General features: G+C 44.3%; 2 protein-coding genes and 1 long non-coding RNA gene across 4 annotated transcripts; 1 reads left to right on the forward strand and 2 right to left on the reverse strand.

The window, feature by feature from the left end:
- Window positions 1-54,728: 54,728 nt before the first annotated feature.
- Window positions 54,729-195,278, forward strand: Chd2 (chromodomain helicase DNA binding protein 2). 2 transcript variants are annotated; one of them, XM_052713815.1, is made up of 39 exons: window positions 73,304-73,903; window positions 74,246-74,378; window positions 94,969-95,200; window positions 101,453-101,539; window positions 103,080-103,141; window positions 109,268-109,375; window positions 111,722-111,862; window positions 113,404-113,537; window positions 114,170-114,395; window positions 115,099-115,199; window positions 116,778-116,822; window positions 116,997-117,175; window positions 120,006-120,130; window positions 123,795-124,011; window positions 126,500-126,589; window positions 127,275-127,480; window positions 132,906-133,094; window positions 135,067-135,229; window positions 135,616-135,768; window positions 137,839-137,910; window positions 141,285-141,434; window positions 142,348-142,496; window positions 143,103-143,199; window positions 144,218-144,310; window positions 148,048-148,218; window positions 149,146-149,321; window positions 153,369-153,410; window positions 155,367-155,506; window positions 164,260-164,398; window positions 164,531-164,681; window positions 165,728-165,850; window positions 166,976-167,104; window positions 168,390-168,530; window positions 171,515-171,649; window positions 173,480-173,658; window positions 177,473-177,572; window positions 180,249-180,462; window positions 186,369-186,612; window positions 191,973-195,278. In XM_052713815.1, the coding sequence occupies exons 2-39, from the start codon at window positions 74,317-74,319 to the stop codon at window positions 192,304-192,306; spliced, it is 5,499 nt and encodes a 1,832-aa protein (XP_052569775.1). In that variant the 5' UTR covers window positions 73,304-73,903; window positions 74,246-74,316; the 3' UTR covers window positions 192,307-195,278. The 2 variants fall into 2 exon arrangements, with proteins under 2 accessions (XP_052569774.1, XP_052569775.1); XM_052713814.1 differs by lacking the exons at window positions 123,795-124,011; window positions 126,500-126,589; window positions 127,275-127,480; ... (21 more) ...; window positions 186,369-186,612; window positions 191,973-195,278 and adding exons at window positions 54,729-54,873; window positions 57,031-57,097; window positions 57,637-57,721; window positions 65,086-65,144 and having other exon boundaries at window positions 70,878-73,903; window positions 120,006-120,134.
- Window positions 195,279-207,534: 12,256 nt separating this feature from the next.
- On the reverse strand, window positions 207,535-251,249 carry Rgma (repulsive guidance molecule BMP co-receptor a). Its single transcript, XM_052713816.1, is given in 6 exon segments — window positions 207,535-208,585; window positions 216,844-216,855; window positions 216,857-217,102; window positions 217,104-217,360; window positions 234,584-234,699; window positions 250,924-251,249. Coding segments are annotated over 6 exon segments (1,347 nt in total). The 5' UTR covers window positions 250,938-251,249; the 3' UTR covers window positions 207,535-207,883.
- Window positions 251,250-260,734: 9,485 nt separating this feature from the next.
- LOC128095102 (uncharacterized) lies at window positions 260,735-263,929 on the reverse strand. Its single transcript, XR_008213152.1, has 2 exons — window positions 262,250-263,929; window positions 260,735-262,093 (listed from the first exon to the last, which is right to left on the reverse strand). It is a non-coding gene; the product is annotated as an uncharacterized LOC128095102 (long non-coding RNA).
- Window positions 263,930-288,358: the final 24,429 nt, after the last annotated feature.

The following is a 288,358-nucleotide window of genomic DNA, read 5'->3' on the forward strand; positions in this document are numbered from 1 at the left end:
GGTGGACTGTGCATCGCAAATCTGCTTCGCCCAAGAGGCACACGCCGGGGGGCCTTGAACACGACAGGTCGCTGTGCCTTTAAGAAAAATCCAAGGTAATTTTCCGCCCTCGCCTGCCCCACCAGCTCCGCCCACGCAGCGGGCGACCGCGCCGACTGCGGCTGCGCGGCGCGGGGTGCCCCTCCGTTGCCTGGTTACCGCCAGCCCCCGCCGTAGCGCCCGGAGTTCTCCTGTTTCTAAGATGGCCTCCAAAACCCGTTTCTGTGCGCCAAGAACAAAGCCAGTGGCACACCCTGAGCCCAGCAGGAAGAGTTGTATGGCGGGCTCTAGAGTGTGGAATGGCAGTGTTTACTGTCTCAGCTGTACAGACACCTTTTCAGTTAAATGGTCTGGACGGAAAAGAAGCCGGGGGCGTGCCCCCAAGATGTGAGCTATGGTTTCTCAGCCTTGCCAGGGCACGGATTGTGCCCTCAAAACTGGTGCAATTTCCCATGTTTCTTTCGACAAAATTTGTGTGTGTGTGTTTTGTTTTTTGTTGCTTTTTTTTCCCCCCCATGGTAAGTTAGCTCAGAAGGAAATTTAAACTGAGCTGTGGAAATGCGTAATTACGTGTTCACTCAAGGAAATGGTACAACTCCCCCGTTTATAATACCTGCCCATTTTTCTCTTTGATATTTAGTTTATGCCCAGATATTATCTGATGGTGCCATGAAAATGATTATCGGAGTTTAAGTTCCTTTAGGGATATGAGCTTTGTTGTGTATCCTAGGACTTGGCTGCTTTGCTAAATAGTACTAAGTAACACCAACTGAAACTTAATCCGCCAAGCGTTGTGCTTTAAGCAAAGACCTTTAACGTCGCGTTTTAGGAGCCCGTGTTAGACTACTTTGTTCTATCCTGCACTCCCTCTGTATACTGCAAGCGCGCTGGGAATGTTTTAGAGATCTAGAAACTAAGGCAAAAGGAAATTGTCACTTCCTAATGACACGAGGCAAAAATTCCTCGGCTAGGAAATGGAGCCTGCATCTAAATAAAAATCCAGCAGTCAGAAGGAGCCCCTGTGCCGGTACTTTGTCCTATCATGTACTCCCTCTGCATACTGCAAGGAGCTGGCAATGTTAACGCAGCACTTTCTTGGGAGGCAGGGTAAAGTCTATTTCAATAGAGAAAGCCCTGAGCAGACTTTACCATTTTATTGGGTATTGATGGTCAGAGCAGTTTTTTCTTTTTTTTTTTTTTTTTTTTTAATGTTTGACCAGAAGGTTCAAACCTAGAAAACCTTGGTGGCAGGCATTAGAAAAAACAACAACAACAACAACAACAACAACAAAAAAAAAACCCAGAAAAACAAAAACAAAACAAAAAAAACCCTATAATTACATAAAAGCAATCACCTGTCACACTCCATCCTCTACAAAAGTAGAAAGAGGGCGGGGGGGGGGGGGGGGGGACGACTTCAGTATTGAATAAACAAAGTTTCCAAGCAGCAGGTCCAAGAGGAGCAGCAAGTCCTGACAAGAGGTGTTTATGGCACTGTTTATTGGCCACAAGTCACCCCAAATTCATATGGTGATGGGGGCCTGGTAATCTGTTACAGGTACCCACAAGAAATAAACTTTGTGTGTTTATTTATTTTTGGTAACAGGAGTTATTTTGTAACTTATAGCAGGTGCCCACAGAAACTGGAAAATAGATGACCTTCTGTGGTGATTACATTTCAAAGCAAGAGGGCTCTAGGCTGTAAAACAGGAAGCTTTTTTTTCCCCTGAAAGATTCACATACTTCCAAAAGGACTAGAGAAAGAATTTTCCCTTACAAATTTTCTGGAATAAATGCTGAAAGGGAGGAAAGAAAGTACTATTCTCCATAGATACTAAGGATATTTATCAGATTTTTATTTCTCTTGACACAGGCCGCTGATAGCAGCTTTTCCAGTTAGGGATGCTTGCATTCAAATTTCCACCTCAACTAACCACTCAATCTTAATCTTTTTTTGTTTCTGTTATAGCTCCCCTTTTTAAAAATATTATTAGTGGGGCAGTGGTGGCCCATACTCCTGAGGCAGAGGCAGGCGGATCTCTGAGTTTGAGGCCAGCCTGGTCTACAGAGTGAGTTCCAGGACAGCCATGGATACACAGAGAAACTCTGTCTCGAAAACCAAAACAAAACAAAATTTTAATGTATTCTTTGACAATTTCATGTATGTATACAATTTTTGTTGGTGGTGTTTTTTTTTTTTTTTTTTTTTTTTGAGTGTGTGTGTTTTGTTTTGTTTTTCAACTGCCCATAGTTCTTCAGCTCTGGGTGGGCTTCATAAGCCCCTGTCTATGCTGCGGTTTTGACTTGCTTCACCTTGTGAAGGTTACCCTAACTTCTGTGGGTTTATTAAGGTAGTGGATATATAATACACGTACACACACACACACACACATTTCCTCTCTCCATCCCTCTCTTCCTCTGTTTTTGAGACAGGGATTCGCTATGTAGCTCAAACTGGCCTCTAACTCAAGATCCTCCTGCCTCGGTCTCCTCAATGCTAGTATTATAGGCATACATTGCTATAGAAATAATATGCCTTTCCAGTGAGACTCACTCTACATGCTCAGTGATTAATAACGGAAAAGCTCTTTAATAATAGTTCAAGTCCAGCTCTGGCTAATACTCAAAGAGGAGCCAGCCATGAATAGATTATTCTAATTTACGCCTTAAGTTTATGCTTCCCACATAGGCTGTCATCCTTAACTCTCTTTTGTGTCCCAGATTCAGGTTACACTCTGAACAATGCAAAGAGAGACAGGAGACTGCAAGTCTGGCCACTTAGGCAGATGGGAGATTCACACAGCGAAGATATTGTCAGAGTTATTTTAAGTGCACCAATGTTGTTCTTTTTCAAACAGTTGTTACCCAGAGTCGTCTTACCTTCCTGGCAGAATTAAGCTTGTCTCAAGAAGAGAACAGGGGACTCTATGGCAGGCCAGGACTTCTTGGTTGTGATGGAGGGGGTGCCCCTTGAGTTCCTGTTAGAGGCATATTCTTTGATATGGGGATGGACCTACTTGCTGGTTGTAAATCAGGATCGTCTCCTTTGTTATGAGAATGGAGCTCAATGACTGCTCAGTCCCGGTAAGTAAACATTGACATCCTTGCATCCTAAATTTTGCTTGACTATATAACAGGCCAGGTTGGCAGACTAGTAATTTTTGGGGTGTTTTGTAGACAGTGCTCCTTTAGCTAAATTCTTTTTGTGACTTCATTCTATTAAGTATGTAACATTAGTCCCATTACTTTAATTTTTTTCTACATCATTACTTCAGGTTTCTTTTATATCAGCATCTCTATGCCCAGCTTCCAAGTATAACTTCTCTCAACAAATAGGTTATGGCTGCTCTTGGACCATATGGCAGCAGGTGTCAGGTATAGCATGTGGCTGCCACTTTAGATAGGACATGAAATTTCTATTTTAACACAGCTTCCACCATTTCCTACTGTCCCACACTAGGACTAAATATGAGGTATCATTTATATTGCAGTCTGCACAAATATGTTTCTTAGAGGCAAATTTTAATTACATTTTTAAAAATGCCATTGGGCATGTGGAAGTGATGATATCTTGTGAGTCGGTTCTCTCCTTCCACCTGGGGATCCTAGGGATCTAACTTGGGTCTCCAGGCTTGGCAACAGGTGCATTAATCTTCTAAGTCATCTCAATAGCCCAAGTCAAATGTATCTCAGTAGCAAGAGTGGGTTCGGGGGTGGGGGAGTGGGGAAGTGGAGCAGGGGGATGAAATAAAAGTATTTCAGGAATAATTGGAAGGTGTCCACTTCTGAAGTTGAAGCTCTCTCTGTCATCAAGCACATAAAGTAAATCTATCTCTGTTTTCTTGTAATTTATCTACTTTGGTCAGACATGATGATGCATACCAGCACTTGGGAGGCTGAGGTAGGAGGATTGCTGTGAGTTCATAATGAGACTCTATCTCAAACAAACAAAAACAAACCCAGCCCACCTGTTTACTTATTAAAGTTATTTTCCCAGCTTTACAGGTATTTTGACCCTAGGGTAGATACCAAAAAGTGATTTGACGAAGAGAGGAGAGCAGAATGAAAAAGAAGTTTAGCAAACAAGATTCCAAAGCCAACACTAACTCGGCTCAGAAAGTTGAAGCAAGAAACAGATCTCTCTCCGCAGCATAAGTGATAGTTTATGCTGGAGCTAACCACAAGTACTATGGCCAGGACAGGGAATACAGATCTTGGTTTCTCCACATTCCACATTCTGACCTGGCAGCAGCTCTGTTACAGGTATTGCAATAATAGAACAAAGAGAGTCGTGATTCAAGACACTTTTTATGTGCATTGGTTTGGAAACATCTGGTAAACAGGCTATAACCAAGCAGAGAAAACTCGGCTGTAGACTTCAGACACTTCTTGACCACGTTCTTAGCAAGGGATTTGGTAGCAGCTGTGTTACAAATAGATTTACCTCAGCTTGGCAGTGGTGGCACTCACCTTTAATCCCAGCACTTTGGGAGGCAGAGTCAGGTGGATCTCTGTAAGTTCAAGGCCAGCCTGATCTACAGAGTGAGTTCCAGGACAGCCAGGGCTGCACAGAGAAACCCTGTTTTGAAAATAGATAGGCCGGCAGTGGTGGCGCATGCCTTATCCCAGCACTCGGGAGGCAGAGCCAGGCAGATCTCTGTGAGTTCGAGACCAGCCTGGTCTACAGCATGAGATCCAGGACAGGCACCAAAAGTACACAGAGAAACCCTTTCTCGAAAAACAAAAAAGAAAAGAAAATAGATAGATAGACAGACAGACAGATGAAAAATGAAATGTAAAAAGTTTATTCAGCCAGGTGGTAGTGGCACAACTCCTTTAAGGCAGACAGATCTCTGAGTTTGAGGCCAGCCTGATCTACAGTGCTAGTTCTAGGACAGCCAGGGCTACACAGAGAAATCCTTCTCAAGAAAGAAACAAACAAGTTTCTTCATTCAGGCAATTCTAGCTTTTCAGAGTGTTCTCCACAGCACTCTATATTCAGCAGATAGTTTTGTTGATCAACTAAGAGCTGCTTTTGCAAAGCTTGCAAAGGAAGAATGCGTGGTAGGCTTGTTACCGTCACCTTGTGTATTAAAGTGGTGTCTATCTACATAAGCACTGCCTTCCTTCTGTCCCTGTGTGATGGATACATCCAGACATGCAGGGAGGATGCGGATGGCTCTGCTTCACATAAAATCCAAGGTTAAGCTCCGTTTCAGCATTTCCGTTTTACATAGATAGCATGCTTGCCTTCAAGAAAGGACTTTTGCTTGCTTACCTCCCTGCGTGAACAAACATCAGTCCTACGTGGTTTGACAGAATGGAGAAACTTTCTGAACACATGAGAGCTCAGTGTCTTTCATTGGCATTATCCGCAATGGATTGTCAAGTCAAAGCAAAATGTTCCTCTACCCCAAATATGCTGTGTCGCCAGGAAATAAACTCAATTCCTCCTTCTTGTCTGGGCTTTTAAAGTCATGGAATTTTTATTTTCTCTTCACCATTTAGCCCTTCCCAAATGTGCAGAATGGATGGGCACCGGGTAGGGGCTGCTGAGTTAGGGCCGCCTGGGCATTTATTCCAGCTCTCTTAAGAATGAACAGCTTAGCCGGGCGGTGGTGGCGCACGCCTTTAATCCCAGCACTCGGGAGGCAGAGCCAGGCGGATCTCTGTGAGTTCGAGGCCAGCCTGGTCTCCAAAGCGAGTTCCAGGAAAGGCGCAAAGCTACACAGAGAAACCCTGTCTCGAAAAACCAAAAAAAAAAAAAAAAAGAATGAACAGCTTTAAGAATAAACAGCTTTAGCTGTGGTAGCTCACGCCTTTAATCCCAGCACCAGGGAGGCAGAGGCAGGTGGATCTCTGTGAGTTTGAGCTCAGCCTGGTCTACAGAAAGAGTTCCAATACAACCAGAACTGTTACATAGAGAAACCCTGTCTCAAAAAACAACAAAATGAGCCGGGTGGTGGTGGCGCACGCCTTTAATCCCAGCACTCGGGAGGCAGAGGCAGGCGGATCTTTGTGAGTTCGAGGCCAGCCTGGTCTACAGAGCGAGATCCAGGAGCACCACAAAGCTACACAGAGAAACCCTGTCTCGAAAAACAAAAACAAAAACAAAAACAAACAAAAAAAACCCCAACAAAATGAACAAATAAAGAATTAGCAGCTTTCCCCAAAAAGGTGGCTTAGGGGTTAAGAGCACTTGCTGCTCTTTCAGAGGATGGGAAGTTCGGTTCTCAGCACCGGTGTTGTAACTCCAGCTCCACGGGATCCAACTTCTTCTTCTGGACTCCATGGGTACTTGCACTCACATGTGCACCTACCAACTGTCCCCCCCAAACATATATACACTCAAAACAACAGCAAAATAGTAACTTTCCTAGTGATGCTCTCCACCATGGTCAGCAGCTTTTGTTTGTTTTATTTTGCAGTGGATAGCAGTTAATGCAGAAGATTCCCAACTAGTCAATGCTGAAAAATAAGTGACTAATGATTATTCAATCCTAAACGGGACAGGTGTATCAACCCCCTCCTGACCCTAGCTTCTCAAGGCTCAGGGAACGTCCATTGGAAGCGGGAAGGATGGTCAGAGCTGGTGGGTAGGCAGGTGTGTGGAAATGCTGTGTTCCAAACAAGACATGATGTGACCTTTGCCGTCATGGACTCACAGCACCTTCCTGCACAAGTTCAAGCCAGTCAACACTGAAGCGTGGATGGAAGAGCTGCTTCTGAGGCCTCTCTTCTAGTTAGGAGCCAGTGGCAGTTAGTGGTGTCTGGGAGAGGAGTTTAATTTGTCTTCGGGGATATGGCCACTGGTAGGTTGCCCCTGTTCGCTTGGGTAGATGACCCCCCACCCATGTACATGGAGACACACCAATTGGAATCAATGGATTATTGCCAAGAAGGAGAGGGAAGAGGTGGAGGAGGTGGTGTTAGTCAGGTTTCAGAGGAACAGAACTGATAGGATTAATCTATTTATGTAAAAAGCTGTTTATTAGAGTGGCTTACAGACGATGGTCCAACTAGTCCAATAATGGCTGTCTCCCGATGGAAAGGCCGAGAATCTGGTAATTGTTCAGCTAAGGCTAGATGTTGGCCACATAAAAACCACAGCTCTCATCTTGAAGGGAGTGTGAGATAGTTTATTCTGGAGCCATTTTGAATGAACATGGCGAGGGAATATAGATTTAGGTTACTCCAAATTCCATATTCCAACCTGGAAGTAGTTTCATAGGGTTTTTTATAGAAAGTCACAAATCAAGGCAAGTTCAAAAGGCATTGGTGGGTACACCAGAGAGGCAGATACAATGAAATGGGGTGGGTGTATGTGTGGCTGTTCTATAGGCCTAAAATGTTATCCGCCATTCTTAGCTCTCAGATTGGTGGAAGCTGGTATTCTCCTAAGTTAATATCTTCTAAGAGATTTTTTATTTATTCTCATGAGGTGTTAGTTCAGATACAGAGTGGGGCAAGGAACGGCTGTTTCAGAAGGCTAAATCTAGCCCAAGATAATGAGCTTCTGAACCTACAAAACTCTAGTCTCTCCACAGTACTGCAATTCCAATTGATCCATTAGTCCCTGCAGACATAAAAACTCCTTTCAAGATTTTTTTTTTGTTGTTCACAGCCAGACACAGCTTCTTTTCAGGAAGTTTCATTCACAATGTCTCTGTTGGCTTTCAGTCTACATTGGAACCCCAAAGAAGTAGGCTTGGAAAAATAATGCCTCAGCAGCAGGACGGACGAACTTGTCATTGTGAATGAAGGCAAGCAGGCAAAAAAGCAAAAGCGTCCTTCCTCCGTCCATGTTCTTTTATGTGGGCTGACACCAGAAGGTGTGACCCAGATTTAGGATGGGTCTTCCCAACTCAAATGATCCAACTAAGAAAAACTCTTCACAGATGTGCCCACCTGCTTGGGTCAAGACATATTGTACAGATGTATGAAATTGTTAAAGAATAAATAACATTCTTTAAGGAAGAATTAGCAGTTTTCTTTACAGGACTGCTTGGAAAGGATAGTGTTTTTCTGTGTCCCACCCGGTCCTGCAGCTGCTCAGAACCAAGTGAACACACAGAGGCTTATATCAATTACAAATTGCCTGACCACGGCCTATGGCTCAATTTTCTTGCTAGCTAGGTCTTATAATTAAACTCAGCCCATTTCTATTAATCTGTATGTCGTCACGTGTTCTGTGGCTTTACCTGTGTGCTATCACATGCTGCTCCCTGGACGGCGAGATGGTGTCTCTCTGCCTCTCCTTTCTCTTCCTGTCTATCTGCTTGGATTTCCACCTGCCTCTGAGCTGCCTTGCCATAGGCCAATGCCGCTTTATTTGTCAACAAATCAGAGCAACACATATTCACAGCATACAGAAAGATATCTCACAGCAAGACAGGAAGAAGCCAGGTTTTGTGGTTTGTGGTGAATACTTATTTCTCAGGACTTGGGAAGTAGAGGAAGGAGGACATCTAGCCTTGGCTATATAGTCGAATTCTGTTTCCAAAAAACAAAAACAAACAAAAACCAAAACTGGGAGTAGAACCTCATTCCTGTAATCATAGCTCTTTGGACGCTGCTGAGGCTGGGGGATTGCTATAAGTCTGAGGCAAGCTTGGCTAAATAATGAGTTCCAGGCCAGCCAGAGCTACAGAGTGAGACTTTGCCTCAAAAAACAAAACAAGTGAAAAACCAAGGGTCAAGCAAAATGTCTTAGCTGGTAAAGGTGCTTACTTCCAACCCTGATGACCTGAGTTCAATCCCCAGAACCCACATGGTCACAGAAGAAGACCAACTCCTTGTCCTTGACCTCCGCCTGTATGATGTGGGTCCCGTGCTCCTCATACTTAAATAAATGTAACCAAAGCAAAACCAAATAAGGATTCTCTGAGGAAAGAGCCAGTGGTGAGAGGACTGTGACACCCCATGCTATCACTTTCTCTGCAGCCAGAGGAGTCCCCCAAACCTTTTAGGGGCCTCAACTCACGTCCAATCAGGATTACTAGCCTCAATGCAGAAAAAAAATTGAGGCCTAGTTAGTTTGAATCAAAGTTGGAGATTTTCGTAAGGATGTTTTAGTAAAAGCTTGAACAGGAAGGAGGTTAAAAGAAAGAGGGGAGCTAAGAAGGAAAACCTTTGTCCATGTGCTGGGTATGTGCTTCCTAAGAGCACAGCAGAGTGTGAGTCAGAGTCAAGTGTGCGTACACACTTCTCAGGGAGAGTCACGAGCAATGGAACTGTCGATACACATCATGTTGGTGACTTTCCAGTTATAGCTCCAAAGGTGGCAAAGGAATATTTTTCCCTCTTTTGTCTTTTTAATTTTTTAATAATTTATTTATTCTTATTTTATGTACATTGGTGTTTTGCCTGCATGTGTGTCTGTGTGAGGGTGTCAGATCTTGAAGGTACAGGCAGTTGTGAGCTGCCATGTAGATGCTGGGGGTTGAGCCCGGGGCCTCTGGAAGAGCAGCCACTGCTCTTAACCCCTAAGCCATCTCTCCAGCCTGTCTTTTTAATTTTTAAAAATTTATTTTTATTTAATATGTAAGACTGTTTATCTGTTTGCATGTGTGTGTGCCATATGTGTGTATGGCCTGAGGAGGCCAGAAGAGGGCATTGGATCCTCTGGAGTAACCAGAGTTACATACAGATAGTTATGCACTGCTACGTGGGAGCTGGGAACCGAACCAGGGTCCTCTGAAAGAAGAGCGGTGCTCTTAAGCATCTTAAGAGATGCCTCTCACTGAACCACCTCTTCAGTCCTGTCTTTCTTTTGATGAGTGAGGTTGTAGGGTGGCTGTAGAGCTACACGGGATGGAATTATACTGATAAAGTAAAGCCAGAGGCTAGCAGGGTTGCTAGAAGGGCTTAGAACATGTCCTGTACCCACAACCGTTTTTTCTGGTGAGATTCCTAGAAAACCATAGGTTTATGGCTGAGGAAGGGAGAAAGGCCCTGAGCAGTTAACTTTTCTGGAATTCTTGCGTTTCGGCTGACTAGAGGCTTCAACTGGATTCCTAGGTAAGGGTTCCTTTCCCGTGATCATGTTCCCTAATTTTTCCTGTGTTTCTATCCTGCCTCTGAAGGATGCTTCAGAGAATTCTACATTTACGAAATGTGTGGCAAGTTAAGTACGGTGGCTCTCAGCTGTACTCCCAGCCCTGGAGAGACTAAGGAAGTGAGGTCTCTAGGAGTCGGAGGCCACCCTGGGCTACACAGTGAGGCCTTGTCTCCACACAAAATATCTTGTGGTGGACTAGCTGTGAGCACTCAGAGAAAGAACAATTGGCTGGGTGCACCGCCTTCACCTTGGACTTTAGGGAGAATGGCTGGCCCTATGGCCCACAAGGAAGGATTGAGAACCTCTGTAAGCCACTGGTTGTCAACCTTCCTAACACAGTTCCTCATGCTGTGGTGACCCCCCCAACCAAAAAATTATATTTGTTGCTACTTCATAACTTTAATTTTGCTACTGTTATGAATCATAATGTAAATAATCTGATATGCAACCCCTGTCCCACAGGTTGAGAACCACTATTGTAAGCTCTAATAGAAAAAAAAAATTGGAAATGTGAGGAGAAAGACACACCGGCCAGGCAGTGGTGGCACAGGCCTTTGATCCCAGCATTCGGGAGGCAGAGGCAGGCGGATCTCTGAGTTTGAGGCCAGCCTGGTCTACAAAGTGAGTTCCAGGACACCCAGGGCTACAAAGAGAAACAAAAACATTATCTCAAAAAATAAATAAATAAATAAATAAATAAATAACAGGAGAGAGAGAGAGAGAGAGAGAGAGAGAGAGAGAGAGAGAGAGAGAGAGAGAGGAAGAAGAAAAAGAAAAAAGAAAGAGAAAGGCACACCCATGCAGTCTGGTTGAAGCTGCTCACTATCAGAGAAGCAACAATTCCAGCACAATTCACACCACCTCCTCTATGGCTCAGGGAATGTTTCAGAAGAAGAGGGAGGGGCAGGTTGAAATCTTGCAAGAATTAAAAGAATGAAGAGCTGTGCAATGCCATCCTCTAGACTCCTACAGCCATCATAGTCATGAACTCTCAGCTGCAGTTGCCTGCCCTGGGCCCACACAGACTGCTCCTGTCAACACCAGTCAGTCAGAGGAGGGGTTCACAGGGCCCCAGACCTTACGGCTGAACTATTGGCTATTGACAGATTCAGGAAAGGCAGAGTCACTGTCTTCAGTGTGCTCCCATTGCTGAGGCCACCAGGCTCCAAACCCACGGTCACATAGCCCTGGTTAAACTCAGTGGATCACAGAACAGAAGGAATGGAGGTCAACAGGAGAATGAGAGACGGAAAGGGGGCTTGCAGAAAGGGGTAACAGGCAGATGCGAGGGTGGGAGGTGAGAGCGGTTAGTATGCATTATGTACACGTGTGAAACTGTCAGAGAACAAACTTAATTGGGGGAGGGGGAAGAATTCTAGCATGTTTAACCAGTGCGCACGGCCTTTCTCTTCTCTCATCTACAAATCTGCCGTTTTCAGAGACTCTCACCAGAAACCTCATTTACAGCGAAAGGACATGTACTAAACCCTCGTCCAATTTATTTTTCAGTTTTTGGTTGTTTTCAAACAGGGTCTCTCTAGTATGTAGCCTTGGCTATCCTGGAACTCTGTAGACCAGGCTGGTTTTGAATTCACATAGATAATGCCTGCCTCTGCCTCCTGAGTGCTGGGATTAAAGGTGAGTTCCACTACCGACGGGGCTTGTTAGTTTTGGTTTTAAAGAGGAAGGTGTAGCTATGCAAGATAGGGAGTGGAATCTGGAACAACCTGGGAGTTTAGGATAAAGGGGAGGAGGAAGTGTTCTGGCCAGAAGAGCCTGACTTTGATATGCATTACAGGTACACGTCAGTAGTGTTAATAGGGACCTAAGGAGCCTGGAGGTTAGCATGGGGCTTTGATATGTATTATACGTATATACTGATAGAGAACCATGTGGCCCATTTGCAGTAGTTGGCTGTAGGGAGCGGAAGGAAGTGAAGGCCCTTCTAGACAGACAGACAGAAACCTGTTTAACAGGTTACAGAGCAATGCTGAGTGTAGACTTTTCCGTTTCTGCCAGCAATCCTGTTTATCCTGTCAGAATTCAGCCTGAGGTGAGCTCACTATCATTTCTGCACACAGTCAATGGCACACCCATTTTGGATAGTTTGGGGGTTCCATTTGGACCTAACAGCTACATTGTTGGTAGAAGCACCACAAACCTGTTAATAGTTTTTTGTTTGTTTGTTTTTTTGCACACAGACTTCTTGTATGTAGTATAAAAAGGCCCATTCAGAGAACTACTACTGCTTCTGGTTAGATGTGAGACATGGGGCATTTAAACTGGCACTGTTTCTGCAGGCATGCTGCAATAATAGTGCCCTGCCTACAAAAACAAGACAAGTAAAATCTTGAAGGCTTTTATTAGCCTTCCAAAAAAGGTGAAGCAAATATTTCAATACTTGACTTTAAAGGATTCTGGCAACCTAAGAAAAACACCCAGTTTGCTGAATTATAGCGTGGGTCTGAAAGACCGAGACATAATCTTTATGATTTTGATTCTTTCGGATTCAGACCCAATTCATAGGCTAGAGTAGACCTGTCACAGGAAACTAGGCGAGGTCAAACGAGTCTCCTGCTACTGTGAAAAGAAAAAGACAGCAACCAATTGACACGGGGTAACAAAGGCATCTTCCCTGAGTTCATTAAGCCCCATTCTTAATCCCTCTGCCCTATGTCCGCTCTCTTTCCCAGTATCTTTGGTCTTTGTCTTTATAGTCTGAGTGTTTTGGAATTCATTCAAGGGGGCCCCTTAATGTAATGAGGAGAGTGCTTGGTGGCATGCTGTTCTTGGTTTGATGTAGAATCTACCGCCCAGATCGACACAGGGCTCCCTCCCTGTTCTCTGTTCCTTCCTCCCCGCTCCTCCTCTTCTTCCTCCCCTTCTCCCCCCCCCCCCCCCTGGCTCCCCCTTCTCTCATCTCATTTGTTTGTTTCTGTCGTTAGAGACCGGGTCTCCTAGGGCGCAGGCTGGCCTGGACTCCACAGTGTAGCAGAGGCTGAGTCCTGCTTCGCCTTCCCCATGCTAGGATCACAGGCCCGCCGCACCAAGTCCAATTTAAGTAGTGCTGGGAACTGCACCCAGGGCTTCTTGCCTACTAACAAAGCACTTTACTCACTGAGCTACACCCCCACTACCCTGCATTTATTTCTTTTTTTCCTTTTGAACATTCTTTAGCTGTTTGTTGTTTTGGCACTATTGAGGTAGAATCTAGGCCTTGCAAATACTAGGCAAGCACTCTATCCCTGAGCAGCATGCCCTGCCCTATTTATTATTATTATTATTATTACTATTATTATTATGATTATGATTTTTTTTTGTTTTTTTGTTTTTTTCAAGATAGGGTTTCTCTGTGTAGCTTTGCGCCTCTCCTGGAACTCACTTGGTAGCCCAGGCTGGCCTCGAACTCACAGAGATCCGCCTGGCTCTGCCTCCCAAGTGCTGGGATTAAAGGCATGCGCCACCACCCGCCCAGCATGATTATGTTTTTTTGAGACAAAGTTTCTCTGTGTAGCCTTGGCTATTCTAGAACTCTCGCTGCAGACCAGGCTGGCCTCAAACTTACAGAAATCAGCCTGCCTCTGCCTCCCAAGTGCTAGGATTAAAGGCGTGTGCTACTACCACCCGGCTTATGTTTTTATTTTATTTATTTATTTATTTATTTATTTATTTATTTATTTATTTATTTATTTATTTATTCATTCATTCATTCATTCATTCATCCATCCATCCATCCATTCATTCATTTATTTATTTATTTATTTTGGTTTTTTCGAGACAGGGTTTCTCTGTGTAGCTTTGCGCCTTTCCTGGAACTCGCTTTGGAGACCAGGCTGGCCTTGAACTCACAGAGATCCGCCTGGCTCTGCCTCCCGAGTGCTGGGATTAAAGGCGTGCGCCACCACCGCCCGGCATGTTTTTATTTTTAAACACCGAAAAACATAGAAAAATAGAATGAGACCACATGACAAGATTTGAGAATGTACACAGCAGTCTACTGAAAGATAGCAAAATGCCATCCAAGTTGTGCCAGGAAAGCTTTTGGGCAGAGTTGTGCTTCGCCAGGCAAAAATCTCTCAGTCCAGGAATTCCAGCCTCTCTTGTCCCAAAGAGTGTAAACTTAGACTAAAGTGAGGAAGATGTGCTGTGAATGTGAGTGATAACACGCTCCTTCAGAAACAGGGATGCAGGAAGGGCCACCCAGACGGATGAGCAGGCGTGGGTCCCTGCAGCCAGGCTTGACCATCTGAGTACTATTTCTGGAACTCACAAGGTGGGTGGAGAAACTGACTCCCGCAAGCTGTCCTCTGATCTCTACAAGGACACCCTGGGGCACAAGTACGCACACTCACACGAAAGAAATAGAGATTTGGAAGAATTGTATTTATTGCAGATCTTATATTTAGACATAGCTAATTTATCGGCCAACATGTTTGTTTGCACAGATTGTGGGCAACGTCACTGAAATCCAGTATGTTTCTTTCCTTTTCTAGAGCCAACGTCACAGCCATCAACTAAGGGAACCCTGGCTTCGGGCCTCTTTTTGTTTGCAGACTGTAAATTTAAACCTTTGTCCCCCCCCCGCAGGACAGCTCAAAGGCAGCAAGTAACCTTGGCTACGGCTGCGGCTTGAGAAACACCCCACGTCCCCGCTTCTATACTCGGCTTTAGAAAACTGGTTATGTTGAAAGAGGAAAAAAAAAAACCCAAAAAACACAACAACTTTCCTTTGCTGGGTTACTGACACCACCACGCAGAGCTCGGCCTGCTCAGGGCGGAAACAATGAGTCACAGATGCCCAGGCCCAGGTGGCGCACGAAAGAACTGCAGCCAGGTTAACCCCTGCAGTCCCCTGCGCCGCAGAGCCGCAATGCAGCAGCCTTGGGTTTCCAGCCTGCAAGAGCCCTGGCCAGGGCGGGAGGAGTCTGGAAGCTGCGCGAAGCCCTGTAACCAGGCGGTTCCTCCGCAGTGCCTTCCCAGGGGGCTCTGGGCTATTTGTGTCCTTCGGATTGGCTCCAGAGAGGGGTGGAGAAAAGAAAATACTGCCCAAGATAGATTTGGTTGAAGCTCAGCTGGGGAAACGCTTAAACCCGTGAGGGTTTTTTGTCTCCGTAGTAGGGGAATAAGGGAGAAAAACTTAGGCCGTCTCCAGCACCCTCATCCCCCAGGAGATTTTCTTTCTCTTATTCTGAAAATGTAGACATTTCTGATGTGTTAATTGAGGAAACAGCCATTTTCCTGCAGAACTGGCAAATAAAATAACCACTCAACGCACTAATCTTTGTGGGGGATGCAGTGAAGAAATTTAAAAGAATTTTTTTTAACTCACTAGTAATTTGCTTTCTTGCAATGAATCCTCTGAAGGTTCAAGATAGAAATCGGGTGTTTCCAAACGTAGTTACTTGAACTAATTTATGTAGTTTGAAGCATAATTAAGTTTTAGCAGCTGACAGAATCCCGTGTCACTTGAGCCGACTGGCATTTTTCTGCTAATGAAAGGCTTACTTCTGCGTTGTTGAGCACAGTTTTGACAGCTGACTCCCAGGCAGGTAATGGCTGCAGCTGCTATCCACCACCTTACAAGAAGGCTATTCCAGGCAGCGAGCTTTGGAGAAACGCTGTTTGTGATTAAGAAGTCAAGCAGGAACTTCTAGAATCCTGTGGTTTGGGTGATACTAGTAAACTAGGTTAGACCAATAATGGGTCCCGGGGGGGTGGGGGTGGGGGGAATCAACAGGATGTATAGATTTTTTTTTATAGAGGGATTGATTTTTAGGAATTGTCTAAGAAGTCCAAAAGTGTAGGGTGAACTAGCAGGCCGGAGACCCAGGCAGGAGTCAAGTTCAAATCTGAAGACCACAGCCGAATTTGAGGAGTTCCCTCTTCCCTGGGGTGGGGGGTGCGGGGAAAGAGGGAGAATCCTTTGACTATTTGGGTGAGGCCCACTCACATTATGCAGAGCAATGAGCTGTGTTCATAGTCACCTTCCCCCTCTCCAGGTGCAGCGAACTTTCTTGGTGGTATTTAACCAGTCCTCTACTTTTGCGGAGGTGTGGGGGTGAGAGGGGGTGTAGGGGATGGGTGTTGGGTCTGAGATAAAAAATATAAGTGGAGATGCTCACTTTTGCCAGTGTTGGGATGGATTCTCTCTCTTCCTTTCTGCGGTGGCTGCAGCTGGGCAGAGTGGTCCAGGGTTTGTTGTTGTTTTGTTTTCCAAGACAGAGTTTCTCTGTGAAGCAGTCCTGGCCATCCTGGAACTTAATCTATAGACCAGACTAGTCTTGAACTCACAGAGATCTGCCTGCCTCTGCCTCCATAGTGCTGACATTAAAGATGTGCACCACCACCTTACCAGTCCAGGTTTTCTTACTCTTGGAGACCATGTAGGTCATGAGACCCGTCATCATATTTTGTTTATTTTTATTTTACATTTAAGTGTGTGTGTTTGTGGGGGGCGGGTGCTGAGAACCAAACTTGGATCCTTTGCAAGAGCAACCTAGGGCCTTAATTGCTGAGCCATCTCTAGCACCCTTAAAGTCATCACTTTTTGATAGTTTTTTTTTTTCTTGAGACAGGGTTTCTTTGTATAACAGCCTTGGCTGTCCTGGAACTGGAGATTTGTAGACCAGGCTGGTCTCAAACTCACAAAGATTTACCTCCCTAGTGCTGGGATTAAAGGTGTAGGCCACCATTGCCTTTGCCTGTCTTTTGAGACAGAGTCTTATACTGTAATCCAGCAGTTCTCAACCTTAGGCAAACCTCTGTCTCCAAAAATATTTATGTTATGATTCATAACAGTAGCAAAACAGCAATGAAATAATGTTATGGTTGGGGGTCACCACAACATGAGGAACTGTATTAAAGGGTTGCAGCACTAGGCTGAGAACCCCTGCTTAATCCATGCTCGTTTAAAACTCAACAATCCTCCTGCCTCAGCCTCCTGAGTGCTGAGATTAAGGGTGAGCTATTACACCTGGATGAACTTTGCCCTGTGCTAATTTACTCATCATGGACTTTTCAATAAAAGAGAAGAAAGAAAATGTAATTGAAAATATTTAAAAGGGCCAGAGAGATGACTCAGCTGGTAAAGATGCTGCTGTGGAGCCTAATGACCAGAATGAACAAACCAGCTCCTCAAAGTTGTTCTCAGTCCTACACACGTGTGCTGTAGCACACACACAAGAAATAAGGTAATGAAAAACATTCAAAGGACTTTAAAAAACATTTGTGTGTGCACTATCGATGGTGTGTGCCTCTGTGTGTGTAGATCAGAGACTCTATCCTCGCAAGGGTGGAGAAAATTAGTTTTGTTTTTCTGAGACAGGATCTCTGTATGTTGCCCTGGCTGGCCTGGAGCTCATTATGTAGACCAGGCTGGCCTCAAACTCACAAGAAATCTGCCTGCCTCTGCCTCCTGAGTGTTAGGATTAAGGTCATGTGGTACCACAACCAGCCAATAAAAAAATTTTTTTTAGAAGTTTATCACTTTGATTGATTTTTAAAAAAGGTTCAGTTCCAGGATTTTGCAATTTTTTTCTGTTATTTTACTATTCTTGATTTCCCTAATTTCTTCTCTTAGTCTTACTGTCTCCATTGTTTCCTTTGGGCTCAGTTGACTTCAGCCTTTCCTTATGCTATACACACATGCACATTTCCTTTAGTTGCATTTAGGGAAACTTTTTTTTTCTCTCTCTCTTCAGGGCTGGAGAGGTGGCTCAGCGGTTAAGGACACTGGCGGCTCTTCCAGAGGACTGGTTCAATTCGCAGCACCCACATAGCAGCTCGTGACCCTCTGCAACCCCAGTCCCAGTGGATCCAGCACCTGCTTCTGGCCTCTGTGGGCACTGCATACACATGGTATACAGATGACATGCATGCAGGCAAAACACCCATATATATGTGTACATAATGTTTAAATTGTTCATATGTAATTTTGATCATGTTTTCCCCTCACCTGTTGTAGAATTTTTTGTTTTGGTTTGGTTTTTGTATTTTGTTTTTCGAGACAGAGTTTCTCTGTGTGTAGCCCTGGCTGTCCTGGAACTTACTCTTTAGACCAGGCTGGCCTGGAACTCACAGAGATCCACCTGCCTCTGCCTCCCAAGTGCTAGGATTAAAGGTGTGCACCACCACCACCTGGAAGAATATTATTTTTTAATGTGTGTTACTTTTGTTTATGTTACATTTGCTTAACTCTGTGAAGCTGTGTTACTTTGCCTGTCTAAATCACCTGATGGTCTAATAAAGAGCTGAATGGCCAATAGTGAGGCAGGAGAAAAAAATAGGCAGGGCTCGCAGGCAGAGAGGATAAATAGAAGGAGAAATCTGGGAGGAAAGGAAGAAAGAGCAAGGTCAAGGAGTGGGAAAAGAAGAGGCCAGCCACCCAACCACATAGCCAGCCATGGAGTAAGAGTGAAAGTAAGATTACAGAAGTAAGAAAAGGAAAAAGCCCAAAGGCAAAAGGTAGATTGGATAATTTAAGTGAAGAAAAGCTGGCAAGAAACAAGCCAAGCTAAGGCCAGGCATTTATAATTAAGAATAAGCCTTCGTGTGTGATTTATTTGGGTGCTGGATAGTGGGCCCTTCAAAAGAGCAAAAACTAACAACAACAGTCCCCCAACTCCTCAAAGAACCTCCCCACAGGGGGGAAAATTAATAAAAAAGAAAAAAGAAGGGAATATTTATCAGTCCAGGAGCCTTCTTATTTACCATAGTTCATAGTTCTACCCGCAAAAACCAACTTATCTTTGCTTTTAATATTAGAGTTTATCCTTGACTTCCTTTGGTTTAAAACAAACTACTTCCACTGGGTGTGATGGATCACACTTGTTATTTTGGCACTCAGGAGACTAAGGCAAGAGGATCTCCAAGAGTTTGAGGCCAGCGTGGGTTATTTCTTGGTTACTTTTCTATTGTCACAGTAAAACACTATGACCAAGGCAACTTATAAAAAGAAGCATTTAATTTGGGCCTAACGGTTCTAGAGGGTTAGAGTCCATGACCATAATGTCAGAGAGCGCTGCAAGATATAGGCAGGCATGGCACTGGAGCAGTAAGAGCTGAGGGCTTACATCTGACCCACAAGCAGAAGGCACCCACAAGCAGAAAGAGCTAAAGAGGAAGGGCATGGGCTTTTGAAACCTCAAAGCCTACCTGATGTGACACACCTCCTCTAACAAGGCCACACCCCCTAATCCTTCCTAAACAGTTCTACCAACTAGGAGCCAAGCATTCAAGTATATAAGATGGGGGTGTCATTCTTATTCAAACGACCAGAGGTTATATGGCAACTACATTTTAAACAGTTTTGGCTAGAGTCAAAAAACAATCGCCATGGGTGTGGTGGCACAGGCCTTTAATTCCAGCAGTCTGGAGGCAGAGGCAGGTGGATCTCTGAGTTTGAGGCCAGCCTTGTCTACAGAGCAAGTTCCAGGGGAGTCAGGGCTATCCCGGAATTCTGTAGACCAGGCTGGCCTCAAATTGCTATGATACTGAACACCTGATTATCATGTCTCTGCCTCCCAAATGTTTGTATTGCAAGGTGTGTATGATTTGTGTGTGTGTGTGTGTGTGCATTCATCTTGGGGGGGGGTGTGCATGTTTATGTGAGCACAGATGCACATGTGTGTGTGGATGTGAAACTATGTATGTGTGTACATATATACATGTGTACACACTTGTAGAGGTCAGAGACCATCCTTCATTGTTATTCCTCAGAAGCCATATACATTATAAAAGACTTTAATTATTACTAGTGTGTATGTGTGTGTGTAAAGGCACAAGTGTGCCATGGACCACATGTAGAGATCAGAGAACAACTTTGGGGAGTTGGTTCTCTCTCCTTCCACTTTTGAGTCTGTGTCTCTCTTGTTTCCGCCTCACTGTGTGCTGCAAGCCGCCCACATGTTTCAGGGGAATCTTCTGTCTCTGTCTCCTTTCTTGCTGACATTACAGAAATACAAGAATACATTATTCTCTTTTGACAGGGTTGTACTTACAGCATAGCCCTGGATGGTCTGGAACTTACTGTGCAGAACCCGCTGGCCTTGAACTCATAGAGATATGCCTGCCTCTGCCTCCTTTTTTTTGTTTTTGTTTTTTTGTTTTGTTTTGTTTTTACGAGACAGGGTTTCTCTGTGTAGCTTTGCGCCTTTCCTGGATCTCGCTCTGTAGACCAGGCTGGCCTCGAACTCACAGAGATCCACCTGCCTCTGCCTCCCGAGTGCTGGGATTAAAGGCATGCGCCACCACCGCCCGGCTGCCTCTGCCTCCTAAGTGCTGGGCAAGAGACATGTGGCACCACATGAAGCCCTGGATTTTTATGTGGCTTCTGGACCTTTTTTTTAGGTAGGGTTTCTCTGTGTAGCCCTGGCTGTCCTGCAACTCAGTCTATACAGACCACGTTGTTCTCAGACTCAGAGACGCACTTGCCTCTGCCTCCTGAGTGCTGGGACTAAAGGTGCAGCCCTGCCTTTGGTTCGGGAACTTGAGCTCAGACCATTGGGCTGGCTCAGCAACTACTTTTTACCTACTGAGCCATCCCAAGGGACCCACTTTGTGGTTTGTTCTTGGTTTTTAGTAGAATAAATTTACATCATTTATTTATTTATTGTGTGTGTGTGTCTATGTGTGTGAACGTGTGTATGTACATATGTGTGTGTATGTGTGTTTATGTATGTGTGAGTATAGATACATGTGAATGTGGTGTGTGTGTGTGTGTGTGTGTGTGTGTGTGTGTGTGTGTGTGTGTGTGAAAGTCAGAAGGCAAAATTTAGGAATTGGTTCCCTCTCTCTTTCTACCGTGTGGGTCCCAGGGATTCACCTCAGGTTTGAGGCTTAGCACTGGGTATCTTTATCTACTGAGACATTATATCTGCCCCAAACTTTGTTTTTTGAGACAGTCTCTCATTGAGACCTGGGGCTCATCCATTAGGCCAGGTTGTTGGGCCACTGAGCCCCAGAGCTCTGCCTTTCCCCGCTTACCCAAGGCTGGGATTACAAGTGGGTTACAGCACACTCAGCTTTTTATGTGGGTTGTGGGACTCAAACTCGGGTCCTCGTGCTTTTGCGGCAGGCACTTTACCAACTAAAGCATCTCCCCAGGACCTGCTTGCATTTCTCTATCTCATGCTGCCCTAATCCTCATACCCTGAACCAGCCTCTTTCTTGTATATCCAAACAAAAATATTCTTGCATACATACATAACCATAAATATGTATTTTCAAGCACACAAATGGGCAGCTACTAAACACACAGCTTTGATCTTCATCTTTTTATTCCTAATGAACAGTACAGCTTGTAGATTATTCTTCATCAATACCTAGGCATGCTTTCCTTAAGGGGCTGCACGTTTGTTTTTTTTTTTGTTTGTTTGTTTGTTTTTTGTTACAGTGATGTGTACAGTTGATGGAACTGCATTGTCCTGTCCTTGTGTTCCCCCCTACCCTGCCCCCACCCCCCACCCCCCACCCCCACCCCCACCACTGTCGGCCGTTCAGATTGTTTCAGATCTGAAGCCGGAACAAATTCCATCTGCTCTCATCTCTGCAGCAGCCTCACATACCTCTCTCTAAGATCTCTTATGTCATGCAGGATGGGGGAGGTGAGTTTGGGCACACCCTCCTCAGGCCAGCAAAGCATCTATTACTGCTGGCCTTTCCTCTTAGGGACTGCAGTCAAAAGAGAATTCATAGGCTCTGCCTGAGAGACAGCTCAGGAAAAAAAAAAAAAAAAAGCCTCCAGAAGGCTGCTCATCTGATCAGCGGTGGCAGCAGTGACAGCCCGGTGAGCTTTTTCCATCATCCTTAGCCAAAGATGCCACTGTCATCTTTTCCAAGAAGACCTTTACTTTAGTCCCAGGGACCAGCCAGCCCTGTGACTCACGCAGCCGGAGGCCCGGCTTTATAATCCAGAGCAAAGTGGAAAGTGGGAGGAGGGAGGCTTTCTGGATCTCACCTGCCTGGCTGTCTGTGGAGTCCAACCGTGGAGGCGGCAGCCTAACTCCCTGACATCAAAGCTGGTGCTGCTGAAAGCAGCCATTCTTCTCAGGAAAGCCACAGCGCAGAGCTGGCTTCTGCCTCGCTTTGTGTGAGGTGCCTCTCGTGGCTGCCAGCCTTAGGGGTCTTGGGTGTGCACAACCACGAGGACACACGGACGTGACATTCTTCCAGAGACAGCCCAGCCCCTAAGCGCTGTCTGCCATGATAGAGCAGAAGCCTATTTAGCAGTGAGACCGCTGTGCCTGCCCTCCCGACAAGAAAAGTAAGTTGAGGAAAAAAAAAAAAAAAAAAAAGTCAGTTGAAAGTTACGGATACAAAGCCATTAGTTCTCTATACCTCAACAGTTAGCTGTGAGAGACAGAGAAGTTAATAGTTATGCAGTGAACGCCCATCCATCCGCCACTTCGATTGTACAATTGAAATGTTGCTAGATGTGGCTTCCTAACACCTTCATCTGTCCAAGCCACTGGAGTCTGTTTTTTTAAAAAAGCTTGACTCCTTAGCTGGATCAGAGGTTCAGTTTGAAGAATGTTTGCCTAGCGTGTGCAAAGTCCTGGGTTCAGTCCCCTGTACTACATCAAGCTGGATGTGTCTCTCTGGAGGTGGACGAAAGAGGGTCAGATGTTCAAGCTCAGGGCTGGAGATAGCTGTGTACTGTTCTTCCAGAGGACCCAAGTCTGGTTCCCGGTACACAGGTCATATGGTCAGATGGCTCATGACCTCCTGTAACTACAGCTCTGTGGGATCTGATGCCTCTGGCCTCTGCAGGTACCTGCACTCGTGTGCACATAACCTGTACACACACACACACACACACACACACACACACACACACACACACACACATATATATATTAAGTAAATCAAAAAGTCAAGGTTATTCTCGGCCGTGTAATGAGTTGGAGGCAAGCCCGGGTTAATTAAAGCATGTCCCAAGGGAAAAAAGGGGAAGAGGCTAGAGAGATGTCTTAGTGGTGAAGGACACTTACTATTATGCAGGGGACCCAGGTTCAACTCCCAGCACCCATATGGCTGCTCACAACTATCTGTAACTCCAGTTCAAAAGAAGCCAATACTCTCTTTTGGCTCCAAGGGCAACAAGCATGACTGTGATACGCATGCATACATGTTGGCAAAATGTGCATATGCATAAACATAAATACATTTTAAAAAATAAGTGTTCGGCTTACGTACCTAAGGTGTTTACTTTTGTTGTTCTGTTTTGGATTTTGCGAAGGATCTTTAAATTTTTTTTTCAATCGAATATATTATTACTGTGTGCATCAGACTCAAGTCATCAGGCTTTCATGGTAAGATCTTTCCCAGTGAGCCATTGGACCAGCTCCAGGTAGGGCCCTGAGGCAGGGTAGAAGAACAGGGAATTATGGCGATACTGGACGTGAATCTTGGGAGATAGAGGATGCCTTGAATCCTAGGAGTAGATCTGACTTCTGCTGAGAGAGACAGGAACTTCAGTGCTCACTTAGCAGGAGAGGATACACCCCCAAGTACATCAATCAAGGCTATAAAGGGCTATACATAAACCAGGCTTACTTAGGGCCAAATGACAGATGCCCTTGGGCACTCCTCTCTCTTCCAAACTTAGACAAGGCCTCCCATAAATCCACCTTACAACTTTGTTTACTACGGAAATTCTTTAACTTAGGTACAAACTACACTCTTTGGGCAATGTTAAAAGAAAGGGGTGGGAGCTGGGCAGTGGTGGTGAATGCCTTTAATCCCAGCATTCGGGAGGCAGAGGCAGGTAGATCTCTGTGCCTGGTCTACAGAATGAGTTCCAGGACAGGACCACACAGTGAAATCCTGTCTCAAAAAACCAAAAAAAAAAAAAAAAGACGGGGGGCTTTTTTTTTTTTTTTTTTTTTTTAGCAACTTTAGAGTTGTGAGTTTCGAGCTATCCAAGTCCTGCGTACTCCACTATGAAGACACTTAGGTGTACCTCTTCCCCTGGAAAAGGCTCATGGAAAAGACTCATGGCTCGGCCACCATGTCTTTTTATGCTTTTGGCATCACCTTTCTTCCTGTTTCTTATAAAATCCAACTCCTACTTCTCGTTGGCTCTCCACGAAGCTTCTTTCTTCATCAAAACCCACCAGCCCAAGTTTGCCTTGGTGGAGGTCTCTCCATACACCTCCTCAGGCAGATGTTGGTGACTGTGTGAGTCGTCAAGCTGGATTTCCACACAGTGCCCACGGCTGGCACTCCCACTCTGTATCCAGCCTGGCCTTGAACTCACAGTGGTCTGAGTTCTGGGATTACAAACTTGGGCTACCATGCCTGGTTTATATAACACTGGAGATTGAACCCAGGGCCTCAGGCATGCTAGGCAATCACTCTACCCACTGAGCCACACCCCCAATCCACACGGCTTTGGATTAAAGCAATAATGACTCAATTACTGTTTTGGCCTCCAAACATAGAACGAGTTGAGGGTGATAAATGCCAGGTTTAGGGTAAGCCTGGTCCTCTGCCTGCTGTCTCCATTCTGGTGCTGGACTTCTTCAGCCCGGCACGGGCAGCCCGATACTAGGGCTGTCCCCGAAAGCAGAGCTGTAGCCTCCTCATCCTCCAGCCTTTGGTGAAGCCTCCCTGGGGCTCAGACACAGGTCTGACTACGCTCAGTTCTTGTATAATAGACTTGCCTTTCCAGACTTGAAAACAGCAGCCCTCTCTCTGGCTTCATCCTTAAGTGCAGTGAAGAATTGAGGAGGTGGATGAGGTGATGGTTATATCACATGTGAGCATGCTCAGTACCAGTGAGCCGTACACTTTTACTCAAAGAGTCAAAATGGTCAATTTTGTTACATACGTTTTATAAAAATTGAAATACATTTAAAAATCAGTTCAATAGCATTGTAATGTTGGTTTTGTCTATTTTCTGTCTTAGACAATTTAGAATTGTCTAAAAAAATGTCTTTTTCTAGTTTTAATAAGGTGAGGGATCAGGCATGTTGGCTCACTTAGGAGGTGGAGATAGGAGGATTTTCCTCAGTTTAAAGACACCCTGGGAGCCGGGCAGTGCTGCCACACACCTTTAGTCCCAGCACTCGGAAGGCAGAGCCAGGCGGATCTCTGTGAGTTTGAGGCCAGCCTGGTTTACTGAGCGAGATCCAGGATAGGCACCAAAACAACACAGAGAAACCCTGTCTCAGAAAAAAAAAAAAAAAAAAGCCACCCTAGGTTCGAGAAGGAGTTGCGGGTCAGTTTGGGCTACAGTAAGACACTGCCTCTAAGGTACAAAAATAAAGACCTGGAAAGATGGCTTAATTAGTATGAGGAGCAGGAGGACTTGAGATGGAGTTCCAAGTACCCACACAAAAAGCTGGATGTGGCCATACATTCCTGTAACTCCAACAATATGGGGAGCGCTGCAGAGACACATCGTTGGGGCTTGCAGTCCGGCTTCAGGTTCAGTGAGAGACACTGTCTCAAGGGAATCAGGTGGAGAGTGACAGTGTGGGAGACCTGGACAACCTCCTCTGTAAGTGGACATGGGTGTGCACCCCATCACAGGGGTGTGTGTGTGTGTGTGTGTGTGTGTGTGTGTGTGTGTGTGTTAAACAAGGTCAAGGATGACAGCTAGGACCCAGGCCCATGGAGGCAATGGACAGAGCTTGAAGGTTGACATGGAGGGCTTTCAATTACTTTTAGGGTGGCAAGGTGGCCTCAACAGAGCCCCTCACTTCTCTGTCCTGGAGTGGACAAGCTGGCATAATAATTTGGGGGACGAGTGGATGACAACTCATGAAGTTGTCTTAAGAATGAAGAGTTTAGCCGGGCAGTGGTGACGCACGCCTTTAATCCCAGCACTCGGGAGGCAGAGGCAGGTGGATCTCTGTGAGTTCGAGGCCAGCCTGGTCTACAGAGTGAATTCCAGGAAAGGTGCAAAGCTACACAGAGAAACCCTGTCTCGAAAAACAAAAAAAAAACAAAACAAAACAAAAAAAAAGAATGAAGAGTTTAGCTGGGTGTGGTGCATACCTTCCTTTTCAGCACTTAGCGGGCAGAGGCAGGTGGATCTCTATATGAGTCTGAGGCCAGACTGATATATAAATTGAGTTCCAGGACATTCAAGACTATTACACAGAGAAACCCTGTCTTGAAAAACCAAACCAAACAAACAAACAAGCAAGCCAGTTCACTGAGCCATCTCTCCAGCTCATTATGAAGAGCGTTTGGAGTTCTAGTAGGCCCTTGGGAATGTTCAGCCTTTTCATCTGTCCTAATTAAAAAGAGCTCAACACTGCATTGGAACCACTGTCAAGGCTTCTTGTAGTTCCAATGTGTCACACTAATCGGAGCCCAACGAAACAAACCTTCAACTCATAATCCTCTGCTTCCGAACAAGACTGCATTAATGCAATGTCTGTGTGATGTTTTGGGAGAGAGACTCAGGACAGGAAATTCTGTTCACAATACACCTCTGGCTGTTAACACTGCCACAGACTCCCTGCTTTCCTCCTACGGTGCCCTTACTGCCTTCTTCAATGATTTAGAATTCAAATTCCTAGAGTCTGTTTTTCAATTTTATTTTCATTCATTGTAATTGTATGTCTGTGCCTATGTTGCGCGCGCGCGCGCGCGCGTGTGTGTGTGTGTGTGTGTGTGTGTGTGTGTGTGTGTAGATGCACGTCTGCCGTGCACATGTGGCAGTCAGAGAACAACTTTCTAAAGTTATTTCTTTCTTTCAACCCTGTTTGCCAGGGATCGAAGTCAGGTTGTCAGGCTTGCTTGGCGAACACTTTTATCAGCTAGACCCGCTTAACAAACAGTCTCTTGCAGTCCATTTTTTGGATTGTTGTTTGTTTTTGTCTTTTGAGACAGGATCCTTCTCCTTTTTAAAAACATCTAATTTTTTTTAATTTGTTTTTATTTTTTATATTTTTTTTTGTTTTTCGAGACAGGGTTTCTCTGTGTAACTTCGCGCCTTTCCTGGAACTCGCTTTGGAGACCAGGCTGGCCTCGAACTCACAGAGATCCGCCTGGCTCTGCCTTCCGAGTGCTGGGATAAAGGCGTGCACCACCACCGCCCAGTTAATTTTTTTTTTTAGTTATCGTTGTGTATAATACGTGTGTGTGGGCACACATGCGTTTTTCATATGGAGACGAGAGAACAGTTTCTGGGGGCTGGTTCTCCCCTACCATGTGAGTTCTGGAGGACTGAAAAGAGGCCACCAGGCTTGTACGCTACCCACTTAGTTGTTTTGCCAAGCCTGGTTTTTGCTTTGGGAGACAGGGTCTCATGTAGCCCAGACTGGCCTTGAACTTGCTATGTAGTCAAGGCTGACATTGGAGCGATGATCCTTCTGCCTCCACAGCTGTGCATCACCATGCTTCAGTTACTTAATACTGTTGCTATTTTTTTCTTCCTCCCGTCACGTTTTCTTAAGTTCATTTGTTTTGTAAACTTTTGTAAGGTATGTGTTATACGCTGAGCATTCTCCCGCGACTCTTCCTCTTTCTCCCCCCTCCCCCGTTCCCCACTGTCTTACCAAGGAACAGCACTGAGGCCTCGGTGAACATTGCAAATCATACCCTTTCTCCTGGAGGCTATGTGCACCCTCTAGATTTTTCCTGGAGGACTCCCTGGATTTCTTGTCCCAGGTTGGTAGCTGACAGTCTCTAATTTCCCGGTTGGTACACATGGATCTATATTTATATGCTATTTTTTTTTAATTTAGAGATTTTCTATTCGTTTTACATATCAACCACGGATTCCCCTCTCCTCCCTCCTCCTGCCCCCAGCCTCCCGCCCCCCAAACCATCCCCCATTCCCACCTCCTCCAAGGCAAGGTCTCCCCTGGGCAGTCAGCAGAGCCTGGTACATTCAGTTGAGGCAGGTCCAAGCCCCTCCTCCCTGCACCAAGGCTGAGCAAAGTGTCTCAGCATAGGCACTAGGTTCCAAAAAGCTGGCTCATGCACTAAGGACAGGTCCCGGTCTTACTGCCTGGGGGCTCCCTATATTTATACACTATTAACTGCATCTAAAATCAGAAAACTCTGATTTTCTGATTTTATATGTTTTCCAGCTTCCTTCCAGCTAGCCTAACCTCTTTTCATTAAGTCTGTGGAATTTCTTCCATAAAGGAATTGTAGTTAAGTACCCTTCAACCAGTTAGGAATTAACTCTGTGTGTGTGTGTGTGTGTGTGTGTCCATAATGCTGGGGGATGGGGTCTCATGATGGCAAACAAAGACTTTTCTATTGAGCCACACCTCCAACCAAGCTGGAAGATATTCCATCACAAGGCTTTCTCAGAGCAGTTTTGTAGTTATTTTTAGTCAGGAACAGACTTTTTTTTTGCATTTAACTTGTGTGTATGTGTGTGTGCGTGCGCGCGCGTGCACACCTAGGTGTATGTGTACACCACATGTGCAGGAGGCCTCAGAGGTCAGAAGAGGCATCAGATGCCCTGGAGATAGCATGATAGCTGACTGGCTGTGAGCTGCCATATATGTGCTGGGAATGGAGCCCTCGTTCCCTGTAAGAACTGTGGGTGCTCTGAACCACTGAGTCAACACTCCAGCACCAGGAACAGGCTTGTTTAGACCTCTGTCTGGAGTGACCTTTTCATCCACAGGACTCTAATCAACACAAAACGAATTCACCCTGTTATTTTCAGAAATTAAAACAGATCTTTTAAGTAATCCCTTCACTCTTTTTTTCCACCTCAATTCAACTTTGTTTTTTATATCCAATAGTGGCTAGTGGCTGTGTGTTCTGGAACTTTCCTGAGCTCTTTTACATTAAGCAAAACAGATGGGGCAGTATGCCTCCTGATCTGAAGTTGCTTGGCAGAGAGCGAATGAGATAGGAAAACAAAAGCTGCGTTTTGAAAACTTCATTATACGCTTACTCTTGGTAGATTGCCCACTGACTTCTGGAGCAGAGAAATGACTGAAAAAAAAAATGGCTATCAGATGGAGAAGGGACACTATAGTAACCAGGTGCCAGTTTCAAATATGTCCTTCGTTCTTCAAGATCTAGAGAGAGAGGAAGACATACTGACTGCTGAAGAATAAAAATGTCACAGCTCAAAAAGAAAGAAAGAAAGAAGGAAGGAAGGAAGGAAGGAAGGAAGGAAGGAAGGAAGGAAGGAAGGAAGGAAGGAAAAGAAAGTAGGGAAAAAGGAAGGAAAGGAGGGAGGGAGGGAAGAAGAAAGCAAGCGATAAAGGCGTTTGCAAATGCAGTTTATTTTCATCACAACTTTGTTTTTGCTTGTTTATTATCTGCGGTTGTGTTGTTTGTTTGGTTTTAGTGTTGAACCTTCTCCCCACCCCACCCCTAGCTTCTGCCTTAATAGAACATTTCAATTTGTCTCTAATTTTATTGATATTATTTTTATAAATTTACTGTTTATCTTGAAGGCAGGCTCTTCTGTAGAACTCATGATCTTCCAGCCGCAGATTCCTGAGGACTGAGATGAAAGGCACATGATACAACATGTCTTTGTGACTCAACTCTTCCCTTGTTTGAGTCCTAGAGCGGTGTTACCAGGTCGGAGTCGGCATGTTTTGTGAAACTGTTTCCCAACGGACATTCGCTCCTCCAGGCATGCCCAGACATTCTGGTTTTGTTTCTTCTGTCTTTGCTCAATCCATAGGTGGAGAATGGAATCTCTCTGCTGCTGTGGTTTGCATTCTTGGAGGCTGGGTTTGTTTTCAGATGTTTGCAGACATGTATGTAACGTATTCTTGAGAAATATCCAGTGCAAAACCCTCACATACTCATGAGCTGGGCCTTATCTTATGGACTATTATGATTTCTTCAGATACTAAGATTATTAATTCTACTTTATATTACTAATAAATAGGCTCTTTAGTCTAATGCATGGCTTTTGAGCTTTGATTTAATTAGATTAGTTTTGGCCTAGAAATCTTGCATTTTTATCTGATCAGTTCCATACACCCCACGTCATCCATAATTCATCTCCTTGCCTTTGATATCAGGATAACCTACTTAGTCTTTCTTTTCAGGAACCCATCTGAGACAGACCAAACTCCACCTTCTGCTTACAGCCAGTTGACGGGGGTGGGGGTGGGGGTGGGGGTGGGGGTGGGGGTGGGGTGGGGGGTTGGGGGGTTGAAGGGTTGGGGGGTGGGGGGGTGTTGTTGAAGTGGTTGATAGTGTTGACATTGTTGCTTAACCCTCCCACACAGTTACACAGCACCAACTGTATGAAAAGGGTAACAAGCCAAAATTCAGCCATCAATATTTTCCAACAAAAGTTAGTGTGGGGGGCAGGTGAGATGACTGATCTGGTAAGGGCACTTGCTGATAATCTTTTTTTGTTTTGTTTTGTTTTTTTTGAAACAAGGTTTCTCTGTGTAGCCTTGCGTCTTTCTTGGAACTCACTCTGTAACCCAGGCTGATCTCGAATTCACAGAGATCCGCCGGGCTCTGCCTCCCGGGCGCTGGGATTAAAGGCGTGCGCCACCACCGCCCGGCTGCTGATAATCTTTTTTTTTTTTTTTTTTTTTTTTTTTTTTGGTTTTTCGAGACAGGGTTTCTCTGTGTAGCTTTGCGCCTTTCCTGGAACACGCTTTGGAGACCAGGCTGGCCTCGAACTCACAGAGATCCGCCTGGCTCTGCCTCCCGAGTGCTGGCATTAAAGGCGTGCGCCACCACCGCCCGGCACGCTGATAATCTTTTTATTAAGAGGATATCACACCAAAATTCATTCATCAATATACAACACACAACCTTGCTTTCTAGCAAAAGTTGTGTGTGTGTGTGTGTGTGTGTGTGTGTGTGTGTGTGTGTGTGTGTGTGTGTGAGCAGGATGGCTCATTGGGTAAGAGTACTTGCTGTGAAGCCTGTGTTCGATTCCTGAATCCCACAGGATGGAAGGAGAGAACCGATTTCTACAAGTTGTCCTCTGACCTCCACATGTGTGTGTGTGTACATCTTCCCACACTGAATAAATAGATGTTTAAAAAAGAAGCCGGGCGGTGGTGGCGCACGCCTTTAATGCCAGCACTCGGGAGGCAGAGCCAGGCGGATCTCTGTGAGTTCGAGGCCAGCCTGGACTACCAAGTGAGTTCCAGGAAAGGCGCAAAGCTACAGAGAGAAACCCTGTTTCGAAAAACCAAAAGAAAAAAAAAAAAAGAGAGAGACAGAGAGGTAATATGAGTCTGGGGAGACATTTCAGTGGGTGAAAGCACCTGCCATGTGATCATGGAGACCCGAGTTTGAATCCCCAGAACTCATGTAAAGAGCTGAATGCTTTCTGTGAGCTCCTGTAATCCCAATGTTTCTAAGGGCAGACAGAAAGCAGAGAATTCCCTGAAGCTCTCAGCCAGCTAGCCTGGTGCGTGCAGTTTGAAAACAACATGCAGACCCTATCTACAGCAAGATGGGAAGGGACGATCAGTGCTTGAGGTTGTCCTCAGTTGTGCACCCCCTCAACACACACACACACACACACACACACATACACACACACACTTGGAGAGAGTTAATGAGAACATGTTTTATTTTTTTTTATTTTTTAATTTTTTTTTGGTTTTTCGAGACAGGGTTTCTCTGTGTAGCTTTGCGCCTTTTCCTGGAACTCACTTGGTAGCCCAGGCTGGCCTCGAACTCACAGAGACCCGCCTGGCTCTGCCTCCCGAGTGCTGGGATTAAAGGCGTGCGCCACCACCGCCTGGCGAGAACATGTTTTATTTTAAATGGGACACCAAGGCAATAGGCCAAGAATTAAATTACAACCTTAACGTTTCATTTTCACACTTTGAGTACCCAAAAAGCAATAATTCCTAAAGTGATGGAAACATGTTGAATTAATTATACAGAGAAAGTGGGTTGTTTAAGTAATTTCATTTTTAATGTCTTACAACACAAACAGACGTACTTATCATTTCAGCCTACAGATAGCATACTTTGTGAGATCATTATTCATTTAAAGCCCTACAAATGGTGGCTGGAGAGATGGCTCCGTGGTTAAGAGAACTTGCTGCTCTTACAGAGAACTTGGGTTCAGTTCCTAGCACCCACATGGTGGCTCACAGCCATCCATAACTCCAGTTCCAAAAGATCTGACACTTTCTTCTGGCCTCCATGTCTACCGGTCATGCTCGAAGTTCACTTACATGGAGACAAAACACTCATACACATAATATAAAATAAAGCAGATCTGTTAAAAGCCAAACAAACAAGTGCTACAATTATTTGCAAAAAACATTTAAACACAGTTTTTTATAAAATGGTTTTAGGATTGACTTATATAAAGATATGTCTCATATTAGAGATCACAAAGTACACATACAAATTATATCACACTCCCTGTTACAGGCTAGTGTTCTATGGGAGAACCAATAAGTGTGACTTAATCTTTCTCAAGAAAAAACACTCAGCATTACAAATTGAAGGCATAAGTTCATATATAAATTATAAAAGGGAATATACTAAGCAAGGTGTCGTGTACTCCAGGCTGGCCTTGAACTTCATAAAGCTGACGTGGGCCTTGAACTCCTGGACTTCCTGCCTCCACCTCCCCATTGCCCTGCTCAGAATATAGTGTGCTGCTCAGAATATAGTTTTTACAAATCTTGAGGTGGTATTTCTACCTACTTTGCCTTGTTCTTCTCTGTTATTACTTTTTTCTTCTTTTTTCCCCTATATATTGATTGATTGATTGTGTGTGTGTGTGTGGGTGGGTGATGCACACACAACAATTTGCAGTAGTTGCTTATCTCCCTCTAACACGTGGATTACAAGGATCGAACTTAGGTCATCAGGTTTGGCGGCAAGCCTCCTTACCCAATGAGCCATCTCACCAGCCCTTCAATTTACCATTTTTCTGACTTTGTTCATATGTACTGGCTCTTCCCAATTCTTGATTTGCAGGATGTTCCTTAGGATCAACTCTTTGAGTTGCCAAGTAAACCCAAAACACTGAATTTAATGAGTATGCAGAAAATCCACTTTCTGATGCTCAAGAGTCCAACTACTGCAAGAACTCCTTTCTAGAAAATTTTTATCTTCAGTATATTGCATAGTCCCGGTGGAGTTCTTGAGTGCTGATCAATACTCATAAATAGCTACTGCACAGTCTCCATTAATATCCTCACTTGCCATTATGATCCACTCCATGCCTGTGCTCCTCCTATCTCCTGGAAAGCCTTAATGCAATGCATTGTCTAACACCTTTGTTTTCTTGAGTCAGGGGCTCAATAATATAACTCAAGCTAGCCCTAAACTTCTACTTCATTGTACTAAGTGCTGGGATTGGACATACATGCTCTTATGCCTGGCTTCTAAGTGTTTATTGGTCAAGAAGAGTTGAAACTTTGTTCCATCTTTGGATCCCAGCTTTAAGGTATTATTTCTCTACATACTATGTATCTATTATTTTAGAGCTGAGGATTGAACTCTGAGTATTGCACATGCTAAGTGTGTCCTTTACTGTTAAATCATATACCTAGCCCCCATCTATAGATTATAGCTACTTTTAAAAAAGCACTTTGTGCCGGGCGGTGGTGGCACACGCCTTTAATCCCTGCACTCGGAGGCAGAGGCAGGCGGATTGCTGTGGGATGTTCTGTATGGCAAATGTGTTGCTCTGATTGGTCAATAAATAAAACCACTGATTGGCCAGTGGCTAGGCAGGAAGTATAGGCGGGACTAACAGAGAGGAGAAAAGAAAGAACAGGAAGGCAGAAGGAGTCATTGCCAGCCGCCACCATGACAAACAGCATGTGAAGATGCCGGTAAGCCACGAGCCACGTGGCAAGGTATAGATTTATGGAAATGGATTAATTAAGCTATAAGAACAGTTAGCAAGAAGCCTGCCACGGCCATACAGTTTGTAAGCAATATAAGTCTCTGTGTTTACTTGGTTGGGTCTGAGCGGCTGTGGGACTGGATGGTGACAGAGATTTGTCCTGACTGTGGGCCAGGCAGGAAAACTCCAGCTACAGCGGATCTCTGTGAGTTGGAGGCCAGCCTGGTCTCCAAAGCGAGTTCCAGGAAAGGCACAAAGCTACACAGAGAAACCCTGTCTCGAAAAACCAAAAAACAAACAAACAAACAAACAAACAAACAAAAAAGCACTTTGCGTGTATGGGTGTTTTCTCTGCATGTATGCTTGTTCACCACACCAGTGCCTGGTGCCCACAGAGGCTGGACTATGGTGTTGGATCCCTTGGGACCAGAGTTACAGATGGTTGCAAGCCTCCATGTGAATGCTGAGAATTAAATTTGGGTTCTCTGCAAAATCATGAAAATCCTCTTAACCACTGAGCCTTATCTCCAGTCTATATTATAGCTTTAAGAAGCATCTTAGTGGCAGAGTGGAGCACGTCTTTAATCTCAGTACTCTGGAGGCAGAGGCAGGCAGGTCTGTGAACACAGGCCTGTTCTACAAAGTGAGTTCCAGGACAGTCAGAGCTGTTACACAGAAAAACCTTGTCTCAAAAAAAAAAAAAAAAAAAAAAAAAAAGCATTTTAAGGGCCATCAATATGGCTTAGAGAGTAAAGTATTTGCCACATAAGCCTAGTGATCTGAGTTTGTTCTCCAGAACCCACAGTGAAAGAGAGAAACAACTCCTAAAAGTTGTCCTCAGACCTTCACATGTGTACCATGGCAAAGACATAAATACCAGCACTCACATACACACCAATAATAAACAAACAAACAAATATTTAAATGTCCTTAGAAGGCCTTTGTCGTATTTAACCATTTCAAGCTGTCAGGTGCTTTCTCTTTACCCTACTGCCCAGATAGAAAGCTTGCTAAGGATGCTATTTATAGCCCACAAGTTAGTTCACTGGGAATCTCTTATGTAAACAAATCCTGTTCTCTTGACCATGATTAAGAATGAATCTGACTATATTAGTCAGGATTCTTCAAAGAAAAATAGTCAGTAATGTGTGTGTGTGTGTATGAGTGAATATGTAAGGAATTGGCTTATGTAATTGTGAAGGTTGGTAAATTCAAGATGTATAGGACAGAGAGCTAGACATATCGTTCTGCAGTAGATGCTAGCCTAGCATCCAGTTCTCAGCACTGAAAACAAACAAAACACCAATCAACCAACAAAAACCCACCCAAACCACCAGGCACTATAACATAAGCCTATAATCTCAGCATTTGAGAGGTAGAAGCAGAAAAATATGTCAAGGTCATCCTTGGCTACATAACAAATTTTAGTGCAGTCTGGACTAAATAAGATCTGGACTTATTATTATTTCAAAAGAAAAAGCAAACAAAAACATAAACAACAACAACAACAACAAAAAACTTCAACAAAACAACAGTATAAGAAGTATAGGCCAAGCTAGAAGCCCAGGCAGAATTTCTGTGTCAATCATGAGGCTGTAGGCAGAAGTTTCTGTCCCACCAGCAGCTCCTGAATAAACACGCTGAGGCTTATATTAATTACAAGTGCTCGGCCAATAGCTCAGGCTTGTCACTAGCTGATTATTATATTTAAATTAACCCACATTTTTTAATCTGTGCTTTGCTGTGTGTCTCGGTACCTTTTCTCAGTATGTCATGCCCATCTTGCTTCTCTCTGCATCTGCTGGTGACTATGCTCTGCCCTTCTTCCCAGCATTCTTTGTTTGGCTCTCCTGCCTAACCTTATCCAGTTCAGCTATTGGCCTGTCAATTTCTTTGTTAAACCAATGAGAGTAATACATATTCACAGTGTACAGAAGGATTATTCTATAGCATGAGGCAGAATTCCTTCTTAGGAAACCTTGGGTTTTGCTTGAAGGCCCTCAGACTTCGACTGATTCAGTAAAACATCACAGCAGTATTGAGGGTGATCCTTACATAAAACCAATCGACTGTCAATATGGAAACATTAATCACAACTACAAAATACCTTCCCAGCTATTGAAATGAATCCTCACCATAATCTTCCCCTTGAATTGACTTTCTTTCTTCATATCGCACACACAGAAGGCTCCTATTCTTCCCTTAAAGGTCCTTCATATCCTGTGCTTCAGAGACCCTGAGATCCGGTCTGTGAGGAGGCAGCTTACTGGATTTTAGAAAATAGAGTACATTAATAGTATTCACTTATGAGCATAGCCACTGCCAGAACGTTCCCGAGGCCAGTTTACAAATGCGTTTGCTCTAACAGTCAATTGCAGTGAGTTCCGTTGTAGGAATTAGGAGCACTGTGTGTATGGCTTTGACACTGTGGTTACCAGACAGTTTCAGATAAACGAGGATATGTGAATGTGGTTAAGTACCCATTGCCTGGAGGTAGAATGAAGCAAGGTCTTGGCTAACATCAGTTTGCAGCTTCTTAGTCTTGGGAGGACAAAGCAGACCTTGGAAAGGGGATGGCCAGAGGTATTAGTTGATCAGAGTAGCACGAAATCAGAAGATAAAAATGGAACCAGATGTGAGACTCCACAGTGGCAACCATGCAGGTACTAGAGGAGAGAGGCGAGCATCATGACATTCTGGCAATGGAGTATAGTTTATATAAAGGTTGTGTTGCAGATGAGGGAAACAGAGGTCTGTCCTCCATTGGCACTGACAAGGACTGGGGGATCAGTCCTATTTCCCATTTTGATGTTTGTTTTGTTTTTTTGAGACAGAGTCTCACTCACTATATAGTTCTGGCTGTCCCAGGAATTCACTCTGTAGACCAGTCTGGCCTTGGACTCATAGAGATCTATCTGCCTCTGCCTCCAAAGTGCTGGGATTAAAGGTGTGTGCACCACTGCCAGGCTGTTCTGTTTTTCTGAGGCAGTCTCATTATCTAGTTTTTTTCTTGCCTGGAACTTAATATGTAAACCAGGCAGGCCTTGGACTTAGTGAAAGATTGATCCAGTTCATTTGTATTTTTCTGTTTCTGAAGCTTTTCATTCTATTTTGTTTGTTTATTTGGTTTTTCAAGACATGTTTTCTCTGTGTAGCCCTGGTTGTTCTGGAACTCTCTCTGTAGACCAGGCTGGCCTCAAACTCACTGAGATTTGCCTGCCTCTGCCTCCTGTGCACTGGGATTAAAGGCATGCGCCATCATTCCTGGCAAACTGTTCACTCTTTTTTTTTGTTTTTTTTTCAAGACAGGGTTTCTCTGTGTAGCTTTGCGCCTTTCCTAGTACTCGCTTTGGAGACCAGGCTGGCCTCGAACTCACAGAGAGTTCTGCCTCTGCCTCCCGAGTGCTGGGATTAAAGGCGTGCTCCACCACCGCCCGGCCAAACTGTTCACTCTTAATAGCATATCTCCAGTCTTAGGAGAAGCTGCTCCACAGTCCTCCCCCAGCATTGAGACATCTTCCTCGTTTCTGTACTTTGAGGAAGTTCTACTCCTGTTCTCAAATGCTAAGACCACACAGACCATTCTTCTGTTTCCTCTTTGGAAACCAAGGTGCTTTTTGTTTAGCTACAGACAACTTGGGAAAGTGATTCTCAGGATTAGTACCTGTGAAAGTGACTCAGTAGTTGAGCAAATCCACTCTGGAAACTCCTTGGTTTTGAGGTTGAAAAAGAAGAGCCAAGGAGCTAGCTGTGAGTGGTAGTTCACCTCTTTAATCCCAGCCCTTGGGGGCCGGGCAGAGGCAGGCATGTCTCTATGAGTTTGAGGCTAGCCTGATCTACATAGTGAGTTCCAGATCTGCCAGAAGTTATAGAGAGAGACCTTGTCTCCAGAAAGAATAAAAATAAAATAGAAAAGTAACAATTTTTCTATGCTTTGTTTGAAATAACAGTAGGCTCTAACTGTGATATACTGTATCTGTTTGCCATTATCACTTTATTTTTAAACTTAGAAATTTTGAGACAGATTCTCATTATTGTAGCCCTGGCTGGCCTGGAAATGATATATAGACCTGGGGGGTCTCAAATCCATAGAGATCCACCTGCCTATGCCTTATAGGTGTTTGGATTAAAGATGTGCACTACACCTGGATTGTTTGTTTGTTTTGAGATAGGTCATACTCCATAGCCCAAGATACCCTAGAACTCAGTCTTTAGTTCAGGCTTGCCTCTGAAGGGCTGGGATTACAGACAGGGGCCAGCGTGCCTGGTTATTAGTTGTTTAAGCCCTGGCTGGTCTCCAACTCACATAAATCTACCTGTTTCTGCCTCTCAAATGTTAGGATTAAATTATGTGTCACACTCCCAGACCTTGTTTCCAGTTTTTTTTTTTTTTTTTTTTTTTTTTTTTTTTTTTTTTTTTTGGTTTTTCGAGACAGGGTTTCTCTGTGTAGCTTTGCGCCTCTCCTGGAACTCACTTGGTAGCCCAGGCTGGCCTCGAACTCACAGAGATCCGCCTGGCTCTGCCTCCCGAGTGCTGGGATTAAAGGCGTGCGCCACCACCACCCGGCCCTGTTTCCAGTTTTTAAAGTGGAAACTTTTGGAGATTTATTTTTTATTTGTTCTATGTGTATGTGTTCATGTGAATGTATGCATTTTACCCTTCTTAGTTAATAGTCTCAGGGGATGCCCTCACAGACACACCAACACAATTACCTAGGATCTCCTAAGTGATTTAAAATCCAGGTAAGCTGATCATGAAGAGTAGCCATTACAGTGCTCAAAGCCTAATTGAGAGGATAAACATTACAGCATATGGATAAACATTACAGCAGAGGTGAAGATGATCAAAACGCATGCATGTATGAAAATACCATAATGAAATCTATTAGATATAATGTAAAATTAATATACACTAATGAAAACTAAAAACAAAAACAAAAGAAAACCAGATGAAGAAGATGTTAGCTTATTCAAAATTGTGATTACATCCTGTAGACAAGTCTGCAATGCTTGGGGATAGATGAGACAAAAACTCCATCGGGTGGGGTCAGTAATCTTATAATCTGTGTAGAGAATGTAGACAGAAGACTTGGGGTAGAGTTCAGTAGGTCCTAGAAAAGTGGATCCAGTGCTCAGGGGCCACTCTGATAGCAAAGACTTGCCTTCACACCCATTACCAAGTAGAGTGGATCGGGGAACTTTAGCTGATCGAAGCTCCTTGTCTGATCTCGGGGCTCAAGGATCACGGTGGGTTTACTGATACCCACTCACAGAGACAACGTGGGTTAGGATGTTTCACAACACCAGCCTCATAACCTGTTGCACATTACTACCCTCTCTGTGTGTGGTACACTGCTGCTTGACAGGTTTTTTTGTTTTGTTTTGTTTTGTTTTTTTGTTTTTTGAGACAGGGTTTCTCTCCATAGTCCGGTCTGCCCTGGAACTCACTTTGTAGACCAGGCTTAGCCTCGAACTCAAAGAGATCCACCTGCCTCTGCCTCCTGAGTGCTGGGATTAAAGATATGTGCCACCACCGCCCGGCCTGTTTTTGTTTTCTAAATTTTATTTTTTTTCTTTGAGACAGAGTGTCATGTAGCTCAGGCTGAACTCAGCTATGGTACCTAAGAATGACCTCGAACTTCTGATCCTCCTGATCTTTCACCTCCTAATTGTTGGGATTACAGGCGAGTATCACAATACCGCCTTAGTGTAATATTGAAGAAGTCAAAATTAGCTGGGTGGTGGTGGTGTATGCCTTTAATCCCAGCACTTGGAAGGCAGAGGCAGGTGAACCTCTGAGTTGGAGGCCAGCCTGGCCTACATAGTGATTTCCAGGTCAGCCAGGACTATACAGAGAAGCCCTATCTTGAAATAAACAAGAAAGTAAACAAGAAAAAAAAAGTTAAAATTATTGTCACTATACTTAGGGTAAACAAAAACCCAAACTGTAAATAAAGAATACTGCTTGCTTATTATGATCTGGCATCGAGTCAGAGGGTACAAGTCATTAATAGAGCTCTTGCTTAGTTCTATTATGAGGTTCTGCATGTTTGTGTTTTCTTCCAGTGAGTCCCCAGGCTGTCTCATTTCCTCCTAGGCAGGTTTATGAGGCTGGAGATGGGGTGCGGAGAAGGCAATGTGGAGCTTTCTAGACAGTCGTGTTTGTGATTATGCAGGAGGGTCAGAGCCTGCCTGGGGTCTGACAGGCAAGAAGTGGCTGCTGTAGGATTGGATCCTAAAGCTGATGATGCCAGGCCAGACGTTGCTGGATGCTGGATGGCCTGTCGCCACTTCTTTCCTGGAATCACACTTGGTAAGGAGAAACGCCTATAAGGAAGCAACGAGGGCCGAGCGCTAAGAATGGGAAGAACCCAAATAAAGTTCTCAGGATTGAGACTCTGCTAGTTGGCCAGTCTGGGACTATTGCATAACATGCCAGCATTCCAGAGAGTCTACTGGAGTGCCAGGGGCAAGATCTATTTTTTGATCACTGACATACAAGGTGTGTCCTAATTTTAGGAAGCGCCAAGAAACAGAAACCCGTGTTTAACCAAAGACCGATACTCAATTGTGGTTTACTTTCTTGCCGTTTTTGCTTTTATGTCTTGAGACAAGGTCACTGTAGCCCAGGTTAGCCTCAAACTTGTTACACACTGATCTGCCTGCCTCCACCTCCCAAATGCTGAGATTACAAACATATCTGACTCAGTTTTGATGATTTACTATGGGTAAATCATGTTGAAGGTCATTCAGTATCAAATTCACCCTAATCAACTGCACAGAATTTGTCTGGTAATTGGTAGGTATATAATGTCTTCTTGAGTCATTTTGATATAGTAAATAAATGTTCAGTCAATTACTTGAACATCTACAACTATGCCATAAAAGTAAACAAAACCGAAGTCAAGACCTCTACCCGCAGAGAAGCTAATTGGCGTCTCTTTAGGGAGATATCATCTTTGCACCCAAGTACATAAATAATAACTCATGATGAGAGCCAGTTGAGTAGCAAACATCATAGACATTAACTCACGTAAAACTCTCACGAGAGCAAGCAATCACTTTGGAAGAGAGTAAACAGAACGGTTTGCAGGAACTAGTCTGGGGGACAGACCCTGAGCTGGAGGACTGAGTGGCACACATGGGGTGGGGGCTGACAGGAAAGCCTTGCAAAGAGGAGGTGGTCGGATGCCAGCGAAGACATCAGGAGAATGACACCATCAGTCTGGCTGCGGCCAGAATAGCTACTGCTTCAGTAAGCTGGCAAGGCACTGGTCTCACATCTGAAGGTGACCTTCATGCGGCTAGGCATTTAAAAATGAGACTTTAACCCTTTCAGAACAGTCACTGGGGCTACTTTTCTCTTATGCAGTCAGAGACTGGGAAGTCAACCTGGAGGATGGTTACAAACAAATTTGCTGAAGTGGTCAGTAGCAGGAAATGCCATGCAATGTCAGGAGGTCCATGAACTGAGAGCTATAAAAGGTGAGTGGTCAATGTCAAGTGCAGTGAAAGGTCAAGGGGTAAGAAAGAGTTAAGATTGATAGATGAAGGGCTGGAGAGATGGCTTAGTGGTTAAACGCACTGGTTGCTCTTTCAAAGGACCCTGGTTCAATTCCAGCACTCACATGGTGGCTCACAACCATCTGTAACTCCAGTTCTAGGGGATCTGATGCTTCTTCTGATCTTCAGGGGCACCAGAAACATACATACATACAGGCAAAACACTCATACACATAATATAAAATAGATAGATCTAATTTAAAAAAAGACTGATGGATGAGACTGGAGATATAGCTAAGCTGGTAGAGAGCTTATTTAGCATGCTCAAGGCCCTTTTGGATCCCCGTATATAACCCTAGCACTCAGAAGGTGGAGGCAAGGCAGGAGGATCAGTACCATCTTCTGCTGCATCAAGTTCCAAGCCAGCCTGAGATATTTGAGCTCCTGTCGGAGAAATGCAAAATCAGGAGCTGACGAAATAGTTCAGTGGGAAAAAGCACTTGCTACACAGGCCTGATGACCTGAATTTGATTCCCAGATACCATGACTTCTGAAAATTGTCCTCTGACTTCCACATGGCCTACACTCACACACAGACAACACACAATAATAATAAACATAAAATACATCATTAAAATTAAAACCCTTAAAGATAAAAAAGAGATTCATTTGTATTGCATTGTTGCTTTATCTTTGGCACAGTGGCTGTGCCTTAATCTACTGCTCATTCAGCCAGCAATTGTGACGCTAGAGTTACTGGCCTGCTTCTCTGGTAGCAGCCTGGCCACTCAGGCCTCAGCCTGGAGGGAATTCTGTTCCCCCAGGTACTGGCTCTGTTGCTGCTGCTGGAGGTTAGCTTTAACTATCTCTATCAGTCTATTTATAGACAAGACTTGAGATTCAAAGGCTGGGGTGAAAACCTGCTAGCTCAGAGAGGTTGAGTAACAATTAGCTAACCTTCTCTCCTTGCTGGCACCTCCCCAAAAGCCTGTCCTTCCACTCCACCAAAACAAAACAAAAAAAAGCCTTGCCACTCAAAATCCCTCCCTACTACTTCCAGTGTGTCTCTCTATCTCTTCCAGATGCCCTCCAATGCTCTATGATTACTTTCTGCCAACTAGTTGCTAACTCAATCTTCTGACCCAAGGTTAATTTTATTTAGCATTAATGCAAATGCTAACTTGGGGTTCACAGTGTGATCGAATATTCCCAAACATAGCATTTATCAGCAGGTCATTTATTTTTACTATTGAATAGTGTTCTGTCTTTATTAAGGTACCATTTGGGTAAATTCCTAGGAACAGGATCATATAGCCAGAAGGTTTATAGCAAAATTATTGAATGTTCCAAATAAATAAAAAATTCCCACTGTTCTCACTTAAATATGTGCCATGGTGTTTTTGTTTATTTTCTCTCTTGCTCTCACTAATGTTTATATTTTAAAACCTTTTTTTTGTGTGTGTGTGTGTGAGACAGGGTTTCTCTGTGTAGCCCCAGCTGTCCTGGATCTCACTCTGTAGATAGACCAGGCTGGCCTCGAACTCACGGAGATTCACCTGCCTCTGTCTCCTGAGTGCTGAGACCAAAGGTATTTGCTACTATGCCCAGCTTTTTTTTTTAAAAAATCAAATTATATGTTATTTATTTATCTGTATGTGGGCACATACACACCATGGCCCATATGTAGCAGCCAGAGGGCAACTTGTGTCTGTGTATTCATGTGCGTAGGTTCATGTGCCATGGGGTCCATTCAGTCAAAGGGCATCTTAAGGAGCTTGATTTGCCCTTCTACCACATGGGTTCCAGAGATAGAAGTAGATGTCTCTGAGCCGCCTCACTAGCTCTGCCTTGCCCTCTTGAATGCCCAGCTCCATCTTCTCAATTCAGCTTGATCACTGGGTCCTGTCAGGATTTCCCCTCCTGGCACCGAGGCCTGGAATTAGATCAAACAATAAGCTAGGGCAAAAGGAACGCTTGTCTCATTGGTGCCCTGTCTTTCAAAGTCAAAACCCTTTTTGCCAGTTGCATGAGCCTTAAAACCCTGTCCCTGTCGGGCAGTGGTGGCGCATGCCTTTGGTCCCAGCACTGGGGAGCCAAAGGAAGGTGGATATCTGAGTTCAAGACCAGCTTGATCTACTGAGTGAGTTCCAGAACAGCTGGGCCTATACAGAGAAACCCTGTCTCAAAAAAACCAAAACCAAAATCAAAATCCAACAACAAAAAAACCTGTTCCTTGAACTTTGTTTTAAGTATGTAAATCTGGCCTCGGTATTCTAGGTTGGCTGAAAGTATACATTTCTTTATACGTTATTTTTTTGTTTTGTTTTGTTTTTTCGAGACAGGGTTTCTCTGTGTAGCTTTGCGCCTTTCCTGGAACTCACTTGGTAGCCCAGGCTGGCCTCGAACTCACAGAGATCCGCCTGGCTCTGCCTCCCGAGTGCTGGCATTAAAGGCGTGCGCCACCACCGCCCGGCTTGTACGTTATTTTGAAGTTTAATAAAAACGAACTTTTCTGAGTTAAAGGGAAAGAACTTTAAAAAGCGCATTGACTCTGTTTTTATAATACTTTGAGCTCTAGCACCACGAAGCAGTTGAGTCTTTTCTTTAGTATCTATTTTTAGTTTATATGTATGAGTGCTTGCCTGATTGTATACATTGTCCATGTCTGGTGCTCACAGAGGCCAGGAAATGGCATTGGAGCCCCTGGAATTGGAGTGATAGATGGCTGTGAGTCATCATGTGGGTTCTGAGAACCAAACCCCAATCCTCTGCAAAAGCAGCAAGTGTTCTTGACTGTTGAGCCATTTCTATAGTACCTCTACCTATTATCTATCTGTCTGTCTGTCTATCTATCTTCCATCTATCTATCTATCTATCTATCTATCTATCTATCTATCTATCCATATCTATCATCTACCTACCATCTGTCTTCTATCTATCTATCTATCTATCTATCTATCCATCCATCCATCCATCTATCTATCTAATCTACCATCTGTCTTCTATCTATCTATCTATCTATCTATCTATCTATCTATCTATCTACATGCAATGTATGTGTGGGTATATGTGTGCATGCTTGTGCTCACCCAGATGCCAGAAGAGGACACTGAGAGTCCTGCCCTATAATTCTCCATCTTGTTCCCTCTAGACAGGGTCTCTCACTGAATCTGGAGCTAGGCTGGCAGCCAGCAAGCCCCAGGGATCATTATGCCGCTGTCCCTCACAGCACTTCGGTCACAAGCACTCATGGCCACACCTGGCTTTAACATGGGTGCTGGGGATCTGAACTCAGGTCCTCATGCTAGAACAGCAAGTGCTCTTACCTGCTCAGCCACCTCCCCAGTTCCTGAAGTCTTTCTGTGGTCTCCTTGCTTACTAAACTGGGCTAATCTGTGTAACCAATAAGCTCCCGAAGAAATGATATTGTGCAGCTTCTATTGCTAGGGCAACAAGGACATGATGGCTTCTGGCTCTCATCTTTGTGCTCTCTTGTACTCTTTGTTCTGAGAGAAGCTTCTTTTTATCTGTGCACATTCAAACAGAGATGGACAGTCTGTGTAAGTGAGAAACCGAGGCCTCTTGCCAATAGCCTTGAGCATGAGCCATCTTGTGAGCAGGTCCCCTGGTTTCAGTCAAGCCTTTGGATGATGGCAGCCCTGGTGACATTTTGATTGGAAGATCATAAGAGGCCCTGCACCAGAATCACAACACCAAGGTGTTCCTGAACTTCTGAACAGGGGAACCCGCCTGTGAGATAGTGTATGCAAATGATCATATTTGGTAATTTATTTTGAGGTTGCTTTCCATACAAAATAGTGGATAACATGTTGGTGTTCTTCTCGTTTGCAATGAAAGAACTGCATATTAATGCCCAGCCCCAGGTCTTTCACAGGAGACACTGGGATGGGAGGCAGTGTTGACATCCTTTGCTGGGATGCTTTCTATAAGCCTTAGCATTTATTTCTCATGGCATTCTTTCCCTCTTAGACCCTCTGCCCACTTGTCCCTCTGAGTCAAGTCCTCACATACATGTGACAGTCAACTACTTTGAGCTGATATGGTTGGAACAGAACACAGGGCACAGGGCAGAAAGTCACCGTGGGCACAATTAGGAGGTCAGAGGACAACTTGTGAGAGTCGATTCTGCCCTTCTAGGAATCTAACTTGGGTGCACAGGATTGGTGGGCAAGTGCCTTTACCTGTTGAGACTATTGAGCTATCTCTCTGGCCCTCTTTTTTAAAAATTTATTCATTTATTTAATGTGTGTTGGTGTTTTGCCAGTGTAAGGGGTGTCGGGAACTATAGTTACAGTTGCAAGCTATCATGTGGGTGCTGGGAATTGAACCCAGGTCCTCTGGAAAAGCGATCAGTGCTTTTAACCTCTGAACCATCTCTCCAGCCCTTTCCTTGACCCTCTTAATTCCCTGTTTCTTGACTTTTAGCTCTACGGTATACATTATGGGCTATCTTCTGAGAAAGCTACATGAGAGATAGTTTTTGAGATCATGCATTTAAAATATCTTCCTTCTACCCACACATATTTAGATAGGTCTAAAACCTTGTCATGAAAATAATTTTCCCTTAGTACTTTTTCTTTCCTTCCTTCCTTCCTTCCTTCCTTCCTTCCTTCCTTCCTTCCTTCCTTCCTACCTTCCTTCTTTCCTCCCTCCCTCCCTCCCTCCCTCCCTCCCTCCCTCCCTCTCTCTCTCTCTCTCTCTCTCTCTCTCTCTCTCTCTCTCTCTCTCTCTCTCTCTGTCTTTATGTCCCTTTCTTCTTGAGACAGTGTCGTAAGAATTTTCCAATTGCAATAAACTGGCCCATTAGCAAACTCCAGGAATCCTCCTGTCTCTACTGTGGGAACCCACAGAGGCTTCCTAGTGAGATCTGAGCTTGCGTTACCCATCAGGGCTGTATAAGGGGATGGATTGACCACGTGCATGGTTACCAGGTGTTTGCAAGGGTCTGCACTTAGATTGCAGTATGCTTTGATCTAGCAAGGGGGATGTCTTTTGCCCTGCCCCTTGGCATTGTTATAAAAAGTCCCTTTGAAGAGACAGAAAGGGCCTGTAGATTTTGATCCAGGTCCTCCCGAAGTTATCCTGTGTTTCTGTCTGTTTCTCTCCCCACTATATATCTATCTACAAATTCCTTATGCCTTTCTCCTCCTCATAGGAACCCTGTAAAAACTGGGAGCTGGCCTCCCACACTCTACCTCTCCAGTGTTGGACTTACAGGCATACACTGCCATATTGGACTTTTATGCTGTGCAGGATCTGAACTCAGGTCCTCTTTGCCAACTGAGTACTTCTCCATCCATCTTTTCTATCTTCTTGATTTCAGGGGTGCAGCTGAGAAGCCTGGAGCTCTTCTTATTCTTGCCTGTGAGCACATGGCTTTTCTTTTTTCTTTCAAAGCTTGTAGAATTAAAGGAACCTTGATGCTCTGTGTCTGAGATTTCACAATGACCATGAGCGGCTTCAGTGGAGATCTATGTTCAGCTGCTCACCTGACCACCTGACGGGCTTTTTCACCTGCCTATCAGACTCCAGCTCTGGTGAGTTTTTCTGAGTCATTCAAGGATCTCTCCTAGTCAGAATCTCTGTGTTTCTCCAGAGCCGTGTTATCAGAGGATGACCCCTCACACCTTGTCCCCCACTTCCCTCTCCACTATTTTCCTGTACTTCTTGATTTGTCTTCTGTGACTTTTCTCAATGTTATCATTTTTTCTATTGAATTTTCCACGTGTACTCTGTTGGTTTGTTTATCATTCTTTCTATGAATTCTTCCTGGTACTTTTGGAAGCATTTCTTTCTTTTTCTTTTTCTTTCTCTCTCTCTCTCTCTCTTTTTTTTTTCCCCGAGACAGGGTTTCCCTGTGTAGCTTTGCGCCTCTCCTGGATCTCGCTCTGTAGACCAGGCTGGCCTGAACTCACAGAGATCCGCCTGCCTCTGCCTCCCGAGTGCTGGGATTAAAGGTGTGGGCCACCACCGCCTGGCTCATTTTTTTTTTTTTTTTTTGGTTTTTCGAGACAGGGTTTCTCTGTGTAGCTTTGCGCCTTTTCCTGTAACTCACTTGGTAGCCCAGGCTGGCCTCGAACTCACAGAGATCCGCCTGGCTCTGCCTCCCGAGTGCTGGGATTAAAGGCATGTGCCACCACCGCCCGGCTCATTTTTTTTTTTTGTTTTTGTTTTTGTTTTTCGAGACAGGGTTTCTCTGTGTAGCTTTGCGCCTGTCCTGGAACTCACTTGGTAGCCCAGGCTGGCCTCGAACTCACAGAGATCCGCCTGGCTCTGCCTCCCGAGTGCTGGGATTAAAGGCGTGCGCCACCACCGCCCGGCCATTTTTTTTTTTTTTTTGGTTTTTCGAGATAGGGTTTCTCTGTGTAGCTTTGCGCCTTTCCTGGAACTCGCTTTGGAGACCAGGCTGGCCTCGAACTCACAGAGATCCACCTGGCTCTGCCTCCCGAGTGCTGGGATTAAAGGCGTGCGCCACCACCGCCCGGCCATTTTTTTTTTTTTAATTAAGAAATTTTCTATTCACTTTATATACCAACCACAGATCCCCCCTCTTCCCTCTTCCCACCCCTCAGCCTTCCTCCTCAATTCACCCCCCATCCCCACATTTTCCAAGTCAAGGTCTCCCCTGGGGAGTCAGTAGAGCCTGGCACACTCAGCTGAGGCTGGTCCAAGCCCCTCCCCCCTGCACCAAGGCTGTGCAAGGTGTCACACCGTAGGCACTGGGCTCTAAAAAGCCCGCCCACGCACCAGGGATGGATCCCGATCCCCCTGCCTGGGGGCCCCCCAAACAGTTCGAGCTGAACAACTGTCTCTCGTTGGGAAGCATTTCTTTTCAAATATTTCGTTTTCCCAACCCATGACTGGGAAGAGTCATCTCTCTCATTTTCCTTCTGTGGGTCTGTTGTTTGCGTGCAGCTTTTTTTCTTTCTTTCTTGGGGTGGCAGCTTGGAGCTGAGGCTGACCTTGAGCTTGTGAGTGCTGGGATTCGAGATGTGTGGCGCCATACCTGGTTGAGTAGAGCTTTTGCAGACTTTGTGAAGCAAACTCTCTATTTCCTGAGATGTTTTCTTGAAGTGTAATTAACACACGAAGGACAGCACATATTTTAATAAGTACAATGTGATGAGTTTGGACATGGACAGACAGACACCTATGGTGCCACACCACAATTAAGGTAAGTGACAATCCAACACTTCCTCCAATGTGTCCTGGTCACCCCTCCACCCCTCTTTTGAGATTAGATCCGACTGGCCTGGAACTTGCTATGTAGCCCAGTTTGGTCTAAAACTTGTGGCCATCTTCATGTCTAGGCCCCTTGGTGCTAACATAACAGGTGGGAGTTACCACTCCTGACTGGCCTCCTTTGGACATAATTCTTCTCTGTAAGAACAGGTACCCAGTATCTCTGCTCCATGCCACCTACAACCTCATGGTACCTGGAGTTTACAGCCAATGTGTTTCAAGCCTGTGTGTGAAGTACCCTGAGCCAAATAAATGAAGATGGCTAACAAAATAAAGAACGTGGGCCAGAGAGAGGGCTCAGTGGTTAAGAGTATGCATTGATCTCTTCCTGAGGGTCCAACTTGACTCCCAGCACCCACATCAAGTGGCTCATCACTGCCTGTAACTCCTGTTCTAGGTGGATCTGAGATCTTTGGCCACTGCGGGCACTCGCACTCATGTGCCTATACCAATCTGCAGGCAAACATACCTACACATAATTAAAAATAATCGCAGATATACATACATATATATAATTAAAAATAATAGCATCAAATTAAAAAACAGAAAGCCAGGTAAAGAAGTCGCAGGCGACATATGGTGGCTAAGACAGAGTCTGCAGGAAAGTCCCGCTCCATAACTACCAAGAGCAGGGGCAGAACATTAGGGATCCAGAGGTGCCTGGAATTGAAAACTATCCTGGGTTTCTGTTCATCCTGAAGAGGAACTGGACTGACAGTCTAAAGGAGACTGCTCACGAAATAGAGGGTTGCAGAGGATAGGATGCATGGAAAAAAGCCACATTGCTGCCTTCCATCTCCTTAGTAGCTACCAGAGGACAAAAGGGTGGAGTGAGGCTTCAGAGAAGCCGGGAGGGAGGCCTGTGGGAAGGCCTGCTCTGTTTGCAGCAGAGCTGTGAGGTTGCTTCCTCGGGAACGGAAGCTGCTCTCTCAGGCATACTTACCGTCTTTACCTAGGAGCACTTTAGGTGCTGTTCAGATCCCTGGAGACTGCTTTGTATGACCGTTATTTTCATCACCATGTATTATTATTATTATTTAGTTCATGTGTGTGTTTTGCTTGCATGTATCTCTGATCACTATATCTATCTGGTACCTGTGGAGGCCAGAAGGTGTTGAATCTGCTGGAACTGGAGTTACAGATGGTGGTGAGCCCTAATGTGGGTGCTGGGAAAAGAACCTGGGTCCTTTATAAGAGCAGCAACTGGTCTTAACCACTGAAACATCTCTCTAGCATTGTTTTGTTTTTTTGAGGCAGAATTCAATGTAGGCAAGACTGGCTTCAAACTCAATTGGTAGCTGAGAATGACCTTGAACTTATGAACTCTCCACCTACTCTCCCACTCCCATTCTCGGATTGTAGGCATATAGTACCAAGTACCATGCTTAGTAGGCTTATGGGCTGCTAAGTATTGAATCTGGGGCTCTGAATGCTAGGCAAACTCTCTACCAATTGAATCACATTGCTCTTCTTTTCAATTGAAATTGGTGATTTAGTCACATGATTTAAAATTCAAAAATCCTGAAAGGATTCAGAGCGGAAAAGGCCTTTCTACCTCTATTTTCTGGCTACTTCTCAGGCCTTTTTCTCCAAGGTTACCAGTATAAACCAGTGTAAACATGTCCTTGTGTCTTTTGAGACATATTCTGTCATTCCAGGTTTTATTTTGGAATCTATTAAATAGGAAGATGACTCAGAGGACACACACACACACACACAGTTTTTTTTTCTTTGTTGTTGTTAATTTGGTGAATTGAGGCTCACTTTTGCCTGTAGAGAAAAATATCAGTAGACACTATGGTGATTGTGGTTGGATTTGACTATAATACAAGCACTTGGGAAGCTTAAGCAGGGGAAAGGAGAGTTGGGACCAGCTATGACTCCATAGTGGGACTCTGTCACAAGTATAAAAAGAAATACAATCCGAAAGAACACAGCAAAACCGGACCACAAAACAGAACAAACACAAGAGTCCCAAGAGCCAGTGTAAACAGAGGAAGGAAGGATGGCTTCTTGGTCCTTTGGCAGATGCCATAGAGTGCTGTGGTGGTTAGTTTTTTGTCAACTTGACACAAACTAGAGTCATTTGGGAAGAGGGAACCTCAATTAAAGAAATGTTCCATCAGAACGGCCTTTAGGTAATCCTGTAGGGCATTTTCTTGGTTAATGATTGATGTGGGAGGGCCTAGCCCCTTGTGGGTAGTGCCACCCCTGGGCAGGTGGTCCTGGGTGGTATAAGAAAGTAAGCTGGGGAAGGCATGGGGAGCCAGCCAGTAAGCAGCGCTCCTCCATGGCCTCTGCTCAGTTCCTGTCTTGGCTTCGCTCAATGATGGATGGTGAAGGGGATGTGTAAGCCAAGTAAACCTTTTCCTCTCCAAGCTGCTTTTGGTCCAGCTGTTTTGTTACAGCAATAGAAAACGAACTAGGGAAAGTGAGAAGGGACTGTGAAGGAGGCTGAATGTAGTCTTTCAGGTCATTTTAAGGGAGATCAGAGGGCTTCTCTAAGGAAGGATGGCTAAACATTAGGTACAGATGTGGCTGAAGAAATCAGTGTCCGGGGCCAGTGAGATGGCTCAGTGGGTAAGGGAGCTTGCTGCTAAGCCTGATGACCCGAGTTTGATCCCTGAGTCCCACAGAATGGAAGGAGAGAACTCACTTCCAATGTTGGTTGATTATTCTCTGAGCTCCACTCACTGTGGCACAAATGTATCCCCTCCCCCCATAGAATAAATGAATGAATGTCAAAAAAAAACTTATCATGTCATTTGTGATGGGAAACAGAATTTCAGTGTGGCAGGTAAGTGCCTCTTCTGAAGAGAAACTTGCGCGTGACATTTGGGACAAGAAAGCTGTTGGAGGTTAAACCGCCCAAGGTGTATCTTTATAAAAGGGGTCTCGCCATGGTTTATGTGTAGGAGCTGTGACCAAAGAAGCAGTGAAACAAGAGTGCTAGGCAGCTTTAGCTGGCATAGTTGGGAGACTGACACCCAGGTGGGCACAGGGCTGGGCGTTCAGTTAGACTGGATCGGGCATCTTGAGTGGGCAAATCAGAAAAAGTGACCATGCCTTGAGAAAGCTGCATTTCTGTTGAGGTGTTTATAGCTCAAAGCATATCGTTAAGACATATGGCCAGTGTGCCCAGAAGTGACCCCAATAACTACACAGATCCCTAGCTTTTACCAAAGTAGCGTATGCTACATTCAATCTAGTCACTTACTGGGTCTTTTGAGATAGGGCCTTGCTATGTTGCCCAGGCTGGACCTGAACTCCTGGGTTTAAGTGGATTCTCCCAGTTCAGCCTCCCAAGTATTTCAGATTGCAGGTTTGTGCCATCACAGCTGCCTAATTTTTTTTCTTTGTCATTTTTCTTATCTATTATCTATCTATCTATCTATCTATCTATCTATCTATCTATCTATCTATCTACCTACCTACCTACCTATCAGTCGCACATCTTCTACCTTTTTTCTTCAAAAAATTTAAAAAGATTTATTTATTTTATGTGTAGGAATGCTTTTCCTGGATGTGTTTATGTCACCATGTATGTGGCTTCCGAGGCCAGATGAGGGCATTCAATCCCCTGGAACTGGAATTACAGATGGTTGTTAGCTGCCATGTGGATGCTGAGAACTGAACCTAGGTCTTCTGCGAGGGAAGTTAAGGTCCCTTGACTGCTGAGTCATCTCTTCGGCCTCAGTATGGGATTTTTATTTCTTAACATTTTATTTACTTATTTTTTTTTTTTTGTATTGGGTGATGATTTTATTTATTTATTTAGGTTTTTCAAGACAGGGTTTCTCTGTGTAACCATCCTGGCTGTCCTGGACCTCACATTGTAGACCAAGCTGGCCTCGAACTCACAGAGCTCTGCCTGCCTCTGCCTCCTGAGGCTGGAATTAAAGATGCGCGCCACCATCGCCTGGCTTTTGTTTTTATTAATTTAAAAATTATGTGTACATTTGTGTCTGTGTGGGGATATGTGTATGGGAGTGCAGATGTCCTATGAGGACACAGGCATCAGATCCCTCTGGAGCTGGAGTTTCCGGTAGCTGTGAGGCACCCCATGGGGTTCTAGAAACTGTGAACTCAGGTCCCCTAGAGGAGCAGTACATGAGATCTGAATCACTGAACCATCTCTCCAGCCCCAGTATGTGATTTTTTAGTTGTTATTGTTGTTTGTTTGCTTTTTGAGACAGGATTTCTCCGTGTGTAGTCCTTGCTGTCCTGGAACTCGCTCTCTAGACCAGGCTGGCCTCGAACTTACAATCTGCCTCAGCATCCCGAGTGATGGAATTAAAGGTGTGCGGTCACCCCACCCCCACCCCCTGCCTCCAAATCCGTGTGATTTTTAAGAATAGAAGCGGCCAGAGGGACAACCAGATGGCTCAGTTGGCGAAGGTGCTTTGCCTACAAGCCTGATGATTGGAGTAGGAGAGAACTGACTCCTTTATGTTGCCTCTTACCTCCATATGTATGCTGCGAAACTCACACACTACACGCGCGCGCGCGTTAAATAAACATCAAAAAATTAACACAGTGTGTTTCAGGACAGCCAAGGATATGTAGAAAGACCCTATCTCAGCCCCCACCCGGTCCAAATTTAAAATGGGGCTTAGAGCTACTTCTTGGGTCTGTGCTCAACATTCTGATTCTAACCTCAAAATCTCACGAGGATCTGAGAGTTGTCTTTCTCATCCCAACACTTGTCAAACTTTTTTTTCCTCTCATAGAAATTAATTGTATCTATCTTTTCTTTTCCCCTGGTCTCTTGCTAAAAAAGACATTTCTAAATGCCACTCTCGGGAGACAACTTTTCTTTCCTTAGCTATTGGAGGACGGTTTAGAGGTTCACTTGTGTTCTGCTTAAAGTTGTTTCCAGGAAGAAGCGGGAAGAAGAAATGGAAAAAAGTGGAGTTTCCTGAGGAAATGAAACTTGGTTTGTGTAATTCTCTGGGGGAAAGTTGGACAGGCAGACGTGGTGGTGGTTCACGTTTAAACTACCGCTTGAATAAACACTGCCCAAAAATGTGGAATCCAGCTAATCAGGAATAGGAGCCTGGGTCGTTAAGGCCTCAGGACACGGTATGCTAATAGATTACCTCAAATAAATGGTATATCAAGTCATATATTACGTTAGGGAACGTGCTGATCATAAAAATCACTGCTCCTGCGTCTGTAACCTGAAGGTAGGTCTGGTTGCTTAGGGGGGAAAATCCTGAGATGGTTGCCTGCCTAAGAGTGAAGGACGGGCACAGTCTTTGCGTATCTTGTCAATCATGTCATCTTCGTTTCATCATTCCCTCTTCCTTTTAAGAAGAAAAAACAAACCTCAAGTTAAAAATAGCGAAGCCTAAGCTTTTAATGATCCGAGCCTGGCTTAACCTATACCAGAAACAAACGAACTAGCTACGAGGAGTCCGCACTGCGGAGCAGAAAGCTACGTCTCTCCCGCAAACCCCAAGGTTTCATCATCTTCCAATCGCTGGCCGAGACTTTCCAGCTGAAACGCCCACGGGATATGATTGGCACTAAAGCATTCCCATTGTCGCTGATAAGGTGGAAGAGGTGGGATTAGAACTGACCAATAGTGTGCAGGAAGCTGCTGTCGGGGCGGGAGGAAGGCACCAATGAGAGTGCGTGAGGCCGCTCCGGGAAGCGATGGCAGGAAGCTGGTCCAGCCAATGGCCGCGGCGGGCGGGTGGTGGCGCGCGTGCGCACTGGGGGTCCCGGAGCTGCAGGCGGGAGGTTGGGGGAGGGGAAGCGAGCTGGAACGCCGCGGAGCTCCTGCCGCCGCCGCAGCCACCGCCGCAGCGAAGAGGCCATGTTGTGTGGTGTGTGGGGCGGGTGGGGGGGAGGGAGGAGGAGGAGGGAGTAAAGCCGAGCGAGGAGACGGGAGAGACACCACACACGGCACAAGATGGCCGGAGAGGCAGCAGCAACCCGAGCTGTCAGGCGGCCCGCCGCGGCCCACCGGTTCGCTGCTGCGCTGGGAGCAGCGCCCGGGCGTCCCGGAGGGCTCCGGGGCAGCGAGGAGGCCGCGGCTGAGGCGAGGCGGCCGCGCGCGGGTGCGGGAGCCCGCGGCAGAGGCGCCCGGGAAGGCCGGGCCCGCGGCGCCCGTGGCTCCGCTGCGGTAGCGGCGGGGCTGGCGGTGCGCGCGGCCGGGAGGCGTCCCGCACCGTGGGCGGGAGGCTGCGGCGGGAGACCCGTCCCGGGGACGCGGGGAAGAGCGAGCCGATGGCGCTGGCGGCCGCGCTTCGACCCGGTGAGTTGCTCCCCTGCTTCCTTTATTGTCCTTTGTCCTTGGGAGGAAAAGCACGACGTCCTTGAGCGAGGGCGGGAGGGGCGGCGGGTTGGTTACCCGTCCTCCACACGCAGTCCCGGGTGCTGTCGCCGAGGGCCGAAGGCACCCGGGCAGTGCGTCGGGCCACCGCGGTCCCTCTGCACACCTAGCCGGGCGCCGCGCTGCCGGTCCGAGGCTGCGGGGAGAGGGCGGCGGCCGCGCCGTGGAGCCCCGGCCTGCTCCGGTGAGTTATTTTGATACTTAGTGAGAAACAACAACAGTCCTCCGGAGACGGTCTCTGAAAAATCCCTTCTGCTGAGGTGGGCACCCATCTTCGGGGTCGGATTTAAAAGAACAATGGAACCTCTCACTTTGCTTAAACCCGAATAAAACTTGTCTTTTTCCCCCCTCTCCCTGTTGGGTGTTGGCTTTTAACTCTTTCCAAGCTGTTTTTGAGAACGGCTGTTAGTTTTCTAGATGCAAAGGTATCTTACTGCTTGTTAAACGTCTGTGACGTTTGTTGTCTTTTAGAAAAGGCAAGTTACAGGAGTGTTTCTGGTATTTCAAAAATGATGACGGCAACAAGACAGTTTAATGGAAGTAGATTTGATAATTACGGTACTAGGTGATGACGTTTGATGAATACAGCTTATTTTTACCGAGTACTTGGCCAAGACTATTTGACAGCCTGATATTTGAACGTAACTATACTGTTGGATACTTTTTTAAAATGAGCGGAAAGAGCTGTTATCAGTAACTTCTCACACCTGAGTGTTAAAGCGTACTTGAGTCAGTTCCTACCCTTTAAAAGTTAAAATTCATCTTGTTATTTAAAAAGAGAGAATGTACAAACCGTGATCGAAAAAGTTTCATAAAGGAATATTCTAATAGAACAGTTCTTCGGGAAGTTACTTTCCGTAGTGTAAATAGTGAAGCAGGACTGTCTGTGATGGGCGATGAAGAGGGGCCATATTTGTTGCATTTGTTGCATGTATAAAGTCGAGATGTGCTTAAAAACGGAACAGTATTGAAGAAACAGTTCTAATGAAAATAACAGTTTTCTGCATACTCATTTAAAAATGCTTCGGGTAATTGAAGTTTAATTGTTGGAAGAACAAACTAGGAATGCACAGACCTTTGTGTATTTTTGAATATATTTGTCTTTATTCTGCGGAGCCCTTGTGCTGTAAAGGTGAAGAACTGCGTAAAGACAATGTTGGGGAGACTTACGTAGTACATCTAAAAGCAAAGGTATGGGTTGATTGGACCATATTTCATAGGGTATTTCCAGTAAAAAACAATTGGAATACCTTTTATAAGATAGTACATGTTATATCAGTTGCGCATACCTTGATTTCACAGAATTCAAGAACTAATTTTGTTTTTTAAGTGAATGCTTTGAAATGTTTTATCACTGAAAGTGGTTTTAAAGAGATTGGAAAATTGTAGTTCTTCAGGATCCTTTTTGAATAGTAAAATGTAAAAATAATTACTATCAGTTTAAGGTCTTACGATCTTTCATGATAAATTGGGTAGGAGAAAGACAAAATATTCTGGACCCTGGTTTGGAATTGAATGAAGGTCATAGATACCACAAGTTTTAGAGCTGCTTAAAAGACAAAACTAATAGCCCATTTGGTGAGATCAAATAGCTTGTAGTTTAAAATTTAAAGTAACTAGTGGCCATTTTAAGTTCACTAATTTCTCCTGGAGGAGTTGATTTTTAATACTCATAACTGTAAGAGGTATTTGTAGGTGGTAAAGAAAAATTCAAGATGATGGCATTCTCTAAACATTGCCAACTTTTCCTTTGTTTTTGTTTAATACTTGATTTTTGAAAAGGGAAAAAGGAAAGCAAAGCAAATTGATAGTGATTTAAATTTTCTGTATTTCTTATGGATTCCAATGTTTTAATCCCTAGTATTTGAGTACAATTCCAAATGAGGAAAACAAAGACTGACAGACGTACAGAAATAATTGCAGCCGTAAATACGCAGGTTGTGCCACCCCACCTCTTCAATTTGTACCTGGGGCTTCTTGTCTTTGGAATATTTTTCTCCTTTCATCATACTGAGTCTTTGGCCAAGAAATCCTTAAAAATTAAAACACTTAAATCATTTTCTTATTTTTTTTTTAAAGGTAACTTACAAGATTATAAATTAGTGTGGTTGCTGATGATTCTGAATAAATACAGCTTTTATCACAGGTAAGATTGGTAAATATATTGATTTGACATAAAATTAACTTGTTAGGTTTTTGTTTTGTCTTTCTGATAACATTTCTAGCATCCAGTTAATATTTATGATTTTAAAAATGATTATGAATGAATATACATCTGAAATTTTTAAGAGCCCTTTTTACTGAGTAAGTGGTTAAAAGAGTATTCATACAGCCATTGTAATGTAATGTACCTTTGAATAGCCCCAATACTGCAAGTCTTTTAAGGCTTTGTTTAATTTTGGTAAACAAGCTTTTGCAGCGAAACATGGACCAAAAATGTTTTTTTCCCCTTTCACTTCTTTAAGATATCATACAAATGATTTTAACATTTTAATTATTTAAAGAAATTTAGAAATTTAAATAGTTTGCCATTAAGACTAAAGAGATTTAGAGAGAAATATTTAAAAAGTTAGTTTTAAGCATTAGTAGTGGTTTTTGTCCTGTATAAAGTTTTAAAACATTTCTACTTGTTACTGATTTCTTCATCAGTAAGTTGTTTAGAATATTGTTTCTTTTCTCCAAAAGGTGTGCCATTTTGAAGACTGAGACAATAGTTTTACCTTTAAGAATAAAGGAGAACCCTTGGAAAATTCTGTATTTTATATAGCAAGTAAGTTTTCTTTAATCATCATATTTGAATATTTTTCAACATTTGGGTAGAAAAATATCACTAAAGTTTGTCAGACAAATGGACTATTTATATAAAAATGTCAAAATACCCTATTTTTACCTTAAACCAAAGCACTTTCTGTTAACTATTAAAACAGTTGATACATATACTTTATATCAATGCATGTAATTATATCCGGTAGTAAGACATTTGGTCTTCCCAATAAAATGGTGCTTGCCTTTGCATGATGGTTCAATCTGCTGTGTTAAATCAGTGTTGCTTTTACAGTCTGAAAGATAAATTATTTAGCTCTCTTCCCCACCCGTCATGCAACAGCATCCTAAAATTTTATAACTATTGTTCCTTTGCTTCTTGAAAGATTGTATTTCAAAAGAAAAACAAACTTTGATGTCTTCATTATTAAATGGTTAAAATACTCATTTTTAGTAGCCTGTTCTTTAAACATACAAAAATAAATTGATTTCCAGCAAACTAAGTGCGCTGTTTTATCTGTATTGGTAATTGTTTTTGAACCTAAAAGAGAAGTAATTTTAAGCACAAAAGGTTTTGGATTCAGCATACCATGAATTAAATGCATTAATAATTTTAATAGGTGAATATTAAGGTGATTGAAGAAAATGTAACTACTAGTATATGTGAAGAAATAAATCTGTCCATATGAGAAATAATGTTCAATTACTATTTTTAAGTAATTGACCAGAGAAAATATGTAATAATAAGTGATACCTTGGGATATTAAAAAAAAAGTAACCAAGTAACTAATTAATTAAAATGAGGGCATATTTACTTATAGTTTGGAAATCTGTGGAAAATTAAGTTTGTGTTACCTTGTTTTGATTCAAATAGGTAATGAGGATGATAGACTAGTTTTTATTGCTTTTGTGTTAGCTTAACGAAGTATTTTTGCAGTTTGTTCAAGATTGTAGTATTGTTTCCAAAGAAATGATAGACTTTTAGAGTCTATAATTTTTCAAAGATAGAATATACACAAAAGTATCTTTAATCTCATATTCCTATAACAGATGCCAAGATTAGGATTTCCCCTTTGCAGCTGATAGAATGTGTAGTTGGCATTTGTTGAAGACTGCTATATAAATTGAGAATGAGGTGTTTTATATGATGCAATCAGAAGTTAAGTCTAAATAGGCAATATGTTCATAATGGCCTTATCTGAGGTATAATTTGAACAGAAAAAGTAAATAGCTGAAGGTTAGAAAATTTTAAATGAAATTTTAAGCTTTGTTCACTTTAATAAGTGATGTAGTAACTGTTAAATTAATTCCTAGCTTTTCAGAGGCAACTTTTATAACCAAGATAAATGGTTAAATTCTATTTTATGAAGAACGTTTCTTATCCTCTTTATGATGGTACTTACAATTAATTGTGTGAGTAGTTATTTCTTGAGCACATGAGGGCAGTTGTCAAATACTGTCTTATGTAAATGGGATTATGTGACCTACAAAGGTATATGTAATAGATAATGTGCTTTATTATATAACCAAGGTAAGTTTTTGTCAAGTATTTTCTACTTAAGAACTGTAGTAATAAACACTTTTTTATCTTAGTGTTGTGGACAAATTCTTTCATTCTTAAAACTCTTCTTAACTAGTTGTGTTTATGTTGGAATATATTTAATGTTTTCATAACTTTGAAGATTAATATACCAAAAAATTGAAAGAAGTCGTGTGGCAGCTAATCACAATTGTTTTTTTTTTTTTTTTTTTTTTTTTTGTTGTTGTTGTTTTCGAGACAGGGTTTCTCTGTGTAGCTTTGCGCCTTTCCTGGGACTCACTTGGTAGCCCAGGCTGGCCTCGAACTCACAGAGATCAGCCTGGCTCTGCCTCCCGAGTGCTGGGATTAAAGGCGTGTGCCACCACCACCCGGCACCACAATTGTTTTTGGATCATGACATAGCATTTATAGTTTTTAGTATATGACATGGGTAGTTATAATGTAAATTTTCTTTAACTTTCAGTTTTCTGATCAGTTTCTTGACCATATAAAAACTTGTTACGTTTTTCCTTTGGCATTTTATTGTTGAATCAGATGTATGTAATGATTCAGCAATCAGGGTACTCCACCTATAATGTAAATAGGCTATATAATCTTGACATTTATTCTGGAGACTTGAATTTTTTCATTTGTGCGAAGGATTTAGAGTTTACAGCTTTCATCTCACTTAGCTTTTAAATTTCGTGATAAAAATAATCCCGAGGAATATCTTAGATGTGGATTGATTGCATATCAGGTATTTCTGTTGTAAAACTACTAGAATCATAAAACATAGGACAATTGCCTAAATAATTGTGATGTATTCCAAAGTATTCACAGTGTAAATGCAGATACCGGAAAGTAATTAAGTATGAAATGGAACCTGAGGCTATAGCTCAGTTGGTAGAGGGCTTTCCTAACATGCAGAAAGCTCTGGATTCATCACTAATACTGAATAAAACTGGTTGGTTGTGTACATGGCTATTCTTAGCCTTTGGGAAGTGGAGGCAGGGAGGTCAGGTGTTCAAGGTCATCAGCTACTTGACCCTGCCTCAAAAATAGTTGTCCTTAAGCAGTGTAGATTTAGAATTCTGCTATGAAAACATTCAAATTTTTTTCTATTTTAGTAAACAAATTTAAAGATGACTACTATAATGCTTACAACTGACCATGATTATAAACAAGATTTGTAGTTTACATCCCTTCCATGTTTTATTCCTTTTAATAGAAATAATTATTTTAAGTAAAAGTATGTTTCTGCATTTCAAAGGCAAATAACCTCATTTCACAAATTTCTTCCTTTCTAGGTTGAATGCAAACTTTATTTTCAAAGTGGCTATTTTTGCTGTAATTAACATTTTTAATTTTTTTACTCGTTTTTTTGTTTTCCTTTATTAACATGGACTTGTTCACGGTAGAAAAACACCATTGTAACTGAGCTATCCCCAGCTTTACTTTTTATTTTAAAAAATTGCATTTATCATTTATATACTTGTGTGAACATGGAGTCGGGCAGCCTTTAGGAATTGGCTTTTCTATGTGGAGTGCCACGCTTGACATCAAAGCACAGTTAAGCTCTAAGCCATCTTAGTGACATACTTTGGCTTTTTGAAACAGGAATTTACTGTGTAGCCCAGGCTGCCCTTGAATTTAAGGTCGTAATTCTGCTTTAGCCTTGAAAGTGCCGGGATTACAGGTGCCAGCCATCATTTCTGACACCCTAAATTTAAGAATGTTATGGATCTTTTGTGATAGGTGACCTGATTCTTTTTTGTTGTTGGTACTTTTTTTTTTGAGACATGCTTCTCAGTAACAAGCTCTGGCTGTCCTAGAACTCACTCTGTAGACCAGGCTGGCCTCTAACTCACAGAGATCCACCTGCCTCTGCCTCCCGAGTGCTGGGATTAAAGGTGCTCACCACTACCTTTTTCTTTTTTGGGGAGGCGGGGACTGATCTGGTTTTTTAAAAATGACATTTCTTTCTTTTTTTTTTAAAGGTTTATTTATTTATTAATTATATATACAGTGCCCTGTCTGCATGTATGCCTGCAGTCTAGAAGAGAGAACCAGATCTCATTACAGATGGTTGTGAGCCACCATATGGTTGCTGGGAATTGAACTCAGGACCTCTGGAAGAGCAGTCAGTGCTCTTAACCACTGAGCCATCTCCTCAGCTCTAAAAATGGCATTTCTGATGTTAGGATTTATACATTATTTCATAAAGCTCCATAGGTCTGTGTTTCAGGAAATTTTTTCACCTTTAACTTAGTTTAATTATATTTAGTTTATTTGTGTATGTGTTTGCAAATTTGAATTTGAAGGTCAGAGGACAACTTGGAGTAGGTTTCTTTCATCTTGTGGGTTGTAGGAAATAGACTCAGGGTTTTTTTTTTGTTGTTGTTGTTTTTTCTCAAGAGAGAGGGTTTCTCTGTGTAGCTTTAGCTGTTCTGGAACTCCCTTGTAGACCAGGTTGGCCTTGAACTCAGAGAAACACCTGCCTCTGCCTCCTGAGCACTAGGATTAAAGGTGTGTGCCACCACTGCCCGGCTTAACTCGAGTTTTTTAAGCTTTAAAAAATTGTATGGGAATGAATGTTCTGCTTACATGTATGTATTTGCATTGTGTGCATGCCTAGTACACTTAGAGGTCGTAAGAGGTTGTTAGATTCTCTGGAACTGGAGTTAAAGATGGTTGTGAGCCACCATTTGGCTATTGAAGAGCAACAAGTACCTTAACTACTGAGTAATCTCTGAGCCACAAGAATTAAATGGTTAATATGTACCAGTAATCATAATCCTTTTAATTCAGATTATTCAGGTGGTCTTAAAATACATGCTTTATGTGTGTGTTTTTTTCTTTTTTGAGATAGTTTCCTTATTCCTGAGGTATGAGATTTCAGGTGTCGACCATCATGCCTACCTTTAGTATTTATTTTAAAGCAGTTTTCTTAAGAAATGCTAATACCTTTATTTGTTTGTTTATTTGGGACTGCTCAGGCTGGACAGAGATTACCAGGAAGAACCTTTGCTCTACCTCAAAAATGCTTGGGTTACCACGGTACACCCTATGTCTTGCAAAGGACTCTCACTAGCCTACTTTTGTAAACATTTTCTTCTAGTTCATTGTTCTTAGACTTTAATCTTAGAGTTTAAAAGTTTAAGAGATTTAAGAAGCAGCAAAGTTCTTTCCTTTTACTGCCAGAGGGCCAGCATTATATGCTTGTTTATATTCCCTAAAGTTTATTTTTTAGGTCACAAAGTACATTTTAAAATATGTGAGATAGGAGTTTGAAGAAAATCAGACTGCTATTCTACTTAAACTGAACTGGATCTTCATCCCGTTTTAAAGGGTGGTAAAATACTATTCTGTACTTTCTCACTTTTGGAAAGGAGATCTTATGCTAGATTTCATCAGTGTTAATAATTTCACTCTAATGTACAATGAGATCAAAGACCTTTTTTTGGTGGTTTCAGAACCTAAAAATTTCTTGGATTGGTAGGATGACTTATAATCATAATCGTATTACTAAACCACTATGAGGGATTTCTCTTAGAAATATTAGAAACACCTTTTTCCAAGATTTCTTACACATTTCCTACTCCTTTAAAGAACCCTAAATCAGTTTATTGTTTTACTTTTTATGGTACTATTTGAAGCAAAGATCTCATATGCTGGGGAAGCCTTTTTCTGTCACTGATAGGCATCCCTTGCTCTGAGTCAATTTAGTTTCCTAGTGTGTTAAGATTGACTTTGTTCACAAAATCCTCTTCCTGTTAGGTCAGACTACACTAGAGATTGAAAAATTTGAAGATCATTGCCTTGCTTTGTTTTCTTATGTAGAGAGTTTAGTACTTCAATAATATCTTTTAAACAGGTCCTTGCTGTATTTCTTGGTTATGCTTTACAAAAATGAATTTAGATTTGATACATAAACAGGGCACTTGCAAACAATTCCTAGGAAGTTAGTTTGAGAGCTTAATTTAAGTCTTCAACTTTTGGTTTGTTTTCTCTTTTTCTAAAAATCTTAAGTTGCTACAGTTTTATATTAAGCTTTTAAAAAAACTTCTGTGTGTTTGTAGGTCAGAGAAAACCTGTGTGAGTCAGTTCTCTTTTTTTTCCAATACCGGTTCCTGTCAGCTTCCTTGTCATGTCAGCAACCATTTTTACCTGGTGAGCCATCTCACTGCCTCTTGTTGATGGAGACAGTCGCCTGTATATATCCCAAGCTGGCATTGAACTCTCATGATCTTCCTGCTTTAACCCCCTGAGTGCTGGGATGACCCTAACTTTCAGTTTTTTTGCATGTTTTAATTTTTTGTTTGTTTGTTTCAAATTCAGGCCCTCCCATATGTCAAGTGATTATACCACTTAGTTATACCTGTTAATAAGGTTTCTGTCTGTACCCCCCCTCCCCCAATAAGTTTCTCTGCTGACTCATTAAGCCAGATCATGCCAAATTAGAAAAATAACAACAGGTAATATTGAGCAAAGCAGCTCCCATGTGGGTTCACCAGCCCCAGAGATCTAGACCTGAGAAGTTATGCTCTAAAACTAAAGAAGGGAGATTTTATAGGTTGTAGGCCAGGGGTGATGACATGTCCACCACAAGTTGGGTTTGTGCCTATGTATGGTCAAAGGCCAAGTGCTTAGGCTGCTGACCACTTCAGGGGAAGAAGCTGTAATAGCCGCCAAGAATGCTGAACTGGGTTTTTGGCGCTTTCCTTTGTTAGGAGACTCTGGGTGGAGGTGTTTTGGCCTGGGTGGGGTGAGCCCAGATGCTCCAGCTGAACACCTCTTACTTTGTGATTATTGTAATCATGCAAAACCAAGGCAAATGGAAAACCCGCCCTTATTTCAGAAAGTACATGAGATGTGAGATATTTCCCATATTTAGTCTTGAGGAATTTAAGTCAGTAACTAATAAAAAGTCCTGATAAACCAACTGCATATATAACAATTAGTGTTAGTGTTGGAGAAATGGCTTGGAATTTAAGCGCTGGTAGTACCCTTGGAGGGGACCTAGTGTGGGTCTCAGCACTCACACTACTTGTAACTCCAGCTCTAGAGTATTCAATGCCCTCTTCTGGACTAGTGCAGACGTGCACATACCCACACATAGACACAAAAGTGGTAAAAATACGTCTTAATTGTTAGTCAAATAGGACAATTGATAGTAATTTGAAATGATGCCTAAAGTAACATTTTATTTAGAAATATTATGTACATGATTATATTATGTTGATTCTAGCATATGATTTTATGAAGTAATATGGTCATGGGAGAAAAATGATCTTGGAGATAGGTAGCAAAGGTCTTTTTTAGAAGGTTTAAAAGTATATTAGATGGGAGGCTAGAGTATGGATTAATTCTGTACTGTTTTTGCTTTTTGAGACAGGGTTTCTCTGTGTAACAGCCCTGGTTGTCCTGGAATTAGCTCTGTAGACCAGGCTGGCCACGAACTCACAGAGATCCTCCTGTCTCTGCCTCCCAAGTGCTGGGATTAAAGATGTGTGCCACCACTGCCCAGCTAATTTTGAACTGTAACTTGTATTCTATTTTCAATCATGGATATTCAGTCAGATTTCATGTAGAACCTCAATAATTACTCCTTTGGAGTTCTTGGACTGAGACATAGGCTTGTAATTTTAGTAACTTGTTTTAGAAGTCAGCTCCTGCACTGCCAAATCTAAGATCCTGTCAAAATTTTCCTGTCTTTTGCTTGGATTAATCCATTCATAAACTGTGTTTCTTCATTTGTTGGTTCCTTACAAAGTATTGCAGTTGTGATATAATTTTTTTTCAGTTGTGATATAATTTATAGGATTTAATAAAATCTATTCTGTCTTTTGCAGAAATGTGGATCCCAGATGGAATGAAATTACCTATACCATAGACATTTTTGAAGCATTTAGTAAGTCTTAATCTACTTGTTGGGTTTGAGTTTTAATTTTAAGTGTCACTACATAGTTTAAGTTACTAATTTGGAATTGTAAGCTTTATCAATGCTGTTAACAGTGTTCAGAAAATCCACGTAATGGTTAGATGTGAAGTTTATTTCTCAAGACAAAGTTTCATTCACTATCCTTGGTGGACTTGGAATTCATTAGGCTAATCTGGAACTCAGAGATCTGCCTGCCTCTGCTTCCTGAGTGCTGGGATTAAAGACATACACCATCACAATGGGGTCAGAAGTTAAAACATTAAGACCAAGAAATTCATTTGAACCTGTTTCCAACATCCTGGATTTGGGTGTCTCCTTGATTTTGGAAATATATTCTCCCCACTCCACTTCCCCTTCTCCCCAGCATCCATTTAGATACTGTGGTTGCTTTCCCATTACAATTTCAGAGTTGAGATTACTTGTACTGAAATAGATGCGTAGCCTAGAATGTTTACAGTCTGGTCTCCAAAGCAAAAAGACTGGTTTAGGGTCTATGCTACTTTCATGATGTAGAACTCAGATGATTTTTCTCTCTTTACAATAGAAATTAATTTTAATTGATTTCCAGTTGTAATTGGTTATGATAAAATAACTCAGAACTTAAACTTCAAGACTGAAAATTTTGCCTTATTGGTAGAAAAATTGCTATTTGATATAAGATGTGTTATAATTACCACTACTGTGAAATAGTTTTTCTAATTCCAAACCTGACAAGTAGTGGGAAAGATTAAAATGAGAAGGTTGTTATAAATCGTTTTGAGTGAATTGCCAAAAGGACTTATTCATTGGCAACAAACTTTTAAGATAATTGTTTACAATCATAGGAGTACAACATTTGGGAGTATAGATTATGAGTGACTTTTTTCCCATTAGTGCTACTTGAGATTGCAATGGCTTTAAGACCTATAAAACAAGGTTTTTGTTTTTCCTGAGGGAGAGTGAGCAGACCCTAAATTTGTCTATTTGCACTAGTTACTAGTTTCCTGTGTGATCACACTTAGAGATTAGTTTCCTGGCACATGGTACCTACTCAGTAAATATTTGTTCATTTATTGTATTAGTGTAACATTTATTAAACATTATCAACTAATGCTTTGAATCTTATGAAAGGCAAAATGATATTCATTATTAAAATATAAATGTTATTAATGTAAAATATTGTAGGTTTGCTTGACAGCTAAAAATTTGACAGTAAAAATGAAAGGTAATATGTATACACCCCCCCCCCCCAATACCCGGTCTCTTTATCTTGGTTTTATAATTAGATGGTAAAGCCACAGAAAAGATGACTTTTTGCTTATCATATTTGACCTCATCCTTTCATTAATGAAGATTGGATAGTCTTTTTGAAATAATTTTACTGTTAGTTTTTATACCTATCTTATTTAAGATCCAGACTTTTTTAATCTATTCTGTTGAGGAGTCAATCTATTTTTTAAAATAAGACCAAATAGATTGTACTTGTCAGGGCTTTTTTACATAAATATATTAAAATTTAAACACAAAGCAAAAGATGGAAATCAAGTCATAAGCACTAAGTGTATTAATTACTTCATAGGAGGGATGAGTTTTTGTACTAAATTAGCATTTTGTCTGTTTTCTTCCTTCAGTTGTGAAACAATTATTTAGCTTTTGAAAAATATAATTTCATTAATAATAGTAGCTTTACAGCCATTTATTAAAAAAATTAATAATCATTAATTTTCTTTTTAACCCTTTGCTCCCTATATTTTTCTTTGCTGTTAAAACTGATAAAGATAAGATGGGCATGGTGGCACAAGCCTGCAATCCTAGCACTTGGGAGGACAAGAGTCAGATGTTCAAGGTCATCTTCTTCCCAGACTGAGTCTACTAAACTGGGAAGACTCTCCAAAAAAAAAACAAGAAAAGCTAGTTGAAATAGAAGTAAAGAACTGGCTTGCATTTTAGTTAATGATGTGTAACCTAATTTCATAACTAATTTACTGAAAGAGAATTTGAAGACATTCATACTCAATGTTCGGTTCTTAATTTATGAATGTCTCTAGTAGTTGGATTTCGGGAGATAACTTTCAGGAGGTAACGTAATGATTACCTTGGTGATATAAAAACTTATATTTGCACAGGGAGTTGTTTTTAGAGTAAACATATATACTTACGGGAAGTACAAACTAGAAAATAATGTTAAGTTTGAATCTTACGAGTGAGAAACAAAGGCTCTAGGTCTGTCTGAGTGAGCATAGAATTCCTGATCAAAGGCATACCTGTTTAGTACATCTGTACTAATTCACAAGTGACTGTAGAATGAGGAGTAGTTGATCATCAATATCTATGCTATATTGAAATATTTTCCCCCAATACAATATAAAATTAAAGGGAAAACTGTTCTTAAATAATTGACTCCACGATCCTATTTGTTTTCAAAGATATTCTTGCTGTTGGAATAGAAAGTGCTCTGATTCTTGAGTTTGAGATCTCCTGTGCTTTGATTACTGTGATGTAGTGGCATGATAGCCAGCCTTTACTGAGATCAGCTCCTTTAACCTTCAGTAGTGCTACAAGAGGTAGTCACTAGGATCGTTGCTGTTTTGCACATGAGGAGCTGTGGATTTTGTTAAGATTTTCATGCTCCCAAGTGCTTATGTTTGATTCCTATTTTTTTGTCAAGCAAACTTTGCCTATTTATAATTTTAGTTTTTGTTAGTATTTGAAATTTTATGAATGCAAACAGATTACTTCTTAACCTTCACAGATCTTTTATTAGCTTTGATATTTTATATTTGTTTCCTAATTAATAAAATTCTTGCTTTTGGCTTTGAATCATGGACTTTGCATGAGTCCATATTTGATCATTGATTTACAATGTTAAAGTAATCTGTTTTCTCTTACAGTAATTTTAAATTTACTTTTAAAATTATTTGAAATACATCACTTGATGGCATGACAACTGTGGGAGTGCGGTTTTTTGAGTAGTTTTTGAGTGATAATGTCATTAGGTTTTTGTTATTTTGAAACTAGCTTACTCGAGCCTCAAACTCATAGCAGTCCTCTTGCCTCAGCCTCTCCTGAGTGCTGGGTTTTAATGTGGAAGCCACCACATCTGGCCTTTTCTTAGTGGTTTTTTAAGATTTTTGTAGCCAAGGATGACTTTGGATGTCTGGTCCTTCTTTATCTCCCAATGCTGAGATTACAGACAGGTATGTGCTGCCACCATGCCTGGTTTTATGTGGTCTTGGGGCTCAAGCCCAGGGAATTGTGCTGCTAGGCACACCCTCTGCTGAGCTATACTCTTTTTCTTTTATCCCTTACAAGTTGTTTTTAGAAGTAAGTTGTATTATTCAGTGGCAGAAAGATAGCACTGAGAATTAATGTACCACACTGAATAAACTGCACCTGTAGCTCCTGAACTGACTGTAAAATAGTTACTGTCAGTTTGTCAAAGATTGTATCATTGCTGCTTCTTTTTTTTTTTTTTTTTCCTTTGAGACAGGGTTTCCTCTGTGTAGACTGGCTGTCCTGGAACTCACTCTGTAGACCAGGATGGCCTTGAACTCACAGAGATCTGCCTTCCTCTGCCTCCCAAGTGCTGGGATTCAAGGTGTGTGCCACCACCGCTGGGCTATATCACTGTTTCATATAGTGCCTGACCATGCATTTAATGCAAAAGTAGAGGACAGTCTGGTTTGTAATGGATTGAGCTGACATATAATTTACCATCATTTCTAAATTAAAAATACTTTTTAATGTGTGTAAATTTTGCTTGCATGTTTGTCTGTGCACCACATGCAAGCCTGGTCCCAGAGGAGACCAGAAGAGGAATTGTTTCTCCCATTCTGGAGTTACAGTTATGAGCTGCTGTGTGGGTGCTGGAAATCAAGCCTGGGCCCTGGAAGTGCAACTAGTGCTCTTAACCACTGAGCCATCTTTCCAGCCCCTACAATTAGTCTTTTTCATTTAGAGACCAGGTCTCACTATGTACTCTTGGGTAAACCTGAACTCCTTAAGTAGGCCAGGTTGGCCTCAGATTCAGAGGTCCTCCTGCTTCTCTGGCTCCCAAGTACTAGAAGTAAAGGCATGTGCCACCGTACCCAGCCATTTCTTAATTTTAAGAGAAGAACAAGGCAAATAGTATTTCATTGACTTGGGAATAGAAGGAATTATTTTTCATTTTAAGGAGAAGGGTTCAAGAAATTTCCAAAAGGCTCCTAGGGAAGAATATCTTGATATGGGGGTTGTAGAGATAGCTCAGTGGTTAAGAATACCTTGATTTGATGACTATTACTGATGCTGTGACAACCCTTTAAAGGAGTAATGCTCCTTTAAAATATTTTTTAATAAGGGGCACCCCGTCTTTTGATTATCTAGTTTATTAAGTTTGTTTTGTAATGTGTGTATTGGAGAACATGCCTTAATTTTAGTTATGGAGACAGGAGATTAGCTGAGAAGCAAACATACATTCTCATATTCATATATGTGTACACACACACACACACACACACACACACACACACACACACACTTTATTCTCCAGTCAGTCACTGACTGTAGCTCTACAAATTGAGTTGGAAAGTTGTAGAACATACAGAGAAGACCAGGGATTAAAATGGTTTTTGCTGGCTCGGGAGATGGCTCAGCCTTTAAGCACTTGCTTGGGAATTAGTATCCCCCCAAATACAAGTAAATGCCCAGCCACCACCTGCCTGTAATTCCAGGTAGAGAAGATCCCCCAGAGGAAACTGACTAGCAAGTTGATGAGCTCTGGGTTTGACTGAGAGATCCTGCTTCAACAGAGTTTAGATGATTTCTCATCATCAGTACCAACATCAGTATTGACCTCAGGCTTACATATTGCACTTACACCCATGTAAATGTATACCCCACTACAAAAACACATATACATAAAAACTGGAAAAAAAATTCTTTTTCAAATTTTGTGTGAATGTAATGAATCCAAATCTTTAGTAGTATCATCACCTGGATTCTCATTTCTTCCTCTAGTCCAAATTATTTAAATAATAGATAAATTTTTCTAGGAGGAACATGAGATGTTTTGGCAATGAAAATATATTTTAGTTTATAATTTGAAAAGCAATAGCGTTTCTGTGGCAAATTCCAAGTAAGCCAAGCAGATGTTTCTAATTTTTTTTGTTATTTTTTTCTTCTGGCTTCACATTTTCTGCATTCTCAGATACATAACTATAAAGGTGGTTCTGTTTATATAGGTCATGTATGTTATCTAAACAAAATTAACATCTGTAAGACTGTAAAAGTATGCCATGCAATGATCCATTGCTTTTTTTTTTCTTTAAAACCCTTAAGATTCTTTTTATAATTAGTTTCCTTTGAAGGAGCTTGGAAACTTTTTGCATTGAAATTGTAGACTCCACAATGTCTGTAATTTAACCTCCTAACCATTTTTGAATTTTAATCTTTGGTTTTTATTTTTTCATATATATATTATGTTAGATTTTAAGAATTTGATCTTTGACTGCTACTATTTTTAATGGATACAAATATATCTGACAGGAGAACCTACAAAATGTGCATTCATTGATTCTGTCTTTGAGAGGTTAAGTTTATCACAATAGTGTTGTTTCAAGCTAAAGGATTTTACAGAATTAAAGATTTGTGTATGGTAGACTATCTTCAAAGTGGGTAGACTTGTTTGAAGAGTTAAGATGATTGTTATTCCAACAGAATTTTTTTCTTCTAATTTTTATGAAGCATCCAGTCAACTTGAAGAGTTTCAAATGGACCATACCACTGAGAAATCAAGATGGCAGCCCACTATGGGGAATTGAGGGAAAATGGATTAATCCAAGAATGCTGTGATATTATACAACCATCCCAGGGTTCTTTTAATGTGGATTCCATGAAATGAACGATTCTTACCCAACACAAATGGACAGTGGGATTTACTTTCTAAAGACTTGTTACATATCATGTACATTTTTGAAGATGCTACATTTATTCAAATGGTAGTTTGTATTTCTGGAATTTCTTACAATTTTGATCTGAGTGACCATATGGAATGTTAACTTCAATAAAATCTCTAAAACTTAAAGATTTTCTCAGTTTGGCCCTTTTTTAATTTTTTTTTTTTTTTTAAAGTGGAAAGCTTTCATTAAATGTTCATTTCCCCTTAATAACATTTTGACCTTTATAGTTTGCTTTTCATTAAACTATACTGAATAAAGCTGGTAAAATGGAATGGTGTACTGGGAAGAATGTTTTGTTTGATTGGGATTTATGTTTATTGGCAAAGCTGTGTCTGTGTACCTGTGCTTAGTGGAATGACCCTTTGGTTAAAAAGCAGTTTAGTTGGTGTTTATTATAGGGTTTAAATGAATTTCATTAAATTTGTTTGGGTCTTTTCAAAACATTTTGCATTTTAATCAGTGGGTAATAGGAACCTTGAAAGTGTCATGAGAGTATAATGAATTTACAAAACAAAGTAAAGTACTTGTGGGCTACACAGACTGAGACCAAGTATCTCAATTTGTGTTGATGCAAATGTCCTTGTTGACCTGTGTTTAAAGTATAAATAAAACATCTTGCAGTAGAATGCTCATCAATATTTGAGTTATACTGATGTTTGTATCGTCTAACATTAGATGTGTATTTGTAGGGCCTTTAGGGTATAATACATTAAAAGGGCTTAAAACAGCAGTGTAATTTACATTTGAAAAAAAATCCTGTTTCCTTCTGCTATACAGTTGGGAGTTTAAATGAATCACACCATGCTTTGGATTACCCATGGTTGGAATCAAATGACAGGTTTTTATTTATTGATCTTAGCTACTAACAGTTTCGGTAACTAATGTAAAGAAATGATGGAGATTTGTTTTGTTGACCAAATGACCATTGATTATATTTTTTCAGTATAGAAAACAAAGAACAAAATAACCCATTGTTAATGTAAAATACCTTAGAATACACATCTGTGGTTAATACACATGCAGTGTTGGTTCATTGAGTGATGTGAGGTAGTTGGTTGGTCTTTGTGTAAATTGGAAAATGAGTTTTGGATTTTTGTTTGGATGCAAAAATATCTGTAGATTTGAAACTTGATTATGGATTTTACATTTACTTATATTTAACACAATTGCTTTTGGTTGTAAATCTAAAGTGGATTACCACATTGATGGAGTAACATGGTTTTGACCAGTTATAGGGTTTAGTAAAGGAATGTTTTGAGTTTTTAGGGTCTGTAAGCGGTATACTTGTCTGTATGGGAGAGAACACTTTGCATTTGTAATTTTGTTTCTATAGACTTTGTGTTATCACCTTTACGGAGTTTGTCTTTAAAAGTTTGGTAGTTGGCTGTTAGATGTGTCCTGTTGTAAGTGACCTGTCATTGATGAAATATGAGTGTACCTAGAATTGGATTTGAAATATGAGTGAAGCATTGGGCTATGCTGGTTATTTTGGTTTTGGAGTTGAGGTTGAGTTTTTGATTTAAAGGTGACCATGGTTGGTGTATATTCTTGATTTTGTAGTTACTCATTTTGCCCAAATCAGTTTAAGAAGTAAATATGTAACGAGTATGAGAATTTTTTAATGTGTGGCGCCTCCAAGGTTATATAATGGGTTAAAGAATTTTCATGAATCTTGGTGGGGTGGGGGTGGTTGTATTAAGTTTTGCTCTACTGCAACTGAACACTAGGGAGGCGCTCTTGAGTTGTAAAAAAATTACCCCTTCCAGTTGGGGTGGACAATTCCCCCTTAAACTTCATCTTTAGATGGTTTTTAGGGACCATAAAGAAGGCAAGAGTTGAGTAATTTATAGTATTGATGGTGCTTCTAGCTACAAGCCATTTTACCCATGGGGGTGTTAATTTTTTTAAAGATTAGTATTTAAGCTGAGCTTTAGATTCTCTAAAAATTATCCTTATTTCAAAATGGCTTGATAAAACACCACTTCCTGTCCAGGGAGGAAGTTATTTTAGCTCAAGGACTGAAATATTTAGCAGATCTTTAGACAAAAGGAACAAATTACATTTTTCTCTGGCTTAAAAAGGGTGCTTGAGCCAGAGGGGGTTAAGAAGCCCTTCCCCCTCCCCCTTATGGAGTGGTCTGGAGGGGCAGGGAGGTGTGGGGTTGGGGGTCTTAAGGCTCCCTTGGATGGAGGATCTAGGTTTTTTTCTTTTTTCTTTTTTTTTTTTTGGTGGAGATGAAGGGGTGGGTCTATGGTACATCACCTGAGTTGTGGGGTAAATGTAGAGAGTGTCAATCAAAGGCAGAGCTCTCAGAGCTGGGAAGGAGGCTCTAGATGGCGGCTGTGCCTTAGAGAGAGCGCGCTTTGCTCCCTGCTTCGGTTCACTTTACGCAACTTTCCCTAACTTTCGGGCAGCCTCAGGGGGCCCCCGCAACCCCCTGCCTCTCCTAGTGACTTACTGGGGTCGAACCGAACCTTTTTTTGGGAGAAAAGCAGCTTTTAGGAGCTTTCTTTTCGTGCCTTGTTGGAAGAAGCTGCCGTATTGAGAGCCCAGGTCGTTGTTTTTTCCAGCTTAGAAGCCATGGCGCACCTCCATTTTTGTGCGCTCTCCTAATGAGGCTTTTTTTTCCCTTCCGGACCTGTTTTAGTATTAATTACTGCTTTATTTTTTGACAAGTCAACACATTTGAGGACTATTTCATTTACTTTTTGTTTTTTAACGGAGGATTTTGCGTTATTTTTAATTATTTTGGATCTGATATTTTTCTACTACTAGATAGGACTCTTGTTTTGGACATACTACATGGATCAGGTAAGTCCATGATAATTAGTGATAATTTTAAAGATTTTCATGTTGAAGTTGGCTTTATTTACTGTAAATAAGAGAAATTCCTGGATGACGCAATAACATACAGAGATTGTTATTTGTATCCAGTGTGTTACTTTGAGAAACTTTCCTTATTGATAGTGATGCTTCTACTGTTCAGTTTATCCCCCACTTATTTTAAGAAGGAAAATTAGAAATATTTTTGTTTTTTTGGTGCTTATCGTTGTTGCATTACATGAATATCGCTAACATCGTCAGGACTTTGTTCCTGATAATAAAAACCGTCCATAGAAGCTGGGACCTTACCTTTCTTTCAACTTTTGACAGTAAATACCTGGGCACAGGACTTCAAAGCAAACACAGATTCCCCCTCCCCCTTAATATTTAAGAATTAAAAGATGATGAGAAATAAGGACAAAAGCCAAGAGGAGGACAGTTCGCTACACAGCAATGCATCGAGGTATGAGATATCAACTTTCTTTCTTTCATTTTTTTTTTTTTTTTTTTTTTTTGGGAAACCTCAGCTTACACTTGTTTACTTTGACAGACGTGGATTGCTGTCTGTGTTATAAGAATTTTCTAACTTGGGTTGCTTTTTTTAAAGCGTGACCTTGAGATTGCTAACATGCCACACCCTGATTTTTTGGTAGCAATTTATGAAAGTTGAGTTGTGACTTAAGGCCTCTTACAGCATTCAGAAGGTAAGGTACTTTTGTACGGAGGGGCCTTTCCTAGAAACTGCAGTTTTTCTGTCAGTAAATTTTTCGTTTTTAGGTTTTCGTGCTGCAGAAAAATGACCTTGTCTGTTTAGCCAATGCTGCATTGCACCATTTTACATACAAGGCAGATTTTTTCTTTGAAGAATCTGGGATATTCCAACTTGTAATTGAGGGCCATAGAGGAGCCCTGTGGTAGTAAATTATAGTAAATAGACATTTGAGAAAGTTATATGAATGGAAAAATGTACATTTAACAACAGAATCACAAGTGGGACCCTTTGACTGATGCCTTTCGTTTTGTATTTTTGATTGTTTCTTTTGATACATTTCAGAATTTTGAGAATTTTTATGACTTAACCAAAGCCTTACTTACAGTTCCTGAAATCATTAAGTAACCACAAAAATCCTGGAATGCTATTAATATTTGAGCTTTGTGTTTGTTACTATGACAATTTTAGATTTTATGTTTAAGATATTACAAGGTTAATGTTTGTGTATTTATGTTAAGATAGTGCTTTCTGGTTGGTCATTGTATTTTATCTTTACATTTTAGTTGATGCTGCTTTAAATTTATCCATTTATTTTTGACAGAGTCGTCTGGAATGCTTTCTCTTCTGAAGCTTTAATATACTGTTTGTTCAAATAATGATTTGTCTCACATTCCTTGAAGTAGTTTATCAGTGACTGAAGTAATAAAGCCTATAAGATATTTTTGTTGTATGACTGTATCCTAATTTAAAAAAATAATGTGCATGCATTTCTGGATGTGTTAAGAATTGTCATGTCATAATTTTTAAATCATTGAGCTAACAAGGATGTGATTGGTTATGTGATCTTTTCCCAATTTTGATTTTGCTTTATAATTTAGCATAAGATTCTCTTTCTAAATTAGCTTGTAAATTTGGAAATTTTGAATATGGCTTATTACAAATGATGAATTTTGCTTTCAACTTAAAAACATTTTTAACCTTGCTTTTAAAAATACATTTCCAAGTTCTTTTGCAAATTGAGTTACAATTTTGGATTTCTTTTGAGTTGCCTGTGTAATTATTCGGTTATATATAGGACAAAAAACTTCTAATGCAAAATTAGTTTTCTGGAAAGTAAAAATTTGAAGCTATCGGAGCTCCAGACATATTTGACAATTATGAAAGACCCAGTATTAAAGTTGTTACTCCCTGGGGTATATGATTTGCATATTCTCACCAGGGTTTTGGCTTTCTTATGCTGGCTGGGTTTTTGGTTTCATTGATCAGACCATGCTCTCTAACTCTGAGATCTCAAAGTGCTGCCTTTGAATAAACTTTGGGTTTTATCTGGGATATGATTCGGGCATTGTCATGCATTTGATTTCTTTAGTCAAAACAAGAAGCATGTTTTTAATGCTTTTGCCAGTTTACTTTAAATTGTATACTTGATGAATGTCCAAATACTCTAGAATGTTTTAAAGATGGAGTTACTTTTAAATTAACTGTTACTCTTAAGTTATGCACATTATTAATGCATGTACATAGTTACGACATCACTTCCTTTAAAGATTGTAAAGTTTAAAGGATGTTTGTGTTACTTTGGTACAGTAGGCTGTTATTTCTAGTGAGCTGAAATTGCATTGCCCCTGTGTACCTGGTTTCTGTGTTATCTGTAGGTTGCCTTTAGAGGCTAAAATTTTTAAAGTATAGTGTTTAGGAAACATTACTAAAATCACCTTTGTACCCTGATTCTGCAGGGGAGGAAAGGAATTGTTTTCAGGTCAAGTAAACTTTGGAATGAGAATCACTTGTGAAACAGGAATGAGTACAAGTTTTAAGTAAACTTTTTTTCCTGTTTCAGAAACAAGTGCTGTAACTTTATTAAGTGTATTCTTGTTGAGTGTATATTTTTGTATTCTTTTGAAGTTAATGTTGAATTCTGATGTGCTTTGTATATCATGATTTTTGGAGATTAAAAATTGACTTTAGAATGTAATTTCAAACAATTTACATTTGTAAATACAACAGTTTTAATGATGAACATAAAAAGTATGCCACATACTTACCCACGTTATATCCAGGAGTGGAAACTAGGGGGAAGAGAATGCACATGGAAACAGTGTGCACTTATGTGTTCTAGGACACGGCTTTTATAAACTCAAAAATTAAATGTCTATCCAAAATCGTCTGCCTTTGAGCCATATTTTAATATCCGGAGGTGGGGGTAAAATCTTAACATTTTCTAGAGTCTCTTACAAGAGCCTCTTAGCCTGGTAAGGTTGGGGATGGTTAGAAAAGGAATATGCAGTGCTTGTGGACTGGAACAGGCAGTTTTAAGTGGCAGCCATTTTATGATGCTGATAATACTTAAAAATGGGATTTTTAAGAAAGCTGGAAACAAATGAATCGAAATCCTAAATATCAGAACATCCCCTTCCCCACGTTCCCATTGGTACTCTGATGATGAAATAAGGGGCAGCTCGGTAGTTGGCGCAGGGAGCAGCTCTCGGAGGCTCTGGCATCTTGGTGCACGTCCAGCTCAGTCACAAAATGGCTGTTCCTTTGTGCCGCAGCGCTGACAGACATACTGCATTGCACTGTGTACTCGCCAAACAGCAGGAAGTTGCCGTGCGGAGTTCAAAGGCCGGCCGGCGCTGGCGGCGGGTGCTGATTGGCTGTGTTCGCGCCTGGTAACAGCAGGGTCAACGGCTGCGCCGCTGGGCTGGCCCCGCCCTTTGACGTCAGTCGTGGTGGGCGGGAGAACGCGGTGACGCGTGGCCTCGTGCGCCGGTCGGCTGCTTCCTCTGGGCTCTGCTGGTGCCGGGGGCGGGGCAGAGGAAGGGAATTTTGCTCGGGACTTTCCGGTGGGCGGCTTCTTTCCGGACGGATCTTGATCCTAGCTCTCCTCAGGCCTGGCCTGTAGTGGTCCGCACCACACCCTACAGTGTTTTCCTGAGCCCATTCCTGGAATAGTTGTCCTCTTCTGGAGAAAAGACACTGTAATCGTAAATCTCCAAATAGTAGTCGACTAGGTTTTTTTATTCATAGTTTTAGTTTTTTTTCTTTTCTTTTTCCTTTTTTAAAAAATATATATTCCGGTGCTTTTTTTCCTCCCGTTTCATTTCCTTGTTCATTGTAAAGAGATTAGTGAATTTTATTTTGTTGCCATTGATTGAAAGCAGTTCAGTGTGAGTGGAATGTTTTTAATTGAAAGGCCTTAACGGGTGTTTAAGCTCTGTGTCATACATGGCTCATAAACCAAGTGAAGAGCATTTGAGCTTGTCCCCGTGCATTTTTACTTGGTATCAAACATTTTCTCAATTGACATTTGAGGAAGAAAAACTCAGGTCAGTATGTGTTTAGTGGTTTGTAAGAATCACAGTGGGGTAGTTAAATGGAAAATGGCCTAGGAACTTTCAGTCGTTCCACATGTACTGTAACACTGCAAGTGTCCGTGCATTAAGAAATACATTACTGTGTAGTGTCAGCATACTGCTAAAGTTTTCCTGGCACTGGCTAGCATTCAAACTTGGCTTAGGTAGCAGAATTACTTGGTAAGGTCTTGAGAAATACCTTGGCCCTAGTCTCCCTTTAGTTCATTTCTGGTAAACAAACTTGTGTTGTTGCTCATTTCCTACCTTGTTTGGAAACTCTTGCAAGAATTTATTTTTAAAAATAGTTTACCAACTGCAGCTCGAAATCACAAGTAATGAATTTAACCTTGAAGGAAAAGCAGTGCTAGTGCATTTCTGTGCTGTTTACTTGCATATTCCTCATTCCAGTATATTTTAGGAATGTTAAATAATATTCTTAGGAGACACTATTAACAATTCAGTAGAATGTGGTACTTTATTTTTTAAAGTAGATGTAGGCACCGGGTGTGGTGGCAGAGCCCTCATTCAGCGCTTGGGAATCAGTGGCAGAAGCAGGCAACCTCGGAGTTCAAGGCCAGTCTGGTCTGCAAACCACAACAGGCAGGGCTATATACAGTGAGACTGTCTTCAAAAAGAGAGAATGAAGGAATGATATAGGCTTCTTGAGTGTTGTTAGAGATGTTTTCATAGGTGTATGTGAAAGGAAAAATTCCCTGAGTGGGTTTTACAGGTTTCCCTTAATCCTAGTTGTTTAGTGGAATTCTTAGGAAAATAAGGGATTTTAAGATTGTTACACAAAAGAATTAACAGAAAAGTTTGCATGTAATTTAAAATTATGTGCTCATGTTTATTTTGCACAAAATGCTTAACAACCTTAGAGATCTAGATTTTGTAAACTATTTACTTGTTTCCAACGTCTTGAAATGTTTATTAAATAAAAGCAATAAAAAATATAATATCTTGATAGCAGAAGGAAGATAGTAATCCCATCTCCCTTTTGGTGTATTGAAATTAAATTATACTAGTATTAGCTTTTTAGTATTTTTTAAATAGTCTTAAAGTTTCTGTGTGGGATAGAACTAAGTAGCCAATATTGCGTTGTGTTTATGAGAGAATAAACAGTTCTGTGGAAGATATTTTTAGTCCAGGTATATTGCACTGTGTGAGTTAATGTGTATCACAGGTTTAGTGTTTTAGGACCTGGTTATAGTACATGTGGAACCAGTAAACATTTCAAAATATTTTGTTAGGTTTGTTTTTGGATATATGCAGAACGGCAAGAAACTTTTTTTTGGGAAGGGAGGGGGTGTCTGTGTATTTTCACTATTTAAAACTTGTACTTTGTACCTTTTTTTTTTTTTTGGCCTTTTTTAATGATTATTTCCTTTTGTAGATTAAGTCAGTGGGAGTTGGGAGGTGTGGTTCAGTTGGTAGTGTGTTTGCCTGGCATGCAAGAGGCCCTGGGTTTGTTTCCTAGTTTCATAAACTGGATGTGACATACCCGAAATCTGTTTATTTGGGATATGGATGTTGGAGAATAAGGAGTTCAATCAAGGTTATCCTCAGCTGAGGAAAGTTTGAGGCCAGTCTTGGCTATTACCTGAGATTATGCTCCAAATTAGTATAAAAAGGATGGAGTTAATTGAGGGAGGTGTGTAAACAGTATTTGATAAGTTTCATTAAATTATTGCCAGGAGGAATGGATATATAATTGTATTTGAACTTTGTATGACATTCAGATTTCATAATTTAGTGTTCAGCCCAGCTGTCTAAATTTGTACCACGTAGCTGCTGAGATCACCTGGGATATCCACACTCCTACCATTTCTCATATAAAACTTAGTATAGTGAATTTGTCCCTAACAAGAAAATTGTGACTGCTAGTAAGTCATTTTTTGCTGGTTGTGGGCTGCTTTAGTTTTGCCTATTTGAGGAGTGTTACTTTAACAAAGAAACTGTGTTTAACAGCCCCCTCTCCCATTACCCAAGCGTTACTTCTTTTCAAAGAAACAAAAACAACCTTGTAAGTTTGCTTATCTTAGTTGATTGTCGTGGTCATGTACCTTAGTCACGTAGCTTAGTATTACCTCATGCATTCCAGCATGATTGGGCAGCCTTTCCAGTGTTGCCAATTATTACTTGTTTTAGAACATTAAGGTTATTGAGAAAATGCCTGAATAAAACTAATTTGACCCAAATCATCAAATACCCAGGGGCTGTTTTCCTTTTAAGTCAGTAATTTGGCAGGGTGGTTACTTTGTTTATATGTCTATTGTGACCTTTGCTCCCTAATCTATTTGTGCTTTGGTTGATTAGGTGACTTTGGGGCCTGAGACTTTTCTGAAAAGCTCTTATTCTGGAAACATTTGAGCCCAAATTAGGACATGAGGGTCAAGGTGTTTCTGAAATAAATGATAATGAGCATAGAAGCTGCCATTCATGTTCTGTTTCCTGAAATGCTTAGTTTGAGTACTTCATTTATGGATTTGCTTATGGATCACCTAGTTTTGGTGTTTCAGATGTCTTCCTGACTCTATATTTATTTTTATAATAATAATTATAATCATCATCATCATCATTATTAGGTTTTTTGAAACAGGGTTTCTTTGTGTAGCTTTGACTGTCCTGGAACTGAGTGCAGACCAGGCTGGCCTCAAACTCAGAGATCCACCTGCCTCTGCCTTCCCAGTGCTGGGAGTAAGGACGTGTGCCATCACCACCTGGTTCCTATATCGTATTTTTAAAAAGGCTTTGGATTCTCTTGTAGTTTGGGGAAAATAGGTCTCCTCCCCTTTTAAATTTAAGTGTATGTATGAGTGTGTGCCTGTATGAATGTATGTATGTGTACTATGTGTGTGTGCCTGGTAACCCTTGGAGGCTCGAAGAGAGTGTTGTATCCCCTGGGACTGGAGTTACTAACAGTTGTGAAATGCTCTGTGGGTGCTGGGAACCACATACTTGCATCCTCTGCAAGAGTAGCCAGTTCTCTTACAGGCTGAGCCATCTCTCCATACTCACCCCATTAAGAAGCTGGGTAAAGGAGGCAGAGCCAGGCGGATCTCTGTGAGTTCAAGGCCAGCCTGGGCTACCAAGTGAGTCCCAGGAAAGGCGCAAAGCTACACAGAGAAACCCTGTCTCGAAAAACCAAAAAAAAAAAAAAAAAAGAAGCTGGGTAAAGAAAGGGAGATCTAGGCCTGATTTTACGGTTTAGTTCTCAGTCATGTAATGTACGTAAGGGTGTCAGTTCAGCTCTTACTGTAATACCGAAAGCTTCCAATTTAGGTTATTTTCAGGCATGAGATTTTCTCATCTTAAGAATGTGGACCGTGTTGATCATTGGGTTGTGAGGATTAAGTATTAGAATGCCTATCTAGGTCCTTAGCAAGGAGACTAACACACTGAATGTACCCAGTGAATGTAAGCTACTAGCAATACTGTACTGTTACTGCTCGGTTTATCCTTGTCTCCCCTCACCCTTTAGCCCTGCAGTTCTAAGTGTGTTCTGATGAGCCGGGTTCTTCCTAAGGGCCCTGGTGGTTGTCTGGCTTACCAAGAGTCATTTAGGCAAATTAGAGGAGAGATTTTCAAGAATGAACTCAGGAGGCAAGTCCCCTTTAACCTAAAATCTTCGGTGCATTTTATAGTTAAAGCTCAGTTTTTTTTTTCCTTCCCCTCCTCCAAGGAGCCAGCCTCTGGGAGCTGATTGTTCTTCCTGTTGTATGAGTCACAGCCCTGCTCTTGGCAGTAATTGAGTTCCTTTCCCCACCCTCTGATGGTAATTGCTGCCTCTCTTTCTTAACTCTTGGCCCCCTTTTGCTGCTCCAGCTGTTGAAGTAGGAGAGTGTCTAGGGAGTGCTCTGGTAGTAGTGGTAGACCATCTAGTTGGCTGGAGTTAGCCTCTCCTTAGTCCTATGCATTTGCCTGCTGCCCATGTCTGATGTGTACCTGTTTCCTTGGAACTGTAGTGCCAAGACTTGGATGCTTGGATTTCTTTCTCTCCACTTCCTCTCAGTGTGGTTTATGGGTTAGATGAGTATTTGTTTCTGGCTCGAACATTGGAGGTCTTTTAAAATATCTGAGTGCAGCTCTGCCTTCCAGGTTTGCTTTGTAAAAGCCCTCCATGTGGTTCCGATTTATCATCAGTGTTTTCCTGTTTGCAGAGCCTCCACGCGGTCCAGATCTAACAATGGTTCACATTTTGTTCCTGCTTTCTTTAGTAACAACCGATTGCCCGTCATATCTCTTTTGTTGAGATACTTGCAGGCACCGTTTTAGTTTGGAGTTCAGGAAGTAAAAGATGGATCAAGTTCTGGGGAAAAAAAAGGAGTTGAGGTTTGGTGGGGAGGAAGTGTTTCTGTGCACAACATTCTGTAGCCCCAGGCATTCTTGTCACATGTGCAGTGAGGGGCTTTTCTGTACAGAAGCTGAACTCCTTCTGTGTCTCAGTTTGCTGTAAGTTCTGGTGGTCTCTTCCCTTAGTGTAGTCCATACTCACACTCTTCAAATCGATCCAGAAGTTTGTTTGGATGCTAGTCTCTTTAAATTTACTTAGTTCTCAAATCTTAGAAAGAATTACTTCATTGCAATGCGTTCATACTCCATTCTGACTTTCCTGCCCTCTGTAGCTTATAGAGGTAAGTCCCTAGACAGATTATACAGGGATGGAGCTGTGTGTGCTGTTACTTAGGCTGTCACTCAGTTGACAGTTGTAAAATGCATCAGCATTTTAAAAATGGATTAAAAACTTTAGGGAATCTCATTTATATAGTCTTTCTTTTTTGAAACAAGGTCTCACTTTGTAGCTCTGGCTGTCTTATAACTCACTGTGTAGACCAGGCTGACCTTTGAACTCAGTCTGCCTTGCCTCTGCCTCTAGTGCTGCTGGGATTAAAGGCATGTGTCACCATACTTGGCCCTTCCCCCCAACCCCTTCCCTTCTTTTTGATTTTTGAGGAGTCTTCATCCTCTGTAGCCCTGGCTGTCCTGGAATGCTGTAGACCAGGGTGGCCTCAGCTCAGATCTACCTGCCTCTGGCCCCAGAGTACTGGCATTAGAGACATGTACCACTGAGCCCTGAACAGCCTCGTGTTTGTAATCTTTGTAGTTTGAAATGTAGATGAAATGATTGTGAGAGACTGTTTAAAAGAAAATAATGAGAAGGCTCAGTAAGAGCCTCCATTTATTGTGCCTGCTATGAACCCAGCCTTGTTCACGAAGAGGTAGGATTAGCATCCTTGTTTGTGAAAGATGAGAAAATTTGAAGTGTAAGGGAATGAGTGGTGGGATTGTGACTCAGTTTTGGTAGCTGGCTCTTGGATGGCTTAAGCTTGCCATGAATGGTTGCTGTCCCCTTTGTCGATTCAGAGAAAGCTGTAGAGGAAATTAGGAGACGTAAGTAAAACATCTTGGATCATCCTCTTCTGCTTCTCCTAAAGCTTTTACATTCATTGATTCATTCATTGTGTGGTGTATGTAGTTCATGTACACAGTGAGGCCAGAAGAGGACGTCATTGGGCGGCCTCTATCACTGTCTGCCCTATTCCTTTGAGATATAGGGTCTCACTAAATCTGGAGCTAGGCTAGCAAGTTCCAGTGGTCCTTCTCTCTGTCTCAGCACTGCATTTTCAGGCCACATTTGCCTTTTTAAAAAAAGCCAGTCTCACTGTATAGTTCTGGAAGCCTTGGAACTATGAAGACCAGGTTTTCTTTGAATTTTCAGAGATCTACCTGTTTCTGTCTCTTGAGTCCTAGGATTAAGGCATGCACAGTGGCTAACTTTTTAAATGTAGTTATTTTTATATATTTGTACTTTTATATATTTGTATTTTATTTGTATGAATGTTTTCTATATGTATGTTTGTGCACTTCATGTGTTCCTCCTGCCCTTGGAGACCAGAAAAGGGTTTGGATCCCTTTGGAACTGGAGTTATAGACATGAGCTGCCATGTGGGTGCTGGGAATTGAATCTGGGTCCTCTGGAAGAACAGGTGCTCTTTAGCAGTGGGCCATCTCCAGCCTACACTTGTGGTTTTATGAGGGTTCTCAGGATTTGAATTCTGGTCTTCATGTTCGCAAAGCAAGTGCTCATACTGCTTCTTCCCAGCCCACCCTTCTCACATCATTTATTTATTTATTTTTGGTTTTTCCGAGATGCTTTCTCTGTGTAACAGCCCTGGCTATTCTGGAACTCACTCTGTAGACCAGGCTAGCCACAAACTGAGAGATCTACCTGCCTCTGCTCCCCCCCTCTTCCCCAATGCTGGGATTAAAGGCATGTGCCACCACTTCCCCAGCTAGCCTTTTACATTTTAAAGAAACAAAAAACCTCAAGAGTACTGTATATTGTGGATGTGATCTTCCAAAGGCTAGTATTTTACATCAAAACTTCGTGTGGCCATTGAAGTGGTTTCCTTGGAATCCTGAAAGGGTAGGGTAGATGGGGAGGTCATGGAAACCTTAGAACTTGCTCTTTCGTCCTTTGGCTTTTATTCACACATGCACTTTGGGTTAATCTAGAATGCATGAAAATTTGTGCTTGTGATCTCCCTCCCCTGTATCCTAAGTTGAATTTCTGTGCATATTTTGCTTGAGAATTAGCTGGATAATGAGAACAAGTGTCATAACCAAGTGGATTTATAGATTGTGTAGCAGGTTAGGGGAAGGGAAAGCTTCTCTTGAGGTGGTTGTCTTGTAGATGGTCCTAGATCAGGTGGATGGTTAGAATCTCAGGGATTAGTGTGTCCCCTGTTCACATTCAGATACAGGTTGCTTGACATTCACGAGGTCAGTATCTGGCTGCTAAGGTGAAAGTTGGGACTGACGACCAGACTTCTGTAGTATTCATTCCTTTTCTCTTTAACAAAAGTTTGCCCTTTAGTTTAGCTTTATGTCGATATTTAACTCTAGAAATATTCTTGCTAAGAATTAATCACCTGAGTTGCTTGTTACTATCCAGGCGTCTTTCTGGAAGTGTGAAGATAGGGTGCCTTAGGGATTATATCCAGGAGTCTATCTATTGAACAGTAGACTCAGGTGGCTGCAGGTTTCACAGTTTGGGCAGCAGGGGGAGGGTTGTGTGACAGGTGAACAGAGAGCTCTACAGTTTGGATCGCTGTTCTTTTTCTCCTTTTGGTTATTATTATTACCATTTTTTTTTTGCAGGCGGTTTTGCCCAGGTTGGACTGGTATTTGAGTCAGTTTAGCCCTGGCCTCCTGAGTGATGGTGTTATGGCTGTGTGAACTCCCAACACCTGGTGTTTTGCTTCTTTTTTATCTGTAGAATTCTGTGCAGGAGCTTCTGAGCTTTTTCGTCTTTTAAAATAATAGATGGTAATCTTGTGCTTCTGAAGCAGGGTTACAGACAGTGGCAGCTTCCACCCTTGACGTTGTGTGGCCCCTATCCCCAGTTTCATCTTTTTGGATGTATTTTTGGTTATTCCCAGGTGCTGAGGTACTATTGACATCTAGTGCATGGAAGTGAGGGATGCCAGACAGCCCGCAAACATAGGCACTCCTCTCAGTAGTCCTGTTCCGCCCTGTCAAAGGTATCATCCCAGTGTGGGAAGCATGTGGAACTATAAACGCGGTGGCCTTCTCTTAGTGAACGTTGGTTGCTAAAGTGAGACCCCTCACCTTGGTTTCTTAGCTAGCCCCAAGGACTCTTGAGGACATGGGTATATGTTTCATATTTATAATTGGGATGGTAACCAGGGCTTTTAATCTCCTTTGAACTTTGCAGTTTCGTCAACACCATCTACTTTATAAAAGTCTATAAAAGTTATAGTCTGTAAGTTAGCTAATAAGAAAATAAAAGCCTTGGAGGTTTAAAGGGAACTCCTGGCCAAACTAGTTCTTTATTCTTAGTGTTCAGAATGTAAGCGTCCCCTTTGATGGTTGGTTAGAACTTTGTTCATGAATTCAGGGAGGTGTCCCTTGTAGCTTCTCTTCAACTAGGTGGTTGGTCTTGTTTTTTTTACCTGAGTGGAAAGCTTTCTTTTTGTCTTAGTATATAACTGTTGCCAGATCCTAATTAACTATGTACATGATTCTCCATGTAGCACATATCTCCATTAACTATGTACATGATTCTCCATGTAGCACATATCTCCATTAACTATGTACATGATTCTCCATGTAGCACATATCTCCATTAACTATGTACATGATTCTCCATGTAGCACATATCTCCATTAACTATGTACATGATTCTCCATGTAGCACATATCTCCATTAACTATGTACATGATTCTCCATGTAGCACATATCCAGCCTCTTTGATGCCATTCCCACCCCTAGCTGCTGGAGGCCAATTTTGTGGTACTTGGTAAACCATTTAAGATGATGAGAATGTTAATTGATTATTGGGGAACAGAAGTAGCATGAGAAAGCTTAAGGTGACTTCTGCCTAGTCCCAGATGAGAATTTCAGAAACAGCTAGTTATATGGTTTTCTGTTTCAATTCTGGGTATCCTTGCTGCCCTAGCCTCAGTACTAGCTAGGCTTCTAGGCCTAAACCACCAGATCTGTTACTCTCACCCGTACGGGGTATTGAACCTAGAGGGCCTTATGAATGCTGGGAAGCCCTCTGCCATTGAGCTATAAACTGCAGGCCACTGGCTGCCTTAATTTGAGAACACAGTTGGGATTTAGCTTTGCTATTCCATGAAATTGTAAGTGCCATTTTAAGTAGTTTTCTTTCAAGTAAAAATGAAATGACAGTTTTTAACAGAAATTTGAAGATCTGGTTGGGTTTTATTAGGAATTGAGGCTAGCAGCATTCCATCAGTAAGTAGGAAGGTGTGGAGGAGCAGTTTTAGGAAGCAGTCTTTTAAAACAGAAAACAAAAAACAGGGCAGTTCTGGTTACTTGAGGTTGTAAAATAGAGAGAATTTGATTGTGCCAATGTAAATTGCCCTGAAGGTAAGGGAGACAATTTACAAGTTTATCGTGAGTGACTCCATTTTGGTTGACTGGTGTAGTAGCCCAGTCCAAATCCTTGGCCTTTCGTAGATTAACAGTGAGATAGATGTCAGTGGAAGTGGGAGCAGACACATGCAGTTTCTCTGCCGCCACTACCTTGAAAAATGTTTTTCAGTTAAAGCGAGACTCATTGCTTCACCACAGAAAAGAATTTCATTTCAGGTTGATAGACATAAAATAGAGGTTTGCTATATTTGCCCAGTATATATTTTTAATGTACAATTTAAGCACAGCTGTTAATAAAGGGGCACTGAGGGAAGTAAATTGTGAGTTTGGGTTCCTCAAGGGAGTTGAAATTAAGGTTTTTGTAGCCATAAATACTAATTTTGGTGGCTTCTGGAGTTATGTCTTGAAGGCCTGCTAAAGAAACTTAAATTCTTTGACAGTTTCATGCATGCACATAGGGGATTCAGTTGTTTTCACCCTCCACTGGCCTTTTACTTCCTCCTTTCTCTTCTGCTGAAATCCTCTTCTGAGGGATCTTTTCTTTTTTGAGAAGTAAGATGGTGGGGGTGGTTTCTGATTTGCGTTGGGTGGGATTACATCTGATAAAGTGGAAGGAAGCCTAGTGCACTGGGGTTGCAGAGGAAGTTAAGCTGCTGCTGTAAAATGAGCGTGGTGATGCATGCCTTTAATCCCAGCACTTGGGAGGCAGAGGCGGGCGAATGAATCTCTGTGAGTTGGAAGCCAGCCTGGTCTACAGAGCAAGTTCCAAGACAGCCAGGGCTGTTACCCAGAGGAACTCTGTCTCTAAAAACAATACAAAACAAAACAAACAAACAAAACAAAACGATGTTGCTGTAAACAGCCTGGCATAGTGGTGCACACATTTAGTCCCAGCAGAGGCAGTTAGATTTTTTGTGAGTTCAAGGCCAGACTGGTCTACTTACAGAGTTGCAGGACAGCCAGCCAGCCAGGGCTGTGTTGAGAAACCCTGTGTCAAAAACAAAAACAAGGTGCGTGGGGATGGGAAGGGGTTTAATTTATAGTCTTGTTGGAGATTGGAGAAAATAAGATGTCTGAATTCAGTAAAGCAGTGAAGCTCATATAGGTAGATTTGCCTTCACAGTAGTGTTAGCTGGGTTGGAATTCCTGACCCGACATAAGGGGAGAGGTCTTAACCAGATTTCTCCTTAATTATTCCTGTCTAGCTTGGCTAAGAAAGAGTCTACGGTGTCATTGTTAAGGAAACTTGCAGAAGAACTGAATCCTAGGAAGGGATCAGTTATATGGTAAAAAGAAACCTTGCTGACTATAGTGCTATGCTTTTAGCTCCAGCACTTGGGGATCTCTGAGTTCTAGTTTGGTCTACAAGTTTCAGGCTAGCCAGAGCTTCATAGTGAGACCCTGTCTCAAAAACAAAATAAATCTTTGAAAAATTATGAAGAAACGAGAGGCTGAAAGAGTAAGTTTTGTAAGAGAGTTAAGACATAGCTACACTCCCATCATACCCTTTTACTGCTGTCACTGTTTTGTTTTGTTTTTTTTTTTTTTTTGGCTTTTCAAGACAGGGCTTCTCTGTGTAGTTGTGGTGCCTGTCCTGGATCTCGCTCTGTAGCCCAGGCTGCCTTGAACCCCCAGAGATCCACCTGGCTCTGCCTCCCGAGTGCTGGGGTTAAAGGCACTGGCTTACTGCTGTCACTTTTGTGCTCACTTGGCATAAAAAGTATTTGTAGTTTGTATAGTTTTGTTTTAAAATTTATAGTTTTGAAATTTGTCACTTGTATTTACAGATATATTAAGACCCAATCCTGTTCAGATTAGTATGAATAGTATGGATACTTCACATCTTGTGAATTGCATAGATATGTAGATTTTTTTTTTCTTCTAGCATGAAATAATTTTGTGTTTGGCTGTTGTCCAACTTTGATTTATCTAGGTAACATCCTTACATACTGATTTGCAGGATTCATATGTGATTTTTTTTTTTTTTGGGTGGGGTGTGGTTTGTTTTTTTCCCAGACAGGGTTTCTCAAGTGTAACAGCTCTGGCTGTTCTGGATCTCACTCTGTAGACCAGGCTGGCCTCGACTTCACAGAGATCCGCCTGGCTCTGCCTCTGAGTGCTGGGATTAATTAAAGGCCTGTGCCACCACCTCCCTGCTTGTTATATCTTATTAAGTTTATTGGCCATTTCAGTTTCTTTTTTGTGGTTGTGTGTTTGTTGTTTTTGCTGAATTTCCTACTGGATTTTTGAATTGCCAGAATTCATATGTTGTATATTTTTTGTTAATGTATACATTCAACTTTGTTTTCCTAATTTACTTGGCTTAGCCATGTTTATACTATAACATTCAGAATCTGAAGACTTGAACTTAGAAGCATAAAAGATCTTAAAAACAAAGCTTAAGCCGGGCCGTTGGTGGCGCACACCTTTAATTCCAGCACTGGAGAGGCAGAGCCAGGCGGATCTCTGTGAGTTTGAGGCCAGCCTGGTCTACAGAGTGAGTTCCAGGAAAGGTGCAAAAAGCTACACAGAGAAACCCTGTCTTGAAAAACAAAACAAAACAAAACAAAAAAACCAAAAATAAAACAAAGCTTAAGAGTTGTTATATATTCTTTGTCAGTGAGAACTCTGAAGTATCTTTCCCTTTCCATTTCCTTTAAGACACCTATCTAACCACGGCCTAGAAAGAGTGGTAATATGGCAGCTTGGTTGATTTGATAATGTGTTTGACTGAAAAATGTGTGTAATGCAAGGTCAGCAATACCACACAGGAGTAGATAGTGCAGATTCTGTAATTTAGACATCCTAAACACATTAGGATTCTGTTTTTATAGGATTAATGTAAGGATTAGGCTTTTTGCGTATTTTTGACACTTTAAATGTCTATAATGCAAACTGTGTGTGGATACCACTTTGTGGAGTTTCAGTATAGACTTACCTTGCAGTCTTTCAGGTTTTGCATTTACCTGCAGTAGCCAAGAAGTTCTGTTCAGTAGTCAGTACTTCAGCCATTTTGTAAGTTGGGAAAATAAACACCAATGTGCTGAAATGGAGACTCTTAGAGAACCCACATGCTTTCTCTTTTAAGTGGACTGTTGTTGTGCTGTCCTCTTGTGGCCATTTTGAGAATGGCACTTTAAGAAATGGAAATGACTGTTAGTTTCCAAGTCCAGTTTTAAGAAAGATCGATCCATTTCATAAAAACCTTAGTAAAGGTGTTGTCTTTTTCTTTTCTTCTTTCTCTTGGATTTTGACACATAGCAGTTTTTCTTTTGCTCAGTTGAAAAGTGAAATTTGTTTGCAGTTAGAGTTTGAATAATTTTCAAATAATTTTTTTATTTTTATGAGGCTGTAGTAGATAATTCCTATGAATTTTAAGTTTCAACTGCTTTGTTGACAATTACACTTTGAAAGACAGACAATCCTACTCATTAGTGGGAGTTTTTATTTAAGTATTGTCACCTATGAGCTGAATTGGGCGCTGTGTGTGTGTGTGTGTGTGTGTGTGTGTGTGTGTGTGTGTGTGAGTGAGTGAGTGAGTGTGATGTAGGAAGGATCCAGGCTGTCTCCTGTCTTCAGCTTCCCAGGGGCTGGCAGTAAAGCAGGCAGTACCATACCAGACTGACCTTTTTCTTTAGAGTCTTGGGGGATTTCTTTGGATCGTGGGGAAAGCTATGGTGTAGTCCTGAAGTACTCAGTATTCCAGGTATTAGGAAATGTGTTATTTCAGCTGTTGGTTCTCTGAGTAGTACAGGTTAAAACAAGTTTGGTTTATTTTTCAACAGTAAGGAACTTTTTTTCTTGTCTTTCTAATCCCAGCACTGGTGAGGTAGAGGCAGGTGCATCTCTGAGTTCAAGATAATTTCTGTCTCAAACAACAATCAAAAGAAAAAAAAAAAGAACTTTACTAAGGTTTTTATGGAAAACATTCCTCCTCCTCCTGGAGTATGTTAAGTCTTGCATCTAACTTGCCTGTTCCAAATAAAGTTCCTTTTCTCTGTTTTATATAGTCCATGCTTACCTTGATTTCATGATGACAGGCCTGTGTCCTTATACTTAGGCAAAAATAATTATTTTTATTGACTTTGGAGTCTGTTTTACTGTGTAGTCCTGGTTATCCTGAAGGTTGCCTTTTAGACCAGGCTGGCCTGGAACTCAGAGCTCTCCATATGCTTCTGTCCGCTGAGTACTGGATTTATAGCTGTGAGCTACCACTGCCTGGGCAAAAATAAATTTTAAATTGCTTAGTCTTATACTGACTGATTCACATGTGTGTTTATTTTGGTTAGTGAACCAGTTTATACATTAAAAATATTTAAGAATTCTAAACAGCTGTGAGCTCACCACTAAAGCCTGAAGAATGCCCGTGTCTTACCTGCTTACACCTGTTTCCCTCGCCTCCACAGGGGACTATAGCTTTTTTTCCTTAGGTTTGATTTTTGTCATGTTTTATTTTTTATTTTACAAGCATAAGCTGATCTGTGAAATCTACCAGCCTTCTCCTTCCTACAGAATCAACCACTGAACAAATTTGTAGATTGACATTTACATACATATATGTGTGCTAATGAGAATGTGGGTGTTTTTGTGATAATTGTATGCAGTGTTACATTCCTAATGGTTACTTGTACACAAATAGAAACACAGCTGTCTTAGAAGAAGGTATATACAAGAATATTTATAGCTTTACTGGTTAGAGTGAGCAATGGCAAAAGAACCTAAATATTCTGCTTAGAAATAAAGATATACAGAAATGAATCACAGCTATTTATAGCTTATTAAGAGAACAATTTGAAAATAACCCAAGTAAACATTGAAATCCAGCTTCATTGTGTGGCATTTCACAGAGAACTGACTTTCTGACATAGCATTGACCTTCTGTTAAGTCTCCTGTGATTCTTGCTGTTTAGCACAGGACTAAAAGCCTTTCTAGTTAACTGGACTTACTGGTTTCTGCAGTGGACTAAAGCTGTCTTCCATAGCTTTTTTCCTGGGTCTATAAGTAGGTAGTTAACATTGGCATATTTCTTTTCTCAGAGAATAAGTATGTTGACTACTGTGCTGTTCTGACAATTTTGGTTGTGATGATGGTCATGTGACTCCACCCATAGTTCTTGTCTGGAGTTGTGCTGGGAAACGAAGGCAGGTACATTGTATTATTTTAGCTCAGTCAGTAATCTGCAATATACCAGGCACAGGGAACATTGAGAAGATGGCCTTAGCTTTCAAGCCTGTTTTGACAAGTGACCACATTATTTTTATAGGATGGGACAAATGGAGACAGGGTAATGTAAGTGTCAAGTAAATAGCTGGACTTTACCCACTCTTATATTTATCAGTCTTTGACAGGTGTTGTGGGACCAAGCCTCAGATTTATGCATGAATAGGCAAGCACTGTACCACTGAGCCATTCCCCCAACCCAATTGCTGGGGCTTTGGATTCAGTTTCCTAGGGGCAGGAGTCATGGTGAAAAGTGAGAGGTCGCAGAAGTTGGAAGTTGAAGCCGGATACCAAGGTAGCGCTGCCAGTTTTTACTTTCATGGTAGTAATTGCAGTGATAGGTCAGCATTTGGAAGTGCCTGATAGGTTGAGCATGGTACTTGAGAGAGCAGAGCATGCTTTCCTACAGAAGATGATCCCCAAGCTCTCAAAGTTACTTGGTTTGCTGCGTAAGCACTGTGTACTGGGTTGGAGGTGAATGGTACTGGGATTGTGCCATGCTTCTACAAGTGTTATATGGAGCAAATGTGGATGAGGGAAGGAATGATGAAGAGATGAGCAGGGGGTTGGAGAGAGGGCCCAGCAATTAAGAGGGCTTAATGGTTTCATAGACAACCTTAGCTTCAGTTCCCTGCAACTACATGGTAGCTCACAACTGTCTGTAACTCCAGTTCTGGGTTATCTGATGTCTGATACCTTCTTCTGGCCTGTGGTACATAGAAAAACACTAATACAAGAAAAACAAACAAACAAAAAACAAGTAAATCTTAGAGACAGAGGTGGGAATCATACAGACATGAGCATGGGGGCACTCGTCAGAGGCTACAGTAAAAAGACCAGGCTGGGGCGTCTGGGCTGTAAGGGGCAAACTTTGTAAGCACTCAGCTGCCTAGCTTCCAGATTCTTCCTTGCTTCCATTTCAGGGAGAATGTCCCTTCTGAATCTCTAAGTTATAAGGAAATTTTGCCGCTAGTTCTACATGTCTGTGTGCAAATGGTGACAGCTAAAGCTAACAACGTCGTTTGAGTACTCTGAGTTTTGTGGTACCTACTTCCTGACTGGGAGAACTTCACATTAGGGAGTCTGAGGGAGGGTGTGTGAGGCTCAGATTCCTACTTTCTGGGTAAGGGAAGCATTTGTGGTGAAGTATTGCTGCTTTCATAGCTGCTGTATAACGCTCACGACTCTGTAGGTGGGTGGGACAGGTTAAGCAGTGGTACAGCTAGGGGACTGGAGAAACGACTCTGCAGTTAAGAGTGTTAGCTGGTCTTTCAGAGGACTCTATCCAGTTGATTCTCATGACTCCTCACAACAGCTAGAACTCCAGTCCAGGGGATCCAACTGCCTCTGTGCGTACTGCACACACACAGACACACATGCAGGCAGAATACTAATACATGTAAAATTAAATGAAAAAAATATACAACTAGAAAGGGAGAGATGGGATAGGTATAGATTTCCAAAGGTAGAGAGAGAGGCTGAGTTTCTTAAAGTCTCTTGTCTTTTCATAGGATTGTTCTGGAGAAGAAATATGTATAAAGTATTTAGCATAATGCCTGACACTGAGGTGATCAGGTTTGTATTTCTTCACCTTTCCTTCTTAGAGACAAGTTTTTCCATTTCGTCGTCTTGTTTTGACTTAAAGGCCTCTACTGTAATGTACTTTTTGTAGATTTGGATCAATTCAAGTTTCCAGTAATTTCTTTCTTTTTCTCATATTTAGAACATGTATTCCAGGCTGACCTCCAACTTGTTTTTATTTTATTTTATTTATTTATTTTTAAATTTTTCGAGACAGGGTTTCTCTGTGTAGCTTTGCGCCTTTCTGGATCTTGCTCTGTAGTCCAGGCTGGCCTCGAACTCACAAAGATCCGCCTGGCTCTGCCTCCCAAGTGCTGGGATTAAAGGCATGCGCCACCACCGCCCGGCTCCAACTTGTTTTTGTAGCAGAGGCTGCCTTTTAATTTCTAGGTCTTCTGAGTGTGCACACCACACCTGGTATGTATGTGTGTGTGTGTGTGTGTGTGTGTGTGTATGCTGAAGCCTAGGGCCCTCTGCTGTCCACCTGCAGTCCGCTTCTTTCCTCTGTAGTCATTTGTTAAGTTGTGTGACTTCAGTTCTAGTTTGGAAGATGCAATGGTGGTAAATAGGAAACTTCCATCACAAGCTTCGTGTTCCTGTGTCTCCCTCTTAACCTAAAGTTTCTGTTTTGTGGCATTCACCATTGTTACCGTCTCAAGATTGTTCTTATCTGTGGGTAGTTTCCAGTGAGGAAGGGGATTGGATGTACATAGGCCATTATCAGACTGGTGGTGGGATTATCATTACAATCATTGCTTTGGAGCAGGACCTGTGGACTATAGATGATGTGTATAGCTCCCTACCCCCTGTCTAACCCCTGTTGTTGAGAACCACTGATTGGGTAATTGCATTCTTCCTTTGGGGTTGGGTTTGTTTTTGTCATTTCTGAAATTATTAGTATTTTTGTTTTGAAGGGGACATTGGTACTTAGATATGATTTAGTAGACAGATTGTAGTGTTTCAGTGGGATCTTAGAGAGTTCCTTAAATACCCATTGGAATGAAGGGGCCTATGTTCACTGGAATGTGTGAAAATGTAAATCACCTGGTATACATATGGTGTCAAATACTACAAAGGTGAAGGTTGAAAATGATAGGAAAGCATTATTTGCAGCACAAGAATAAAAATAAATTTGAAGATGGGGATGCTAAATTGCTGAAATTATGGTCTGAACACATTACCAGGGGATTTAAAAACCAATTTATGTGGCAGTCGTTAAATGTTTCTAAGGCTTTCTCTCTCTGCCTTTCTCTCTATTAAGTCATTCGGCCTCTGAAGAAGCTTCGGGTTCAGACTCTGGCAGTCAGTCGGAAAGTGAACAGGGCAGCGATCCCGGAAGTGGACATGGCAGCGAGTCCAATAGCAGTTCTGAATCTTCTGAGAGTCAGTCAGAATCTGAGAGTGAATCAGCAGGTTCCAAATCACAGCCAGTCCTTCCAGAAGCCAAAGAGAAGCCTGCCTCTAAGAAGGAACGGATAGCTGATGTGAAGAAGGTATCTCCTGGGCTATATATTGCAAGTTTGTTCCTATCCAGGACCAACCAGTAGAGTGTGTTTCCAAAGAAGATTGATTAGTATGTCTTTGTGTTTGTCTGTTTCTGGAGATAGGGTCTCATGTACCTTGGGCTAGCCAGGAACTTGGTTGCAATACAGCCAAGACTGGTTTTTGCACTCCTGATCCTCCTGTGTCTGTTTCCCAAGTGCTGAGAGGTGTGCCCCATTATGCCTGGTCAGTCCTTCCCTCTCCACACAACCCTTTTTTTTTCAGACAGGGTCTTACAGTATAGCCTGGTGTGGCCTGGAACTCAAGATGCTCCTCTTTCAACCCCGTATGCTGGGACTACAGGCCTGACCTTGCACTGTCATAAAGAGAGTTTTCCTTGCCTGAGCAGTAGAAAGGAAAAACAGCCTGAGTGAAGGCATTGTAGTTGTATTTGACTTATTAAAAAAGAATCTTTTGATTTTTTCGAGACAGGGTTTCTCTGTGTAGCTTTGCGCCTTTCCTGGAACTCGCTTTGAAGACCAGGCTGGTCTCGAACTCACAGAGATCCGCCTGGCTCTGCCTCCCAAGTGCTGGGATTAAAGGCGTGCGCCCAGCTTAAAACAGAATCTTATAGCAAAGACTACAAAAGGCAAAAATTAACTTGCATAACATTTTCACATTGAGTCCAAACTTTGGAATACATTCCTTTTTTGGTGGAAAAGAGCTAGTGATTATGTGGCTTCATCAGCAGGTATCTGAACTTCTTTTTTGGAGAGGATGTCATGTAGCCCAGGATGACCCTGAACTCAACTGCAACCGAGGGTGACCTTGAGCTCATTCTTCCTCTCCATCGTGCTGGGATGAGGATGTACTTCTGTCATGCGTGGTTTTCTGCGGTGCTGGGTTTGTGCAGGCTAGACAAGCATTATGCCAGCAGAGCTACTTCCCCGCCCACCACATCTGAACTTGGGAGATTTAATCTGAGAGAGTTATGTGCGAACCACGACAAAAGAACGTTGCTTTCTGTTTTTTAAAAAATATCAAAAAAACTTAAAATTAAATTTTATGCTGTCATCTTTTAAACTTAAGCTGTAATCTAAGATTAAATTTATATTCTGCATACTAATTTTCATTTTACAAATGATAGTAAATTGTAGGTGGTAGTGAAAATTTTCAGACAATTTGAAGTTAAAAGAACCATTTGGAGCTCTGGAGACAGACTTGAGTTAAACAGTTGTTTCAGTTCTCAGCAAAGTTGCTGTGTAATGGTATTTGACTTTTAGGGGCCAGGGGATGGCAAGGGGTAGAAAAACGTATTAGATTTATTTTATTTATTTATTTTTTTGAGATAGGCTCTCTATATATCCCTGACTGGCCTGGAACTCCTAGTCCAAATGCCTCAAACTCACAGAAGCAGCCTGCTTCTCCCTTCTGAGTACTGTGATTAAAGTCATGTGCCATGATGCCAGGCTCTTTTGTTTCCTCCTTTTTTTGGTGACAGGTTCTTACTATGTAGCTCTGTAGATGGAGTTTTCCTGCCTGGCCCACAGTCAGGGCAAATCTCTCTCACCTGCTAGTCCCACAGCTGCTCAGACCCGACCAAGTAAACACAGAGACTTATATTGGTTACAAACTGTATGGCCATGGCAGGCTTCTTGCTAACTGTTCTTACAGCTTAAATTAATCCTTTTCCATTAATCTATACCTTGCCACATGGCTCGTGGCTTACCGGCATCTTCACATGCTGTTTCTCATCATGGTGGCTGGCAGTGTCTCTCTGACTCAGCCTTCTACTTCCCAGCTTTATTCTCCTCCTTGTCCCGCCTACACTTCCTGCCTAGCCAATGGCCAATCAGTGTTTTATTTATTGACTAATTAGCAACACATTTGCCATACAGAACATCCCACAGCACCCCCCCCCCCCTTTTTTTTTTTCCACAAAGGAAGGTTTTAACCTTAACAAAGTAAAATTACATGTAATTGGGAATTTGGGCGTAGCTTCTCTTACTACTTCCTGCTGGAGGGGGGCGCTGTATCTTATGGGGACACAAAGAAAATTTTAGGATTATGGAGTAGTCCGTGAGGCTGTATCGTCTGAGCCAGTTGCCTTGAAACCATTCTGGATGTTGGGTCATCTGGGCCATGGTGTCATCGGAAACCTTTCAGGGGTTCTTGGCTGGTCAAACCTGATGTATCTTAATCTGGAACAAATCCATAGCCTTTGCCTTTCTGTGGGAACAAAAGAGACTCTTTTCCAAAACAACATATCCTTATATCCAAATTTTGAAGTCAAGGTACCTTTAAAATATACATTTTGGCATAACTCAACAGCTTTTACAATCAAATGTTTCTCTGCAGTTAAAAATCCCAAAGACAACACAATCCAGATTCTCTGTAATATTCATCTTTACGTGGCTTATTTTTTTATATTAATTTTACTGTCTCTTTAAAGACTTTATTTTTTAAAACTATGTATTTGTTTATATAACTATATATATCACCTTTTTTTGTCTCTTTCAAGCCTACGTATATTTTACACACATTGTAAACTATTACATCTGAATCTGTCTTACTGTGAATCTATTGCTTTAAGCTGCAGCAGCTGTGGCTGCTGGCTCCGCCCACCTCAGCTTCCCAACATGGTGGTGGTTTACTGCCAGCTCTGGGAGCTATCATGGGTCTATGCTTTTATCCAAGCAGCGTGTAGCCCAGAAACCTCTTTTTTTGTTTTGTACTAGCAAAGGCTAAATCCACCACACAGCTCAATGTGCCACTTGCAGAGGCCTCATTCCCGCCATACTGCAGGTCGAGCATGTACGCTAGAAACCCGCCAGTAGCTCAAACCGGCAGCTGCTGCTCATTTGAGAGAGACAATTAGGAAGCTGTTTTTAGCTCTGTTTTAGAATCTTTTTTCTCAGTTTTTTGGTGGAAACTCTTGCCACCACGTTGGACGCCATTTGTAGCTAGAGTTTTCCTGCCTGGCCCACAGTCAGGGCAAATCTCTCTCACCTGCTAGTCCCACAGCTGCTCAGACCCGACCAAGTAAACACAGAGACTTATATTGGTTTCAAACTGTATGGCCATGGCAGGCTTCTTGCTAACTGTTCTTACAGCTTAAATTAATCCATTTCTATAAATCTATACCTTGCCACATGGCTCGTGGCTTACCGGCATCTTCACATGCTGCTTCTCATCATGGTGGCTGGCAGTGTCTCTCTGACTCAGCCTTCTACTTCCCAGCTTTATTCTCCTCCTTGTCCTGCCTACACTTCCTGCCTAGCCAATGGCCAATCAGTGTTTTATTTATTGACTAATTAGCAACACATTTGCCATACAGAACATCCCACAGCATAGCTCTGGCTGTCCTGGAACTCACTATGTAAGCCAGGCTGGCCCTGAACTCACAGAGATAAACCTATAATTAAAGGCATGCACTTCAACCCACCCCTGCTCCTGACTTTTTTTTTTTTTTTAATGGTTTATTTTTATTCATGGGTATATGTGTGCTGGTCCTTGAAGAGGCCAGAGAGGGTGTCCATCTACTGGAGCTGGACTTATAGGCAGTTGTATGCCACTAATCCTGGCTTGAGAAAGCATTACTGAGATTGGATTTGTATCTTCAGTTTCCACCAGAAGAATACAGATATGCATACATACATACACACACAAACATACATAAGATTTCAAGATGTAATTACATCTTTAGAAATATTAAGATAATTTTTTTATGGTTAAGGCGATCAGTACTAAAAAGGTAAAAATGTATAATTCCAATTAGCTGGACCTCGTAGAGGAATTACCATGAATGAGAAATTCCAAAAAGACTACTTTGTATATCCATCCTCTTTACATGCTAGCTTCCCCCATCTTTCCCTAACAGGAGGAAAGTTTTATTACCCATGTGGGGGTAATACTCACTCAATAGCGAGTGAGTTCACATGTCAGCTCTTTTTGGGAAGAGCAGAATTAGGTGGCCTCTACGGGACAAATAATACAAGCTGCTTTGGGGTGTAAGTAGTACAGTATGACTTGGAGCACAGTTGCAGCATTGGAGCCAGTATGCCTAGGCAAGTCTGAGAGAGGGGAGACTGGTTGGTGAAGTCATATTAGCCTGCCTGATCCCTCTCAGCTAAAAAAGATGCCATAACATTCTTTACGCAGTCAGACAAATCATTTCTCTCAGAGGTCCGTACAGGAATAGGTGTGGGTGTGGGCAGGAAGGCTAGCGGACACATCTCTCTACTTGTTTCTCTACCAGGTGGGTCCATTGTGTTGTGCATAGCCTCTCCCACTTGTATTTCCTCCCACTTGATCGCTCCTAACTCTGGTTGGGCTTTTTGTCCTTTAAGATTGGGATAATTCTAAAGCCATTATTAGGGAATCTGACGATATTGAATCATACAATTGGATTGGATTCTAGTTCCAATATGCCTATTCCTGGGCCATTTTACTTGTTTGCTTTTCAGTTTATTCCTTGTTTTTCAGCTTACTGTATCTTTTTTTTTTTTTTTTTTTTTTTGTCAGTGGTTAATATTGTCCTCCTTTGCTTAGTGTCTTTTTTTGTTTTTGTTTAATCTTTGATCAGTTTTGGCTTTTTGAGGGCAGTTCTCTACCCCCCCCCCCCCCCCCCCCCCCCCCCCCGGTTAGGATCTCAGCATGCAATCCTGGCTGTCCTGCAACTCACTGTGTAGACTAGGCTGGCCTTGAAAGTACAGTGGTCTGCCTTTCTCTGTCTCCTGAGTACTGGGATTTAAGGCATGCACCACCATGCCTGGCTTAGGCATGTGAAGTTTATTTGTCATATTAAAACTTTTAAGACAAAAAAACACAATGGGACTTGTTTCCAATGCTGTTCTAGACTTAGAAATGCTGTATTGGGGACATGGTGTCATGTGTCATCCCCCCCACTCCCCCGCCCCCATATCTAGATACTTTGTGGTTGATTTCCCATTACAGTTTCAGGGTGAAATAGCCATGTAGCAGAGAATGTTTACTGTCCAGTTCCCTGGGGAAAACATACTTAAGTGCAAACATTTTGCTGGCCTCAGACAGTAGCTCCTCGTCCTTTGCATACACTCTGCCTCGAATTTCCGAATGCTTTCATGACATTGGCTGCTGGTTTTGGTTTTTTTTCCCCCCTTGGATTTTTTTGAGACAGAGTTTCTCTGTGTTGCTTTGGAGCCTGTCTTGGAACTCACTTTGTAGACCAGGCTGGCCTTGAACTCATAGAGATCTGCCTCTGCCTCTGCCTCCCGAGTGCTGGGATTAAAGGCGAGCACCACCACCGCCCGGCTGCTGCTTCTGTTTTTTTTGTTTTTTTTTTAAATTTTATTTTTTTGGTTTTTTCGAGACAGGGTTTCTCTGTGTAGCTTTGCGCCTTTCCTGGAACTCACTTGGTAGTCCAGGCTGGCCTCGAACTCACAGCGATCCACCTGGCTCTGCCTCCCGAGTCCTGGGATTAAAGGCGTGCGCCGCCACCACCGTCCGGCTGCTTCTGTTTTTAATAAAACCTTTATTCCTAACTTCAGTTTTCTAACATCTGTTCCACATGTTTAACCATGACTAAACATCTTCACGCCAGTGTCCCACAGTCCATTCAGATTCCTTTTGCTTTTCTGTGATTTCATGTAAAAAGAACAGTTTACTTAAACGTAGTTATCTATAGGGAAGAGAGTGGAAAAACAAAACACCTCAGCCAGTCCCTCCTTGAAGGTTACCTTTTCAGATTTAAAATCGTTAGCAGGAGTCTGAAAGGCAGAGGGCTCATTACTGCTAGTGAAGTAAAGTAGGTGTGCTAGGGAGAAAGTCGTGGTGGTTCTCTTCTCAAGAACTGGTAGCTGGATACGCTGCCTTGTTTGATTAGATTCTGCAGGGCGCTTGTGCTTGGTTTTTTGTTTGTTGTTTCTAATTAAAACTGCAAGCATCAGGAAATTTAAAATTCCTCAGAAATTTGTATTTTGTTGAAGGAAGGAATCAGATGGTTTAGTAACAGTAAGCAGTGCTCAACAGTTTTAATGGCATGAAGGCATGGTTAAACTTTTTTTAAATGTCTGTTCCTTTGAAAGGATACCGCTTAGCTTTCTCTCAAAACTAGCAAAACAACCCTTTGGGTAGTTAGTTACATGATTTTGTTTGATTTGAAATAAGTGTTCTAATACTGATAATAGCAATGGAGTTAAGGGAATAATTCATGCACAGTTCTAATACTGATAATAGTAATATAGTTAAGGAAATGATTCATGTGCAGTCTATTAATTTTGCAGATGTGGGAAGAATATCCTGATGTTTATGGGGTTAGGCGGTCAAACCGAAGCAGACAAGAACCATCACGATTTAATATTAAGGAAGAGGTAAGAACAAATGATTTGAGGGGATGCGTTTTGGTTCCCTATCTTACCTCATCTTCTGTGACTGGTGTATATTACTATTAAAAGACAGCGTCAGGTGTGGCAGTTAAAAGCGATCTAATGGGGCTTTCTATGAACAGATGGTGGGGCAAGAAGTTAGTAAACACTACCAACACATACTAGTTAATGCTTCATTCCAGGATGGTATGGTGTCAGTTAATTAAAAGTTCAGTTTCTAAGAGTGTATGATTGTGGCCAGTTCACTTTAGACACCTACTATCCTAATATTTTGTTAAGTGCTGAACAAATGGAACGTGGAAATGATTTTGGATTTATTCCAGAGAGAGGAAAGAGGAGTGTTTCATGTCTTTGTTTTTCTTCGTTTATGTAAGTTCCATTTTCTATCTCAATTGTAGTGTGAGATAGAAAACTAGTTCCTAAAATACTCATTTTCTGGTCTAATTATGAGAGATGGAGATGGAGTACTTTTTTTTTTTTTTTTTTTTAGTGATGGGGCCAGAGTCTTGGTCCTTGAGCATTTGTAGCAAGCACCCTGTCACTCACTACATCCATCTCCAGTGCCTAGACTGGTGCTTTTTAAAGCCGGTAGTGTTTGGGTTCCCACATGGGTAGAGTGGACTTGTTTCATGTTTCTTAGGTTGTGCCATTGGTTTGCAGTGTAGCTTCTGAAGGGACACTCTTGTCTCAGTGCACTGTCCCTTTCTGCCGGTTTTTCAGCTGTGTGACATTCTCCAGTGGAAGTTCTGTATTGATAGGCAAGTGTTGAGAGTTAGGTCTGGGCTTCAGTAAATGTCCTCTGACAGTCAAGTTCATGCCCGCACCTGCATGTGTCTGCTGTTTGAGTTCTGAGTGACTTCTGAGCTGGCGTGCCTGTGCTTCCCCTTCCCGCAGTGTCCAGTCACATCTGTATGCCCTTCCTGTTTCATGCATCAGTATATCCTTAGTAGGACCCAAACTAACAGCGTCAGGGGAGTGCCATTTTGTTTCGTTTGAGGGAAGAAGCTGTTTCAGTGGCTGTGACTGTAATCCTCCTTTGGCCTAGCGCTGTTAGCTCTTCATTCACCATTACAGATGCTCGTCAATCAAGTCTAAAGTGAATACATCAGCAGGCAGTGCCTTTAAGGCGTAATACTCACTAAATGTGGTATTTTCCTATGTTGTTTTACACCTGCAGCATCCTGTATGGTTACTGCTAACACATGTGGCTTTTACAATTCATATTTAGAATTCTGTTCCTCAACCTTACTAGGCAAGGCGAATTTTAAGTGCTGAGTTCACATGTGGCTGATGGCTCACTCACCGTGTTGGACATTATAGATACAGAACGTTTACCTGTAGAAAAGTGTATTTGATGTTGCTGCTCTGGATGTCTGAGCTAAATGTAGGTTTGAGAAAGAAAGTGACATTGGTTTTCAAAGCAGAAGAAGAGTGGGCTCCACCTAGCAAGTGCTTAGGTTTCATTCTGTCTAAAATCTCACTGTGAACTAAAGTCTGTAATCATTTTCCCCCTCATACACTGAAGGCAAGTAGCGGGTCTGAGAGCGGGAGTCCAAAGAGAAGAGGCCAGAGGCAGCTGAAAAAACAGTAAGTCTTTCATGGGGAGATGACGTCATCTGCTAGTTGTGAACATGTCTGCATTTCTAGGACAATCTTTTTGTTCTGTCTGTCTCAGGTCTCTTGGTTTGGGTTACTGCCCTGCCAGGATCCTCATTTTAACATGGAAGCATTCCATATAAGCTCCAGCTTCTTATGTGGGATAGCCCAGTTAGCTCAGTTAATTTTTTCTTGAAAGTAAACATAAATAGCAAAGTAGATATTGGCATTCTTGTTAAGTAAGGACCAGATTTAAATTGGCCACTTCTCATGTTGACATGATAAGGTTTATATTGTTGGGCACTTATTTTGTTATGAAATGTGTACTGTTTTAGTATAATTCTAAGATTATAACTTATAGACCAGAAGATTTTAATTCTTGAGCTTTGAGTTAAAATATTTTATAACGGACTGTACTCTGTTCATTATTGTTATTTTTGTTTTTGCCAGCATTAGAGATTGAACGTAGGGCCTCACACATGCTATAGGCAAGCACTCTCCCGTTGAGCTAAACCCTTAGTTCTATGCTCATTAATTTTGGAAATTAATTTTTTTCTTACAATTAAATTTAAAAAACCATTTTTTTGTATGTGTATATATATATATATATATATATGTGAGTGCATGTGGAGGTCAGAGAACAGCTTGTGGGAGTCTCGTGTGGGTTTGGGGAATGGAAGGCAGGTTGTCATGCTTGGAACTGAGTGACTTTATCTGCTCAACCATCTCACTGGCCTTCTTTATTTTCACACAGGGACTCAAGTGCCCTAGTTTGGTCTTGGTCTTATGTAGCTGACGATGACCATGACCTCTTGATTTTCAAATTCTGGAATTACAGGTGTATACCACCATGCATAGCCTTTTTAAAAAATATATATAATATCTAATATTTAATATATATTTTTTTATTTAAAAACATTTTTTAAGACAGAATCTCATTTTTGCCTGGAGCATGTAGCTTGCCTAGAGCTCATATGTAGACCAGGCTGGCCTTGAACTGTGCCAGATCTTCCTGACTTCTGCTTCCCCAGTGTTGGGGTTTACAGGCGTGTGCTACCAACCCTAGCTTCAGGGTAGCTATTTTTATTTTTAAATTTTATTTATTTTGAGACAAGGTCTTGTTTTATTGTCCAAGCTAGCCTCAAACTTAGAGTGATCGACTTGCTTCAGTCTCCTGGTGATGAGATTAAAGGAACATGACACTTCCTGACTCTTCAGTATTGGCTTTAGTTTTTTGAGACAAGGATCTCCTGCCTTCACTTTCCAAGTGCCAGGATTGCAAGAGAGTCCCCCTTTATCTAGCTATTCATTATTTTTAGTTAAAAATTCTATGTAGTCAAAAAATTGTAAGATTTTTTTTTTTTTTTTGGTTTTTCGAGACAGGGTTTCTCTGTGTAGCTTTGCGCCTTTCCTGGAACTCACTTGGTAGTCCAGGCTGGCCTCGAACTCACAGAGATCCGCCTGGCTCTGCCTCCCGAGTGCTGGGATTAAAGGCGTGCGCCACCACCGCCCGGCAAAAAATTGTAAGATTTTTAAATAACAGCCCCTCCAGTTTCCATGGTGTACTATCCCTTTAACTGTGTGAATTCCGTAGATCCTTTTTTGAAAAATGTGGATGTCCAAAACTTTGTACACCAACTTAGGTATATTTTTCACTAAGGTCTCCAGTTACGTGTACTCTAATTACTAGGCAAATTTGAATTTCTTAAATCCATTTCCTCATTCTGCCTGCCCAGCAGTGAATAGAAGTGGTTACATTAAATGTACATTTTAAAGAACTTTGTAGGGCAGTATTTAATATTGTCTTACCTGAATACACCCAATTTCCATTGTGTTTGAGTTGGAGACAGCAGGCTCTAAGCAGGGACGTCTTAGAAGGTTTTCCTTGCACTTCAGTCTCATGAGCTGCTTTGGAGACTCTTCGTTTTTTGTTTTGTGGGGGTGGATGTTTTCTGAAGTGTCCTTCCTGACCACATTATGGGAAGGCATCACACTTTGCTAATGACTGGCAACCCAGATCTAATAACAAGTGTAATGGGATCTGCCGTGTGGGGATGTGAAATTCAGAATTGAGAGACTCATCCAGAGGGAATAACATCTTGAATTAGTACAATAACATACTCTTTAGAAACTGCAAATTGGTATTCATGCATTCTTTCTTTTTTTTCTTTTTTTGAGATGGGTACCTCAGATTTTTAAAAAAGCTGAGGGAATAAAATGTAGTGCAAATGTCCAATCTAGGCAGTGTTATATAGGGTCTCTGCAGATTCTCTGCCCAGTAGTGTTTATGAAGGTGGTGTATTGGTTTCTCTCCTTCCAGCCAAATGTTAAAATATTTTATAAATTATAATTATAAAATTATAAATCATGCAGGTTTGTGCGTGAGAGAGAGAGAGAGAGAGAGAGAGAGAGAGAGAGAGAGAGAGAGAGAGAGAGAGAGAGAGATCATAGTTACTTATTTTCAGAGTGTTTTGAGTTAGGAATCTGTCACAGACTTTATGTCAAAATGGAACTGAATCATTATTAGTCTTAGATTGGAATTGTTGGTGAAAGTATTCTGTCTTGGGGGCATATGCTATCTGGAAGTTATTTTTTTCTTTTCCTGATGTATCTTTTAAGAATGGTACTTAGCCATGTTCAGTATAGGTCCTTTATATTTAAAAGTGGATTTTGCTCCATGCCTGCTTAGATTGGATTCATCTGTCTATCTTCCACAGCCTCTCTAATAATGAAAGTTAAAGTTCCCCGCTGATTAGTATTTTCAGGCTGCTTGTTTGTTTATATTACTTTGGAGTCTCCTTAGCTAAATTTTGGTAGTGTTTTCCACAATCCCTCAAATTTGGAGAAAAATTCTGTTTGTGCCTTACGATAGATTAAAATGCAAGTTTCTTTTGAAGCAAAATAGTTTTTAGTCAAGTTCTTGCCTCTCTTTATCTCTTAAATTTATTTATTTTATGTGTACTGGTATTTTACCTGCAAGTAAATATATGTGCACCCGTGTATACCTACTGTCCTTAGAGTTCAGAAAAGAGTGTGTGCCTCCCCTGGAACTGGAGTTAGGGATGGCTGTGGACCACCATGTATGTGGGTGCTGGGAACCAAACTTGGGTCCTCTGGAAGAGCTCAGGTCCTCTTAACTGCTGAGCCAGTCTGAGCTCTTGCCTCTCAAGACTCCTCTCTACTCTAGTGGAACTAACTTCCAGTGTAAGGGTGACTGGGGAGTCTCCGTTAAAAAGTCCCTTTTAAGTTGGCTTTCCACAAAAAAATAGCAGTTTTACTTGTTCAAGAGTTGTGTGTGCGTGGGGTTGGGAAGTTGATGTTCATTTTTACTTAATCTCTACTGATTCTTTTTCCTAGCAGGGCATGCTGGCAAACGCCTATAATCCTAGTTCTTGGGAGGCAGAAGCAGAAAGAAGTAGGTGTGTCTTGGCGAGCTCAAGGCCACACTTGTCTGTATAGTACATTCTAGGCCAGGCAGAGCTATATAGTGAGTCCTAGTTTTAGAAAAGCCAAACTGAAACAAATAGTTTTCTTTTCTCTAGTTCTTGAAAATTAAAACATAATGTGGCCAATTTCAAACATCTGCCCCTCTGGTTGTCTATATATCCGGAATGTGTAAGCTTGGCTGTAATTTTCCTAGGTCTTTAAGGTTCTTCTGTGGATTGTGATTGAGAATCGTAGGTGTGAGGTTTGCTGTGTATGAAAGCAACTTTCTTAGTGGACTTAGTCTTATTCAAGGAAGAGCGTCTTGCTAGGTTTTAGACTAGTTGATTTGATAAGTTTTTTCCTTTTACATTCTTATGTTGGAAGAGCCCAAGTTCTTCTGGCTGTTTCTAACTATTTAATTTGACTGGGATACTCTGGCCTCAGCACACACTTTCTCTTTTTATTTTGCTGTATCCTTTGTCAGGGGGCCTCACTGATAGCCTTAGCTCTAGTCGACCTCACTGATAGTCCTAGCTCTAGTAGACCTCACTGATAGTCCTAGCTCTAGTAGGCCTCATTGATTACCTTAGCCCTAGTAGACCTCACTGATAGTCCTAGCTCTAGTAGACCTCATTGATTACCTTAGCCCTAGTAGACCTCACTGATAGTCCTAGCTCTAGTAGACCTCATTGACAGCCCTAGCTCAGATTACTTGACTCTGGATTTTTCTCATTGATATACTCTCCCCTGGTCCTTAATTGTACACTTTTGAGACATGTTCTGGGAGGCCAGTTTTTACAGCATGACTTTGGAGGGGTAAACGACTTTTTTTGAGTCCTGGGGAGTCTGCAGGCTCACATACCAGTTTTCCAAGTGTGTGTGTGGGTCACTTTTTCTTCCGTCTTCTTGGCAGTCACCTTCTATTACTTAGATTCCTTTTGTTGTTTGTTCTTTGAGACAGTGTTTCACTTGTAGTCAAGGTTGGTTTTGAACTCAGGTTGGTTTTGAACTCATCATTTCCCTGTCTTGTTCTGAGTACATCATCATGTCTGGCTTCTTTGTATTCTTTAGTAAAATTTTATTATATTAGACTTTGAGTAAGCAGAGCAAGCTAGCCACGAGAGTATGGGTAGATACAAGAAAGTCTGTTTTGGTTGGGGGAGGGTTCGAGACAGATGTTCTCTGTGTAACAGGGCTAGCTGTCCTGTAATTCACTCTGTAGACCAGGCTGTCCTCAAACTCACAGAGATCCACCTGCCTCTGCCTCCCTGAGTGCTGGTATTAAAGATGTGCATCACCACCACCTGGCGAAAGTCTTTATTTTAAAGATAGACTGATAGGTAGAAACTAGTCACAGGGCTTACTTCTAGTATCCTTCCAAAAGTACTCAACATGGCTGACTGAAAAACTGACAGGGCTCGTTCATTAATTAATTTCATTATTTAACCAAGGCCATTTCTGTTTACCAGCTTTTGTATTCATCTCTGCATAGAGTCAGTGACATACAGTGCTGATAGAATCTGAATAATGTACATGAAAGGGTTCATTCTCCTCCCCCAAGCTTCACCTAGTTCAGGTGGAGCTGAATTGGTGGTAGTAACCAGTTAGTAACTCTTGCAGCTGTTAGGAAGGGCCTCGGGAGTCTGCAGCTCAGCCCCTTTGGGAGCAAGCCAGCACTGTTTTCTTGACTTGTCCTATGAAGAGTATCAGTTTGACTTGGAGTTCTACATGAGGCTTCTTTGTTATGACCTCTGTTAAGGGAACCTGTGGGTACAGTGATAATTGTTTTGTTCACAGAGGGATCCCAAGCATGGACCTGTCAGTTTTTTCTAGGTCTTCCATGCCTAGTAGCTATTACATACTTTGTTCACTACAGGTGAGAAATGAGCTAGCTTCCTGTAGTGTCGTGGTCAGTCTTTAGAAGTTTAAAGCTCTTAGAAGTAGAAGGACACCTGTAGGTTATGGCCCTTTCAAGCCTGGTGAGATCTTGAGAAACAAAAAACACACTTCCCTTATCTAATAATAACTAAAAACGTAGTCTTAAACAGAACAGATTGTTTAGTTGAGTGGTAGGCTCAGCACTGAAAAATAAATTCAGGGACTGTTTCCTTAATTATATTCTAAAGATTAAAACATTTCATATAGTCTGGGGTGGAGCTTAGTGGGAGAGTACTTGCCTAGTCCAGAAAATTCTCTCTCTCTCTCAATATGTTTTCAAATACATTTCTACCCAATGTCAGCATCGTGTGAATGTTTTAGGATTCCTAGCTTTCTTGTTGGTCAGTTCTTGAGTAGGAAACAAGCTCTTTTGCTAGTTCTGACGCGTGTTAAAGCTTGGGGACCTTTGTTGTGGTACGCATTCTGGATTCAGTCTTTCAGTGATACAGTGGTGAGCAAGGTAGAATGGGTCACACAGCCTTTTTCTCCCCCAGAAAAGGTCGTTTGAAAATTATACTCGTATTCTTCATTTGTATTTGTTACCAGAGTTAAACTAGTAATAAATGGTATGTACTCAGAAAGAGTAACAAAAACCAAAATTTAAATTGAGCTTAAATATCTCTCTTTTAGCATAATATCTAAAATACGTATGTTCTGTGTTTCAGAAAATGAATTTGGAATTTGTTTTTTGAGATTGTTTACCTTATGAATTCTTAAAGAAAAAAATGTATTTTGTTTTGCTTTCGATCATAGAGAAAAATGGAAACAGGACCCCTCAGAAGATGAACATGAACAAGGCACCAGTGCAGAGAGTGAACCAGAACAAAAGAAAGTAAAAGCTAGGAGACCTGTCCCCAGAAGGTATGCTGCTAGCCTGCCCAGTCTCTGCTTCTAGCTGAGCTCACTGTGGGTTACATGGGAAGGGATAGTTCGCTGGAACCAAAGCCTAAACAACACAAATTGTCCCATTGCAGGAGTTGAGTGTCTGGTTCTCTTTGTGCCAGCCTGTGTCTTGACCAAGTGTTCAAGTGACTGGACTACTGAGACCACCTTTGAGTGTTGGCAGGGATGCATGCAGTTCTGACTGGAGATACTGTTTCCCTCTTCATGTCCTGTGGGGTTTAAAGTAAATTATTTTATTGTTAGCATATATTAATTATATGTAGTAATGGATTTCTTCATTGCATTTTCATATATGCATATTAAGGGCTCTGATCATATTCTCTGACAGTGGATCTTTGGCTTTTTTTCATAACAGCCTATTTAGGATGTGTGGGATATGCAACCATATCTTCTGCTTTAAAATAGTAACAACAACAACAAAAACAACAACAACAAAAAACCATGATAAAAATGAAAAACCCTTCTTTTTTGAGGTCATATTATAGATTCTTTTTGGGAGAACTAATTCTTTGTTTTATTTATTCATTCATTCATTCATTCATTCATTTATTTATTTATGTATTTATTTATTTATTGGCTTTCTGACACAGGTTCTCTTTATTTAGTTCCGGCTGTTCTGGAACTCTGTGTAGACCAGGCTGCCCTTCTAAATGGGATTCAAGACATGTACCACAATGTCTGGCGAGAACCAATTCTTAAGATGAAAATACTCTTTTGGCTGATCCAAAGCATATTTATTGCTTATTATTCTTTTTATATAATGTTCATAACTTTAAGCAGAAAGCATAACTGTATTGAGATGGGCATAGGTTGAGAAGGCAGCAAGCTTTAATACTTTTTGATGAAACATGGCAGGTAATGATAGACATAAGAAGGCAGAAGAGATTGACTGTGAGACTCCAGAGTAATTCCGAAGTGAAAGTACCATCCAGACGTTGTTCTGAAACATGAGAAAAAGAGCCACTAGGACAGGATGTGACCTTGACTGAGGCAGGTTCAGATGAGCTGTTGTTACTCTCCTTCTCCACTGGGCTCAACGTCATTTTTTCTCAAGGGTGGCTAGATTCTGAAGACACTTTAGCATGCAGGCTTATATTCTTTTTTGTTTTTTGAGACAAGGTCTCACTGTGTTGTGTAGCTCTGGCCTTCCAGGCTTAAACTTAAACTCAAGAAAATTTAACCTCTTTTTTTTTTTTTTTGGTGTGTGTGTGTGTGTGTGTGTGTGTGTGTGTGTGTGTGTGTGTGTGTATGCGTGTTTTTGTATGCATGAGTGTGTGTGTGTGGTACATGCATATGTGTGTATGGTGGTAGGCCAGAGGTCAGCTTTGGGTGTTGTTACCCAGCTGTCCACCTTATTTTTTGAGACAGGATCTCTTACAGGGACCTGGGTCATTGATTAGTTCAGCCTGGCTGGCCAGTCCAACCCCAAAGCCTCCTCGAGGCTGGGCCTATAAGTACATGCCACCGTGTGTGGCTTTTTATGTAGAGTGTGGGGATTGAGCATGTCATCATGCTTGTGTGGCCAGCACTTGACAGACTGAGCCATCTCCCCAGTTTACAAAATAGACTTCTTTCAGTATTGAGTAGGATGGGTTCAAATTACCCCCAACACTTACTTTTTTTAATGGCCAGAGGCTAATAATAATTTTTATTGATGAATATTTATCATTGATAGTTTGATAATAGTACTAAATTTGAATCCTAATTATGTGAAACATTCTCTTCAGAATAATTCTATTCTTATTAATCATATCACCAAAACACACTCTATTTTTGTTTTGAATTTTGTCAATAAAAATGTTGTGAAGAATATGTCTTCTATTTGCATGAGTACAATGGCCCAGTTTTGTGACTTGGCCAACAAAATCTAAAGTTTTTCTTCTCTAACCATTTATAGAAAAATTTGCCAACCCCATCACAGAAAGCCTGAGTTTTGCCTCCCCTCTGAATTTAAGCTCTCAAGATTGAAGTGTCATGCAGGATTTTTGCCCAGTGTTTACTGAGTCCTTGATCATTTCTTAGGGTTTGTTAGATCGGTAGGAGAAACACTTCAATGTGATTGTACATTATCCTTTTACCCCCTTGGTTTTCTGAGAGTGTCATGTAGTAGATAGAGGTCTACTTGGAACTCCTGATCGTCTCCTGATGTCACCTCAGGAGTGCTGAGAGTCCAGGTCTGATCCCGGGCCGGGCTCCCTTTAGTGAGTTCTTTGTATGTGTACCTGCTCTGGGAAATGCCCGTATGTAGATGTGAAATAGCTACCAAGTGACAGCAAAAGCTTTGCTGTTTCTTTCTCTTTTTAGAACAGTGCCCAAACCTCAAGTTAAAAAGCAACCTAAGACTCAGCGTGGAAAGCGGAAAAAGCAGGAGTCTTCTGATGACGATGACGATGATGATGAAGCTCCCAAAAGGCAGACTCGACGAAGAGCTGCTAAAAATGTGAGGTCAGTTGTGACCCGGAAGGTCTTTGTTGATGTGACGGTAATGACATAGTTGTTTAGAACTTGGCTCTTTCAAGTTTTAGGTAATGTGATTGACAGGTTAAAAAAAAATCAGCCTGAATAGGATGCCGTGGTGCAGGCCTTTCATCCCAGCACTTGGGAGGCAGAGGGAGGTGGAGCTCCGTGAGTTTGAGACCAGCCTGGTCTACATAGCTTGTCCCAGAAAGGCCAGAGCTACACAGTGAGACCTTGTCTCAAAAAACAAAAAAGAATATAAGCCTGCATGCTAAAGTGTCTTCAGAATCTAGCCACCCTTGAGAAAAAATGATGTTGAGCCCAGTGGAGAGTAACAACAGCTCATCTGAACCTGCCTCAATCAAGGTCACATCCTGTCCTAGTGGCTCTTTTTCTCATGTTTCAGAACAACGTCTGGATGGTACTTTCACTTCGGAATTACTCTGGAGTCTCATTGTATCTATTGACGTTTGAGTATACTCATATTATGAAACTTTAGTAACAGGCTATGAGGCATTAATTGATGGTGAAATAAAGATACAGATATATTCAGATACTTTATTTGTTTAATCTAGAGAATATGTAGTACATTTACTTTCAGAGCACATGCATGTTTCTCTTGGTCTACTTAGAAATGTGAAGCTGAGCACTAGAGATACTAATTACTTGTTGGATGTTTCCAATTGGTAGTTAATGTAGGACTAGACTTAATGTGCTGATGTTTAGCTTAGCTCATTTTCTTACTGTGTTATATTTAGAATTGTGTTTTTCTGTATTTATTTTGTTGCGTTGGAGATTAAACCCAAGACTGTGCTTATACTAGACAAATGCTACTGAGCTATGCCCCCTTGTGTTTATTGTTCATGTGTGTTGTAAAGGCTTTTTTTTTTTGTTTTGTTTTGTTTTGTTTTTCTTCTCTTTTTATGTTTTTGATGTAACTCAGGCTAGTCTGGCACTTACTATGTAGTTAAAGCTATCCTGAAATTTACTGTGTAGCTCAGACCAGCCTCATGCTGTCTCTCTGCTTTCAGTCTCCCCAGTTCTGGGATCATCATAGCCAAATACATTTTATATTTTATAATTCAGAAGTGCGAATGTGAAAATTCTCAACTGTTTGGGTTAAACTAAATTTCATTTTCTTGTTATTGGGAGATAAAATTGCATGATTGAAACATTTAATCTTAGGAATATTATCTTCCTTTTGTCTGAAATATTAGCAATTTTTCTTTCATTACGAATTTTCTTTCTTTGTCATAATTTAGATAGTAATTACCTGGTACTAAATAAAGGGTATCCTTGTAGATTCCTATATCTTGCTTATACGTATAGTGTGAGCTACTCTTTAGTTTGTCTGTGGGCATGCATCAGTCATTGAAATGGGGTGAGGTAGGCATTGAGCCACCAACTGGAAAATCTGTGACTAACTTGTTGGAGTCAAAGAGTATGGTTCTGATTGCAGTGATGCTCTATAGAGATGTTGAATTCTGAAGGTACAGTCTCCTACTCATTCAGCATTATTTCTCACACAGTTACAAAGAAGATGATGACTTTGAGACTGATTCAGATGATCTCATTGAAATGACTGGAGAAGGACTTGATGAACAGCAAGATAATAGTGAAACTATTGAAAAGGTCTTAGATTCAAGACTGGGAAAGAAAGGAGGTTTGTGTCTTTGGGGAGTAAATTACTCACTGGATTTTTGAGACAGGGTCTCTGGTATCCTTGGCTGGCTTTCAGTTTGCTATATAGTCAAGGCTGAACCCCTGTCTCTACCTCCCAAGTTCTGGGATTACAGGTGTGTACTACCATGGCCAGTATATGTATTGCTGGATTGCCGGTGGTTGAATCAGGCCTTGGTGCTGCTCACCTAACCACCCCCCCCCCTCAGCACACCCCTAATCTGGTTTATTTGAGGGTAAGACAGTTAACATAGCTTTGGGAGGGTGAGCAGGAGAGGATGTTTGATTTCTTACTCTATTCTTAGAGGAGGAGATCTGCTTTTTGAGGTAGTCAGGACTAAAAAGAAGGATGCTGCTCTTTGGTTTTTATGGTGTTTGCACAGAAGATTTGCTTGACTTCACCTGCAAGTTTGCATATGCTTTAAGGTAAACAGTAGCATTTTCAGGCTATTTGAAATTACTGGATCCATCCTGTAAATGGACTGACTTACTGCACTGATTGTAATTGAATAATAAGTTGACTGTTTATTGTAAGTCAGAGACATTCGGTTTATTCAAGAAGAGATTCTTCTCGGCAGTTGCTGAACTGGAGATCTTTTTTGTTGCCTTTTGTAGCCACTGGAGCGTCCACCACTGTGTATGCTGTTGAAGCTAATGGAGACCCGAGCGGCGACTTTGACACGGAGAGGGAGGAAGGGGAAGTCCAGTACCTTATCAAGTGGAAGGGCTGGTCTTACATCCACAGCACATGGGAGAGTGAAGAATCCTTACAACAACAAAAAGTGAAGGGCCTGAAAAAACTGGAGAACTTCAAGAAGAAAGAGGATGAAATCAAACAATGGTATGTTACCTGCTGCAGATAAAAGTGGTGTTTCTAGTCTAAGGGAAGGGAGCTTTTCAGATGTGTGGAGAACACTGCTCTCTAGGATTTCAGATTTCGCCTTGATCATGTGATCAAGGAACACTGAGCAGTCTACAGTTCTGTAGATGACAGTAGATGCTTCCATATATGTCTACTAAATTCTCAGATTTAACAAGGACAGCTAGCTCACTGAACATTGGCCACATTTTCTTTAAGTATGTTGATTGTGACAGTATAACTGTGAGATTTGTTTGTTTGTTTCATTAACTGTTTTGTAGATGGGAGAAGTGAGATACAGAGTCACTGCAGGTGAATCAGTGATTGAATTTAGACAGCTGTGTGTAGAGCTGTAGCATGACCATGTTGTCACTTTCTTTTGATTAGGCTGGGGTGGCTTATATGTGAAAGTTAATATTCTAGAACCCTCTGAGTTATGATATACTTACATACTTACAGTTATTCTTGGTTTTAATACAGTTTGCAGAAATGATGTGAAGGATTTTTCTTTTTTCTTTTTTTTTTTTCTTGTCTCGTTTAATTGCTGACCTGTTAGTAGTGAAGATTACTAAAGGGGCACATGGAAGCAACTAAGTTTACATTTGTACTTCAAACGTTTGCTCTGACATATGTATAGATCTCCAAGATCTAATTGGTATATGCTTGTTTTTGGTCTTCTGTCTAGGTTAGGGAAAGTTTCTCCAGAAGATGTTGAATATTTCAATTGCCAACAGGAGCTGGCATCAGAGTTGAATAAACAGTATCAGATAGTAGAAAGAGTAATAGGTAAGTTCATGAAAACTCACTTTAGTCATGTATAAACTTGGAGAACATGACCTTTGGCTTTGGATAATATAAATTTATAAAATGCATTTTATAGGTTTACTTTTTGAGATTAAACAAAGGCCTATGTTTATTTTGAAGGGAGTGTTAATAATTATTGCTTGTAGATTTGGGTATGGGGGATGAGAGACAGAAATGTTAAGGATGTTTGGCTTGTAAGATTTCTTAAGAGAATATAGTCACCACTCACTGAAGTGGAAAGATCAAGGGAAGAACTGATCTTTGGATTTGAAATCAAATGCTTTGGTTGGTAACTGTTGTATCTGAGAGACAAGTGTTGTTTGAGGGCTCCCACGTATATTTCTTCACTTGGTGACTTGGAGATATAGCTAGGTATTGTCGGTGTATAGGTAGTACTTAAATTTTGAAATTTACTGAGGCCATGAGAGAGTACACATTGTGAGAAGAGAAAGTCTGAGAACATTCTAGCATGTTTTCACGAGACAGGAGGAGTAGGCAGTGATCTAAGAGGTGAGCTAAGAGAGATTGCTGCAGTGGAAGTAGGTGATTGACATGGAATACTAGTCCTGGAATTGATCCTTGAATTTGGGAGTGGGGCTGCCTGGCATCAGTGAAATGGCAACAGGAAACAGCTGTTGACAGGATAGGTCTGATTGAGGGGCTGATTGGGGACCCTCAGGAGAGACTGAGAGGTGGTTTTGAGTGTAGATTCAGTGATGGTTTATTTTATAAAGTAACAGAACCATTTTTACTCTTTCAACTAAAAGTTCTTTGTTTGGGGAATTACTTAGTCTTTAAAACTTGTGGAGAATGAAGCTATAAGAAATGCAAGCTTCTAGTTAAGGCTTTTCTAATTGCTTCATTGAACCTCTAAATGAAGAGATCGCTCTGTGAAATAGTATGTCATTTTACTGACTATACAAAGTCTGTGCCTCAAATTTTCTTTTATATCAGTGATATACACACTGCAAACACGTGACATTTCACACTCTCCACAGCCCCGGTACCCTTGGCTTAGGAAACAATGCCCAGGAAGTCTTCAAACATTCATTGACATTGGCCATGGAATTTGTTTTCCATCACACATTTCTGTAGTTTGTTCAGTGGTCTTACTAACCCAGAAAAGCTCTTCTATTTAAAAATATTTTTAATGTATTTGAAAAGAAAAATAACAGAGTAATAGGATGATAGTCTGGCAGCCAGGTTAGAATAGGCTTCTTTTAAAATATGAGATAAGTGAGCACATATTCTTACTTGTAAAATCTTTTTTAAAAGTTTTTTATTTTTTATGTGTGTGGGTGTTTTGCCTGCATGTATACCTGTGTGCATTGTGCATGCTTTGTTCCTGAGACCAAAAGAGGGCTTCAGATCCCCTGGGCCTGGAGTTACAGACAGTTTTGAGCTGCCATGTGGGTGCTGGGAATTGAACCTGGGTCGTCTTGGAGAGCAGCTAGTGCTCTTAACCTCTGAGTCATCTTTCAGCCCCTTCCTTGTAAAATCTGTTTCTTCTCCTTTCTTGGTATATTTATAAATTTTCTGTCTTATTTTATATTTGTTTAGCTGTGAAGACAGGTAAATCTGCATTGGGCCAAACAGATTTTCCAGGTGAGTAACACATCTTATATAGTAAATGTTCAAAATTTATGAGCACATTGGGATTTGCAGATTATTTATAGTTTTGCCATATGGTGTTCATTAGTTATATATATATTAAAAAAGAATATCACTTCCTACTTTTAATTTGACATTGTTTGATAAATTTTTTTATACATGATATAGCTCATAGTCGGAAGCCAGCGCCTTCAAATGAGCCTGAATATCTATGCAAATGGATGGGACTGCCCTATTCAGAGTGTAGCTGGGAAGATGAAGCCTTGATCGGAAAGAAATTCCAGAATTGTATCGACAGCTTCCACAGTCGTAACAACTCCAAAACCATTCCAACAAGAGAATGCAAGGTTTGGCGATTGTTGGCTTTTGTTTTTTCATTTTTTTTTTTTAATATTTTTATATTTTGTTTTTCTGAGACAGGGCCTCTTATGTTGCTCTGGCTGTCCTGGAACTCACTGTGTAGATCAGACTGGTCTGGAACTCACAGAGATCCATCTGTTTCTGCATCCTGAGTGCTGGAATTAAAGGCGTGCACCACCACACCCAGCCTACTTATATATACATATTTATTTATTTATTTTTGTGGAAAGGTGTAATCAAAAGGTTAGTTGTCTAAATATATAGAAGCAAAAATAGAACAAGAATGAGTAAGGATTTAAAAGTAACATTAAATATAAATGATTACTGCATGAACTGGGTATATTGCTCAGTTAGTACCTGGCATGTGTGCAGCCCTTGGGTTTGATTGCCTAACATCACACCAAACTGGGCTTCATTGTGCATGCCTATAATCCCAGCGTTCTGGAGGTAGAGGCAGAGGGATCAGAAATTCAAGGTCATCCTTGTAGTGAGTTCAAGGCCATCCGGGTTTACACATGACTTTTTGGCTCAAAGGCAAAAGAAAGCAAAAGGAGAGGATGAGGGGCTGGAGAGGTGGCTCAGAGCTGAAGAATGCTTACTGCTCTTGGAGAAGACCCGGGTGTGGCTCACAGCTGCCTGTGACTCTAGTTCCAGGAAATCCAGTGCCTCCGACCTCTGAAGGATTCTGCACGCATGTGGGAAACACCAGTGTATATATATACACACACACACTTATACACACAATTTTTTAAAAAGAGGACCAGTTGTATAATAACTTTGCTGGTTTCTATAACTTGCTGCTTTATGGAATTAGATATATTGTTAGAAATATTTGAAAATAGTTAACTTTAAAACATACAGGAAAGATGTCTCTGAATTTTAAATCAGAAACTGAATATACAGACTTTTTATTGCTGGGTTATACAAGTCTTTCTCCTTTATTGAAATTGTTGAGATCTAGATGTATGCTTGGTTCCTTGGACTGTATCTTAGAGAAGTTGAAGTTCATGTTTAAAACATCATATACCTGTCTGTGAAGGCCAGCATGAGGTCATCACTCACATGAGTGTGGTGGAGAGGCCATGGTCAGAACAGAACAGAGGTGGAGGTCACAGCTCTGGTGGGCATTGAAGAGGTTTTCAGAGGAAAGCAGCCTCTGCCCTTGAAAAGTGGATTGCTGCTTAATAGTATACAAGAAAGGGCCCTGGGGCCTGGAGAGTTGGGGTAGTGGTTCAGAGCAGTTCTTGCTCTTGCAGTGGCTTCAATTCCAGCACCCACATGGTGGCTCACAACCATCTGTAACTCTAGTCTCAGGGGATCTGACACCCTCTTCTGACCACCTCAGCTACCAAGCACATGTGTGGTGTACGTACTTCAGGCAAAACACTCAGACACATAAATCTAAAAAAAATTTTAAAAAGAGAAAAAGACCCCAGGATTGACTTCTCATAAAAGGTACCAAAAGAGCCGGGCGGTGGTGGCGCACGCCTTTAATCCCAGCACTCGGGAGGCAGAGCCAGGCGGATCTCTGTGAGTTCGAGGCCAGCCTGGTCTCCAAAGCGAGTTCCAGGAAAGGCGCAAAGCTACACAGAGAAACCCTGTCTCGAAAAACCAAAAAAAAAAAAAAAAAACCAAGAAAAAAAAAAAAAGAAAAGAAAAAAAAAAGGTACCAAAAGAATTTTGTAGTCGAAAACTTCTGGATCTGAAGACATTGCTGGGTAGATTTCCTTCAAAGTACGTGTCTTGACTGTTGAAGGAGTTTTCAACAGTTTTGGGGGCCTTGAATGGAGAGAAGCAGGTTGTGATCAGTCTTTTATTTAAAGACTTCAGCCATTGGCAGTGAGTAGGGAACTGGAGCCGGAAGCTCCATCTAGTAGTGTGTCATAGAAGTCAGTAATTGAAGAGTGTGTGGAGGGCCAATTAGCTGAGGCCTGGAAAGGTTATAGACACGAACCATCATGAAGCCAGTTTGTCGGGAGTGGATGGATGGCTAGTGTGTGGAAGGTGAGTGGGAGGGGTCAGGTTGTATTCACTGTCCCCTCACACAGGAGAATCGAAAGTACTGATGACCACACAGTGAGGGTGACAATTCCCGGAATGGGGAAGGGCGCCTTGCAGAAAGACATAAGTGCTGAGTGAATTTCTCCAACAAATTCACTGTATAGCTACATATGCTCAGACTTTGAAAAGTCCTGAGTAGAGACTTGCATAACTTTGAATGCATGGTTCCCCAAACTGATGAGGCTGCAGAATCTCCATTTTGTGTGAGCAGTAGACTTGGCCTCAGTAGAATGTAAGTTTTTAAATGCTCAGCAGTGGAAAGAGCAACCTTTCCTTCTGAAAACTAAACTATCAAGGTTGGGCTCAATGTAAGTGGGCTGAATCGCAGAGTTCCCAGGTACAGTAATTATAGGATTACTTCTTCAGCAGCTCTCAGTGACAGACTTCCAGAGTGGTAATGTACTGTTTAGAAAAGGTGACATCAAGGTAACTCTGTTACTGTGCCACACAGTAAAGGAAGAGATAATAAAGAGCTAATGGATGTCTACAAATTTATCTCAGAAAAAGTTATTTAAAAATACTTGATTTTAGGATGAACTCTGGGAACAGAGAGAGTACTTGGATAGGTAGGATGGGGTTACCATTCATACCTGAAATTAAGCTTTTTTTTTTTCCATAGAGTACATAAAATATGGTTAAGATGGTAACGTAAGAACAGGGAAATTGTTCTACAGTATATAAAATATGGCTAACATTGCATTTTAAGAGCAGGGAAAATGTTCTAAGACATAGGTTTTGTTAATTTTTGTTTTTCAGGCACTAAAGCAAAGACCACGATTTGTAGCTTTAAAGAAGCAGCCAGCATACTTAGGAGGGGAGAATCTGGAGCTCCGAGATTATCAGCTAGAGGGTCTCAACTGGCTTGCTCACTCCTGGTGCAAGTAGGTAGAAGATAATGGCTAGATTTTTCTCTACTGTGTTTGGCTTATATTTATCCTAAGTGCTAAGTTCTGGGGACCATTTAGGCTTTGAGAATTTAAGTGACTTAAGGTAAATGGGATTCCTCTATCATTATGTGATGCATCATGTGAGAGCTTCTTTTAATGCTAGTGACAGATTTCTTTGACACATAAAAAAGGAGTTTTTATTTATACACAAGCACACGCATGCGCGCGCACACACACACACAGATACACACACAGACATACACACACACACACAAAACAAACACAGACACAGACACAGAGTATGTGTTTTCCTGCATGTATGTCTGTGTGCCACTTATGTGCCTAGTACCCACAGAGGCCAGAAGAGGGCATCAATATCCTGGAACTGGAGTTACAGATGGTTGTGGTCTGCCTTGTGGGTGCTGGGAATTGAATCAGGTCCTCTGGATGAGCAGCCAGTGCTTTTAGTCACTGAGCCATCTCTCCATTCCCACCCTTTCTTTGTGTCTTCTTTTTTTTTTTTCTCCCCTAGACTGGGTTTCTATGTGTAACAGCTCTGGCTGTCCTGGAACTCGTTGCATAGACCCAGGCTGGCCTTGAACTCACAGAGATCCACCTACCTCTGCCTCCTGAATGCTGGGATTAAAGATGTGTGCCACCATGCCTGGCTTGTGTCTTCATTTTTTATAGTAAAGCAGATATCTTTATTTCAGAATTAAAGTATAGCTTGGAAAATAACAATATTCAAATTTATCCTCAATGTTAGGAGATGGTCTCTAGTTACACATCTGCAATGACTCCTTCCCAAGTCAACTGCCTACTGTACTTGTCTTATCAGGTGAACGTAGTATTTAAGACTCTGGAGAAAAGTCCGTGGGTGAGCTGCAGTTTGGGTGACTGAGAAAGTGGGTCACAATCATTTGGGCTGCTAAAGATGATTTTCCTTAACCCTCCACCCCTGCTCATGGAGGCAAACCTAATTCAATGCAGTGGGAGTCGTGTAGACACAAATAAACAGATGTGAATGTGGGTGGGGGACTTCGGAAGAAGGGGTTTGGTTTGGCGGAGGGGTATGGGATAAGAGAGAAATGGAGGGATTGATCAAAGAATATTATGTGTATGAAATTATCAACCAAATACTTTTTAAAAAACAATTTTCCTTTCAGAAGCTAGTAAGTCTTACTCTTTTAAAGGATCAGTAAGAACTTAGATGTAACTAAAGAGTTAGTATGAGCTAGCCCCTTTTTATTTTATATATACAGTGTTCTGCCTGCATGTTTGCCTACAGACCAGAAGAGGGCACCAGATCTCATTACAGATGGTTGTGAGCCACCATGTGGTTGCTGGAAATTGAACTCAGGACCTCTGGAAGAGCATCCAATGCTCTTAACCTCTGAGCCATCTCTCCAGACCCAATTGATGGTTCTTATGAGCAAGGACACTATGAGCTTCCTCCAGAGTTGTATAATATTTGCTATTTTTTTTTTTAAATAAAGATTCCCACTGTGTAGCCCTGGCTTGCCCTAGAACTCACTATGTAGACCAGGTTCTCTGTAAACCCAAAGAGATCTGCTTGCAATCTTAGCAATTAAATGCCTTGATCTTCTAGCTAGACGTTAACTTTTATTTTACTTTTAGTGTTCTGGTTCACTAGTGAAGCATGTATACGTATAAACATCAGTTCATTTGGCACCAGAAGTCTTCGGGTTGACATACAGTCGCAGTAGCATGAGCGTAGCTGAAGGAGCAAAGACTGGGCTGCTGGGGTGGAATCGTGTCTCCAGGCACACGGACAAGAGCACAAATGCCCCAAAGTCTCTGTGCCTCAAGCCCCACTTGTCAAGATTCCAAGATCCTGGTAGTGCAAAGCCCCACCTCCACAGCTCCTAAACAGCCTCTAGCTGTCACAGTCCCTTTTTGGCTGTACCTCATGCTGCTTCTACTTCCAAACAGATGTACTGATGTTTGCTTTACCTGCAGAGACATGATGAGCAACTACAGTTAAATCTTCCAGATGTTTCTGGGTTAGAGTCCAAAAAGGTAGGAAGGAAGGGAAGAATGACCAATAGCCCTTTTTAAGCTAGGCTGGGCAGAGCCCCCCAGAGGGACTGTCAGCACTTTCTTCCCGTCCTCAGGCTTTGAAAGCAGGAAAGAGAGCTCGGAGGTAGTCCCCTGTTAAAGATAGCAAGCAGAGGGCACAGGAGAGCAAGCAGCTGAGGGATCAAGCTGAGTTGATGGCACTGGGATTGGGCCATGTACATATTCTGGTTTGGGAATGACCCAGATGAGCTACAGTACTCAGAAACAGCACAAAGCCACAAACAACAAGCAAATTCAGAGCTGTGAGGGTCCTTGGTAGCCCCACAGTTCTGATACTGGGGGAAATCCATAACCTCAGCTAAAGGCAGACATGTTATTTTTATTTATTGATCTTTTAAAAGTTTGCTTACATTGAATGTATACCTGCCTATATATATATACCTGCATGTCTGACATGAAGGAATCCTGTCTTCCCGTGTGGGTTCTGGAGACTGAGCTTACGTGGTTAGGCTTTTGTGGCAAGTGAGCCATCTCACTGGCCCTTAAAGAACCTTTTCAAAATGTTTACAGACTATATCATACATGGATTTCTAATTTCCTGTCATGGGCTAATTTCTGTTTCCCAAACATACCTACCTAACTTCGGTCATTTTCTTCATCTGTCTTTGTTTTTTTTACATGTGTACAGTTAAAAAAACAAACATGGAAATTCAGCCTATTTTCTAGTACATTCTTTTTTTTTTTTTGGTTTTTCGAGATAGGTTTCTCTGTGTAGCTTTGCACCTTTCCTGGAACTCACTCTGTAGACCAGTACATTCTTTCTTAAACTGTCCTTGAACACTTGCAGAGGTTGAATGTACAGAATCCTCTCTTACTAGCTCTTCAAGGCAGAGGCAGGAAGATTGCAAATTCCAGATCAACCCCACCAACATAGTGGGACTCTGCTTCATAAAAACAAAACAAAACAAAACAAAAACTAAAACAAACCCCTCAGAATCCTGCACTCGTTCTTGAATATGAAACATATTTAAAACAGATCCCCTTTGCTAGAACATATAAGACCCTGGGCTCTATCTCTAGCACTACAAACAAACAAATCAAAGCCCTTTACACCCTGCATCAAGTAGGTCTATAAAATAGTAGATGTGGTATTGGACAGTCAAGTGGAATGCAGTGGAATGGGGAAGGCAATTTGAGCAAAGGCACATAACTGTTGGGATATAGTCTCCAGCAGCATAGCCAGTTTACTTGTTTTGTATATTGATGAACCCAAGGCTATATGCTTGTATGCATCTGTGATAAAACCTGTCTTCTCTATTAGAAGGGGTAGCCCATGGAAGACAGTGTAATTCAGAGCCTCATTTGTAAGATAGAAACAATTAGAGGAGCCTGTGTAATCTAAATCTTGAGTAGACTTCCAGATCGATTTGCCTGGTCTGCTGTTTCTGTCTTCTGCTTTCTTCCTTATTTAGGAGGATTAAGTCATTGAAGATGAGGAGAAGTTCGTTGAAGGGTCAATCTGATGCCTTTCTCTGCTGATACTGTCAAGTGTGTTATTTGTACACATAATGTTTTTCTCATGAACTAATAATTACTTTGTATTTTTTTCTTATTGCAGAAGTAACAGTGTAATCCTTGCTGATGAAATGGGCCTAGGAAAGACCATCCAGACCATATCATTTCTCTCCTACCTGTTCCACCAGCACCAGCTCTATGGACCCTTTCTCATAGTCGTCCCCTTATCCACCCTCACTTCATGGCAGAGGGAGTTTGAAATCTGGGCACCAGAGATTAATGTAGTGGTTTATATAGGTGACCTGATGAGCAGAAATACGGTATGTAAACAAAAAAAGTTGAAGTAGTATGTGTGTTAAAAATGTATTTTAGAAATTGGCTGATAATGTTTTATAGATGTATTAGTAAACTCTTTAGTAAAATCATTCACACATACCGGGCAGTGATGGTGCACCCCTTTAATTCCAGCACTGGGAGGCATAGGCAGTTGGATCTCTGAGTTTGAGGCCAGCCTGGTCTAAAGAGCAGGTTCCAGGACAGCCAGAGCTATTACACAGAGAAACCATGTTTCGGGGGGAAAAAAACAAACAAACCAAAAAAACTATTCACACACTGTGTACTATGGGCTCAGTACTTGGAGGTCTGTCAAAATGCAATTCATATATTCTTTAAAACATTGAACGAGGTGTATACTACTGAGTTTTAAATCAGCAATAATTGCGTGAGAATTTCTTAGTTGGATTGCACTATTTTCTCTTCCCTCCTTCCCTTCCTCCTATGTCTCACTGTGTAGCTTAGGGTAGCCTCCAACTTGTGGCAATCTACCTGCCTCAGCCCCCTGAGAGCTATGATTATTGGCATGCATTACCACTACTAGTTTGATCTTTATCTTTAAGATTACCTTTCCTTATGGAAAATTAATATCTTTGCTGTCTTACCCAAAATGTTATTAGGAAGACTTGAATTCTTAGAATTTATTTCCCAATCTCTTAAAACAGTTTCATAACTTACAAGAAAGAAATAAAAATAAAGGAAAACAATACATTTCTAGGGCTGCAGAAAAGAGAATTATTTGGTATGAAATATTGACTTGAGCATCATGAAATTAACACACAGTGATGTAAATTTGTCTTTGTTTATAAAAACATTTTTTGAGAAATAGGATTTTTTTTTGAGTATATACTGTGTGTTAGTTCTTTTGCTGGGTGCTTTTATGTGTGTCCCTGTAACCTTTGTGGTAGTCTTCAAAATTGATGGCAGCAAATATCTGACAGCCTGCTAAAGATAACTGTTTAGGGTGTTTGTCTAGTCCTTGTTTTTAGACGGCTATAATGGCAGAACTGGAACTCAGCTCACCAGACACAAGTCGGGAGTTTGGCTCTCATGCCCTTCTATATTAACATGTTTTTTGGAGATTGCTTGTAGTAAGAGTGGGTCACCAGGAATCTTCAAAATTTTAGATAAGTGCTCTAAACACGTTTTCATGGATTCAAACTTGTTTTTATTAAATGCTGTCATTAAAAATGATCTGACGTGGTTGGGTTGAAGCTGTAGCTCTGTGATAGACCCTAGCATGCTAGACCCTGGGTTTGATTGCCAGCCCTGCAAGCAAAACAAAATGAAAAAATTATCTGATTATAAAGAATATTAGGCTTCATTGCCATAAATTTGACTTTCTAAGACTGTTTATTTCTAAGACTACAGCAGTTCTTAGTTCCGTTAATTTGTTCGTTTTTAAAGGAGAAAGCAAGCAGGGATTTTGCTTTATGCCATGTAATTAGTACTCCTTCTCTTTAGTCTTTGGTGTGGTAAGCACCTTACTCATTGTCTTGATTTCTGTTTCCAAGGTCAACAAACCGTAGAAACTTTGTTAGTAGTCATTGTATTTGCAGTGTTTCTGGTTTGTTTTCAGAATGCATTCATTAATTTTCCAGTTTCTTCATATTCTCAATATTTCCTACTTACATTAAGTTTTATTTTCACTCTGCAAAATTCCTTTTCTTTAAATAAAAAAAAGGGCTGCAGAGATGGCTCAGTGGTTAAGAGTATTGACTCCTCTTCCAGAGGAACCCGAATTCAATTCCCCAGCACCCACATGGCAGCTCTCAACTCCCTGTAATTTCAGTTCCAAGGGACATGTCACCCATGGCAAAACATCAATGTACATAAAATAAAAAAAAATTCCTTTTCTTGGGGGATATATCTATTGATTATGATTAATGAAATTTCTGGCCAACCTACTGATTATAATTTGTTACTTCTTAATAAATATTACCATATGCAGAGAATAATGGTAATTTCATTTCCTTAAGAACAATTTAAAGGTCTGGGAAACCCTTTATTTAGTTCAAGTCCCCCAGTTTTTTTTTTTGTTCATTTGGTTTTTCTCGAGAACAAACATTTCTCTGTGTAACAGCCCTGGCTGTCCTGGAACTCACTTTGTAGACCAGGTTGGTCTTGAACTCACAGAGATCCGTCTGTCTCTACAGACTGTTAAATGTTTGGATTAAAAGCATGTTACACCATGCCCGGCAAGTTCCTGGAGTTTAATTGCTGGTAAATGCTACACACTCATCAGATCTTTGGGGGAGGGTTGTTTGGTTCATTTGCAATGACAACAAAGTTTTTCCTGCTTTTGATTCTGACTCAGTGTTCTGTGCTTGGGTTAAGTCTCTTTAGAATGCATAGGCTGTTCATTCAATTTCTTGTGAGACTTTTTTTTGTCATTTTTATTGCATCTATTAAAAGACTTGTTACAAAAATTTGGAAGTAGATATTGTGTCTTAATTACTTTTTTTTCCCTTATAGATAAGGGAATATGAGTGGATTCATTCTCAAACCAAAAGGTTGAAGTTCAATGCACTTATAACAACATATGAGATCCTCTTAAAAGATAAGGTGTGTAATTAGTAATAAAAAGTTGTCTTGTCCATGTGTATCCTATTTCAGTAGTGGGGACTGTGCTTCCTCCTTGTCATGTAATTCTTCTTGCTTTGTTTAAAAAGCCAAGCAAACAAACTTAAAATATTCCTCAATATAAAATTGTAAGTAGAAGACAACCCTCACAGTTGACTGGGAGCTCAGGTTGCCTTAGTCCAGTTGGGTTGAGCAGGAGGCAGGGGGAAAGGGTATTGAGATTGCACTGGGGTATAGTGCAGTGCACTACTGGAGAGCTTTTTCTAAAGTTCCTAAGTGATAAGTGCTTTGCTATTCAGTGTGGTGGTTTTGTGTTTCCTGTGTCTCAAGGTTGGGGTGGCAAATAGGCAAGAAAAACATCTTGCAAAGACAGAATCCTGTAAAGTTTTGTTCCAGTTTTTGTTCAGCATAGCAGTTTTCCTCCTCTTGGAGAGCTTGCTAGTAGTGGCTTATATGAGAGATTCACTTATAGTTTAGATGATGAGGTACTCTTGAATGTGGCCATTGGTAGATCAAGCAAAGAAGCCTAATATATTAAATTGGTGAAGAATAAATGTGTCTGCTTGTGTATCTTTGTGATGGTATGTATTCAGAACTGATTTAATGTGCAAGCACTGTGGGTCCCCCTTCTGATCTGGTGGCTCATTCTGTTTGTTTTTCACTTTAGACCGTGCTGGGCAGTATTAACTGGGCCTTCCTGGGAGTAGATGAAGCCCATCGGTTGAAGAATGATGACTCTTTATTGTATAAAACTCTGATTGATTTCAAGTCCAGCCATAGGCTACTGATCACGGGCACCCCTCTTCAGAATTCCCTCAAGGAACTTTGGTCTTTGCTGCACTTTATTATGCCCGGAGAAGTAAGCTCCTTCCTGTTTGTTTCAAAAGGTTGCTAGAATGTCTGATATGCAAATATTTCCCCCTTTTTTGTATTTTTGAGAAAGGGTCTCATGTAGTCTTGGCTAGCTTGGAACTATGTAGACCAGGTTGGCATCTATATCATAAGAGATCTGCTTGCCTCTGCCTCCCACGTGCTGGCATTAAAGTCTGCACCACCAGGTCTGGCAACTTTTTGATGTTCTTAATAGATTTAGCAAAACTGATGGCGTGGGGAAGGCAAGATATTCACTTGTGACAGAAGCAACTGTATTAAAGTCTTGCATAATAGAGTGATAGAAACTAAAGAAATTAGCCGGTTGAGGAGGAGTATATAATTGTCTACCAAAGGTTTGAATTAGTTAAAGCATTTTGGGAATAATTATTAAGACATAAGAGAGTAAGGTGGGGTAGAGATGCTTCTTATAACCAATCCCAGTACTTGGGAGGTTGAGGCAGGAGGATTAGGAATCCAATGCCAGCTACATAGTAAGTTTAAGGCTACTCTAAGCTCCATGTAACTCTGCCTCAAAAAACATAAAACCAAACCAAACCTTAGTGACATGAGTGAAGTATATGATGTACATAGTCTGACATGCCTTAAAACACAATCTTTGCTAATAGAAACATCAGTTTTAGTTTCTTATTCAGATCAGCTTGCTTCTTACAGAACTTTGGTTTATCTCTACTAGATAAATTATATAGGTTAAATACATAGTGTATAATATTCGTTCCACAGTCGTAAAATGATCTGGTGGTTCTCAGTGACAGCTAAGATGAAAATCTGAATTCCTTTCTCTAGTGTGGAAGACTGTACTGAGCTGGATTCTGGCTCATACTGACTCTACCACTTGTTCCATTACTCATCATGTATCAGTTGTCCTGGCCATCTTTCTGTCCCTTCCACGTGCTGTTCCATTCCTACTCTGTCTTGTCTGGAACGCTCCTTCTCCTTATTTTTACATGGCAGCCACCTCCTTTCCTATCCTCTTCTCCCTCCCTGTTTGCTTTGCTGCATAGCACCTCTGTGTCTCCTAGCACTAAATTAGGCACGTGAGAAGACTAGGGGTCTCGGTTGTTACTCATCATTGGTTCCCATTACCTGGAACAGCAACTGACACACAGTAAGCAGTTTAATTACTAATGTGTAATCGACAAGTTAAATGATTTGTAATTTACTTGTCTTTATAATGACTAAGGATGTTGAGCATCTTCTCATTTTCTCTTTGACCTTTTGGGCTTCTTTAGTGCAATATTTATTCAGATCTTTTTTTTTAAATGTACATATATTTCTACTCTTTTTTTTTATTTTTTATTTTGCAATACAATTCAGTTCTACCATATCAGCCACGGTTTCCCTTGTTCTCCCCCCTCCTGCCCCCTTCACCTTCCCCCCAGCCCACCCCCCTTATTCAGATCTTTTGCTGTTAAGAAAATTAGATTCAAGCTAGGGAGCTGGCTCAGTGGTTAAGAGCACTTGCTCTTGCGAGGATCTGGGTTCATTTTCTAAACACTGTGGCGGCTCATAACGCTAGTTCTAGGAAATCTGCAATCCTCTTTTAGTCTCTGCAGGCAATGCATGTACTTGGTGCATTAACATACATGCTGGCAAACACTTATAAACATAAAATAAAGATAAATAGAATTTTAAAAGCATTGCTTCAGCTTTTAAAAATTGAATTGTCAATATATGGGTTGAACAATTTATTTCTTTAAAAACACTCTGGATACAAGTGCTGTCAATAAAGCACTTCTGTATAAATAGAGTGTATGATTGGCTTTTCTTTTATAATTTATCAAGTGTCGTGTCTACCCCCCCCCCCCCCCCCCCCCCCCCCCCCCCCCCCCCCCGCCCAGACAAGGTTTCTCTGTGTTGTTTGTTTCCAGTCCTCTATCTCGCTCTGTAGACCAGGCTAGCCTCGAACTCACAGAGATCCTCCTGGCTCTGCCTCCCAAGTACTGGGATTAAAGGCTTGCACCACCACCGCCTGGCATTATCAAATTATTTTTTGTGTGGCATTTCTTTTTGGTTTTTTCGAGACAGGGTTTCTCTGTGTAGCTTTGCGCCTTTCCTGGAACTCGCTTTGTAGACCAGGCTGGCCTCGAACTCACAGAGATCCGCCTGCCTCTGCCTCCCGAGTGCTGGGATTAAAGGCGTGCGCCACCACTGCCCGGCTTGTGTGGCATTTCTAAAACAGATAGGCCTAGCCACGGGCCATGACGACATTTTTGTTCTAGAAATTTTAGCTGTCACATTAGGTGTCTATTTTATTTTGAGGCATTTAGTATATGAAGTGTGAGGATCTTGATTCATTTTTCTTCACTGAGGAATTCAGAAAGTTGTTCCAGCATCATTGTTGAAGACAGCATCTTCTGTTGAAATCTTAGTGGAGACAGAAAGGATTTGCTTCTGGTCTGTCAGTCCTGCACAGTGAAGACTCCGTATGTCTACACAACTGTCTTGAGTGTCTGATTAGTTTTTAACATGGAGAAGTGTAAGGATCGGTTTCATTCTTTATCAGAACATTTTGTCTACTTGTAAAGGCTTTGCATTCCTATTTCAGGATCAGCTCATCAGTTTCTGGGGGAAGAGCCTACTGCAATTTTGTTGGGATTGCATTGAATCTTACATATCAGTTAAGGGATTGTTGTTAATCAATAATAATGGAGCCTTCCATGGCCAAAGAAGGTTTTCTCTATTTATTTAGCTGTGTAATTTTTCTCAGTAGTGTTAGTGGGTTCATTGTTACAGTCTTAAGCTTCTTCTGTTGAATTTACTTTTTAAATTTTGATTACATTTTAGGATGTTTAGTTGTTTCAGTAAGATCCTGGGGATGAAGCCCTTTTGCTGTTGAGTAGTAGGTCAGTGCTCTCTGCTGAGCTCACCGTACATCCTGAGTCCTCTTACCCTGTTCTCTTCATCTCATTTTTATTCTGTATTAGAGTCTAGAGCTACACTTAGAGAGAACTGCAGTTAAGAGTCTAGAGCTACAGTTGAGTCTAGAGCTATGGAGACTAAAGCAGTGGTTTTCAAACTGTGGGTCAAGAGCCTTTAGGGGTCGAATGACTCTTTGACGGGTTGCCTAAGACCATCAGAAAACACAGGTATTTACATTAAAAACCTATTTACATTATGATTCGCACCATAGCAAAATTATAGTTATGAAGTAGCTATTTACATTAAAAACAGAACTATTTACATTATGATTCATAACAGCAAAATTACAGTTACAAAGTAGTAACCAAAATGATTTTTTTTTTTTTTTGGTTTTTCGAGACAGGGTTTCTCTGTGTAGCTTTGCACCTTTCCTGGGACTCACTTGGTAGCCCAGGCTGGCCTCGAACTCACATAGATCCGCCTGGCTCTGCCTCCCGAGTGCTGGGATTAAAGGCGTGCGCCACCACCGCCCGGCATTTTTTTTTTTTTTTTTTTTTTGGTTACCAAAATGATTTTATGGTTGGGGGTCACCACAGCATAAGGAACTGTATTAAAGGATTGCAGCATTAGGAAGGTTGAGAACCACTATCTACAGCTCTGGTTGAGTACAGAGCTGGAGTGAGAGTCTAGAGCTATACTTAGGATATAGAGCTACAGTTGAATGTAGAGCTAGTTTGAGTGTTACATATTTATCTGATACTCATAAATTTGCCCCTATAACTTTTTTGTGTTACCGATTTTCTTTGTATTTTTACTTAGGGGACCATATTTCTGCAGGTGCAGGTTTTTAAGTGTCTTTCTTATGTGAATGCTTTTTATATCTTGCCTTACTTAATATACTGTAGAATGTCCATGTTGAATAGAATTGGTGGAAGCGAACATTCCATACAGGTCCTTGTTTTTTGACGTTTTGATTAGGTTGAGGCAGTTCTTGGACATAAATAAGATATGGTTGAACCCGTTCCTGTCACTTGACTCCTTGTTGTCATGTTTCATGTTTCTTCCTATTTCTCCTTTACTGCCTTGCTTAGTATTTATATTTTTAGTGTACTATTTCATTCCTCTCTTTGTTAATGTTACTATTTTAAAATGATTTATTCTTGGATTCTCTAGGGATTTTGTATTTTAACCTAATCTTCAGGTTAATGCCAACTTAATTCTTAAAAAGTATAACAACTTTGTTCCACAATGGCTCTACTTTAAATTCTCATTATGTTATAAACTCAAGAATACAACAGGAGAATTATTGTTTTTTAAGGAAACATTGAAAGAGAAAGAGAACATGTATTTTATCATTTCCAGGTGATCCTTATTTCTTCCTGTGGATTGAGGTTTCTGTGGAGGGTTTTCTTTTAGCTCAGAGGGCTAACTTTAGTGTTTCTTGTAAGGCAGACCTATAGGCGGCACATTTATTGTCTTTATTACTGCTGGTCTTTTAAAAAACATTTTTACTTGTGAGAATGTTTACGATCTTCTGATGATGGATTGAGACACGCAACCATTGTGACTGAGCTAGCTTCACTACAGTGGTTGTTGAGCAGGTCGCAGTCGGGCTGACCCTCCTTCCTTCTCTTCCTTCCCTTCCCCTGCCTTCCCCCTCTTCTCTTCCCTCCCATTTTACTCTCTCCTTTCTTCCCTCCTGCTCTTCTCTCTCCCTTCCTCACCACAGTATCTTTCTGGGAGGAGAGTTCCTCTGCACCCCTGCATACAGGGCTATCTCATAGTGCTGGGCTTCTCATCTTTGGGTTGGCTTGGACACCCCCACCCCCACCCCAGCTGCCTCGTGTCATTTTCCTTGTGGGAAATCTAGCACCATTCTTGGCGTCTACCCACTCCAGGCAGTTGTCACAACTAAAAATGTCTGCAGACGTTACCAGTGTCTCCCTTGGGGAGCAAGGGGGTCACCATCGACTGGGCAGCACGATTTAGAGTCCCGGATGCTAGCTTTCCATTATTTGCTGCCTGTGTGTCCTTTCTCCTTGCCCTTCTTTGTCCCATCAGCTCACTAGTCCCTCTGTCCTTCCCTGGAGATCACAGTCAGTAGTGGCTGTATCAGCTATTTTACCCAGTTTCCCATACCTGACAAAAGCAGCTTCAGAGAGGGTTGATGGTGCTTACAATTCTAGTGCATAGCCCGTTGTGGCAGGGAAGCCGCTGTGGCTGCAGCGTGAAGCAGCTGATCACACTGCATCAACAGGACACAGACAGCGAGTGCTGTGCTCAGCCCCCTTTCTCTTGTCAGGGCCAGTCCCCACCTGCGGAGCCACCTGGTCCCTTTGTGAAATTTTAGACTTACATTGTACTTATTCCCTTCTCTTTTACTGAAGAGTCAGGGATGGACAAGTTTTGCCTTTCCTTGCAGGAGGGATTGAAAGTTGTTGTTTTTTTAATCCCCTCAAAGCCACCCCACCCCTAGTTCCGTTCTTATTTTGTTGTGAAAATGCTCTTCCCTGAGGGTAACTAATGGTGACAATTTCATCTGTAGGTTTGAGTTCTGGGAAGATTTTGAAGAAGACCATGGAAAGGGGAGAGAGAATGGTTATCAGAGTCTTCATAAGGTTCTAGAGCCTTTCCTTCTTCGGAGAGTCAAAAAAGATGTGGAGAAATCCCTTCCTGCCAAAGTGGAGCAGATTCTCAGGGTGGAGATGTCAGCCCTTCAGAAACAGTATTATAAGTAAGTTCCTGCCATGAGGTAAATAATTCATAAGTAATCCGTCCGTGTCTTTGAAAAAGTAAAATCTGAACATAGTTTGGTTTTTTTGTTTGTTTGTTTTTGTCTTTGTTTTTTTAATTAAGCCTAGAACCTTGCAGATCTTGTCAGGTGCTCAAGAGTAAAGTTTTCTATTTTTTTATTTTGTTTTTTTGAGGCAGGGCCTCTCTATGTAAACTCTACCTGGCCTTGAACTCAAGAGTTCCACCTGCCTTCAGAATACTGGGACCAGGCCTAGCCCTAAGCTTTGCTTTCTTAGAGCAGTAGGAATTGGACTTCAGCCTTGGGCTGGCTAGGTAACAACTGAGCTTTGTTCATAGACTCAGCACAGAATTAAGTTGAAATTCATAATCAATTAGAAAAAAAGGGGAAGTTGTTTTTATTTGCATAAGTGAGAATTTACACAGTACTTTGTCTTACACATAAATGACCTGGAGTTTGTCAATCAAAACATTTTGGGGGAGGGATTTATTTATTTTACGTTGTCTGTATATGAGTGTTTTGCCTACATGTATGTATATGTACCACATGCATTCGTATTGTCTGCAGAGATTAGAAGAGGGTGTCAGATCTCCTGAAACTGGAGTTAAGGATGGTTATGAACCACCAAGTGGATCCTGGGCCCTAAACCCAGGTCTTCTGCAAGATCAACAAGTGCTCTTGACTACCCAATCAACTCTCCAGCCCCTAATTTTTAGTGCTAATAGTCCTATACTAAGCAGGTGTTGGTTAAGCTAGACAATGTTTGTTTTTCATTCAGTAACTCTCCTGTGAAGTTTTTAATACTAGGCATTCTTCTAGCTATTTGGGAAAGATGAAGATGAATGACACATGTCCCTTCTGGAGCCTTGGTGTATCCTAGAAACAGGTCATTGCAGCACAATCTCATTGAAAGTTCAGCAGAGGTAGCACTCACCATAGTGCAGAGTGAGCACTCCTTCCTTTCTAGCATTCCAAGCAGCACAGGCAAGCCACGTTTTTGGCTTACTGTTTTATACAGAACTCTTTTTTTTTTTGGTTTTTCGAGACAAGGTTTCTCTGTGTAGCTTTGCGCCTTTCCTGGAACTCACTTGGTAGCCCAGGCTGGCCTCGAACTCACAGAGATCCACCTGCCTCTGCCTCCCGAGTGCTGGGATTAAAGGCGTGCGCCACCACCGCCCGGCTTATACAGAACTTTTTACGAACTTTCACATTTAATTTTCATAAATATGATGCATTTGTGTATATATATTTGCATGTTTCTGGAAGATCAAACTCAGGGCGTCACATGTGCTGGACAGACACTTACTGCTGACCTGTAGGTGGCCCTACGCCCCCATTTGACTTTTAGAGATATTATTATAGGGAGTTTCAAATATAAGCAAAAATAGTATGGTATTTACTCATCTGCTCATAATCTAGCTTCAGTGGTTATTAACTCATGGCCATTAATTAGTTTACCCATATCTTTTCTTCTACTCCTGTCTTAGTGTGTGTCTCTAAAAGAGAAAGACTTCTTATTCTTCAAAAATTTGCCCTGTTATCATACCTAAAAGTAGTTAATGATTCCTTAACAGTTTCATAATATCCACAGAGCATAGAGGAATTGAGAAATAAGATACAGGGATGGGATAGTCAGAACTAAGGATGTATAAAGAAGCCATACGGAAACCCACTAATTTGTAAGCTAATTAAAAAAAAAACTATATACACTCACAAATATGTACAGATATGTGTGAGTGTCTATGTAACCTTCTACAGTTGTCTTCCTTTAGTGTTCTGTGATCAGTGAGGTTGATGTACCCAGTAGGATCATTGAACTTTTTACTTCTTCATGGAGATGTGAATGATCACGATTAGGTGGTAGATAGAAAGTTAAAGTCTCTCTGTCTTTTAGCTTTTATTTCTTATGGTACTATAAACTCTGTGTATTTGAACTAATGTTTTCAATTTGCAGATGGATCCTGACCAGGAATTACAAGGCTCTCGCCAAAGGAACACGGGGCAGCACATCTGGCTTTCTTAATATTGTGATGGAGCTGAAAAAATGCTGCAATCACTGTTACCTGATCAAAGCTCCAGAGGAAAATGAAAGGGAGAATGGCCAGGAGGTCCTTCAGGTGCGCAGCTCCTCATGCTTCTTACTGCCTTCTCCAGAGTGATGCAGGCTTGCTTAGATTTCTATTGTAGTCAAAGTGCTCCTTCTCTTCCTTGATTACCCTTCAAGGGGCATCAGCAGAAGCTTTCAAAAGCAAGAGACAAGCCAGACATGAGTACTGGTGTGGGGTTGACGGGGATGTGGTGGAGGCAGAAGGGTCTTAGGTTGAGGCCAGCTTATTCAGGGTTCACTTGGGCTGCATAGTGAGACCTTGTCTCCAGACAAACAAAAATGACAAGGAAACTTAAGTAGAATGTAGGAAGTATATTTCTGTGGATACCATGTTTAAAGACCATTTCAGCAATGGTGTGTTTGATTTAATGATTGAGACGTCTTCTGAATCTTCAGTCCCTAATCAGGAGCAGTGGGAAGCTGATTCTGTTAGACAAACTGTTGACAAGACTCCGAGAAAGGGGAAACAGAGTCCTGATCTTCTCTCAGATGGTGAGGATGTTGGATATTCTGGCTGAGTACCTGACTATCAAACACTATCCTTTCCAGGTAAGATGGCTCAGTAACTGGGCTAGCTACACAGTCTAGCTGTCTGTCCTCTCTCTCTCTTCCCCGCTTTCCCGGAGTAGGAGACCAGTTTTCTTACCTGAAAAACATCTGAAATTAAGGTTCCAGAAAGGCCACAGTTTTTCTTCATGCCTTTAGACTACTCTGATAATAATGAACATGTGAAGGTCATTCTTTTTAAAAAAAAAAAAAAAATCTGTCTTTTTTTTTTTTTTCTTTTCTTTTTTGGTTTTTTGAGATGGCATCTCACTATATAGCCTTGGCTGTCCTAGAACTTAACTATGTAGACCAGGCTGACCTCAAACTCACAGAGATCTTCTTGCCTATGTCTCCCAAGTGCTGGGCTTAAAGGTGTGTGCCAGTATGCCCGGCATCTGTTATTAGAATTGAGTGAGCGAGGACACATGCATAGCATTTGTGTGCTGTGGTGCCTGTGTGGAGATCAGAGGATAACTCTGAGCAGTTGTTTCTCTCCTGCCACTATGCTCTGAGCTCAAGCTCAGCTCCTTAGGCCTGTGTGGCAAATGCTTTCTACCCGCTGAGTGTAGCTATGATCATTAACATTAAGGACAAGGTGATAGGAAAGATTGGCAAAAGAAAAATGTCTGTTCTATCTATCCGTGTCTGTTGTCAGCATTGACAGTAGTAAGCGTGAACCTGATTATAGGATCCCAAATCCTAAGAAGAAAAGAGGCAGTGTTGTTTTATCTTAACCCTGTAGAGCAGGACCTTGGTTTGAGGCTGGGAGCAAAGCAGGAGTTCTTGAAACGTCCTGGTCCCCAGAGCAAGTTGTAGTGACTTCTCAGTAGAGTTGTCTCAGTGCTCCTTATTACTACGACTTATGGGAGGCTTTTTTTATTTCAGATACTGGCTGTGAACCTGCCTTTGCAAATGCCTTTGGGTCCAGGCCGTCCAGATTTATTGTAGATAAAGGGAATAGTAGTAGTTGTAGAGACGTACAGGGAGCATCTGTGGATCTGTTGTTTGGGTGGCTGTGGCCTTCATGACTTTGGGGAGATGGAGATCTTTGTAGACTCTGCTTGGATCAGCTTGACCTTTTATTTTATAAGTTCAGTGTTTCAAGAGATGATTTTAAGGGATGAAGTGTGAAAGTAGTTCTACATAATGAGAAATGCCTTTTATGTACAGCATTCAGTATTTGCTTTGTATGTATTGAATATTTTCTGTATGGTGACAGTTTTGTACCTGGAAGTGACATTATTTTCTAACTAATAAAAAATTCTGCCAGGCGGTGGTGGCGCACGCCTTTAATCCCAGCACTCGGGAGGCAGAGGCAGGCGGATCTCTGTGAGTTCAAGGCCAGTCTGGTCTCCAAAGCGAGTTCCAGGAAAGGCGCAGAGCTACACAGAGAAAACCTGTCTTGAAAACGCCCCCCCCCCCAAAAAAAAATTCTTCTCTGAGTTTGAGGCCAGCCTGATTTACAGAGTGAGTTCCAGGATAGCTGAAATCCTATCTTGAAAAAACAAAAAACAAAGCAAAACAAACAAATAGAAACCTCCGTGCCTGAGGCTCAGTTGGTGATACAGTTTTACTATTTGAACACTTTATAGTGACTTTAGAATGTAAATTTTAGAAAAAGCTGGCATATATGATCATTTATTTGAACATTTTCAGTCGTTTCCAAATGTTATGTTTTGGTTTGTATACCTCTCAATGTTTTTGGCCATATTGCGCTAAGAAGTATTGTTTTTCTGCGGGAGCCACTTACTAAGTGACTAGAGATATTATTTCCTCATCACACAGGCTGGGTTTTCATCTCTCTCCTTGTAGGTTTTGGCAGACATTCTGATCCTTGGGTAAGACTAGATAGTCCTTTGAATCAGAAACTTCTGACCTTGAGTCTGTAACTGGAGAGCTCGGGTTACATCAGCCATGCTGTTTACACAGGACCCCTTCCTAGTACTTTGCCAACGGTTTCCAGTTATTTTTACTTAGTGTGTGTCCGAGAGATAGAGGTTTCAAGTCTGATGTTCTATTCTGAGTGAGCTGACCTTCCTCACTTAAGACTTTTCCTGTGGTTCATTTTTACAGCGCCTGGATGGTTCTATCAAGGGGGAAATCCGAAAACAGGCATTGGACCACTTCAATGCAGATGGTTCTGAGGTACATTATGCATGGCTTTATTATTTGGACAACTTGACTTTGTATAGGGGGAAGTCTTTCCAGCTTAATGTATTCTGTTTCAGAAACATTTTGTAGCAGACTTCTCCTGTCTTGACAAGAGCAGGAAAGCCCTACTATAGCAGATGCCTTATTTGTCGTCACTCACCGCACAAGCATGTACATGCTTGCCTGGCTCCCTTGCTCTGAACTAGTCATGTTTTCTACTGGATTACCAAACTTACGGGTTTGAAAGAACAGCAAGGCAAGGGCACGGGGGCCAGGCCAGTTGTGTTAACTTTGATGTGTATGTTGTCCAAGGTTCTTCTCTGTCCTGTCCTGGTGCTGATGCTTGAACAGTGTGTCTGCCAAGGTTCAGTTATGTTAGACTCCGGTGGGATGTAGCCCATGCTCTTTTCTGCTTCAAAACTACAATTTTATATTACTAACTGTTCTGCTTGGAATTGGTTTTGCAAAATATTTTGGTTTGGGCACACCTATATCAGAACTACTTTAACCAAGTTAGAAACCCTGAGTATATATAGTCTGCATATCAATTGGTCAGGTGACAGATGTAGAAGAAGTGTGGAAGAAGAGCTTTAGTGTAAGAGAAACTAGTAACATGTAAGACAAAGGGTTCAGTGGAGACAGCCTAGCAGTGTTCTGGACAGAATTCTAATTTCTAGACACATAGTTTTTTTTTTTTTTTTTTTTTAATTTTTGAAAGATAGAACAGTTCTATGTTCTGCTTCCTAAAGGGTTTTAAAAACTCAGTGTCTCTTTCATTATTTTAGAATGATAGGCCTTCTGTCTCTGAATTTATAGGTGGTCCTAGTAAGACAGTGTTCTGGATGCTTCCTTCTCTGAAGGGTGATAATGTCTTTGAGGACCAAGACTGCAGAATTAGACTGTGAGAAACGTTAGTCTCATCTCTCTTTCTCCGATTTCTTTAACTGTAAAATTGCAGTGGATCCAGGCCCTGCTTTGTAATATTGCCATGAGGGTGAAATGTAGTAAAAAACAAAGTACTCATCACATTTCTTGGCATGTAATAGGCACTCAGTAAAATACTGGCAATTTTTTATTGTAATGTTTATCAAAGATAACACTGTTCCCTTGTCTTAATTTAAAAGATGATGTGAGTTAAATACTTTATTTCCTTTTCAGGGAAAATCTGAAGTTTAATTTTTTGTGTAGTTTTATTTTTTGGTTCTCATTCTCTGATAGCCATATATACAATATGGTTTCTTTGACATTCTGCAGCCTTTTAAAGTTAATTCTAGAGTTTATCTGGGCAAGATACTATATGCCCACTTATCAGATGTAGATGGTGAAGAATACCTAAATGTATCCTTGACCCTAGTGACACAGTCTTCACACATTGCTGTCTATATCTGTACAGATTGAACCATTCATCTCATTGCGTCTACCTTATTGTAATCTTGCTGTACATGATTTCGGCTTCTTTTGGTCAAAATTATGTAATCTTGGAAGATTTTCCCCATGTTGTTAAAAGCCTTAGGATATCCCCCACTTCCCACCCCTGCTATGGGGTCAAACCCAGGTCCTTGTGCATGCTAGGTACTTTGCCACCAAGCCACATCCTTAGCCCAGCACCTTAGAGTTTGATTCCTAGTGTTTTTTCGTGCCTCTGCTGTTACTTTTATTGTATGTGGGTGACTCCTTAGCCTCTATGTATATGTATGTGTATTCCATATACGCCTGGTGCCCAAGGAGCCCAGAAGAGGATGTTGGAATCCTTGGAACTGGAGTTACAAATGGTTGTGAGCTGACATGTGGGTGCCAGGAACTGAACTTGGGTCTTTTACAAGAACAGCAAGTACTCTGAACCACTGAGTTAGCTCTCCAGCCACTGCTATTTCTTTAGCCATTTTATTATTGTTTTTATTTATTATTATATCTTGATGCATTTTGTTCACTTTCCTAAAACGATTTATAATTATATGACCTATGTACAAATACTCCCATTTTAGGTTACTTTTAGCAGTGTCAAGCTTCATAATCTTTTTAACCATTATTTTGATAATGAACATAAACAACATGCAGCTTATATTATCTTTGTGACACTGAAAATTGCTTATGAGACCATGTGATGTTCAGATGTTATTTACAGTTTAGTGTCTTACCCCAGACTGTTTGCTATGGCTCTCTAGAACTTTTCTAAGAGAGGCATCCACGTAGTATTTGTATTCTGAACTGGTGACTAATTTTTATTATGATTAATTAAAATTCTTGGAAGGTAGCTGTCTCCTACTTTGTTTTTTCATGGCTTAATGCAGTTGATTATGACTGTTAGAATGTGAAGAACTTTCTGCTCTTTCTGTCTGTTTGTATCTGTGTGTCTGTCTGTCATCTGTTAAATATATCCATTTATTGAGGTTTATTCCCCAAGTCAGCAGCTTATTTATTTAGTCATTTAGTTTTGTTTTTGTTTTTAGAGACAGTCTTTTGTAGCCCAGAGTGGTCTCAAACTCAATATATAACTGTGGACGGCCTTGAAATCCTGACCCTCCTGCCTCTTCTTCCTGAGTGCTGAATTACAGGTGCATGCCACCATACTCGACCCCAGGCCAGTTTTTGAGCGTTAGTTTTGTACTCAGAAGGCATCAACTTTTGGAGGCTGGTGAAATAGCTCAGCATACTTACACACACATACACTAAATAAAAAAACGTACAAAGGAAAAAATGGAAAAGAGAACAGAAAGTCTCAGCTTTTGGTAGAGATGATCAGATGCTCTGAAAATAGTGATATTAAGCTTTTTTACATGGCTGTGCAGTTTACATGTTTGTCCACATGTTTTCCTGAGCACTCACCTAGAGAGATAAGGCAGGACGCCTTATTGCTATGGAAACTGGAAGATGTTAGGGCCCAGTCTTAGCCACACACAGTGGTGATGGTAGTTCTCATGTTTCTCAGCAGGCTTGTTTCATGAGTTTTGCTGTTCTCCTCACTGCCTAACAAATGGACTTACTAACCACCTTACATGCGTAGTCTCCCTTTTCCCAGAAAGCATGCATTTGGGGAGCTTGCTAAAACAGTCGCACAAAGGCTGAGTGTGTGTGGTGCTTTTGTTAACTTGTTGCATACACTGGTTTCATCTGGGACATAAATGCCTGTCCTTGCTGTCTTACTGGATTCTACTTTTCTTCTCTGTTCCCTGCACTGACACTCCTCTTAATCAAATGGAAATCCCGTGTCTCAAGTCCTTGAGCTCCTTTTAGCCTCCATAAAGTTTGTCCACCATATCTCACTTTTCTTCACACCTGCAGGGCTTTCCAGGTGTGAGGGCTTATTGGACTGTGAGAGTGTCTCTGAGAAGGCCACTGCATAAAGTAGTATATTGCATTGTGTACAGGACTTCTGCTTCCTGCTCTCCACACGGGCTGGGGGCCTAGGAATCAATCTGGCTTCAGCGGACACAGTTGTCATCTTCGACTCTGACTGGAACCCCCAGAACGACTTGCAGGCACAAGCCCGAGCACATAGAATCGGTCAGAAGAAGCAGGTCAGTGGGAGGGTCTCTGGCCATCACTTGGGCCTGCAGGCAGAGGTTTATTCTTACCCCGAAGACTGTAGGATGTTTGTTTCCCTCCTGCATTGCCTTCTCTTGACTAACTTGTCTTTGGGCTTCCTAGTGTGGACTCTTAACCTACCTCTATTTTAGAAGTACATGACGGGCTTGGGGATTAAGCTCAGTGGTAGCAGGCACAAGGCCCTGGATTTGGTCCTCAGCTGGGCAGGTGGGGGTATGAAAATAATAGAAAATAGGGTAACTGGAAAGTATGTCACGGGTGACTTTCTACATATTCACCAGGAAAGATGCAGGAGGAGCAGACTTAGAGCTGGGACTTTCCTGTGTTAAGAGCAGTTAGTCTTCTCCATGAGAATGTAATCTGCAACGTGTTGGAAAGCCATAGGCTTGGGTTTTTGTTTTGTTTTGTCTGTGGATCTCAAAGATTGCTTTCCTACTGGCTAACTTAAAAGTTCATATGTGGCGTGTGCCACTACCGCCCGGCACTCGGGAGGCAGAGCCAGGCGGATCTCTGTGAGTTCGAGGCCAGCCTGGTCTACGAAGTGAGTTCCAGGAAAGGCGCAAAACTACAGAGAAACCCTGTCTCGAAAAACCAAAAAAAAAAAAAAAAAGTTCATATGTGGCTAGTGATTCAGATTTTGTAAAGATGGTTGGGAAGATGTTGGTCAAGAAGCAGGCTGTGGTATCTGTAGAAGCATTTCTCTTTAGGGATATAGTCTGTTACAGATAGCACACATTCTGCACCCACATCTTTGCCTGCTTGGACCAGCAGATGTAGTCATAATGTGGTACAAGAGGACAAGTGACTTTCCTTCTCCCTCTTGAATTTTGATGGAAGTAATTTTTGTTTTAAATGGAAATGAACATAACATTTCCTTTTTTACAGGTGAATATTTACCGCTTGGTTACAAAGGGGACTGTGGAAGAGGAGATCATAGAACGGGCCAAAAAGAAGATGGTGTTGGACCATCTGGTGATTCAGCGCATGGACACCACTGGCAGGACAGTCCTCGAAAACAACTCAGGAAGATCCAAGTAAGTGCAGAAAGCCCGAGAGCCAGAGCCAGATTGTTCCCACCAGCATTTGGTAGGCTTTCGTAGGGTTTCACCACAGGAAGTGTCTGTCTACTCTTGATGCTGTGAGGATGCCTCTGCCCTTCCCTGCCCCCATTTATTTTCATGGATGTGTGTGTCTGCGTGTGGAGGTTGGAAGCAAGAATGGGTTTTCTGCTTTTGTCATGTGGTTTCTGGGGACCAAACTCAGGTTGTCAGGCTTGGAACAGTGGCCCTTAACTGAGCCAGAAGAAGGCGTTGTAACTTGTAACTTGAGTTACAGGTGGCTGTGAGTCACTGTGTGCATGCTGGGAACCAACCCGAGTCTTCTGGAAGAGCAGCAAAGGCCATATTTCTAGCCCCTCTTAAAATTTTTCCCATTTTTATTTATTTGTGAGGGAGTGGAGGGAGCACACTTGTGCTTCTGTCTGAGTGTGGAGGTAGAAGATAACTTGTTTTCTACTTCCATCATGTGGGACTTGGGCAATGAACAGAGATAGTCTCAGGCTTGGCAACAAGATGCCCTTTCTTGCTGAGCCATCCCTCCAGCCCCTTACTTGAGATCACAACCGTATTTTACTCCTACAGCTCTAATCCTTTTAATAAAGAAGAGCTGACCGCCATCTTGAAATTTGGAGCAGAGGATCTCTTCAAAGAAATTGAAGGAGAGGAGTCAGAGCCCCAGGTAATCAACTCAGAGCCTGGAAATGTACTTTTGTAGCCACTATGGGAATCAATATGAAGGTTCTTAAAATTAAAAATGGAGCTGCCCTATGCTTCAGCTGTAGCACTCCTGGGACTATACCCAAAGGGACCATAGTGAGGTGCCACCAAGATGCTTCCTAGCCTGCTTACTGAGCACTGTTGACAGTTCTGAATTGCTGAGTCAGCCTGGATGTCCACCGATAGGTGCAGAGGCAGCAAAGCTCCATTGTGTCTGTACATGTGAAGTCATGTCATTTGTAGGGAACTTTGATCGAAGTCATCATTTCAAGTGAAATGAGCCAGATTCAGCAGGACAAGTATCACATGTTTTCACGACTGTTGTTCAAGTATATGATATACTTAAAAGGAAATGTAGTTGTATAGTCCATCACTTTTACAGTAAAGATGCGCTAGTAGATAGAAAAATGTTTTTTTGTGGTTTTTTTTTTTTTTGGTTTTTCGAGACAGGGTTTCTCTGTGTAGCTTTGCGCCTTTCCTGGAACTCACTTGGTAGTCCAGGCTGGCCTCGAACTCACAGAGATCCGCCTGGCTCTGCCTCCCGAGTGCTGGGATTAAAGGCGTGCGCCACCACCGCCCGGCGTTTTTTTGTGTTTTTTAAAGGATATTTTGTGAGCATATAAATTTCACAGGAAGCAGATTCCTTGTTAGAGATTTTTATAAAGAAAGTAATTATTTGAAGGCACAGGGATTCTTTTTTTTCCTTGCCAAGTTCAGAGCTCTTATGACATTAAAGAGGAAAGGGTATGGCACTGAAGGACTCTGCATTTCTCCATAGTTTCCTTTCTTAGAGCTTCTTGAATTTCGTCTCATCCTTTGAATAAATACCAGTGTGAAGTGTTGGGCACGAACAGTGTCGACTGAGGCTGTGAGAGTGAATAGAATGTGGTGGGGTGCTGTCTGGGGTGCACAGCTGACGGTTTTAGTAATGCTGAGACTATTGCTCCTTCACTATACCTGTGTGGTGTTTGTTCCTGCAGGAGATGGACATAGATGAAATTTTGCGCTTGGCTGAAACCAGAGAGAATGAAGTGTCGACTAGTGCAACAGATGAGCTCCTGTCACAGTTTAAGGTGGGCAGACCTTTGGGGGAGCAAGCCTGCAACACTGACTTCGTGACAGTGACTCCTCGTCTAGAGTACTTCCTTTTGTTCGAGACTTGCTGTTTTCCCTGTACCTGAATTAACTCATGCCCAGTGTCATTGACAAGATAAGCAAAGGACTGGAAGTATGCAGGGACATGGGAGACATTCATGACGGCAGATGCCAAAGAGATGTCAAAGGCATGGGAATTGTTGGTGACAGTTGGGAGATGCCTAATAACTTGATTAAACCTTTTTCCCTCTTTTCCTTCCCTCTCCACTCTCCTTCCCTTTTCTCCTATTCCCTACCCTCTGCCTCCTTCCCTCCCAAAGGGAAGTAAAGGGATGTGGAATCATGGCGGAATATTGAAACTATGGACACCAGATGAATAGGAAGTGGCATCACTGAGTATAGATGTTTATTAAAAGGGTTAGGAAAGGTCGTTACGTATAACAGATAGTAGGACTAAGTAAGTGAACAATTTTAGAAGATGTTACTGTATTTCTAGGTTGCAGGAAGAACTTGAGGATAGGCAGATCCTGAAGAGACCTAAGAAGGAAGAACGCTGATGGCTCATGGCCCCAGAGGAGGCAGGAAACACTTTAATCTAAAGCATACCTTGAGAATTTGGTTGGAAAGAAAATGGAACTGATCACGTCAGTGAAGAGGAGGGAAAGTTTGAGAATTCAGTCTGTGACTTTAGTTCTGCTGAGAGGCGGAGAGCTGTGGGGCAGCTGCGGGTTAGCTCTGAGTGTGGGGGAGAACTCGATAGGGAGTCATCTAAATCTAGGTGGGTCTGTGCTGTGGAGCTGCTCAACAGGATCATGTGACTTTCTCTAGCAATACTTGGTGTTGGAGAAATTGGGTCACTTGGCAATCCTAGGATGGGAGACTGGTCTGGAGGGCACAGGGAAGTCAAAAGAGCGAGTGGTTCCCAAATGCAAGTGAGAACCTGGCTGATTCTGTGCAGGTTGAAGAAGCAAGATCTTCAAGGGTGAAGGTTCCATTGGCATTAGGGACAGTAGGCTGGTTGGTGTTGAGGGAGAAGTGGTGGGTTCTCACTGGAAGCAGTGCTTTGTTGTGTGTGCTCCATGGTTGGCTAAGGTGGATTGTCTTCATGGAAGACTGAGGAGGGAGCTGGGAAGAGTGGTCAAAGAGCTCTTGGAATACAGTTCCCAGAATTCATTCTGGGGTGCAGAGGACAGGGTGGAGAGGACGAAGGATAAATCCTTGTGGCTTGTCTTAAATTTGGTGTCTTATAACAGTATCATAGACTGGTTCATCTAAACAATAGAAATTTATTTCTCACAGTCCTGAAGGTTTCTGAGGTCATGGTCCCAACACGTTGAGGTTCTGTGAGGTCTGTCATCTGATGAGCATATTGCTGTCTTCTTATGTTCTCACAAGGTATAGAGAGGCCCGAGAGCTCTGTCCCTAGTGTAAGGTGACAACTAATCCTGCCATGAGGACTGCATTATCCTGAGCTAATCACTTTCCAAGGACCCCTTCCTAGTACTGTCAGATACTGGCATCAGGATTTCAGCACTAATTTCTTTTAGTTGTAGTTGTGCAGGGATTTGAACCCAGGATCTCACACGTGCTATGCAAACATTCTGCCACTGAGCTGTAACCCTAACCCTGCAACAAATGAATTTTTGAGAGGACACAAACATTGAACCTGATTCTACCTCTGTGACTATCCTCACAGTTAGACAGATGTGATCTTACAATGTTTTGATTAGAATCTTACATGATTATTTCGATACAGAAAAATTCCACATGCTATAAGGTATTCAAATATAGTCAGCACATTGCTGGCTACTGTTTCCTTCCTGAGTCCTTTTTGTCCTATGTTTTAATACTCGGGGAAATATGATTAACTCTAGAGGTCTGCTTGCCCTACAGCCTTTCTGTTTATGGAGTGAGTACGTAAGCAGAGTTGACGTTATTTTTCTCCTTAATTCTTTGTCTCAAGCCTTGATTTAGTATGTTGGAAACAGCAATTTAAGAAAAAAAAACAAGATATACTGTTTTAGTCAGCAATAGCAGCACTTGTGTTACTCTTTGCTATTTTTGAAGTATTTTAAAGTATGTGATACACATTAACTCCTTTGATATTTACAGCACCTCTGTGAGGAAGTATGCATTGTATTTACAGTTGGCTGAACTAATGTATAGGAAGGCTGTCACCTCCTTCCCTCCTTCCTTCCTTCCTTCCTTCCTTCCTTCCTTCCTTTCCTTTTTCTTTTTCAAACAGAGTGTTACTATGCAGCACTGGCTGTTCTAGAACTCACTCTGTAGACCAGGCTGGCCTCAAACACAGAGATCCAAAGAGCTGGGATTAAAGGTGTGTTGTACCACCACCACCACCCAGGGAGGCTGTTTGTTTCTTAACATGACACATAAGTGCAGCTGTGATCATTTCCCAGGCAGAATGTTAGGCCCATCACTTACAATACTGCCTTTGGAAAAATTAATTCCCAGCTACATGACCTATTAACTTGTATTCATATTTATGTTTATTGTTTTTATTTGACTCCTTAAAAATTCCAGACCTACAGCCCCCAGGATAGCTCACTGGGTAAAGGTGCTTGTTGCCAACCTGAGTTTGGTTCCTGGAGTACACATTGTGGAGGAAAGAGCTGACTGATACAGGTTGTCCTCTGACCTTCACAACGTGCAGTGATGTGCGCGTGTGCACACACACGCAGACAAAATAAGTAAATTCATATAAACAGTCCAGACCAAACCAATTGTAAACAGTGCTGAATTTGACAGAGTGGTGAGATGGTTTGTTTTTAACAATCTCAGAAATTGTACCTCTTTTTTCTTTTCTTGAAATTTAAAAAATCTCGTTGTAAAGATTAAAATATCGTTGCTGGAAGTTAAAGAGTTAATTTTTACTGCATGCCATAAGGTTTTAATTTGATTTTGTGTTAGCTCCACATGACTTTGAGGAATGGAAACTGTAAAGGCCCTTTTGTGTTTCATGGGACACTTAGGCCAGGAAGGAAGGCGTGCAAAAGAACGTGAAACCAGAAATGGGGCTCTGACAGATGGACAGGGCCTTCCAGAGCCGGCTCAGGTCTGCCTGGAGCTCTGTCTGGTAGGCTTAGATGGTTTTCTTTCTTGGGGCACATATCAATTGAGTACAAATACCTACAGATGTTTGGTAGGGAATAAATGACATGTTTTCTAGATACGTTTTTGTTTTCTGTCTAAGATTAAAATGTATTCTTGAGCACATATAATCTTTACATACCTTCTACTGCTTACCCTTCTGATAAAAGTGAGTAAGGTTATGGGTGGACTAGATGAGTAGGGGCTGGCTTCTGCTGCTCATCACAATTAGGGAGATGCAAGATCATCATGGATGATTAGGTACCAAATATTTTATATCCAAACAAATTAAATTACACAGTGAGTGTGATGCAAATGAAATACATGAATGATTTAACAACTTTTTAGTAAAATTTATAATTTTTTGTAATCTTTCTGTGTCTATTTCCCTAATTTTTAATAAAAGTTTTTGATGAACCGATAGCTTTGACAAGTTGATTTGAGGGAAATAAAAGGTGAGAATAGTAAAAATAAATTGATTTTGATTATGTAATATTCTGAGTCCTGTTACAGTGTTCTAAATTAAAAACACTCGTTAAGTCGATGCTTGGCAGCTGGTGTTTGCAAGTGGAGAAATGTCAGATGGGGGTTGTCCCTTCACTTCCAGGTTGCCAACTTTGCAACGATGGAAGATGAAGAGGAGCTAGAAGAACGTCCTCACAAGGACTGGGATGAAATCATTCCAGAGGAGCAAAGGAAGAAAGTGGAGGAGGAGGAACGACAGAAGGAGCTAGAAGAAATCTATATGCTGCCGCGAATTCGTAGTTCCACTAAAAAGGTGAGGGGAACGTACGCCTGGGCTCTATGCAACATCAAGAGCAGATTAGTCAAGGGTGAGGCCTTGACACAGGCCTGCAGGGATGCCAGGGCTCGCAGGCACTCTCATGACTTGTTTCTTAGTCTTTGCTGATCGACTTTTCAAGAAATGACTGGATGACTTCTGAGTTCGCAGAAGTTTGTATTTTGCCTTTGAGGTTAAAACTGCTGACAGTCTGACAGTTTGGTTCTCATCATTACTGTCTTCAACTTTCAGAGTGCCAGATCTTTTTGTCCTTAAATGTGTACAGTACTAGGTCTAAATAGTAAATGGTTACATGACTAATAGAGGACATGCACAGACTGTACAGCCTAGTCAGTCTTTCATAAGCACTATTTGATACACCCTGCCCCCCACCCAGTATCATTGAAATAAGAAAACAAATCTATTAACCATTTTGTTGGGGCTATTAAGCTTGTCTAGTATGATGGTAAATCAACATTATCACCTTCTGAGCAGTTCCTGCATGCCGGACATAGTTCTGAGTGCATTTTCATTTCCTGATGCATTTAATGCTTATGAAAACCCTGTCTTAAAGGGACTATCATGCTATTATCCTCATTTTACAAAGGAGAAAAAGACAAAGAAAAGAAGTTAGTTGTCTGAGGAATTACTGTTTCATATTGGGTATCATATATATTATAGTATAAAAATTAGCCAACTATTTTTAATTCAGTACATTTAATAATCATTGCAAGATCACTGAAAGTATGACAGTTTCTCTCCCCTTATTACCTCTGACCCCTGACATTTATTTAAGGAAAACTGACTTGTCAGATATGATGGGATGTCTGAGCGCTAACAGTTAAGCTGGGCTGGTCTTAATCCTTTTATTTCTGGACTTGACAGTTGCTAAAGTGCGACTTTGCCTTATTTATTTGTTTTCAGGCTCAGACAAATGACAGCGATTCTGACACAGAGTCTAAGAGGCAAGCCCAGAGATCTTCTGCTTCTGAGAGTGAGACAGATGACTCTGATGATGACAAGAAGCCAAAGCGCAGAGGGCGCCCCCGAAGTGTGCGCAAAGACCTGGTGGAGGGCTTCACGGACGCAGAGATCCGAAGGTTGGTGGAGTCTCTGCGTTGCTTGAGCTTTTCTGGAAGGATGTGTTCTAACACTGGCCAGGGGGACTCTGACACTTAGGACAGGATAGGCAGAAAGCGATCGTGGAGAATGAGGTCATTCCGATGAGTTCCTGCAGTTTTCCCAGTGAGGGTTTTCCTACTTTCATCACGTTTTTATTTTTAGGTTTGGGTTGGGCTGCTTTATGGGGGTGAGGTAGGTCTCATGTAGCCTAGCTGGCCTTGAGATCCTGTGAGACGGAAGGGCCCTTTCTTTGAGGTCCTCAGCCTCTTGCCTTTACCTCTGAGTGCTAAGATCATAGGCTCTTTTCCATCTTTTTATTTCCTTACTGTTTTCTGATTCTTGAGACTATTTTCAGGAGGAAGTTGACCAAAGGGAGGCTTATGTACGACACATACCTGTATTTATGCTAGTGTTCATAGAGAGAGAGAGCTTGGCAGGTAGCACTGCCCTTGCTGCCCCTGTCCCTGTCTGCATCAGTGCTCATGCAGTCCCTGGTGGTTTGCTTGGATTCCTCTTCTAGCTGCACACATAATACTTTGTTTGGCAGCCTGCCTGTTCTCACTTCAATCTGCTTTAGACATTGAGTTCACTTTTTGGACATTAGGAATGGAAAAGATAGTGGTATTGTTCATCTTTTTATTTTGGTCTGCATCTTTAAATCTAACTTGTCTCTTGTAGGCATCCTGCAGTTAGAGTGGTTTTTTAGTCTCCTCTGACAACTTTTTGCTTTGTCTTAGTGCATTAGATGCAGTGCAGTGATTGGTGTCCTGCGTCCAGTGCTGTCCTTACTCCTTTACCTCTCTCCAGTGCCTGCTGTGCTCAGTCGGCAGGCTGCAGTATTCCATTCTAACTGCCCTGTCTCCATTGCCGTCTTTGGGGGTTTGTTGTTGTTGTTTTTAGTTATTGGTGGTTTCCATGGAAATTTCAAGTGGCATCTGGATGCATAGCAGCTTATGTCAGTGGTTTGTGAACCTCTTGACTGCAGTTACTCCCCTTCCTCCTTCCATGCTGCTGGCCCACAGTCCTCACACACTGGAAGCCCATCGACACAGCTGTATAAATCAGTTCTGTGTCAGTGCTGAGGAATTTTGGTGAAGAGATCAACCCAGAGTACTTGCTAACTTATTTCTTCATGTGAATGAGCTACTGAGTAAATGCCCTCGATTCCTGCCTGAAGGGTTCTCATTTCGTGGTTTCTTTTAGGGTGTGTCTGCTAAGGATGAATTCTCTGTTTTTCAGTTTCTGGCAGTATCTTAATTTCTTTTTGCTTATCAAGTCTTCATTCTTTTTTATTGTTGTTTGTTTTGTTTTCAAGTTTATTGATTTTTTTTTTCTCCTGATCCTCTACTGATCCCTCCAATTTCAGTTTTTGTACTTTTCAACTCTAGAAATTGTTTGTCTCCTTTTTAAATTTTTCTATGTGTTCCTTTTCCTTCCCTCTCTTAGAATCAAACCCAAGGCTGCATGCATGCTGGGCAAGTGCTCCACTCGAACTGCCTCCCCGTTCTCTAATTTATATTTCTACCGATCGTCTCTTATTAGGTGACTCTTTCTTTCTTTAGGTATAACTTGCCCGTGTCCGTGTGCATGTTTACAGTAGCAGATTGTTGTCTTCTGAGTCCAGGTTCCAGACTTCTTCAAGTACTTTTCTGGTTGGCCTTTGTCTTCTTTCTTTGTGCACTGTACTTGCTTCCTCAGGTGCCATAATTTTGTTTTTGTTTGAAAGCCAGATGGTTGGTTGGTTGTTTTTTGAGACAGGGTTTCTCTGTGCAGTCCTGGCTGTCCTGGAACTCCCTCTGTAGACCAGGCTGGCCTTGAACTCACAGAGATCCACCTGCCTCTGTCTCTTGAGTGTTGGGGTTAAAGGCATGCGCCACCACCACCTTGTAAAAAGCAGATGTTGTAAGTAATGTAATATGGAACTCTGGACCTCAGTTTCCCTCACTAGCCAGTTGGATGCTGTTTGTTCACTGACTTCCCCCAAGTCTGTGTTTTCTGTCATGTCCTTCGAAGTCTCTGCTGCTTTAGCAGAGTGATTAGCAAATGACAGGCAGATCTCAGTTGTTCCAGCTAGCAAGTCTACTGACCACTTTGAGGAGCTTGGTATGGATCTTGTGTAGTGCTCTGGGAGTCTGTTCACAACTACGCCCTGACCTAGAGGATCTGCACATACAGAACTGAAGTTAGGACCATCCCACATCTTCCCTTTGCATTTCTGCAGACCTGCAAATGTGTGGTCTTTTTGATTCCTAGGAGTATGTCAGAGCCTTTCAGGATATTCTGTGGGCATCTTATTTCTAGTTGTTTTTAATTTTTGACCAGTGTCGTATTATCTCCAAGGGATGTGCCCCAGGCCACTGGTGTGTTAAACCTTTGCATTATGATTATTACCAGTGACCTGTGGACATGAGTGTCCATAAAGAGTTCCAGTTCCTATTAAAAAGACAGACCAGGAGACGGCCCAACAGTGGGCAGCACTGACTGCTCTTGCAGAGGACCCACATTCGATTCCCAGCGCCCACATGACAGCTTACAACCGTCTATAACTCCAGTTCCAGGGCATCTGACTCCTTCTTCTGGCCTCCCTGGACACCAAGCACTCACATGGCACACAGACATTTATGCAGCCAAAATACCCATATACATAATACTAATAATTAGTAACAAAAATAAATAATTAAAGAAAAGAATAAAAAAGTCAAACCTGAGAACCGCACTTTGGGGATGTGTAGTCAAGTTAGTATTCTTTCTGGTCCCCTGAGATGCCTCAGCCCTGCCCTCCTCTGGTGGCTGCTGTGCAAGGATTTCTCAGGAAGGAATTGGAAATAAAGCTAATTGTGATGACAGAAAACTCTTTGCTCTACTGAGACTAAGTCATTTACCTCAACAGATGCTTCAGATGGCTGCAGACTAATGCCTAATTATTAGGTTTTCCTTAGAGTCGATTTGGGCAGTTTTTATTGATGGATTTGTTATTTTTATGGAGGAACAACAAATGACTTTATTTTTGGATAACCTTATTGTGCCATTGAAGATTATTTTCATGTTTTCAGTGCTGAGGTTGAACCCAGGTCCTGGTATATGCTAGGCAAGAGCTGCCTTCCATCATCCTTATTATTTTTACATGTCAAAGCCTACTATTTCAGCTAGGAAAGATTTCATTTTCTATTAAGGAGAAATGTAGGGTCAAGGGATAACCCTCAGGTTCACTTTCCTATCTAACACTTCATTAAGTTTTATATGCAAATTCGTTCTTTCATATTGTTGCTTAGCTGTTCTCATATTTAGTGCCATTGTTAGATCTTTTCCATCCTTTTTTCCCAGTGTCTTTCCTTACACTGTTCCATTACCAGTTTTCATAGTAACTGGGCATATTACAGTGAGGCTTTGATGTGCTGTGACATCTTGCTTTTTATTGATAGTGTTGGTAGTTAGCTTGCAATGGTGAGGGGAAATGGGGAATGATCAGCATGACTAAAGGTAGAGACTGTGGAAAGATAAGATTGCGGCTTTGGTTGGAGACAAGGGTGGGCAACAGTTTTGTATAAGTTTTCAATTATACATGTGTTTACATATGTTTGTATTGTATATGTAGTTCTGCTTAGTTTAGAAAATTGTGGCAGTCGTAGAAATCTTACAGCTGTATCATAATCATAAAATAATGAAAAATATTGTGATTTAGAACTCAGCATGGAATTAATGGACTGAATTGGCCACTGAGTAACGATGTAGAGTTTTATCATAGTAGAGCTGATGTGCGCCTCTTCCTTCTAAAAAGGACATGCCAGTGCGGTCGCAGTTCCGGTCCGATCTGTCACTGAGAGTAAACTTAGTGTCTACCTTGAATAGTGCTTGAGTGCTGACAGTTGACTGGTTCAGAAGCACTCAGTCGTCACTTATGAGACGTAGGGATTGTGTCAGTCTCCTGACAGTCGGTGTGCCTCGCACTTCCTGACAGGATAGTGTGGCATTTGTATAGTTAATACTTGTGGTTTTTTAATTCATTTTGTTGATCATATTCTTAGGTTCATCAAGGCTTATAAGAAGTTTGGTCTCCCTCTTGAAAGGTAAGACCAATAATAGATCTGTTCTTCTTTTTACTTTTCCTATATAGCAGCAGGCTTTTTTTCCCCCCCTTTTTTTTTTTTTTGGTGAGGGGAGGTAATACTTTCTATTTAATACTAATGCTGGGAGCAGTTTTTCCACCTAGGGGGAGTCACTGTTAAGAGATTACTGTATCGGGTGCATGTCCTGTTTTGGAAAGGTGGCTGTAGACTGACCATTCAGAAGTTTTGTCTGAATGAGGGGGATGAGGCACATGCATGCAGATTGCATGGTCAAGAGTGGTCCCGGAGGGATGCTCATAGGGCTCCATTCAACAATGCAGGTAGTTAGTTCTTTGATTTAGGAGCGTGGGAGGAAAACGTGATTTTTGTGATTTCATGATCTAGTGATGTCATGAAGATAATATAAAGAGCTGTGTTATCTTGGCAGTACTACAGAAAGTGTCAGTTACTGCTGCTCAGAGTACACATTTAGAGATTGGGTTTTTAACAGAAGTGTCTGCATATTTCAAATAGTTTAATATCTTGCTTTTTACACAATCGTCACATATCTTTCAAATAAGAGCACTGGTTTAAAGGACATGTCAGATGCCTGTCTCTTAGAAACTTCTGGATCTGGTGGAAATCCCAAGTGTGTGCTTTGGTTTTGTCTTTCCATTGGGAGAGGAAGGAGAGATACAGTAGTCCATTAACAGTCAATACAGCATGTAGTTTTCCTGCCTTGCCCACAGTCAGGACAAATCTCTATCACCTGCCAGTCCCACAGCCGCTCAGACCCAACCAAGTAAACACAGAGACCTATATTGCTTACAAACTATGATCGTGGCAGGCTTCTTGCTAACTGTTCTTATAGCTTAAATTAATCCATTTCCATTAATCTATACCTTGCCACATGGCTCGTGGCTTACTGGCATCTTCACATGCTGTTTGTCATCGTGGCGGCTGGCAGTGTCTCTCTGACTCAGCCTTCCACTTCCCAGCTTTATTCTCCTCCTTGTCCCGCCTATACTTCCTGCCTGGCCACTGGCCAATCAGTGATTTATTTATTGACCAATCAGCAACACACTTGACGTACAGACCATCCCACAGCAATAGCATCTCTCTGGGACTGTTTGAGCATCCAGATGCAAAACTTTCATCTTTGAAGAAGTTAGTGTAAAACCCACTGGATGTGGGCAAGTGGGTCTGTTAGCCTTTAGACAGCCTGATTTTGATCAGTGGATTCCTGCGCTTGGTTTGCCATAGAGGTGAACTGAATAATGGAGAAATAATTATCCTGTGCTTCTAGGAGGACTGCAGTGGCTAGCACAGGAGAAAAGAAAGGTACACGGAAAGGCAAATACTGTGTGTACTCTTTAGGCACCTCGCATGCTGAGAGTTGCAGACAGCTCATTTGTAGAGAAGAGCACAGTCAGACTCTTTTCTCTCTGATGTTAAGGGGGAATATCCCAAGGCAATTCTTTTGTTGTTATTTGAGAGAAGGTTTCTCTGTGTAGCCCTGGCTGTGCTGGAACTCACTCTGTAGACCAGGCTGGACTCGAACTCAGAGATCCACCAGCTTCTGCCTCCCCAGTGCTGTGATTAAAGGTATGAGCCATCACTGCCCGGCTCTTTTTTTTTTTTTTTTTAAGATTTATTTATTTACTATGTATACAGTGTTCTGCCTGCATGCCAGAAGAGGGCATCAGACTCCACTGTAGATGGTTGTGAGCCACCATGGGCTGCTGGGAATTGAACTCAGGACCTCTGGAAGAGCAGCCAGTGCCCTTGACCTCTGAGCCATCTCTCCTGCCCCAAGGCACTTCTTGGTGATGAATGTGCCTTAGTTATTGCACAGCGTTCTCGTTGACCTTGGACTCACTCATACAGGAAGCATCTTCCAAGAGCAAGCACTTAGGAGCCATAGCAGTATTATGCAATAGAAAGTGGCACAGTGTCTTGATCTTTGTCCTTTTTCAGGCTAGAGTGCATAGCACGTGATGCCGAGCTAGTGGATAAGTCTGTGGCAGACCTGAAACGCCTGGGGGAACTGATTCATAATAGCTGTGTGTCAGCAATGCAGGAATATGAAGAACAGCTGAAAGAAAATGCCAGTGAAGGTAAGTCAGTCAGCAAGTCTAGTTCCGGGATTCTTCCGTATCTGGTACTCACGGACTGGAATTTCTGTTACGTACGGGTTTTTAAAAACTGTACTTATAGCCCACACGTACCTAGTACTTGCAGTTATGGATTTTGAGTTGCCTTTCTGTGAGCTCAGTGTCGTAAGATCCCATGTATCTACTCTCAGATGAAGTGACTTGGTGAATGTATGATGTGATAAACAAGATGAGAGGTTTCTTTTTGATGCTGCTGTGAAAAGATTAAACTCGGCTGAATGATACAAAGAGATTATGGGCCAGAGTAGAGCAGACGCCTGCATATTTTAGCTCTGAAGGGTTATAGACCTTAAACACTATGAGATGTAGGTTGTTATGTTATGGCAATTGTAAGATATTTAGAGAATTGGACAAATCATATAAACATTTTGGTTATCTAGAGATTTTCATGGCACTAGAGTTTGCTGTAATTGGGCTGGACATAATTTCTTTCCTCTTAGAAACCAGAAAAGGGACTGGGTGGTGGTAGCACACGCCTTTAGTTCCAGCTCTCAGGAGGCAGAGGCAGGTGGATCTTTCTGAGTTTGGGGCCAGCCTGGTCTACAGAGTGTGTTCCAGGACGGCCAGAGTTAAACAGAGAAACCCTGTCTCAAAAAACTGAAACAACAAACAAAAAAAACAGAAAAGGAGTTTTGCCCGATGCATAAATTCCTTTTCTGTTGCTGTGACAAAGCACCATGATCGAAATCAACTTACAAATGGATTTATTTGGGTTTATGGTTGCAGAGGGTTATGGTGGGGAAGCACGGCAGCGTATAGTGTAGCATGTAGTAGGGAAGTAGGTAGGCATGGCGGCTGGAGCAGGAAGTGGAGAGCACATATCCTCAAATGAAGGCCTGAAGCAGAGAAAGCAAACTGGAAATCAAAATTTCAAAGTCCACCCCCAGTGACATATTCTCCCAGCAAGGCTATGCCAACTAAACCTCCCCAAACAGTGGCATCAACTGGAGACTGAGTTCAAATACCCTAGACTGTGGCAACATTTCTCATTCAAACCACCACATTATACTCCCTTTCCCCGACAGCCTTGTTGCCATATTATAATGAAAATGTTTCAGTCCAACTTCAAAAGTCCCCATAGTCTGTCACAGTCTCAACACTATTTAAAGGACAGGAGCAGAAGATAGCCAGCCGAATTCTTGCCAAAATACCACCCAGATGGCCTGGAGTTCACTTTCTGGTATTGTTCCCCTCTGAAACCTTTTGAGTTTGGCCTCCATAGTCCACATTGCTTGCAGCACTGTCTTCCAGGCTCATATTAGAATGGCAAATTAATTTCTGCTCATGGTGTTCAGTTGTTTGAAAGTCTTCCCTAGTCCTTGAAACACCAACATGGTCCGGTTCTTCACAGTAGCAGCCCACATGCTGCTACCAATTTCTGTCCAAGTTAGCTTCCCTGCTGCATGATAAAACACTGACCAAAAACCTGTTGGGAGGAATGGGTTTATCATCAGTCAGGGAAATCAGGGAAGCAACTCAAGCAGGAGCAGAGGCAGGAGCCATGGCGGAACACTGTTTACTGGCTTCCTCAGCCTCCTTTCGTATATAACTCAGTATAGCTGGAGAGCTTCTCTCCAGCTTCCACCAAACCCCAGCAGTCCCGTAGCCCACTTATAAAATAGACACACAGACTTTTATATTATTTAAACTGTTTGACCTAATGGCTCAGGCTTCTAGCTATCTAGTTCTTACATCTTAAATTAACCCATTTCTATAAATCTATACCTTGCCACATGGCTCGTGGCTTACCAGTATCTTACATGTTGGTACTCATGACGGCAGCTGGCAGTGTCTCCTCTGACTCAGCCTTCCTGTTCCCAGAATTCTCCTCTCTCCTCGTCCCGCCTATACTTCCTGCCTGGCTACTGGCCAATCAGCATTTTATTTATACAGAGCAATATCCACAGCACTTCTCTTTTTCTTCTTTTTTTCAAAAAGGAAGGTTTTAACTTTCACATAGTAAAATTACAGATAACAAAACAATTATTAAGCAAGAATTACAGTTATAATATCTAGTCTATTTATAATATCTAGTCTATTTGTATTTGGCAAAATTAAAGAAGATATCCTATCTGTCCTTTATTTGTGAGTCTAAGGTTTCATATCTAACTTATCTTTTATCATAACAAAGGAAAATTATAACTATCTAGTCTTCAACTACATCAAAGACCTCAGAAAGATTTGATAATACCTGAGAAGTGGGAGAAGGATGCAAGCAACTCTCGGGAGTCTTGCAAGAGTAGACAGAAACAGCTGGAACCCTGGACAATCATTCAAAGTTCCTCCGTAAAGTTGGGGCATCTGTCTTCAGTCCACAGGCCTAGAGTCTTTCAGTCACTTTTCTCTGTGTCCTGTAGAATGTCTGGCAGTTTCCTCTGCAAAGTAGGAACCTGAAGGACCATTTTGCCAAGCAAAGTTCAGTGGTCACCTTCCTATGGGTCCTGAATGTCCAGTTGATCAAGCAGTCCAGACAAGAACAATTTCTTGCTCAAATGGCTATTTTTGCCAAGAAGAAGATAAACTCCATATAGAGTGTCTTTGATGTCCATTCTCCTCTCTGAAGCAAATCGGTGCTTCCAGGAGCAGAGATGTCTCACTGTTCAGAAAGTCTAAATTTTTAAAACATTTTAAATGCCATAGTCTGTAGATCTTTGAAGTGTTTGAAGATTACCTATCTATCTGAAATATATCTATGTATACCTAGAAAACTTAACATGCTACAAGTTTGACTATCATAGAAGACTAATTATTAATCTGTATTTTTTAATTATCCATTACAGTCTAAATGAGTTACATAAACATAATACCTCAAACGAGAGTAGAAATATATATACAGTATAACAAAATTAACTTTGAAATCTGTATCAATAAACTAAAATCCATAGCAATGTAAAACATTTCAAACAAGTTGTTGTTCATTAAAAGTAGGTTCAGCGCCGGGCGGTGGTGGCGCACGCCTTTAATCCCAGCACTCGGGAGGCAGAGCCAGGCGGATCTCTGTGAGTTCGAGGCCAGCCTGGTCTCCAAAGTGAGTTCCAGGAAAGGCACAAAGCTACACAGAGAAACCCTGTCTCGAAAAACCAAAAAAAAAAAAAAAAAAAAAAGTAGGTTCAGCGATCTATCCTTTTATCCTATCATATCTATATCATATCCCCTTTTCTTCTTTAGAAAGAGATTGCATTTATAATCAACCTGATTTAAATAAAAATATTGATTTTTCTCTGCCCCACACCAGAGGGCTCTTCTGATATGGGACAAAAGAATCTCTCAACCTTTTTCCTTTTAGCAGTATGTTTGGGTTTAGAGAAAGAGTGAGCCAATTCCATCTCCAAAGCCAGCTTGGTTTATAATTGAATTGGAACCACAACTTTTCTAGATTGAAAGAGATATAGATGTTAGGCAGTGAGATTTTACCCTGTGTAGATTGGTACCAGTAGATTCTTTTCTTTCTGTTGTAGACATCTGGATATCCAAGACCTTATGATTTCTGGAAGATGGGTATTTCCATTATCCTGGAAAGACAAAAACAGAACTTTACCCCATTTTTTTAAAATTATTATTTAAACTATTTGGCCTAATGGCTCAGGCTTCTAGTTATCTAGTTCTTACATCTTAAATTAACCCATTTCTATAAATCTATACCTTGCCACATGGCTCGTGGCTTACCAGTATCTCACATGTTGGTACTCATGACGGCAGTTGGCAGCGTCTCCTCACTCAGCCTTCCTGTTCCCAGAATTCTCTTCTCTGCTTGTCCTGTCTATACTTCCTGCCTGGCTACTGGCCAGTCAGCATTTTATTTATACAGAGCGATATCCATAGCAACCCAGGAACCACCTGCCCAGGGCTGACACCTTCCAGAGTGGGCTGGGCCCTCACATATCAATCACTAATCCAGAAAATGCCTTAGAGACAGGCCTGCAGGCCAGTCTGGTGGAGGTAACCCCACTTGATGTTCCCTCTTCCCAGGTGACTAGCATGTATCATGGCTAAAATAAACCAGCATACCAGTCTTTGGAAGAACAAACAGTGGTTTGTAACTAGAGCTCTAAAGTGGTCACTCAGAGTTGGTAACACAGTAGGATGGTTATGAGTTATGTCTAGAGAGGTTATTGAGAGCAGAGCACTAAAGCGGTCACTCTCAGAAATGCAGTGTCCTCATGGGCCTTGTCTATGTGCCACTTTCCCCATTCTCTTCCTCTTTGCTCTGCTCTGTAGCACTACCCTTTGATGGCTCGGTAGTGGGGAGTTCAGGCTCAGGAGTCAGCTAGTTGCCTGGGAATCTGATTCTGCTTTTTCTTAATTATAATACTCTCAGGCAAGTTATATACCCTCTTAGTAACCAGAAGGTTGGATGATTAATAATTCCATACATTACAGTGGTTACAGTGTTAGCTGTTCTCAGTAAGTAAAGAAACAAGTATTTACTCTGAATCTTGCTTTTAAGGGTATTTTAGAAATTAGCAAAATTTAAAAACATTTCAGATATAGTGAAACCATATCTTTAACATTTTAGTTTTTTTTCTTTTTGTAAAGGAATGTGATAGTTTGAATGATTTGAATAGTGACTTGAATATGTGCTTTTATAACATTCAAAAAAACTAGAAATAACTTTTAAGTTCATAAGTTTATTTTATTTCTTTCTTTATTTTATTTTATTATATTTATTTATTTATTTATTTATTTGACACAGGGTTTCTCTGTGTAGCTTTGCACCTTTCCTGGAACTTAATGTGTAGCCCAGGCTGGCCTTGAACTCACAGAGATCCACTTGCCTCTGCTTCCTGAGTGCTGGGACTAAAGGTGTGCGCCACCACCCAGCTTATTTTTTATCTGTCTATCTATCTATCTATCTATCTATCTATCTATCTATCTATCTATCTATCTATCTATAATCAGTCAATCTATATATTTATTTATTTTTTTGTTTGTTTTTTGTTTTTTTGTGTTTTTTTGTTTTGTTTTTCGAGACAGGGTTTCTCTGTGTAGCTTTGCGCCTTTCCTGGAACTCGCTTTGAAGACCAGGCTGGCCTCGAACTCACAGAGATCTGCCTGCCTCTGCCTCCCGAGTGCTGGGATTAAAGGCGTGTGCCACCACCGCCCCTATTTATTTATTTTGAGGTAGGGTCTCATGTAGTCCAGGCTGCCCAGGCACTCACTATGTAGCTAAAGTTGGCCCTTCCTCTAGCTTTTAGCTGGGGTTTCAGGAGTATACCACCATACCTGGTTTTACTCAGTGCTGGAGATCTGAGCTAGGGTTTCAAGCACAGTACCAGCTGAGAGATTAAAAATAATTATTAAGAAATAACAGCTATTACGGTTTCATATTTTAAAAATGTTTTAAATTTATTCATTCACGACACAAGTTCAAGTAAGTGTATAATGTACTTGGTCATTTTTACTCCTCCTCACCCTGTCTCATCCCCTCCCACTCCTGTTGAACCCTTCTGAACTAGCTCCCCTTGTACATCCAAGGTTATTTTATGACTCACTGAGCTTAATTAGGATTGTTTATGAATTTAGGTCAGGGATTCTTTAGTGGAACATCAGCATTATCATTGGCTATACCACTGAAAAAAACAATTCCTCTTCTCCAACAACCATTAACTGCCAATAGCACCTTCAGGAGGGTGGGATGAGTCATAGGAGCCCCTCTCCTGTCTGTGATGGAAGTTGATGGTCCTCTCATGCAGGTAACCACTCAGCCTGTTCTTCAGCTCTTAACATTCTTTTTGCCCCCGCTTCCGCTGTGTTCCAGAGCCTTGGAAGGGTGATCAGGGTGTCCTGTAAGGCTGCTTGACCAGTTAGGAGTCTCTGCTTTAAGCAGTGCTCACTGCAAACAGTGCTCTGAGTAGCACTAACATATGGGTAAAATGTAAAAGTTTGGGGCTGGAGAGATGGCTCAGCGGTTAAGAGTACTGGCTGCTCTTCCAGAGGTCCTGAGTTCAATTCCCAGTAACCACATGGTGGCTCACAACCATCCATAGTGAGATCTGGTGCCCTCTTCTGGCCTGCAAGCATTCATGTAGGCAGAACACTGTATACATAATAAATATTTAAAAAAAAAAAAAGTTTGAAGGCAGAGTGACACTGTCCAGTAAGACAACAGTAGTAGAGTCTCTGCACGGGCCTATGACTGCCCCAGCCATGGGCATTGACCAGGTTTATAGGAGGAGCATGAATTCCTTCCTGGAGGTTTCAGATTCAGTCAGAAAGCAATTGTGCAACTCCTTAGCACTCTGTGCTTGGTACCAGTGGCTGTTTTCATTTTTTAAACACAATTCAAAGGGAGTATAACATGCATCTGTGCATTGTTCTGTTTGGTTCTGTTTTCTTCCAGTTTCCATTTTGGAGATTTCCTCCCTTATTAGAGCTCCATGTCCTCTTTTTCTCTTATATATGTTCCTGTTCCGGTTGTGCCTTATTGCTTCTTCCTGACATTAACTTCCTTCCCCTGAATTTCTGTTGCCTGTAGACTGTATCTAGCATATTTTGAGGCCAGGCTGACATTTCCATTTCCAGTGTAAATTATTGATTCTGTTCTTAACATAATTATGCTCCTGTTTTATCCCACATCATATACATGCATTTCCAAATATCAATATTGTGTGTGTGTGTGTGTGTGTGTGTGTGTGTGTTTTGAGTCAGGGTCTCTCTATGTAGCCCTGGTGGTCTTGAATTTATCGAGGCCAGTCTGCCTCTCTCTTCTGAGTGATGAGATTAAAGGTGTGCACCACCATGTGTGGCCCTCAATATTAACCTTATCTCTGAGAAGACTTGCATTTGTTTATCTTTTTGTCTTTAGAATACATGTCACTAATAGTTTATTTGAAGCTGTTCTTTTCTGTGTGTGATTGTGTCATCAACTGAATTCAGACTTTCTTTTCATATAGTTTTGATTTTTAGGGATCACCGTTCTCATTTTGGTTGAACTAACTTCCCGCCTGCTTTCCTTCCCTGCCTCTCGTGACAGGGTTTTGCTGTGTAGCCCGGCTTGTCTGGTATTTGCTCAGGCTGCCGTCAGAGTCCGGGCAGTCCTCTTACCCGGCCTCCCCAGGGCTGCTATTGCAACGGCACCATGCCTGACGTAGTGCTGTTATTCTGTAGTGATGTGAAATACTGACATGAGAAGGATTCCAAGTCTAAACTATGAGCAGGAATCACGTAGAGGAGGATCCTGCTTCGTTGTCGTTTATCTCTGTGTTTGCTTCCTTCCTCTTAGGCACTGTTGTGTTAATTCTGAATTCATTCTCTTGCTTGTTTAGAAAAATCTAAACAAGTGTGTACTTCTGTCCGCATACAGAAGAGAATGTAGTTCCTGACGTGTCCGTTCCTGATGTGTCCTGCACAGCATGCATGTAGACATGGTCTTCTTTCACACTTCATCTTCTCTGTCCCTTAGTTCTAAGTATTTGAGTTATTCTCAGTCTTTTGCCATCATCAATAAAGTTACAAGAAAAAATGTGCTCTGCTAAATAGTCTACTTTATATCTCTGTCAGGATTTTTAAGATTGATTTTTAAAAGTGGGATTGTAGGGCCCTGAGGTAAATGTCTGGGCATTTGTTCTGGTATCACTAGATTATCCTGTGTTGGTCTGGAACTACCAGTGGATGGTTGGTAGTACCTGTTGGCAAGCTTCACAAACAGAATGGGGTGTTAACTGTTTGTGTTGTGTGTTTCTTTGTTTGTGAGACGGGTTGTCTCTCTGAAGACCAAGCTGCCATGAAACTCACTGTGTACACCAGGCTGTCCTAGAACTCACTCTGTAGACTAGGCCGTCCTGGAATTCAGAGATCCACCAGCTTCTGCCTGCTGAGTGCTGAGATTAAAGACCCATGCCACCACACCTGGCAAACATTTGGATTTTTGCTAGCCTTGATAGGCAAGAAAGAGGATCTCACTTTTCTTTTAGTGAATGAGATTGTATCTTTTAAAATAGATGTTTTTGTGTTGTTTTATGTAAACTGTCGATACTCATTTTTCTCCTGAGAACCATCTTTGTTCTTACAAAAAAGTGGCATCTTGATGATCTTGAAGTTTTCAGCTTAGGCTCTGGTTGGAGTGGTTTTATTTCACTCGTAGATGAGTTATGGTCTCCAGTGCAGTTTGGAGTCACTATCTCCTGTTACCCATGACTGTCAGTCTTTAGTATTTCAATGGGCTAGCTTTTGCAAGAGCTCACACTTTTCCAGAAAGTAGTAACTGAAGATAAATAGGAATCATCTAAAGCACTTATTTTCAGCTTTTCTAAAATTTTAACATTAATATGCCTTTCGAATCTTCTGTTAATTAGCTTTCATAAAGAAATATAAGCAGGAAAATTACAGGTACAAATATCAATACATATTTTAAGATTAGAAATGTTAAATACTGCTTAAAATTTATTTTATAAACATTAGTTGAGTCTGGGTGGTGGTGGTGCTTGCCTTTAATCCCAGCACTCAGGAGGCAGAGGCAGGCAGATCTCTGTGAGTCCAAGGCCAGCATGGTTGCACAGAGAAAACCTATCTTGAAAAAACAAAGCAATAATAAAATAAAACAAAACAAAACCCAACAAATAATTAGTTGAGAATAATTTCTCTTATAAGTTCTGTTGTTGATCTAATAATACGCTGGAGGTTGTATGGAGAGGGACTAAGTCCGAGTTTGGTAGTAGAGAGCCTTTCCACTTAAGGAATGTAACGTTTGTATTTAGGAAAAGGACCAGGCAAGAGAAGAGGCCCAACCATCAAGATCTCTGGGGTTCAGGTTAATGTGAAGTCCATTATCCAACATGAAGAAGAGTTTGAGATGCTGCATAAATCTATCCCTGTGGACCCCGAGGAAAAAAAAAAGTGAGTGTCTTTACCGTGTACCCGCATGGCTGGCTGGACATAGAATGAGGTTAGAGCTGTGTGTGGTTGGGCAGCTTCTTCAGCATGTTGGGAAGGCCCCATTTCTCAGGCCCTTGGTTTTGAACCCTGTAGATACTGCTTGAGCTGCCGAGTCAAAGCGGCACATTTCGATGTGGAGTGGGGTGTGGAGGATGATTCTCGTCTGTTGCTTGGGATCTATGAACATGGCTATGGAAACTGGGAGCTAATTAAGACAGACCCAGAGCTAAAACTCACTGATAAAGTAAGTAACTGCCGTGCTGGACATTTCGAGATTTGTTGTGTAATATTTCTGTATAACTTACCTTTAACTTTTCTTTAATTCTTTTCAAGAGGGGGATTTCTTTATCTTTGGGAAGTTACCATCTTTAGTGGACTGTGGCATATTTCATAGATGATGATAAAAGGAAAGATGACAACCAGAGGAAATTACATAGGAGAAATCTTAAAATTCTGATATTTACTGCAGGCCAAATCTCATTACAGCAAATACCAGGTCAGTTTTTTGGGACTGAAAGCATTCCTGGGCCTTCCTTGTTGGCACATTATTTAACATTTTTTCTCCAGTTCTGTACACAGAGAACAAGTGTCAGCTTGGTATTTTTTGTAATGAAATTGAACTTTCATTGTACTTCTCCCACAAAATTGAGCCTCCCACCTATCTCTTTCAAGTAGCAAGGCTGTGCTTGGAGCTGTAAGCAAGGGCCGACTGGATCCACTCCATGTTGTGGTCCTCTCAGGGCTTTGTCCTGGCACATTAAACACTGCTCATCCCATCTGGGGTTAGGAGGGTGACAGCACCCTGTACAGAAGCACTGAGAGCAAATCCAGTCTGGCCGGAGAGGTCCAGCTGTGGTAGACAACAGATCATCTCCTGGCATAGCTCAGTGCTCCGGCAATGCTCTAAGAAGCATTTTCAATCTAAAACGAAGCTTTAACCTAGCTCCAGGGAGTCCCTGCTCCTGGAAGGAGGAAATCCACGACGGCTGGGATGCTCTAGCAGATGAAGCCACAAGCCCCCTACCTGAGTTGTTCTACCCTGTTAACAGCACAGGTAGGAGCCAGTGGGAGAGCTGGATTTCTCCATCCCATTTTGTAAACCAGAGTGGCTCATGAGGGATTTTCAGTGACTGGGAGCCATGGACATGAGAATAGGATCTGAGGCTTTAATCTGTGTTTCGGGTGGTTGGGAGGGAAAGGACTGTGCTACGTTCTGTGTTCTCTGTTTATTTGGATCCACTAACCAGGCTGTGGGTGGTGGCGGGTGCTTCTCTTCCTTTCCTGTTGAAGATTCTACCGGTGGAGACAGATAAAAAGCCTCAGGGGAAGCAGCTGCAGACCCGGGTGGACTACTTGCTGAAGCTGCTCAGGAAGGGTCTGGAGAAGAAGGGCACTGTGACCAGTGGGGAGGAGGTGAGTGAGTGTACTGCCAACTGGCGTTCCCCCAGGGGAGCCTGGGACTCTGCAGAGCTGACGGGGAAGAGATGTCCTTTCTGGGTACTGCACAGCATCCTGCCCTCTCGTGGGCAGACACGGCTCTGAGGTTGCTAAGAACAAAGGCTCATTTGATAACTGAACTCAGTATCTCGGCACCTGTCTTACAGTTCCGCTCAGGTATTGCAGCAGAGTGTTCTGCATCTCTTTGGATGGCCCTTGCTCTTTCCTGATCTTGTCCTCAGCTGGGGACACAGTTCCCATATTTTGGCATCTGACTAGGCTGCTGTGATAATGGATTCCAGGAGTAGACAGCTGGATTCCACACTTAATTTCACAAATTGGACAGGAGTAGACAGCTGGATTCCACACTTAATTTCACAAATTGGACTTCTGTTTTGATTGTAGTTGGCTCATGAAAAATACCAAGTTGCTAATGAATTCTCTTCTTTAATTCCCCGTGATAACGAGTCGGGGAAGACAGAATCTAAGTATGTTTGTACCTTGTGTGGGCATGTTGCTTACATGCTCCTTAGCTGTGTTGTGTACACATGTATGTATCCACAAATAGAACTTACATGAATAAAATCACCATACTTCCATTTGTTCTACACAGTGGTGTTTTAAGTACATTGTACCACTCTGTAGATATTATGGTGAGAATATAATTATGATGTATTAAGTTCTAGATTGGCAAGTAAGATCATGCTTATATTGTTTATTTGAGTGAATAGATAAACAATATTTTAACCTTTTTCTTAGTTTTTAGATACCTAATTTTTAAGAGTTAATTTTGTCACCTTCAATGTTAATTATATTTTTGTACATAGAATGTCTTAACCTTTTCTGGGGGTGTTACCTGTAGGGTGAGTTCCAAAAATGAAATCAATATTTTCAAGGAATGCAGACATTTAAAGCAGTGTAGGTCAGGTAGAGCTTAGTAGGTGGTTTTGTCCAGTTTTATTTTCTTTCAGGTAGAATTACCTGCACCTTTGTGTTACTAAATTATCTTGTTTGGACTATGAATCAGCTGGCCAGAATATTTCTTGGTCATGCTGTTGGGTTGGGGGTGATTTGTAGTTTTATCATATTTTTATTTTCTAGACCAAACTAAAGAAGCGGAAGCCTCGAGTAAAGAAGGAAAATAAAGCCCCCAGGCTGAAGGATGAGCATGGGCTTGAACTGTCATCTCCGAGACACTCAGACAACCAGTCTGAAGAGGGGGAAGTGAAGGTATGGGACTGCATGAAGTCATGTGATGTATTTGTTTACAGAGAGAATAGATAAAATACCATAGAATATGTTTCTCTTCACCTAATCTGTCAGAAGAATATAGTTGTGTCTTAATCACTGTTCTGTTGCTGTGAAGAGACACCACGACTAAGGCAACTTATAAAAGAAAACATTTAATTTGGGGTTGGCTTACAGTTTCAGAGGCTTAGTCCATTATCATGGAATGGCAGCAGGTAGTAGGCGTGGTTCTGGAGAAGTGGCTGTGAGCTACATCCTGTTCCACAAAGCTGAGAGGGAGAGAGGGAGTGAGTGAGTGAGGGAGGGAGGGAGGGAGAGAGGGAGAGAGAAGAGAGAGAGGAGAGAAGAGAAAGACACTGAGCCTGGGCCTGGTATGGACTTTTGAAACTTCAAAGCCACCCCCAGTGGCACACTTTCTCCAACAAGGCCACACCTCCTAATCCTTATATTCTTATCTGAGGTTCCATTCAAACATAGTAGCCTATGTGGGCCATTCTTACTCAAATCATCACATAATGGCTCATCCTAAGTGAGCAACTATAAATTCCTACATAACTGAAGTAAACCATACAAACCATGATAAATGGCAATTAGTAATTATTTCATTTTAGAGAATGAAAGAGATTGGTAGAGACTGGTTAACCAGGGGACTTAAGACTTGCATAATGTAGTTCAGTTAATTGGAAGTTCTCTTGAGGTTGGGCTTGGCCATTGGCTTGCCAATTTGTAATCTAGTCTGAAGAAAGTGGAAGTACAGTGTTTTTCAGTGAGTGACAACTCCGTAAGATTTTATTCTGTTGTTCTGAATGTAATTCTTTGATGATGGCTCCAGGAGGGCCCCCAGGGGTATAAGGGACTAACATAGCTGTGAATGCTTGTTCTCAAATTCACATACTAACAGCTTCTTCAGTTACTAGCTATCCGTGAACAGCTTTAGTCCTCAATTTTTTGTTTGTGAAGTGGGGGCAGTAATACTATTGTTTTAGGGTAGGGGTAGTTCTGAGGATCTAATTCTGGGCCTCATGCACAATAGGCAAGTGCTTTTCTATTGGACCAAACTCCATCCGGTCAATGCCTTAAAGAGTAGCTTAGAGAATTAGATCAGAGGATGTAATGGTGTCTGCCTGGACAAGTCTAACGGACTCAGAGTTCTGCAAGTGAGTGCTGGTAGGCTCTGATTGGATACAGTGATGAGCCCTTGGGCCATGGCTGCTCCCTTTAGAAACAAACGAAGAAGCAGAAAAGTGAAAAAGTTCATGTTTCCTAGGATGATGGCTTAGAAAAAAGTCCAACGAAGAAAAAGCAGAAGAAGAAAGAGAACAAGGAGAACAAAGAGAAACCAGTGAGTTCTCGGAAGGACAGAGAAGGAGACAAAGAGAGGAAGAAGTCCAAGGACAAGAAAGAGAAGGTACCCGACATACTTGTCTGGGAAGTTGTGTTTAAGTTTTAAATAACATGAGGTACAAGCCCTGGGATGACTGTCTTTGAGTATATCCAGGAAGGAAGGTTGGGGCTATGTAAGCAATCCCTGCACCCTCCTTATAGGAAAGGGGAGATGTGCAGACTGGAGCTTTCTAACGTAGAAGGCCTTGGTTTGATCCATCTTCACATATTTGGGAGGAGTATTTGGAATGAGACACAACAAATGAGAGGATTATGGGGGATAGGTTCTCAGATTATAATGTCAGAAGAATACAATTTACACACAAGGTTATTTGAAGAGTTGAGATTCAAACCAAATACCACATGTCATCAACAGCCACTGGAGTAGACTTGGCTAGGAAGCCTTCATGTTGGGAGTTTTGTGAAGTTCATTACAAACCATAGACTTAATACAGTTTAGTAACAGGCTTTGTGAGATGTGAAGAGATGGTTGTAGTCAGTCCTTACGCATTGCTCCAAGCAAGTCACAGCTAGAAGTCTGCCATCTATTGATGTCTTGAATTTTTTTTTTTAAATTTTTAAATTTTATGTGTATGGATGTTTTGCTTGCATGTATGTCTGTGTACCACATGTGTGCCTGGTGCCTAAAGAAGCCAGAAGAAGGCATTGGATCCCCAGACACTGGAGTTACAGGTGGTTGTGAGCTGCTGTGAGGGTTCTGGGACTGGAAGTAAGGTCCTTAAAAGGAGCAGCCAGTGTTCATAACTCATGGGTCACCTCTGCAGCCCTTGACATCTTAACTTCTTGGGACTTTTGTAAATTTCCCCATGGAATATGAGTATAAATATAAAAATACTGGCTAGGCAGTGGTGGCCCACACTTTTAATCCCAATACTTGGGAGGCAGAGGCAGGCAGATCTCTGTGAGTTCAAGGCCAGACTGATCTACAAATTGAGTTCCAGGACAGTCAGGTAGGGCTTCTCTTTTCAAGACAGCCCTGTCTTGAAAAAACAAACCACCACCACCACCACCACCACCACCAACAACAACAAAATATATATAAAATACTGGTCAGCTTAGACCATTGGATAACCTCTTCTCTCCACACAACAATATATTGTAAACTACCTTACCACCAAAGAACATGTGTTAAGGTCATTTTTAATAGATAAGGCAGATTGTTTTTGGCTATAGTATAGTGGAAACCATTTAAGTTTTATACTAAAATTACTTTCCAGTTTTTAATGTTAGAAACTCTACTAAGGGTGTTGGTGATGATTCAGTGGTTAAGACCTGGGTTCAGTTACCAGTCCTCACAACCATCTGTAACTCTAGTTCTTGGGGATCTCGTCCTCTTTTGTCCTCTGTGGACATTGCACACCTGTGGTACACATGAATTCAGCAAGGTACATCCACATAAATAAAAAAATAATAAGTCTTTGGAATAAAACAGAAACTGTATTGTGATAAATTCTTTTGCATTTGGATCAGAATGATGTTTCATTCTGGTTTTTTGGTTTGTTTCTCTTGTTTTATTTTCTTGTTTGTTTTCTTTTTGAGAAAGGGTTTCACTACACAACCCTGGTTGGCCTAGAACTCAAGAGAAATCATCCTGCCTCTGATTTCTCTGTCAAGATTAAAGGCATATGCCACCATTTGGCAGATTCACATTGTTTCATGTTTAGTTTGAGTGGCTTTTCCCCCTCCAGCTTAATGCATTTTGTATCTCATGAACACATTACGTATACTGCAGATACCCTCCTGATCGGATTACTCTCCCTGTTTCTCTCCTCATAACTGCTACTATGTAGTTGATGTGACACCATGCTACCTGTGCTTTTTATATTTTCATTTGATTTATTTATTTATTTAGTTAGTTTTTCAAGACAGGGTTTCTCTGTGTAGCCTTGACTGTCCTGGAACTCACTCTGTATACCAGGCTGGCCTTGAACTCACTAATTTTTATTTTTTTTAATTTTTTTATTTTTTTTGGTTTTTCGAGACAGGGTTTCTCTGTGTAGCTTTGCGCCTTTCCTGGATCTCGCGCCGTAGACCAGGCTGGCCTCGAACTCACAGAGATCCGCCTGCCTCTGCCTCCCAAGTGCTGGGATTAAAGGCGTGCGCCACCACCGCCCGGCTCCACTAATTTTTATTTTAAGAATATTTATTTTTATTTTATGTTCATGTGTGTACATCCGAGTGTATGTATGTGAATGGGAAGCAGGCAGGAGCCTGTGGAGGTGCCACACCCCTGGAACTGTAATTAAAGATGTTTGTGAGCTTCCATGTAGGTGCTGGGAACCAAACCAGGAACCTCTGTAAATGCAAGTGTTTTACCTTTTGTGCTTTTTCAAAAGCTTGTCTTTTCTCTGTATCGTAGAATTTTGGTCTCCGTGCCTGTTCCTCTTGACCTGCAGCATTGATAGTTATGCAGTTGGTACAGACTCCCAGATCAAAGGGTAGCTGTTAGGAGAGGTTGCTGCATTATGCCCTGGGGAGTTCTAGGTAGATCCTTAGTCCCTTCATGACATTTTTGTAAATTCTGTTGATAAACTTGAAGCTGCAGTTTAGTACCTTTAGAGACAGAAATAGGAAGAATTATAATCAGCTATTAATCTTGTAGGTTTGTGTATATTTGTGTATATATTGCTCTAGCAATGCACCATAGGTAAGAAGTCTGGATTGTAGAGCTGGAGAGATCCTTAGCTGTTAAGAGCTTGCTGCTCTTGCAGATGACCCAGGTTCAGTTCTCAGCACCCACACGGTGGTTTATTTACAATGTCTTATAACTCCAGTTCCTGGGGATCTGGCAACCTCTCATGGCCTCTGCAGATTCATGCACAGGTGTGGTACACATAAACTCATGCATGCCCACACATACATTCATAGGAACACCATTACCACTACCACCTCCACCACCACCAAATAAAACAAAGCCAAACAAAAGGAAATCTACCGAGATTTTAAGAGTGTAGAAATTACAAGGACTCTTTGTAACTCTTTTGAAAGGTTAAAGGTGGTGATGCCAAGTCTTCAAGTAAATCAAAGCGAGCTCAGGGTCCTGTCCACATTACAGCGGGAAGTGAACCTGTTCCCATTGGGGAGGATGAAGATGATGATCTGGACCAGGAAACCTTCAGCATTGTAAGTCTTGAAATAGAGGATGCTGATGCTTGGGCTGCCCTTCACCGGCACATCCACAGAGCTTTAGTTATTATAAACATTAATTGGTGTGTTGTTTTAGAAGTATATTGCTTATTTTTGCATACTGTATTTTGAACCAGATTAGTAGGATGTCTTGTATTCCTGTTTTTATGAGTATATGTGGGTCTTCATGAGTTTATATGAACCTTACCTGTACAGGAACCTGCAGAGTTTAGATGGGTTCTCAGAGGCATTTGGGAAGTAGAAATGTGCTGGATGGGAGACAAAACATTTAGAGACCCCATCTCAAAGAAGAATTTCCTTATTCTTCTTTAGTCTATTGTTTATAGAGAAAATAGTATCAGTGACTAAGCTGAATAATAATAGGGCAGACAGATAACTACCTGGATCATGTTGGTGCCCTTATGATAGGGTATGGAGGAGAAACAGTGGATAAGGTGGAGGTCTGGTAAGAGGGGATCTGACCTAGTCTGGAAGGCCTGAGGAGTGGTGTTTGCATTGGGTTCCGAAGGAAGAGTCAAAGGTAGTGGGAGAAGGGGGCGACTATGCCAAGGTGGCAGGAGCACTCTGTGGCGAGAGTGAGGGGTTGAAACATGCCGGCTGACCAGGAGAAGGCCTTGGCTAACGTTTGAAGTGGTGAAGTTCTGGAGCATACCTGCTGCCATGCTGTGGAGCTAAGAGCTGGACCCCGAAATACAGTTGTTTCCTCATGGAAGGATGGGAAGGTGCTGCTGTCCTTTCTGAGTTCCACAACTCTCTATTCTCTTTCCAAACTCCCACAAGTCACGACTCACTTCAATTCTTTCAGGCTAAAGAAGAAGCTGTCTTCTTTGAAATGAGAGAGTATTGACCCAGTTCTGTGAGGTCTTTGACCTCTCTCTGTATACTCTAAAACATACTTGCTTATATTTTTTTTCTTTGTAGTTAAGTCAGTTTTCTTAAGTTCTTTTATTTTCTGTGAGAATTATGTTTTATATGAAGTTCACTTAGGTACTAGAAAGATAGCAATAAATGAGTGAATTGAATAAATGAATAAATTCATCATTTCTCTGTTTTTCCTTTAGCCTGTTGCTTATAAACAAAGTAATACCTGCTGCTTCTGTGGAACTCTTTCCCTTGTTTTATGTTATTGGGTTTTGAACCAAGGTCTTCCTCATATTAGCCACATATGTGGCTAAGTATGGTGGCACATGTTTGTAGCCCCACCACTGTGGAAACAGAGGCAGGAATATTACCAATTCAAGGCCAGTTTAAGGCTATGAAGCAGGTTCCAGATGAGCTGGAGCTACATAGTAATTTATCTTTTCTGTAGAAATCATTTATGCATTTTTTTTATTTTCACAGTCATTTGTAAGTATTTTCCAATTCATAGTGTTTTTTATTTCATTTTAAAAATTGAAGTTAAACACTGAAAAATGTCCATGAGTTTCTAGCTGAGGAAATTACCAGAGGATAGTGTTTTTGTTTTTTCATTATTAAGAAACTTGGTGATCATGGTTTTCAGGTTAAGCATATAATACTGTTTTACATTTGATCTTCTTAGTGGCCACAGCCCTCTTGCAGATGAGGAAACAGAACATTCAGAGAGGCTAAGTCAGGTATCAAAGGTCCTCACATAATCCCAAATATGGTGACGGCACTTGTACCTCAGAATTTCTACGTATCTGCACTTGTCCCATTCCACTGGTGTTACCCACTCCTATAGTGACACGTAGCATGAGGGGTGTGTGTTTTCTTGAATCTTGACTGTGGATATGATAATTGAACTCTTTCTGCAATGGCTCATGTTACTGTGTTGGACTGTTCCAGTGTAAAGAGAGGATGAGGCCTGTGAAAAAGGCACTGAAACAGTTGGACAAACCTGACAAGGGACTCAATGTGCAAGAACAGCTGGAACACACCAGGAACTGCCTGCTTAAAATTGGAGACCGCATAGCCGAGTGCCTTAAAGCTTATTCAGACCAGGAGCACATCAAATTGTGGAGGAGGTAACCCACCCTGGCCCTGAATCTCTCCAGTTTCATTTGACAGTGTGTGGATGTGCTGTGTTTTTTAAAATAGAGAGCATAGTCACTTAATTTATTGTTGACAAACATACCTGTAGGCTTCAACTTCTTTTTCATGAAATAAGCCATTTTGTTAAGATGTGGCAAGATTATGCCATTAATATAATTTATAAGAAGGAAATGATGATGATGATGATGATGATGATGATGATAATAATAATAATAAAATTTCTGGCTTATTCTCAGAATATTTGCTTTAAACCCATAAGACATAGAAACTAGATAATACTTTACTCATCTCAGGTTAGTATTTACATATTATATCTACTACATACTATTATATCTACTATAACCATTATTATATCTATTATAAGAAATTGGTTGGTTCCATACTGTCTTAGTTACTGCTTATATTACTGTGTTGCAACACCATGGCCACAAGCAACTTGAGGAGGATTTTATTTCAGCTTGTGACACTCAGGTCACATTTCATTGCTGGGGGAAGTCAAGGCAAGAACTAAGCAGGGCAGGAACCTGGAGACCTGAACTGAAGCAGAGGCCATGGAGGGGTACTGCTGACTGGCTTGCTCCTCATGCTTGCTCAGCCTGCTTTCTTCTAGAACCCAGGACCACTGGCCCAGGAGTGCCACTTCCTACAGTGGGCTGGGCCCTTTCATATATCAGTTATCTATCAAGAAAATGTATGGGGGCTAGAGAGATGGCTCAGCGGTTAAGAGCACTGACTGCTCTTCCAGAGGACCCGGGTTCAGTTCCCAGGGCCTACATGTCAATTACAACTGTCTGTAACTCCAGTTCCTGGGGACCCAGCACCCTCACACAGATATACATGCAGGCAAAATACCAGTGCACATAAATAAATAAATGATTTAAAACAATGTATGACAGTCTTGCCCACAGGCCGATCTCGTGAGCACCTTTTCTCAACTGATGTTCTCTTTCCCACGCTGACATAAAAACTAGCCAGTGCAGGTACCAACACACGAAGTGAACAAAGGTTAAAAGCACAGGAACTTGGCTTCTCCATTTTCCTCTCCTTTAGTTAAAGAACTCTGTAGTAATTTAGATTAATATAAGAGATTAATATAAGACATTATGGCTTATATATATGTATTAATTTATAAACAGGTTAAGTATCCCTTTATCAAACATGCTTAGAATCAGAAGTGTTTTAGACTTTGAAATATTCATAGACATAAGTAATGACAAGTCTTGGGAGTGGTGATCAAATCTTACACAAGCCGGGCGGTGGTGGCGCACGCCTTTAATCCCAGCACTCGGGAGGCAGAGCCAGGCGGATCTCTGTGAGTTCGAGGCCAGCCTGGTCTCCAAAGCGAGTTCCAGGAAAGGCGCAAAGCTACACAGAGAAACCCTGTCTCGAAAAACCAAAAAAAAAAAAAAAAAAAGAAAATCTTACACAAAATTCACTTTTATTTCATGTATACTTAATATATATAGCCTATAGGTATCCCTGTATGATGCATTTATTGCATCTGCATTTTGACTGTGACCCATCATATGAGGGTAACTTACCTCTTGAGACATCCGTCTCGGGATTTTCAAAATAGGGACACTCCGTCTGTGTTCCCTTTAGATATTTTGAAGAAATGACAACTCTCTAAAGCAACTGTAACAAGTCAAGATGGTGGCACAGTTTTCTGATTGAGCAGGAGGATCAAAGACCTGTGTGGACTATAGATTGAGTTCAGGGCTAGACTGGCCAACCTAGTGAGACTGTCTTAAAATGAAAAGGAAAAAGGGAGCCGGGCGGTGGTGGCGCACACCTTTAATCCCAGCACTCGGGAGGCAGAGGCAGGCAGATCTCTGTGAGTTCCAGGCCAGCCTGGTCTACAGAGCAAGATCCAGGTCAGCCAGGAATGTTACACAGAGAAACCCTGCCTCAAAAATAAATAAATAAATAAATAAATAAATAAATAAAAAAAACAAAAGAGTTGTGGGTGGGGGGCTTGGGGATGTAGCTTTGTAGTTGAATATGTGCCCAGCATGTACAAAGCCCTGACTTCAGTTCCCAGTACCAGAGGGAATTTTGAAAAGCTAATGTTAAGTTTATTTCCATAAACTATATTTACTTTGAGTCCATGTACTTCATGGTTCATGCATCTTGGTAGTCTGTTTTAAGTAGATTGATTTTTGAGTGAAAAGTAGGTTTTTCAGAAACCTCAGTCATGATGCTAATGATAACATGCCGCATATCCCTGAGTACAAGACATAGTTTTTGAAAAGCCATTTCTTTCCTCTTAACAGTTTGTATTTTTTTCCTCTTTACTGAGCATATACGGCTTTCTTTTTACCAGATCAGAGGATAACAACAGGTTATCTTAGGCTTCCTACTGTGCACTTGGATCTGTTGGTGTTTAAATATCCCAATACCAGCAGTAGTTCATTAAAAAGTCCTTGGTTTTTAAAAGTTAAAAAATAGTACTAGTTATGACTTCCATAGAAACTGTCCATCTAAAAGTAAGTATGGAAGCAATTTTAGAAGTTGTGTGAAGAAAATGCCTATAGGGATGGAGAGATGGTTCATCAGTAAGAGTACCTGCTCTTCTTCCAGAGGACCCAAGTTCAATTCCCTGCATCCATGTAGTGGTTCACAGCTATCAATAACTCCACACACCCTCTTCTAGTCTCCACAGACACCAGGCATGCACATAGTACACAGAGATGTACTCAGACTAAACACCCGTAAACATAACATAATAAATAAAAATTAAAAGATAGAAAAGAAAATGCCTGCAGAAGGTTGGCCAGGGAAGCTAACTGCTGTGAATATAGACAAGCTAAGTGGAAACACTTAAATGAGCATAGTCAGGGCTTCAGCAGAGGCTTGAGAGTGGACAGCTAGGACACTGGGTGTGTTTAGGGCTCAGTTGCCGTGTCTCAGAAGACTGTTCTTTGTAAGAGGCCTTAGGAAGGTAAGTGGCTCTACCTGACACAGTACGTTTACTAGTCAGTGGCCTAGCACAGCATGGCCACAGTGAAAGGGCTCGCTGGAAAGCTCGTATGACAAGAGACTGGTTTCTGAGTCTCTGTAAACACCCATCTTGTACCGTTCCTATGGTATACAGCAATGCCACGCTCGGACAGGGAGTTACTGAGAGTTTGAAGGAGGAGGTGACAGGCCTCAGTGGTGACAGTTGGGACGAAAGCATGGCAGTGACACAGATTACCAGGTGATTGTGGGTCCCAGTGTGGGAGATGGTGGGAAAGATGGAATGTGTGGACAGAGTCCTGAGTGTGGGGAAGGCAAAGGAAAGCTTCTGGAATAGAGTGTGGATGCCACTGTAGAAGTTAGGGGTTCCTAGAACTGTTGACAACCCTCATCCTAAGATAGAAGCATGTAATGATACATTACTAATGCAAAGACTTTCTACTTTATTGTATTTGTTTGAGATCGAGTGTCCTTTACCCAGGCTGGTCGCAAACTTACTGTGTAGCTAAGGGTCTGAGGATGACCTGAAAACCCCCGTGTGCTGGGATTATAGCAAGAGCTTGAACACCTGGCTTAGTGCAGGGACTTGGAGAACATTTCACAGTCAAATTCAGTAGCTTGCCATCCATAAAATAAAATCACTTTTTAGCCAGGATGGGTGGTGCAGACCTTTAATCCCAGCACTCAGGCGGCAGAGGAAGGCTACCCTGGTCTACAGAGTGAGTTCCAAGACAGCCAGGGCTACACAGAGAAACTCTGTCTTGAAATGAAACAGCAACAAAATCACTTTTTAAAATGTATAATTTACTAGTACAATTTTTCTTTTAGGAACCTATGGATTTTTGTTTCCAAGTTTACAGAATTTGATGCACGAAAACTACATAAATTATATAAGATGGCTCATAAGAAAAGATCTCAAGAAGAGGAGGTAAAATACAAATCTAGTCCTAATTTATACCAATGTATAAAAATAATTGCACATGAAATTCCCTTAGCTTTTGTTTTTCCCTGGGCTGGTAGTGATAAATCTGTGGGGTTGTTGATGGTAGATAAGCACTGGCACTTTGCCTGTGTCTTACATGGTTTCAGTACAGCCCAAACAGGGTGACAGAAACCACCACAGGCCACAGAGTTTGTCACCTGTGATCCAAACATAATTTCATACAGTGTGACTTTTCTTTGTACTAGCCATATATAGTTCCTAACATTTTCCATGAGTAGCCAGATAGTATGACTGTTGTTTATTAGGTAAAATAGCCAATACATTAGAGCCAGATAGTGTTTTAAAGTCCTGACAAGGATTTGTTACCTTGTGATCTCCAGACCTGCATCACTTGTTTTCTAGACCTTTTCTTCTTACATTTTTGTAGCTTGTAACGTGGCTAGTCATAAGTCCCAGGATCATGGGCAGAAAATCTATCCCTATTCTTATATGGGCATATGCTTGGCATCCATCCCGTTTCTTACATAGAGGAATCCCAATTGCTTACTTAAAGGAGTAGATATTTGCAGTGTCCAGGCGTTGTTACCCTGTCTTATGAGTAGAGAGATGGGTGTAAAGGTGACTTGGCTTCTGTGGAAGAATTAGTTCTCATGCAGACTTCTATAGATCTGCTGCTTAGCCACATGGTCCATATCCAAATCAGCCACTGAGGAGCAGTTGTGAAAATTGTTCCACTTTTCACTCATGTCTCAGGCTCACGAACACACAGACTTTGTTTCTCACTATTGCCATTTCTTCAGTGTCTGTAGTCGTGCCAGGACCAGCGTGGGCACTTAGAAGAATTTGTAATGTGAGCTTAATGCATTATTGACCTGGGAATTATACTCTCAAATAGTTCATAATTAATTTTACACTGAAGAATATAATGTAATGGTAATAGGAATAATACAGTAATTGTGTATTAGTGAAGTTCTAAACATAATAAAATTTTACATTTATATACTTATTTATTTTGTGCTTGTGTGAGAAAGAGCGAGAGAGAGTGAACATGGGAGTGCAAGAGGCAGCACTTACCTCATGATGTCCAAAGACAAGCTGCAGGAGTCTCTGCTTTCCTATCCTTCCATGTGTCTCAGGGATCGAACTCGGGTAGTCAGGCTTAGTGATGCATGCCTTTACCCACTGAGCCATCTCACTGGCTTCTAATCATTATAAAAATCCATGGAAGAATAGTTAGGAAAGATTCCAGAGAAGAAGAAACTAGTCGGGAAAGGCCTGAGATAGGAGGGAAAATTGGATTGAGGATCTGTTGGGCACACAGTGATAGAGGACTCCACAGAAGCTCATGAGGTTGAATGGTAAATGTATCAGTATCCAACTATGGGGAGTGAGTCAACTTAGTCTCTCTATAGGATAGTTGTCTTGGTTAGGGTTACCAGGGCTATGATGGAACACCATGAACAAAACGAACTTGGGGAGGAAAGGGTTTATTTGGCTTATGCTTCATCATCATTGTTCATCAGTGAAAGAAGTCAGGACAGGAACTGAAACAGGGCAGGAACCTGGAGGCAGGAACTGATACAGAGGCCATGGAGGGGTGCTGCTTACTGGCTTGCTCAGCCTGCTTTTTTATAGAACCCAGGACTACCAGCTCAAGACAGAACCACTCACCATGGACTTGGCTTCCCTGCATTGATCACTAACTAAGAAAATGTCCTACAGGCTTGCCTACAGCCTTATCTTATGGAGGCTTTATCTCTATTGAGGCTCCTCCTCTCATAACTTTAGCTTGAGTCAACTAACATAAAACAGACCAGCACAATGGTTCTTCAAAATTTGTCAGAAGAGTAGAACATATGCTTCTATATCTAAGAGTTTAGTTTAAGGGACTAATCAAAGGTTAAAGCATTCTTATGATGGGAATGACTGCAGTCTAAAAATAATGGGAAGATTATGGTCATGTATTCTTACTGAAGAGTAATAATTAAGCATTAAATGAAATATGGTAGTATTAAACATCATGCAGGGGAAGATATTTTCATAATGTGCTAAATGAAGAAAGGACAGAATCAAGTAATATTTGTTTTCTATTCTTTATACACAAAAGACTTAGATATGGACCAAGTTATTTATAGTCATTTCCCTCCTACTTGGATTTTAAGTCACTTTACACTTGTAAAATTTTATTTTGAGACTCTTACTTGGATGAAGGAGTGGTATAGCGAGGGTCTGATGTCAGCTTGAGGGCTTTGCTGTAGTAACTCCTCCTGTTTAACAGCAGGTAGTTCTTACTCTAGCTAGCCTCGGAAACGTAGCAGTCATGCTTTTGTGTAGCCAAGAGAGTCCTCAGAGTCTGCCGAGTGTAGGGATAGGCTGTGGCCAGTGACTCCTGGCTATGGCAAGTGTGTTCTCACGGGGGCTTAGTGGAGGTTGGTTTTCTGCAGTAATCTAGTAGGTCAGAGTCCACAGACAGCTCACCCCGTTAGGCTGCTGGAGCTGTAGGTCTCAGTGGAGTTCACAAGCGGTTTTGGTAAGAAGGTATTAATGGCAGCTCAGAAGTATAGAGGAACAAGATGGAACTGTTTAGGGAGGTGACTTTATTCTACTCTCAGGAGTTAAGCCTAGGGTCCTAAGCTCTTCGATTTCCTTTTACTCTGCCAGGAACAAAAGAAGAAAGATGATACGCTTGGTGGTAAGAAACCATTTCGACCAGAGGCCTCGGGCTCAAGCCGGGATTCTCTGATATCTCAGTCCCATACCTCACACAACCTTCATCCTCAGAAGCCTCATTTGCCTGCCTCCCATGGTCCACAGATGCATGGACATCCAAGAGATAACTACAGTCACCCCAACAAGAGACACTTTAGTAATGCAGGTAGGCCTCTAGATAGCTTTTAAAGAGGTGCCAAAACCCCTAGTCATTTCATTGTCCAAGGATTTGTGTACTTTCCCTGAGACCTTGTTGTCTGTACTTGGTTTTTATAAAATGTGAAATAAGATCTGGAAGATTAAGGACCAACTCTAAGTTAAGGGGATCACAGGTACCATGAAAGGTAATGGGCAGACTTGGACAACAACTCACATCCTGTGTGTAAGAATGATCACTAATTAATTAAAAAAATGTCCTACAGGCTTGCCTAGGTGTGTAGGGAGGGCATTTAAAACTGCTAATATTGAGTTGGTGACAAAAGATAACCAAATAGAAAAAACAAGCAGTGAAGAAGCAGCCTGTGTTAATGAGAGATTGTCAGAAACTGTACATCTGATAAAGGGTTATTAGCAGGTAAGAAGAGAAGGGACTGGTTAAGAAATGGGAGAAAAGCCGGGCAGTGGTGGCGCACGCCTTTAATCCCAGCACTCGGGAGGCAGAGCCAGGCGGATCTCTGTGAGTTCGAGGCCAGCCTGGGCTACCAAGTGAGTTCCAGGAAAGGCGCAAAGCTACACAGAGAAACCCTGTCTCGAAAAACCAAAAAAAAAAAAAAAAAAAAAAAAGAAATGGGAGAAAGACCTAGACAGACATTTCTCAGAAGACGGTGATGAGCTCTGAGGCCCCCTAAATTCAGTTGTAGGCCAGACGGGGAGGACTGCGATAGAGGAGGACGATCTTAACTCCAGACGGGGAGGACTGCGATAGAGGAGGACGATCTTAACTCCAGACGGAGAGGACTGCGATAGAGGAGGACGATCTTAACTCCAGACGGGGAGGACTGCGATAGAGGAGGACGATCTTAACTCCAGACGGGGAGGACTGCGATAGAGGAGGACGATCTTAACTCCAGACGGGGAGGACTGCGATAGAGGAGGAGGATTGATTGCAGCTCACAGCTTGAAGCTAAATCAGCAGAGAGGAGTGCACCCATTCTTGCCAAGTGCTGTAGATTACCCATAGGGCCACATTGCATTTTGCTTTTGGAACCAACCAGACAGGATGTAGCAGAAACTTTCTTTATGGACGAATGTATCCAGGATGCTGCCATCTGTGTCTACCTGACTCTTTTTCAGTAAATAATGGAGGTTTGTTTTAAAACATTTATATTGAACGTCCCCAAATTTCACTAGAATAGACCCTAACCTTAGGTCCAGTGAACATTTTCCCAGCTGCTCTAGAGTCATGCTGCTGGTGGCTCAGGGACATTGACCTGTGGCTTGTCCTTTGACCTTTAGATAGGCATGTGTACCTCAGTAAGTCCTTTATTTCTGAGACTGTTAGTCTTGTTTTTTTTTTTTTTTTTTTTTTTTTTCCGGTTTTTCGAGACAGGGTTTCTCTGTGTAGCTTTGCGCCTTTCCTGGGACTCACTTGGTAGCCCAGGCTGGCCTCGAACTCACAGAGATCCGCCTGGCTCTGCCTCCCGAGTGCTGGGATTAAAGGCGTGCGCCACCACCACCACCACCACCACCACCACCACCACCCGGCTTGTTTGTTTTAATAAAGGTATATAATTGGCCAACAAGTATAAAGAAAAGCACTCAGCATTATGGGCCACAGTGGGACACCACTTTACACCTGATAATAGCTGTTCTTAACACAACACAGTGTTGGCAAGGATGTGGAGAAAAAGGCAGCCTTTACCACTGTTGTTAGATTAACACAACCATTATAGAAAACACAAGTAGGGTTCCTAAAAGCATTAACATAGAACTCTCAGATGACCTGCAGGTTGAGTGTATGCATCTCATGTTAAAGAGGTATGGGAACTTGCAGGTTTATTAATACCAAATACCTATTTACAAGAGCCAGCACATGGAATCCGCCTAAGTGTCCATCAAGAGCGAGTGGAAAAAGAACATGTGATACATGTACACAAAGGAATATTAGTGACCCATTAGAAGTGAACCTGCAACTTGTGACAGTGTGGGTGAGCCCAGAGAATACCATGTGTGGAGCTGTGAGCTGGTGCAGAAAGACAAATGCTACATGGTTTCTCTGTGTGTGGAATCTACCAGAGTTGAACCTAGGGGATCTGAGGAACAGTGTTTGACGGGGAGCTGGGAATAAGAGATGGAGAAGTGCTGGTGGGAGGGTACCACAGCTGGGAGAGAGATGCTCAAGAGAGAAACTGTACAGAACGGTGACTGCAGTTAGTCACAAGATGTTAATTAGCATGCTGTAAAATGATATCAGTCATCTAGTAACAAAAATCAGTGGGAGGTTTTAAATGTTCTTCCATAAACACAAAAACCATTTGTTAACTCAGCCATTATATAGTTAACGTGTATTTTAAGATATACACAAAATAAGTGTATGTAATTTTTATTTGTTAATTTAAAAAAAACTTGAAATTTAATTTTTGAAACAAAACTTAAAAAAGAAAAATGAAAGTAAATTGAATTAGCTTTTGGAAATTTGTTTAGAAAAAAGGAGAAATGGCCAAGCAAGATGGCACACACCTTTAATCCCAGCACTTGGGAGATAGAGGCAGGTAGATCTCTGATAATTCAAGGCCAGCCTGGTCTACAAAGTGTGGTCCAGGACAGCCAAAAATACATAATAAAGAGACCCTGTCTCAGAAAAAAAAAAAAAATGAAAGAAAAACGTAGAAATAAAACTAAAGATGAGTGTGGTGGTATCTGTAATCCCAGAACAAGAGGGGCTGAAGCAGGAGAGTCCTGAGTTCAAGGTCAGCCTGAAGTATGTGTAAGATTTCCTCAAGCTGGGTGGTGGTGGCAGAGGCAGGTGAATCTCTGTGAGTTCGACGCTAGCCTGGTCTACAGAGCAAGTTCCAGGACAGCCAACACACAGAACTCACAGAAACCCTGTCGAAAAACCAAAACAACAACAACAACAAATCCAAAAAATAAAAAAGAAAAGAAAATGATTTCTTCAAAACCTCAATACAGCTATGTGTTGGATTTTTTTTTTTAAAGATATAGATTAAGGATTAGGGAATTCATACAGAAAACTAAAACTGCTCATATGGCAGAATGACCACCCTTGCCATTCAGGAAGTTAAGGCAGAGAGGTAACCAAGTTTTCACTTATTCCAATCAGCAATAATTAAAAGGAGAAATGCATGCTAGTTATTAAGGATAGGAATTGGTCTAGTCATTTTTAGAAAATAATTTTGAAATGAATAAATATATAGTCCCTTTGACCACAGTTCTCTTGTCTGGATATCTATTCTGTAGAATGAGGACACATAGTCATGTGAGGGTGCTGTTTAAATATTACATTGGCAAAAAGCTAGAAGAACTGGAATGTCCACTAATTAGGAGAATGAAAACTGAGTATTAGGACATCTGTACCCAATATCATCCATCATTACAAAGAATTGGCTAGACCAGCCATTATGCACTTGCTGGTAATATCAGTACTTGGGAGGTCAAGGCAGGAGTACTGGCTGCTATTCCAGAGGATCTGGTTCAATTCCCAGCACTCACATGGAGACTTGCAGTCATCTGCAATTCCAGTTCTAGAGAATCCCTCTTGTGGCCTCTACAGGTACTGCATACATGTGGTGCACAGACATCCATCCTGGCAAAAACATTCATAGATGTAAAAGAAAAATAAATAAAATTGAAAAAAAGAAAAGCCAATAAGGGAAATAATAAGAACCAAACAGTAATCATGTTGTATTTTTACAATAATCATATTGTATTAAAAATCCATGTCTGTAGTTTTAAATTTACTGAGGTGAAATTCATACAACATAAAGGTAAGCATTTATAGGTGAACCATCCACTGGTATTTGTACATTCAAAATTCTGCATAATAGTTCCGCCTCCTTCCTAATTTCTCTATCACCTCAAATGGAAATTCTATACCTAGTCCCCATCCTCTCTTTATAGCTTTCTGTATTTTACCCCTGAAAATTAACTTATTTCTGAATACTTCAGGTAAATGGAATATACAGTATGCTACCTCTTGTGACTGGCTTAGCAAAATATTTTCAAAGTTCATCCTAATTCTAGTGTGAATCAATACTTAATTCCTTTTTATGGAAGGGTAGTATTCCACTCAGTGGGTGTACCATGCTTTTTCATTCATCAATGGACATTAGTTTCTCCTTTTTTATTGTTGAGAATAGTATTAATATGAGCATTTATATCCATATATTTGCTTGAATACCTGTTTGCAGTTGTTTTAGCTAGATGCATGGGGATGGGATTGCTGGTTCTTTGGTAACTCAGACTTCATGAAGAACCAAGGACTCCCTTATACATACTTAAGTACTTGTATGAACAGAAAAGGACATGAAAGTTAAGTGTGGTCAGTAGTAACTGTTGCCTCAAGACGGGTGGGAATAGAGGGGAGATTGTTTGAATTTAATGATTATTCATTGTTTATTGCTTCACTAGTTAAAATAAGCAAAAGTTATTTTTAGAGGAAGAATAAAATAAAAATTACTGAAAAAGACTTAAAGCGTATAGAAAGTATAGAAGCATACTGTAAGATTTATTTTGCAGATTCAGTTTTTCTACAGTAATCAAGATGAAGTATATTTCTTTCTAAACTTTAGTTCTAGAACTCCATTTGTGTACACACACACAGTAGATTTCGAGTTTGAGGCTGCATAGCAAGGTATTAACTCACAAAGTGCCCCCATATCTCTTGTAAACTTTGAAATATAAAATTATGTCTGGGGCTGGAGAGCTGGCTCAGGGGTTAAGAGCACTGCTCTTCCAGAGAACCTGGGTTCAGTTCAACAGATTGTGCATGCGCCCTTTAGACTTTTTGTAAAAATTTCAAGATTTTTTAAAAAAGAAAATTTATTTTTATTTCCTCCCTCTCTTACATCAAAGTAGTGCACACCTTTAATCCCAGTACTGGGGAGGGAGAGGTAGGCGGACCTCTGTGAGTTCAAGGCCAGCCTGGGCTCCACATAATTCCAGTCCAGCCAAAGCTATATAATAAGATCTAACTAAAAAAATATTTGACTAATTGCTGGTACTCAGGGATTTATTTATTTTTTCGTTTTATGTGTATGAGTATTGTTCACATGTATGTCTGTGCATCATGTGCATGCCTGATGCCCACAGAGGTTAGAGGAGGTTCTTTCTCAAAGAATTGGAATTGGAGTTATAGACGGTTGTGAGCCTCCATGTGGGTGTTGGGGATTGAACCCGATCCTCTGTAGAGCGGCAAGTGCTCTTAACCACTGAACCATCTCTCCAGCTCCTTACAGTTATTTAAAAATCATTGCTCATTAACTTCCTCAGTGTCAAAACCGTTTGTGTTATTTCCCATTATATGCTTTTTTTCCTTTTGATTTTTGGTCTCGTGTTCTTTGGTTATTTTTCCCCTAGTAGGTGACTTGGTGCTCTAAAACTTGTTGAAGCTTTAGCTGGTGTTCCCAGACTAGGAGGTGCCCATCTCAATGTGGTGCCCTGGCTTACCTGTCCTGGGCTCAGCCCTTCGAGTCCTCCTTGTGGTCTAAGGAAGGAAAGTCTTTAGTTAAAGAGGTCTTCAGAGGCTGGACCAGCTCGTATCAGAAGGCTGTGGCACCTTCAGCTGTGCAAGTGAGGGCGGTACTGTGAAACCACAGCAGTGTCGCTGTCTGGATTCCCTCGGGGTTCTTGAGTGAGTCTCATTTCCAGGGCCTGCCGCACACTGGGGCAAGCAAGAATGAAACACGTAAGCCGTGGTTTGGAAGGTCTCAGCAGGGACAAAGGGGATAGAGTTTCTTTGGCCTTAGAAGTTGGTGGCAGCAGAGAAAATGTTAGGACTCATTCATTACTCGTGTTAGCGATAAAGCTAAGGAAGGAAATGATTATCTCCTTCTAACCTGTCAGCCTTCAGTAAATTCTGCCATGTGTTGTTATGAAACATATCTCTTCTTGCAGATCGAGGAGACTGGCAGAGGGAAAGAAAGTTCAACTATGGTGGTGGTAACAATGTTCCCTGGGGCAGTGACCGGCACCATCAATATGAGCAGCACTGGTACAAGGATCACCATTATGGTGACCGGAGACATATGGATGCCCACCGTTCTGGAAGCTACCGACCTAACAACATGTCCAGAAAGAGACCTTATGAGCAGTACAGCAGCGACCGAGACCACCGGGGACACAGAGACTATTATGACAGGTGTGTGGACAGTGTGAGAGGCCAGGTCTGACCTGACCAGACATGCATATGGGAGGAAGGATGGTGATGTTTATACAGGTTTGTCTGTCTACTGCAAAATGAGTATCTTGCATGAGTCAGCTGTAGATCCCATGTCCCTGCTATCAGGATAGCTTCAGGATGCTGCAAGGGAGGGTGTTTTGTAGCTGTATTTCTTTATGTGTATGAATGTTTTGCCCCCGTGTGCGTATGCATACCATGTGTGGGCCTGATACCTCGGGAGGTCAGAAGCCTGTGTTGATGTCTGGACCTGGGGTACAGAAGATTGTAAGCTGCCATGTGGGTGTTGGGAGCTGAACCCAGGTTCTTTACAGGGGCTGCAAGTGCTCTTAACACCTGAGCCATCTTTCTAGCCCCACCCCCCTTTAAAAAAGTACTACTTTGTTCTTGGAGAATTTTATAATGCATATAAATATGATTTTGGTCATTTCACCCCGTTGCCCTCTCTCATCCCTCTGTGCACCCTGCTGTGACCCTTCTTCCAGCAGGCCTCCCCTCTACTCTGCTGTCTTTTGTTATTGTGATCCAGTGAGCTTTCCTGTGGTTGCTGCATGCATGGGGTGGGGTGTTACTTATGGCATGGGCAACTTATGAGTAGCTGCGTCACTGGAGAAAATGACACTGCTCTCCCAGCAACCTTTTTGTGTTTTTGGTTTTAGATTAGCATATAGTGTGTTCTATACCATAGTGACATTTCTGACCAAAGTGTGTCTGTGGTGCTCCTTCCCGCTGTCTCCCACCCTCCTCCTATCCTGTTCTCCCCTTGTAACTTCCTCCCAGATCCTTTTCCTCTCCCATGTCCCCATACTTCCTCATCACATAGTATATCCTCTCTTGGTTTCCCTTCTAGATTTGTAGATTTTTCATATGCTTAAACCATATATATGTGCATGTATACATTGTAGGCTAGTATCCATGTATGTATGAGGGATTCTTACCTTTCTGAGTTTAAGTTACATTGTGTAGTATTGTACCTCCAGATCCATCCACTTTCCTGCAAATTTCGGAGAGGCAGCATCAGGAGACTCACTAGCCAGCCTGCCTAGCCTAATCAGTGAGCTACAGGTCTCAGTGAGAGATCTGGTCTCAAAAAACAAGGTCGGGGCAGTGAGATGTTTTAGTTGGTAAAGGTGCTTGCAACCAAGCCCGATGACCTGAGTTCAGTCTGCACACATATGGTGGCATATATGTGCACACAAAATTAATAGATGAATAAGTTAATGTAATATTTCTTTAAAAGGATGAGTGGTGCCTGATGTGTGATAGCTGAGGGTGGCCTCTGGCCTTCACATTCATGTGCATACACCCCTGAACATGTGTCCACACATACCTGCACATGTGAATATGCACACAATATGGAGTCAACAGTAGTAGTCCCTAGTGTGACCCTCAGTCTGCAGGGATTCTGAGGTGGGTACTGGCCTGTGGTCCTTGCCTACCTGGATCCAGTAACTTAAGTCAGAGCCTTTTGAAGTTGTACCTTCTCTTCAGCCATGCAGTGCCATTCGTGAGATGACAAGTCAGTTTCAGTTTGTGAGTTGGCAAGTGTGGGAAGAGCACTGTTTCTGCAGACTTTAATTCTGAGTCTGCTATCGATTGACCTCCATAGCAACCGTGGTCTTCCCCGGGCTGATGTCAGCTTTATGTATAGACTGTTCTGTGAATTCAGAGTGTCCTGCTGTTGTTTTGGAAGGTGCATTAGACGAGTCCCAGTAGCCTGCATTAGCCACCTCAGCTGAAGGAGCTCCGTGCTCACCATCACCTGGTGCCCCTCATCTCGTCCGGCTCCTCTGTGGAGGTCTGCTTTTGTCCTTTGCCATCTCTGTCACTGAGGCTGTGACACCTGTGAAAAGTGTTTATTTTGAAGGGTGTTTTTGCTGGGTGTAAAGTTTTGGATTGCTGCTTTGGGTACTTTGAGGCACTCCTTTGTTTTCTGCTTGGGTGCTTCTGACAAAAAGGCCTTGTTCTCCTTTTTCCTCTTTATAAACTGTTACTGTCTCTCTCCCTGAGCGTGCTGTGTATCCCGTGCTGTGTGTCCTGTGCTGTGTGTCCCGTGCTGTGTGTCCCGTGCTTGTATCCCGTGCTGTGTGTCCCGTGCTGTGTGTCCCGTGCTGTGTATCCCGTGCTGTGTGTCCCGTGCTGTGTGTCCTGTGCTGTGTATTGTATGCCGTGTGTCCTGTGCTGTGTATTGTATGTTGTGTGTCCCGTGCTGTGTATCCCGTGCTGTGTGTCCTGTGCTGTGTATTGTATGCTGTGTGTCCCGTGCTGTGTATTGTATGCTGTGTGTCCTGTGCTGTGTGTCGTATGCTGTGTGTCCCGTGCTGTGTATTGTATGCTGTGTGTCCTGTGCTGTGTGTGTGTCTCTGCCTGTCTGCCTTCCTTGCCTCTGCACCGTTGTTTGTGGTACAGAGACTAAACCCAGGGCTTTGAATGGACTAAGCAAGTGCTGTACCACTTAGCTGCCTCCCAGCCCTGGCAGATATTTCTTTGTGTTTCCTGAATAACTCAGGAATTACTCAGTTTCTTGGATATGTAGGGTTATTACATCCATAAATTTGGAAGATTTTCAATATTTTCCAAATATTGTTGCCATCTTCCATTCCTCTCCTTTGGAAATTCAAATTGTACTTAATATTATCCTGCTTGAAGTCATGGTGTACTGGCTGGACTCTGTCAGAATTGTTTGAGTATCCTTATCTGCTAACGTTCATTTGCGTCAGTTTCAGTTGGCCAGCTTACCTCATTATGTAACCTATTCCCTTGGTACTTTCCATGCCTAGTAATTTATTAGATGCCCTATAAAATACCATTGACAATGATGCTACACACACACACACACACACACACACACACACACACACACACACACACACACACACACCCTTATCTGTCTTAACATTCGTTGTTTGTTTCCCTGACTTCTTGGGTTTATTTATCCTTCTCTTCAGATTGAAACAGTTTTTCTAATATCCTCTGTAGAGCTGGCTTAGTGGTCCTAAATCCTTTAGTCTAGGGATCTTAATCTGTGGGTCACAACCCTTTTGAGGGGTCTAGTGTGACCTTTCCACAGGGATTGCCTAAGACCATCGGAAAACACAGATATTGACATTATGATTTTTAACAATAGCAGAATTACAGTTAGGAAGTACCAATGAAAATAATTTTATGGTTGGGGGTCACCATAACATGAGGAACCATATTAAAGAGTCGCAGCATTAGGAAGGCTGAGAACCACTGCTTTAGTCTCTTTTTATCATGGAAAGTTTTTATTTCTTCTTCAATTTAATTATTTTTTAAAGTCTGTCCCATCCCCTGTGGCCTCCCCCCAACCCCCAAGGTTTCTCTGTGTATCCCTGGCTGTCCTGAAACTTGCTCTGTAGACCGGGCTGGCCTTGAACTCACAGAGATCCAATGCATTTATGAGTGCAGGTGCCCAAGGAGGCCAGAGGCATCGGATCCCCCCTGGAAGTGGGTTATAGATGGTTGTTAGCCTCTTGATGTGGGTGCTAAGAACTGAACCCTGGTCCTTTAGAAGAGTAGCAAATGCTCTTAATCACTGAGCCCTCTCTCCAGCCCCTCTCTTTCAATTTTAATAGGTTGTTTTTCTGAGAATAGTAGTCTGTTTGACAGTTGTGGTCTGTCAGGACTTGGAGAACATCTTTCCAGGCTCTTCTGCTTTAAAGGTTTCTGTCAGTATTATTCTATTACAATCAGATGTTTTTTCATGGGCCTGCCTTCTCAGGTGACTTGGATATTCTTTCTTGCAACTTTAAATATCCTTTAATCTATATTTTTAATGTTTTAACTGTACTATATCATTTTTTTGTTTGGTTTTCTTTTTGTTTGTTTGTTTCCTTTTCTTTTTCTGGTCTTGTTTATTTGATGTCCTCTAGGTCTCCTGTACCTGAATGGGCATCTTTTCTCTAGGTTTGGGGAATTTTCTTCTCTGATTTTACTAAAGATACTCTCTATTCTTTCTCTATAGTTTGCCCCTTTGTGCCATAATTTGGAGGTTAGGTCTTTTTTTTTTTTTTTTTTTTTTTTTTGGTTTTTCGAGACAGGGTTTCTCTGTGTAGCTTTGCGCCTTTCCTGGAACTCACTTTGGAGACCAGGCTGGCCTCGAACTCACAGAGATCCGCCTGGCTCTGCCTCCCGAGTGCTGGGATTAAAGGCGTGCGCCACCACCGCCCGGCCAATTCAGACTCTTATTTTCATTCCATTCATCTTTGTCTTTGAGATGTTTGCCTATAGTGAAATCATTCCTTTAAATTCTTTGTCTTCTAGATCATTTTCATTAGGAGCCATTACTGTTGATTTGTGTTTTTTGGAGACATGTTGCTTACTTATTTATTTTTGTATGTGTGGGTTTGTTTGTTTGTTTTATGGCTGTGTTGGCATTTGTCTGTCTGTAGTTTGGTTTTGGTCGAGATTTTCTTTTTTGTTCAGTCATCTTCTTTTAGTGGAGGAGTTTACATTGCTCAGGATTCACAGCAGAGTTGAAAATGAAGCATCCTATCTTTGTCTTGTATTTGATGCTACAGCCTCCGTTCCAGGTCGTTTGCTTGTCTGCTCCAGCCTAGTATCTTCATTCTCGGTCAGGAGCTTGGAACAAGTTTCCCCTGGGTCTAAAGGCCAGAGAGGACAACTAGAGGGTCCCAGTCAGGCAGCTGCTAGGACTCTGGATCTCTGAGTCATGTGGGATATGAGTGGGCCTGGTGGAGAGTGACTTGAGAGCGGGTGAGTTTGGAGAGAAAGGAGCCAGGAGGAGTTGGTGGTCCTTAGCAAGCAGCTGCCAGGCTTGGGCTACTCGTATGGTGGGGGTCTAGGTGTGTAGGTAAGCCTGCTGCATGTGTGGTAGCTGGAGAGTCCCTGGTGGAGTGAGCCAATTTGTAAAATAATTTTAGGCAGCCTTAATGCTGAATATCTAGGTTGATTCTGGGTTTTGCTGCTATTAATAATTTACAAATAGTTTCTGTGTATTTTTTCTCCTGAATGTGGTGAAGAAATAAGAGAATGTTTATAGTTGTGTTTTCCTGAAGGAAGAGTGAGTTCACAAAGCTATCAGTGATTGTCCACATGTGTCCACACTTGACTGCAGCTCTGAAGATTGTATGTCATTTCCTAGGATGCCTTTTACCAGTATGTGTGAAACAACTGACTGTGTCCGGGTCTCTATGTGTATATGTGTGTGTTTTGATTTCCTGGTGATATAAACGTTTGTCTCTGGGTCCATGTGTGTATGAGGAAATGCCAGCAGAAGATGGGGAGATATGAAGAGTTTGGTTTTGGTCTTACAGCTGACCCTTGCATCTCTCTTTCAGGCACCATCATGACTCTAAGCGGAGGAGATCAGATGATTTTAGGCCCCAGAATTACCACCAGCAGGATTTCCGACGAATGTCTGACCACCGACCCACGATGGGTTACCATGGCCAGGGACCCTCAGACCATTACCGCTCTTTTCACACAGACAAGTTGGGGGAATATAAACAACCCCTGCCCTCACTGCACACTGCGGTCTCAGATCCTCGCTCACCTCCTTCCCAGAAATCTCCCCATGATTCCAAGTCACCCTTGGATCACAGGTCTCCTTTGGAGAGGTCACTAGAACAGAAAAACAACCCAGATTATAACTGGAATGTTCGGAAAACATAAAGGACGACTCGTCCAGGGGAGAGGTGGCAGGAGTCATCAAGCACTTGGACGTTTTGGTCTGGTCCAGCGGGGGCCAGTGCTCAGGCTGCTGAGCGGAGTGTCTGGATGCGCTGCTGCTGAGTCCACTAAGCTGGCGGCTGAAGGAGCACTTGAGGGAGTCGGAGGCCTTGGTCTGCTGCTTTGGTTTGGCCTCCACTCCTGCACTTTGGCACCCATCCCATCCTCGCCTCTTGTGGCCTCCCACCTCCGTGGGTGCTCGGAGGAAGAGGCGACTTTCTGTACCAGCTGCATTGGGCTGCTTCCCTGGGAAGGCCTCGGGGGTCTTGAGAGTCAGTGAATGTTAGAGTCAGCATGAGTGACCAGGGTAAGGACCTGCTGGACAGTGTGTGATTGGTTCACTATGACACGAGGGATGCTGCTGATGGGAAGTGGGAGGTCACAGGGCGGGTTTCACACTGCAAGACTTGAAAGGGGAACAGGTAGACCCCTCAGATGTGTTCTTGGGAGAAATGATACACTTGGTCTCATTATGTGAAGTGGGGTGGGGATAAAGAGACAGGGAATAACTTCCACCACGGCCTCCTACCTGCCAACACTAATTTTTCCCGTACTATCTTTGTACATTTCAAAGGTTTGGTCTTCCGGTGGGGTCCATTTCCCTCTTTGTCAGGGAAAGTTGGATCCCTCTGGCTGATTTTAGAGTACTGTGACTTTGGGGTCATCGGTGCCAGGTCTTGTTTGGGGAGTGGGCTGAGTGGGTGTGGGGTGGAGATGGGGGTGGGGTAGTGTGACCAGGAACTAGGAATCCCTGGTGGGTTTCTGGTTCCTGGGTTGAGAAGGAAAGTCACAGGTCCTGGAGATGGAAATGGAGGTGGCCTGCTGATGAGATACCTGCTGGTGAGCCCAGGGGTGGGGCACTCATGCAGATGTGGGCGGGACTCCTGATGTGGGCACTGGTAGTGCCAGCAAGCAGGGAGCTTTCAGTATTGGAGTGGGTCAGCGAAGGCACTTGCATCTTGGTTCCTTTACACAGCTTGAAGTGGCAGGCTATACGGACCCAAACATCTCGACAGTGGAGGTGCAGTCATGAAAACAGCTACTGATGTGCTTACATTGCCATTGCAAGTTGGGGTTCAGTAGAACCAAACCCTGCTTCTTCACGATCTGTAGAGTGTAAGCCTAGTTAATTTTTTCCCAAATCCCAAGCATCCAGGACTGGGGTAGCTGAGCTGTAAGATGGCAGGAGGCCTGTTAGGGTCATACTGGGTCGGGTTGAGGGGGAGGGCTGCTGGTGGGTTGCATCATTGATTGGCTCTTCTCAGTGTATGGATAACTGGGTCGGCCCTGTGGTTTTACTCACTTTCAGTATAGCTTGCCAGTATTGTTAGGGTATCCAAAGCCTTTCTAGATGGAGACAGCAAAACTGACTTGAACATATGGTATGGTGTGCCTCTGTAAGAGTCCAGGCTCATTCTGAGTTGATGAAAAGTCTTGTGTTGGACATACACAGGATTCAGCTCTTGGGGAACTCCCTTGGGGATAGGGTGAGGCCTGTCCTGGGCAGTACCATTAATGGCTTTCCCAAGACAAGCTTGAGCGGTGTCCTTGAGTGCATCATCTGGCCATGGTATGGCTGTGGTGGGCCATTGCTTCTGCTGCTTAGAGTACCATGGACCTGGCTGTGAGGAGTCATCCTTGCAGCCAGTGCTCAGTAGACCACCACCATCGTGATCCTTGTGGTCCGCTACCCTGACCATGCACATGCATGACTGCACTGGAGTTCCTGGCTGTGGTCTCCTGCCTGGTGGCCCGCCATGACTTCCCAGTTGAAGGCTGAAAGTCTGGTCTCCTTTGGCCACACAGTGAAAAGTGAACCATAGATGGAGCTTCTTGCTGATAACATCAACACTAGTCTGTTTGGCTTGCTGTGCTCTGAGGTGCTGGGAGTGCAGAAAGACCAGGAGGTGCCCCTGTGGAAGGTGGAGGGCCTTGCCTTTCCATACTTACCTAGGTCTGTCTTTCTTTCAAAGTTACAAGTTATTCTCAAAGATGTCTCATCATGAGGAAAAAGGAACTTCCTTTTGTTCACGTTCAGGACTAAAGTGCCATAAAGTGTAGCAAAAGGCAATGTTGGCCAGATCAGTGTTACGTTGATTCTAAGATGACAGTATCTCCCATCAAACATCTGTTCTAGGTGTTGAAGTGTATTTGAAGAGTGGGTTGGGAGAAAGGAGGCAATCCTCTTGCTTTAAACCAGTATGTGCATCACATGCTTAACACGGAAATTTGCACAGGCAGGAGACGCTGCCAGTGGAGCTCTGCTGGGACCTAGCGCTGGGCAGCCCATGGTTGAGGAAATGGCAGGACTTGAGGAGAGAGTGAGTATTGCCAAGGCCTGAAGTACTGTGATGCACTGTGACCTTAGAAAAGGAAGGTGATGTCTCTGCTGATCACTGTGTCCTCTCATTGGCCAGCTTGCGGGAGCCCAATCTCATGGTCCTTCCTTGGACTCTGTGTAGTCATTCCTTAAGCCCCGCCAAGGGAACGCAAACATTTCTCACTGTGCTGCTGATGTTCTGAGCTGGTGTGGCTGGCAGCTGCATCGGGCCTTGCAGAGCAAAGGTGATTCACTTAAGTGTTCACACACAGCAACACTGAAATCCTATAGACCAAAACCCACTTGTCAGCAGGAGCCATGTCCAGGCCCAGCACCTGGGGTCTGCTAGCTCATCTGAGGCCAGCTGTATTGGGTGAAGAGAGCCATGCCAAGGGTCCAGGCTGCTTTAGTCCATCTGTGCCCTACCCATTTGGGAACAGGTGGTTTTTCTTGTAAACTTGTGGACTTTTGAAACCTGTTGACTAAACAGTAATTAATTTATATTTGTGAAAAATGCCACTGTCCTAGTGATTTCTGATGTAAATAATGTTGTTTATATAGTATGTATTAAAATTTTCCTACATTGTAAAACTGCTGTACTTTTGATTCTTGTGTATTAAAAAGCGTTGCTAAGGATTTTTAGAATTGGGCTAACCAGTTGCATTACTTGAGGATGCTTCCTTTCCCTTCCCTTGCTGGTGGCTTGGCCATGTGTCCAGACACCGGTTTACAGCTTCATCGATGGAGTTTGTTTTTAAGTTACAGTTTTGTTGATAGTTATAGTTTTCTGTCCCTGAATAGCTCCAGACCACAGCCCAGAGCTGTGCACTTCATGAGACAGCATGGAGCTATTAAAGCTGGTAGTCAGCAGGACTGCCCTGAGCTGTGGAGAGTGGGGGGTGGGGCCCTGGGGAGGCCTGCCTCGAATGTCCACCTCTGTCCAGAAGGAAGTAAAGCCATCAGACCTGTCAGCCTGCGGCTTTAGTGTAGTTAATGGTTGGGTTATATATTCGTGAGTGGGGGAAAAATGCTTTTCTAATGGGGACGGTGGCACAATTGTGAACCTGCAGTTTGGCACAGAGGAGGCTCAGCTCCGACATGGCCCAGACAGAGCAAAGGTGGCCTGATCTGTGGGTGGAGAGCCTCCTTGAAAGGAGAGTCTGAGAATCTTGCCCAGACCCAAGTGACTTTGAAACCAAACTCACATCTCTATTAACCCAGGTTTATAGCAGTGACAGGTCAGCTGCTGGGACTCCACCCTGCTAGCTATCCCGGACCCTTGGGTGCAAGAGGGCAGTGTTAAGCCTGGCCCGGCAGCGGGCGGCCGGGTCTGTAACGCCTGTAGTTAGTTCCTGAGTGGAGAAGCGTAGAGAGCCGTTCCTGTGCAGAAACGGCTGGTAATCCCCCTGTCCTCTACAGCGCAGCTGGAATGGCTCTGGGAAACTTTGAAGAACAAGTGCTGTAATAATCGGAGTATTGTGATTTACGACAGTGGCAGGGCTCCCAAGACTGCTGCAGCTGCCAAGATGCCTGCCTTTTACTGGAAGCTGCAGGCCTGGGGCCCCCATCCCCCAGGCCCTCCTTGGCGGGGACTCAGATGCTTGGCAAACACCGCAAATCCTGCTCAATTAGTGCCAACAGAAAGGTCACTTACTGAAACCTAAGGACCAGCCGTTTGCCAGCAAAGGACAGAGCATGTGGCTCTTAAAGGAGCCTCGCCACTGAGGCTTTACCTGAAAGGCCCTTCCATCTTATTTCAGGTCAGAACTTTTAGGATCCATGCTGCCTCCTGGCTTGCATGGTGGTTTTGTGGAGTAGGCTGTGGATACAGCTGAAAGAGATAAAACCTTCCTGCCTGTTTCTGTTCAAGGTGGAGCCCTGTCTAGCCCCTGTTGGTAGGACTCTCAGGCGACAGGTCTTGGGGTTTTCCTTGTTAGTTATGCGTCCAAATGGCTTGTCCCTGATCACACTGCTCTCTGGTTTTGTGTGGAACAAAAAATCAGGTCTACAGTCTTTACCTGAAATGTGTCCAGAGTGGATAGCTGTATCTCAGAGTGAGCAAGCATGGGGAGAGTTCACATGGGTTCTCTGCCTTCCCTGCTAACTCCAGGCACCATGGTGGCCTTTGGGTGGCATAAAGGAACTCACAGGAGTCAGCCCCGTCCCTCCTTTTGTCCCTGCCAGGAAGCATCTTTAACTGCAAATTGATGTGTTGTGTGAGTGTGCATATAGAGCAAAAGAGCAGGCCTAAAGGCCACCAGAAGGCGACAGAGTTCCATTCTTAGCTGGGGATAGAGCCAGAGGGCAGCTGGACACGATGATGACTAGGACAAAGCATGTCTGTCTTGGAGGGCAGCCCTTGCTCAACATTGAGCCCTAGTGGCTTGAGAAAGAAGCTTCTACAAAGCAAAGCCACAGCTTGCTCTGGAACCCAGCAGGGACAGCAGCCACCCCGAGAGCTCCAAAGAAACCAGAAAGACACTGTTGGGACCAGATCCTGGAGATAAGGCTGTCCATCTGAGTTCTGAGCCAGAAACACGGACCCTGTCTATCTGGAGCTGATACTTTAGGTGGGGTGGGTACTCTAGACAAGCAGCTTGACTGTCAAGGAACAAAATAACACCTAAGGGAGAAAACAGGCAAGGTGCTGGTGGCCAACCTCAGGCAGAGGGGATCAGAGAGGGCCCCTGGTCCAGTCAGTGGGTGCAAGGCATGTGCCAGACTGAGACTTGAACCTAGGCATTTGTGTTCCCCTCACACCTGAGCGTGCATGACTAAATGTGCATTCTGTTAGCCTCACAATAGGGGTTTGTTTCATCTTAGACCTTCCACCATGAAGAGAAGTCAGGGTAGGAACTTGAGGCGGGAACTAAAGCAGAGGCCATGAACACTGCATACTGACTTGCTCAATCTTCTTATACAACCCGGGACCACCAGCCCAGTGGGCTGGGCCCTCCCACATCTATCATTAATTAAGGAAATGCCCCCACAGACTTGCCTACAAGCTAATCTAATGGAGGCAGTTTCTTAATGAAGATCCCCTCTTCCTAGACAGCTCCAATTTTTACCAAATTGACAGAAAACTAACCAGTAGCCCCTCTGCAAAATCCCGAGGAGCCTTGGCTAGGGCCGCCTCAGCACCGGACACATCATCCCAGAGTACATGTGATTCTAGAACCATCCTGCAGAGGGCAGCAGACGTCCATAGACTCCTGTTGAACTACAGCTAGCTCCCACCCTGCCCAGGAGAAGGCTCCCAGCAGACAGGAGCCACCTTGTTCCTGAAGGAGGGGATTGATTGTTCCATGAGAGGGGATTGAGAACAGCCGTGTACTTCCCGAGGCAAGTCTCCCTGTCTTCTCCATCCCCTGCTCAGGACGTCCAGGTTTATCGTGACTCATGGTGTCCTCTGCTTTCTATAGGTCTGTGGTTCCATTCCTGATCAGATATGGTGGGTGGGGGGATTCTAGTGAAGTTCAGTAGAAGTCTTAGTAAAACCGGACCGTGTGAAGACAATGTGAGGCTCCACCCTGAAAAGTTCAATGGAACTTTTGAAAAGTTGAAAAGTTCAGGAGAGCCTGGGCATAGTTGAGTCAAGGAGAGAAATGCTATCAAGACCCAGATACCCATCCAGTTTTGTCACCCTCTCCAGTAACATCTCCGTTTGGGTCCCACAGGCCTTGCACTGGCATGCTCTCAGCTCCCCCAGTTTCCCTGGGAGGAAATCATCCTGGCCCGAGTTAGCAGAGGACAACAAGGCTCAGTGACATGATGGGGCTCATGGTTAAGGTCAGAGAACCAGGGAGCTCTCCGCTTGAGAGGACCGGCATATGCAATTGACCTCCGCCCCTCCCTCTGATATAGGATGGTGGACGAGCAACTAGAATTCACTGTTGCCAGCCTCTCACCACTAGAGGTCACCCACGAGACAGGGCACCCGCATCCACTCTGGCCGCTGTGAGTATCCTCAACATGGAGCCCAGCGTTCACTGTCACAAGATCATTAAACATTTGCAGAATGTATGAATGTCCCCCCAAGTCGAGACCATGGCCAGTCACGTTGGGTAGTCTCCAACTGTCTGTATAGAGAAGAACCAGGAAGGACTCTTAGTCTTGTGTTAGGCTAACACAGCACCTCTGTGTACTTTCCCTGAGGGAGTCACTTCTAGTTATTAGCAAAGGGAAGGATGTGTGCACTCCAGAAGGCAGTTTTGGGAATATCCCGACCTTCACTAAGGAAGTGAGCTCTGTCCTGTAGACCTAGTTCTTGGTAGCTTAGGCCCCATCCAGTCTTGACATCCATGGATCTTGCTCACCAAACCCTCTGATGAAGCCTGCTTGGGTTTTGAGAACCCGAAGCCTAGAAAGCAGGTGGCTGGACAGGGCTTCAGTGATGAATTGGTACTAGTACCCTCTGGCAAGTGACCACAAAATTTAACTATTATGATGCTACTGGGGTGTCTCCAGTGTCCATGCACATTGGAAATGGGGACCACACTGGCAGCCAGATTGTATGAGATTTGTTGAAAAGATTTGTTGCCAGCCTGGAAAACTGAATGGCTGCTTCTGAATGGTGGTGAGCCAGCTGATGATAACCCACCAGCACACTGGCACATTCCTCCTTGAATCCTGTCTTAGAATTTCTATTGCTATGACGATACACTATGACCAAAAGACAAGTTGGGAAGGAAAGGGTTTATTTGGTTTACACATCCATATTGCTGTTTATCCTCAAAAGAAGTCAGGACAGGGACTCAAACAGGGCAGGAACCTGGAGGCAGAAGCTGATGCAGAGGCCATGGAGGAGTGCTGCTTACTGGCTTGCTTTAACTAACCTCTCTTATAGAACCAGGACCACCAGCCCACGAATGGCACCACCCACGATGGGCTGAGCCCTCCCCCATCACTAATTAAGGAAATGCCCTACAGCCAGATCTTATGGAGGCATTTCCTCAACTGAGGTTCCTTCTATTAAGACAATTCAAGGGGGAGGGAACAGAGGGGGACCTGTGGTTGGTATGTAAAAAGAATAAAAAATTTCTTAATAAAAAAAACATAACTCTTTTTGTGTGTCGAGTTGATGTAAGACTAGTTATCAAAGACCTCAGGTCTCTCAGACTTTAGATCTATTTAGGCTATTGTCTCAACCCAATTTTTCCTCCCAGCCCAGGTTTAGAGTCTCCCTATTCATCTAGCCCGTAGGTGTGTGTGTGTGTGTGTGTGGGGGGGGTGTCCGCTCTCCCTAGTTACCAAAACTAGAGCCCTAAGTGACTAAGTGAACTCCACCCCCGTTGGGGGCTCCTGAGAGTGTCTCGGCCTTGGAGAAAGGAAGCAGGGTAGGAGCATGGTGGGTGGGCTTCCTCTTCTAGAACCTTTCTGTAACCTTTGAAGTTGACTTCTGAAGGAGAAAACTAGGGATAAATCACTGCTTTCTAGGGGGGCTGTCAGGTCTGTCAGGATTCAGGGCAGTTCCCACGGAGGCTTTTGTTTCCGTTTCTTAAGACGATGCTGTAGCTGGGGATGACATGTGTGCACTAGAGTGTTGTGGGACCAGGTGGAGCTGGTCAAAGCTGCGCCTGGCAGGAAATGGTCATCTCCAAGGAAGAGTGGTCTCCCTACACACTCCGGTTAGTTTACAAGACAACATGGCAATAGTGGGGCTAGCATTTTTGCCTCATGGCTGGGACAGCTAAAGGTAGGAGCAATTATTACTCACCCACCCTAGCATAGAGCCCATGAATGATGGGATCCACCTAGGCTCTCTCCTCTGCCCAGAAGTTCTCTTGCATAAACTACTGTGCACCTGGGCCATCAGTAATTATGTGTATATCTGTGTATGTGGATATATGTCTGTGCATAGGTATGTGCCTGTGAGTGCAGGTACCCACAGAGGTCAGAGTAAGATGTTGGATCCCCTAGAGCTGGAGTTAGAGGTAATTGTGAACTCCTTGACACGGGTACTGGAAACTGAACTCTGGTCCTCTGCAAGAGCAATGCACGCTCTCACTACTGAGTGATTCTTGCAGCCCCATTAAGGGCTCAGACTTGTCCTATTGCCTTGAGGGAGAGTTTCAGGGACTGCTGCTACTGGCCCCATTACCAATTATCTTAATCCTTTAGACTTGTGTTCTTGGTGAGTTACCTCTTACTCCAAGCTAGCTCATCATGCTGGTAAACCGTCACAACCTCCCCATTCTGTGACAGATGTCCTTTTTGCCTAAGTCCAATTCCCCAACAGTTTCTGAGCATATCTTAATTCTCCCCTGGCAAATCTTTTCGCCAGGACATTTTGATGTACCTGAAGGCCCAGTGAAGGACTCCAATCCCTTCAGGAGAGAGAGATGACAGAGGTGGTGCGTGTTCAAATGTGGAAAAATCCCCCCAAGGTCCCCCTGAGGCAAGGACAAGGTGTTGATGGACAGGCTGCTCACCTTGACCTTAGGAATCGGGCTGCCTGGTTCCAGAAACACCCCTGCGCCACCACAACCACGCTTGCACGTGGCTGCCTGTAGCACACTCTGTAAGGTCCATTCTGCTGGATCATGGTACTGACACAGTATTGGAGGGAGGGGCGAGGAAAATGGCCATAGCTGTCATCTTAAGAAGTCCAGCAGAGGGCTGGAGAGATGGCTCAGCGGTTAAGAGCACTGGCTGTTCTTCCAGAGGTCTTGAGTTCAATTCCCAGCAACCACGTCGTGGCTCACAACCATCTGTAATGAGATCTGGCACCCTCTTCTGGCTGGCAGGCAGAACACTGTCTACATAATAAATAAGTAAATCTTTAAAAAAAAAAAAAAGCTCAACAGGATGATGAAATGTGTGAAGGGAGAGTCGTGGACTCAGCTAGTGGGTGTTTTGGGTCAATAGAATAGGTACTGGGTTGTTGTTGTTGTTGTTGGTGTGTGTGTGTGTGTGTGTGTGTGTGTGTGTGTGTGTGTAAAGTTGAGAAGTCTTAGACTCCCTGATTAGAGGATAGGGTGAGGGTGGGTGGAGTGGGAATCTTCCCACGGACCCTGGCTAGAATGCCAAGATGTTTTTCATGTCTCACGAGGTTGTCAACCAATCAGACCAAAGAGATTTGCCTTCTGGACTGCACCTAAAAGATTAGCCTGTGGGAAAGGGCAGCGAGGAAAGTGTGGCACCTGCCTGGAGCATCTAGCAGGAGACGACGGAGGCTCTCTAGAACCCGTGGGGTCTGGCCTGACCTGGTGACACTGGGTGGCATGTGTGTAGGTTTGCCTTGTGTCCCACCCACCCACACACACTCATCATCCCCACATCTGTTTTCCCACGCACCACTGCAGTAGAACTCCACCTTCACCACAGGGTCTAGTCACCCATGAGCAAGTGGCTAGACCAGAACTGAGTGATCCACGACCATGGATCTGGTGTCTGTGCCTACTGGCTGGTGCTCCTCAATGGATCCTTAGTGGACTTTGCTCTTTCTTTTTGAAATGTTGCCCTCTTTCCGTCCCACACAGCCTAGTGTCTGGGGTGAAGCCCAGCTTTAGTGAACCACCTGCCTCTTCCCGAGCACCTGGCCTGAGGCTGCCTAAGCACGGGACCCCAAGACTTCTGCTGAAATACGGCCTTTGGGGTCTTCAGGCCTCTCTGCGAGCCAGGAGTGGCTCCGCCCATCTCTTATCCACCACAGCGGAGCAGGCAGCTTGTCCATCTACCCCCAGCACCCTTCCTTTTATTTGTAAAGTTCATCCTGTGAGAACAGCTTGCCTTGGACATGTGCTCAGGGGAGTTTATGTTATTGACATGAAAGTTCTCAGGGAGGGGCACTATCTCCACCCCGGTGCTCCAAGCCACACCCGGCGACTGCCCCTCTTTCTCTCCCAGCTCTGCCAACCCGTCCGATGTGCTCGACACAAAGCCTGTCGTGCCACACATCTCTCCGGTTCAGCCACCGCCTCGGACCGGCCTTATGTGGTGGCTCTGGCTTTGCCTTCCCGGGTGGCTTGTCTTCCCACGGACCCTGGCTAGAATGCCAAGATGTTTTTCATGTCTCACGAGGTCGTCAACCACTCAGACCAAAGAGGTTTGGTGCTGAGCCTGCGTGGCTCCCCGTGGCCTCAGAAGAGAACTTCAGGTAGGGCTGGGTTCCACTCCCCGCACTGAATAAAGAGAGTGGCGCACACCTGTAATTCTACACTCAGGGAATGGAGGTGAGGGAGAGCTATAAGTTCAAGGTCATCCTCGGCTGCACATAGAGTTTGAGGCAAACAGGACCACAGAGACCATGTTTCAGAGGCGGTGAGGGACACGGCATGGGGACGACAGACCTACATCGGTTTTTTTTTTTCCCCCCAGCCCAGGAGACCTGCCATGCTCTAGCCGCTGTGTCGTCTCATCCCGGGACTTCCATCTGTCCCTTCGCTGCCCCGGAGTCACACCCTCGAGACCGACCTCCCTCTGGGCTATGCGGCTCCAGGTCCACAGCATCCTCTGCTCTTTGCAGAGCGCGCCGTCTTGATTCGTATTGCTCCAGAAGTTCATGCGGTGAGTTAGTCAGACTCGCCTTTCACGCCTCCTCACCCTTCCTTAGTTGGGAGGCTACTCACGATGAACCCGCTTCTTTCTTCCTGGGGTCTGCCACCACGGGTCGTTAGATTACCTAAGTTATCACTTACTGGTTTGTCTCCCCAGCGAGAATACAGGACTTGTCCCCACCGACAAGCAGAGTCGTCAGATGAGTAAGTGCGAGTGCACCATTACCACAGGGACCTCTGCTTTCGGTGGGTTTCCCCTGCTGTATCTCTGGGCCAGGTATGAGCTCAGTAGTTTTCCATATGACCTTGGGAGGTGGCTACATGTAATTCCATTTTACAGATCAGGAATCTAAGGCTAAAAAAAAAAAAAAAAATCCAAGGGAGACCACACAGCTAGCAGCAGGCAGAGCCCAGCTCCAACGCCAAGTCAGTCGGCTGTCCAAGCCCACATGCCACCCCTGCTCTGAGCCATGCTTGGGCATGATAGGCAGGCTCCAGTGCTGCCTGGGCCTCTGCCAGTGTGTTCTGATAATTATTCCATCGCCACTTACCCACTTGGTTATCAGATTTCATTTATCAGCCCTTTTTGTTTTTACCCTTACAGATTCTGGCTTGTCAAACAAGAACTCTAAGACTTCTTTTACTTACTTGTTTTGGTTTGGGAGTTGAACCCAGGGACCTAATATCTCTCACTTGATAGGCAAGTGCTCCGACATTGAGCTACACATCAGACCCACCGCACCCCGTCTGTGTTCTAGCCACATAGGCAGTTTGGGATGGGGCCGGAGAGGGTACTTCATGGATTGTGCTAAAGTACTTGTGTATTCAGGCTGCCTGGCCCTCGGAGGAGGACCGAGTCTGCAGCGGACCGAGACTGCCACGCACAGGGAATACTTAGGCTTAAGGTGTTGGGCTCATACTCTTGAGATGCAAATTCCTCTGTTCCTGAGGGCAATGAGCAGTGTGGTATTTAGGAAAGAATTTTTGTGGGTTAAATTTAGGGGCCTGAAAAAGTTCGAAGCCAAAAATATTTTTTTGGCAAGTGTCATATAGCATTTCCATCTGACGGAGAATGAGCGACTTTTTCCCTGTGTGCCTGGCTTTTCCACACTCTGTCCTGTGGGTGGCTGGTGCCAAGGGCCCTGCCACCCCTGTGCTGGTAGTTATTTATTTATTGTTTTTGTAACATAGCCCACTAACCACTAAGGTGAAGGCCTCTGGATACTGACAATGAAGGAGGTATATTTAGCTCTTTCCTTGTAAATAATATACCTTTCATTGTTTCTTTAGGAGTCTATGTTTAAAAAAAAAAATCAGAGCTCTTTAAAGTTCTCCTGTCACAGGTCTGGTGTTGGGGGTTGTGGGTGGGGTGGGCATAAATGCCCTTTCTGGATTTCTCCTCTTGCTGGCTGGCCTTGTCGTCTCCTACCCTGGCTCTGTGGGCACCTCCCCTACGGGGAACAGATGAAGTCCTGAGTGAGCATATGTTGTTGACATCAACACGGCCATGTCAAGGACCCCATTGCCTCAGACTCATGGGAAAGGCAAAGCCTTCCTCTGGTCCACATGTGGAAGTTATGGGTCCAGAAAATCTTACCTGCAGCTTCCTCCTCCCAAATGCTTACAGCCTGAGGGTGCTCCCTGATAGGATGGAGCTGAGCCTCCCTCGTTGCTCAGCTGTGTGAAATAAAGCTGCCTCTAACCCAGATGTATAAAATAAACGCCGCTGTTGCTGTTTCCACCAGGGCACACAGCCCTCCTGAGCCCATCTTTTCCATGTGTCTGTGGTTTCTTCGTGCACCATCACCCCAATTAGGTCAACCCTTAAACCAGGCAGGTCATCCTGTTTCTCACTGGGTGACAGCACTACTACTCAGTCACTGTGTCACTTTGCAAGTGGAACTCACCAACCCAGCCCTGTGGGATAGGTCCTTCTCGGTTTGCAGAGGAGGGAACAGGGGCTCCAGAGAGGTTAAATGACTTGCCCAGGGTCACTTACCTGACTTCAACCTGGCTTGTGCTGCTTTGGCTCATGGCATTTGGTACCAGGAGCAAAATAGACCAAGGTATGTGTCTTCGCTTTGCCCTTGCTAGGGCACAGTAAGTAGCAGGTGGGGACTTCTCAGCCAGTTCTTAATCTGTTAAATGGTTTGAGTCCCTTGACACTGACTCACTGGGTAGTTTTCCTTTTGTTTTCCGAGACAGGGTTTCTCTGTGTAGTCCTGGCTGTCCTGGAACTCACTCTGTAGACAGGGCTAGCCTCGAACTCAGAGATCCATCTGCCTCTGCCTCCCAAGTGCTAGGATTAAAGGTGTGCGCCACCACATTTTTTTTTTTTTTTAATGGATGACATGTGACCATAGTCAGCAGTGAACCTGGTGGTACACAAGTCTCCTCAGTGGTCCTATCAGAGTATGTCACTGGGCCCCTAGGCTGGACACAGAAAGCATGCTGAGAAGGGTAAGAGCACTGAGTTGGGTCTGGGGCTCTGGGGCAATGCTGGCTGGATGAAGCCATTACGGACCTCAGACCAGCCCCGCTACGTCTCCAACTCTGTCCTAGACGACAATCATAGCCCTCTTCATGTAGCATTGGTCTGCTCCAGTATTCCCAGAGCTAGGGAAACTGGACCAACCAAGCTCTCCTAACTGCCCAAGATAAGGAAGAAAACTAATCTCAGAGTCACAAAGGGCCACCACGGTGGCTAAGCAGCCGCATCTCACATGTCACAACACTTGGGCACACGCTTGGGCCAAAGCACAGCCCACTGCACAGACACACTTTGCTTCGGGAGACATCTACCGTCCAAGTCACCTCTCCATCCCCCACGGACCAAATTCTGTTTGGAAAACAAACTTCAACATCTCTTCTAAAAGAAAATAACAAAACAAAACAAACTTTACTTGCATTTAGCCATTAATAAATAATTTACAGTATGTACACGCAGTGACACTCCACACAGGTCGCAGACATGTGGACACAGTGAGGGGTCCCCACTTCCAAGCAGAACGTGATCAAACACAACCAAAATAAAGTGCTTCAACTTTTTTACTTCCAACATAGGGATACCTAAAAAACCAGCAGGGAGGAGGCGGGGCCGGGCTGACCCTTTCCAGCTACCCATGTGGTTTTGGCAGGGGTCAGGACCTCTGGGAGGGAGGGGCAGGTTCTGCAGCCTCCTGGCCAGTGTATGAGAGGTCCCTGGGGAGCAGCAGAGGGCTGCTGCATGGGGCTAGGGTGGGCTGCAGGGCCACCGGCTGGGTGGCCCATGGGGCCAGCTGCGCCACCATGCTGGTCCCTTGTGTGGGGGGGGGCTCTGGAACAGCAGCAGAGATGGGAATGGCTCTGGGCTCTGTGGAGGGGTGCTCACCTTGAGCTGAAGGAAAGCTAGGCTCCCCATGGCAGGCCTCTGGCCATGTGGCCGGAGAGTTTCAAGAAGGTACTAGTGGAAGGAGAGAGACCCTGCCGGGGGACCTGGTGCTGGGACGCCTCTTAGACACTGTTCTTTCCACCAAGAAATCCAGGCAAGAGGGCTGGGGCGGGGAGTGGAGCTGCTGACCAGCAGTCAGGGAAGTGTAGGAGGCCGGTGAGGAGAGAGCAGCGGACAGGGCAGGCCAGCTGGCCCTGTCCACTGGGTCTGCTGCTCATGCCCTGAGGCCCCAAGGCCCCTGCTGAGGGGCTCTTATACCCGCTAACAGGGTGGGGAGGCCATTGGGGGTGGGGGGCAGGAACCGAGGATCACTTCTCTGTTGAGACATTCAGAACCAAGCACTTCGATTTCTTAAGTGCAATGGGAGAGGGGCAGAGGGTGGAGCCGGAGATGGGGATCCGAGCTCAGGAGCGGCCCTGCTTAGACCTCAAGCCCAAACATACCTTCCCTCCAACCGGGAGGCTCTGCAGGCTGGTGCCTGGGAACGGCACCTCATATCCACAGTAGCCGGACGCACGGGGAAATCTCTGTGTAACACTGGGTCGGGGAAGGTACCAGGAGGGTGCAGCCTATTGGCCACAAGGTAACGTCCATTCGCTAAAGATGCCAAGCGAGGGCCCTCTGGGGATGTCAGATTGCTAAGGAGGCCCTGCCTAGGGAAAGAACTGCTTTAGCTCCACTAACGTGGTGGCTTGGGGTGTCCCCACGGGCTTAGTGTGTGCGAGTGTGCTTGTGTAACAGTGTGTGCGTGCATATGTGAGGGGGCACACAAGAGGCCCCAGAGTAGGTGTGCAGCAGTCAGCCGGGCCTGTCTCAGTGCATTGTGTGGGAGGGTGTGGGAGGAGCCGACTTTCCCAGTGTCTCTCTGGTAATGGGGGTAGGGCTTCAGCTTACGGGGGGGGGGGGGGGGGGGGGGGGGGGGGGGGCTCTGGTTTGCACATTCACACGGTGGGGGTGGGGTGGAGGGAGCTGCTCTCCCTCTCACAAAACTCTACCGTCACAAAAAACACAGCACCAATCACCACAACCTTGTCGCGTGCACTAAGAGAGAGAGGAGAGCTGTCCCAGGCCCTGAGCCTCGGCCAAAACATTTGAGGACGGCTCGGTACGGGCCATCCTCAGCCAGAGGCCACCTCTGTTGCTGAATGGTGCAGAGAACACCGGGTCCCAGGGAGCCCACCTGCATCCTGTGGCTGACTCCGGGCCCTCAGACAAAGGAGAGGCCAGGGGCGAGAGCCCAAGGCTCCCTCTGCATCCTCTGTGGCCAAATGTCTACCACAACACGGGCAGCAGGGCCAGAAGTGTGAAGGTGCCAAGGAGCCCCCGGGGGGCCAAGGGAGACGCCGCGGCAGCCACAGCCCCTGGCAGCTCCCGAGTCCTTTCAAACAGGTGCAGCTTGTCTTTGTTGGAGTGGAGCACCTTGCCATCCTCCAGGGCATAGTAGGCGGCCAGCGTGAAGTTCACGTCCCCAGTTGTGAGGAGGTCGAAGACACAGGCCTGGTAGTACAGGTCTTCGACGGGCAGCTTCTCCTTGCACTTGGCCACGGCTGTCTCATACGGGAATGTCTCGGGGACCACAGGAGAGGGGCTGACAGCTGCCGGCCTACGAGGGCTCTCGGCGTTGGCACGGAACGCCTGGAAGTCGATCTGCTGGTTGAGCGGGCAGCCCCGCAGGCAGAGGTAGAGGCCTTGGCTGTCACGGTCCTCCACGGCGTTGACCACCTCCTCGGGCATCCTGACAGCAAAGGTCAGGTAGCGGCCCACCTGGCGTACCACGATGGTGGTGCCGATGTACTTGGCCTGGATCTCCACGTGCTGGCCCGACACTTTCTCTGTGATCTTCAGGCTGTTGGCCCCATGTTTATCTCCGCCATTCTTGGAGCCGTCCGCAAATGCGGACGGAAGTTCATCCATCTCCGCTTGGTACACTTTCTGGTCCACACACTCTTGGAAGTTCTTGAAGATAATAGTGAGCTATGGAGAAGGGGACAGAGGAGAGTGGGTTAGGATTTGGGGAGATGTGCCTTAGAGGTTGTAGGGAACTGGGAGGCGCTGTGGACCCGCCATCCTCCATAGTGGTCACAGTTCAATACCAACCACACTGTTGGACACTTAGTATTTTTCTTCCTAACTTTTTTTTTGTAATTGTTTTTTGTTTGTTTGTTTGTTTTTGAGACAGGGTTTCTCTTTGTAGCCCTGGCTGTCCTGAAACTCACAGAGATCCACCAGCCTCTGCCTCCCCAGTGCTAGGATTAAAGGCATGCGCCACCACTGCCGCCTGGATTTTTTATTTTTAACATACTAAAATTACTTAGAAAAACTTTAGTTCGCTACTCTAATTAGAAAAATCAGCTCATTCACTAGAGGGAGGTGAACCATAAAGATAAAATAAAAAACAAAGTTAAAATTAAAAGTTCCAATTAGAAATAAAAGGTCCTTAGTCCACTATGGTCAGGCTAAAATACTGCTCCCCCAAACGTTAGACACGAATTCATTCCAACTCATGAGTGTGGCATACCAAGTGGGGCTTGGTAGATGTGACTGGGTTAAGGACACGGGGGTAGAGACACACTTGGTTACCTGTGTGGGCCCAAGGATAACCACAAGTGTCTGCAGAATGAGACACGTGTTGAGGGAAACAGAGTCGAGAGGGGAGGCAACGTGATGAGGAAGCGGAGCTGAGGGAGGCGCAGTCACAAGTCAGGGGAGGCCAGCAGCACCAGATGCCAGAATGCTAGGAAGGGACAGGCCTGCGGACACCGTGGTTAGCTTGCATGGAGCCCAGCAGCAGGCATTATGGAGGGAGGGAGGCAACGCTCGGACAGATGAACGGGCAAAATCCGTGCAAGCGAGGACAGAGATCTTGGCTCCGAGGCAGTTTTGGGGGTCACTTCAAAGCTGGGGAGGAGGAAGAATAGGGAAAGGATGAAAAAAAAAAAAAGCCAGAGGCTTCAGGCTGTGGCTGCAGCTCCCACGCAGGCCAGAGCAGGGAGGTCATTTCCAAATGGAGCCTGTGGCCTACAGGTGAAGGGCTGGGCTGGGCTGCTTCAGGGGAGGCAGACTGTTGGGTAGGGTCAGTAGTAAGTGTCCGGAGAGCCCCAGACACGTCCTGTGTTTGGCATTCCAGGCACTGCAGTTATTATCCTTAGTCTCCTGTGGCATTCCAAGGGCAGGCGATACCCCCAATGTTACAGATGCTCAGAGAGCTGCAGTAACTTACTCAAGGTCACACAGCCACAGAAAGCAGGACCGGGATTAATAACCTCTTGGACAGTGGTTCTCAACCTGTGGGTCGTGACCCCTCCACCAAACCTCTATCTCTAAAAAAAATTTGCATTACAGTTCCTAACAGTAGCGACATGACAGTTTACGAGGTAGCAACAAAAAAAATTTTATGATTGAGGGGTCACCACAACTTGGGGAACTGTCTTAAATGGTCGTGGCATCAGGAAGGTTGAGAACCGCTGCTGTAGGGTCTTTTGGCCACTGGCGCATAGGGTAGGAGGCTGGGCAGCTTGGGAAGGGGCCGAGTGTGATTTTTCCTGCCTGTCACCCTGGTTGAGGTGTCTGGTTGTTTTCCAGGGAGGATGCCAAGCTGGAGACACAACAAGACTGTGAAAAGGATGGCCCCCTCCTGCAGCTGCTGCTAGGAACCAACCACTCAGCTGTGGGAAGAGGTGGGATGGGGAACCGGGTACACAAGGGCAGTGCCCATCTGAGGGCAACCAAAACCCGGAAACCCAGCCTGAAGCCATGGCGGGAGGTGGCATATGGGCGAGGTGACACCCAGAGTTGCGGGGGCTCGCTGTCACCCCTCCAAACCCTCGTGTTATCCCTTCCCAGGCTCAGTTACCATTCTCCTCTCTGTAGAACGACGCTCACTCCTCATAGAGAGGGGCCTGGCTAGTTAGCTGATGGGACTCCAGGGGGACACTGCCCCCACTTCTACCCCAGGCGATCTGCTGGTTTAAGGGACCCAAGGAAGGGAAGCAGGTTGCTGAGGACACATGAGGCTTGACTGAGGCTGGATGCTCTCTACCTGGCTGCTCAGGAGGTACGTGTGGCAGCAGAAAGGGCCATGATGACAGCCTCAGAAGGCTCACAGGGTCAAGGGCAACAATCCTGGGGGTGCTAAAGGAATCTCTGGCCCAATAAGTGTAAGGACCAGAAACCAGAACCATTCTGGTGGGGACCAGAAGTAGATGAGTCAAAGAACCTAGGCTCAGAGCCACAGAAAGGCCAGATGTGAGGACTGGGGGTGGCAGACAGTGCCTGGATGCAGCCCCAGATGACCAGATCTGCAAAGAGCCTAGGAGGCCCAGGTAAGCAGAGTGTCCTCGGGCCAGAGCAGTGGAACCTAGTGGCTTCTGAGCACTTGGGCTGAACAGGCTGACAAGTATTCAGAGCTGCTGGAGGAGTCCATTGTTCTGTGGGTCCCTCATGCTAACCAGGTAGTAAATGGTGGCAGCCAGGGGTCCTGGGACCTGAGAAGACACAGAGCCCCGTTGTCACACTGTACCATAGGCCCACAGGCCGGAGTGGTGAAGGGACATTAGTAGGGTCATTAGTCAGGCTCCATGTGACTCTTAGGAGTGGGTACTCTGGCTTTTGGGGGTTGGGTGGGTTCCTTACTCTATAGAAATACTAAAAATCAAACCAAAATGATAACAACAACAAAACTCTAAACAATATCCACCCCACCTCCAATCAATCAACCAACCCAAACCCCAAACTTCTATTCCAACGTCTTTTAGATTCTATGTGTAGAATACAGTCTGGACTAGATCATATTAATATCTTCCTTCTGACTTTAAAAGAACCAAGAACCTTCTCCTATGTTACCTCGGGTTCAGGGTAGGGTGCACCTAGTATGAGGAGGGGACTGGCCCCCTCCTACTGCCTTGTGAGAGAAAGACCCGGGAGGCCTGAGTCCCCAGAGTGTGAGCCCTGTAGGCACTGGCTACACCGTTTCCTAAGCACAGGACTCCACTTCCTGCTTCCCTCCCTAGGGCTCCCGTTTCCAGCATGCACAGGGATGTCAAAGGAGGCTGGAGCCTGTCCCTGATGCAGAGCCGTAAGCCTTGGACCACAAGAACATGAAGCAGTTCTCCTGTCCCTGACCTAAGAAAATCCGACTTCATATGGTCCGCCCGGCTTCCCCTTTTCTTCCCGGCCAACAGCTTGTCCACTGTGGTGTGGAGGCACCTGCAGGGATGAAGGTGGCCCGGCCAGGGTGGTCTGGAAGTGGGTGGGCCTGCCACTGGAGGGATGGCAGGGTGCACTCTCGTTTGGTGTGCAAGGCCACACAGACATGGGGAAGGGGGCTCCCGCCTGCCAAGTGTCATCACTGAACAGGAAAGGCTGGTTTGGCTCGAACCGCTGCCATCTCTCATGGAGACAGCCTCCTGGAAGGCTGACAGGCTTGCCTGACTCCCTGGCGCTTGTGCCAAGGAAGCAACCACAAGTAACAACATGAAGGGGGCCTGTCGAAAGCCTGGCGGCCGGCTGCCAACCCACCATGCATGGATGACTCTCTGCCTTTGGTATCCTCCTTCTCAAAGGGCCCCCCGGACTTCTCAGTGCCTCCCCAATATATACACGAGAGAGAGAGAGAGAGAGAGAGAGAGAGAGAGAGAGAGAGAGAGAGAGAGAGAGAGAGAGACAGAGAGACATAGAGAGACAGACAGACAGAGACAGACAGAGACAGACAGACAGAGAGAGTAAGTACGTGATGTAACAGGCTTCTGAGTGCTAGGGGGAAATAAACAAGGCTAAAGAAGGTGGGGGATGGTAGAGAGCTGAGTTCCTGCCCTCAGAGCCTCAGTTTTCCTTGCCTATAAAGTGGGCACCACCAGCCAAACTGGGAGGAGGCAGTGGAGTGGGATGCTGACTGACGAGTCTGTCTGTCTGTAGAAAACCCTCTCTCTACTGCCCTTGAAGATAAAGGGAGGGGCCAGGAGGGCTAATGGCGGTGCCCTGGGAATGTACAATAGCCCCAGGTGAGGCAGTGTGTATGTGGGGCCAGACTTCCTGCACGCGGCTTCCACAACAGAGGGTGAGCAAGGCCCCCAGGTAGGGGCTAGGCTGCTTCTGGGAAGTAGAGGAGGGGGGTGCAGGGGGAGGGTGGACATGGCTGGAGCTGGAGTCTAGGCTGCAGTGAGAGGAGGTTCCCAGAGACTATACTGCTCTGGGGGTGAAAGTCTCTTACGTCCCTTGCTTCCCTATGTTCCCCATCCCTTGGCTGCCATCAGGAACTTTCACTGTCATCTGGAGCCAGCTAAGAGCCGACCCTCCCAGTTTCCCCAGGAGTGCCAGAGCCAAAGCATGCTGCTGCCCTAGCACCCTGTGTTGGGCTGTTGGCATGAGGCAGGAGCTGCCAGCAGGGAGGGCATAGCGTGGCACTAGGAGGTGGGATCAGAGTGGCGGGATCAGACAGACAGACAGACAGACAGACAGACACACACACACACACACACACACACACACGCACACACACACACACACACACACTCGCGGAGCCAGAGGCTCCATGAACAAGCAGAATGCCAGGGCCGTGGAAACTGGCCACTGAGGTAAGCTCATCTGGGGCCCACAAGGCTCCCGGTCTGGTCCTGAGTCTTGAGTTTGGCTTGGCTACAGATACCAACACGGTCACTGTCTGGTCTTTGGCAGAGCCAGGCTGATGGGGTCTGAGAGCTCTCTGCCTGCTGAGATCGAAGGTCTGGGTCACGGAGGAAGGAGGACTGGTCTCGGCAAGCTCTGCCACACAACCCCATACCATTCCGGAAACCTCCATGCTGGTCTGGGTAGGGAAGGCCTCCCGCTCTTGCTCAGGCCGTTCTTTGGTGCCAAGAGGCCTGCATCAAGGCTGCATGAGAGCGGACCTCTGAGAGGGTGTCGAACGAAGCACAGGAACAAACGGACAATTAATTCCCTAGCCTTGCGGACAGCACTACCATGTCGAGCGCTGGGGTCTAGGTGTACCCCAGCCCGGTGTTTAAAGGCCAGTCACGCTGCCTCACAGTACGCTGCCTCACAGTACACCGCCTAAGTTCCAAGGCGGCAGAAGTCCAGGCCCAGCCTCCTTCATCACACACAGATCTGTGTTTGGGCTCTGTTGTCACACTGGGTGATGATACCTTCTTAGGTCAAGAGGAGCAGCAGCTACCTTGGTCCTCATCCTTCATGCCTTATATCCTCAGGTCTCCCTGAGGACCTAGATGCCAGCCCTCAGGAGCCCACAGACTGGGGCAGGGGGACTGGGTCTATTCCAAAGCTGTGTTTGTTGCTGCATTTAGAAGCTGCCGCCTCAGGCTCCCAACATTCATTTACCTTGGCTCTGGGGAAGGAGGGTGGTGAGCAGCTGAATGCTACAGGAAGGTGTTTGGATCCTTGCCTGGGGCACCCTGAAGTCTTCTGAGGAGCAGGAGGGTGTGCGTGTGGGTGGGTGGGGGGTGCTCTGGCCTCGCTGACCTCTAGGCACCATGATCTAGTACTCTGAAAGCTGGTAGGGCAACCATGGTGAAGACCCATCTGCTTCCTACCCACTAGGAAGGCCCAGAAAGAGAACTCCTTTGGTAGGTCAGGGCCACCAGAGTAGAAGGAAGTGGTGGCGATGGAGCATTTTTTTTTCTGGCTGCCAGGTCACCTCACTGTCCTCTTCTAGGGTGTGGCAGGGAGAGAAGAAACAGAAACAGCCTTGTGCGCCAGCCTGGCCCAGTCTAACATGTGGACTTCCAACACATTCCTCCTGGGGAAACAGACCCACTGTCTCCTAGCCAGCCTGGAAGCCCCAGGGAGCTCTGGTGACGGGGCTGGCAGCACAGAGGCCAGGCACTGAGGAGGGCAGACATGTCCCCACTGCCTGACAGTACTCTCCCCTCACCTTGATAGCTTTCTTACCTCCTGGCAAGTCTGAGGTCACTGGAGACACTCCCCTCTCCCGGCAGAAGGAAGCAGGGGACAGAGATTCTGGGGTTGGTAGGAATATCTCTCTGCCTGGGAAATGGGGCCATGACTCTTAGGTGTTTCAGGCACTGGCTTGGGAGCAGGACTTGAGACCTGCCACCCAGACAGGGAGCCCTCCTTGGATTGGAGAATGAGTGTGGCCTTTAGCTGGCTCCACGGCAGTGGAGAACATTCCACGCTCAGGAGTTTTGGGTGGGGAAGTCCCTTTGACTCCTGGAACCTCCTGTTCGGTCAAAAGGAGCTACAATAGCCAGAGAGGGCTGGCCCCAAGGAGGAGGAGAGAGGACTTCTGGATGACCCCTGGAGTACTCTGTTAGGCTGGTCCACACTCCATTCTGTCTTCCCCCATTCCAGGCACTCAAGGCTCTCTTCTCCTCTCAGGGTCCAGATAAGTCAAGGAGACACAGGGCAGAACTCCACCCAGTAGTTTAGGCTGTTCATCTATCTCATCCCACAGCCCTGGCCTCTGAACCTACATAAAAACTACTGAATGATCTGTTTGTCTCTTTTTTATTTTTGAGACAACGTCTCACATAGTCCAGACTGCTTTCAAATTCATTATGTAGGGTAACCTTGAACTAATGATACTTCTGCTCTATTTCCTAAGTCCTGGGATTACAGGGACGTGTCACCATATCTAGTTCTATGTGGTGCTGGGGACTGAATGCTGGGCAAGCAATCTAAGGACTGTATCACATCCCCAGACTCCACTGAGAGCTTAAAACAAAACAAAACAAAACAAAACACACACACACAAAACCACAACCAACCAACAACAACCAAAAAAAAAGAAAAGAAAAGAAAGTCCAACCCCATCACTCATCGAAGTGGTCCAAGCAGCCAGGAGGCGTGCATGCATCCTGGAGCAGGGATGCAGAGAGCAGTACTCTCACCTTCTACAGCTGCTGCATTTATAAATGCAGCCGCAGAGGCGGCAAGGCCACTGGTCCAGAGAGAGGAACACAGACCAGACTCCTCTGATTGGATTTTAACATGTTTCTACCAAGATAAGAGTCTGGGGGTGAGACTATTCCAGAGGCTTGACAATGAGTGCTTGGGGAATATTTCTGAACTCTGTATTTATGGATTTATGTTCGTATGTGAAGTGTGTCTGAGTCCATGGATATATAGGGGTCAGGTCAATATAGGTGTCTTCCTCAACTAGTTCTCCTAATTTGAGGTGTGTGTGTGTGTGTGTGTGTGTGTGTGTGTGTGTGTGTGTGTGTGTGTCTCTCGTTGAAACGGAAGCTCATCGATTCAGCTAGACTGGCCGGCGAGCAAGCCCAGGCAGGGGCTTTTTGTCTCTGCCTTCCCACGGCTGGGGTCACAGGCCTGTGCTGCGGCATGGCTTTCCGTGTGGGTGCCGGTGATCTAAACTCGGTCCTCACACTTGTACGGCCAGCACTTTATTGACTAAGCCATTTCTGCAGCGCCCTCTGAACTTCTGTTTTTAGAACTACAAGGACAGTAGGAAATCCATTTCACATCTTCACCTGTGAGGCACATTTGGACACACGTAAGCACATATATCAGGAGCGAAGTCTCTCAAACATTTACTGTTACCGTACCCAACCTCACTCAGAGATGGCTTTTCGTATCTGTGCCACGCTAGGCTATTCTTACTCTCGTTTGCTTAATTAAAGAGTGTACGTGTTTAGGGCTAAGCACTTGGGGACTAACCTATCAGGGGCTCAGCCCTGAGGAGACCGAGTCTTCCTCTCTCAGCAGCTAATGATTGCCTGTATACAGACAACACTAAACGGATCCAGTAGGTTGTGTATCATACAATATATACCACAATAATTAAAGAAGAGGCCAATAATTTGAAAGGTTTGGGAGGGACACATGAGTTGGTGTGGGAAGAGAAAGGGGTAGAAATGATTTAAATACAGTACTCATGTATGAAATACTTAGAGAAGTTGAACAAATAAGCAAATAAACCTATATATTGTATATGCTGATTTCCCGCACCAGAGCAGGGGTGGGGGTAGGGGTGGGTGGGGGGTGGTCTCATGACTCCTTGTGAGCAATGTCCAGAAGTCTGAGAAATGCCACACTAGAGGCAAAAATACAGACATAGTTGTAAGTTGGTTTATCTCCAGACAAGGAATCTCCAGAACATTCCTTTCTAAACCATTTGCCTCTTTACTGACTATAAGAATCCAGTGGGGCCCAAGTCATCCTGGCGCCAGCAGAGCCTGAACACTGTGACCCCCGCCCCCCTCTCCCGCAGGCCTGCCCCATCCTTGCCATAAACCCCTTACCTTACTGGTGGCGGGTGGCGGCAGAGCCGGGCAGCACAGGTGTGTTGGTGACTTGCACGTTCAGGTAATTATTGTCGATGAGCGGCCAGGCGCCTTGCACCTTGCACGTCTGGAAGTGGTCTGTGAAAGTCCTGAGGTGCGGGTCCCCGAAGAGGCCGCAGTGAGTGTAGTTGGGGGCAGCTGAGTGCTTGTGGAAACTCTTCTCATAGTGGCAGATCTCGGGGCTATCCGAGCGCTCCTGGCTGTCCCCAGCGGGTGGGGAGCGTGCGCAGGCGTGGCTGGGAGGTGGGGCCGTCCTTGGAGCAGTTGTGCTGGCTCATGAGGTCCTCTATGCCATGGACAGCCGAGTGGTAAGCCAGATCGCCTCGGCAGGTGCGGGCTGTGCGCCGCGTGCACAGGGCGTAGGTGCGCAGGGCCGCGCAGAACTCCGGTACGTCGTCCGAGGCGGGGACGTGGCTGCCCGACGTGGCACTCCAGAACTCAGAGTTGCACTTCAGGATCTTGCAGGGGGTGACGGCTATGGAGAAGAACAGACGCGCCATCATATTGGGACCCTCTTCTATAGACCTCTGTGGGTTAGAGGTGCGGGGAGACCTCACCTAAGATGCTGCGACCTATAATACATGTCCACTGATAAGTGAACTGTGGAGTAACTTGCCCTATCTAGCCTTCCAGATTTTTCTGCATAGCCCGCTACGGTGAGCAGAGTCCAGGCACATGGACCAGATTGCAGAAAAGGGCCAACATTTGCATTTAGCCGGATGGTGATGGTTGACTAACCATCCTTGGGCATTAAAAAAAAAAAAAAAAGCCAATACATAAGAAAGCTAACAAATAAACTAACAAGATACTCACTTATACTTCACCGCTACCTCCAAGAATTCTAGCCAATGCCTAGCAAATGTGATATGTGATAGGCATTTAAACCCTACTGTTAAATATGTGCCCCAATTCCTGCTACCATGAGACCTTGCAGAACTCTCTACATCTTTACACTCATTTGAAATAAGGAATAACAATACGATCTACTGTGTGAATGTGTTGAGTGTTAATGATTTATCTTACACAGCCATGGGGCCAATAGCTTTAAGTGTGGAAACCTTATCAATCAATGCATTCTCCAGTCCCACCACCAGGGCAGAACAAAGACATAATACCAAACTGACTTCAACTTTTCCTGGGGGATCCTTCCTGTCACACCGAGGGACTCTGCCACAGGTCTTGGTCCTCACTCTCTGGAGGTCCTCGGTCCTGAGCTCCCAGGGACTGTTTCTTAGGGTGGGCAGGAAACACTATTAAATTCAATCAGTGTTGGCTGCTATGATGATTGTATCCTGTCACAGAGGAACCAGCTTCCTTGGTCATCTCTCTCTTTCCTACAGTCTGGGAAGCTGATGGAAAGAGTCACCTTGAATCTGCTCTAGTTATTGTTATTGTAATTTAGGAGGATGTGTTTGTGTGTGCACCTGCACCTGCCACGGCTTACATGTGGAAGCCAGAGGACATCTTTGGGGAGTTGGTGTTTGTGTGCTACCTTTTTGAAGCAGGGTTTCTAGCTAACTGTTCCTGCTATGCTTCCTACTCCAGGCTGGCTGGCCCATGAGATTCTGACAGACCCCCCTGCACCCCCATCTATCTTTACTTCTCATCTCTCCATAGTGGTGCACTGGCATTATAGACCTGTGTGTGACTGTGGAGCTTCTTGCATGGGCTCTGGGGATTGAACGGGTTGCTAGGTTTGTATGTCACGCACTTACCCACCGAGCTACCTGGCTGGCAAATAAAGTCATTCACAAACCTTGAGACCTTAGAGATGGCCATGTCTGAGAACTGAGGCTTTAACATACCTACACCTTGTGTCTGGACATAAACAATCTAGCCTTTCCTGGCCTCCTAGATTCTTCCACACAACCTACAGTGGCGATGAATGGTCAGGCATATGCCCATGCAGCAGGATCAACGTTTCTATGCAGGTCCTAGAATAAAAGGGGCTGGAGGTCCAGCCAGAAGGTCACGGCCCAATGCTGGCAAGGGAGGTATCAGAAGGGAAAGGGGCTGGACCTGGGTAACTTGGCTTGTAACCTTGAAAAATTCAGTTTGTTTCTTTTCTGCCGGATTTCCTTTGAAAAATCAAGGTTCACATCAAAATGAGAAGAACTCTTTGAGGGTAGCCTGATGGGAACACTTACTCCTCCCAGTAGGGCTCCCTGGGAATACCTTTGTTTTTGATGTGTGCCTGCCGGTCTGCTATGGAGCTCTGACCTACTTAGGGGATAGGAGTGCTTGCACTCTGCTCCTAAAGGTGTCTATGCCAGGTCTTACACCTGAGCTGTGGTGGTCTGGATAAGAATGATCCCCATAGGCTCATGTATTCGAATGCTTAGTCACCAGGGAGGGAAACTGTTTGGGAAGGATTGGGAGGTGTGGCCTTGTTGGAGGCATGTCACTGGAGGTGGGCTTTGGGGTTTCAAAAGCCCCTGGAAAGTCCAGTCTCTCTTTGCCTGCTGCTTGCAGATCAGGATGTAAAGCTCTCAGCTACCGCTTCAGTACCATGCCTGTCTGCTTCCTGCCATGATGATCATGGACTAAACCTCTAAACTGTAATTGAGCCCTCAACTAAATGCTTTCTTTTATAAGAATTGCCTTGGTCATGCTTCTTCATAGCAACAGAACAGTGACTAAGGCACGAGCTATGGAGAAGTCAGTCTCCATCTTGAGACTCCGGGTCTAGGCTCAGACTCAGGCTACCTGTGTTTTTGGTACCTTTAGTAAACAAGTTCATTTTGGTTGGTACCTGTTGAACATGTTTTTCTTTTAGTTTGAGAAGCTATGTATTTATTTGAGCATTAGGGAAAACACTGGATAGAAGAGTTACAGTTTTCCCATTTGTATAGCTTTATGTAAATGGAAGAAGGCTGACTTGTATCAGACCAGAGCCAGGCAGGGTGGTGCATGTTCAAAATCTGAGCGTTTGAGAAGCAACAGCAGGAGGGTTCTGGGAGAATTTGGGTGACACAGTGAGACCCTGTCTCAAAACACAATTGAACAAAATAGGATCGGTCCATCAGCCCAGGCCATTGGTCCATTGGTGCCTGCTGTGTAGAGGGATGGCAGCCATGGAGCACTGTGAGACTCCACAACGTGCAGCCTCCTGGAATCCATAAGATGTGATCCTGATATCCACAACCTGTGGTGCCTGAGGGTCTGGTTCATGTGGACACAGAAAACCCTGGGTGTTGCCCCTCCAGATGGTATGTGGGAACAGGGGCACACAGGAACTGTTGTGGCCACCTGCCCTTCATCTTGGCTCCAACGGCCTCTGACTACCCCAGTCCTGGGAGTAGAATGCTGGCTTGCTGTTCCGCTGTCTCAGAATCACGAAGAGGGGTATGTGAGAAAAGCACCAGACATGGCGTCTGTCGTGACTGGAGACTACACTTGGGTTCATCTTACCTCATCCTCACCATGACGGAAGAACAAAGGGTGGAGCCCCTCGACTACCCATGCCCACACCCTCCTTCAGAGCTGACCATCTCCAAATGGGGCCGGTGGCACAGCTGTGGCTGACAGATGGCAGCAGGTCACTCTTCTTACACCCAGGAACCTAGGCCTTCCGTTAGCTCCCTACTCCTGGGTAAACTCCAGGATCCTAAGTGGACTTCTTTGCCCCATTTACTCTGTTTCTCAGCCATGTGGCGAAAGTTCTCTATGGTTGCCCAGGACAGAGGAAATAGAGAGGTCTGAGGGTCACAGTGGCATGTGGGGTGGCAGGCAGCAGAAGGAAGACATTGGGCTCAATTTCACTTCTCAGAGTAGTTGTGAGGACCTGACTCTGCCTCAGTTTCTTTATCTGCAAAGAACTTGCCTTAAGGGCTGGCTTCAGACTGAATGATATGCTCACAGCATGAGTGAGACCCAGGGGGCGTGCAATAAACGGGGGTCCCAGCCTACCAAAGGGAGGGGCACAATGTGCCCAGGCTAGAAGTGATGGTAGGAGATAGAAAGGGTGGCGGTCAGTCCCCCTCCTCTTCAAGCCCCGCTTTCCACTGGGATTTAGCCCTTCCTTCCCCTTCCCTGCCCCCACAGAGGCCTGAGCTGCACTCCTGAGCTCAGTGGATCCCCCTCCCCACCCTGACTCATATTACCCAAGTTGGGCAGCTCCTTCAATCCAGTGACCGTTCATACTCACCCTAGACCACCTCAGGGCCCAAGTGTCTAAGGGCCACACTTTCCACACACACTGATGTCGTCAGACCATCACTTTCCACCTCCCTTTCACCACGGTGTGTGCTATCGATTGAACACCTCCCCCCCACCCACCCACACACACACAAATGAGTCCCAGTCCCCAAGATAACAGCCTTTGAATTATGGCCTCTGAGACGCGTCTAGGCTTAGACGACACTATGACGGTGGGGGATGCCATCATGCCATTAGTGTCCTTACGAGAAACACCAGAGCTTGCTCTCTCCCCATTACAAGAAGATGTTAAAGAAGTCGGCAATCTGCAAGCCAGGAAGAAACTCTCCCTGGAACCCAAGCTGGTTGTGTTGACCCTCCTTCTAGAAGCATGAGAAGTAAATGGGAATTGTGTATGACTTCTGCCAGGTGGTGGTGTTATAGGGCCTGCATTGACTGGTACAGAGATTAAAAACCTTACCCTCCCGCATTTCCTGCCTGGGTCCTCTTTATAAGCAGCCATTATCAATGGAGGTATCATCTAGCCAGGTATCAAAGGTCTAGGCAGATTTAGCCTCACATGCTCTGGTCTTCCATCACTTCATAAACCTGTTCCCAGGGTGACCCAGGCCTGGCATCATTCCCTTGGCTCTGCAGAAAGACAGGGTGTTAACCAAGAAATGGCGAGTAAGCTCTTGCCCCGTCGGCCCGGGTGACCTATGGCCCAGTCTGATTCAGGGTACCCACTTCCTGCTTCCACAACCCTACCCTCCCTGGAGTTTTCGTGGCTCCCCAAAACGCCACCCCCACTTGAAGGATGGAGCAATCAGAAGGGCTGGGATCTGAACTTGCGAAGTCTATTTCGTCTTTGCTAGTGAGCAAATGAAGAAACCTTGGACTCTCTGCAAGAAAGAAAAACAGGGACACTTGCTATTTCTCCACCCAGAGAGACTCGGGGGAAGAGACTGAGTGTCAAGCCAACAGCAAGTGACAGATTTGTGTCACAGGCAATACCTAGCTAGTCTCACAGAAAAGGGGGCGGGGCACAGCTTAGGGGGGCACTTGGGGTTTGGGACAGGCATCCAGGTCAAACCTGCAGTTGCGTGACCACCTTGAGCCACAGTCATGCAGGGGGGTGGGGTGGGCAGGGCCAGAGGTGCTGACTGGGCAAGTCTGCAGAACTCAAGAAAGAGGCTCCTTGGAAGAGGTTTGTGCTGTGAACTTTGTTCAACTGTCGTTAGCACTACTGGTGTGACTTGGGGACTCACCACGGCACACCAGATGTGCCCACACCGCCTTTAATTTTGCCGTGGCTCCAGGGTTTACTATTGCCCTCCACTGACCGGCAAAAAAGGCGCCCAGGCCTTGAACCAGCTTCTCTCTTCTTCGCTTCCTTGACGCACGCAGGAAGCACCCACAGCTCTCAGTTTCCGAACTGCTGTCTTCTCCCCCCTCAAAAACCAAACTGCTTTCATCTTAGGCCTTCACTGCTACCCTGGAGGCAGGATTTTTTTTTTTTTAATCTTAGTTTTACCAGTGGGAGGCCGCAGCGGGTGGAGCTGCCCTAGGTCACAAAGCCACAAGTGTGCTTCAGATGTGCACTGGTCTTGGGAGTGTTTCTATGCGTCGTTCTCTCTGTCTTTCTGTCTTCTTTCCTTCCTCCCTTCCTTCCTTCCTCTCTCTGGGTGGGGTATGCATGTGTATAGTATTTGTAGGCAGGTATCTTCCACCTCCACCCCTGTGTGTGTAGCGTGCGTGCGTGCAGTCTAGAGGTTGATGTCAGGTGCTTTATCATAGTTTTTGAGACAAGGTCTCTCCCTAAACCTGGAACATGATGTTCTGGCTGTACCGGCTAGCCAGCAAGCCCTCGGGATCCACCTGTTCACATCCTTCCAGGGCCAGGGCTTCAGACACGCTCCACTGTGCCTGGCTGTTATTTGAATGCTCGGCATCTGAACTCAGGTCCTGGAGCTCACAAGGGAAGCACTTTATCTACTGAGTCATCTCCTCAGCCCCATTCTATGCTTCTCAAAAAAAAAAGCATTCCCTACAAGTCCTCCCTCAAGACGCCATCTGAGATGATCAGTTCCCCGGGGCCCCCGGCAGTTCTGTTGTCACAGCACAAATTGATTCTGCGCCCTCCTGGCAGGAAGGCTTGTGGAGGGCCGCCTGAAGCAGATGCTGCTGAGAAATGACCTACCTCTGACTCTTGAGGTTCCCCCTGCTGCCCCAAAGCTCCCTGAGGCCTTAAGCCAGCCTTAAGAATCCTCATTAGAGCCTCAGAAAAAGGCTGAACTCTCCCACTGCGGATGGAGACATCAGAGCTCAGAGCAGGGCAGCAGCCTGCAAGAGGATACTGACGGTGATAAGTCGGGGCCAGAAGTGGGTGTGCCCACGAGTGCCCTCTGCTACGTTCAGATGGTAACATGACTCTCTGGGGTCTGTCAGCCTGAAATGATGTACACAGAGCTGCCATTTCTTAAGGACCTTGGGGAGGGACCTCAAAGACACTAAGACTGGACTGTCGTCACAGGCAGTAAGCTGAAAAGCCCCTGACCTCTATAGAGGCATCAGCCTGCACACCATGTCCACTGCATTAAATCACCAACCACAGGCCTCTTAGAGGTCAGGGACCTACAGGCAACCTGGTGCAGCATCAAAAAGCAAAAGCTGTGGGGTCCCCTATCAGAAGTCCCCCAATGTGATATGTACATATTACACACACACACACACACACACACACACACACACACACACACACACACGCAAGAGATTCCAGGCAGTAATCCGGGACTTCGGAGGCCAGTCTTCATGGAAAGCAGAAGCGTTTGAGTGTGTGTAACAAATCTTACAGCAGCTTGTGCAAACAGGGGAAGCCAGCCTTTCTGAGCAAGTCCCTCAGTGCTCTCTGCATGGCAGGTCACTGTTCTTTTCTGGGGAAGTGGCCTCACCTCACCTGGTGGCCAGAGTGGATATGATTAGTAGTTAAAACGTTTTCCTATTTCTTCTTTTTAAGAAAGATATTTTACACGTGCGTATATATCATGCACGCATGTGCGTGTGTGTGTATGTGTGTGTCCATGCTGTAGCACATGTGTGGAGGTCTGAAGACAGCCTGCAGGAGTCATTGTCCTACCATGTGGGTTCTGGGAATCTAACTCAGGTCTTGGTAGTGAGCACCATCAACCTTCTGAGACATTTCACCAGTTTTTCTCTTTCCAGTCACTGTGGGGCTGAGGATGCTCTGGGGTTTGACTCACTGCCTGGTGCTCGACCTCACCCAAGTACAAAGGTACCTACCTCACAGGGCCTGACACTCCTCAAAGCCCGCGAGGAGGCATTGTGTGCTCTGCACACTTTGTTTTAACCCACGCTTTTGGAGTCCACCAACATTTAGGATTAGCTACTGTCCAGAGAAAGGACACCAGGACAAACAGGAGAACCCAGAAGCTTGCAAGGACAGTGGTTCTACCCGGACTTAACAACAGGAAGTCCCTGAACTTGTCCTAAAATCCCAGGGTGCAATCATGTGAACTATTCGTCAATTTCTGATTGGGCCAGTAGGGCCACTGCTTCAGGGTGAGTCACCTAGGGTCCCTTTGTGCCTGAACACTTAGATGGTCTCAGGAGACCCAGGCTGGCCTTGAACTCACTATGTAGCTGAGGCTGACCTTGAACTCTGGATCCTACTGTTTGCGTTTCCCAAACACCAGTGATGGCACCACTCCCGGCTTTGCGACGCTCACTTCTTAAGGTGGCTGACACCTGCCGTTGTCCCCAAGATACACACCTTTGCTAGGGTGAGCTGGCTTTTCCTGTTCTGGACACTTCCAGCGGCCTCTCAGGGAGTTTCCTCTATGTTCTCTGTTCTAGAGCCACAGAGATCTAGGCTAAATGTAACTGCCCACATTTGTCATTTGAGGTACACAGAGGTGCACCCAGGCTTCCACTCCGGTGCTGCCTTCTCTGGCCTGACCCTGCAGCCGTTCCCCTGAGAGCCTCGAGTAGCCTGTACAGCTCCAGTGCCTCTGGAAGGTAGCTACCAGGACCCATCTCCCTCCATTTGCCTACCAATCTCCCAAGTACAGGGCTTCCCCATCTTTATCCTGACAACCCTCTCACTTCCGTATTCCACAGTTAAGGCATAGTTTGTGGTTTCAGAAGCCAGGTCCACCCCACCTCCCTTCAACATCTGTGTCCAACTCTGCCTCTGGTGGAAACCTGGGACTTCCGTGTATTTGCCCATAGCTAGCCAATCACATGTTTGAGACAGCTCCACGGTGCCTGCCTTCCTTGTGGACTGAGCCACGGTAGAGAGGGAACATGGCTCAGGCTCATCTTCAATTATTTTCTGTGGGTGGCAATCAGCACCTCTGGGAAACAGGAAGGCAATGCAAGGATCCCAGAACACCAACCAGCAGGATGAAAAATATCCACGGCCCAGTACAGCCAATGCTCCGTTTGTTCCTTAGCCCTCCTTTGAACTGTTAATCAAGCCCAATCTTTCAGAATAATAGCGCGCTTATTACCACCCTGTTTGCATGACAAAGCATCCCAATAAAACTTATTTTGCCGCGGCCCAGAGGGGGTGTGAAGGATCAACCATGAGAAAGGAGTTTTAGGAATGTGGTGAGTCGCTCCAGGGCCTGAGCCCAGGAATAAAGACAATGTAATTTGCCACCAAGAAAAGCCCAATAGACCAATAAATTACCCGCGTGCAAAGGGATTAGATCAGGTTTCAGGGGCCTAGGGGAGGGGCAGGGTGAGATGGGAGGGAGACAGCCATGCCTTTTCTTAAAGCGGTAAGCATCCCTTAGAAGACAAGATGTTTTCAACTCTGCTTGCACGGTGACTGTCGGAACCGATTTACTTGCTCAGAGTTCTGGATCCTGCCGTGTCCTGGGCACGGTGATGAATGCTGTTCTCGGAACACACTCTGTGCTAGGCGGGGCTGGCCTTTCCAACTTCTAGAATGTTTCATCTGAGTTTGGACGGAGGCAAGATGGTATGAGGGAAGCAGCGTTTCCCTGAGATTGACAAGAGGCAAATACCTGGCTGGCCCCGGGGTGAGCGAGCAGGGTGGAGAAAGGCATTAAGAAAACAGTGCCCGACTTCAAATCACTGCCCTTTGCTGGGTGGGAGCGGGAATCCTTTGAATTCCGTTTGCCATCTGCCATCCTGCTGGATCCTGCCACCAGGGGGCACTAGATGAAAAAGGGAAGGCTCCCTGGAGTCCCACTGCTGTTCTTTCCACCGCGGCCCTTCTGCTCCAGCCTCCAGCATCCCTGCCTACGTGCAGCTCCGAGGTTCTAAGCCCAGCGGGGCGGCCCCTTTGTCACTCTGGCCCCTGCGGTGGAAGCTGCTTCCTGCGGCGCGTCTTAGTGCCTCTCCTCCTTTAGGAGCCTCCTACCTCACGATTCCCCCAAGTTTAGCTCCCTCGGTGGAAATGCCTGAGGGGGGGGGGGAGGGGAGTTCACTTTGCTGGCAGGCCTACGAAAGAAGCGCCTGCCGGATGGTTTCAGCCGGGGAGCTCCTGCAGAAAGCCCCCGCAGCAGCATCGGAATACGATTTTAGTAAGCCGTGTCACTTAAGAGGCAAGAGCTTCAATTAGGCCACCGGCGGCTGGAAGAAAGGAGGGGAAGCCACTATTAGGAAGTCTGCCAGCCCCGGGGAGAGGCCAACACGGAGGCTTGAAGTCCCCAGGTTCCCTTCCTCACTGCCCACCTGGTCTAGAGAGCACCCCGCGGCCCCCCCCCCTCCCCCATACGCCTCTGGAAAAAAACGTCACATCACAATCCTGATGAGAATGGGGACAGGTCACCAAGTAGGAGGGCCAACTGCTCTCTCTGAGTAGGAGCCTCCAAGCCTGGCTCTCCTGCTGATCCCATAGCAACGAATCTAGGTGTACGTGGGGGCGGGGCGGGGTGGGGGTGGGGTTACGGGGCAAGAATGGATGCCTGAGGCTGCCTGTTGGCGTCACTCTTGCAGGAATTTCACTCAATCATCCTGGTGTAAACACCCAGGTGTTTGGCCTCAGATACCGAGAGGGACACACCCAACAGACTAGATTTTTTTTGCCAGGTGCTGCACAGTCTACCTCATTTAACTCATCACTGTAGCTAGAAGGGACCACGCTCCCGTGTGACATTCCTGGCCCAGGAAGCCAAAGGGCCCCAGAGCTGCCACTCCACTCTGTCTCCCACCCATCAGCTCCACTGGGAACTGTCCAGGCTTCCTTTAGAGTCTGGTCAGCAGGACATGGCTGGGTGCAAGAAGGAGAGCTTTTGGGAAAACCTCAGGTGATCTAGGAAGAGAAGGCAGAAATGTTGGGGAGCTGGGTCCTGGCGGGTGAACTCACTGCCTAGCCAGCCTGGGCAGAGGTGGCTGAGTGCCACTCCCAGAGCCAGGGCAGGACAGTACTGCCCCCTCAGTCACACCCAGCCAGGGCTGCCCTGCCTCAGCCTCCACACATGCCAAGTTGCTACAAGCACCCTTGTTGAGTGCCAAGGAGAAGGGCACACCTCAGCTTTCCAAACAGGCTACCCTCCCCCGGCTCCCACCGGAGCCATGTGGAACCAGTTCCCGGGCAACAGGGTGGTGTGAAAGCTATGAATTAGCCCTCTAGCGGGAGGCCACAGGCAGCCTGTCAATTCAAGACCGAGAGCGTGTCTGGGTAACAGGGGCCCATAGGGGTCAAGTAAAGAGACAAGTCCCCTACATCAGGAACATCCTGCTTTGGGGAGGGATAAAACAGCCCCGGGCCCCAGAAGGTCAGTGGTATGGAATCCCCAGGACAATGACGCCGCAGGTGAGAGATGCGGTGTGTTTTGGTTTCTGACGTGGGGCTCACACCTGAGGTGACAGCTTTACATCCTGACTCTGCCTCCAGCAATGCTGGACTTCTCTCCTCAGCTGCAGGTCAAGGCAGGTCAAAACACAGTTGAGGGGAAGCAAAGAAAAAAGAAAGAACCCACTGTGGAGGCCCACCTTCTCCCTCCCTGCCATCTGCAGGTGTGAAAGGGCACATGCCAGGCTGGTACCCAGGTGGGAGGCCCAACCCTGAACTCCTTCCTGAATGGGGCGGGGTGCAGAGACAGCAAGGGAGGAAACGTCCAGGGGTCCCAGCGTTTCCGTCTGATAGGGCGCACAATAAGTACATTAGTAAACTCCCACTGGTCTGTCTTCCTGACCTGCGATGGTCCATCTTCCTCTCTGGGACACAGAGTTAGATAATGTCGGAGGGCAGGATGGCCTTTGGAGGCAGAGAAAGCCTGCCTCTGTGGGAACTGGGGGTGGCCCAGTGACATAGTCTCACAGGTCTTTCTTACCCCAGCCCCACATCTGGAGCCTCACAGGCTCAACAGCAGACTTTAACAGTCTACACGGCCAATTTTAACAACTGTGTTTATCCAAAATCTGGAAAGGGCAGGAGTCTGGCATCGGCTATTGGGCTCGGCTTGGTAACGGCCTGTGTAACGCCATGCAAACTCTTTTCATAGGGAATGATGGTTCTGGAGGACTTACTTGGAGACTCCTAGTACCCTGTGGCCATGCAAGCCACAGAAGAACTCTTAAAATTATTGTCCTCCTTCAGACAACCTATCTGGGAGAGGGAACTATGAAGGTATTAGGTCTTGAAGGATACTGTTAAAATGTTAATTAGGAATTGTCTGTGAGAGGCCAGACTTTTGGATTTTTAATCCCTTTTAGTCTTTGGATTTTTAAAAAAATATCTACTGCTTGTATAATCAGAAACAATATTTGAGGAATATGTGGGGTGTCTTGCGGGGGGGAGTCCTGTGGTCTTTGTCCTTTGAACAAAAGCTAGAATCAAAAGAAACACACACACACACACACACACACACACACACACACACACACACACACACACCCCCTATGGGCTTTGCAGCTTCCAGGGCTATCTGGAAGTGCTTGGGGGCGTGGGGGAAGATCGGTGTAGATGGGGAGAAAATGGCTCCCACCTTTAACACACAGAAGTGGAGACTGAGAGGCCAAAAATCAAAGACCTGTGAGTCCATGAAACCAGGGGGAACACACAACTCCGTGAGGCTAAAGGGACAGGTGCCTTGGGCACCCAAAAGTCTGCTTGGACCACAGTAGGTTTCATTGAATTTGGACTTTGGGCAGAGGGGTGAGCGTTCAGCTCAGAACTGGGTGGTTCAAGACAAGGCATGGAGGGAGCATCCTATGGGAAAAGGGGGATGGGATACAGAGGGGAGGGGGCTGGGATGTGCTGGATCTTCGGAAATGAAGTATGGTAAGAGTATAGGGCCAGAAATCAGAGATGCCCCTTCTGGATGCTGCAAACAGGACCACGAGATTCTGAGTGCGGACCGTTTGGCACGGGATTGGAGTGGGACACTGAGGCCGCTCCTGGGGTTGTTGTTCATGCTGTGGCTCTAGCAATGTGACAACAGAAAAAGGGCAGAAAAAGGCAGAAAGAGTAAGGACTCCCAGCTCTAGGCGACTGGCCTACGTGGAGACCATTTTGCAGGGAAGTCTTCATGCTTCTGGGAGGTGGGGTCCTTGACACAGGTGGGGAGGGGATGGCACTGGGGAGGCCATGTCCTGGTGTGCCTGCGACCCGGGAGACATTAGGGGAGTCTTGACTTTCAGACTAAGAAAGTCTAGGGCAAACTGGTATGAGTGGGCCACTGGAAAAAAGGCCTTCAGGGTGCATGTTGGCACAGTAACAAAAGATTATGGCACTAAGCTGGTACTCAACACAAACCTGAAGGTAGAGTGCAGAGCACAGTTCTTGCACAGTCCACCCAAGGCAGGCTCTTTGGAGGGAACTGCAGTCCCTCCAACACATTCCCAATCTGACTCATTTGCCTCTGCAGGACCCCGGCGTCTTCTCTTCCCCATCTCAAGCCTTACTTATGCCCTTGGGTTACCTCTCCTACCCTTCCACTTTTCCAAGATCCCCTCCTTTGGGTACCAGGGTGACTACTAGCAATTCCCCCCAACCTTGTCGGGGCTCTCCTTCCACCAGAAAACCGGGGAACCTTTCCCTTTCTATCCACTGTACCCTCACAGCCTAGGGGCCATGGGAACTCTAGGATTTGATACCTGTACTCTCCCAGGAAGCCAAACACCTGCCCCTGTCATCCCCTGGCTGCTAGTCACCTGCCCCTTGTAACTAACATCCTCTCCTTCCCTCTTCTGCAGCCCCCACCTCCAACTCACATGCTAAGCCCTAATCCTCAAAGTGACGGTGTTATAAATAGGAGCCAGGACTTTAGGAAGTGATTATGTCACGGGAGTAGAGCCCTCATGAAAGTGCCCTTATGAAAAGGACCCTAGAGAATCAGCTTTCCATCCCTTCTGCCTTGGGGGGACCTGGTAATAAGGCACAGGACACATGGACTAGAAAGGTCCCCTCAGTGTAGGTAACCACAGTGGCTGGTTCCTTGATCTCTGATTTTCTAGCCACCACAGCTATAATCAACAAACATCTGTTGTTTATAACCCTCAAACCCTGTGGTATTTTGTTATAGCAACTGAAATGGGCTAATACACTCTCCTTTTGGGACACAAAGCCTCACTCAGAGACACAGCTGTACATGGGAAGCAGGCTTACTTAGTTCTGCATTCTTACACAGCAGTTCAGTTAAAAATATTCTCATCTCTACAGCCATGCAGACATATTTAGCTACTTCAGAGAGCCTTAGTTTCTCTAAGACTCAGTTTCCCCACTTGAAGCCCGACACTCTTCTACAACAGATACAGTTCTAAAGCATAAGGGAGGGGCTGGAGATCTGGCTGACGAGTTAAGGGCACTTGCTGCTCTTGCAGAGGACTGGGTTCCGTTCCCAGCACCTACATAGGACAGTTTATAAAAACAAATAACTCAAGTTCCAGGGACTCCCATGCTTTCTCCTGGTCTCTGTGGGCACTACATACATGTGGTGCACATGCAGACATACCCACACATACACATAACTAAAAAGAAATGAAAATTTAAAAATTAAATAAAACTACTAGGGAAAGAAACAGGGAAGAGAGGCTGCACCCTCCTTAGAAGCTAGCCCTTCGAATGAAGCATCAGAATCCCCTGGAGGGCTTGTCAGAGCACTGAGGCCAAGGCCTGCCCTGCAGCATCTGCTTCACTAGACCTGCTGTGGGGAGGGAGGTTCCTGGGGGAGGCTGCTGCTGCTGCTTGTCCGTGGCCCACACTCTGAGAACCCTGCTAGAACCCGCACAGCATGCATGAATAGCTACAGGAAACATGCCAACCTGCACACACCACGCCTTGGATGGGTTTCTCTTGGAAGTCTGTTTAAATAAGTCACAATGGCCTCACAGCTTAAAACGTATCTCTATTTACTGTGTTCCGAAGAGGATGCTATTTGTGGAAGGAAAACTGTTCTAAGAAGTTTTTTCCGGCCTCCCCCCACCTCACCCCGGCTTGGGTAGATACAGCCATTCTGCCCCATCCTCTGTCCTAGAACAGTGTTCAAACAGACACCCCTCCGACCCTCCTCTCTTGTGCAGGCTGAAGGCTCTGAAAGCTGTCACTGAGGCCGGGACTCGGGAAGTGGGCCATACACATTAAGTAAGTACACGTAAACACTCAAAACACACAAACACTCTCAGTCTGGCAGAGTGAGGGCATCTTTCTCCACATAACTATGTCCAATTTAATTTGCACCCCCGCTTACTCCTGCCAGCCATTCGAGCAGGCAAACTGAACAAACCTACGCTTTCACAGGGCTGCTCGGCCAGTTTCCGCCTGCCTTTGGTGGGGGAGGCCACGGCTTTCTTTTTGTCCCTAATGTCCACCCAACTGTCTACCAGAACTACAGGCTTTCTGACCTTTACTCTGGGGGGCGTCCCGTTTGCTGGACCAATATGTCAGACAGAGGCCGTGACAGGGCATCTCTGCTGTGGAAACCACACATCTATCTCTTCCCGATGGGGGAAACTGTCTTTTTGCTCCAGGTCTCTAGAGCACTCACATTCCTAAACCCCTCAGTTTATTTGGTTGTTGGTGACCGGCAGCTCAGTTTTCACAGAGGTGGGCAGTTTTGACTAGACGCAACTGTCAGAGGGTTCCAGTGAGGGGGAAACCTTAGCCAGTTGGCATGACACAACCCAGCTATCAGCTCCATCTGCCAGGGTTCAGTTACCAGCCCTGAAGCCAAAAAGAAATGGGTTTCTTGGACACCAAAGTGGCGGAATTTGAGTTGTGAATTATATAACCCACTAGTATGCCTCACACTATGCTGTGGACACTTTAAAACACACACACACACACACACACACACACACACACACACACACACACACACACACACACACAGTTTTTTAAGACAAAGAAACGAACGGGGAAACATCACACACCGCAAACCCCCATCCCACCCATCCCTTGCAGCTCTCCTTCCTGCTTCAGAGAACTTCAGCTGGCCCTTCCTTCCCTCACCTTCCAGCCCCAGGAGTTAAGAAGCGCTGCAGCTTTCAGAGCAGGAAGGTGTTGTTTTAAGAGCCCTAGGAGCCCCCCTTCTCAATTTCAGCTCAGAGCTGAGATCACATCCCCCACTGCAGCCAAGGGACAAAAGCCATTTATCAACCCATCTGATAAAACTTCCAATGGGCTGGATCTTTATCCGGACCAAACCAAGACCGAACACAACTGCACGCTGCCGCTTCCCTGAAATTCTTTTTCTTTCTGATGGTTTTTGTGTTTTTTTTTTTTAAATTTTAACTAAATTCTTTTTATAAATTCTTGGGAAGGAATAAAAGCAGTCTTTCAAATAGAACATTTAGAGCACAGTCTCTCAACCTGTGGGTCTCGACCCCCAGGGAATCGAATGGTCCTTTCACAGGGTCGCCTAAGACCATCGGAAAACAGATATTTACATTACGATTCATAACAGTAGCAAATTTACAGTTATGAAGTAACAACGAAAGTAATCTTATGGCTTGGGGTCACCACAACATGAGGTACTGTATTAAAAGGGGTGCAGCATTAAGAAGGTTGAGAACCACTGATTTAGATGAAGAAACTTGGGTTTTAAAAACACGATAGTAGGGGGAGGTTCTCCCCTGCTGGAACCACTGCGGGGTTTTGATATTTCCAGGGTGTCTGCAGGGACATACTGACACCCCTGCCCCCTCGTTCTGATCCTGGGCAGCGATCTATCTCTTTCGGAGAGAGTTTCAGAAAAAGGTTTTGAAAGTCTAGGATGCTCCTGGGTCTGGCAGCCGCTAAGGGAGCAGGGACGCTTTGGTTAAGCAGGTACTGGGAGGGGGGGGGGCGCAGCTCAGCTGAGACAAGAGAGTAAACTCACCCTTACCCCACAGTGTTTGTGTGCTCCCCGGGAATGCCAGCTTGCAGCCAGGCCTAGCCTGGACTGCCTGCCCTGTTCTGTCAGTTCCTTGAAATCCAGTTGGCTGAAGAGGAAATCAAAACAACCCAGTCCCAGTCCTAACTCAAAGCGTTTCTTGCAAATCTCAGCTGCGCAGAGGCAGCAGAACCACATCTGGCCGCGCTGCGAGACAAGCTGGAATTTTTTGCTCAAAGACACCTCTGAACCCCACAACACAATGGACACTGCCAGGAGATCCCGCCTTACAAGGAGGACCATTTGGTCGTGACACTGTTTATTTGTATTTTAAAAAGAGAAAAACGTGTGGAAAGCCTTTAACTGGCCTTTTCAGACTCCGAGCAGCATGAAATAAAAATGAAATAAAGTTTTACGAAACATTATAAAAAAAACAGACCGGGGATTTAAGCTTCGTTCATTCCCCCTCCCCCTCCCCCCCAAAGGGGAAAAAAAGTAAAGAAACCGGAGCGTTTGGGAAGGAACAAACGCTTCTCTGTGGAGTTGGTCTCCCTTCCCCCAACAAAAACAAGAGGTCCGGGCTCGGAGGAATTTGAAAGCAGCGATCTGCCAAAAACATTGTGAAAAACTATGGGGGATTCATTGGAAACAGATGGGCTTTTTTAGCTTTAATTCTGAAATTCTCTCGCTTTCTGGCACAATAAAAACAAACGGGGAGGGGGACGCAGAATGTTATCAAACAGGGATTAACGCGTCTGAGCCTGTGTCCGTGGGCTTCCCCGCGTGGGCCAGCGTGGGGGCGGGACGGGGCGGTCGGGGACTAGTCTGGGACCTCCCCAGCGCCCCCAGCTCCACCCCTGGGCAACCAACAGGTTTACAAACTGGTGGGCGAGGAGCTGGAGAAAGTGCCCCTGGGGCGGAGTCCGAGCCTCCCCTTCTCCTCTCCTTTGGAGCACCCAAGAGGCGTCCAGGGCACCCCGTTTCTCGGAAGGAGGGAGGGGGGCAGAGAGGCATGCCCAGCTCTGCAGATCTCTCCACCCGCTCCTGCTCAAAATTTTGAGCTCGGCAGGAGTTCCCTCACCTCCAGGTCTCTTTGGACATTCATCGCTCCCTATGCGGGGTACGGGACAAAGACCCGTGCGAATGGGAATCTGGGTCCCCAAGGGGGCTGGCGAACCGGGGCCCCAACTCGCGCAGGGAGGCCCAGGAGCGGGCCCGGCCGGCTGTCCCCCGGCCAGGGTACTGTGCCTTACCTGCGGGGAAGCTGCAGAGAAGGAAGGCGAGGGTCGGCCACAATCCCAGGGCTGAACGTCCTGCCCCTCTCCCCATACCCATCCATCCAGCTCGGCCTGTTACCACTAGCCTCTCCCTGGAAGAAGTTTAGAAGAAAAGGAGGGGGAAAAAAAAAAATCAATCACGCTGCGGAGAAGAGGCAGCCTCCCTCGGCCGGCGGGAGCAGCGAGCCGGGAGGCCCGGTCCACCTCCACCAAGGGAGCCCAGTGTCGTCGTCCCACCCCCCTCCTCCCCCGTCCCGGGCCCCGCCTTCGCCATCCATCATTCGCTCCCCCGCCAATGTCGTCGCGGCCCCGCGCCCCGCCGCCGCGCGCCCCGCCCTCCCGAGCTCGGGTTTCATCCTGGCGGGCGGGAGCGAGGGAGGAGAGGCGGCCCGGGCTGCCGGGCGGGTGGCCAAGGGGACCTGGGGAACCAGGGGCCCGCTAGTGCAGGGCGCGTCCCCGGCTCCGATCTAACTGCCACTCCCCACTCACCCGGGTGGCTGAGGCGCTCAGGGCACCAGGATCTCAGAGAGCTTTAATCCTCCCCCATCAGCACCTCATCCAAGTTGAAAGACCTTGGAGACAAACTCCAGCCTCCTTTTGCAACAAGACTACCGCCCCAGAGCCGCCACCACCGACACCCCTTGGCTCATTTCCCCCCACCTCAGATGTCTCGCCGGTGCAGAAGACTGAAAAGCCTCCTCTGGACTTGTCAGGCTCTGGGACGAATGACCCACTTCCACGGCGGCACCTCAAGGATCACGCCCGCCTTGGACCTGGGCGCCAGCGACCTCTGGACGCTGCTGGGTGCCCCCTCCCGCACCATCTCTAAGCACCGGGCTGCTTCTGGAGAACTTGGCCCTGTTTGCAACAACAGAGATCTCTCTCACAAACCGAGATCCTGCGGGCCTAAGGCTGCCTTCCGGGACACAGCTACCAACCTAGTGAGACAGAGATACCGTGGTCCCTGGGGCGCGCGGGCCGAGCCCTCTGGTGTAGAGCCAGAGGCTGTACTCCCAAGGCCCATCTTGGAAAGGCTTCCGAGTGGTGATCTCCCTTGATTCGGTCACTTACTTTTCCAGGAGAAACATGTCTCCTCTCCAAGGTTCCCTAGCTCTTCTGCCTTTGTTGGTCTTTAGGGGACTGGCAACTTCCCCTGAGAAACATCTTCTGGGTGACACAAATATGCCAGCGCGAGTGTTTTTAGTCAACCGGATTCCTCCGCCCCCCCCCCCCAAGCCTGCCCAGCTGGCTCTTTGGGGGTAAAAATTCTGGGGTTTGATCCAATTTCTCTTAAGAGCTATCACAGTCTCATTGCAGGGCCACACAAGCTGCAGGCTATGTCTGCGTTTAGGGCTCTGCGGTGGGAGGGGAGACCGGGGTGGGGGGGGGTGGGGGAGAAGGAGGCTGTGAGGAAAAGGGGGGTGGGGTTCTATGCCCTGAAGTCACAAGGCGGCTCAGACAGGCAGCAAGACAGCACAGCTTCAGAATCTGGCTTTCCTGAAGCAGGTGAGGGGGACTAATTCCTCAGTCACCTGGGCAGCCGGAGGCTGCAGTTCCCTTTGGTCAAAAAGCTCCTGGTTACAGCTGGTCGCCGGTTCCCGTTGGGCTACCCTGGGGGGATTCCTCTCAAATACTTAGGTCCCAGACTAACAGGCTCTGCATACTTATTGTTCCCTTGAACGGAAGCTTCTGAGTGCAGTGTAAGTTTGTCTGGGGAGAGTTCACTGTCTCCAATCCAGGGCTCAAAAGTTTCCCTTTCAAGCCTGGTCGGCCAAACCCAACAACTGTGCGGATCACAGCAGAGCAGCTTGCTCCCGGAGCAGCCCTGGCATACTGAGGCAGGCACTCAGCCAGACTGCCCAGAGGCTTGCTGAGGCCTTTCCACTCCTCAGGTCCAGCAATGAACACCACTGGCTGGAATCTGCCTTCCAGGAGCTCATTCTAAACCTTTGCATAATGAGAGATCTTATAAGTATTCCCAGCAGCCCCTGAGCACAACAGCATCTCCAGGTCTGTGGCCTTCTGAAAGCAGGAAGGGAGTGCCTCTCTAGCCCTGTCCTTCGTCCTGTGGCAGCAAGAATTTTCATCTCGACACCTGTTTCTCCATGTGAAAGGGCCAGGCTATTATTGTCACTTAAGAGCACAATTGAATATAATTTGGGAGGGGTACCAGGCCTTGGAATTTCCCCAGCATCTCTGCTAGGGATAGGTGCTGTCTTGAGAGGGGACTCAACTTTAAAAAAAAATCATTTATGTTTATGTATGTGTCTGTGAGTATGTACACATGTGTGCAGGTGCTGACACAGGCCAGAAGAGGGCGTCAGGTGCCCTGGAGTTGGAGTCACAGGAAGTTGTGAGCTCCCTTCATGAGTCATCTGTAAGAAAACAAGCATTCTGAACCACTGAGAAACCCCTCCAGCCTGAGACCCAAGTTTTTTTCTTTTCTTCCCCTCCCAGCTCTTTGAGTTTGGCATTTCCTCCTACCTGTTTTGATCATATTCACCCCTCCCCCACCCTGTTCCTTACCCACCCAAATTTGTGTCTTTCAAGACCAATTTGTGATGTCCAAATATAAATATTCTTGGGCATGGGGTCTTCCACTAGTCCACTTACCAAGGGATATACCCTTAGAGGAAACTCTCCTCTCAGCAGCTAATGATTGCCATGCGCTCCGTGGCTAGGGCTGGGATCAGTCAGTTAAATGTGCTTGTTCAGGATAGACTCTGCTTTCTCAGGGGATAAAGAAGCCAGGCAGTTCTTGCTGGTCTCCAGCTGTCCCCAGGGAAGGCGTTAGGAGGTGGAGCCTGGTGGTCCTTATGTCCTTGGGACATGAGACGCTGACCCTTCTCTTTTCCTCCTTGGTCTCCTGGCCAAGTTGACGGTGCCACATGCTCCCACCATGCCATTCAGCATGCCCTCCCGAGGCCCAAAGCCGTGGGCCCACCCGGTCCCAAACTGGAAACTCCCAAACTGGGAGCCAAGACAACCTGTTTTGTGTTTCTTTGAACACCCATCTCATGTCCTTTGTGCTATGCTTCACGAGGGATCTTCCACTCCTCCCCACTTGCACAGACACCCTCTGGCCAGGCAACGGGAGCCCCAACCTGCAGGTTTAGCGGCGTCTTCCACATGCAGTCCATTTCTGCTTTGCCCCTCTCCCAGTCCCAGACAGCCTGCAGGAAGCCCCAGTGCCTGGAGAAGAGCTCAGGCTCCTGAGGTTCCACAGCCCCTCCTAGCTTCCAAGGCTTCACCTCACAGTGCTCTTCGTCTTGCCCGCGGAACTCGTTAGGACTTGGTATCCCTCACCTCTCATTCTCTTCGAAACCTCTAGTTCAAATCAGATCTTTCCAAACTCTCCTTCTCCGCTCTAGGATCCAGTGTACGCATTCCGGTGTCTCAAGACAAACCTCGATTTTTTTCCCCCTTTGTAAGTTAACAAGCTCGATTATTTTGTTATCACTATGGAAAGCTAACACAACCTATGGGTTGGATTGCTGTGAAAATAAACACTAGGGAACAATGACGGAGAAGTGAGATATGACTGTCTTTGTCCAAAAGGTGATGCGAATTTTCAGGTGTCTTGAGGGTTGCTTTCTAATGACCATGGCTAATAGTTTGATTTTTTCTTTTTTAAATTATTTTTATTTCTAATTATGCGTATGCATGTGCATCTGTATGGGGGTATAGGCATGTGAATGGAGGTGCCTGCAGAGGTCAGAGATGTTGGAGTCCCTGGAGCTGGAGTAACAGTTATGGGCCACCTGATGTGGGTATGCTGGGAACTGAACTCAGGTCCCCTGGAAGCGCAACACATACTCTTCTTATCCACTGAGCTGTCTCTCCAGTCCCTGGATTTGTTCTTACGCTGTATGTGCTGATTTACATTTTCAGACAGTTTCGACTAAGCTAGGCTCATGATCACCCTTGTTGTACAGAGGATGAAATTGGCTGAGTGATCAGAAACACTCACTCAAGCTGGGCGTGGTGGTACATGCCTTTAAGCCCAGCATTCTGGAGTCAGAAGCCAGCGGATCTCTGGGAGTTTGAGGATGGCCTGGTCTACATAGTAAGTTCCAGATGAGCCAGAGGCGATCCGAGGGGACGATGGGGATTACTGCATGCTGGGGCTGAGGCCGTCCACAGAGATGCCATCTGGTTTTCACTGAAGTTGAATTAAGCTGCTGAGCTTTGTAGGGGCCGATGGAGTCTTCATCATGTGATGACCCACCCCATAGGTTCTTCTGGGAAACACCGTTACTTGTTCCAGATAGGGCCAACTTTGGCATTCCTCATTTGGCTGGCTCCACTCTTGGTTTAGATTTCTCTCACTTGTACAAACAGACCACTGGATATAGATGACGCCAATGGTCTAATACTGGTCTCAGGTATTTCTGCCAACCTCATCAATGGAGAGATGTGTTGCCAGTGCCTCTCAATCCATTGTTACCTCTCAGTTATAAATCTGATAAATATTCTTGAGTGTCCTCTGCTCTCACTCTGCTTTGAAAAAGTAGGGGAGGGGACAGGGGAGATGGTTGGTAAAGTGCTTGCCAACATGAGGACCTGAGTTGGTTGTAGGGTACATTACTTGCCTAGTGTATGCAAGGCTCTGAGTTTGATCCCAGAAACTCACATGTGTTACACGCAAACACACACACACACAAACACACACACAATTTACTTAGAAGAACTGGATTGGTTCACTTGATAGCTTCAAGTGTGAACCTATTCTTTAAATTGACCCGTTCATTTCTCGTTGATACTTCAAGGGCAACTCCTGGTCTAGCCATCTGAGTTGATGAGGCAGTCTTTGTTTGTGTTCTCCATGACCTTCAAGTTTGATCCTATCACTTCTCTGCCTTTATCTTCCCACACTGAAGCCCTAAAGGAACACAGCAGGGCAGTCTCTTGTGAAAGATGCTCTTGGGGGTGATTAAATGTTGCTCAGCCTTCTACAGCCTTGAGATATTATTTCTGCAGTGGAAGGACAAACGTTGGCCTGGGAAGAACATTCTGTTTTGGCTTGGTGTCCAGTACCATTTTTGATAAAACGTTAAGCAGTTTCTGACTATCTAGACCTGCGTGGCCTTTAGCTAACAAACATACTACAAAGACCCTCAACATCCCCTCGTGTGACTCTAGACGGCCTGGGCTCTAGAGTCTGTTTTCTCATCCCTTGGACTGTGTTATTGGAAATGCATGAATTCGGGCATGTGCCTGTAAAGCTTCATTTGTGTTTTTCTTACTCAGTCTTAGGCTCACCCAGGAGTTACGTACTCACCGTTTCTCTGCTATCTCCACAGGACCTGCCCCTCCTCTGCAGGCTGGAACCATCTGACCTTGCTTTCCTCAGATAATCTATGTAAATTTAAGCTAAATCTGGGTACACAATCAATCCTGGGGGATTCCCCACTCTTCTTAATTCTTCATCCAGAAAAGCACTGTTTAGTCTAGTTTCGTTTCTTGTCTCTGAGGATAATTCTAATCTTTGGCAATTCCCTTCCTCCTACTATGCAGGCACTGAACTCTCTTTTCTTTTGTTTGTTTGTTTTTGTTTTCTGAGACAGGGTTTCTCTGTGTAACAGCTCTAGCTGTCCTGGAACTCACTCTATAGACCAGGCTGGCCTTGAACTCCCAGAGATCCGTCTGCCTCTGCCTCTCGAGTGCTGGGATTAAAGGCGTGCGCCGCCGCCGCCGCCGCCGCCGCCGCCGCCGCCGCCGCCGGCGCCACCACCACCACCACCACCGGGCTAGCCACTGGATGCTGATAAATGACCTTTTGAGTGGAACCTTGGTTTGGATGGGACTTTGAAAGTAATGTAATTCATCCCTAGGTTTCTTCCTTGTCTTTCGGTTTGGTTTACCCCCCTCCCATTAAATTGTCCAGTTTCATGTTCTCGTTCATTCTAGGAGCTGTCGTGCTTCATCTAGATAACTGACACTTTAGAGTGTGCTTAGCAATAGTAATTCAGTGCAGATTCTATGAGAGTGACTACTGAAGGGGACCGCTACACAGGCAGCCTCCCTCTGTGGGGATGAGGGTGCCAAGTGCAAGGACAATTGTACATTTTGGCCATGAGGACACCACTGCCACCCTTCATTACGATGGTCTTCTCTGCAGTAGGTGATAGGATAGGCAGCCATAGAACTTCCTCTCCCTTCATTGCCATAACAGGCTAGGAGAGGGCTTCGCCCTATTAATTTGTTTCCAAAGCATTTGTAAACTTGCTGTCACTGCGCTGGCACTAAGAACCTCTTCAGGGCTCGGGAGTAGGATTCAGTGGGACAGTTACTTGTCTGGTGTATGCAGGACTCTGGGTTTGATCCAGCAAAACACACACACACACACACACACACACACACACACACACACACGCGCACGCACGCACGCACGCACGCATGCACGCACGCACGATGGATTTTGAAGACTCTCGAAACATGCTCCTTGAGTCATTTGGCCCCCCTCTCTCTTCCTAGCTTTCTAGCTGGTCTCTTTTCTCTCTCTGTGTGCATGCTATTTTTGTTTTGATGGTTCTCCTGTTACTATGAGGATGACTTCTTGGTAATTAAGAAGACTTCTTGGAGATTTTTTTTCTCCACCATTTAGGTGTTACTGTTTCTGAAAGAACATATTACCCTGATATTCCAAAAGCTCTCTTTAGAAACTGAGGCATCATCTCACCTGGGATACTTTCACATGCACAAAAAAAAAAAAAAACCAAAAAAACAAAACCAAACCATATTTGCAGATCCTAGTCACTTCTGAAACTTTAAATATGTATTATCAGATTAGTAATAGTTTTTCCTCACAAGAGAGAAATTACTTTTACTTATGCATTGTTTTTCTGTTTCACTCAAAGAACTGAGGGCTCTGGGCTAGACTTGAGATAGCCTGTGATGAGCAGCAGGCAGGCCTGGTCTACACAGGCAGCTCAGTAGAGAACCTGGTCTCTCAACACAGGATAGATAACAGCGCCCCAAGAGGGGTGTTTCGGGGTTCTTAGCAGCCCTGAGCGTGCAGCCCATTCCACTGTCAAGACAACACAGGCCTCCACAAAGCTGGCGAGGCTTTGCGAGATGGTTGCCAGTAACTTCTTTTAAATAGGACAACTGTCTGCAAAGCATGACATACATCCTTTGCTACAAATGCACAGCCGTTACCCATAATACTTTTCACCATCAGTATCGGCCTCACATGGTCTAAACCAGCCTCTGTCAAGATTTCATTTCTTGAACAAACTGTATCAGACAGACCCATACGTCAGCCTTCATGCCTATCAGTCCACTTCTAGAACAGTCAGAGAATCTTCAGGGTCTAACGGACCAGCTCAGTGGACCTGGGACGTGTGCGTGGAGTGTTCTTGGAACCTCACAAACTCTATCCCTCCATATTGGCATGAATGTATTTATTCACTGTGCTAGGAAGAGAGAAAAATCATTTCCAAGACAGAACATGCTAGAAGAACAGATTTCCTGGGCTTTCAGTTTCCTTCAATCCAGTACCAAATATATTTATAGAAAACAAAATAATAATATGGGTCCATGTTAAAAAATTTCAGTGTTCTGTCAAGTGACTCTTCCTGGATGCAGTAACTGTTAATGGTTCATGCACATCTTTCCAGATGTTTCTATTTCCATGTGTGCATAAGAACATATCAAACTACCTACCTATCTATCCTTTAAAATAGAACACTAATATCTATCTATCTATCTATCTATCTATCTATCTATCTATTGATCGTCTATCGATCTACTATTCTTTTTACTATAACATTACTATTGCCCAAAACTATCAGCCTTTGACTGTCCCCTCCACAGTGGGTGTTTCCTATTCTATTTCCATTTAAATCGTACCATGAATCCTCCAACACGGCAGAGGCAGCAAAGAGTTGAGTTCACCAGCCAAAGCCAATGTGCATATATTCAGACAGAATGAAATGCGAAATAGTGCATCTGAGGGGTGTCAGGTGCTTTTACAGTTATGTCCTCTCATCTTCCTGGGCTTCAATTCCCACTTTAAAGTCATTTTTTTCTCAGAAAGTTCAGATTGGTCGGTGTGAGTATTGCTGCCACGATGCCTCGGATATGGCACCAGCTGCTTCCGAGCCATGCCTCTGCTACCCCAGGCCACGGTATAAACTTTCTCTTGCCCTGAACAGAAGCAAGGGCTTGCTTTGTGTTCTGTTTTCCCAGCCTGGATCAAGGATGCACAGGACTCCTCCTGATGATCTAGCAGTTTCTAGGGCCATATTTCCATCTTTGTGTCTTGGTCCAGCTATTATCCTTCCAAGATCCTCAGCAAACTCTTGGATCAGCCAAGTTTCTTCCTTCAGCACTTCCCCCACGTCCCTCTTCAGGGATTATAAAAGTGCATGCCACTGGAGTGTCGCAATCAAAGTCTCTGTCCCTACTTTTCTCTTGAGATATCTGTCGACGCTTCCCAAACACCTAACGTTGTCTACAAAACTGCCCATTCTTCTCCCTACAAAGCCCAATATAATAGCAGGCACATTTGTGAATGGCTTCACTGTCAGTGTCAAGTTTCAGCCTTTCAAATACATTGCAGTACATGTGAGGAAGGAGTCATCTGGAGATGAGGACTGTCTACTTCTAGCTGTGTGGTCCAATCATGGCTTGTCCTATCTAGGGCCCTTCAGCTCCTACACCTGAAGAACCATGGCCTGGCTGCGTCTGAGAGTGTGGTGGATGGGTCTTCAAGTACCTCAGTCCCTGTTGTAGGGATGCATTGAACTCATGCTATCTTTATAACTGTCCTAGTCCAACAACATCCGACTTCGAAATTCATCTTTACCATTTCTGCATCCTCCAAGTGGAAATATTGCTGAGCAAGTAGGAAATGTTATTTGAGAAGTGACGTTTTCATGTTTTACTGTCCGCATGAAATTCTCCAATAATGATCTACCTGAAACCATACTCTGAAGCCCTTTAATAACCTCCTCTCATTTTCGAAGCAGCTTTGGGGGCCAGTGAGAGGGCTCAGTGGGGGAAAGGTGCTTGCCACCAAGCCTGATGACCTGAGTTCCATCCCTGGGCCCCACGTGGTGGGAGGGAACTGACGCCTGCAAGCCGTCTTCTAACATAATGTAATAATAACACTAAAAGCAGGGGCTAGAGAGACGGCTCAGTACTCAAGAGGCTCTTGCACAGGATCAGGGTTCAGTTCCCAGCCCCAGTATGTGATGATGGTTCACAACCATTCATAACTCCAGTTCCAGGGAATCCAACAGTCTTCTGGAATCTAATGCACTAGGCATGTGGTGCCCAACCATACACAAAAGAAAAACACTCATACAGCTAAAATGAAAATAACTAAATCTTAAAAAAATTGAAAACTGCTTTTGGATCCTTTCACACACAAACTATGCCGTTTTTGTAATGATAAGTGGACCACACAGCCTTTACTTCTCCCTGTTCCAGTAAGTTCCCGAGAACAGAACTGGCTTGAAACGATTTATCCACCACATGGCAACTGTGTGAGTGGACAGTGAGTTGAGAATGTATCTCTCCTCACCAGCAGATGGCCACCCTATCTGTATTAATGAACAATGTGGTGCCAAGCACAAATACCATGGACCTTTAGTAAGAGGAACAGTCAAGTTATTCATCAAGCCCAAAACATTTGTAAAACGAGGGTGTACTGGTAGCTCCCTCAGAAGGTTGCTGTGAGGGTTAAGGGAATTCATTCAGTTATACAATCCACTCAGAACAGAGCGCCTGGAAAAGAAAGTGTTGACAGGAGCTTGCCGACATTAGTTGTGCATAGTGGATGAAGACCATTGTTTGGGTTATCATAGAATGCCTATGACGTGCCAGGTTCTGTTAGAGCCTTTGCATGTGTGGGAACCGGGGGGAAGCCACAGCATCCTGTAAGGATCCCTAGATAACCTTGTCTTTGAGTGGGTCTTAGGGCCTAATGAGCCTTCATTACCAGATCTAATTCTATAGATAACCATAGAATTGCCTTAACTAAGTAAGTGGACATAGCCAGTTCCTGTTTATAAACGACTCTGAGACTTGGGATGGCTAAGTGACTTGCCCAAGGTCCCCAGGAACGTAAATGTCACAGCAGAGGCTAAATCCAGGCCTTGTGATGCCAAGTCCAGTGTTCTTCTTACCAAGCCACAGCTGGGCCTCGTCTTCACCCAAGGTTTATCTTTTCCTGTCAGCTCAATAACACATCCCATATGTCTCATGATGGATTGTGTGTTAGAAATGGGAATATGTTTAGAGAAATACTATTTTACAGACACTAACACACAAATAGAAAAACGTTTTTAGAAAAGGAGTATTTCCCGCAACAACCTCTCCCACCCCTCCTAAGTAACTTCAGAAGTAGAAACGGATTACAGGAGTCTTCACGTCCTTTGGGGGGGCAAGAGGTTTTTTGTTTTTTTTTTAAATTTTTCTCTGCCAAGTATTCACAGTGCCCTTTCCTGGGTTTAACCATGCTCTAGACCACAGTGAAAAATTACACAAGAGAATGGTTAAGTTAGTCCAGCTGCAGCATCAATTCTGTACAATCTCCTTCAGCTTACAGACCATTTGGAGGCGTTTCGGATTGCAAGCCAGGTAGGTGGCTTCTGCCTTGGACGGTGTGTGTGTGTGTGTGTGTGTGTGTGTGTGTGTGTGTGTGTGTGTGGTTGCTGGGGGGAGACCTGTTCCTTAACCAGGCCCTGAGTCAGTAGACCCTGCCAATGGCAGCCACTTACTCAAGAAGAGATCTCATTCCCGCCCTTTAGGAGCTCTTTTCTGAAGATATCCCCAGCAGAGAAAAGTGAAAGCAACATCAAACCCTCAGCAGGCCTTGAACTTCTTACATAGCCCAGGCTGCCTTGACCTCCTCCTGATCCTCCCACCTCAGCCTCTAAGGGCTAGGATGACAGGAGGGGGTCACCACTAGCTTTCCCTGTCCTATGATCCTAAGTTGGGACATTGAGTAGTCAGTTTAGTATCGCTATGATAACCACCAGAGGGGAGCCTCTTACTTATTTACTCTGGTTGACCATTTCGGAGGTGTCAGACCAGAATCTTTGTTGCTTCTAGGTCTGTGGTGAGGCCATTCAGGCACTCATCTCTCAGCGGACAGGAAGCAGAGAGAGTAAAAAGTGTAAGGGACAGGATACATCCTTCAAGCGCACTCTCCCTGTGAACCCACGTTCCTCCAATCGGGCCTTGTCTCCTAATGTTTCCATTACCACCCCCTCCTCCCAGTAACACTGTCAAATTGTGAATCCAGAAGTGGGTTGACCCATGGTGAAACCAGCGCCTCCAAGATCCAACCACATCCTAAAAGCCCATCGGCTGACAGCCCCAGTGCACAAGCCTCAGGGAAACAATTCAAACAAAACAGACGGCATTCTGAAGTCCAGACGGCACAAACTTTTTCTGCTGCCGTGACGGAGGCGTGACAGTCAGCTAAACGCTCATGCATCTCATGGGCTAGAGCAGAAATATGCCTACCAGGGATAGACCCGGAGGAGACAGCACCATGAATTGCATAATAGCCTCTCAGCAATGCAACTGCGTGAAAACTCTATTATTTATTCTATACCTTCTCCCTTCAGAGGTGTTTAATTAAATGAGAATAAAAGCACATTACCCACCCCAATGTCCAAATATTAATTATTATTCTCTTCAAGGTACCAATTATTTTAAAGAAACCCTGTAATTTTTGTGGTTCTGTCAATGAGTTATGCATTTCTGTGTGCTCTTTGGATGACTAGGAAAAAAAAAATCCTCATGTGGATTCCAGTGTCCAAAGCAATCTATTTTTCAGGATGACACCCTCAAGGGCAGAAAGAGCTTACTGGGAGCTGACTTCTGAAGGCAGCAAGATTGCTCAGTTGCTGTCCATCAGCTCGAGAGCCAGCATTTAAACAGATTAAATGGGTATCCCTACCAGGGGAAAGTCAGTCAGCAAGACCGAGTGAGTGGGCTATCAAACTTTAGCAGACAGAATCAGACTTAGTGAACGGAACCTGTGTTAGCAAACTGTGAAAGCACAGTGTGACCTCAGGGTTTACGAACAGACCCTCAGGAGGGAGGGGGACACACAAGCACCAAGTGCTGAGTACCACGCGTGAGTCTAACAGGAAAGTGAGTTCTGTGAAAGACCATCTGAAGTGTGGCTGATGTCGTGTGAGAAGTGACGAAGGTTTCCAAGGCTGTCACGCGTCAGTCTTGGTGTGTTTGTGTGTTCCCACCTCACAAGCCATTGAGGAAAAGATTCTTCAACATGTCTATGGACGAGCAAAACTTGTTTGCGTCCATCCTTCAGAAGACAATCATGCAAAGAGGAATGTACTGGTATAGACCCTTGGAGGACTCCGGCAGATGAGCTCTGTGCACACAGATAAGAAGAGCCAAAAGTACTATCAGGTAACAGGACCAATTGCTGCCATCAGGCAGGGCAAGTTCCTGCAAGAACTGAAGATCGGAGCGTCCTGGAAGGTGACCAAACATGGCATCTCTCAAAATGCTCCAATGAAATACAAGGCAACACGTTTGAGAGCATTTCTCTCCACTTTGTTGATCTCTGTTTTGGCCCTTGGAGGACGCCGAAGCTAAAGGAATTGGCCTTGTTTTAGTAAAATCTTTCATTTTCAGGGATTTTTCTTTTCCCTTCTGTTTTTTTCACACTCTGGCTAAGTGCAGTATTTTCATTTCTGAAAATCCAACCTCTGGGCAGCAGTACTTTAAATAGACAATTGAAAAACTCAAAGTAAATCCCACAGGGAGCTCCATCATTAACCCTCTGCGTAAACTGCTTGCTCACACCTTCATTTCTCACGCAGAGGGCGTGGGGTTGCAGGCTCATCAATTAGCAGCGCCTTTAAAATGTTTTAAATAAAAGACTTCTGCATTTACATCGTCGATTTCTGCCAAGATTTCAAAACTGCTTCATCTTCTTGTCCTTAGAATTAGGAAGTTTTATACCTCACCCGGCTTCCTGCCTCTGACCCTTGATTAAACCGTGTGCAGCATGTTCCACTCAAAGGACATGGAAGTCTGCCTGATGTTACACGTACGCCTGGTAAAGCGGTCCTTCACTTTTTGAGTCATCCCCGTTCATGACTAAGAGAAGGGGGATGTAATCGGGCTGTTGGTTAAAGAGAGAGGAGTCTGTCATTTGGGCTGGAAACCAGACAGATGGGAAAACCAGACTGTCTTCATCAGGTTAACTTCAGTTTAAGGTTGTTGATCAACTAAAGAACGAACAGTGAGAAACACAAAGCCATTCTCCTCAAGGGTCCCACGAGAAACAGAGACAGACAAAGGTAATTTGAACAATTACATTTTAGAGGGGTTTCGCCTAATTTATTTAGTAGAATTAGCATATTCCAATTAGTCTGTGAGGCCTTCTGATAATCCTCCTCTGGTTTTGCTGTTTCACATGGGTGTACCCATTTCCCCTCCCCCAACTCTGGGTACCTGCTTTTGAAGGTTTCAGGGGGCATACCTGCTCCTTTGTCTCCCCTGCATACTTTAAGGCATGACCAAATTTTGCAGCCATATATGGTTTTTAAAATGGACTTGAACCTAATTCATTTAGCAAGGTTGTAGCAGAAAAGAGCACATTAGAGCCGTGGTTCTCAACCTTCCTAATGCTGTGACCCTTTAAGACAGGTCCTCATGTTGTGGTGACCCCCAACCACAAAATTCTGTTGCTATTTCCTAACTGTAATTTTGCTACTGTTATGAATTGTAGAATACAGATATCTGATATCTGATATGCAAGTATCTGATATATGACCCCTGTGAAAGGACTGTTGGACCCAGGGTGGCGACCCACAGGTTGAGAACCACTGATCTAGACTCAGAACTATGGCCATTCCCCTTGACCTCTTTGGGATCCTTTTCCAGGAAATGAAAATGCCAGCAACCATACAAATGCCAGCCTGCTTCCTGGGAGCAGTGAGCATCCTGGTAAAGGGGGCTGGGTCCCTCTGTCCTGGTTTCAGGGGTGTGTAGTATCTATGCCTTTAATTCTGAACTTGGACTACAGAAGGCTGCTGAGGAGCAGACTCAAGGGCCTGTATTAAACAGGAGCTTCCAAGCCTGCCTTCTACATCAGCCCACATACTGGGCACTCAGCAGTGAAAGTCAGATATGCTCTCTTCTAATAAGATGACAAGCTAGTCAAAGGTCCCTTTTGTCATGGTTATTAAGCAAATATGTGCGAGTGGGGAGACAGAACCAAGACAGAATGGTGGGGGTATGATGGGCAGACCAGTCACACATCATGTGTATTAGGAGGAGTGAAAGCACCAGTCTTCATCAGGAAAGGAAATGAGGAGCAGGGGTTTTTTTTTGGGGGGGAGGGGGGGTTGGAGCTAGGGATGTGGCTCGTCTGGTAGAGTGCTTGCCTGGCATGCACAAAGCCTTTGGTTTGATTCCCAAAGGTGAACATATCAGGTGACAGTGTTCAGATGGGAAAGGTAGGAGAATCAGAAGTTCAAGGTCATTTCTGGCTAGGTAGAGAAGTCAAACGCAGTTGGGGGATACATAAGACTTACCAGGAAAGAAGAAAGAAAAAGGAGGTTGGGTCCCCCCTTACTACCAAGGCAACCCAGAGGAGTCCGGGGGTGGGGAGGGAGTGGGGGACACACTTTATCACAGGCAGAAAGCCACAAGACTCTCCAAGGAGCAGAGTGCCCTTCCCACAGAGAACTCATCCCCTGCTAGTATCAGCTGGCCTGGAAGGTGGCAGCACAAACCAGCCATAAAGAATGCACAGCCTGCCTGGATGTGTGGGTGCCCCACCCAGGGCCTTTGTCCATCTGCATGCCATCCCGCAGTCAGTCATTTCAGTGAAGCAGGCTTGCTTGTCATGATGCTTTGGTAGGTGAAGAGTGGAAATTCTTCCCCTCGTGTGTAGAGAAAAAGAGACCATTTGGGGGTACACTCTTCCCTTTCAGTGCAGATGACATGACACTTGACCAGATTTTCAGTTACCCCTAAAGAGAGCACTTAAACATCTAATCTCTTTTCTAAGGGTCATGGCTTAACATTAATTTCACAAATCACCTATATAGATATAGATACACTGGAGAGCAGTAAGGTGACCACACAGGCTCTCCAGATCCCGGGGCGAGAAAGGCACCAGGTGACTGCTTACCTTGTTTTTGCTGGAAGATCCTAAAACTACACAAAGGGAGTGCAAGTCCTTGAGGTGATATTCTAATACACTAATACAATTCACCGTTCGGTCCCTGGAGCTAAGCTCCAGGCATCAGGGCGTTCCAGCTCCGCAGGAAGGCAGGGACACTTGCGAACTAGTCTTTCTGGGCATGTCTAGTCCCCATCTCTCCACCTCGCACAGGCGTCTATTTTGAGGACGCCCAACTTTGTGGCTTGAGAGGAAGGTACAGCTCCCCATTTCCGCTAGATGGCGATATTTCCCCTAATCCATCAGCCTCAAAACACCCAATTTATAAAATAAATACAATCCAACGCCTTCCGAAACCACACCACATAATAACAGCGCAAGACTCCCATTAAAATCCCAGTCTGGGGGAAATTGACTCTCCCTCCGAGCAAATCTAATGCAATTACTTTACTAAGATGCAACCTAGAGTTGCATCCGAGCGTCTTTCACATTTGCACCGGTCCCCCAATACACCTGCCCCTCTTCCCTAGTTCAGACCCGGGAATGAGCCAAGGCGCAAGTCAGGCGCTGAGTGTCTTGCCTTCCTCTCCACTTAGGAACGTCGAGCCTTTCCGGATTCTCTCCCCTTAGCACCCACCCCAAGTCTTGCACCTTCCTGCACACCGGACAATCCCAAGCAAGGCGTCACTCACACTTGAGCCTGGAAGGTGTACAACGCCAACGTCCCCCCACACCTCACCCGGGCAGGCGCGCTCGTTTTCAGCCTCTGCACCCCCAGCCTGGATGCAGCGAGCCAATGGGGCTTCACAGTCGATCGGCAGGGTGGCTAGACCTGTCCAGAGCTCTGAGGGTCAGGAGGGGCTCTTGCCTCAGGAAGAGGTGGCCTCGCAGGAGAGAGGGAGCTCCAGGCCGGTTCACAGTGGGTGGGACGTGCGCCGGGTCTGCCCAGCCACGCGCAGCGCCTGCTGCCCGCAGGACAGCATTTTAGAGGGGAAAAAAAAGAACAAACACCAAACCACAAAACTTTCCGGCTGCCAAGAGCGAAGGCGATTCGTCCCAGGCAAAGCCCCAAATGTGTGAGATGAGACACCGGGTTGGGGGAGCCCCAGATCAGTGCGGTGGCAGCCGCAAGTGCCGGCGGCGCCTTGGGGACGTCAGGACCCCTTGCCCCGCTGTCTGCACTTACCTTGGCGGCTGCATGAGCCCCTCCAGCCCGCGGGGGGTGGCGCTGGCGGGGCTGAGCGCGAAGACTAGGTGTGGGGCGGTCGCTCGTGGGCCCCTGGGCGAGGTGGGAGGGGCCCGGCTGGAGCTGGTCCCCGCAGCTCCGCGGACTCAGTAGCGGCCCGGGGCGCGCCGCCTGCTCCCGGGCTGCATGCCGGCGAGCGACTGGAGGAGCCGGCCCCGGGAGCGGTTGGCCGGCCAGTGCTTCCCGGGCGCAGGGCTCGGGCGGCGCAGCCTGCGCTTCCGAGACAACTGCAGAGTAGGGCGACTCGGGCTAACCTGCTCCCTCGCCCGACCCGTCGCCGCCACCGCCACCGCCACCGCCACCGCCGAGCGCGGTGTCGCGAGGTTCGTTTGCGCGCGGCGGGGAGGGGGCGGGCCGGGCGCCCCGGGAGCGGGCGGGGGGCGAGCGCGGGCGGGGCGGAGGGAGGGGCGGGGGAGGTGGGGTCGGGGCTCCGAAGGCTCCGCCCCTCCGCGGTCCCACCCTTGCCGATCCGTGCTAGTGGGGTGTGTGAGGACTTGGGGGCGCGCCTGCCAGAAAGCGCACACTTTCCCGGCGGGCTCGCGATCCCGGGGTGCGAGCAGCAAGTGCGGAGACCCTTCCCTGCTGCCAACGCAACCAACTTTCCTAACCCGGGGCAAAGATGTCGTGGAGTCCACATTTTCAATCTGGGGACCCTCGGTGGTCAAAGGTTTCTTATCGTGGATAAATATTGACCTCTGCCGAGCCGCACCTTTGTTCTAATGGGATTTTACTCCCGTTTAAGAATCTTATTGGAAAAAATAAATAATATGTGTATCGCATGCACAGTGTCCGTATATACTCGACTACAATTACACATTTGCAGAGTCTGAAGTAAAAGGACCGTCTCACACGCCCTCCCGCTTGCGGTCCAGCCTCAGAGGTAATCTCCGGTCACAGCGTCTTCCCACCACCCTACCCCGCCCTCCTCGCATAGATTGCCAGAGGAAACTCCCGGGCTTCTCAAAAGGATTCTTCATGCAGCTCACGCACACAGTGGTGAGCACCGCCAAGCCCGCAGCGGCTCATCCCCAGGGTCTCGCCCCAACGCCACGTGTAGGTCTGAAACCCTAGCTGGGGTGTGAAGTCAGCCGGGACACACAGCTCACACCCAAATTAGCACTGCACAGTTAGTGCTGCCAGGACATTTTAGACAGGGTTACGACCTGACCTTCTCTTTATATTGAACCAAGCGCTTGAATTTTGATAGGTTGGGAACTCCATATTTAATGAAAAGGTATTGTTGCTATTAAGACACCATCGTTATTTATTCTGTGGTCTTAAGGGATGTGGTTTTGAACTCGATGTCCTGCGTTTTATTGGCCAAATGAATTTGGATAATCTATAACTGAGCTATAAATAAGCTCCACGTGCTTTTAGCAGGAAGGGATTGGGTGTTGCAGTTGGCTAGTTTCCATAATTAGCCTCGACCTTGGACAAATCTTTTGGGTCTGCTAAGCCTCAGTTTCCTTGTCTATAAATATGGGAGTTGTACCAGAAAGTGTGTGTGTGAGTGTGTGTGTGTGTGTTTATCTTTCTTTTTCACATTCCGTCATCTTCTGCTTAGGGACGCTCCCCAACCCCATTCCCAAATCCCAGGTGTTGTTTTCCTGGCTCTGACATCAATCTGTAATTACGCCTTTATTTGTGGTCTTCTCATCATACTGTAAGTGGTCAGGAACCTCTCCTTGGGGTCATCATGCCATCCCCAGCACCCAAGAGAGTCTGGTGTATTGCAGATACACAGTAATTGCTATCACTCAGTAGTCTCTCTCTGTCTCTCTCTCTCTCTGTCTCTGTCTCTCTCTCCTTTTAAAAACTGCTCTTTGGAAGAGCCTGGCATTTCACAATTTATGTCTCATTTTCAAAAGTCATCCTTGGAAAGTACCAGGTAGGGTTTTCTCACTTTGGGGTACAAACAGCCTATTTCCTGGACCAGACTTTAAATCTCAGCTCAACTGTGGGTCAGTGGAGGAAGCCAGAGTTATTTACCTTGATGAACATGGTCGATGAAGACAGGCCTATAAATACTACTCATCCATACTCAATTCCAGTGGAACTATGCACAGGCAGCTGAAATATGCCTATGAGCACTGTCTTTAAATAAGGCCATGGGGGTATGTTGAGGGTGCCAATTAACAACTGTACATGGCTTCAAGAATAATCTAGAAACGTTCCTAATATAAAACTCCAGGGAACCTTTGTTTTTCTTTTGACCCTGAATTCCTTAGGCATAGGAACAGAAAATAGGCTAACTTGGGCTCAAGATTGTTTTGTTTGTTTGTTTGAATAAGGCAGTAGCAAATTAGAACAGGAAGCAGCAAGCCACAGAAATATCTATAGCAGTTTTTCTCCTCCTCCTCCTCCTCCTCCTCCTCCTCCTCCTCCTCCTCCTCCTCCTCCTCCTCTTTCTTCCTTTTGGTTTCTGGGTTTCTCTGTATAGCCTTGACTGTTCTGGAATTTGCTCTGCTCTGTAGACCAGGCTGGCCTCGAACTCAGAGATTTGCCTACCTCTGCCTCCAGAGTGCTAGGATTAAAGGCGGGCGCCACTACACCCGGCCCCAGTTTCTCTTTTGCCGTGCAGAGTAGCAGAGCGAAGTTAAAATCTGGCTTCAGCCGGGTGGTGGTGGCGCACGCCTTTAATCCCAGCACTCGGGAGGCAGAGGCAGGCGGATCTCTGTGAGTTCGAGGCCAGCCTGGTCTACAGAGCGAGATCCAGGAAAGGCGCAAAGCTACACGGAGAAACCCTGTCTCGAAAAACCAAAAAACAAAAAAAACAAAAAAAAAAATCTGGCTTCATAGAAAGGCAGCTGGGGCGTCTACTCCTTCCCGGCCACTCTTTCCTTCCTTTTGTGAGAGGGACGGCTTGCTCGCCACGGGGAGGCCAGGTCGCCAGGCTGCCACACGCAGCAGCAGTTAGGCGAGAGAAGAGCCAACCGCCGGCTTGCGAGAAGCGCCCGGCGTTGGCGCACCCGGGAGGCGGCTCTCCTCCGAGCACCACGCCCCGCGGGCGGGAAAGCTGGCGGAGCTCCCGGGGTGTGGAGCAATTTGCTGTTTCTGTCGGTTGCAAATGAGTGGTGGCACCTGCTGGGCGAGAAGGCACCCTCAGAAAGTGAATGCAACATGAGTAGAGGAGAGATTCCTTTTTGCCTGATGGACAAAAAAGGCACATGGAGGGCTATCTCTCAACGGTCGGAGTACCCCCCACCCCACCGCGCGCCCCCACGCTCAACCCATCTTTCTCGATAACTTCAAGTGCAGAGCTGTAGAAGTATAGCTTGGACTCAAGAGTACCGAGTCAGGACTCTGCCAAGACCCGGTGGAGAAAGAGTGTCACTCTAGCTCACCCGTGGCCCTAGTGTCATCAGGGAAGGCAGTCAGCGCTGGGAGCTTGCCCTCTCGGATCCATGCAGCGGTTTTGTATCAAACACTTACTTCAATCATCAGGCCCGAGGCTGGACCCTGCAAGGACATCTTGATTGCACAACACAGTCTTTGCCCTGAGGCATCTGTAATGTAGTTGGAAAATAGGAGGAAAAGGATCTTTCTGAGGAGTGGCAGGCTCCTTGTCCATCATGTAGACCCCTCCCTCCAATAAAGCAGTCCTAATAAAATCTACACTTGCAAATGCTGCTTTGGGTCAACCTGCTGGCCCTCCCTTCCAAACAGCGACCTTAGGAAGCTGTGACCTGCTAAAAGAAGTAAGTGTGAAAGAGAGGGTCGGTAGCTGCATGATCTGACATTGTCAGTTAGATTTTATCCTGGCCAGCAGCTGTGGGGTGTGTTGGGTTTGGGGGTCCATGGAATGAGGAACATGCAGGCCATATGGTAGAAAACCACACAAAAGGGAGATGTTTTAACGAGGCCAAAGAAACAACCGAGTTTCAAACAATTTACATCCGTTCTAAAAACGGACACCAAGGCAGTAACTAGATTAAGTAAGTTTGTGGGAACTGTCAAGACGGTTCAGCAGGGTGAAGGTGATTGCTGCAGGAGCTTACCGCCAAGACCGATGACCTGAGTCCCGTCAGTCCCTGCACCCACGTGATAGGAGGGGAGAACGGACTACAGAAAGTTGGGGTTTGACTGCCGTCTTCACTGAGGAGTGAGCAGAAGAGAACCATAGAAGGTAAGTAGCTGAGTTGAAAAAGAATAGAAATGGATGACTGGAACTTGGTTGGCAGAGACAAGAGGCAGAAGAGCAGCCAGGAGATCCTATTACTCTTGGTTCCCGGACACAGAGAAGACACTAGGAAGAAGGAGCTGTTGGAGGCCCACGTTGCACGGGATTGAGGAATGAAGAAATACCAAAGTGGCAGAAGTGAGGTGGGCAGATAACCCTGTGGGAGAGTGCTTGCCCAGCAAGTGCAAGACCCTGGGTTTGATCCTTAACACTACAAAGGATAAAAACATACAGAAACCATGAAGTTCTGCTACAAAGAGCTGAAGAAGGGGAGATGGGAAGAGAGAGGTCGATGATAATCAGACTCACGTGGCAGGGCACCGCCAAGCCATCCGTGGAAAGTCACTTAGTTTTCTATACCTGATAATATGTGTGAATGTTTAATCTAAAAACCCAGGGCCTGTGCGCATGGGTGCGGGTCAGTGGGTGAACACATTACGTTAGCCTGGTAAACTGGATTCTATTCCTGGAGCCCACGTGAAAAGCTGGATGCAAGGATTGCATCTGTCATTGAGTACCCGTAGTGAGATGGGAAGTGGAGCCAGGGGGATGGCCTGGAAGCTTGTAGGCTAGCTAGCCTGGAGTCCACAGCACAGCAGCAGCAACAGGAGAGATCTTGCCTCAAAAACAAGGTGGAAGGAGAGAGCTGACTCCAAAAGTTGTCCTCAGACCTCCTCCTGCACGATGTGGCATATAGATGGCTGGCACTGTTACACACACACACACACACACACACACACACACACACACACACACACACACACTATCATGATGGACATTGTCAGCTTTTGAGCCCCATCTGCTGAGTAAGGTAGAATGGTAATCAAAGTAAAATGAGGATTGGGTTTGTTTAAAAAAAAAAAAATCAACTATCAGTCCTAGGAACAGAAAACAAACACCACGTTTCTTCATTTATTTATCTTTTTTCTTCATGACTCTAGGCAACAGAATGAAGTGACTTAGTAGTCGACTTTTCTGTGAAGCTGACTGATTTAGACATGAGTGCAGTTGGAGGGTTTGGGTAGCCGCAGCTGCAGACCAGCTGGGATGTGGTCAGTGAACATAGCCTCCCATCCCACAATAGCACCCACAGAAGCCAGGCCTTGACAGTCTAGAGGCCTTGGGAACCAGCTTGGCAGGCCACATTCCCTTTGTGGTGATCTGGAAGGTGGGGAGGCCTGCTGGCTTCTTATTCTTCTGGGCTGGGGGGGGGATCCCTTTGGATTTTGTTTGGCAATCATTTACTAAGTTCCTCCCCTACAAGCACAATCAGTATCCATCATAGATGCTGCCTATGTCCTTGTGCCCATCCTAGCAGGTAAGAATTAGTCGTTGTATTTTATAGGAAATGGGTTCCAAAAGCAAATAAGCAATCAGGATTCGCATTCATGTCTACCTGAGTCCAAAGCCGATGCATTTTAAATCAATTTGGTAGGCTTTTTTTTTTTTTTTTTTTTTTCCCTATTTCCTTACCTTTCTTGTTAGGCTCAGGACAGAACTACTACACACCCTGTGTCCTAGGGAGTCAGCATGGACCTCTGCTTTCTATAGTGCTGCCAAACGTAGTGGAGTAAGCCCATCATGCTGTCACCTACAGTGAAATGCATCCAATGTTCATGGATGAGCTCCATTGGTGCATTGTGGGCTCCGAGGACTCCGAGTCATGCGAACCACAGGGATGCTCAGAGAGACACTGTACTTCATTAAGCATTCTGATGAGTGTCCTAAGAATGAGTGAGTCATACCCGTTTCATGGGCTCCTATTTTGGTTACTAAACTTTTGGGTCCAGGAAATCTCACTGGTTGGATAGAAATAAATCATACTTCACACAGGGAGATCTTGGTTTCCAGTGAAGACTAATTTTAAAGGTTCCCGTAGGAGAGCACCAAAAATTGAATGCAGACTACAGAGCAGACACATTTATCCATGGATAGGAGGGGGAGGGGAGAGAGAGAGAGTCAGAGTTTTAGGGTGTTAAGATTTATCAGAAGGTACTGCTTGAAGTGTTCAATCATGTGTGTATGCATGCACATATGACATATATATACACACATACACATACATATATACATATATATTATACACACACATACACATATACATATCACACATACACACAAACACATATGGACTTGCTATATAGCCCAGTCTGGCCTTGAACTCTCCACACTCTGGAGTGCTGGGATTACATGTTTGTGTAATCACTATTCCTGGCTTCAGTGATCTTATAACAAAAAATATCACTAGTATTTAGACTATTGATGTGATATTTGATTAGGGTAAGGCTGGACTGTTGTGAAGAGGAAACTCAATAATAAGACTTTAAGAACAAAGTTTATTTATTGCAATCTAAGGTGAACTTCTAGGTTGGGAGGAAACTCTGCTCCATGTGGTCATTCAGATTCTTGCCAGTCATTGTTTCATTCAGTCCCTAAAGCCCTATTACGATATAAATAGTTAGAGCTGGAGTGTTGCATGACTGGGTTGCAGTGTAAGCAGGGCAAAGCATGTGGAGGAGGGCTGGCTCTGTTTGTATCATTATGGCTTCTCATATGTCCCTATCTAGCTGCAAGGGAAGCTGGAATATTAAAGTTGCTGGGCAGTTATCAACTTATTTCTGTGCAACAGGGAATTTAGATTGTTGTTGCCTAGCAATATTTGGTTGACAACTTGCAGCTGAGTACTTTTTTTTTTTTTTTGAGACAGGGTCTCTACATAGTCCTGGCTTTCCTGGAACTCACTATTTAGACCAGCCTGACCTTGAACTCACAGAGATCTGCCTTCCTCTGCCTCCTGAGTGCTAGGATTAAAGCTGTGCACAACACCATGCCCAGATCAGGAATGCACTTTATTGATCTAACGTGGCATAGAGGGAAAGTGCTGGTTCTGGACCCAAAGGACCCGAGTTTGAATCTGTGTCTCTCACACTGGAAAAGATGGCCCTTGTTTTCTTCAACTGTGGTACCCTCCCTCCTTCAAAAGCCACTGGGAGGATTATGAACACCACAGCTGCTTGATATCATTATTCCAAGTTGGAATAGATGAAAACGACCCTGAGTTAGCTTAAAGAACTGGAAATTTTGATTGAGAGCCAAACCATCTTATAGATTCTAAAGATGGGATATCTAAAGATGAACTTCCGTGGGGAAGGCCTGGGATTAGAACTGGAAATATTTGAGAGGGACAGGATGAAAGAGGGGGAAACCGCAGGAGTCATCGATGTCTTAGCAAATACTATCAGTACTAACTTTGACCTTGATCTTGACTGGATCCATTTCTCTCCATCTCAACTCCTCACTTTTGAGCCTTGCTTGGATGGTAATAACCCTTGGTCTGGTCTCTCTGCATCCATTCTCGTGCTCTCAAATCATTCTCGTGCTCTCAAATCCAGTCTTTGACACAGCAGCCAGAATGGAGTGTAGAATTGTTTACGAGATCCTGTCTTCTCTTTGAGACTTCAACTGTCTTTTGACAGTGTGTTGACTAAAACTTGTCATGGCTTCCTGTGGCCTCGTAACCATGAGGATTTCTCTGAGAGCACTTACCACTCTGCCCTTTCCCACTTTGCCTTAGCTACTGGACCCAGCTGCATCTAAATGTGTACTCTACATCTGGCTCTTGCCTCAGGGCCTTTGCTCTAGCTATTACCCCTGCAAGGAAGCCTCTCAAGAACTTCTCCTTTTAGCAATTTGCATCTCAGTATTAAATCTCAGCGTGCTCTCTCTCTTACTTACCACCCTATTTTCTTTCCCTCTCTACTCAATACTTACCATGATTTTACACTTTTCTTACTAATCTACGTTTATTGTTTTCCAATTCCTTTTTTTTTTTAAATAAGGGAGGCACATCTTCTCTTTAAAAGTTATTTATTTTTATTTTATGTGTATGCATGTTCTGCCTGCATGTGTTTTTAGGCAACACATCTGTGCCTGGTGGCGGCAAAGCCAGAAGAGGGTGTCAGATTCCATGGAACTTGAGTTAAGGACAGTTGTGAGCTGCCATGTAGGTGCTGGGAAATGAACCCGGGTCCTCTGCAAGAGCAGCCAATGCTGTTAACAGCTGAGCGTCTCTCCAGCCCCAGTTGGTACTCCGTTCATAGAATTCAACATGTCAACAAGTAAAATCTTTGTAAAGTAGGCAACTCTTTGTTTATCTCTTTTGCTCAGGGATCCTTTTAGAATAAACTGTATAAATTAAAACAAACAAACAAAAAACCAAAAACTTGCCCGGTGGTGGCACGTACCTTATATCCCAGCACTCGGAAGGCAGAAGCAGGCGGATCTCGATGAGTTCGAGGCCAGCCTGGTCTACAGAGCAAGTTCCAAGATAGCCAAGGCTACACAGAGAAACTGTCTGGAAAAAACAAACAAAAAATGAGGACAAACCCCCAAAACTGTATGCTCACTGTTTCTGATCATCTGAAAACTTAACTGTGTATTTTGAACTTTCCACTTCAACAAATACTGACTTACTATGCTTACATTACTTCCTTACATAGATACATCATGCCTAACTTAACTTCTTTGTACTGGGCACAGGTGCACACTCTGATATAGAGACATTTTTACACATTCTTCACCATGTCTCCCACACACCTTTGAAATATTGAGTCAAAGGATGTTGATGCTCTTGGGCCTGATGACTTCCAGAAAAGCTGCAATTGTTTTCAGTGCCTCCTAGGAGTGTGAGAGTGCCAGCTTCCCAAGACCCCAGGGAGAGGACTGTAATTTTTTGTCAATTTGATGTACTAAAAATGCCACCTATGAAATGTATCAATTCATACCTTAAAATATCATCACCAGGAGTACAGAATTTTTCCCTTTGTTTATTGGATTCTTGCTTCTGTCATCTTTCACCCTGCTCACTTCCTTGGCTCCCTTTTGAAACTGGCACCTTATCTCCATGTGGTTTTCGCTTTCTCAGCTGTGGATTTTCCTCTTTCGTCTTTATTGCGGGAATGAGGGGCATGGCTTCTCTCTGTGCTCTGCAGGCTCCCTGCAAGTGCCCTCTTCCACACTAGTAGAAAAGAAGTTACCTGGGTCTACTGCCTGAGGAGGTGTGCGAAGAAGTCAGCTGTGACGAAAGGGCTGGTGTTTTACAACCTGGCTTGAGGCTGTCAATCCCATATGAACTGTGTCTGAATGATCGTCGGGAGACCTTCACCTGGCCCAAAGCCATGAAACTGAGGCAGGGACATCTTCAAGGAGGGAAGTACCCTTCATCTGTTTTTGTGAGTTTATGTAGAGTAGACTGAGGCCAACCAACCAGAGTATTCATAGAGCATCCAAACGTTGCAGACAAGTGAGCATCTAGAGATACCTTCTGAGTCTTCAGGGAGCACTTTCAGTGATTGAGGCCTTAGCCTAGGAGGTAAGCAGAACCTCTCAGTGCAGCAAATGGTTCGGGCCAAGCTTTGGGCCAACTAACTCCCTATCAACCCTGAGAGTGATTACCGGTTTCAGGCTTAAACAGAGAAAGGGAATCCACTTTAGGGGTCAGATCTTGATAGTTAAGTAGTCAATCAACATTTCCTCATTAGAATTTTATTTCTCTGTTCTTCTCTTCCCCAGAGGGCACGATTTCCACTGGAGCTGATTTATTCTTAGGCTTGGTTACTGGAGAAGTTCTCAGCAAGAAACCCACATCTGAGACCTACTACTCTTTCCTGTGAGAAAGAATGCTCAGAAAGTCCCTTGCACAACCAGGGAGGGGACTGGTACCCAAACCAAGGAGATGAAAAGATCCAGCAGGAAGCTGGGTGTGGTCAGTTAAAGCATTGCTCTTTAATCTGAGTCTCCCCCTCCCTCCCTCCTCTCCCCTTTTACTTTTGTATACACATGTGCAGGACTTAAAGTATTCTTGTGATAAAACAATAGTAAAAGTCATGGTTTTAAAAAATATCTTGGCGAAGTAAAAAGCTACTAAATGCATATTTCTCTCTCTAATTTCTCCCATTCTTTTGGAACATTCGCAGACATTATATTACATTTCAGTGTAAGGCTCTCCATGTCACTGGGAGCATGATGGATGCTTTATCCTTTAGAGAAATCACTTTTGTAGAACCCCCAAACTCACTTCTCCAACACCCAGCCTACTGTCCTTTTCTTCCCAGCGGTTGGAGTGTGGACTTCCACCTCATCATCCCAATGGGGTGCCGGACTGCCAAGTTCAAGAGGGCTGTGGGATGTTCTATATGTTAAATGTATTGCTCTGATTGGTTAATAAATAAAACACTGATTGGCCAGTAGCCAGGCAGGAAGTATAGGCGGGACAAGGAGAGAGGAAAATTCTGGAAAGTGGAAGGCTGAGTCAGAGAGACGCTGCCAGCCGCCGCCATGACAAACGAGTCGTAAGGTACGGGTAAGCCACGAGCCACGTGGCAACTTATAGACTAACAGAAATGGGTTAATTTAAGATATAAGAACAGTTAGCAAGAAGCCTGCCACGGCCATACAGTTTGTAAACAATATTTTTATTTATATGTTATTTACTTGGTTGGGTCTGAGCAGCTGCGGGACTGGCGGGTGAGAGAGATTTGTCCTGGCCGCGGGCCAGGCAGGACTGGAGAAAACTTCAGCTACAGCTGTGGTTGGCATGACTGTGGACCGTTGATTATTTGCAACCTCTACGATTCTAAATGGCATTGGCCAAGATCTTCCAGTCTGTAAGCATGTAACAGCGGCACCCACACTCCTGGCCTGCAGAAATAAAGCCTGAAAAAGAAGCCAGCCAGCTCGGCATGGAAGGGGCTTGTGATCTAGGGACCTGAGTGAATTCCCAGAGGGAACTGCCAGGAGGAAGTTCAGGTCACATGGCTCTCCTCTTTCCCCACTGTGTCCCAGCTTCTTCAGATTGGGTTCATTTCAGGAACTGCAGATCCTCCAGGGAAACTCCTTAAGGCCCCGTTTCACACAGCGGAAGTCAGCGTGCTTGTTTTTAAATGAGCAGGATCCGGACATTGGATTTTTTTTTTTAATTTTAGAAAATACAAAAATAAAGCAAGAAGATAAATATAAATGGGGGGGGGGAATGAAGCTTCACTGTTTTCTCAGTTGTGGAAAAAAAAATAAAATGAGAAAGCATACCGTGGAGCCTGGAAGCCCAGATCTGAAGAGCAGAGGCAATCAATGGAATGGATGCCGAGCTAGCCCTGCAGTTCAGGTTTGCAATCCTGCGTTATCACTCCTTCCAATTCTCGGGGCTGACGGCTTCTGAGGTGTTATTAGGAGACACCAGGTCACTTTCATATTCCTGGGAGAAAAACTCCCTGATTTGCAGTGAGATCTTGGATTTGACCCGTGACTTCTGTGTTACCCTGGATCAGCGGCTGTGATTCAGGTGATAAAACAGAGCAAGCTGGCTTTTGCTCATTAACCTTCCTTCCGAACCTCGAAGGATAACCTCAATTTCTCTGGGACTGCACCGAAGCAATAGACTTATGAAATACCAGTGGCAAGGCTGGAGCCTGTATTTTCTGGGGTTTGGCTGGACTTCTCTGTGGGCCGCCTTGCATATTAAAAGGCCTGGCTGGGCTGCAGGCTTTGTGTTTTCTGCTGTAAGCTGAAATGAGGGCCCAGGTTTGAGTATCTACTGCTCTCTCCATGGCTGGGCTGGTTGGCTTCCTTTTCACGCTGCATTCATTATCTGGAGGCTAAATGATGTGGGTACTGCTGTTGTGCGCATAGTGATTGGAAAGCCTCAGGAAACGTGATTTTAAAACCATTAAGTTAGCGGTGGCGCACGCCTTTAATCCCAGCACTCGGGAGGCAGAGCCAGGTGCATCTCTGAGTTCCAGGCCAACCTGGTCTACAGAGTGAGATCCAGGACAGGCACCAAAACTACACAGAGAAACCCTGTCTCCAAAAAAAGAAAGAAAAAAAAAAAAAACCCACAAAACACAACAACAACAACAAAAAACCCCCAAACAAAAAACTACAAAGTTTTGCAAAGTCCTACAACTGTGCTGGAAGTGTGAGGACCTGTAGAAGACCCCTCCCGGATGACAGTGTTCACCAGGAAGGGCCAGGACCCAAGGGATGAATTCTGGAGCCAAGGGTGCACCCTCAGCCCTCTGGGCTTCTGCAGGGTGTGGGCTGTGGGAGAGAATGGCAGGCTCAAAGGGAGGGCTTGCAGCCACCTGTGGCAAGAGGGAGGGGGCCTAGGGGCAGGGCAGGGACTCCTCCAAAACCCAGTAATACTCAGAGGACCAGAAGCCAACTCTGCTGAGCCACTGAGACCCTGCTCCCCAGGAAGACCAGCTAGTCGCTGGAAGTCACAACACAACCACTTCTGAAGGACTTAACATTTTGTATGCTTCCACACCAGATTTCCTTCTCATTACCCAATGGAAAAAATAATCACAGTGGGAAAAAAATTAAATGGACAAATCTTAAAATGAGCTCTGAAATCAAACCTCATCTCCATCACCTGGACAAATGGTTCTCAGACACGAGATGTGTGTCGTGGGCTGCTGAGAACGCTTTGTGTGCCTGTCGATGATGGATGCCGAGCTTCTGGGGGGTGGGAGGTCTACAGATAGAATTCGATGAGCTAGACTTTAAAAATCAGCGGCAGAAGAGCTGAGCCTTCCAATTTCTATCTTCGGCTCAAGTACAGTTTTGAGAGCTCATATCTAAACGTGTATGGGTTACAGGGAGGGCTGACAGGCAAAGCGAAGTGTTTTGAGAGATTCTTCTCTGAATTAGAAACCTAGAATTTACTTTGGATCCCTCCATCTTCCCTCACGGTGTCTTTCAGTCTGTCTGTCTCAGGAGTCATTTGGCCAGCTCTCTAGACGTTTCTGGAACCCCCGACCCTCATCACACTCTGTCCCTTCGCTGCCACGCTCCGGCTCAGACTCCCGGTGTTCCAACCAACTCCTCCGAGCGACTCTTCAGAAGTTCACGCCGGCCTGGCACTGCTTCCCAGGGCTCCTCGAAAGGCTGTTCAGCACCAGGAGTCACTAGCGAAATGCAAAGCAAAACCATAGTGCTGTGGGATGGTCTGTATATCAAATGTGTTGCTGATTGGTCAATGAATAAATCACTGATTGGCAGTGGCCAGGCAGGAAGTATAGGCGGGACTAACAGAGAGGAAAATTGAGAGAACAGGAAGCTGGGAGGGGAGACACTGCCAGCCGCCATCAGGACAAGGAAGATGGAAAGTACCGGTAAGCCACGAGCCACGTGGCAAGGTATAGATTAATAGAAATGGATTAATTTAAGCTGTAAGAACAGTTAGCAAGAAGCCTGCCACGGCCATACAGTTTGAAACCAATATAAGTCTCTGTGTTTACTTGGTCGGGTTTGAGCGGCTTGGGACTGGCGGGTGAGAGAGATTTGTCCTGACTGTGGGCCAGGCAGAAAAACTCTAGCTACACCATAGTGAGGTGCACCATGCTGTCAGAGTGACTGAAATAAAACAAAGTCAGTAGCAAATGCTTGCGAGGACGTGGGTCGCCTAGAGACCTCTACAAGGTGGTGGGGCTATAAAAGGCATAGTCACTCGGGAAGACAGTTTACACTTTCCTTCCTCTGTGTGTGTGTGTGTGTGTGTGTGTGTGCGCGCGCGCGCACGCACGGGTATGTGCTTGAGTGTGTGAGTTTATGTCCAGAGGCCAGAGGTGGACTTCGGGTTTCTTCCTATTTCTCTACTTATTTTTTAAAATAAAATATTTTGAGAGTTTTTTGAGGATCTCATGCATGCATAGACTTCATTTTGATCACATTCACTCCTTCCTCTGACTCCTTTCCTATCCACTCCCCATCTCCTCACCCCTGCCTCTCAACTTGGTGTCCTTTTTCATAACTCATCCAGTCCAGTCAGTGCGGCCCGTTTATTCCTGGGTGTGGGGTTATTCAATGAAGCGTGGTCATGACCTGCTAAGAGCTACACCCTGAAAGGAAATTGACTCTCCTTCCCTGACCAGCCATCAGCTCTCAGTAGCTCCTCTAGGGGTAGGGGCTCAGGAGCCCCTCCCCTCTCTACGCTGGACTGTTGACTGGCTTGACCTTGATCAGGCCACACAGCTGCTGTGCAGTGGTCCTATCGGGTCCGGAAGACACTGGTTGTGGTTGTTTTTATCCTTGGCTTCTCTGACCGCTACCTCCTTCCGTGTTGGTCCCTGAGCCCCAGGGTCTCCACTTTAGTTTTTGAGATAGGACCTCTGCTGACACCAGCACTCTCCATTTCTGCTAGACTGGCTAGCGAGGTGTAGGGATCCATTTGTCTCTGTGTCCACAGTGCTCAGGTTACAGGCACACTGCCACCAGGCTTAGCTTTTTCTGTGGGTGCTGGGGATTTGAACTCAGGTCCTCACGTTTGATCAGCAGGCATTTTACTCACTGACTCATCAAGTTTTTGACAGTTTATTTTAAAACTAAGCATACAGCTACATTTAACCCAATAATTGCAGCCTTCAGCATAAACCCCAGAGGAAGGAAAGCTGTATTCAAATGAACCCCTGGGAACACGGATGTCCAGAGAAATTTCATTTATAATAGTGAAAACCATCTTTGGGTGGCCCAGATGCCTTCCCATAGAGGGATGGTTATACAACTGCAGCATGTCTACACTTTGGACAACTGTTCAGCGCAAGGATTCAATTACTAATACATTCCACTAAGAGGAGAGGTCTCCAGGAAATAACACAGCGCAGAAAAAGACAAAAGAGGGACTGGAGAGATGGCTCTGTGGCTGAGAGCACTTGAGGTGCCATTATGAGGGCCAGAGTTCCTGTCCCGTCACCCACATAACAAACCAGAGGTCTGTGTGCCTCGAGCCCTTCTCTCCAGGGAGGAATGGAGACAGTAGGATCTCTGATACTTGCTGATTTCCAACACAGTTGAGAAAATGCAAGTCTCAGCTTCAGGGAGAGACCCTCCCTCAAAGGAATGGGAGGACCACCTAACACCTTCTTCTGACTTTTACACATGTACATAGACATGCACCCCAGGCTAGGTTGGCTAGGGTAACCCAAGGATTCACCTATCTCCACTTCCCTAACCTTGGGATTACAAGCATATGCCACCATTCCTAGTGATTATCTATCTATCTATCTATCTATCTATCTATCTATCTATCTATCTATCTATCATTTATGGTTTTTTGAGACAGGGTTTCCCTGTGAATCAGTCCTGGTTGTCCTGAAACTTACTCTGTAGACCGGGTTGGCCTTGAACTCACAGAGATCCTCCTGTCTCTGCCTCCTGAGTGAGGGGATTAAAGGCGTGTGCTGCCGCCGCCGCCACCACCCCCACCTGGCTGCCTGGCGATTTTTGTTTTTAAGTTTTATGTGGTTTCTGATGGACCAAATTCAGATCCTCATGATTACAAGAGAAGCATTTTGCTAATTGAGGTATCTCCCCAACCCTATTAATCATTTCTTTATTGAGGTAAAAAAAAAAAAAATATATATATATATATATATATATATATATATATATATATATATATATATATCATACCATTTCCCATTACAATAATTTTTAAGCCCAAATCCTGTGGCATGGAGTATGTCTTTTTGAGGTGGGGACAAGGTCTCCCCATGCAGCTCTGGATGGCTTTAGGCTGTGCAGAGCACACTGGCCTTGGATTTGTGGTAATCCTTTTGCATCCCCCCCCAGTTGAGACTTTGTACCCCTATGCATCAACTTTTCATTCTCCTTTCTTCTTGGTGTGTGGGGGTACCAACGAAACAAAGCAGAAAATGTCACCTCAAAACCAAAGCTCTTTCTGAGGCCCTCATCAGCCCGAGGCCAAACTCTCTTCATGCCCATGAGCTGTCCTTCCCGTGGTATTGTCCACCTGCAGGCTCTCCTGGGACACCCAGGTTCTCTCTGACTCAGCTGTGGGGCCTGGGAAAGTGTCCTAGAAAAGCATTCTGGTTTGGTCGAAGTGTCGTAACTCTATAAAACTAAGATGTGCGACTGCGATGGAAGGTCACCTTGAACATTTTCTCTCCGTGTCTTTCTGTTGGCTGTGTCCATGCTTTGCCTCTGTGACACGATTTCTTTTCAGCTTTTCCAAGTTTTTTTTTTTTTTTTTAGTGAGTGTGTTGTGAGGGTATCTGCCTATAAGAAAATTGTTTTTAAGCCTTATGACATAGGAAGACACGTCAAGAACAGAAAAAGATATTTTCAAAGGCTTGGAAGAAAGCCTGAACATAAATGAGAGGCAAAAGGCATATTGAAAAAGTTGATAAGGCTTGAATATTCATATTTTCGGAATTTGGAAATGGTTCAGAATATTTGAATAAAAGAAGTGAGAAGTTACAGACTCTAATTTGAATGCAGATGAAAGTGAAGCTATTTTGTGTTTGTTAAATTTGTCTATTAAAGAAGGAAGCTGAGGCGGAGGCTCCTGGGAACTCAGGAATGAGGGACCAACACAGGCCACACGGAAAGATTCTGTCCCTTAAGGAAAAACAAAGTTCAGTAAATTGAAGCAAACTGAGGGGACCATGAACAAACTAAACAGAAATCAGGGAAATTATTTTGACAATAGAAACTGTAATAGGCCTGCTGTGGTGGTGGATGCCTGTAATCCCAGAAACCTTGGAGGCTGAGGCAAGAAAATCACTGTGAGTTTGAGGGCAGCCTGGTGTCTGTAAAGAGTTCCAGACCAGACAGGACTACATAACAAAATCCTGTCAAAAACCAAAAAGCTCTGTAAGACAGAAATTATAGCTTTATTAAAAGAAAGTCCTTAGTGAGTGACATTTTACTCGTGATAGAAGTGATGAGTGAGCCCTTGGGTATCTTGATAGCTCAGTTAACTGAGGGCTAAATCATATGGATATTTTGGGAAAAGATTTCAGTTTCTTGCTGATTTGACCTCAAATTGTGATATTAGTAAGATGACTACATTTCTAATCCACGCAGTCATGAAGACATCAACAGCAAATTGACCAATGTATTTCATCAGTTCAAAGACCGGTCACTGTACTGGGAACCCAGAAGTCCCCTGAAATATCACAGTTCTCATGGAACCGTGAAGGTTTTTCAGTTTTGACAATTGTCTTGAACGTTTGCACAGCCACCTTGGAAATTAGTTGGAAAATTTTATTTTCTAAATGGCTAAGAATAAAAGTCAAATTTCTTTTTTTGTTTCTCTGTGCAGCCCTGGCTGTCCTGGAACTCACTTTATAGACCAGGCTGGCCTCGAACTCGAAGATCCACCTGCCTCTGTCACCCAAGTGTTAGGTTTAAAGTTGTGCACCACCACCACCTGACAAAATAAAATTTCTACCATCCCTTCATAGGAAGAGCTGAATTATCCTGTGTGCGTGCGTGCGTGCGTGTGTGTGTGTGTGTGTGTGTGTGTGTGTGTGTGTGTGTGTGTGTAGAAGACATTACCTTGCTACAGAAAGATGACAGAAGGATATGTAGAACGTGTGTGGAGATACAGGCACCGTAGAGGTTGCTAGGCAGCTAATTAACAAAAAGATTCGTCGGTTCTTCTAGAGGGTGAAACATTTGTGGTCAACTCTTTGAAGTCTATGAATTTTTCTTATTCTAAGCAAATATTTGTTTTCATATCAAATTCCCATATCCCTGATTTTGATAGCTCCAGGTTCTCCAGAGTCTGAATCTGCTGACACCCTACTCTGTATTGACCTGTCTTGCCATGTTACTCTCAGGCTCTGACCCCTGTGTGGTGTCCCCACTCCCAATCATCAAAGCATAAATCTCACAAGAACTGCTCTCACCTTCCTCCAGAGCTCGCCTGCTGTGTCAGGAGCCAGGCAGTGGGCATTCGAGTTCCAGTGATCTCGTCTTATACTCAGTGACCCTAAGAAAATTCCTTACACTTTCAGTATTTCCTTTTGTAAAATAAGGCTGGTAATACATACCATACAGTATCATTGAGAGGCTTACGTGACTTTCAAGAAATCGCCTGACAGTATCTCCAGCAAACCATACATAGGGTAAGTACTCAATAAAGATTAAGTAGTTTGTGATCCTATTGGAAAGAAAGACTGAGGCATATGGATGAATGGAATGTAACTGTCAGTAAACTAATTTATCTCTGTGGTCATGGGTTCCCTATATGTAAAACAGGGGCTTCCAAGTCAAGACCATTCACAGTTCTCGAATTGTGTGATTCGGTCGAGATACAATAGCGTTTTTTGTTTCTTAGAGTGAAGCTTCAATGATGCTCACTGATTGTTCTCTTGACAGTGTCCAGAGTTTTGCTTGATTCCCAGATTCTTCCAATATTTTCTGCAAGTGCACAGAATGCAAATAGTAACAGCCTGCTAACTCTAAACCTGGTGATTGTAAGTTCATGGTCATCATACTGTTGATGATCGCCAGCTTCTGACATCTTTCTCTCCCCTTCAGTATTGTTATAAATCTCTAGGTTTTCGAGGGATGCATGCATTTGTGATGAATTTTTTTTTATACATCAGTTAGGCCTCACTAAGGGGGCCACTTGAGTCAAACACTAGTGTGTATGCTGTTTCGAAGGCTTTAGAGGTGATTGACAGTGACAATCGGTAGCTTTAGAGCACAACCGATCAGATCACCTTTTACAATTTTTTTGAATCTCAATCAACTAAAAAGCCTTAACAAACAAACAAAAAAGACTGGAGTTTCCTGAAGAGTTTTGTCTTCTGTCTAAGTCGGCAGATTACCCAGCCTAATAGTTTGAACTTTCTAGCCCCACAATTTTTTTTTTTCCCGAGACAGGGTTTCTCTGTCTGTTTCTCTGTGTAGCTTTTCACCTTATCTGGAACTCACTCTGTAGCCCAGGCTGGCCTTGAACTCACAGAGATCCGCCTGCCTCTGCCGCCCAAGTGCTGGGATTAAAGGCCTGTGCCACCACTGCCCGGCTCTAGCCCCACAATTTTAAGAGCCAATGTTTCAAAAGAAATCTCTCTGTACAAAAATATGTATGTATCCCTCAGTCTTCATGGACAGAGGTTACCAATAGCTGAGGATGCTCCAGTTATCATACTTACCATGTTAAGTAGTGTGGTATTTGCATGGAATCTACATACATTTTCATAGACTTGAAAATCTTCTTGAGATGACTTTATTTCTAAAGTAGGCAGATGTTCTTTTGTAGTCGGTTTTTCAAGACAGGGTTTCTCTGTGTAGCCCTGGTTGTCCTGGAACTCGCTCTGTAGACCAGGCTGGCCTCAATCTCAGAGATTTACCTGCCTCTGCCTCCTGAGTGCTAGGACTAAAGGTGTGCACCACCACCACCCAACATGTTCTTTATACTGCATTGCTGGGGGAAAATGGCAAGAAAAGTCTGTGTATGTTCAGATGATGTTACCTAAGTATTTCTAGTCTGCAGCTGGTTGAATCCATAGGCCTGGAATCCATGGATTATGGAGAGTCAACTCCTGTTTCCCTGGAAACCCTGAGTAGACAGTATTCCAACCTTTCAACTGAAGACCTATGAGAAAGGAGTATGCGCTCACACCTTCATCCCATCAGTGGGAACTTACTGAGATAAACACTGGGAAGGAGACAGAACATGACTTGTGAAATGCTATGGGAACATGATTGACTCACTTTGTGATCCCTGAAAATATCTGGTAGGAGCATTGTGTGCTGCAAAGTAGTGAGTGTCCTTGAACCTCAAAGATATACGCAAGGCTTGGTTACATAGAGCTCCCTTTGTGGGGACTCCCAAGTCTAAATCCCAGTGGCTTTATGATGGGAAGATGGGCAGAGTGTTCCCAAACACTACAACCTTCTCCTGTTTTCTCCATGACTCTAATCTCTAGGTTGGCTTAGGTTTTAAACCTTTTAAATTTGTGGGATGCTTCTACTTACCCTTGGGGGAGGGATGGGTATGAACACCTTGTGACTGCTTTGGAGATGGAGGGGAAGGGAAGAAGAGCAGGAAGGGGAGAGATGAGATCAGAACATGACCTAACAGGCCGGACAACTCTGATGGAAGTCTTGGCTCCAGCCTTGTGACTATGGACTTGACCACAGGCAAGCCACACAACTCTGAACTGCCACTTGTCACCTGTGAAGTGGACAGCCTCTTTCTTTGAAGGGTTGGCAAAAGGAGCCAATGAGGTCCTGCCTGGAACTGTGAAGAACGTGGACTTGAGGTCACATGAAGGATGGATGATGCCCTGCATGCCAGAGAGCAGTTCTAGAACTTTTTCCATCCTTCTCATATGTATCTTTCCCTTAAAGACAGTAGGAAACTGAGCTGCCTTTTAGAAACACACACTGGAACCTAGGTCTTACTGATTGTTTCCCAGCTGTGGGTGGTACGGCTTCAGGAAGAAGTAAACAAACAGACCATCTCTGTGTAAGATCCATTTCTCCGTGTACAGTCCATCTGTGTAAGATCCAATTCTCCCTGTACAGTCCATCCCTGTGTAAGATCCATTTCTTCCTGTACAGTCCATCCCTGTGTAAGATCCAATTCTCCCTGTCTCTGTGTTTTCTCTCCATATACATCTCTTCCCTATTTTCTTTATATTTTGAGACTGAGTCTCACGAAGTTGTTCTGGCTGGCCCTGAATTCACTCTGTAACTCTTCAAGGCTTTACACTTGTGATTTCCCTGCCTTAGCCTTCTGAGCAGCTAGGATTACAGGTGTGCACCACCAGGCTGAGGCCCAGGCCCCTCCCTCCCTTCCTTCCTTCCTTCCTTTTCTTTCTTTCTTTCTTTTTTTTTTTTTTCTCATCAGATGCCAATCATTTCTCCAGGAGAGCTGCTGTGGGTTTCACAGAAACAGAGCAGGCCAATCCCTGAGTGAAGGAGCAAGGCCTTTAGGGTCAGAGAGATGAGCTAGAGTCCCCAGGCACATGCAACAGTATTCCCTTACTGCATACAGGAAAATCATGCTTGCCTTATTCACGTTTCTAGAATTGTGCAAAGTGGATGTTGCTCTCACATTGATCGTCCCGAGGCCAACTCTTCCTGACTCAGGTGTTATTTCAACCCTGTCTGATTACTGAGGACCTGCATCCATCTTTCCAGCACCCACCATCTCAAGGTGTCCGTCTGCATAGGGATGTGGTTGGAAGTGGAGAGGCCCCAACATTCCTTGAAGGGCTACATGGTAGAAGTACAGGAGGCAGAACAATCCAGCTGAAATTAGTGCCACGTGCCAGCTCATGCTCTCCACCAGCTCCTGTCATCTTGCAGGGTAAGGACATAGCTTCGGGAGTTAAGGGCCAGATCTACTCAGGTTTCTGAGACCAGGCATGCCCATCAGTCAGGTGGCACAGGCACCTGTCCAGTACCAAGCTGTTACCCACGCCACACAGCCAGGACAGCCAGCTAGGGCATTCTTCTGTCTTTGGAGGGTTACAGGGAACTGGAGCCTATAGCTTTCACCCTGGACACAAAAGGCAGCCATGATGGAGTTGAAAGGTCAAGAAGAAAAAGAAGGGCAGACTTCCAGGGACCCGTGGCTCTCCAGCTGCCATCTGCTGCAGCTCAGGTCCCAGCCATGTCTTCCTGTGAGTTTCTCCCTCCCCCAGGTGGAGATGTTGCCTTTGAATCACGAGAGTGGATCATTGACCCTAATCGACCGTTCTCTTGGGTAGATGTTCCCTGCTTATGTTATTCTGTTACCTGTCTCTTTCCCTTTGTGGTTTACAGATGACGTGGACAATGGGAAGGGCACACTCATGGCCATATACAGCTCTGCTCACATATAAAGCAGGGGCAGCTATAGCACGAATCTTAAAAGGTCTTATTAATAAAAAACAAACCCGGGAGCCAGGTATTGGGGGGAACACCGGAAGATCAGAGCAACAGAACAAGCCACAGCTAACCTCACCTTGCCGATTCCTCAGCTGATCTTGTTTCCTCAAACTGGAAGCCTCTGAGTCTAATGGATTTCAGCTGAGCTGCAGCTAAAAGCCTAAAAGCTTAAAGAGCTCTAGTTTCTGGTCCTCATGCTTTATATTCCTTTCTGCTTCCTGCCATCACTTCCTGAGATTAAAGGTGTGAGTCACCATGCCTGGCTGTTTCCAGTGTGACTTTGAACTCACAGAGATCCTGATGGATCTCTGTCTCCAGATTGTTAGGATTAAAGGCGTGTGTGCCACCATTTTCTGGCCTCTATGTCTGTCTAGTGGCTGTTCTGTTCTCTGACCCCAGATAAGTTTATTAGGGTGCACAATATATTGGGGAACACAGTATCACCACAGACAGTCCCTCCTTAGCTCTTCCTAAGGTGTCGGGAAGTTAGAGCTGTCAGCGTCAACTGTCTCCTGCTCTTCTTGGAACCGCCAAGGGCGAGCCCGTGTTTAAAGGGGTTTGTTCTGAATCAAGTACAAGAGCCATTCATTTTGTTGTTTGCTATCATGACTTTGACAGGTGCTGGGGCCCCAACAGAACAAAAATACATCCCTATACGAGGAGCATGAAGGGAGAGAAATCAGGAAATAGAAGACCAAATAGGACTTCTTATCGGGACCCAGACAGGATTTCTGAAGAAGGATGGTGCTTAACAGTGTAGAAGTAGAAGCATTCCATCCTGCAGGGAAGCCCCTTAAATAGGAAAGTAAACAACCCAAAACAGCATCAGGAAGTCCCTGAAACTGAGCAGAGTCATTAGGCCCTGCCCTGCCAGAGTAATCAAGAACTGACAGTCCCTCTAAGACCCAAGGAAGCTGGTCAGTATAGAAGGCTCTCAGACACCCTAACTGAAAAGGAGATTCTTGAGTCCAGGCCAGTTGTCTGGAAGAAGCAGTGACTGAGGTTCCTGGTAAGCAACAGCGACTTATTCTCCAACCTGTTGAACTGCCTGCAGGCTGCGCAGTGTGCCAGGTTCCCAGCTTTGTGAGCTGTCACCCGTGCTGGGGCGGGCCTTGGCGATGCAGCTGTCTTTAAGCCATCTCTGCCCCTGTAAGTAGCTCCTCACCCATATGCCTGTAAGTAACCCCAGTAAAACACCTTGCTCACCAAATTGGACTTTGGTGGTATCCGTACTTTGGTCTGTCTGGGGTTCCCTGTCTAGGGTGAGTAGATGTGTGTGCTGCATCTCTCCAGGAAAAGGTTTGTCATATAAGAGGGACAGTGAAATCACTCATCAACTTACGCATGGTTAGTTCTAGGAGGCAGAGTTGCTGAAGAAGAGGGATCCTCGAGAGGGAAGCAGAAGGCCCTGGTAAAACTGTGATACTAAGCAGAGATAGGCCGGGTGCAGGGGATCTTTTTGAGTAGTTTAGGTGGACATAGAAAGGATAGCCTAATGAACACAGGAGGGGTTTAGGATTCCTCAAGTATTTGCACAACACCAATGAAAACATGATTAATTTTTGATTGCTGATTGCTGAGAAGTCAGTCAGAGAGGAGCTGGTGTGAGTGGGGGACTCCCTTTCACTGAACATGTTTCTGACTCTCAACAGTTTGGGCCTCTGAATATATTATTTATTTAGAAAAAAACAACAAACAGGGCCAGCAAGACGGCTTAGTAGGTGAAGATGCTTGCCACCAAGCCTGATGAACTGAGTTCGATCCCTAGCCCCCACGTGGTAAAGGGCAAAAACCGATTCCCCAAAATTGTCATCTGGACCCTACACGTATGTTATGGTATGCAAACGCGCGTGTACCATACACGCACATATATAAATACATAAATGTGATAAGAATATTTTTTTTTTGTTTGTTTTTCGAGACAGGGTTTCTCTGTGTAGCTTTGTGCCTTTTCCTGGAACTCACTTGGTAGCCCAGGCTGGCCTTGAACTTACAGAGATCCGCCTGGCTCTGCCTCCCGAGTGCTGGGATTAAAGGCGTGTGCTACCACCGCCCGGCAGAATATTTTAAAAGAGAAAAAAACCAATAGATAAATTCATGAATATAGAAATGGGAGTAGATTCAGAGGAGTTTATTGTAGTGAGCAAAAATATATCAGAAATGCTTGGGTTAAGAGAAGATTATTTTTCTGGGTTATAATGTTTTGTTAAGCCCTAAAAAGATTTCAAACATGGTAATTTTGGCTGCACCACATGAAATTACTATATTTGAGATCAACGACGGCAAGGTTAGTGACAATTTCACTTTGCTTAACTCAGGGTTTCTCAGCTTTGGCATGGGTGACATTTTAATAATCCCTCGTACTGTGGGACAGTGCTCTGTGTAGGATGCTTAGCAGCATCCTGGACTCTACCCACGGTACCCAGATGTGACAGTCTTTAATGTTTTTTATGTCTCTAGTAGCCCTGACAACATTTGCCTTTGCCTGACATTTCAGACCACGCATTCCAGCTAGAGAGCTAGCTCAAGGAGTCAGAAATGTTTGCTTCCTGGTGACCTAGGTATTGTCCCTCAGACCCACGTAAAAAGCCAGATGTGGTGACACAGCTGTAATCCCAGCATTGCTATTTCAAGACGGGAAGCAGTCTCCATACATACGTTTAGCGTCATAGGATGACTTAAGGAAAAAGTATGAAATTACAGGGAATCTGAAACTCACCACACACACACACACACACACACACACACACACACACACACACACACACACGCGCCATGCTAACTGACGAAAGGTTTGGATGGCAGCCATATCTGGCCCGCCACCTGTTTTTGTAAATAAAGCTCTTTTGGAACTCGGCCGTACTCACCTGTTGACGTACTGGCAGGGGCTGCTTTTGTGACATAACAGAATTGAGACGTTGCACCAGAGAACGTATGGCCCAGAAAGCCTAAAATATTTACTCTCTAGCTCTTTATAGCCAAGTTTGCCAATGCCGTTCTGGATGATTGAGTTTTCAGTCTAGGGTGGAAGAGGATGAGGAGCTGCCTAGAGCCCCCCCACCCCCCACCCCGGAGTGTGTGAATCTCTCACCCTTCTTATCCACAAAGCTCCAGCAGTGAGGGCTCTTAATGGGAGGTAAGAGCTTATCTGAGCAAAGGAGAAGGAGGTGTCAGGAGCGGGAGGGTCTGGGGAGCTCACAGAGTCAACTGTGGCTTAATGCAGAGACAGGAAGAAATGCATTGCTCTGTTCGGCTACACTGCTTCCCAGCTTGGTTGGTGCCCAGGGACTGTGGGAGAATATTAGCGGGACGGAAGACGTTTGAGTGTTTAGAGACTTTCCTGGGGTTGGGTGAAAGGTATAGTGCACATTCATTTTCCTCTTAGCCGGACAGGTTCATTTCATTCTTAATAGGCTTTTGTACTTGACTGTTTTTCATTTAGAAAAATTACATTTCGTAGGGGAAGTGTTTGGAAGCAGTGAGAGGAAGGGGCTTTGATGGCAACTCAAGGAGTTTTGCATGACTAATAATAATTATTATGATGGTAGTTTCCTGCCTAAGCCTTCTCAGTGGGTAATATTTGCAAATTAAACACACTATAAAATATTCAGCCCCTTGCTACAAGCTCGGGTCATTTGCATAATCCCTTTGCATGGGCTCTGGAGTGAACTATTCCCTAATTAATTATTTAATTCCCATCTGTACAGTGTGAACAAACTGATGAAATTCCAGCAGGCGGAGAAAGCTGAGGCTCCCCTTTGGAGAAGGGTCCTGCTTTCCCCAGGCACGAGTCCTTCCAGCCAGGGGTCACTTCCCAACACACCCAGGACTAATTGTAGATCTGGCTGGTCACAGAAAATGCTCTGACCTTCTTGTAACCCAGGATTCCATGGGGCTGGCTTCGGCTCCACACCACACACAGCTGGGCTACAGAGGACTCACCAGTGGCATGTCTAATATGGCTTTATAAGGAGATTTTCAAAACCATCCTAGGTTTGGTTTATGGACAGCCCCTAAGGCTCATGGCTATTCCCTTATTATGTCATTTTTTTTGGGGGGGTGCATTTTTCCATGTGGCAAAACATCAATTTTATTATCTAGTCACTTAGCAAGGAGTTCAAAACCCACTTTGTTTTCTTCCTCACTTCAAAGCTTTGGATAAACCAACGATACCCTCCCAGCAACTCTGGGAATAATAGGTTCCGAGCTCTTAGAGAAGGGTAGGTAGGTATGCTGGGTGAGGAGGATTGCCACACTGGTGGTTAGGAGCGGGTAGAGCCTGAGGGCTTAGGTGTAGAAACAGGATCCGCATAGTGGAGTGTGGACCACATAGGTAGTTCTTGTTTAGGATCAGTGTCTCAAATTAAGAATACAATAATAGAAGGGCTGGGCCGACAGCTCAGGCAGCAAAGTGCTAAATTTAATTTTCCACAACCCATGCCAAAAAAAAAAAAAAAAAAAGTAAAATACAAATTAAAAAAAGCTGGGTGTGGTGGCCTGTGCCTGTAATCTCAGCACTGAAAGATGGAGACAGGTGGATACCTGGAACTCACTGGCTGGCCAGCCTAGACTACTTACTGGTGGAGTTCCCGGTCAATGGAATGCCCTGTCTCAAAAACAAACAAAACAAAACAAAACATAAAAAAAAAACAAAAAAACCCTAACCAAACAAAAAAGGGCACCCAAGTTTGCCCTTTGGCCTCCACATGTGTGTGAGCATACACACACAGCCACAACGGTATTTACTGGTTGTGTCTGTGAATGGCCCAGTGAGATTCGTTCCTTTAATTGCTGCAGCCTGAGCTCTCTCGGGGTCCTGTGGGGGTCCCGCTTTACTCTCCACACACATCCTAGCTTCTGCTGGGATGCGCTCTGATTCCGTGGGTGTGGAGTGGGCTGGGTTCCCCCCGCATGTGAGTTAACTCACAGCTGTTGCTATGGCTGTTGGGGTGTGGCATGGAGAGGCAGGGAGACATACCTGGGGATATGATAGAAATCTAACTCACAAATGGTGAGGGATACACAGTGTGCCACGCTCGCCTTGAGCGTGCTTCTCTAGATTTGAATGAAAGGCGTGTGCAGCAAGGAGCGGAAGAAAGGTGACATTAAATTCTCTTGACTTTGACTTGTCAGAGTCAAGCAGACTGAGTCCAGAGATCAACCTCAGGTGCCATTTCCCAGGTACTATCCAACTGTGGTTTTTTTTTTTTTGACAATACTGCATTTTTTTTTTTTTTTAAATCTTGGATGGCTAGATCCTTGAATGTAGAACCCATAACACAGAGGGCTGAGTGTATAATGGAGATGTGGAAGGAGTGGTGAGTGATAGGTCCAGTCTAGTGGCTTCATTGAGTTGATGAGCTGAGACTTGAAGGAAAAATTGGACTCTGCCGAGAGGAGCAAATGATATAAGGATGCTGGCTAATTAGTGTGTGGAGGCTCCTCAGAGGGTCTGCTGGGCAGGGCCTCCCGAGCCTGTGATTGTTTCTCTGGCTGTGGGGCAGGAGGACTCTAGCCAGACTGCTGGGCAACCCTCCAGTGCCTGGTGGATGCTGACAGCCGGGCCTGGTTTGGCAAGTTCACCCTGCAAAACTGATGATCCCCCCCCCCCCCCCCCCCCCCCCCCCCGCCATGAGCCTCTTTGGTGGCTAGTGAGAGAGGAAACGGAGCAAACAGGGCCTTCGGGAGGGAGTTCCAGTCAGGAGTTAGTGTGACAGTCGAGAGAGTTAAAAACAAGACTGTGGCCCCTTCCATCTGGAACCCTTGCCGAGCACTGATGACTGGCGAGAATAATGTAGTCTAATTGTTCCATTGGGTCATTTCTGGGAATATGAAGACATTTTTCCAAAACTGGAAGTCTGTGTGCATTGAGAGAGAATTTCAGGGCTTGGTCTTGTATCCTCCCTTGGCCTGTCTGAAGGATTCCCATTTCCAGCCTCCCTGCTCCACAGTGGATTACATGGTCCCTATGTAGCCATTTCATGAGCAAGACTCAGTTTTTTTCTACACTGGACTACGTTGGGGTTGAAGATGCATCTGAAGCTCCATCTCCCTGCCGCTCACGGCCTTGAGCTTGGCAGACATCTTCTGCAGAAGGAATGCCGAGAATTTCCCCTTTCCATCATCTCAGATCATCTGGCTTGGGCCTGGCCGGTCCCCTGGGAGTCTCCAGTGGATACAGCTGGAGCAGGGTGGGGCTCAGATCACTGAGCTGAGAGCCTGGGGGCCTCCTGTCCTGCCTGAAGGCCACGGAGGAGCAGGCTTGACCTATGTCAATGAGTCCCAGGTGGGGTGGGTGATGGGTCCAGGCCTGAGGAGCCAGTGGGAGGAGACAGGCAAAGGGAAGCTCCACTCTGTGCTTGGATCCCAGGACCAAACTTCCGCACTCTTCAGTACTCACTACTAGACTGGGACAGCTCCAGGATAAAGAAGTCCCTTCTCTTGGGAGGACCAGGTTTGAGGGCAGGTTCAGAGGATGTGCGATGGTATTTATTTGCATGATGTATGTGTGTGGGCCACACTATTCTGAGATAGGATCTCTCAGTGGTACCTGGGGCTTGCTGATGGATTTGGCCAGCCAGGCCCCAGGGTCCTGTTGGTCTCCCTAGCTCCGGGATTACAAGTGTGTGCCACCATGTCTGGTTTTATTGTTTGTTTTCTTTTTACACGGGTGTTGGGATTCTACTCTGTCCTCATCTTGTGAGGCTTTACCGACAGCGCTATCTCCAGCCCCCATTTTTTTTTTTTTTTTTTTTTTTTTTTGGTTTTTCGAGACAGGGTTTCTCTGTGTAGCTTTGCGCCTTTCCTGGAACTCACTTGGTAGTCCAGGCTGGCCTTGAACTCACAGAGATCCGCCTGGCTCTGCCTCCCGAGTGCTGGGATTAAAGGCGTGCGCCACCACCGCCCGGCTCAGCCCCCATTTTTTTTTTCCTTACCTCAAGAAACAATGTTCTGAATGCAAAGTCAAATGTAAACTGTACAGGGCCTTACAAGAAGCTCTTGCGAGGGAGGGGAGCCCATGGCAGGTTGGGGTCATGGTGACTTCTGCCACTTCGGACTCTATGGTTAGCAGGCTGAACATCTAAATAGGACTTCTGGAAGGCGCTGGGGTTGCACTTTGGTAGGTCATTTGAGAATCTTTCGTCTCTGGGGCACTGGATGCCAGGGGGAGAGTAATGTGTGACAGACAGGGCCAGAGGCCTGGAGGGCTTGGTATGGGAAAGCTAGCCCTAGGAGTGAGCGTACCCGGTGGCAGAACATCAGCAGACCAGCTCACTGTCAGGATGAGAACAATTAAAACAATGAAAACAGAGTGCAGGATGTGACAGAGAGGCCACCGAGATCCATGACCTCTGTCGCCGCTGACAGGGGGCCGAGTTCGGGGGCTGAGGAGGTACAGTGGCCTCAGGTGGCACTCATGAACTACTCAGCAGATGACAGTATCAGATTGGCTTTCTGACAGAACGGGCAGATCCACTTTCGAGCCCTGCAGCTCTAGCACCTGTAGATTATAGCTGTGTGCATCGACCTCTCCACGGGTCTGGATTTAGGTGCGAGCCACATTGCCCCTCTTCAGAATCATGTTTTAGTCCACGTGGATGCCTTAGGGAAAGATGACTGCCTGCCTGTCAGAAGCAGGTAGCTTAAAATCTGAGGCTCATGTTTCTGAGCCTCGTCTTTCTCCATCCTCCAGATCCAGGGATGATTTGGCGACATTAACATGACTGAAATAATTGTAGATTAAATTGCAGATAAACGTAGAGTCCTGTTACTCTGATTTTAAACACAGGCCTTTGGAAACCAGGCCCAGGTGACACAATTCAGTAACTCTGTGCCATCCACAGCTTGGTCACACAAACGCAACCCCTAATAGAGCACGGCCCACCTGGAAAACGCAGATAAGCCCGTTCTAGGCCTCAAGATTGGGAGTCTCAAGTCTCTCATTCAGACTCCACTCTTGGTAGCATCCCTGTATCCTAAGCCTAAGCTTGGCTGCGCCCTGACCTCAGATAATAATCTACATGGATCCCTACCCAAAAGTCTCAAAAGCTTGATTTCGAAGGAAAACATTCTAGTGCAGGGCTATCCTCTGAGTCAAACTGCCGCCATCTTCAGGAGGTCAGCTGGGCCTGCTCACCAGAGATCACCACAGCTGGGCTTGTTAACTGTTGGCTGTCCCTGGCCTGAGTATCCAGCCATTCCTCCCATCCAGTTGTTTGAGATTCTGCCCTAATTGTGTGTGAACTTGTGGTCTCAGGGAGGGCCTAGATAGAGATGGTTTCAGCCCTGCCAGGTGCAGAACTTCTGATGTGGCTGCCTGTGGTGGTATTGTGTTCCCCAAAATATTGTGTGCCCTAATAAACTTATCTGGGGTCAGAGAACAGAACAGCCACTAGATATAGAGGCCAGAAAATGGTGGCACACGCCTTTAATCCTGTCACTTGGGAGGCAGAGATCCATCTGGATCTCTGTGAATTTAAAGCCACACTAGAAACAGCCAGGCATGGTGACTCACGCCTTTAATCCTAAGAAGTGATGGCAGGAAGCAGAAAGGTATATAAGGCATGAAAACCAGGAACTAGATTGGTTAAACTTTTAGGCTTTTTAGCAGCAGTTCAGCTGAGATCCATTCTGGATGAGGACTCAGAAGCTTCCAGTCTGAGGAAACAGGATCAGCTGAGGAATTGGCAAGGTGAGGTGGTTGTGGCTTGTTCTGCTTCTCTGATCATTCAGCGTTCACCCCAATACCTTGCTCCAGGTTTGTTTTTTATTAAGACTTTTTAAAGATTCCTGCTACAGCTGCCTTCTGGTTACCTATGGTCCTGCTCTGGTGACCCCTCACCTGTCGCTTTGTAAGGAAGTCCAGTAAACTCATTGGTGTCCTGCCTGGTGAACTTTGGTGGAACTATGCCTCATCTTGTTGTTGGGACTTTAGGAGGAGAGATAGATGTTCACATCTCTCCCCAAGGGAAAGGGATTTTAGCAAAAACAATCAGCTATAGAATGTAAGTACATTGTGAAAACAATTAGAAAGAATATATCCTTTATTTACAGATACTTAACAAAAGCATAAAAACATAGAAGGATTTGCCAAACTATGACTATTTCAGAAGTTACTTTAATTACCTGTCTTGTAGCTAGAGTTTTCCTGCCTTGCCCACAGTGAGGGCAAATCTCTCTCATCTGCCAGTCCCACAGCTGCTCAGACCCAACCAAGTAAACACAGAGACTTATATTGGTTACAAACTGTATGGCCGTGGCAGGCTTCTTGCTAACTGTTCTTACAGCTTAAATTAATCCATTTCTATAAATCTATACCTTGCCACATGGCTCGTGGCTTACCGGCATCTTCACATGCTGTTTCTCATCATGGCGGCTGGCAGTGTCTCTCTTCTGCCTTCCTGTTCTCTCAATTCTCCTCTCTGTTAGTCCCGCCTATACTTCCTGCCTGGCCACTGACCAATCAGTGATTTATTTATTGACCAATCAGCAACACATTTGACATACAGACCATCCCACAGCATTTCCCCTTTTCTTTTTTTTTAAAAAGGAAGGTTTTAACTTTTACACATCTCCAAAGCCAGCTTGGTATACTTGGGAATTTGGGCGTAGCTTCTCTTACTACTTCCTGCTGGAGGGGGGCGCTGTATCTTATGGGGACACAAAGAAAATTTTAGGATTATGGAATAGTCCGTGAGGCTGTATTGTCTGAGCCAGTTGCCTTCAAACCATTCTGGATGTTGGATCATCTGGGCCATGATGTCATCAGAGACCTTTCAGGGGGTCTTGGCTGGTCAAACCTGATGTATCAAATCCATACTGTCTTAGGGTTTTCTATTGCTGTGAAGAGACACCATGACCATGGCAACTATTACAAAGTAAAACATTTTATTGGGGTGGCTTACTTACAGTTTGAGAGGTTCAGTCCATTATCATCCTGATGGAGAGCATGGAGGGTGTGTGTGCAGGCAGACCTGGTGCTGGAGTTGAGAGTGCTACATCTTTCAGGCAACAGGAAGTCAACTACTGTCACATTGAGGGAAACTTGAGCAAAAGAGACCTCAAAGCCTGCCCCGACAGTGACACACTTCCTCCAACAAGTTCATACCTCCTGAAAGTGCCATTCCCTTTGGGGGCCATTTTCTTTCAAGCCACCACATTATGTTAAGTATCTTATGCTTAAAAAGATAAAAAAGGTCCAAAGAGATGTGATAGTTTTGTGTGTATTGAGTCTAGCCTGTTTTCTCTGGAAGCTTGTTATATTTTTATTACTTTAGGTTTGAGATTATCAAAGATGAAAAGAGATGGGCTCAGTGTTGGGTATAATTGATATCCAACAGATTTTTTTTTTTTTCTTTTCTTGGTTTTTCAAGACAGGGTTTCTGTGTGTATCCCTGGATGTCCTAGAACTCACTTTGTAGACCAGGCTAGCCTCAAACTCATGGAGTTCTGCCTGTCTTTGCTTCTTAAGTGCTGGGATTAAAGGCATACCTTACCACTGCCCAGTTTAATTCAATTGGTTTTGCAACTCTAAAACTTTTTTTTTCTTTTTTTAGTAAATCTGACACTCTGTTGATCAAGTTTTACAAAAAGCATTAAGTAATCTAATGGAACTCTTGCATGGTGCAGGTGCCCAGGGTGGGTGTCTTCTTCTTTCTTGTTCTTAGGCTCTTGCACTTTGCACTGAGGTGTATGTGTAAGAGGACTGGGCCATACACTGAGGTGTACCAAGAGCAGTACCTTCCCTGGGCTGGTTAATCTTCATTGACTGGATTAGAATCACCATGGAAACACTTCTAGAGGTGTCCATGAGGATATTTCCAGAAGGGTTAAATTGAACAGGAAAGAGCCACCCTAAGATAGGCGGCGCCATCCCATGGGCTGCGGACCTAGACTGAAGACAAGAAAGCAAGCTGAGCATTGGCATTCATATCAGATTCCTGGTGTGAACACACCGTGACCAGCGGCCTCGAGTTCTGGCTGCCATGCCTTTCCTGTCACGAGGCAGGGAATCTCTTTAACTGTGAGGCTGACTAAACACTTCGTCCCCAAAGTTGCTTTTGTCACAGCAAGGAGAAAGTAACTAATACAGTCCTCTGTCACCCAAGCATCTGGGAGGCTGCAAGGGCACTGGGAACATCAGAGGCAGCAAGCCTCACAGGGTCAGGAAATGGCTGGCCCCTGCCTGCAATGGGACAGCATGGCACATTTCCTGCTAAGCTTGGCAAATACCTACTGGACAGGTCAGGGGCAGGTAGGCATTCCCGGTGCCCCACCCCTTTCATTTTCTTGCTGTATTGTTCATTGATAGCCGCTATGATCTTCTCTTAGGTAGTGAACTTCCTAACTTTTCTAGGACATTAACGAACCTATTGTGTAATAATTACATGACTTAGTTTCCATGGTGATTTGCGTGTTCTGACTCATGATGCTTTCCAAAGAGCCTATCTTTCTCTCTCTCAGTCCTGCTGCGGCTACTTTCCACTATATCTCATTACATGGAAAGTTTTCTTAAGAAAACAGTGTTATTTACTAATGTTCATTTCACTGGGACAAAAATCACAACCTTGAAATCTCATTTTTTTTTAAAAAAGAAAATTCACTTTGAAAACAAGGTGGAAAAAAAAGCAAACAACCAGCTTGGGTTCAACTTCATTAATTTGCCCTGAATGAAGCCTGCAATTGAGGGAAATTTGTTTCAAATGACAAGTTTTATTGTCATAGGAGGATGTTTAAATATTCTTGGCATACATGCTGTTAGGTAGATTAAAGACACTTAGGAGTCCTGCTTTTATGGATGTGTGCTGCAAAACCATGAAGCCTGGCTTCAGAGACCTGCCCCAAATGTGTGAGGGATTCACACAGCCTCCTCAGCTGCAGAGCCGGCAGGTGGGCAAGCATTGAGAAATAGCAGACCAGGAGGAAAAAATACCTTTGAGGTAAACCCAGGGGGAGCTTGCTGTGTGGACAACCTCTTCATGAATATAGATCTGTGCGGCCTGTGCATTATTTACCCAGCTGTGCCCATTACCACTTCAATAATTTAAGGCAATTTATTACCAGGATAACTTGACTGATTGTAATCAATAAGCGAGAAGCTGAGAATCCAATTTAAATGGCGTGATGGCCCCAGCTGATTCTCCTGTGCTACAACAAGCCTTCCTTCCTTAACCCTTCTTACCCCTGGAGTATCTGCAGTTATGTCTCATGAAGAGTCCTCTCCGCTCTTGTCAGCCAGCCCCAGAATGCACTTGGCAGGTTGTGTTCACTACCGCTGCTCACAAGTGAGATCTACAGATTGGCTCTTTCTGCCTGGCTTCAGCATCAGCATCTGCACATCCACAGCAGTGGTTCTCAACCTTCCTAATGCTGCCACCCTTTAATACAGTTCCTCATGTTGTGGTGACCCCCAACCATAAAATTATCTTCGTTGCTGCTTCATAACTGTAATTTTGCTACTGGTATGAATCATAATGTAAATATCTGATATGCAGGATATCTGATATGTGTGACCCTTGTGAAAGGGTCATTCGACACCCCCCCTCACTTGGGGGTTGCAACTCGTAAGTTGAGAACCACCGATGTAGACCTTGTTAGAAATGTGAAGTTCCCAGACTGGCTAAATCTGGAACTCTGGGCTATTCCCAGAAGGCTGTGATCTCATAAACCTACTAGGTGGTTTCTGCGGCAGCTCAAACTTGAGGTGGGCTGGACTGGGCAGGATCAAGAATGAGGGTCAGAATGGAAATGAGGGTCAGGGCAGGGTTCAATTTCAATATCAAGGCTGCTTTGTGGCAACTCACGGAATTATGAGCATCTAGTTATCTATCTTCTTAATCATGAGTGCAAGCCACACCCCCACGGCTCCCAGCATCTTCTCCCCATTGACGCGTGCTCCATTCCTCTGGCTCTCCTGCATGCAAACACAACTCCCACTTGTACAGCCTCCGGGAAAGCTTCATTTTTGCACATATTGCAACGGCCAGAGCTGACAGGAGTAGCACTTACTGTAAAACCCGCACATCATTTGATCACACCTTCCGAACAATGGACGCCGACATCCCTTCCACGCCCTAGAGAGAACTAGAAATAGAGTAAGTTAGGCACATTGTTTCTATTTTTTGAGTACTGCTTGACTAGTCTCTCCTCTCTTGTGACAGGGGAGTGGCTCTTCCTTCAATAACGGAATCAATAGTCACCTTCATTTTTTTTCATTTGGAATTTTTTTCATTTGGAATTAAGCAGCATCTATTACCAGCCCCAACATGTACAATAAGAACAGCTGCTTCGGTCAGGCAGTGGTGGTGCACACCTTTAATCCCAGCACTCGGGAGGCAGAGGCAGGTGGATCTCTGTGAGTTCGAGGCCAGCCTGGTCTCCAAAGCGAGTACCAGGAAAGGTGCAAAGCTACACAGAGAAACCCTGTCTTGAAAAAACCAAAAACAAAACAAAACAAAAAAAAGAACAGCTGCTTCAGGTACTTGAAAAATTTCAGCTTTTGTGACATTTACCACACATACTATACAACTCAGAGATGTTTTTAGTATATCCCCAGTTAGTACTATGCAAGCATTTCTATAATCAATTTTTAAATGTTTATATTATTCCAGACAAAACTGTAAACCCTCTAGTAGACTCCCATCCCCCCTTTTTCCTATAACCCTAAGCAAACATGAATCTACCTTCTGTCTTTATAGATATACTTGTTCTGGACATAGGCTGTATTTCGTACAAATGTGGTGTGGTGTGCTGTGACTGGCTTATTTAATGTACCATGGTGTTTTTAGGGGTTTATCCTTGCTGTGGCATGTACGGGGCTTCCTTTGTGGTAGAACCCCGGCATGCTGGCCATCTCACACCCCCTTCACCTCCATGGCACTTCTAGTGGGTTTCAGTTCTGGATTCTGTGCATATTTTGATACTGAGTGTTACCTACAATTATTTTCAGTATCAGCATCTTCTCCAGTTTACTGCTCCCCTTCCTTGTTTCCTTCCATCTTTATCCACATCCTCATGCCCCGTAGAGTGAAGCAGCCACGGACCTCGTGAGTGGCCATGGTCTGAATCTTAGTGCTAGTCTCAGAACTTGAGGAGCGGATCTAGTAGGTGATTTTCTTTACCTTGTAAACCCACAGGAGCTTTGCTTCGACAGCAGTACAAGAGAAAATGATGAGTGACACTTGGTTGCCTGTCATTAGAGCAGCTCAAGTCAGCCCCTCAATGAATCATGGGTTGAGAACGTGAGTGCACATTGGGAGAGGCATTGTGGGAGCTTCTACAAGGGTCTTTCCTGTGCTCTGTGTGTCTGACGTCTCTAACTTTATGGAAGGACTAATTTCTCCCTCTCCCTTTCTCTCTCTCTCTTCCCTTCCTGCCTTCTTTCCCTTCTTCCTTTCTTTTTTTGAGACAGCATCTCGCTACGTAGTCCTGGCTGTCCTGGAACTCACTATGTAGCCCAGGCTAGCCTCAAATTCACAGAGATTCCACCTGCCCCTGCTTCCTGAGTGCTGAGATTAAAGGTGTGCTCTACAACTCCCAGCCTTGGAAGAATTTCTTTTCTTTTTCTTTCTTTATTTTTTTTAAAAGATTTATTTATTTATTATGTATACAGTGTTCTGACTGCATATACACCTGAAGGCCAGAGGAGGGCACTAGATCTCATTACAGGTGGTTGTAAGCCACCATGTGGTGGCTGGGAATTGAACTCAGGACCTCTGGAAAAGCAGCCAGTGCTCTTAACTGCTGAGCTATCTCACCAGGTCCCCCTTGGGGGACTTGCTGAATATATTTAAGCACCTGTTCCCCACTGTCCCTAGCATTGTACTGACCTAAGAACGTGAGCCCCGGAATGAGGTGAGTTCCAAACAGGGGCTGGAGAGACCGGAGTCACATCATCTCACACATGAAGACCTTGAGACTTCAATGTGTGTGCCATGACCTGTCTGAGACCTTAAAGGGTGTTGGCTTGAAGCAGGATTGGAGGAATGGTCCTCCTGATGGATGGTTGCTCCTCTTCCAAAGCAGAGGAAATCTGAAATTTGTTCATGACAGTGGTACTGCTCCTTCAGAATCCTTTCACATTTCCGTTTGGAAACAAGCCCTTGAATGGAAACTCTGGGGCCATCACGTTGCTTGGTTCCTTGCTGGTATAGCAGATACAATCACATTTTTGCCACTTAGCCTCTAAGGCTGTTTCTACTTCTAGCTCAGGCTCTCCCCTCCCAGCCTGAGCTTATGACTTGTGTGGGCAGCTGCGTTCTGCATGTCACCAGTTGGACCTCTCAATTGTAAAATATCCAGCCCAGGATTGGTTGTTTCTCCCTGAAAAAAATGGCTGTTCTTCCTACTCAGCCCTTTTCACCCCAGAAAGATCATGTGTTCTGCTAACTGCTCAAGTGGACAACCAGGGAGGCATTGTAATTAGGTTTTTTTTTTTTTTTTTAAACTCTTTGGGGGCTCACCGCCCAGCTCCCAAATAAATACACAGAGACTTATTCTTACTCA

This window comes from Peromyscus californicus, unplaced genomic scaffold (genome assembly GCF_007827085.1).
Source record: "Peromyscus californicus insignis strain IS unplaced genomic scaffold, ASM782708v3 Scaffold_4__1_contigs__length_199733344, whole genome shotgun sequence".
NCBI classification, from domain to species: domain Eukaryota; kingdom Metazoa; phylum Chordata; class Mammalia; order Rodentia; family Cricetidae; genus Peromyscus; species Peromyscus californicus.

Excerpts from the sequence above, each read along its gene's own strand:
- Chd2 (XM_052713815.1), top strand. The coding sequence starts at position 74,317 with ATGATGAGAAATAAGGACAAAAGCCAAGAGGAGGACAGTTCGCTACAC. Across the intron at positions 103,142-109,267 it reads CAGAGGCAGCTGAAAAAACA|AGAAAAATGGAAACAGGACC; the intron begins GTAAGTCTTTCA and ends TTTCGATCATAG. Across the intron at positions 115,200-116,777 it reads GATAGTAGAAAGAGTAATAG|CTGTGAAGACAGGTAAATCT; the intron begins GTAAGTTCATGA and ends ATATTTGTTTAG.